A 288358-nucleotide genomic window follows, 5' to 3' on the forward strand; every position below is an offset into this window, starting at 1 on the left:
GTTTGTCACACTGAGTTCCAAAGCTAAGCTAAACCCATTGGCTCATAGACATAGCAATCCCAATCTCAAGAATACTAAATACGGAGCACACAGAGTGGTCCGTTAGAGTTGACTTTGCATTACACTGGGCACCATGTGTACTGTCTGTCATTTTCTCCTTGATCGAGCTATATAAACTATTTCAACTTAAGCCATCTCCTGAGTCTTCTTCATCAAGTGTCCAGATTCCTGAAATTTCCTCAACACCCATAAATGCATAGTTAGTCCTATTTTCTACCAGTCAGCTAAATCTAGTATCTTAGGCCTTTTTGGATAAGCCTAATTGTGTATTCCTGAGTTAGGTGTAGCTGAAAAGTTTGGGAACCTCTGCACCAGGTCTTATTTATCTTGCAAAGTTTAAATGTAAAGACAGAAAATTTGAACAATTAGGAAAGAATCACATAGACTTAGTTTTACCTTCAGTCCTCTGATAATTTCTGAATCACCCCCTGAAAACCAATTGACTGACATTTTTAATCACTGTTAAAGAGCCAGCTTTTCTCTATGCAAAGCGTCAGACTCTACACTATGCAGCTTGCTGGGAGTTCTTGGAAAGAAAAAGACATCCACATCTGGTAAACTTACACAGACATGTGAAATAACTTTATGTCATGTTCATAGGCTACCGCGTAATAGAGCAGTTTGTATTGATCCCAACTCTTGGCTTTTCCCACTCAATTTTCAGTAGACGGAGATATTGATTTAAAAAAGTGTGCTGCATTCATTTTTATGCCATAACCCGCAAAAAGGCCATATGGGGAGCACCTTGCAGCTGCATGCAGTTTTACATTAATGTACACAAACTGTACAACTCAAAGGTGATCAACCTGATTGAAAAATGGAAATGTTCTTCATTGCAGCAAAGCATGTCATATAACAAATCACTCTTCGGCATACTGAATGTTTGATTGATTTTATTTCTCTTTTCTGAAAACAGGTCTCGGCAAAACAATACAGCAGCACTTAAAATGCTGTCAAAACCTTCTTTTGCAATGTTCAACGCTGCCTCCATCATCATATATGACCAGACAAGGGGCAGGAAAAGCTGAAGAGGCCTTCAAAAAGATTACTACCCTGATGTGCTGATTCAACCTGGATTCATATTATCACAGGACCTCTGTGTGCCCTGAAATATGGCAGGTCATTTGCCTTGGAATTTTTTTAATTTGCAAATAACGGACATAGCTGAATCAGATGTCCCAAGGTAGTGCTAATACTGTGCAAACAGAGCTTACGGCTGCTTTTGTATTAGAGTTTATTTTACAAGGGCTGTGGGGAATATACAGATTTATGCAGAATGTGATACACAGGATGATAGTTGGCATAAAAACTTTAATGCTAGGAAATGATAGTGTCAACCAAATCAACATTGCTGGCTTAAATTAGGACATCTTATTTTGTTAACAGTTTTGGTGTTCCTAATATTAAGAAAGTTTTCAAGTAATTTGTCAAGCCAAATCTCATGCAAAGACACAATGTTAAACAGGGGAAGCAATGGAACCCAAAAGGGGGTGGGGCTTAGCAAAGTGACATTACCGTCTGACTCAGATCCATTGTTAACTCAGTGTGACAGACCTTGCTTTTTATTTTAGAGATAACTTCTGATGTATGCCTCTCACACACTCTTAAATTTGGCTCCACAGAGGAGATCCCCTTTGAAACAGACTTGAAACCGTGACACTTGCACCCTCTCTTTAATTGGGTGTTCCTCCACTCCTTAATTTGTGATGGTGCAGAGTTCATTCAGATGAAAAAAGAGTTCTAAACTATTAAGCCGGTAGAAATTGTTGAGGCAGTGATGAGCAATCTCCTGCTGATCTGACCCTTGATTAAAAGCTAGGCCCAGAGCTAATTCATTGGCCTTTAATTCCAATGGCAGGCTCATTATCTTTAAGGAGGCGATGAGAAGTCACAGAGGTTTACAAGCATTGTTTGGCTCACAAGGGGCGGCAGCGAAGAATGATAATGCTCTTTTGGTATGTTTCCTCGGTGCTTTCTCTGCATCATTATGCAAGCTTAATAGAGCCCAGATGAACAATGAGGGCTTTGGTGGGTTTCCATTCAGTATGGTGATTGCAAAGGTCTTATTTTTTGCTGTTACACAACCAGCTGCCTCATATAATGGCGGAGGTGGGGACGAAGAGCAGATTGCAGCTCATGGACAAAGTGTACAATTTCATCAAAGTGTTATTTGGCTTTGGCCATGGCTGTAAATCCCATGCCTGCAAAGTAGCATCTGGGGCATTAAAATGGACACTCACAGAAGACTGCCTTAGGTGGTGCAGCGACAAGTGTTAGGAAATGGCAAAAAAAAAAATCATTCTGAGCCTCCATGACAAGCCTTTCCAGAAATCTGAAATACTTAAATGGTCTTCATCCAAAATAAAAGTGAACCTCATCAGAGACCCTACACTTGTTACCTAATTTATCCAACTCACCAAACATTGTCTCCTTTTAATTTTCACCCTTTATAACTATGATGACACATAACACTAATTTTACAGCTGTCTTAGCTTTAAATTACTCTTAGATTTGTGATTATGATGGCAATTAACAAACAGCACAGATGCTAAAATGCGTATTCAGTATCCACGTATAAAGGCATTATTAAACTCATTCGGCACCAGATGTTTGCACCTCCTCGCTGATACGTTCATTCCAAGCAGAGAGGAGCTTAATCACCGTGTGGAGAGAAAGTATTTCATAAATCTTGCACACAAAAGCTTAATGGTTTCAACATTAAATGTGGAGAAGCTTTAAAGGAGGTCTGATGGCTTTGTTCTATCAATAATAGGGTTTGAGAAACAGATGCAAATACAGCAATTTAGCCAAATGGGACATATGTCCACATGACCTTGCTGCGATAAATATGTTTAATTTCTTCAGAATAATGTCTTCAATTAGGTCATCTCTACATAGTACGGCTTAAGTTCCATTGATCAACACAGGGGTGTGACATTGATTTCAGTGGCAGGTCACAAGGGTTTTCTAGTACAGAGTCTCATTTTCTTGCATGCTGTCACCAAGCAAACACAGCAGGAATTGTGATCAAATAGCCAAAGCATCAAATTCTACTAACTCCTTTATCAACCATGTTCATCCAAGCCATGTGTCGCATACACAGACTCTCCTTACTACCCCACTCCCCTCCCAAGGCCACTGCTCTGAGAGCATGGGGCAAAGCATTTACCACTGGGCTAAACCAGGAGTCCCAAGTCTGTTATCAATTGTTTTTTTTTCTCCCTGCATCTGTTTGTTTGTCCCCATCCATTTATCTCTCTGTCTCTCCATTTAACCCCTTTTTCCAGCACAGCTGGTCACGGCAGATGGCAGCTTCAACAAAGGGTTGGGTCTAGGTCTGAGTTTATTTAGTGTCATTTCTTAAGGGGAAGGAGGGATAAATTCTACCGATTGGTTGCTTTTTTTAAGCTGGATGGTTGATTAGTTTTGTAGATAGTTTGTTGGTGTTTCATGGTTGGGTGAATGGTAGGCTGGTATCATGAATGACAGATTTGTTTCATGGTTGTTTCATAGTTCATGGTTGGTTATTTTGCTGGTTTCATGGTTGAGTGAATGGTTGGTTGATTTGTTGGTTTTATGGATGGCAGGTTTCTTGACTGATTGATTTCAACATTTGGTTGGTTGATTGTTGATAGTTCAGTGTTTGGTTGATTGATGGACAAGTGGTTGGTTGATGGCTTTTGCTGTTTGTAGGTTTCATGATAGGTTAATTGATTTGCTGGGTGATAAGCTAGTTGATTGGTTGTATGTATGATTGGTTTGGTGATAGACTGGCTAGTTGGTTGAGTGGTGGGTGAGGGGCTGGTTATTTTAGTGGTTAATTGGTTTTGCAGTTGGTTTGCAAGTTTCATCATTTCATGATTGGTTGATTTCGTTAACTTCATGGATGGCCAGTGGCTTTTGTTGGTGGTTGGCTGATTGATATGACTGCTTGGTTGGTTAATTTTTTTGGTCTTTTTTTGGTTGGTTTAGTGGTCTGTAGTCCGATGTAATGTCTGTATGGTTTGTTGATATTGTGGTTTGCTTGTAGGTACATCTGTGAGTAAGCTGGTTTTATGGATTCATGGTTTTGTGGATGGTAGATCAGTTGGTCGGTTGGAGATGTCACTGTTTGGTTAGTGAATTGTTCAGGTTTAGTGGTGGGTTGGCTTCTTACATTGTTTTATCATTGACTGATGTAGTTGGTAAGCCTGTTGTTTGATTGATTTTTTGGTTTCATAAATTTGTGGTTGGTTGATGATTTTTTTATGGTTGGTTTAGACATGGACTGTCAGGTTCCATGGTCTCATGATTGTGTTGGATAGAAAAGTGTCTTGGTTTCAGTTTTGGTTGAAGTTGTGGGTGATTGGTGATTGAGTTAGTTGGTTAATATGACCGTTTGGTGTACTAAGCTGAGAGATGTTGCCTCCTTGAGGAACATCGAGGTGGCACCTATTCTAGATTACATCTTTGAGTCTCATAACTACTGGTCACTGACAGTACCACACGGTGAGGTGGTTACTGCAGGATCCATGACCATCCTTTGCAACTGGTCACTTGAGGAAGCATTGTCTTTAAGTGAGCTAATCTATGAAATAAATAAAATAAAATAAATAATTATGATTATTATTATAATTAAATAAATAAATTATACATTTTTTATCAGTGGACATGTCTATGGTAGTTATTTAAAGTGTCATATGCTATGCATTCTAGTTAAATTTAGCAACAGTAAGGCTTACCTGACAGACAGAAGTGTTTTATGGAGCCAAAATGATGACTTTTCTGTTTGGTATTGAAAATAAAATTTGGCAATGAAAAAGACAAAAAAAAAAAAAAAAAAAAAACATATCTTGTCACTGAAACATAAAACCAAACAAACAAAGAAGCTCTTTTTTGTCCAAAGATTACATATTCTATTTAGAATGTATTTAATGCCCTAGAATTACAAATTGGCTGGATGACTTGATGGCTGGTTGGTAAAATTAAATCACTTACCAATTTACCAATGGGATAAGCCTACAGTTAAGTTCACCTTTTCTATCATGCATGATATCATTAGTATAGGCCAAGAATTCAAAGGTTTAATCTACTTCTTGCTTTTGCATTAGGATGCTGGGGAAAACATGTCACACCAGCTGTTTGTTTTTCAGTGCTTGTAGAATGTCACGCTGAAATACCACTGTGATATAAGTCTGTTTACATTCCCAAACCACGGTTATACAACCAGTTTAAGTATTAATGAGTTTCCTAAGGTCACTGATGACTATATGTCATGGCTGATTGTATCTTGGTTCTATATTAATGATCACACGCAAAAGGGTCTGCTCAACCTAGAACCCTGAAGGCCATGTATTTATCAAAAATGAGATGCGAATGTAAATTCAGTTGGCTAAATATCATGAAAGTTCAGTGGAGATTATATGATGTAGAGAATATAGAAATATCTGCAAAGACAACACAAGTATAAGTGTGTTCTTGTGCAGCTTTGTGATACAGTGACGACAGAAATACATAAAAGTGCATTAAAGTCAGAAAGATAGGATGTTGGTAACACCGGGAGTTGCTTCTTTTTCATTTTTCAAGTGTAAATAAAAGGGGACAGGCACAGTTGGTTCTGGCTTGACCTAACAAATTTGTACAAATATCAGGTGCATTTTCTGTGATAAAGCTAAATGTAGAAAACAGTAGGGTTTTATTACATTCATGATCAAAACAACATTAAATGAAATACTCCCATACAACCTAATTCGTATGATGTTTTACTGATTCCCTATGACAATGAATTAGAGGACATGGAGTCTGATTTGTCTGGATCTGTGCAGACAGTGTCACACCACCTTACATTTAACATCCACTCACCACCATATGGAGGCTGACACATGGGTCTGCACTTAATGTGCTAAATCTGCCATGCAAACACATAGAGCAACACGGAGTGGACAGGGCGAGGGTGTAGTGTCTGAAATCGTCTCAAGTGTTTAAATCATGTTTGTTTTCATTTTACATACTCCAGCAGTCGGGAAACAAAAAGTGAAGTTTTCATAAAAGAAATATGCCTGATCTAGGGACAAAGCATCCTTTTTAATGATCTGCAAAGTAATACCTCCAGTTAAAACCCTCAAGGAGAAAGAAAAGAGCCTAATTTAATTGATAGTATGTTTGTGTTTGTTTATGTATCTGAGCCCTCATTCATCACAGTATAACAAAATGCATTAAAATAGCTCTGCTTATAACCACTGGCATGTACACTGGTGAGTCACCACCAAATGCTCAACCTCCATCAGTCACTTTCCATAAAGCTCACAGTGACAAAGCCATTACTAATTGATTGGGACATTAACAATTGGACTGCATCAGGTGGCACTGTCATTCTCCCCCCCCTGCAGCAGCAGGTAAATACCCTGTGGGAGGATCCTCTCCTAATGACTGTGGAAACATGCAGTCTGCTCTCACGGATGCCGTGTTTCTCACTGGCCTTGTGCTTTGTTTACCCCTAAGTCATGTCTGCAGCGTGCGGGAGTTGCGCGAAAACCGGAAAGCAACTGACAAGCGTTTGAACTGACCTACAGAAATGTTGTCATAGATCCTTACAGCTCAGGATCTCCCAGAGCTCCACATGATCTGGAGTGTTCGCCCTTTTAGGAGCATCTCTTATTGAAATGCAGAACAGTGTCTGAGTACTGCACTGTTCCCTTTCTATCTACTGTTTGCATCAGAAACAACACTGTGAAGTTGTTAAAACCTCTCTGAGAAGTTTTTTAACTGATAATGAGAGAAACTGTTTGGTATCTCTATTTTAGCTATAAGCAAATAAGATCAAGCACGACAAGAATCATTATTTTAAATGCCGGGGGCTGGTGTTGAACAAAGAAATCAACATCACGCTGCCAACGCAGCCTTTTGTTTCCATTTATCACGACAAAGACTCACAGGGTGATTCACTGGAAAAGAAGTAGATTGAGAGAGATGAGATTTCTCATCTTGAAACACAGCATAGTGTTGGAAAGGCACACATATTTGAAGTTTCAGTACAGAACTTTCTGCACAAACAAGGGTATCACTGTGAGCAGAGAAAAACACCTGAGTGCAAATGCAGCTGCCTTTGGCTTTTTAACAGCTTGTTTTAATGCTGAGCGGGCCGAAGGGATCACAAATGCCAATGGCATTTTTATAGCTGCAGATCTCTGACCGTTCTCAGTTCTTGACAACACAGAATTTAAACATATGTTAACAACCATTCATCTCAGATATAAAATTCCCTCTAGTCCTCGTTCAGCTGTAAAGTCGTACCAGCCCTTTATGATGAACCAAGTGCTGCCGTCCAAGGCAATGACTGGAGCACTCATGACTGACTGATGGACATCCAGAGCAACTGATGTGCATTTTAGGTTAATTTGTTTCTCAAAAAGGGTTCAAAAAAGTGTAAATAAACCAAACAGTGACAGAGATTTTTTGTTTTTTTGTTTTTTTTTTAGTTTGTTTTAATATCATTCCATCCATTCTTTACAGGTCCCTTTTAGAGTCACAGTGGTTAGAGTTTATCCTTGCTTTCATTGGTTGCAAGTCAGAGTACACCCTCGACAGGTTGTAAGCCTATAACAAGACTACATTGAGAGTTAGTCATTCATGCATACTCACTCCTAGAGGCATTTTAAGAGTGATCAATCAACTTAATGAGCATGTTTTTGACTGTGGGATGAAGCTGGAGGGAACCCACCCATGCATGGGGAGAACATGCAAACTCCACATAGAAGGGCACCTGCACAGCTGGGGAATTGAACCACTGCACTTCTGTGCTGCCTCTATTTCACTTCTATTTTATGTAAAGAGGTTGCTGTAAATTTTACAGTTAATAGCTGACAGCAAGGTAGTAGTAGCCAGTACTTTATTGTAATACTATTTAAGTACCATTTCTGTGTCTTTATTTACAGTGTTGTATGAGGAATGGATCGTTTTTGTTTAATTCCTTGCTGGTCACAGTGAAATACCCTGATATGTCATTTCCCATAAACTTGCTGCAGATGTTACAGTAAAATACTGTCAAGAATACAAAGAATAATTTACAGTCCATATGTGTTATGTTCAAATTATGTGTCATTTGAAATTTTATCAAACAAGAGACAGCCAAATGGCCTCAATTTAGACAGCGTTTAAGATGGAAGTTTTTAAAGTTCCTTCTTTCAGGAAAATACATTTTGTATTTGTTTCTCCTTTTTTGACTTGAAATCTAGAATTTAACACTAAAGTTTTTATCAAACTGGGAATTTTCTGCCCTGTCACAACTCTTTCACATGCACATGAACTAGACAAGAGATTAGTAAATAAAGTAAGCCCATGTCCACATGTAGCCAGGTATCTGGGGCACTGCATATATTTGTATACTTTGAGGCCTGTCATCGACATGAAATCACAGTTTCTCAATAAAAATAATGTTTTGTTAAAGCCAAAGCAAATATTTTGAAAAACTCTGCATGTATGGTTTCCTGTAAACACCAGGAAAATGATTTTTTGGTTCTCAAACATCACAGCTGAAGGGGGTTCGTTTTGATTTGCTGGCACAGGTTTCACATTAAAAAAATGCTGCCACTATGTGGATTTGCCTATAAGGGCAGATGTATGTGTGGACTTAGGTGTGTATTTTTTTAAAAATGAGGGAGGATATCTGTTGTTACAAATACCTAGCTACTTTTGCACAAGCCCTAAGAGTCATACTTTAATTGATTTTCAAAGCTTGCACTTGGTCTTTGATTTAGGTGGAAGGCGATAGATGTTTCTTTTTGTTTTATTATCTCATGTTTAACCATCTAACTCTACTTCCTGAGTGCTGGGCCCAGAAGGCTAAAAACTATGCACAAACTGATCAAAGCATTGCCAAAAGGTGTAGTTGCCATTTTCAGCTCTTTACAATGTGTACCAGTAAAAATGATTGTTTAGAGTCTGAAGAAAATAAACATCTGAAAAAAAAAGCTAGAAATTGCTAATGAAACACATCTTATCTGCATATTACCTGTCTGGAGTTCCCACTAATGTTCTAAATAATCCATGGCAGAATGAACCTATGTTAGGATTCACTATCTGTTAACCTGCCTCCGATGTCATCACCAGCATAATGTGCCCTGACATTCAGAACTTCTCTCTGGGCTAACATGATTGCTGTGTCACTGTGATTAGCCCTGCCCCCCTCTATCGCCAAGACCAGAGTGGTTGTGACCCCTTGTTGCTGGTGGTAATGAGTACCAGGACCTCTGCTGTGACAGCTGTGTGTAGGGGTCAGACTGGAGACAAACCCAGCAGAGCCTCGATAGTGACAGAGTCGTTGAGGATAAATGATGGCATTGCCATTCAAGACTCACACCGGACACGCGGTTATCAGATTTTTATGATAAGGGCTGTCCCTTTATATAATGGTGGGGGGACACTGGGTTTGACTTCATTAACTTGACAAAATCTGAGTGAGGTTATAACTGAACTAGATGGTTAAACCAAATATCCTTGGCCTGACCTGAGTCTCTAAACTTTTGAATTTACAGTCACCTTGTTAAAAGCGTTTGCAAAGTGTCAGCTGTTATATTCCACTCATTTCACACGAGTGGCATTTCATGTACTGTACGATTTGCCCTCTGAGCAGTTACACTCACACTTCACTGAGCTGTTGACATAAGTAGTAATTGGAGCTAAGTAGGAAGCATGCTTCCTCATGTTTGTCCACTGTTAGATGACAAGGCCGACTTGTTCATTTCTAGCTTTACATCTGTGCAGAGTGGGGGGAAGCTCCACTCTGCATCTTATCACTTCATTCAATCACGTTTGGTTCATTGATCATAACAACATTAGAAGAAAAATAGTCCAAATGTGAGGAATGTGTTCTTGTCATCATTTAATCAGCCCACTTTGAATGTATGGTACATAAACTTAGCTATTCAGGCCCCTGCTGTGGTAAAATGTTGGATGATACACTCCTGAACAAAATCACAAGACAAGAGGGACAGTTAAAAGAAACTGCATCTTGTATTTATGGATCGTAAGCAGGTTGTAAGTAGAGCTTCAAACACAAAAAGAAGAAACAGAGTGAACCCAGAAAAAAAGCCTGTTCATCAGCTGATCTGGAGCTAGAAACCAAACCCACCCAAAAACAAACCAGAATCAAAAGTGTCAAAACAAGACTGAGTAGTGAGTAGTCCCAACATTTGTAAGACATGCTTAGTGCGATTGTTTCCAGGAGGGTGGTGGGAACAGTGCTCATTGTGACTACAAGAGTGGCGTCCAGAATTTGGAACTGGCGTCTGTTTTTGTAAACTTCCCCTGCATCCATCCGCAAATGTTCTCCAAAGGTTTTCAATAAGGTGGAAAAGCAGGATGGCCCAAAAGAGTGAGGTTATTCTCCTGGAAGAAGTCCCTCATCAGACGAGCGATGTGAACTGCAGCGTTGTCCTGTTGAAAAACCCTAGTTACCACAGATCAAGGCATTCAGCTATGAGGGATACCCGCTGCAATGTCTCCACATAGCCGATCGATCTAAAGCTCCATCAAAGGAAAAAGCACCCCTGAACACTAGCCTCCACCACTATTCTTCATGAAAAAAGTGGGATCTCCTTGTAAGCCATTAGGACCCTCTTCCACCTTTCAGTGTTCCATGTTTGGTGCTCTCTTGCAAAGTCCAAACCAGCAAAACTCGAAGGCCTTTGAAGATGTCTTTGGTTCTTCACTTGCAGATGCCATTTGATGGTTATCGACCTGCAGTCTGCAGTCGAGTTCAAGTATCAGCCTGGGTTTTCACAAACAGCCTTTTGGATCATCTGGCTCTGCAAAGGTGAAATGCTTTGGGTCTATCACTTGACTTTCAAGTCCAATAACCCTCAGGATCTTTTAAGAAATTCAAAAACTGTCCTACTGCATCCAACCTTGACAGCAATGGCACATTGTGAGAAGCCTTGCTTGTACAGGCTGACAATTCTGCCAAGTTCCAAGACAGAAAGCCATTTTTACTTTGCCATCAGGAGGTCATGTCAGTCTGAATGCCTCTATAAAAATGACATGAAAGCAGTTTTTCACTTCTCAGTGCTCTGGGCTTAAATTTTTTGTCCTGTTTTTCTTCTTGCATTTTGAAGATCTTCTTAAACCTGCTTACCATCCAACAGCTCTTGTTTTTTTTTTTTTTTTTACCCTGGTTTTAAGATTTTGTTCAGGGGTGTAACTATTCACGGCCTTATTGTGTAATTTTTTCACCAAAGTAAACCCCTGAGAAGTCAGATAAGTGACTGCTCCATCGTATCAAGTAGTTGGTTAAACCCCCAGCGACTACAGACCTGCTTGACACTCATGGACACAGCAGGGTTCAGTTACACTCCACTCTGCAAACTGCCCCCCCTGCACGGCTGACATCCCCTGTGACACCACAAACAGGTTATGTAATGTGAACCATCAACACAGTAAGAGTGGGACACCAGGACCTAATGAAACAATCTCATTGGACGGATTGACAACAAGCCATAGCACTGGGACGAGAGCTGTCATAATGTCCGTCATAACCTACCTGAGAGTGTGTTCCAAAGCTTTTGCTGCCAATGACCAGCTATTAGCGCTTGGCAGTCGCGCCGCCAGCATTTCAATGTAAAACTGACATTTAGAAGAGAGCAGATGATGCTATTGACACTTGGATAGGCAGTAATTAGTTCCCCCTTTAGCATTCATTGTGTGAGGCATTTCATCACTAAATGTCAATTATCATGGCAGCTCCATTCAGCGGCTAACCTTCAGTTATCACTGCAAGCATTAAAGGGAAGGGTGCCTTTAAGAGTAAGCTGACTTTATCCCTGTTCTGACAGCTCTCTTTGACCGTACTTAGTGATATGGAATAATGTAACATTTCTATATCCATGGGGCTTCACCTGCTCTCAGAGCTATCTTTGAACTGAAGTGATATTCACTGCAACAAATACAGATTGGACAGACTTCTACATGAGCGCCTTGCCATAAATTTAACATATATTAGTGCTGATGAAATGTGTTTTACACATTTTCTTTAATGATATAATTGTGTCAACACATTAATTCAGATTAAAAAAGAAAACTTAATCCCAGATTTTCTTTGTTTCCTTCAACTTTGGTTTCTGCTAGTAAAGATCTTAAAGCTGAAGCTGAGAGTGTCAAAGTTTCATACAACCCAGCACATTTTATGACCAACAACAAATGAGCTTATGAGATTGGCCCAAACTATTCATCTGTTCTTTTGGATCCATTCCTGTTGGTTACGTCTCGCTGTATGTCTGTGTGTGTTTGTATGTGTGCAGCACACACACACAGGGGTATTGAAGCTCAGAGAGGGATAATCTGGGCCGGCTCCAGGTTGCGGCTCAGTGCATCCTTTTTTTGAAACACACTCACATAGGCGCACACACACACACACACACACACACACACACACACACACACACACACACACACACACACACACACACACTCAGAGTCCCCAGAGACAGACATCCTCTGGCTTTGGTGCAGCAGAATGAACACTGGCGCCACATTAAGCGGGCCCTCTTCAAAAAGCTCTCTGAATAACCCTGCTACTCCAGTTTTAAAAAAAATATCTAATCCAGGTCTGTCTTACTTTCTGCTGCATTCAATCTGGTATTTACAGCAAACAGGGATGCAGCCTGATCTGGTTTTAGCAGATAGAAAAAAGACCTCAGATCGGTAGCAGAAGAATTTGGACTCCTTCATACCTTCGTAATTATAATAATAATGATAACAATAATCTTATATTGTAATCATATATTATTTAATATAATATTATCACAAAGGTTTTTTTTTTATTTTTTTTATCCAATACAAAGAACCAGTAAGAGTTAGTTTGTTTACTTATGACAAAGCACATCAATTATGACACAGCACATGTAGAGAAGAGAAAATTAAACTTGAGGAACTTTCTGAATCAGAGGACATCAATGGCAAGGTCAGGGCACTCTCTCAACTAAGGTGCCTAGCTTTCCCCTCAACCCCCGAAGTTCTTATCTTTAAGCTATTAACCCATTTAGACCAGATGCAACATTTGTATTGTTTTTCCTTCAAAGCTGGATGCGAGGTGTAGGTCATTTCAGACAATGTCATTGTTATCAAGACACATGACTCATGACATGCACTGTGATTCACTGACATGACATGGCATGTATATTTTAGGATATATATTTTTTTAATTTATGTGGAGTGAGTGGGAAGTTTGTGTTGATTTTTCTTTCTTCAACCTATGTTTTGACATAAATGTCTAAATGTCTTTGATTCGGCAAGTATTATCACCAAGCAGCAACCTCCAGTTTAAGAATATGAGACAATTAGCCGAAGTGCTAAACTCTGCTGTTTCTCAAGTGTCCACTTGAGGCTGGCTCCGGAAGTTCTGGAAGTCACATACACACCAAGCCAAAGAAAAGCTTCTTTCAAAACAGAAATTAACCTATTTATAGCCTGGTTCAAAAAACATCTCCTGTCTGAATTGCTAAATTGCCCTGTACGGGGGTTAAAAAAAAAAATAAAATAAAATAAAGAATTCTAACCCAGAGGTTCAGAGGATATTAAGATCCCAAGCTCACCCAATTAGAGGCATAGCTCAAATCATGTAACTGACAGGCATCCTGTAGCTGTATGTGAAGCCCTTGCCACTACCAATATGGCTACGATAGCTGATATGCTTCATTTTCCCTTTCAGAAACAGATGGGTGTCGTTGGGGAGACTACGTCCATGTTTTGTACAGTCTTTGTTCATCACAGATAGAATTTTTTCATGGGTGCAGCCCACATACTCAGAAATTTTGCTCAACCTGCAAATGCAAGTTTCAGTTAACAGTTAACAGTGTAAGATTTATAGCTGAGAAGCAGTGTTTCAACAAAGAAATGATCCACCAAACTCTAATGTCTTTACTTGTGTAAGTTTAGTTGTAAGTGGATAGTTGAAGTGGAGTTTCCAGTAAAATGATTCTCCAATCCCAGAAAGGACACTAGGGGAAATGTACCACATGTCTGCCTCTGGAAACATATTAAAAATAATTAGAGTACTTGTATAATTTCAGTGCTGAAATAACAGCATCTGATTTCTCCTCAATGATTTCCAAAGATGGAATATGTATGAAGCACCTGCTGTGTCCTGAATCTAAATCCAGCCTGGGATTTTGTCACTTCAATCCCCAATGCTCGCCCATTGTTTCTGCTTGTACTCTGCTGTGAGGTAACAAATGAATCATGCATGGTATGTGTGCTGCTATCAGACATCACAGTTCAAAGTTGCCTAAATTTGTTATGATGAAAACGTGAAGCACAACATGTGAAAGCCCAAGGCTAGAATCCAATTGAATTAGAATGACAAACAAGTCATTTAGGCAACAGTTCAACAAATTTACAAGACAAAGAGGCAACAAACCACTCGCACTAAATAATGCAAAGGTTGTTCTTTATGCAGACACACTGTTAAAGTTTTAAGCCCTCAAACAGTGGGATAAGGTCTTAACTTTTCATAATCTTTTCAACATTTATGCCTCTTCATTTAAAATATTCATGGTAGGGCATGGAAGGTCACATATTGCAACAGTCTTGGCAGAAAAATTGAAGAGCAGGAGGAAGTTTCTACAGCAGGTAGCCAAGAGTTATGTGCATCACACCCCAAAACAAATTGCCGGACAATGATAGCCGGCTGACAGGGTGAAAATGATTCCGCTCGCTGTGTGACACCTTAATTTCCTCTTTTTCTCTGAGGTACAGTCTGCATGGTAGCAGATACAAATGGTTCTGTTTTGTCTTTTTGAAACATTACAGGGGCGCTTGAGGAAGTCTGGATACAGCTGTTACACACTAAAATATTCATACTTTCCAGTACAATATAGCGAATATATGATTAAAACACACAGTCCAAATAGGACAAGAGGACATAAGACACTCTGAATAGCTTTTCATACCAATTTCACTCAGCATGTCACTACTTAGGGACTCCATATAGTGGCAGTATGACATGAGCATGAACAGTGCTTCATTAACTGCAGAAGGAGTTGACAGTTGAATACCAAGCGGCAACCTCTGGTCTTAAAATATGAGGCCTATATGGAAATGTGAAAAACTGCTATACATTTAGTGTCCACTGGAGGTTTGCTGCTGAGGTAGTAGAAACAACAGTCACGACAATTTAAAGAAGCTGATCAAAACAGAAAATAACAAAAATCTGAAGGCTCATTTCTCTATCAGGAAATAGTTTTTTGACTTGTTATTTTTAAAGTTATTAAACAAGCAAGTTTTGCTCATAAAAGAGCATGGCTGTATTTACTGAAAGTTTGTCTGTGGAGGAGCGAAAGGCCCACCTCTTTACTTACGTAGTACTCTATACTACTTTAACCAACTTAAATAAAGCTAAGTTAAGTTTAGCATTTCTTATGTGGCCATTTTTAACGATGGGCTGCAAAACTGCGTATCTGAAACAAACAGTCATTGTCACAAAGACAACATCCATATATTATTCAGTGAATACAGTCATGAGGATGCACTCAAGACTGCACAGAATTTCACTCACCTGTAGTGGATGGACTTTCCAGTGTCCTATGGAGTACTACATGATGAGAGTACCACTCATTTAATGGGAAACAAGGGGGAAAGAAAGTTTACTTAAGACTACGGAGGACTGTTACTGGTTTATTTAAAAAAAAAACAAAAAAAAAACTCTTTTAAAGAAAAAAATATTTCATTTCATTCATTTAACCAGATAGATCAACATGGAGACCTAGATATCTTTTACCAGGGTGACCTATCCATCACAATAATCATAGTAACAAGTTTATAAACAGACACTGGTTCATCAACTTACATCTGTCATTTAGCATTGAACAAAAGGCTCCATGATTTAATTTTATTTTACAACTTTACAGTTGGGGCTGCATAGTTGAGCACTGCTCAGCGCTGCTGACTCACAGCAACAAGGTCACAAATTAGAATCCCAGCTCAGGCAAGGTGGGCTTTTCTGTGTGGAGTTTGCACTTTCTCCCTGTGAATGTGTGGATTCTCTCCTGGTTCTCCAGCTTCCTCCCACAGTCCAAAAAAAAAGCTCATCAGGTTAATTGGTGGTTCTAAATTACCCGTAGGTGTGAATGATTTTCTGTCTTTGTGGCCTTGTGCACACATAGCCAGGCGTTTTCAAAAACAAATATTCTCGCCCTCATTCATTTTTCAAAAGTACTTTTGTCCACACCAACTGAGCAAATCAGCTGATAAGTGCATCTCAAGGCACACCAAACCCATATTTGGCAGTGTTTTCAAGGCATGCGTCTAAAATACACTGGGTGTGTCTGCAGTCCATCTCCATTCTGTTACGGCAAATGGATAAAATAGGTTTCATTCAAGTCAATCTGTCAATTTACACAGGATCCATTCTGTTGCAGTGCATCTGTGTGGCTACTCCATCGTGTTGCAGGTAATACACAGCCATCCTGTTTTTGACGGACGCAAAGCTGTGATGCATACATTCAGCATAGGGAAGATCAAGCATGACAGGAAGTCGTGACCAGAAACTACCTGAAAACACCCAGTGACTTTCAAAATAAAACAAACTGTGTCAAAATCAGTTCATGTTTAGCTTTACTGTGACGACGAACGGACATAATGATCGGAGCCAGACCAGGAGTCAACAGGTTTGAGGTTTTACAGCCCAACATGAATGAAGAGAGACTTATCAATGGAGAGGGGAATTCGGGGGACTTCTGTGTCTTGTGACTCCAGCTGTCTGTCAGTCATGCAGCTTGTTGTACTGAACACGCAGCTGGTGTGAGTTGACAAACGCAGTCAAGACACAGCACAAAGGAGTTGCACTGCAGACACATCCAGTGTATTTCAGGCATTAAAACCCATGCCAGCCAATTAGAATGGATCCCCTGTCTTTCAGCTGTGATGTTTGAGAACCGAAAACTCTGTCTACCAGCGTCTACATGAAACCACGAAACCAGAGTTTTCCAAAATCTTCATTTTGGCCGGAGTTTTCAGAATACATTGTTTTTAGTGATGTAAAACTGCGGTTTCGTGTGGATGACAGGCGTAAATGTATAAAAATACCCGGCAATTGTCAACATAGCCTGTATGTCAGCCTTGGCGACCAGTCCAAGGTGTACCTCACTCCTCACCTGAAAACAGCTGCGAAAGGCTCCAGCCACCTGAAACCCTGAATAGGATAGGCAGTAGAAAATGTTTGATCTTTACAGTTTATGTTAAACTCCATAAATTGAATTGAAAGACATCCCGGTCAAATGAAACCATAGTGGAATGGATAATTCTATGCTGTTCTCCATGAAGAAGGAATAAAACCATTTCTACATCTTCTCATGAAATGATTGTGATGTCAAACGGTTAATTGTGTTTTGATTTTCATTCTGATATGTTTGGATGAGACTGATTGGTTAAGTTTGATAAAGTGTACACTTTATCTGTAAAGAATTAATCACATTGTCAGTCATTTCATGAGAAGAGGTAGAAAATTTCAGTTTCAAGAGACTTTTTTAATCTTCTGTTTATCAGATATTGCAGTGCACCACAAGACAGGTCTTTCTGACAAATACAAATTATTGAAGTATCTCTGTGTTATTATATGATTTGGTCCAAGTATTGAGTATGACCTACATCTGACTTAAAATTTCACATCTTTAAAACAATCTTTGTTGAGGGAAAAGAAAATAATGTTTCGCTGACTGAAAGTTGAGACACAGTTTGTTTGATCTGTTTAGTTTTTGGCGGCAAAGACGATCCAGCAAACACTCTGTGGTCTTACTTTGTTCTGGCTTTTAATGAACCAAAGCTTAAAGAAAAACAAATTCAAATGCAGCTCACCAATGTTTCCACTTTTCATTAGCGTGAAGTAAAAATTCAGCTGCCTCGGCCTCGCTCTGTCCCTCTCCACTGTAGATGAGCAGCACAACCTTGGTCCTACAGACTGAAGGTTACATCTCCAAAATAGCCCTAATACATCCACTGTCACTGCATGCACAATGTACCATTGTGTGCAACACTGCCACTTCTCATTTAATCAGCCTCTCTATTGTGAAGCAGGTAATACTCTCAAGAGCTTTCCTCGCAAACCTTCATATTTCTGTCTGAATTAATGAAAAATTGAATCCCCTCTCCGAGGCCTCTTGTTTTTGGTTATCAGCCACATTTGCAGCACATTTCATCTGGCACCCATGAGGGTTTTTCTTTTTTTCCCTCCTTTGCTTTTATTTTTTTTGGACAGATATCTGTAAGGCGTGCTGTTGTGAGAGGAGGATTTGAGAGGAAAGTCAACATCACCTTACATTTCTACATTGTTAATCCTATTCTATCCTCTGTTGGCACTGAGTGATCCCAGCTGTAGTAATATAGAAATCATTTTTGTATATGAAAAACCAACATGGAAAAATGAGGCAGCTCTGCACAATTCTGACATTTGCTTGCACAGTTGGAGGAATTTACCCTAAGGTTAACTTTCATCCAAGTTCATGTCGAGGCATTCTTAACTTGGAAACTCCAGTTATAACGTGAATAAAGTGTTGATATAAGTCTCTTAGGGTGATTAAGATTTAAATTTTGTTGTTTCTTAATGTTTATTTGTCATGTCAGTCACACGTGCAAAAACTTGGGCATAAGTAGGGCCTGAAAGAAATCAGGAACATGCACAGAATTATTTTGTTGACTGGGTTATAGGGGGGAAATATGACAGGATTTCTTGAAGTCAGGATCTGTATTCTATCAGAATTGTTTTCATGTTTTTAAGACTATTTTGACATGTGAACAACATTGTAAGCCAAAATTATTTCTTATCCTGCATTCCGAACATGTTTTATGCATCTTTTTTTTTCTTGTCTCTATATCAGCTGTTGTTGTCAGTTGTTGAGTTTCTGCTGAATGTACAGAGTTTTCGCTTTATACAAGTAGTTTAGTGAGACATTGCTCGATAAACTGTGGCTTTGTTAGTGCCTTCAACAAATGAAAGCTGGGGGCTGTTTTAAAAAAAAAGGACCTTGGATCCACAATTTGAACATGCCTGCCCTAAATACTGTGATTTTTGGGGGACATTAAAATCAATTTTCCTGAATCCTTTAACACCTGATCCTAAAAATGTCCATCCAGATTTTTTATTTATTTATTTTTTGGCTTATTTTGACTGAAACAGGTCAGAAAATGTACTGTGAGTAAATGCCAACACCCAATTTTCTGGAATACTTGGAAATTTCAATATCTGGGACTTTATCCAATTTACGGCATGTTAAATTAGAGTAGAACAGTTGTTGTCTTATAAAGTTGAAAAATATAGGTACATTAACATTTATAAGTCTTTGTCTCTTTTAAAAGATGGATAAAAAAAGGTCCTTGACAGCATCGCCAGAACCTCTGACGTCCTTTACCTCTCCTTGCACACAAGACACCTGAAGATGGCTGCACTTCATCAGCACTCTTCATCTGGAGTTGAAGGGGTAAAAAATGAACTCGTGTGAGGACATTACTCATGCCACAGCAAACTTTTGGATTGAACTTGCACACCACTATTTAGTTGGATGCCACAGTTATCTGTTAGCTTAAAGGTAGGGTCTGCAGGAATTTTCATTACTTGTTTGTAAACACAAATTTGAAATGGGCTCATCACACCCACAGCCTCTGACTGTGACTACGTGTACACACTCACTGGCTCAGCAAACACCTGTAGCATTGTGTTTCAACGCTGTAGAGCAGGGATGTCAAACTCGTGCCATGGAGGGCCAAGAGGCTGCAGGTTTTCTTTCCAACCGAGAACTCCACCAGCTGATTCCACTGATTACCTCACCTTCAAGCAGAGAGCAGGGACTAATCAGTAAAATCAGCTGGTGCAGTTCTTGGTTGGAAGGAAAACCTGCGGCCTCTTGGCCCTCCATGGCACGAGTTTGACATCCCTGCTGTAGAGACTCGAAAGCTGTGCACCTGACTTGGCTCAGAAGCCAAGCAGAAGCTAATCAGAGGTATTTGACACATACCTGGTTAGCAGAAAGCCAACTCACATCACTTTTCATCTTGTGCTGCTCTCAAAGTGCCTGAGAGTGAATGAAAGTTGAACCAAGCGTGAGCCTTGTTTAGTAAAAAAGCTTTATGTGTCTGGCGTTTCGTTTCGCTTTGGTCATGTTTTTTCTTGCTCTGTCCCACGTCCACTATTGTAGTCACTATGGATGGCTTCTTTGGCTCGCTAATTAACGCTCAAAGACACTTGTGCTCAAAGACACTTGTGCACTGGGTACACTGTGATTGACTGATGTAACCATGTATACTGTCTGCCCAGAAATGTCCTGATACAACCAAGCATCAACACACAGGTAGAGGAGAGGGTCAGGCAGACACAGACACTGACACATATGCATAGAGGCCCAAAGGTGAAGACTGAGCAGAAGTATTCTTGTAAAGTCATTTATTTATTTATTTGTTATGAGGAAAGACCCTACCTTTAGATACGGGTAAGTATTTTTTAAATGAACTCAATCATTTCACTCAAAAACAAAGATTAAAGAGAAAAAAAAAAATACAACTTTGACCTAGTAAGACAGTCTTCTCTGTTCAAATCTTTCTGATGTACCTTTTCCTCTGACATCCAAGTACCTTGTAGAATTTATCAGTAACAGGGACTTTGTCAATGACTTCTTACAGACTGAGCAACTAATCTGAACAGACACTTTGGAAAATTTGAGTTTAAGAAGTCTACATTGAGTCAACTGCAATCAAACACAGGCTGGGTCAGGTCAGCAACAATCAATAGCTGCGTCACGCTGGGAAACAGAGGATGTGTCCTGAAGCAAAGATAGAGTAGCACTTGACATCCAGAGCTCGAGAACAAACAAAACAAAACAAAGTAAAACAACACAGCAAAGGACCAGAGACGGCAGGATCAGTAACTGCACTGCTGTGCTGCTTGCAGCTGTTCTGCACAGCTGCAAGCAGCACAGCAGAACAGACCAAAACAAGAGGGATAATCACGCAGCACACACTGATACCAACACAAACAATACCAGCACTGGGATAAATCTGGGGAACCACCGTAGACATCATATCTTTGACTTACAGACAACAGAAAGACCAGGAGCGATCAATACACAGCTAAAAGCAAATACAACAAACATAAAAGCAGCACAGGGAGAGAGGATTGTTAGTGTAGTTATTGAGCTGGAAAGCAAGCAGAAGTAGGTGTAAGACTGTCTTGTATATAGTCCTTTAAAGCAAGGAGAGATTATATTGTTTGGGTTTACAGTCAAGCCTCTTGTTTTCAGTCACTCTAGCAAGCTACATGTTATTATCCCCTTCTGCTGCTGTGGATTGAATGTTGCATATTTGTGCTGAGGAATAAATACCAGCTTTATTCCCCGTCACTCCTCAATGCCACCTGTGATCCTCATGAACCCCCTAAAGGTGTAAAAGTCTGCCAAGCGCACAGGCTTGTGCTGTGTCTACTGAAAAACAGTCCCGTGGTGGATCGAGCCAAAAAAGCGGCTGTAATGGGCCCCGGGATGATGATTACTTTGAGTGATGGCATAATGAGGGCTTTATAAATATGCATGGGTCACTAGGGGTAGTAATATTGTGGATTATTAAAACTGCAGGGTAAGAGGTCAAGCTAATGAGGGCGAGCTGAAGGGGTGACACAGCCTCTGACACAGGAATTAGCCAGGCCAGATGTCGAAAACATTGGTTGTTTTCACTCCATGGGGTGGTAAACTAATGCATGCATGAATCACCAGAGGCTCTAACAAAGCTTCCGTTGCCAAATTGATTCCTCAGGTAATCACAGCAGAAAAACGGTTGTAGGGACTGAATGTGGACACTTGCTAGCTGTCCACACACAAACAAAGCAGATGAAGACGAGCCAAGCTTAGTGAGGCAAAAAAAAGAGAGGAAGAACGGCAGCTTACATTTTTAAACAGCATGTGCAAAAGACTCGAGACGCTTTTTGAAAACGCCTGTCACCTCAGTGTTTACCGTTTCAATGAGCATTTCAAGGAGCTGCTGGTTAGCAGAATGAAAATGTATCCCGACTCGCACAGCTAGCCCCTGGTGGAAAAGCCTGTTCTAAGTTGTGAAGTGCTTTCCGACAGCAGGCTGCCTCCTCTGTGTCGTTGGGAAGCTGGTGTTATAATTTGACTGACAGCTCAGTTTCTTATGTGGAGCTGTGCTACATCATGTTTTACCAACAACCTGCGCAGTATAGTACAGGTTGCTGATATCCAAGTTGACTGAAAGAAAGCAGTGCCAACATGACATGACATGAATGATATGCAAGTCTAACTAATATTATGGATTCATATTAAAGTATGAGTCATAATTTGAGTCACATTTTAACAAAAATGAACTCTAGGTTTCAAACAACAGCGGTTGCTGTATTCACTGGGAGAGGTGTTTTAAAGTCACTTGGTAGCAGCAGAATGTATTACTTCTGACCTACTGGCAACCACTGGAATCTGAAAACCTCACACACATGCACAAAAAAAATAAACAAATAAATACACATAAATATAAAAACAGAAGAAGAGAAAAATAAATCAGCTAAAATAGTGCAAAACAACAACACACTGTCAACACACTGTCAAGCGAACATTCACACCAAACAACAGTCTGTCTTTCCTTTTGTCATTGCTGCTTTTTGTTCACCTTCTGTTTGTATTAATCTTGTCCCTAAAATTTGGGATTCTAAGATGTTGACAAAAACAGAATTTGATGGTTTGCAAGTCATCAAAATCAGGACCACATGTGATTTCACACATCCTGTAAAAGTTATATTTGATAACTCTTTTGCTAACATCCTGAGACCCAAACTTTTGTTGGGTGTTTTTTTTTCTTCCTTTTACTTATTTATGTATTTTTTATTTCTCCTTTCTAATTGGGATAAGTAAGACCTAATAAGTATAACAACTTAACTTGATCTTTGTGCAGGAAGTTTTTGTCACTGAAATGGGTGTTATGTGATATCACCAAAGGATAACGTGGGCAGTGTCCCTAAATGTGGCTAATAGGTCAAAGTTTTAAAACAAACATGGCTCTGTGGTTGGAATCACTCCATGAGCGCAACCAAAAACCAGTGTTAATATTTAAAACTGGCCCCACAAACTGTATGAACAAGAAAACCATTTGAATCGTGATTCAGATTTGTTGGAAATGTTGACATTCTGGAAATCATGGACAAAAGGGATCTCCTGAACATGCATCCAATATAGACCATAGACTGTAAAAATAAATGGACGTCATCTTACTTGGCTCGAAGTGAGGTCACCACAAAAACTGCTCTCTCTAGAGACTGGCTGCAGTATAGGTAAAAAAAAAAAAAAAATCTGGCTCTCCAGTCATTTCAGATGGGCTGTGGTCAAACTTTAAAAAAAAATAATACAACTTGTAGAAATGTTTCTCACGCCCGATTGTTGTGGTGATTTGGCGATATCATTTGGCTGACTTGGTCTGGCAGAGCTTGGCAATCAAAATCATGTTCGTAAACTTCTGTGGGTGAGAGCGGTGCACTCTTTGGATGAGAGCTCGGCATGGATATAAGGAGAAGATGTGAGATGACAGAGACATAGTGAGACGCTGCAAGTCAGAAAAGTTCAGGTAGCCCACACTCAAATAGAGGATGTGTAGCAGTAGTTCGGAGAAAAAGATCGGCGCCATCGTGACAAAAGATATTGGAGATTATTTAAAATAAGTATGTTCTTAGGTAGTTTTGGTGTTTACATGGTATAGAAAACGATCGTATTTGGGTCTTGAAAGATTGTTTAGGATGCGCTAAAAATGTCTGGTTGCCAATAAGAAAATTGCGTTAATTTTTAGAGAGCATTAATTTGCGGAGTAATTAGTTAATCTTATTAATGCGTTAAACTAACAGCTCTAATTTTAACACTCAAACACATTTGAAGCTTACACATCTAGGAGGGCACCATGAATGCTGAACATGAGCTACAGGTTTTGAAGCAACACTAGTTGCCTGCTGTCCTCTCTTCCTGTGCTGCTTTCTTTTCTTATCATTTTTTCCCCATGGCTCTTTCAAAACGAGGCTGTATATGAACTGATGATTGTGTTATGGCTCATTCAGCAAGTAATTAGCTTAAGTGCTCACATATGAAACATAGGCAGCAGTATCTTATGGACTTATTTTTAGACCACTGGTTTGAAGCAGAACACAATCGAACCTTTAGAAGAACAATGAAGAAAAAAAGAAAGCCTGCAGAAGAAACTTAATGAAAAGTACGCTCTGCACTGGGGGTGGTTTTATTTGAACATTGTGTTAAGTGATTCATCTTTGTGCACTCAGATTATAAATTTGCATGCAAAGTGACCTTAATATGTTTCACAAAATGGCTCATTTGTTGCTTTAGAAAAAAAACTCTGCTGCTCCATTAGTGTTCACAGCAAGTTCATTAACACCAGTTTGAAAGGTTTATTACTATCTGCTGTGTTCTATACTGCTAAAATTAGGGGACACCTGCACCAGTCATGCTATGATTTTATTAGTACAAAACATTCTGAGGGCTTTCTATTAATACAAAGACTACACAACCAGAAATACATCTTTAGTGTGTTTTTTAATCTGGAACTGGTGGTTAGTGTGAGTCATTTTAAACAAAAGAGTCAAAAAGAGTATTTTTTTTTTGTTCTTTTATATCAAATGCAGCTAAAAGGACATGTGTAGCATGTAGAGTATAATTGTGTGTCTCAATATCTAGTCTCAGCTCTCAGCCTCCTTTTCATCAATGTACAAACCACTGAAAAAATAAAACATAAAAAGGCTTTTTGTTTGTCTCTTCAGTGCAGCTGACGTTCAATATGCTGATGACACATGATTATCTCAGTCAAAGGGGAACTTCTTAATCAGTTAACCCCAAAAGTAACCGTTCATGTTTTAGCCAGTAATCCTCAAATGGAAAAACAGTATTGATTTGAACTCCATGTCCGCAATAAAATATCAAAATTGTTCAAACCAGTCATGAAAATGAGCATAATTCAGGGGTGACTGTTTGTGTTGGTGTGACTGTGGAAAAGTTAGTGTTTTAAAGAGGGACCAAGAAAACCTGAGGGCTCACCTCTCTCTAAAGTGGTGTGACAGGGTGCACATGGTCAGCGTGCCCCTGGGCGGCTGTGGTGTGGAACTATAAACACTTGGTTAGTCAGAATGAGAAATAAGACAAAGCTTGCAAATTTGTCACTGGTTTTATTTTGAGGCCTTTTCTTGAAAATGGTGGAGAGTGTGGTGTCAGTTTTAAAGAACAAAAGGAGCAAAGCACTTGACGCAATTATGAGCCACGGTAAACTCCAATTCAAATAAAAAACTGGGATGGAATGTAAAATGTCATGAAAAACAGATTTTTAAAATATGTTTGCAAAGGATCGACACCCCATATTTAATTGAAAGTAGTGTAAGGAGAACAAATTAAGTGTTGAAATACAAAATTTGTGACTGTTAAATGAAATATAAGCTCATTTTGACCATGGTGCAACAACATGTCTTATAAGTTGGAACAGGGAGAAGAAACTGCTGGAAAAAGTGTGGTTTGTTTAACAGACCTAACCCAAATCAATTAGAGGAACACTCTCCTACTAACAGGTATGATTTCCAAAAGGTTAGTATCATGTGATGATGGTATGAAATAAAAGGCATTTGAGTTTTTTTTTCTGCCAAGTACCCCCTAACAAGCAGAAAGCAATTTTGGTTGGAAAACAAAGCGCTGTACTAATAGTGTCTATTGGATATAATATTCAATTTATGAAGTTAAACTTATATTGGATTCAAAGATTGATTGAACAAATGGTGTTTAAGGAACCTTGCTTGGTTGCTAGTTTTTGAATATGCATTTTTGAATCTTGCATACCCACTGGAGTGCCCTAGCGTACCCCCAGGGGTACACATGCCCCTGTTTGAGAACCACTGACCTAAAGTACAGTACATTGTTGTAGTCACTGGGGAGTTGGATTTCAGATGTTTTATAGCCTAAACTGTAATATTATGTCCACTAGAGCCTGTTGCATTGATCAAAAACATAAATCAGCACCTAAGACATTCACAAACTTTGACAGTGTTGAGTTTTGTAAAAAGAAGAACCTGGTGCAACACAACAGTGAATGCTTCCACCGCAACCACTTTGACATATTCCAGGCATCAATCTTGAAATGTTATGTTTTTTTAATAACACAGGGAAACAAAAGTTTCAGCTCCTTTTTTAATTAATTATAAGATTTAAACAAATTACCAACCATCACTTTGACTTTCTGTGTTTTGTAACATCTTGTGCTGGCTCACCAACTTTTGTAGAAATTGGGGTCGTAAATGAAACAGTCAGAGCCCCCCTTGATCACTTTGATGTGTATTTAAAGAAGATTCAAGGGCTACTTGGTCCATTTAAACACTGTGGATAACTGCTCACACCAACTGCCAATTTTAGCATGTAATTAACTACCCCAATGCTTGGTGGGATTTTAGCTCTTTTGCTGGATTAGAGACACGGCGCTCCCATTGTCCATGGATCTCATGCTCATTATGGGATGGGAGAGACGTGCCCAACCTTTATTTCAATCTCCTTTTTTTAGCCCAAAAAATGATGACACACTCAAGAAAGTAGTACAAATAAAGTTTCAAAAGGTAATAAGGCCACAGATGTGTGCTAAGATAGATAATTAGAAATTTTGCAGAGTGAGCACAAAGGACTGTGGCCAAGGCAAGAGCATCAGAGGAATTATAATTGTGTGCTTTTACTTTTGGTGTGCACAGGAGCCTAAAAAGAAATATATGACTTTGAATTTTGTATGTGTTTGATTTTTTTTTTAGGATTTACTTTGAAAAACTCCTGAATTCGAGACAGTAAAGTCTCTTTGATTTCTACCAACAAATTAATTAATTTATTCATAACTTTTAGAATGGGTAGAGTAACTTTCAGATTGATTATTCTTCAACAAGTTAAACTTAAAAAAAATCCCTATTTATCATACCACATTTTTAATTTATATCAAAGGTACATGTCTAGGTACATTGTAACTTGTTTGTATTGTATTAACAGAGTATATCATTCTTGAAGAAATGACCACACTTTGAGCAAAGGTATAAGAGACAGAAATTACAAAAAAAACCAAACAACAACAACAACAAAAAAACAATCAACTTCTCCAAGCATTCCTCTATGTTCCATGATAAACAGCACTGAAGCAGATAACACACATGTAACGCAGATGGAATTTCAAAGAAGTGTGCCCAGCTTATCACACACACAACAGAATGCTCAAAAAAGCACATCATTTGTAATGGTGTTGTAGCAATTGGTCAACACACATACACACACACACACACACACACACACACACACACACACACACACACACACACACACACACACACACACATCAGATCTTTTTTCTTCAACTCTGGCCTGCCCACCCATGTTTCAACGGCTCGTTGATCCATGGGGAAATTCCAGAGCTGAACATTTCTTAGGGGTTTGGATGGTGATGAAAAGGGGGAAACGCTGCTATGCATGGAGCTATGTTTTTGCACCTCCATTTCCCAGGGGCCTGCACTGCCAATGCTAAACAAGGACAAGAGCATACATCTGGATTGCACTGAAGGCCTGAACGTTCCTACGCACAAAAAAGTCCAAGCTTTCCTTGAGGTACTTTTTAATAATTCATGTTCCTGTGCATGCACCAACGATTTTCCATGAACCTGCAGAAGCATCTGTTTGCATCATGTAGGGTAACTGCATAGGCAACGTTCTTTTATCACATACTGTAACTCCCTGGAAGCAAAAACACAATCATTTACTGTCTCTCTGGATGGCAGCTTGCATGCAGACACCAACTTGTAACTGCAGCAAACCATCAATCTAATAGCCTGGGACTATCAGTAAACATTGACTCCACACACAGATAGGCAATCACTGTTTATCAGGGTGTTTACCACCCATTTCTGTACTCACATCACACTAACTTTGACGAGGAATAGTGTCCTAGTGAAGTTAGAAAATAATTATTCCAATTATTACTGGAATTGGACTGTATCTCTTGCATCAGTATCTAATGTAGAAACTTTTAAAAAGTATCAGAAACTGAGAAGATTTGGCCAATTTTTCATGGGAACAACACACAAACTCTGCGGCTCATCTTATGAATACATGTTTTGTACAAATGTGGTTCCAATCCCAGCGCTAATCTACCCCCCAAAAAATTCCTCACTTTTTGTGCTTAGTTTAGATTCTGGATGTCATGAATATCACACATTTGTTCTTCTTAAGTGACAGTTTTTCAGCTCTGAAAAACTCCTAAGTGAGGTGTTTTGCTTTAATAATGTTTTTTTTTTCCACATGCAATGCAAAGAGGGTTAATTAGTATACATCAATTTAACTCTGTGCAACTGTTTCTCAACTTAAGATGTGTTGCCTCACCTTAACATACCCCTAAGACACAAAACAGTGTTAAGTAGGAGTGACAGAAAGACGTGATAACAAAGAGTGTTCACACCCCCATACTTATTTTTATCTCCAAAGGGAGACTTTTGCTCTTATGTGGATTTAGAATCGAGACCCTTAGGTCCTTGAACTCTCTGTGCACTCAAGTAACTCTCCTGGTTGCACAAGTCATTGTCTCATTCTGTCTCACAAGACACTCCAGACTAAGATTTGTATCATGTGTTTACTGAAATAAAAGGATTTCTCCTTAAGGGGATGTGTGTTTAAACACATATTGATATTCCTGTACGGCTGTGTTTACAGGAATACACTGAAACAGATTCACACTGCAGCGCATTGTTTTCTGCAGTTGCAGGTGTTTTGAAACAGTGTTATGATAAATGTAACCTAATAGCAGGCACAGAGTACACTGTGCAGAAACCCTGTATAGCATAAAAGTTGGTCTGCAGGCTCCTACTCCATGCTGATGAAGCCTGTAGTTTTGCATAATTTTTTAATAATGCACATATGAAATATCAGACATTTAAAGAATTGAAAAACCCTGTCCTGCTGACACAGTCCACAAACTGAACAGAAGAGCATTTTGAGTAATACTCTTCAGAATTAGGGCTGTTATGATACAAAAATTTCTCAACTGACCTGGCTAAAAACATTCACGACTCAATAATATTATGACATTTAGCAAAATAAAAATCAATCACCTCCTCACCTTGAAAACCAGAATTTTTTTTTTTTCGTGGTTTTGGTTGGAGTACCACACTTTCATCGGTTACTTCCTTGGGAATGACAGGCACAGAAAGGTTAGTGTCATGAGAACCGCGGGAGCACAAAGGAGGAGGACCCAAATGCAGATTAACTTACGAAAGCTTTTATTTTAACTAACGCAAAATTCAGAAACTCAAAAGAAACAAAGTCAAAAGTGCTGAAAAACTTACACCAAAGAACGAAAGGGGCACAGGAGACACGGGACACAAAGCACGACATAGAGAGACAGCTACAATGAACCAACAAAGAGCACATGGAAAACAGAGACTATATAGACAGAGGAGTGATCAACACAGGTGTAAAACAAGACACAGGGAAACACAAGACAGAGACTTAATACATTCAAGACAGCGAAACACTAAAGATAACCACAAAAGACATACGTATGACAAGAACCAAATCAAAACCTCAAGAGACACAAACTAAGGACAAAAACAGGAAACACACAACACTCAAGAACAGCTAAGATTGAGACAAGACAAGAATCACGAATATAAATCAGAAACATATGCAAAGGCATGAAGTTGTGGGTCGTTCAGTGAAGCTTAAATTGGCTTGTAAAGTCCAGTTTGTTTTGCACACGATGAGCATGGTATGCAAGTTGGGGTAGTGTCTCTGTGTTCTCCACTATACTGACTTTAATGAGGTCCACTCGTAAACAGATGCTTTATGATTATGTGGGTGGGCCATACATATGCTTTAACTCTGGTTGCTGGAGTATTGGCCAGCAGGGTAATGGTGCTGAGAGGGGCAATCGTGATTGTGTATGGCACAGTTCAGATGACCAGTGTGACCACGCCCTAAATCAAGCTTCCAAGAGTGTTTTTAATAGCCAGGAAATAATATATGACAGTATAAACATAACAAAGCAGAAAACAGGCTTAAGGGAAAAAAAAAAGGCATACCTACTTCATGAAATCACGTAAACACTGTCATATGTAGAACTGAAGATGCTAACATTGGCCCCGGGGCTCTGTACTGTTGTGAGGCAGCTCCACAGAACCCTCTATTATGGACAAGAGCTCTTATTTGTAGATCAACTGAACTAACTTCCATGAGGCCATATCATGAAGTCAAAACGTTGAACTCTGTCTAAAAATAGGAACATAAAATGCTCCAAAGAAAACTTTTTATGGTGCATGAATCAGTTTCCTTCCACTTCTCTTCCCTTTACATGATAACATTCAGGCTAGCTGTGTAAGCACAGCTGTTCTCATCCGCTAAGGCCAACCAAGAGCCTCAAACACTGAAGGGCTTCTACTGACAAGCATGGCTCCTCTGAGGAGAGAGATATCCTCAGAGCTGTTCCCACCAGCCTCCCATCCCATCCATCCAGCGCTGACTCTTAATCCTGTCTGTAAGCCGAGCACAGTAGGGTGTCCTGACCGCTCAAGCCACCCATACTCTTAACCCCAGCCTTGAAGTGTACGCTGATTTAGAGCATGAATCATGGGTGTAGGATTATATGGAGTGAGTCATGTCAGCCAAGGGATGCCCGCTGCGCTTTTCAAAGGATGTGTTGGCGGAAATATTTTGCAGTGTGCGTGGTTGGTTGGACAAACTGGAGGATGCATTGTTTTTAGGGCAAGGACCCACGGATAAATATATAGAATCCACTTTTACTTTCTCAAAAGTTACTTCAGAGAGTCAAAGAAAACCCAAACTTTCCCTTTTTTGTCTTTTTGGTGTACTGTCAAGAATAGAAAATAGTATACTTTGAATGCTTTCAAAACAAATAGGGTAGCCTAAGCATAGCTGACTCAACTCAACTCAAACTTATGTTGATGTCCTACTTCTGCAAGTTTTCACTGGCTGGTTGCTATTCTGCGTCCAAACATTAGCTTTCCAAGCCTTCTGCTTTGAGAATGTTGACCTTGTGTGTGCTGTATGTATAGAATATAGTCTAACATGCTTTTGTGGCTGAAAGTAAGTCGCTCTTTCTTTCTATGTGAGTGAATAGTCCATAGATTCAACTGAACAGAACAGCACATGTTTTATGTGTTTAAGCTGTCAGAAGAAAATGTCCAGATCAGCTTGGATTCAAGTAGATTTATGTGAAGTGCTCAGTGCTACAGTTACTGGGCTTCAATGTAAGGATTACCCCTCATGACAGTTTTGTAAGAGTTGGATGGTTAGCCAGTTAGTTTCTACAAGCAAAACTAAGGCCACAGAAGTCGGTAAAAAGTAACCAGATGGCTTCCAACTTCAGCACCCAGGAACAAAAAGGAAAGCTAGCTTCAAGTTTTGTCTCAAAGGATTACTATCATGCTAGTCCATCTCTTGTGCTAGCTTAGTGAGGTACGGATAAAGTTTATAGGGTCAAAATAACCATGGAAAATGCAACCACTTTTGATGTTCACTCTGTTCTAAACATTCACACGAGTGTGAGTTACAATGACAAGCTGTCCTGTGTTTTGAAGAGGTCAATACTTAGTCTTTTAGTCATAAAGGAGGTTGGTCACCTTAGTCTCTTTGTTTAGCTAGCACAGTGTACTTCGACAAGGTATCATTCAGACCATTGGTGTCCCATGCAATATATATATATATATATATATATATATATATATATATATATATATATATATATATATATATATATATATACACACACACACACACACACACACACAACTCTATGTGAGCTACTGGTCCCCTTGTAGTTACCAGCAGCCTTCTGGGTTTCATGGGAGGTGTGCCTGTGCTCCTGCAGCCCAATGTTCCCAGATTTCTAAGATTTTTTTTTCCCCAAAATCTGTTTTTGTTTCTCTCGTTTTAGGAAATGAAATCAAGTGTTCAGCATCCGTAAGGTCTGCCTCAAACCAAAGTGATCAACCCCATTTTTTTTTTTCTCTATCTTTCTTTTAATAATTGTGATACGGAAGATTTCTGCTACTGCTGATCAAAATAAAATGACTCATTAATTAATAAATTAATTCTTTCATTCATTTACTGTTCCAAAAAATCTAGGAGGAAGATAGAGCTTCAATTGAAGGGAAATGCAGGAACACAGAAAAAAAATTTGAAAATGCCCAAGAATTGTGGGACCAATGGGCATAGGAACATATGGCTGACCCTGTTTAGTGCATACTCTTGCACATTTTTGTTGACCGGTGGTCCCCTAAGTTGGGGTCGAGACTCCCTGGGGGATTGCATTATTCTGATTTGGGGCTCACAGAATGCCTTCAAAATCGAAAACTCATCCATTTGTGTTAAAGTATCAACAGGGTTTCTAAACACTAAGTTAAGTGCTGTAAATGTTGTAAATACCATTATGTATTACACTTGCTATTGAGAACTACTGTATACAACTACTTCAAAACAAACCTGAAAAACGTACTTGAACCTGTCAGGGACCAAGCAATAAGACACAAGACAGAATCTGTTTTTTTTGTTTTTTTTGTTTTTTTTGCTGTTTTTTTTTTTTTGGAGGGAGGAGGAGAAAAAATAGTTTTTTTATTATTTTATTTTATTTTATTTTTATTTTTATTTTTTATAATTATTATTTTTTCAACCAATAAGGATAATTAAATGTACAAATCATACTTATAACAATTAGGCTTTTTAAGAGTCAACTGATTCTAACTTAGCTTAAAACTGAACTTCAAGTGCTAACATAACAAACAGGGCTGAGGCAATGAAACATTGGGACGACATATATAGTGGTTTGGCCAAACCAATTCAAACACACAGGGAAAACAGAATAGACACTAAGACAATACTAAACTCAGTAAACCTGAATCCCCCCATGACATCAGAGCACTTGGAGTCATCCAACAAGCTTGCTTCAGCATAAGTCTTCTCTGCCTTTGGCCACGCCCCTTACTCCAACCAGGAAGTGCCCTCCCCCAGGAGTCAGGTAACTTCATGTGGCACTGGCTATCACAAAACCATTTTTTCCGATGCCTCAAAAATAGATTTAGACATTGCAAGTATGCTGTGACTGTAGTTAAACAGAGTCAGGCTTGAAAAAATGTCTACAATGACCAGTACCAGTAGAAAACAGTGAATGAGAGCATGCAGTGTTAGAAGGAGTCTCTTTACTTCTACTGTTGTTACAGACATATACAAAAGATTGGAAAATATAGGAATATAAGATATTTCACTGTAAGTTGTATGTGCATTAGAATGAATGTAAGAGACTTCTAAAGTTAGTCATTGTACTACTTGTCCTGGAATCAATTCCTCTGAGCTCGCCTGATAATGTTTATGTCTTTCCTCGGTATCTTTCCACAATACCCGTCTGTCTTATCAAATAAAAGCAAAAGTCTGTCCTAAAGATCTTCAAACCAAAGTTAGATGAGGTGTGACAGTTTGCAAAGTTAGCTGATATGCATTCCCCTTCTCCACCATCCAACCAAAGCTGAGTTGACATCTTGACTGTTTTCAGCCCGCTCCATTATCTCTTCTTTCCAGCCATCTTCCCAGATTGTTTATCAGCTCGGCTCTGAGCACATGAGGGGGGCATTACTCAGCGTTCTGATACACAAACATAACTGCTGCTAACAACCTCCAACCCTGTGTTTAGCTGTTAAGTAGACCTGGTGATTTAATTTCATTAGCTCCACTGTTTGTGAGGATCTCACTGCGGTTTGCATTTTGCGAGGAATAGGAAAGGATGGAGAGACTCAGTCCCTCCCTCCCTCCTCCACCTCCTCCTCCTCCTCCTCCCTCCCCTTTCTCAATCTCTCATCGCACACTGCAGCTCCTCCCTCCACCTTGCCCTTCTCCACATCCCCTCCCTTTTCCGCCGAGTCTCTCTTCCTCCCTGTCTCCATCCCTCCTTCATTCTCCCTCAATCTCCCAGCCCAGGCGAGCTGAGCATAGGATACACCCTCCCCGCGTGCGAGTGTGTGTGTGTGTGTTCGCATGTGTGTGAACCACATGTGTCACTTTGTGTGCACATGTGGCTTTCGCAGCTGATGGGGAAAGGACTCATGAAGTGCTCTGGACTTGGATATCAGATCCTTCTCCCTGTGCATATTTACTTCATATTTTAACAACACTCCAAAATAGAAAAAAAAAAGAAGAGGGAGAAAAAAATCTTCCTATTAAAGAGTCTCATTTTCCTCCTCTCGGGGCAGCATCTCGATGGAATCTTCAATCCTCTCCCCAGAATCTTGGATTTAATGAGCAGCCACCGTGGAACGAAGCAAGCAATTTCTGGATTCCCTTCGTTACAGACCTGGTAAGGAAATCTCTCACACTCTCTTTCTGTATATCTGTCTCCTTTTCTTGCACTTCCTACCTGATTTACCTTTCATAACATATTGACAGGCGCAAGCAGTACACATTATAGGATAGGGGAGGCAGTTAAATGAAGCAGAGCGGGCTATTTAGGACACAGAGAGAGGAAGAGAAGAGGATGGGCTGCCTGAGAGTGAGAGTGTGTGAGAAAAGAGTGTAAGGGGGAAGAAGCAGGGAACAGAAATGTGTGCCGACACCAGCAGTGTTGCTCATGCTGTCAGAGGCTGGAGGGAAAAATGCTCCACTTGGTACTTGCTATTGATCTGCTGTTATTTTCAGCTCCTGCTCCTCAGAGACAAGTTTGCATGCTCAACCTGACAGGGATAGTATTGGTTTCGGGCATTTGTTGGCTCTGGCGGGAAGGTAACTTGTCAAAATAGGGGCATGTATTGTGAATTTAAAGGTGGGATGTTGTGCAAATGTGCAAAATTTGTGTTTTTGAAGAGTGAGTGTGACCTTGGTGTGCTTATATGAAGGTTTCAAGCTGCAGGATGGGACTTTTGCGTCTTCTTTTGATGCTTTTTTTGCACTCCTGTATTCCCTTGGAGACATCCTCAGATGGAGAAGTAGGGGGAGTTGTTGCAGCTTTCCTCCATGTTGATTTTGTCTGATTACCTGATGGGCCTCGCTGACAACAGCTCTGGTGTGGAGTGGTTTGAGATGTGCTGAAAAATCAACACAGTTCCATACTTGACTGCCTTTTATTCATGAATGCATGATGCTGATAAATTGATAAGAGTTTGCGCTGATATAACTTTTTCCCACTTTGTCAGTTTGATGCATAAAGCAAAGTTGATGATGCTATTTTGGTCGCCTCTGCAGGCAAGATGAGCTTCACTCCTTTTATCTTTACTGCTTGTCTTGTTATTAATTCTCTGCTCATCTCCCTCTCTTGTCTCCCCAAACTCTACAGGGAGAGAGGCGTGAAAAAAGGCTGTTAGAGAGGAGATGTTTGAGTCAAATGAGAGAAAGAAAGAGAGAAGTGAAAGCTGTAATGGGAAGAGGAAGAGAGGGAGTATAGCAACGCAAGATTGACGGGGAGTCAGAGACAGGAGGACAAAGGGGACAGAGGAGGAGTGAGTGTGTGCTAACAAGCCCTTAGGAAGAGCTTTTAGACAGGCGCACCTCTTCTGAGGATTACTGGGGGGTATATAGGGGGTCAGTTTACACTCACATCCAGGCTTTTCCAAAAGGAAAACACATGATGGATAAGCCACAGGCCTGCATTTCACACTCGCTTGGCTGCATTTCCTGTAAGGGACATCAATATTTATCACATTTCCCATTTCAGAGGAGAAACTGTGATAACACCCAACCCGGAGGAGGGAAAAATAATAAAAGATAAATCAAATTACCCCACCTTGGGTAGACCTCCTGCTTCTGTTTCATTTAGAATTCCTTTCCAGCACTTAGGCAAGGTTGACTGATACTGTTGCATATTGAAATACAGGTGCAGGCGGAGCGCTTCATATTTTTGCTGATTGCACTGCGGAGCTTGGGCTGTATTGCCGATGGTAATTGTGATATTCAACTGGGCTGAATTAAATGCGCAGTAGAATGGTCTCATTAGCGCTTTACATATCCTTACACTGCTTATTTTGTTTGAATTCTTTATCACTTCCTACAGCCAGGCTTAGAATCCTTAATGCAATATCTGTATGGATTTAATGGTTTTGAATAAACAACATAGATCTGAGTTTACTTAGTGAAGCTTTTACGAGGGTTTAATGGAGATGGAAGATTAAATCAACATTGTATCCCTGGATGCATCCCCATTAAATTAGGAGATGATCCCCCTTATTTAGAACCAGAGGTATTCCGCTAATTGATTGGTTTATTTGGTGAGTATTAAGGGAAATCTCCCTCCTTTACTCTCAGTCTTCCTCAGGCACACACTCATACACACAAACAGGATGTGCCGTCATGTAGCCAACAGTAGTCATTTTTGTACCCTCCTCGGATGCAGTAAAAGCTTGTCGTGCAGTGGGAGACTTGTGTCCGAGAGTGACTCACAGCACCCATGAATGATCCTCCACCCACAGCCAGGAAGCACTGATAGCATCCTGGCCAGTGCCAAATGAGAAGTTAACAACTCATTCTTTCCTCAACCTCCGAGGCAATTATTCTCAAGGCTGTTACAGCGAATAATGGTCATTACTGGTGCGGTTTCGTGATTTACCACGATGCATGAAATGAAGTTGGCGACATTTGTCACAGTAATTCACAGCTAACGGTGTCCAAAGTGGTGGACTAGAGCATCTCGGATTTATGTGAATATGAGCTCTCCTCCCCAGTGTGCTGTCTGTCTAGACACAATTTGACACACAGCACTTTATAACTTAAGGTCTATCACAAAACATATTACTCAAAATCTCTTAATCATGGTTGGCAAGAAGGAGTTAAAAAGTGTGATACGTGCTTATGCCAACAAGCTATGTCCTTTAAAGTTAACCATCCCTATTGAAAGAAAGAATGTATGTTGGTATCCCGTCTTTCTCCTAAACTCACCTAACAAACCATAAATCAATACTTTATAAATACATCTACTCTAACCCCACCTGAACTTCTGCAAAACCAACCCAAATGGTGAATAAAGCTACATTGATTTCTTTCTAATGCAACACAAAAAAAACTACATGTCAAAGAGAAGGTTTTCAAAACTTTGTGGCTTTGTGACTTAACACCCAACCTCCACCAGATCTGCATATGGTCCGCCTCTGTTCCACTCTCTTCCATCAACACTCACTGTTTGCGGTTTCAGAGCACAACACAGAGTAGCTGGACTCATGAGACCAAGGATTTCCCATGGTACATACTGAACCACTGGTTTCCCACTTCCTACCTGTTATGTGTTGACCCCTGTTTCTGCTCATTGTTGCTCTTTGTTGTCGGAGTCAAGTTAAACAGGATGTGAATGCGGGCTCAGTTATTATGAAAAGTAGGGGGATGTTTTAATGTTTCAGTGTCTGACTTCCTATCTCACTCATTCCACTATGTGATGAACTGATTTGCTCTGGCATTCAGCACAATTAGAAGTCTTGCACATCTGCTGTGGAGAGCTCCTGATAGCTGGAGCTGAGACGGAGCAGAAGAAGTGTTGGAGAAAATACATTGACATAAGCTTAAGTCTATCAAATTTGTTGTCATGGTGAAGCAAAGACATATTGAAAAAAAAATAGGGGTAAGTTTGCTGTATGGATGATTTTCAGGACTGCTATGTGAGTGCCTGGTTCTCACATAAACAATGACAACAAAATATACCCACCGGCCACCTTCTTAGGCACACCAGTCCAACTGCTCATTAACACAAACTTCTAATCTGCCAGCATTTGGGCATGTAGGCATGGTCAAGATGATCTGCTGCAGTTAAAACTGAGCATCAGAATGGGGGAAAAAGGTGATTCAAGTGACTTTGAACGTGGCATGGTTGTTGGTGCCAGGCGGGCTGGTCTGAGTATTTCAGAAACTGCTGATCTACCGGGATTTTCATGCGCAACCATGTCTAGGGTTTACAGAGAATGGTCCCAGAAAGAGAAAATATCCAGTGAACAGCAGTTCTATGGGCCAAAATGCCTCATTGATGCCAGAGGTCAGAGGAGAATGGACAGACTGGTTGGAGCTGATAGAAAGGCAACAGTAACTCAAATAACTACTGGTTATAACCGAGGTCTTCAGAAGAGCATCTCTGAACGCACAACACGTCCAACCTTGAGGCAGATGGGCTACAGCAGCAGAAGACCACACCAGGTGACCCTCCTGTCAGCTAAGAACAGGAAACTGAGGCTACAATTCACAGGCTCACTAAAATCGGACAATTGGATTGGAAAAATGTTGCCTGGTTGTAAGTCTCGATTCCTCAGCGGCATTCAGATTGTAGGGTCAGAATTTGGTCTCAACAGCATAAAAGCATGGATCCATCCTGCCTTGCATCAACAGTTCAGGCTGCTGGTGGTGGTGTAACGGTGTGGGGGATATTTTCTTGGCTCACTTTTGGCCCCTTAGTACCAACTGAGCGTCGACCTGGTATTGGCAAGGTGTACCTAACGAAGTGCCCAGTGAGTGTATCTGACACTGATTATGGAAAATAACAACTTTACATTTTGTCTATCTTGACAATCCCCAAACAATTCCACATATTTTCGATATACTTCAAGAAATAATCATCCGTCAGTTTTTCTTCTTTTTTTTTTTTTAATGGTGTTTCGATTACAGTTTGACATTACAGAAACAGTATGAAATGGAATGTGGTTCAGAGCAGCACAAGATTCATGGGCTTGCTTTTAGTGTTAAGTACCTGAGAATCTACCTACATTTTATACATTTTTCCATGTATATACCTCGCACTATTACAGTTAAGAATTAACAATATGGCAAAAGGATCTCTGATGCTTCTGCATTAGCGGTTCCATTAAAGAAGAGCTGAGTAAAAAGCATATTGCACTGTTTGGTGCAACTAAAGGATAGATGACCAAGAACAGAGCCCTGAGGAACCCCTTAAAAAAAAACAGATTTCTGCTTTAATCAAACCAGCCTGGTTATCATAAGGTTTATTTACCACAAACATACTTTATTGTGGAGAAAAAATCTGTGGATTGTGACATCAAATTTAAGAGCATCAGTAAAGACAAAGAAGTACAAGAAGTACTTTTCAAACATTACAACTTTTTGTATCAGTCTAACATTATTATCACAGTGTTGTTGTTTTTGTTCCTTCCATCACTTGCACATATCTTATTATTAATAATGTTACTATCCACATTAAATACTATCTGTGGTTATTCATATGTGTGTTTCTAGCCAACCCTCTTTCTACATCTCCCACGGCGTCCAGTGCTTGCTCATGTTATGGCTCTAGAGTCTTTGAGTCCAGATATAACTGTAGTCATGACTTTAAGCCATGTAAGCCTTTCTCATCCATTTTGTTTATTCTACAATAATAAGGAAAATAAGTCTGTTTTGTTAAGATATTTAATCTGCTTCAATGTTTCATATGAAATTTATTTTCTATAAGAGGCACCCTGCTCCACACTCCTACACTCATATGCACTCACATTTGGGATTTGTCAAATACTGTACTCTGCAGCAGTCGGGGGTTAAGAACATTACTCAGCAGTTGTTCGTAAAGGATGAGAGAGCAATATTTGTTCACTTCCCCTGTCTATTTTTCCCTCCGGCCGGCAGAGTGAATCTAAATGGTATAAATTGGAAATTGTATAAATAATTCACAAACGGCTTTTATCTTTTGCTTTCTAAAGCATTACTAGGCCAACACAATAGAAATTCTTGTATTCTAGAATGTGTTACAGTTCCATGAAAGGATTCACCCCTCCATGACCTCTAGTGTTTTCTGTCGTTCTACAAAATCTTTCAGATTCTCCCTGTCCTGACCTAGATTTTATTTGAGGTACACCGTCTCTCCCGAAAAAGGTTTTCAGGGTTCATACAAAATGTGATTCAGTCTTCTTTACAACAGTTTTGTGTTTGTTGAAACACTAAAAATAAGACAGTGTCTAGACAACCACATGTTTTGTTTGATTCCTGTGTGTAATTTTCTGAATTATGTGTGTGGCAAAAGACAGCTTAATTAAGAAAGTGACAAATAAGTCAGACACAAATATTTTTGTTAATTATTTGAATAAATTTACATTTCATATACATCACGATTTTTTGTTTTTTGGGTGTTTCAATCAATCAATCAATCAATCACATTTATTTATATAGCACATTTAAAAACAACCAAGGTTGACAAAAGTTCTGCGCAGTCTTAGAACACAATCAAATAAAAGCAAGTTTTTTTTGTTTGTTTGTTTTTTTTAATAATAATGATGATAATAATACAAATAAGAATACAATAAAAATGTGTTAAAGGTGTATAATGTGTTACATTAGTTGAAAGCCTGCATGGGCAGCTTCATTTCTTCATTTCCTAATATAATAAAAACAGGAAGCCAAATATTTCTGCCATGAAATTGATTTTTTTTTTTTTTTTTTTTAAATCTGTACTGAAGTCGAGGTGAGCTCAGATAAAGCTGTTGGATTGACTGTGACTCTGTAGCCAAGAACTGGTAAACAAATGGAGTAATAACCCAAATAAGGAATCACCCAATTTAAGGATACTCTGTTTTTTTTAATACTTGCTCTTATTTTTGCCCACATTTATATTCCCTCTTTTCTTTGCTTGTTTGTCTTTAGTGACATTTATTGTCAGTGGATTCTATAGTTAAAACAACTTACTTAGCTTTACTTTGATACCATGGTATCTCTGCAACGCTAACCAATGCCCAAATTTATTTTACATATCTTATCTTAATTATCTAAATGTTTTGGCTTCACTTTCTAGGAGCAGTTGCACTGTCCTTCTGTATCCCAGTTTATACTTCTCCCACAGTGATACGACTTTTGTTTCCTTTCATATCTGTAGCTGCTGTCCTAATATAGCACCTATCCTACCTCAAAGGTTTTTATCTATCCAATACACCGTCCAACAACAACTCTGTGTGTGTGCATGTCTCCACATGCCACATAATAATTACGTCTAATCTATCTAGGGATAATCTAACTTCATTTCTCTGTAATGAAGCTTAATCTCTGTGTGAAGAAAGCCCTGCTCACTGTAATTACCAGGACGTGACACCACATGGTTTTATTGATCATAACATAAAGAGCATTTCTCACAAAACATACTTTGATGAATGGGAGTCATACACTTTCTTTACTGTATTTACACCTAGGAACTGGAGGTAGATGAGCAAACACAGCGTGAATTTATTACAGTCGTGCTGGGAATAAGCAGCATTGGTTTTTATCCTCTTGCATCACAGGGCGAAGTACAGTTTTTTGACACTTAACCACAGCCAAGTGAAACGGCTTCCAGCAGGGAGTTATATTGAGCAGGAAACAGTAAATGTATGCGCCGAGGAGTGAGACACACCTGAAGTAAACTCTCGAATTTCAACCAGCTCTACTCAGAAGGATATCTTTCCACCTGCTCAGATGAAAGAGATGTGTTACATCTCCTTTTTCTCGTAATTGACAGCACCTTACGCCTTTGCATCACCTTTTATTTTGGTGACGGCTGAAAGGGCAAACAATACTTTTGGGTTGGAGCCCAGTAGATTCTTCTTGATTCCTGGCAAACGTTGAGCTGCCTCCTGAAATTGAGTGGGAGGTCAGATTGGAGGAATCCCAAATGTTGGTGCCGATCCTCTTGGGTTTTTTCCACAAAGGATGTGAGTGAAGAGATTGTGTGGGGTTTTTGGATGCTGGTCTCCAACATGTGAAGCTGTGGCTGAAGTGCAACTTGATTTTTACGGCTTTTGAGTTTTCAGCCGGTTATAGATGTGAACATTTGATGATTAAGTGGTTTTCATCCTGCTGGGCTTCAAACATCAAAATGAAAACAGCTTTATAAGTCAGCTGACCAAACAGATGTTAATCACATTGTGGTGTTAGCCTGTCATCAATTGCCACTGGTCAAAAATAATGGGTGAAAAAGGAACAGAAGCAATTTCTTAAGTCAGTCACCTTATGTGATTGGCTGAAGTACGTCACAAAGCCAGCCTGCCCCATTTAGTGAGATGGGACGTGGGTCAACCCAAAGGCTGTTTTATCAGTCGACGTAGATGTCAGAAGCAGATATCACCGTCCTGCTTCCGAAACTGAATTTGAAACAAATCACCTGGTGCAGCCTTACTGGAAGTGGGGCGGGGTTTGAGTCCCCACACACTCTATAGAGTTTTGACTCTGATTAGGCAACCTAGAGATTTAAATATCTTCTAAACTGTCGGTTTCTGTTAATAGTTAAATTAGTGATTCAGAAAGGAGGCTTTTTTTTTTTCTTTTAATTTGTATTAGGCTGTAAATAGGTTAATTTCTTCTGTTAAATGTGCTTTTTTTTGTGCCTCATTGTGTATGTGACTTCCTGTACTTCTAGCATTCAATTTTGCGCTTCAGGTTTTTGAAAGAATGCTAAACTTTGTGCAAATTTGGAAAATGTTATTTTTTTGTTTTTGACCTTTTATTGTTTTTTTTTTTTTTTTTTTTTTTTGAAGATGTTGCGAATTTCAAAAGTAGATTTTATTATTGGTTTTTTTTTTTTTTTACAATTTTTGGAAAATTTGGCAAGCTTTTGATAAAACATATTTTCCTTTTTTGTAAATGTATGACATTTTTGCAGAATTTTGTAAATTCTTATCTAATTTTATTTGTTTTAAAAAATTCTGAAACTTATTGAATTTTATAAATTTGGCAAATTTATGAAACTTATGACATTACAATTTTTTTAGATAATTCATTTAAAAATGTATTAAAAATAAAAACTAAGACATCACATGTACAATTTTATAAACACAAAAAACTCATTTAGATTCACTAGATTTTTGCAATGTATAGAATTTCATACACTTTTTGTTGTTATTGTGAAAATAAGGTACATTTTGTGGCTCCCGGATGTCTTTAATTCAGGTGAGCTGAGGCAAAATGACTTATTTGAAAGTAAAGGTTGCAGACCCCTGCTATAGAAAGACAGTGTTACATCATGACAGACAGCTTTTTTTGAATCAGCATTCAGAAAGAAGTAACAGCTGAAGGAGACAAAAAATAGGGCCAAGCAAACACATTGTGGATTTTTGGCTGATTTTGTCTCAAATTTTTGAGTCACACACTGATTTTAAAGTGGGGCTGAGTTTCATTTTGGTCGCACGCTGTTTGCTATGCGGTGGAGCCGATCATGCCCCAGCTGCTCCTGACCAGTTGGATGAATTTCTGGCGTGTTGGATAATGAAGTTGGCTGACGCTGTAGTCTGACACAGCAAAGGCAGGGCCACAAGCTGATTACCAAACTTCAGGAGTATTTTCTTTTTTCTCCTGAGCTTGTAAAAAATGGTAGCCAGCATCTGTGGGCAGCATGGTAAACATGGCATGTGGGCAACTGGTAGTCCTCATAGATATACACAGATCAAGTGTAACATTATCTGCACACGCACAACCTTGTGCTTTGTAAAATAAAACTGTATAATAAATTCCACATTTAAAGTGTTTAACATTTTAGTTTTTGATCAAACATCAAGAGATGAACAGTTGAGCTTTAGATTTATTGTTGTAGTGATTGACTTAAACTCCAGCCTCCGTCTGTGGGAGGTTTAAGCAAACTCTATTAACAACTGCTGCATCCTGATCCAACACTTACAGTTCTGACAGTTGGACTCATCACAGCAAGCATCCAACTTGTGAGCTTTGGCTGTGCATTGTTAACAAATAATGTTTACAGAGTGATATCCTCTAGATAACATTGGATAAAATCAACTTTCCATCACTGTACCTAAGGGATGTTTATTTTGCTACTAGTACATTAAGTGCATGTTCTGAGTACACTGCAAAAAAACAACCTAAAAGCAGATTTTTCTGTCTTAATTTTGGTAAAAAAAAAAAATAAATAAAATAAAAAAAAAAAAATAATAATAATAATAATAATAATAATAAATTAAAATTTTAAAAAAAGTAAAAAAATAACTAGGCATGGTAGTTATGTAAACCAAATTTCAGGGCTGTAGCTCAAAGTAGCCCTAGCGGCTGCAGTTTAAATCCCTAGGGGGCGCTGTTTGGCATTCATTTTTGGGCTAGCAGTGGAATCATACATTTTTTGCTGAGATAGAATTTGGGGGCTAGGTATGTTTGCGTTTTTTTTTCAAGTGTAAGGCACACAATTTGGGGTTAAAGGCGCAAACAGAATAATAGTGATAACCCTAAGGGTTTCAATCAGGCTCTCGCCTCTGATTCTCATGGCTCGGGCCCTAATAATAATAATAATAATAATAATAATAATAATAATAATAATAATAATAATAATAATAATAATAATGATAATAAGTATAATAATAATAAATAAATAAAATAATAATAGAAATTTAAAAAAAAAGAAAAATTTGTCAACAGACTTAACACGAGCCCATGAAAAGTAAAAAAAAAAGTGTGTTATTCCAAGATATCAAAGGAAAAAAAATGACACCACAATTGTTTGTAAAGAATAAAAGAAAAATTGTCCAATGGGATTGAAATAAAATAATGTCTAAATACAAGAAACTTAATGAATATGAAAACATTTCTTAATCCATTTGGGAGTTTTTATGAACAATTCAGGTGCCTCTTTTTCTGTTAATTTCTTGAAAACAGACATTTTTCTAGACTTGTCAGGTAAATGTGGCTCAGAATAGGTCTTATAAGACATGAACTCTTTCTTAAGATTTAGTTTTGCAGCGTTAGTTGAGGCAGGCTTTTATTTGGGCCTCAACAACCTGATCTCTGCTCAGATTTTCCTGCTCCATTTAATCACCTGAAGGCTGCACACTGTCCTGTTTGATCATTTGTCAATAAGTGATTCACACTTCACACAAGTTATCCATTTCACTCAACTGTGGGCTTTAATTTTTGCAGAGCACTAAGAAACTCTGTATGCAGGATCTGTTCAAAAGCAGCAAGCTGTATAATGGTTACTGTCAGTAAGTCGGAAAAGTGATGGCTCACAACCAGTCATTATGAAACCATTGCTTTCTTGGCTGGTTGACATCACTTTTTAATCTCCAAATTGGTCCTACCCCCTGCACCCGTGCTCGACACACACTCACAGTTGGAGGTAAATTAAAAATAATAATATGTTGAGCTGAAACCTCTCTCAGCCCCCAGCATGTGTGTTGCTCTGATGCCCTGAAACACAGTCTTCACAAATCCTGCTTTGTGACTAATATTTCAGATTCTGCGACACTCACAGCTTGCTTGGAAGCATGTTAAAAAAAAGATGTAATTAAAGTGTGAAAATAGTACTTATTTGTTTTAGATTAATTTCAGGCTCAAAAGAGCTGCTCTCTTTCTAAAACACAGCTGGGGGAGAGGTGCCTCATCTTATGAACATTGTTCCTGGATGGTTTCCCAGTCCTGACTGTACCGAGGCCTGCACGATGATGAGCGTCAGTCAGAGCGAAAACACAGGCGGAATAAAGCTGCCAATATTTCTAATTATCACGGATGATGCACCCAGAGCTCTATTTTTGGATCTTCACAGCAGGAGAGAGCAGGAGGGGTTACTTGTGTCTGTGAAATATGAAGTCAATACATCTTTAGCTCTGTTTGTTCAAAGGATGTTAGATCTCAAGGTCAGGGCAGTGAAATGAGCATAAGGTACAGGACGAGACAGGAAATATTCAAACCAGCAGGAGGGAGCCAAGCATATAAGTCAGTCCCATTAACAAGATTCAGTACAGCTAAAAACAACAGCACACAGAATATAAGTTTGGGTTGGTTAATTTATGCCTTCGTAAAGGATTGACAGTTCTGTCAACAGTCAGATGAGGGGAACTTGAGTTTTGACTCCTCACACAAGAGGGCTGACATGACCTATGACAGCAGCTGTGGGTTAGAGGTAGGAAGAGTTGCCAACTGTACTCTTAGGACGCAGTCACACTGGCCAAGCGTGCCGTGCCTAAGCTTCAGCCCTGAAGCACGTTTGGAATGGCCAGTGTGACTGCAACCATGCCATGCTAAAGGACGATTCGCTTCAGTGCTTTGGCGCGCTTCGGAGAGGTGGGCTTCGGCACGGTTTACTTCATGCACGAGTACAAGCACGGGGACAACGCATGCAATCCATGACATATGATCACCCCGAGCGCATCTCTCGACATTTAACCTGTAAGAGCTTCGGCGTCCTGCGGTGTCCAATCATCACATAATCTATTCCGTTTTTTATGTGAATGACTATATGAATGAGCTTTCGTTGCAGGGTGTCTGGGCTCAGTCTTAGAGATAGGATTCGTAGCTCAGACATCGGGGAGAGGCTCGGAGTAGAGCCGCTGCTCCTCTGCATCGAAAGGAGCCAGATGAGGTGGTTTCGGGCATCTGGTGAGGATGCCTCCTGGACACCTCCCTTGGGAGGTGTTCCAGGCATGTCCAATTGGGAGGAGACCCCATGGCAGACCAAGGACTCGGTGGAAAGATTATGTCTCTCAACTGGCCTGGGAATGCCTTGGTATTCCCCTCAGAGGAGCTGGTGGAAGTGGCCGGGGACTGGAGCTATTGGTCTTTGCTGATGGCACTGCTGCCCCTGTGACCTGGACCCGGACAAGCGGTGGAAAATGGATGGATGGATGGATGGACTATTTGAATATTCGAAAATTATTGCCCATCCCGAGTGCCCACCAACACAACTTTACCCCAAACCATCTGGGATACTGACATAAGAGACAGTTTTTTTTTTTTGTTTTTGTTTTTTGTATTACGTCAAAAAGCAAAGTTGTGAGTTAATGTGAAATTTCACTTTGTGAAACATGCATTTGTATATAGTTTATAAATTTTGAAGGCATTTGGTGACCCCTTTTAAGTGCTTTCTGACCCATCACTTTGTGAACCACTTGGTCTAAAAGTCTAATGGAATCATCCAACGTGTGAGCTCAGAAGCTCCAGTGGTTTTAAAATCAGCCAAGATCTAAAAGTAGACCAGTTGGTGGCCAGCCAGAGAGGAGAATGTTCTTATGTCAAGCACCTTATCTAAATAACACAGTTTTGATGTGTACAGAGTGTTTCTTTTGAGTCTGATCTCAGTCTGATGGGCTAAAAAATATACTTTTATGTCCATTTTTATTCTTAACAAATGCTACAGTATCTATGTTGTTGTTTAAAATGTGTCATGAAAACAGATTCTTTTTAGGTGTTTTTGCATTCTTAATAGAATTGAATAGGTAATAATGAGATACAAAAATAATTTCAGCTGCATCAAGACCTGACAGAGTATGTCGCAAATTTGCCACAACAGGCATCAAGGGGTTAAAGTTGCTGAAAAAAATGCATCCCCCTGTTTTGCAGTTACTTTGGATGTCTGTACTTTATGTCTTACAGGGTTTTTTTTTTTTTTTTTTTTTGGACCAACATGAGGTCAAACAATGCCAGGTCTCTGTTCATTCCAGCAGTAACATCGTCAGAAACTCATCATGTCTCGTAGAGCAGACATTCTCAATTAGAGTAGTTTAATCCCTATCAAAAAAAAAAAAAAAAAAAAAAAAAAAAAGAAAGATCACATAAAGTGTTTGCATGGCTAATGTTCTGAAAATCAAACAGGATGAACCACCCCTCTCCATCAGAACAAAACTTTCTTTCTAAATGAAGCATTTTTATTCTGATTCTACATGCCTGCCATGGCATATGTCGATAATTGCAGAGAGTGGCTCTGACATAGACTTTGACATTTCATAAATACTATAAATGTGCCAAAACTGGGTCTGAGCTCTGAGTTGATATTCAGTAAAAATGCAGATACAGCAAATGCAGAAAGAAAGAGGCCATTGGGTCATTGGTTGGCCTCTTTCAGCGTCGGCATATATGTGCATTTTAACAGGCTTGTTATAGTCCAGGGATTTATGTGGAAGAAAAAAGGGCCCTTGTCTTCTCTACAGCAGGTTTCTGCGGTCATTAGTATTCTGCTCACTGCCGTGCACTCTCATCTTGGTTGGCCATTTTCCAATCTGAAATTATTTTTTTGCCATTTTGTGCACGGCGGTCTCTTTCAGGGAAAAAATGATGTCCAGGTTTCAATAAGTAAACAAAGATAGCGACACATAAATGCTAATGAGCACATTCTAATGGGGCGCTTTTAAAGTGTTGTGGAAGAGAGAAATGGGCTTCTGGCTGGGGCCTTTCAGTTTGTTCATTCCTGAGTTGGGCTGATAAATGTATCGCTCCTTTTCATATTTTTTATAATGGAGCCGGAGAAAACTATGACTATGCAAACTCTGCTCTTAAGTAATTCAGAACGCATTTGTTTAAATCATTCTGAAAACAGGCAGCTTCTTATGTATGTAGACTCATTTTCTGATACCTGAAGATAGGATATTTTACCGAGGAAGATTATGTCACACAAAGACTGAATGCATTAAGACAGAAAAAGGGGAGAAAATCTGAGTGATGCTGGCACCCAGACACTTCGATTTCATCTCCCTGTGGAAAGCTGTGTTAGGTTTTTTTTTTTTTTTAAATTTGTTATGTACTCACAAAGCTTCCAGTGTCTTTACAGTACAGGGTGCTTTGTACTGAAGTAAAGCCACTTTTACGGATCATATCAAATTTCTTCATACCTGTGTCCCATCTGTATCCACTCCATCATGACACTAAAGCTGATAGGCTGAACGTCCTTTGGCTCGGTTTCCTATCAGATGCTGGAGCACGATGCATCAATCAGCACAGAGCAGACCGAGCAGGACAGGAAGTCAGACACTTGATAACTCATTGATGGGGCAAGGGGAAAGAAATGTTGACTCAGTCGTTCAATTTACGGAGCCGATCCATGACTTGGTGGCACAAGTCAAGCATTAGAAAGCAGATCACTTTACTGGTAAAAAGCGTAATTGTTAGATTATTAATGAATTATTTAGCTTCTATCTAGAGCACATCTAATTGTGAAATCTGAAACTTATTAATAAGCCGGTTTATTGTGTTTCAGGAAGATATTATTTATTTGGTTTCAGTTCTAAGTATTAATCCTTCATTATATTGATTTAATGAGAATGTTGCGTTCAGTATTTTGTGCTTTAGACTTACAACAAACACTTTATTACCAGATTTATGATCAGTTTCTGAACGATCCCCAGTGCCTGTCTTCAGGTCGTCTTTTCTCTCATTAAACTTGTTTGTGAAGTTTCATGTGGAGAAGTTTGAGCCGCTGCAGCGTCCAATCAGAGAGTGATATTCCATATGGGGGCGTGTCTGTCAGTGAAAAGACTTCCGCCAGCTTCCATTTCCTGGAAACATAGCTCCACTGCATCTGTTTCCATCCTGTAAGACTGTTAAATATATCATGTTGCTGTTTGTGGCTACTTTATAGATAGATTTTTTCTCCATTGAGCTTCCTATCTGTATACATACAACTTGTTCCACTTCTAACCAAAGCTGTGCTGTTTAAGTTGCCTTTCCCTCCTTTGAAGAGCAGTTTCTTTTCATCCCTGATCAGGTACCAAAATAGTTCTGGAAAACTTTCAGCCGTCTGGAGCCTTTACCAGCCAACGGTACACCCACATGGTTACATTCCCTCGCTTAGATGTCTTTTCAGGACGGTGTGGGAGCGTGAAGATGTACTTGTTTTACATCTCACTCCCTCTCCTATTAGTCGTTTTACACCTGTCAGGTCAGGACAGCTTATGCCTTTATTAATGCTCGCACATGGACTTTGTTTCATGTCATCTCATTTGGATTTTAACAGCCGAGCTTCACCATCAGCAGAGGGTTAACTGCCTTTGGTTGAGTAAAACATATGTGATTAAACTGCAGACTTGACCTGGACCAGTTGGTTAGTTATCACCAAACAGAAGTCGTTTTTATCATAGTTTTGAGGAGTTTTGCTACTTTCTTGAAAAATCAGATGTACCTTATCCCCTTGATACCAGCAGTTAACATATGAAGGACTCCAGGAGACATTTTACGTCAGTCTGTGTTGTTGTCTGTCTCTCTGGCTGAGAATTTACAGCTCTGTTATTCCTCCTGTGGAGATGGGCTCTGGATAGCTTTGTGTGGTTGTGGTTTTTGCAGTCTGGACTTGGTTTTCCACCAGCACTATGACTGATTTCTGTAATCTTTGCAGTGTTTACCATAATAGCAACTTCAACTTACTGGAAAAGGTCTTTTTGGTATATCACTATTAACAGCAAAGGATAGTGAGAAGAAATCAGTAATGATTGTTTAAATGGGAATACATTATGCTAAATTGTAATATAGTAATGGTACTAAATATTTAATATATTTTACAGTTAAATTTGCAGCAACCTTTTCACAGTGAACTCTGAATGAGGCTTTGTGCAGTTTGTAGTCAGCTAAAAGTAAACGATTTCATCTGCAACCTTATTTCAATGCAATATGTTCTTTGTGCACCTCATGTACTTTACAATTCTTTGTACTCACAGTTTGCTTTACAGGTTTAAGCATATGTATGTGTGCTTTTCCACATCAGCACATGTTGCTAGCATGTGTTCTTGACTGTCACCACCACCTAGGATGTGATCTACATAGCATTACATTAGCAGTGCAATGCAGCTCACCGCCTCCTCCAACCGGGAGCAATAACGCTGTCAAGAAGTAAGAGAGAAGATTATGACAGGAGCCGTTGAAGAAGGAGAGGACTCCCTGTCGCTGCTGTCTTCAGCTGTAACGACCTTAAGTGGGCCAGGCTCAGGTGAGCTTCCCGCACTTAAGCCAAATTGGAAACGACCCTCAGTGCAGAGAGCTAAGTGGCACTGGTGAGCTGGGTCTGGGAATGTGATATATCCAGCTGAGCTTTTAGTGGTTTAGGAAGGCTTTATGTATCCTATAGGAATTTAGAAGATAAACAGGTGATGGGCTTTAAAAGGGGAGATTTTGTGTTTTTCAGCAAAAGGAGTGAGACTTTTTTCAAATTACTTTAGCAGGCTTAGGGACTTATTTTCCCCTGGAGGCTAACTACTGAAGATTAAAATGTGTTTCCTCGGAGCACTGCTACATACAATCGAAAGAAGCCCTCTCTATGCTGCTCAAATAGCATGCAACGTGCTTTGATTATACCTAAAGTCACGCCCACGTAAAGCATTGGAAAAGTAAGTATCCCCTCATGACGGTGATTTATTTTAATATAATTGAGACTGCAGTCTAATTGAACCTGATGAGATGAGTTTGTGTATTCCCACAGTGAGAATTTAAATTGTTCAAACACTTCTTAATGTGTTATCTCAAAGAGATTTATCTCTTTATGAGCTCACATCAGTGAATTGAATCCAAATGAATATGCATTGAGATAAACCTTTGTTGAATTGATTCCATTAAACAAGCCTATAGGGTAGGAAAGTTGATGTAAAGGAAGGACTATAATAAATTAGTATTCCGAGCGGCTGCATGCTCAGCTCTCCAAACCAAAGTCGACATTTAATTTGCAACCAGAATGAGGTGAACTTTGTGTGAAGCGGGTCATCTTACTGCTGTAATCGAAGTGGCTCCTCTTTTCTCTTAATTTGACTTGCACTGTATGGGAGGACACTAAAATGAATGAGTATGAGTGTTAGAGGACGAGTGTGACTCTTTATGAATCATTAAATATGCAAACACTCTTCTTTTCAACTTCTTGGTCACTTTAATCCAAAGTGTTTGACACTAATGTAAGTGAATGTTTCAAATGAGGTATCAATGGGAATTCAAGCCTTTAAAGCTGACTCGAAATATGCACTCTGAGAAAGTCTCGCCTCAGTAGTTTTGACTGTATTTCCAATTCAAAGTGAATGTTGTGACGGGCCTTATTGTGTGGAGGAATTGTAACAAGTGAGGAGACAGCAGACGGACCCTGAAGGTGCAGACAGAGAGAAGAGGGAGAAAGAAATAGAAACGTTTTGTCTCTTGTTGCTGCTTGTGTTTGAAAAGCTGCTGTTTGATTGAGATTGAGGATTTTGTATGAAAGTGTGTGAAGAAATGGTTCATTGTAGGTGATGGATCCCTCATGGTCCAAACGTGCTGGGCCTCACTATTTGACTTTATTTTAAGTGTATAGTAGCCCTGGGGTGCAAAAACAACAACAGCAACAGCAACCACAAAGAAAGGCATAAGTAAAAAGAAAACATGCCACTAAAGTGAAAACACACCCAGAAAATACAATAGTAATAGTATCTAGCTCTTGCTAGAAGGTGTCCTCAGCTCAGGCCTCGGACCCTAAAAAAGAAAAAAAGGATACACAAAAGGAGCACAAAACAACTTTAACTAGACAGCAAGGAAATATTACAACAAGAACAAAAAATGAAAACCCACAAAAAAAAAAACCTCAAAAACAGAAGAGAAAACATGGTAGCAAAAGACTAAAAATAAATTAATTTATCAAAAAAAAAAAGATAAAAATCACAACAAAAAATAAAAAGGTGAAAACATGACAACAAAAAAGATAGCACAGCAACAACAAAACAACAAAAATGTGACAAGTACAAAAAGGGCACATGATGAAAAAAAAAAAAAAAAAAAACCGCCACAAAAGAGAACAAAACAAAAACGTAACGCAACATTAACAAAAATAAATAAATAACAATAATAAATAGATTTAAAAAATATATACTAAAACGATAAAATAAAAACAATGCAATGTTAACAAAAAGGGAACATGACAACAGAAGTGGGTCGAAAAGGGCAAGAAAAAAGAAAACATTAGGGCAAACTTGAGCATGCAACAACAAAAAATTATTTGAGAGCAAAATCGGAAAAACAACAAAAGTGAAAAAACAACAACAACAAAAATAAGGCAAAAACAAAATAAGTGACCAAAAATAAGGTACAATGATGATGATGAAAAAATAAACATGACAGCAAATAAGGGAATGGCATAACAAAAAATAATTTATTATTGTTCTGTTGTTTTATCTACTCTGTTGTTTTGTTCTCTTTTTTGTTATGTTTTCTTCCTTTTTCTTTGTTCTGATTTGCACTTCAAGGCCACCATAAAAAATGACTAGCGTCATCATCCACCAGAGTCCGTAGAAGTGATTATCTCTGTCTTTCAAACAGTGTCGATATCATCTTCTAAACCAGCTTGGCACTTCAGTAGTGTTTTCTGCTTGCAGCCAGGAACTGGTTAGAAAATTGATTTCCAGAGATTTCTCTTGGGTATTTTTTTTTTTCCTTCGCAGCCGGTTCCTGCCAACTGCCGACTTCTTCCAGGCCAGGTTAATAAATGAATCTTTGTCACACACTGGCTTTTTGTTTCATGGCTCTATTAAAGAGAATACGAGGGATAGAGAGGAAAAGCAGGAAACATCTCTATGAACTAAAGCATCAGGAATTGAAGGGTTAATGTTAATCTGTTTGACAGCAGCTGCATTCCTCTGCGGCAGAGATGTCGTTATCCCTCCCTGCTATCCTTGCCTCAAAAAAAAAAAATCATTAATCATAGCATATTTCTCTGAAGCAGAACTCTGGGCACATGATTTGCTTCTGAACTGCATAGTGATTATTTTTGGTGTCTCGTGACCTCAGGGTCAGTCTTATAAACAAAGCTTCAGATTAGCATTCCTGCCACAGGTGTTGTTTTGATGCCGATCTATACATCCTCTCCTGGATGGCTGAACAAGAAACAAAAACATATTTTTGATTTGCTCGAGAGATTGAAGCGTGGACATGTATGGGCTTTGATTTTGACTTGCAGAATCCATCTCTGTCTATAAATAGATTGTGATTATTGGTGCGGTGAAGTAAAAAGACAATAACGCTCATGCTTTGTGCTTTTGTGATTTTCTTGTACATATTGTACTTCCATCTGGGCTTTTTGATAAGATAGCGAGTGAGCAACGCAACATGCGCACACACAGGCACACACATTTTTACCTTCAAAGATGCATCTTTGTTTTATCAGCTCTCCTTGAAGCTTTCACATGATATAAGTCCATATTTTACAGTCATTCACACAAGACGCATTGTATATGTCCATTTTTATCATCTCATATCAAAATGTTAAAATGTAATCCATTCTTTCTTGGATTTCTGTTAACATTCAGTAACCAAAATTTGGTGTTTCACATGTTTCAGCTTTATTGGGGGAGTATTATAGAAACTACATCTTGTTTCCACAAGGATCAATAGTATTGATACCAAAGAAATGGATGATTCCCATGCAAGAGCCTCTTCAAACCACACAAACACTCTCCTCTTGTGTGCTTCTCTGCTGCTCTTGTAAACATACGTCCTTGAAACCAAGCATCCTTGGGGAGCAAATGGAGTAAAAACAAAAAACAACTTTTTTTTCTGTGTTTCAGACAAAATGACGACTATCTGGCAGATATTTTTTAAAAGTCGTTTCTTCCAAGCTAAAATCTTGGCATGAGACCGAAGTCCCAGAAGGATTTATTAAAAAACTCTCCTTCCTATTGTATGTGTTATTAGAACTCTCAACACTCTCAACCAGACACTATTTTCAACAGCACCATTCAAAATCTAACAAGATTAATCCTCATTTCTTCAGTGCTGAAAAAAAGACGGACCATTAGTTGCCAGTTTTGGCAAAACACCAGTATTTCTCCCCCTAAGTCACATTTAGTGATTTTGACATGCCTGGAAGAGAAAATAGATTTTTAAAGAGACTGTCCTTCTGCAAAATGTGGCCTCAAAGGATAACTGCAAGCAGCTTAATACAATCCTCGTTACATTTACTGACAGCCACCCCGTGTACGACAGGAGCAAAAGAGGAGGTGGATGACGTAATATTTTCTCTGAGGAGATTGATGTCCTATTTGGAAATGTAGATTTCTTTTGAACACAAGAAGTTGTATTGCATATGTGACTCAGATGCCAAATGCCAAATTCTTCCAAACTCAGAACTGGAAATGTGTGTCAGGTGTTGCTGATTCAAACCAGTCAACACATGTAAATAACTTAAGGGCCTGTATCCACTCACAGCATTTGTTGTGCTTGATTACAAGTAGTCAATTTTCAAGCTGTATAACACTTACACAGGTCTGTGTCTTCAATCCTAGGTATAGGAACACAGCATTCTCAGTAGAAAAGTAGCTCAACACTTTTCACTGTCACTCCCCCATCACCAACCAATCAAAATGAAGACTGGCTGGGACTTTTGATATCAATTTTCAACAACAATGGTCAAGGTCAGTACATAAGAGATCTAACCTGACTCCTTACTTGGATTTTATAATGTTTAGTGTAGGGCTTCTGCTAATGTTAATAATATATTTGTGGATTATTTTTTTAAGTTTTATTTGTTTAATTTGATCAAATGAGTGTTGATATATGGCACAAGGACATTTTCAAAACAGACTAAATGGCCACCACAAAAGTGAAGCTGAAATGGGGCAGGACAAATTTTCATCTCCCTTGCTCTGAAGGAGAGGTTATGAAAGCAGCCAACCCCAGAAATGCTACCAGTGGAGACAGGCCCTTAGTGCCCAATACTTCTATGTAGTACTGGATTCAGTACTTTCATTGTTGATTGCAATGCTTTTTGTGTTTTACTTCTCAAATACCCGACACTCATCTGGGACTTCTATTTCCTCTTTGAGGCCTAAGTTGTTGAATGTTTGCTGTGGGGCATGCTAACAGTGACTGTTTGGCAGTTTATCATTACTCAGCTGACATCAATGATACTTTGAGGCCATTCTTGTAGTTGATGGTCTTGTTGATTTACATAGGCCACGTGGAGGCATCATTTTTAGAAGCCGCTAAGAACTTTTGCTGGGCCAGTCAAAATGCTCTACCCCAGAGGTCTTCAACAGGAGGTCTGTGGCCTCTAGGAGGTCCGTGGAGGTACTGCAGAGGGTCCATGACATTGTTACATCTGTGAAATTTTTTTTTAATGTTTTCAAACAATTATTCTCAAATATTTCCATTTTTGCACTGTATTGTCTTTGAACACACATCAATGGACGCATGGAGGCCAGAGATGTTCTGTTTCAGATACAGCAACACAGCAGCTCTCTGAAACTGTACACAGGTTAACTCAGACAGAGGAAGACCCACCTCCATCACTGTTCTGCCAATCACACAGCTGCATGTTTCATACCGGCTCTGTCAGGTTCCCCACAATACCTTAATGCCGAATACACACTAACGGTACACAGTTCTAGACCTGGTTTAACATAACAGAATACATGACACATACATCCCTTTGAAACTTGATTCCTTTCTTTCTTTCTCTTCCTGGTTTCTCAATCCAAAGCTGTTTGCATGGACACTTTTTTTTAAAGTTAAATCAGAACATTTCATGATCCACTCAGATTAGTCACTTAGTCATTCTTGATTTATTAACACATTGCAAATGTGTGATGCTTTGAAGTCTGAGACTCTTAATTAGATATGTCATCAAACTTAACTTAGGATTCATATCAAGGATTTTAATTATGTTGGCATTTGCATTTGCTTTTGGGTGTTAGTCATTACAGCAACTTCAAGAGCTGATAGGTTTTGGAGGAAGAAATATATCACTTTAGAAATGCTCCGTAGCACCTCTGTATGATTTATATGTTTAGATAAGTTTCTTTGTCTTTGCAGGGTTCAAATTGCTGATAAAAACTGGCAGATTTTCCTTTTTACATTATCCTCATCAAAGTCACATGCAGACTGCAAACAGCATCACAGTTTGTGTTCCACATGCTTTGTCTTGCTCTATTGTGTTACTCGATAGCACTCCTCCTGCAGCTTTTTGCTATAAGCTACAGAACTAAATGCACAATCAGAAAAATGGACTCCCTGTATGCATTGTGTAGACACAGATGGCATGACGTCAGCAAATTCCTCATCTCTACAGACTCTCATTAGCTGCTCTCTTTAAATTCCTTTTGAAATATTAATGACAAAGGAGACAGGAGGTTACAAGGGAGATCTGCTGCATCACAACGGTAGGATTGTTGACTTCAGACAGCATGGGTGAGATTCAAAAAAGACTTCCAAATGTCTTCTTTAGCGTAGACACATAAACAGGGACAAAGGTGTCATTTTTGCAAATGTCAGTGTGGGTGACTAAGACGCTTATGCATCACCCAGAGGTCATATGTTGCTTTTGCAAAATCTGCACTGCCACTTTAATGACATGCTAATGCTTTATGCAGGGTATATCTAAGCAAATAAAATCCCTCTATAAATTGATTGTATATGATCACATACCTGCCATATGGTAGACATTTAGCACACATTGTTTTATCTTTACAAATCCACATTCTCAATCAGAATGCAAATTATGTGTTGCCTGTTAGTTTTTGAAGGAGGTGTAAAGTCTGGACACCCTCTGCAGGTCTAAACTCTATGCCCAAGTGAAGATTCCCCATTGGTTGAGCACCACTTTAAAGGGACTTTTGATTCTCTGATATGTTTGACTATATACCAGAATACACCAGATGCAAGAGCATGAACTCCTGTCCCACCTGTTCTGATTTTTGTAAATTGATGTGTCACAGCTCTGGCATCTGATCAAATTAAGAAACTTGCGTCATTGACAACTTGCCTGAGCAGGGATGCAGCCGGACAGCAGAGGAGAAGATCCAGTGTGAGTTAACACACTAACTTGAATAGAAATCTATTTGATCTGGTGCCTTGATGGGGCAGCACCGGACCAGACACGCATCAAATATTTTTTGTCCATGACTTCCTGATGAAGACTTGATGCTAAAACAGGCTAAAGTTAATTTTGAAGCAGTACATGACTGTATTTTGATAAAAGAGTACTTTTAGGACAAAAATTGACTGGAATCTGTGGGATGTACTTGAGATGAAGCCAAAACAGCCAAGTTCCTCCAGATCATTCCCTGTTGCTCTGTGGTTTAGGGTTCTGGAACTAATGCTGTAGTAAGCATGCAGGGCCTATAGCTAGTGCTATTACTGTCTTGTCCAGAAGCCATATTTGGTAAATCCCCACCGAAGTAGAGTTGAGACGATCATCTGGTATATTGGCGAATACTAAGTGCAGAAGTAGAGCAACAGATGCACATTTTGTTCAAAGAAAATTAGAAGATTCAGCAGACTGAGCAACACAAGCACAACATGGTGGCCTACGATGATTGTAACATCGGTACTGTTGAACTGTTGTATGCCCATGCGCAGAGCGTAGCGTGATGTCAGCGTTTCCGCTAAAAATGCCAGCATACCGTTTACATGGCAACAGTGTCAGGAGCATTTCAGAAAAATTCCACTCTGGAGGCCAATTTTTAATTAAGTTTGCGTTTTAGGCCGGCTATAACGCTGTTTCCGTGTATACTTGAGGCCATAATGCACCAATACTTTTACGTTTCAGCCTAAATTAGTTGTTGAGTAAACAGCCCCATAGTCTCTATGACATCACCCATCTGTTTGTAATACAGAGTTTGGAAGCCTATCTTTGGTAAAAGCCATTTTAGAAATGCTAAACTCAACCTAGCTTCTGCGGTTATGCGACATAAAGAGCAACCTCACTAACAGCAACGTGGTGCCCACAATAGATGAGGTGAGCTGTGCCTCTGACAACATGGGCCAGCCTTTAAATCCCATAGGGTCAGTGAGTCCATGGACTTGGCTATCCTTTCCAAGAACACCCCACAAGAGCTGTAGTTTAGGAGATGCTCTGACCCATTCATCTAACCCAGTAATTCAAAAGTGGGGGGTCTTGAAATGCCTTCAAAAATTAAAACTACATACAATTGCCTATTCAATCCATTATTATTTATCCATTTATTTCAAACAGAAAATATTTGAGCCGTGCTCCACATTTCTTTATTGAAGACACCTGAGGTGACCTAACCAGGAATAACGATGGTGCCCTGCTATTCTCACACCAGGGGGTTGCTGGCCTCTGGCACAACTGTTTTGGGGGGTGTGGGCTGAAAAGTGGGAACCTGTAATCTAGCCATCACTCTTTAGCCCTTGTCCAAGCTCCTCACATTCTTACAGCAGTCATAATTTTAAAGCTGAACGGCGTTGCCATTTCTCTATGTGGTATTTCCTCTAACATCAGTGTGCTATTCACATTTTCTAAAACATCTGGTAATGTATTCCTTGGTTGAAAATCTAACCAGGACCTTTTCAAAAAATACAAAGTCTACAGTTAAAATGTGCTGTTTTTAGAATACAGTATGCTGGAGGCACTTCTGTCTCCCACAGGGATATCCACCCTGGTCCTCTCTGATGTCTCTCTGTGGTTCCTGTGTTTGCCTGTGAGCCACAGGGAAGTGTGTCACTGTAGAAACAGAACAGAGGCTATTTTCTCTTCTTAATAAATATAGCCTTGTTATTTTCGGGGGGGATAAACACGGTATGTGCTTACATTGGGGGGACAAAACCGATCAGGAGTTTCTACTTGTTTTTCTTTTTTATGTGGTCTGATTCTTAAGCTTTGAAATGGCATCAACGCTGAAGCCTATCCCAGCTGATATAAGGTGAGAGACTGGGTACATCCTGGATGGGTCCCCAGTTCATCACAATTCACATCCTATGGGTTAAAAATGGAAATATTTTCATGTCAAAAGCAGACATCATTCCTGATAGTTGAGTCATCTAACATAACAAGAATTGCATCAACATACCCATGATCTCTGCCTCAGCTGAGTGCCTGAATGTCTCTGTCTATCGTGCTTCTGTCAGCTTCTCTGTATCTGCCTTTGTCTCTCATCTAGAAATGGTTTACAGTATCAATTTACCTGCTGCCCCAGATCTGCAGGAGTAGTTAACAGCTGCTTGTAACTCTCACCAAAGCTGTTTTTATTGACGATGGCACAGATGCAAGCGAGTCATTGGAAAGAATGGAGTCATTTTATGAGCAATAACAGAGCTGGAAGAATGGGTCACTCTGACAGTGTGACAAAAGCAATATTCGTCTCGTCAAAACCGCTACATCCTGGCCAACTCGTTGTATTTGATATTAGAGTGATGGAGCTCTGTACGTGTGTGACAGTCTTGAATATCTGGTTTTGAATGTTAAAGCCAGGAGGACATTTGTGACAGTGTTGAACTGGTAGGATCTGTGGGTGGGGTGGTGCACAAAATGGTCTCCCATTTGTTTTTCAAATAAAGTCATAATTTTTTTTTTTTTTTCTTTTTTTTTGTAATATTTGACACCTCTGGCAGTGTGCCTCAAGGGAAGTCAATGACAGCCAGGAAATTGGTCTACCTCTCTTGCTGCCAAACATAAACTCTTGAAAAAAGTCTACTGAAGCATGACCTTAAAGAGGGGATATTGTGCCTTACAAAGTATACTGTCCCTCTGGTTGCTCATAGTATTGTCAAATGACTTACAGCCCTGACAAATCTTTTTTTTTTTCTCTCTCTCCTTGTTGTTTTAGAAAAACTCTTATTTCAGCCTTTGTCTGAAACTATTTGTCTGAGCCGCTGCCTCTTCCAAGGGGGGTACACTTGCCATCTGCACCGTGCTGTACTCAAGCACAATTGGACCCCCCGCAGGACAGTTTCCCTATCACACTACTCCAGTATGAACCAGACTTGTATCGTAAACACACTGGAAAACACAAGGAAACACCCCTGTTACTGTTACTGTTAAAATGATTGTCGCAGTGAGCAGTCATTGAGTACACGCCATGCCTTTGTTGTGTACATATACTGTGCATAAAGTGTGCCGTGCCAAAGCACACCTCTCTAAAACGTGCCAAGGCATAAAGGTATACTGTGCCTGAGTATGCCATACTTGTGGTCACACTGGTCAGACAAACTGGACTTAAGGGTTGAAGAGTGCTTGGGTTCTGATGGTCAGTGTGACGGCACCCTAAGGCTCCTAGTCCCCAACAAACCCCCACCCCCACCCCCCTCTGATTGGCCAGCCCTCTAAAGGTCTGTCAGGGGCAGAGTCATGAGCAGACCTTGGTTTTGAGACCAAATCATGGTTTCTTACTTTCACCTAAAAAACAGTGTTCAGCTTTACACAGTTTTCATATAAATTAATGCCTTGCTGTTTGGAGAATATTTCAAACATTTTATGGTAAAAGTAGAGAAAAGTAAGTAGTTACCTCAGATAAATAAAAGAATAAGGGCAAACTTGAGCATTATCTTAATTGGTGTCTGGCTTACATTTTGCACAATGTTCTCACTTGACTTGTTTTTGCAATAAAGTGAGAATAAGGACAGGAAGCTGCTGAGTAATTGGATGCAGACTACACAGCCCAGAGGACATCAGCACCTACCACTGCTGCAGTTAGCTCCACAGTGTATGATGAGTGATGCTGCTTTTCACCACCACGATGACCAACAGTCAGGCTTTGCTAGCTCTGGTTTCACTCACTCTACACCCGATGTTGGTTTCATGGTGCTTATTTATTCATGTATTCATACAATCCTCATCTGCTACAGTACAGAGGACTACTTAGGAGCAGTATCACTGGTAGCAAGGCTAAATTGATAGCTTTTTTATGCAATAAATGCTTATCAGTGACCCCCATCCGACTCATTGATTGATTTACAGTGTGACCATGGCTTTCATTGATATGCCTACAGAAGAGAGTGAAGGTGTGCATGCTAAGTTGTTATTAGAGCTGTAGGAGACGATGGCGTTGTGGAATCTCATTGGAATTCATGGCTGTTCTGTTGATTTGTTTACAGTGAAGTCCCCGCCTCAGGCTGTAGCTTCTTTGCTGACGGCAAAGCATAAGTGATCACACAGAGTGTAGACTTCAGATGCTTCTTGATCCATACCTTGACCAAAGGTCCTTGACCTTATAAAGAAAGAGAAAAAGTGCTGAATGGATGTTTATTAATCAATCAAAAGGGGGAGGAAGAAGTCTTTCTAATTTGTGTCGTAACTTGATATCACTCATCCAGACTTTATGGAGCTTGATCCGTTCGTAAACCTGAACTTCGAGACATGAGGAAGAACATGTGTGGCTGTTAGTATGAGGAAATGAATCAATACATCTTTTATTCATCGATCCATATATGCATGTCATTACAGCTGACTGCATGGATGGAATTGTTTACCATATGCAACTCATATAAGTGTAACATAACAAAACATATTCTTCAACTTAAATCATAAATGTGTTGTATAAAACTTGTTCTCCAGAGGGGAAACACCCTGGGAGAGTCCTGTGATGTGTCAACTCATAATTAACATCACACAAAGCTGCACTGTAGCAACAACCTCTGGACTTTCACCATTTAAGCTGCGACACTGTGAGTCACTCGGGTAATTGCTTGGCCGTCTTGTTGAAAAGAATGTAAACATTATTTTGCCGTGCACTTTGGAAAGCAAATGTTGGCCCTTTTCTTTGACACTTGCTGAGTCTGTATCAGGATAGCAGCAAAACAGCCAATCAAAACCACCCAAATCCAGCCCAGCAACTGTTGGAGCCAGGCAAAAAACAAAAACAAAAAAACAACACCACATGAAAACTCTCCCTCCACACCAGCTTGCAACACTAATGTAATGGTGTTCAGAGTATATTTATTGTTAATTTTTATATTTTTATATTTTATTGATTGTACTAAACAGTGTTTTTTTTTAACGACTAGCATGTGTATTTTTTTGTCTCACAGTTTCCAAAAGTACTGTCTCGTCTGCTCACTGATATGGTTGGATTTGTGTGTTTGACATATTGTATATTTATGATACTGATTTTTTAGTAATAATTTAGTTTACATCAAACATAGATCCACTTCTCCTCCAAAATTCAATTTTTTTTCCAAACCAAAAATTCACCCAGGGCAGTCCAGATATAAAAGCTCAAAATGGCAGGAAAGCAGCCAACCTGACCACCCTGTGTGACTTTTGAATACATTTCATTTTCATTTGAAAACATTCATGGTTGTTTTAGTTGACAGCTGAATAATATAAATATATACGAAGTCACTCTTAACTATGTAAAGTCAGCAGGGTTATCAGTATTCCATATAGTGTTCCATATATGTGGATCAAAACAATCAGCTTATAATAGAGTTAGGACCATATGCTATTCTCACAATTTGATTTTATTATAATCTTTGGTGTGCCGTTTAGATTCAAAATATGATTCTTTGAAATGTACAATGTTTGCTGTTTTTAGTTAGCTTTTTAAATACTGGACCATGTGAAAAAGTTAAATTATGATGGAAATTTCCACTGACTATATCAGGAGCCATATTTTTCCTTAAAATTCACATCCTGTGAGTCAGAGAGAAACATGTCACCCTCTGATGGAGAAAAGTGGTAACTTTTTTTTAAGTCAAGTTCATGAACAAAGACTGAAATGAATAATGTGAATTTGAAAAAAAAAATGATAATAATAATAAAGAATAAGAATCCTGATTTTGACATTGCCAAACAAAAAAGTCCCAATTTACCGTATAACGATTTTTTTCTCCCACCCCTATTTTATAATTGGTAAGGCCTTATTGTTACACAAGCCTGTATGACTATGCAACATCTATTTTTAAGTACAACATTAGACTGGTATCTAAAAATGAAAATAGAAGAGATTTCACTTGATTAAGCCTGTTGACATTTCAGATTATTACTTCTAAAATTGACAGTCAGAAGGCCCTGGTTAACTTTAAAGATGGTTGGGTTTTAATTATAACTTTGGTTATTTTGAACTCATTAACCTGGTAGCTTTGGTTAGCATTTGCTATGTTATGTACCCTGGTTTCATAGACTAGTTTTGTACATGCCCCAAAGATTAATACCACATGCTTGTTTTTTACCCAAGTTCCGGATGATAGATAGATAGATAGATAGATAGATAGATAGATAGATAGATAGATAGATAGATAGATAGATCCCTAACCCATTTTATTTATTTTTTTTTTAGCAAAAATACACGTGTGCATCTAGTTTTTTTTTTTTTTTTTTTTTTTTTTTTTAATGGGTTGGAAAAGCATATTTCTCTATAAGCACACACTGCAAGGTAGGGTAATGTTTTTAATATCTCTCTATTTAAGTTAAGGCCCGTCCCCTCTGTATCAGCGATAAACACAGTGACATCATAGCAACTTCATCCATATTCTGTTATACACTATATAAAATAAGATAAAAAAAATATAGCTTTCAGGGGCAGTGGCATCATAAGAAAATAACTAAAAGTCCTGTTCTGTTCCCCAATGGGACCATCCATTTGTATCTTTTGTTCAAAGACTTTCAGTACTTGTGAGATGTAATGTTGAATAGGCCATGTTGCAATATTAAGGTCTTATCAAAAAATACACATCATTTCTTCACACATACATGAACAGCCCATCAAGTGAGGGAGTAAAAAACAACATGTGTAGTCACTATCAGGAAATCACAGCCACTGATTGGTCCTCTTCAACAAACAGCCGGTCTCACCCCTCCAATCAGCTAGACAGCGATGCTCGCTTTGTCATTCCTCTCCTGAATGTTTACACTCTGCAGGTTTCTGTTATTTCAATCAGGAGCTGTTGGCACAGTAAATGCCTTCAAATCAGAGGCCACTGTTTTGATTGTTTGCCCCACAATTTCATATTCGAAAAGCTGTTGAACAGGTGACGGGAATCACATTATTCCACATTTCACATAAAAGTCACAAGAGCCTTAGAATGAGTGGGTACAAAACATGACTTAAGAGCAAAATAATACAGGGTGGTGTAATGTTGGTTCATTCTCATTTTTGTCCATAGCTGCACAATAATATCTGTCATGGTAGTTTAATACGGTTTGATAGCACATATGGAACTTGTGGTGAGAGGAACACGTATGCACTAAGAGGCAAGGCACAATTATAATACACAAAAGAGAGCAGACAGATTTTTATTTGGTGGCACTTTTTCCTGCTCTTAAATTACCTCCCTACACAGACAGAATTGTTGTAAGTCACCATGGGCTACCGCTCAGCACTTGTAACCGTAACTTCATCATAAACTTACTGCTTGAAGTACCCAATGAGGAGTTTTATGGCTCTGAATCTCGGGATGTATTTCTCTGCCTCTGGCATTCCTTCAGCCCTGTCCAAAGGTTTGAGCACAAACTGCAGTTAATTAGTCACACCTCATTCAACTGGCAGACTCAAGGTTATTTGACTAATTATGTGCACGTAGGGATAGTTATGCAAATACAACTACGTGAATGGTGATATTTTCTAAAAGAGCTGCAGAGAGGTCATTATTCCCCATCCTTGCCTCATGACTGGCCAGCAGAAGACAGTACAAGGTGACGCATGCTGAATTATGTGCAGCACGACGGCAGAAAGTCACACACCTGACATGTAGAATATCCTGTTTCAGATGTAAAGGTCAAAGTCAATTTGTGAGGGGGTAGCTGAAACGTAACGTTCAAGCTAATCACACCTCACATTTATGAGTGGTGTCTTCCAGCAGTGACCAGTATACAACTGGGGAGAGTTAATTTGATTTGCTCACTTTGATTCACTGGATTTCAACATTTCCATGTATCATACTGGTCAAGAATTTCTAGAGGAAAAATATAAAGTTCCTCAAGGTATCTAAATGTGGTCTTTATTTGGAAACAATCTACAACCCATCCATCTTTATCAACCTTCACTAATATGGAACCCCAAAAGAATCATGATTAAATAAATAAAAACAGCATTTTGAAATAAATATCCTTTTGATGAATAACTGACAATGTAATATGACCATTAAATTGTGAAATTAGGCAATTATGAAAAATGTTTTATGATTCTTCAATAGCGAATTATTATAATTATTTTTTTGTTTCATTTTTTTTTAATGAATTACTTTTTGTTCATTTTCCAAGCTATTATAAAATATATATATATATATATATATATATATATATATTTTTTTTTTTTTTTACACAAAGTCAATTTTTATTTCATAAAATTATTTTCAACAATAGCCTTTTTATTTCACAATGTTGTTTTTCATCAGAATGACTTGGTCTGTCAGTCAAAATCAGAAGGTGAGACCTCTGCTTGAATCCTCTGAGATCGAGAGGGGTCGAGCTGCAGACCTCCACTCTTAGCTGCTTGAGCAGCAACTCTGAAACTGACTTCTCTTGCAGCCATTCTGTCTCAAACATGTCATGCACTCCTTTTTTTAAGCTTTTCCTGCAAGTGCTGCTGCAATGTCTGTGTAAAGGATCGGCCAATCACTTAACTGGCTCTGCCTTATGTGCTTTGATTCACAGAAACGACATTATGAAATAAAAAGGCCATTGTTGAAAAGAACAATATGAAATGAAAATGGACCTTGGAAAAAAACTTTTTTTTTTATTATTTTATAAAAGCTTGGAAAATGAACAAAAACTCATTACTTTTAAAAATTGAGAAATTGTTTCAATCATCATTAGAAATAATGTAATTATAATTATTTGATATTACAGAATAATAACACCTATTTCATAATAACATTGCCTTATTTCACAATTTAATGGCCATATCACATTTGTCAGTTATCTATCAAAATGATTTTTTTTTTTTCAAAATGTTATTTTTATTCATTTAATTATGAATCTTTCACTGTTGACACAACATGTGTCAACAGTAAATTTTGAGCTCATTTCCTGCTAGATTTCTTACAATCTTGTAACACTAGAGTGAAAAACTGCCTGGAAAACTCAAGTCCCTTTTTTATTTCAGTAAATCATAATCGTGATTTAGTGTTTTTCTCGTACACATCTCCAGATGTGCATTGTATCAAGAGTTTGTTGTTTTACAGCCAAATTTTAAAGTGATATTTCTGAACTCACTCTCCTCCAGTTTCAGACTTCATACAGGGTCAAGAAAAAGTAGATTATTGCTTCTACAACCACAATACACAACAGCAACAGTCCCATCCCATGACAACAGCTAGGCCTTCCTTTACAGTCCTGGCATGGCCGAGGTTCAGGGCAGTTAAGGGCAAAGTAATCCAAAATGAAACATTGTGCAATAGAGGTGAAATAATATCTCTCGTTGTCTCACAGTTGCTCCTGTTCTGGCAGGGAACACTTCTGCAGCTGCAGAAAAAAATGACCAAGAAAATTACTTTCGAAAGAGCTTGTTGTTTTTTGAAACAAATAAAATTGTTCACCCAGCACATAGAAAAAGTAAGACCTGCTCTCCTCCTCACTTTAAGGTAAGACTGATAAAGAGACTGTAAAAATTTGGTCTGCGGGCTTTGTGGAAAGCACAGTTGGAGTCGAGACGAATGGAATAGTGGTGATAGTCTTTTTATGATAGTCAAAATGGAGAAGCCCAGCGTCCATTGTTTTAATTCTACTTCAAAGAACAGCCCTAACAAATCAATAAAACTACTCTAAGCAATAACTGCATTAATATTAACTGTATTATTATATTTATTGTAGTTTGCATAAACAGTCTATTAGAAAACAAAAGGAATAAATAATGTAACAAACAAAGATGCACTTGGTTTTTTTAACTTTATAAATCAAGTATTTTTTCTAAACTTTGCGTTAGAAAAAATGACTACATGACATGACTACTACACCCCAAAAGTGGAAGCAAAGCATCTATAAGCACTCTTGCCAATAGTTGCAGTTTAACTCATAATCCATTTGTTCCATGTTAAAGGGTATAACATGGGTTAAACTTAAAAATACACATCAAGTGAGTCTTTCACGAACATGGTTCTGTTTATTTTAGTTACTTTTTTTTATCATATTTATTATTCCCAAGGGTTTTTTTTTTCCTGGGAAGTTTAGTTGTAGCTAAAGTTGGGCATCTCTTCTTCATCTTTTGCTTTTTCTGTTTTAGAGGTCCTGGCACAACCCTGCCAATTTATCCAGGCTTAGGACTTGCACTAATGAGAGCACTAGCTTGTGAATCTGTAGAGGATGGGTAGGAAAATGTAGTATAATATTCTATAAATATGCCATATTCCATAAAATATCCAATTTGTTGCCCAGAAAAAAATCAGTAGCACATACTGCAAAAAAACAAAAACAGAAACCCAATAGTAATGGATTTGGGCCTTCATTTGGAGACCACACTCAGCTAAAATAAGGGACCGTGCCATTAGTTGGAGCAGGCTTTTATTAGTTCAGTTTTACACTAATTGTTAAGTCTGGTGCAGGCATGGGGCAGTGCTAGGAGCAGGTTGTTAACACTTTACCCTGACCGGCTTAACTTTATTGTACAGACTCTGGGTTAAAATGATGGACCAGACCATGGGGGGTGTTCAATACAGAAGTCACTGTAAATTTAATTGTTTTTTTTTAAAACATTTGCCTGAAACGGGAATGTGAAAAAGTGAATACTACATTAAAGTGTCCTCTGAGGGGCATGCAGCCTCTAATACAATCTGTAGTACAGCGTAGTGCCATAAGTCACACAGGGTGAGAGGCTTTTCTGTAGACACTGAGTCAAACTGTGATCCTTCAGAGCATCCTCTCTCAGTTTTAATCACCTCTCCTCTGGTGGAGTTGCAGCAGTTGTGCCCTTTTATAAATAAACTTTGATTGTATCTTGAAAGACTTGTGCTGTTCTGTGTGACTTTGGTCTCTGTGACACAGAGCTCTAGGATTAGCGGGTCCATAGCCTCTTAATTAAAGCCAAAAAAGAAGACAGAGGGAAAACTGAGGAACAACAGCAGCTTTTCAATTATTTATTGACTTGTGACTCAGAAAGTCCACCTCACTCCCCTAACAAACACACACACACACACACACACACACACACACACACACACACACACACACACACACACACACACACACACACACACACACACACACACACACTCAGTTTCCATTGTGTGTATTGAGGCAACTGTTGAGAAGAGCTTATTATCTCTTGGTACAAATAATCTAGATAGCAAGCACTTCTCTCAATCTGTTTTATTTGTCAGAACCTGGCAGATGCTAACTAAAACAGTGAACACTTAAGCCAGCTAGTGCAGAATGTGGACAGGATTTAAATGGATCATAAGTTAGTGAAACTAAAAGGTCAGCCAGTGCAATTCAAGGCAGTATCTCAGACCATGAGCCAGTTGTAACATAATTACATGTTTTATTCTAATTACATTTTAAACATGTTGTAATTAAAACATGATACAATGAAGATCTTTCACCATATGTACAAAGTCAGAGCCATGAAGCTTTTGCCTTTTTAAAAGTTTGTCTCAAGTTTTTTATTTTTTTTTTTTTTTTTTTTTTTCCCATGGGACATTGTAAAACATGAACATCCAGTTCCTGCTTACATGAAATTTGAGGCCGTGTTTGAACAATTTTGCACTTTTTTATGGTTTATTTAAATATTATCTTTCTGTGTAGCATAAAAACATAAACCTGTTTGAATATCAATGAAGACTTATAAAGCCATCAGTTTAAAGAAAGGGTATATGGTGACAGCTTTTTTGTATCTGTGCATTTCATGGCCTGAATGTTAGTAGGTCCTAAAGTTATCTTCTGATATTTTTATTGCTATATCTGTGGGCCCACTTGATTAATTGGTGTTTTTATCTATTTGTTTTTCCCTTTTACAGGAAAATTTTAAATAACATTTTAAATAAAGCAAGATCCTATTAGAACAGGCCCAAATTCTCAAATGCTAAATTAAGTCATTGCCTAATTTTTATGATTTGCTCTGCTGTAGGAGAGAGGAATCATCATGGTAGACTCAGAGAATCAAAACATTGTAAATATGTTTAGAACGACAAATGAAATTTCTGCTGTTTTTCTTATATATATATATATATATATATATATATATATATATATATATATATATATATATATATATATATATATATATATATATATATATATATATATATATAGCAAAAGTGACCCAAAGAGACACACAGATGTGTGATTCATTTGCAGGCAGTCGTCTGCTCTGGCTGGAGCTAGGAGGAACTGCTGCAAGTGAGGACTTTTCTACTTGTGACTGGTTTCGAAGCATGAAGCAGTAAAATTGATTGATGCTTTCATGTCAGACTCCAACCAAAAGTCTCTACAATTTTCGCCAGTTGTTTTTTTTTTTTGTTGAAGAGTTGCTAGAGGGGTCAAAAAAGTGAGCAACACTGTTTGCTACTGTGCCTTCAGATGCTGTCTGCTCTTTCCACTGATGCAGTCAGAAAAAAAGCCCTGAAGTTGGGGAATTAGCAAGTATATCTACTCTCACTGTGCAAGAAGATACAGGCAGCTGACCAGATGTTCATGCTGATTAGTCATGGTCGGACTTGGTGCTCCTCTGCAAACAGACTCAGCCAGGTTGAAAATCTGTTGTAATGCTGCAACTTACAAAGTGGGTCAGGACTGGCTTAGACTGGAACAATGTTCTATATGTCCAGCATTGTTTGACTCACAATATCTTTGAGTTTGTCCTGATTTGAATCTCTATGGGAAAATAAGCACAATGGGAAATTTATGCATCAGCAGTTTTGTACCTGGAAAAAAACAATGGTATAACTTTGAACATGATGGTATTTACTTGAATTGTATTAAAATTCTTGAAATGTGAGATTTTCTTGTGTTTCAGTTTCTGTTAAACACTCTGGACCATTATTCTTTAAACATTGTCCAAAAATGATTATGCATGACTTAATATTTGTGTGTATTGGCAGGAACAAAACAGGATATTTATGTGTAATCCAGTTTCTTTCATTAGTTCCAAGTCAGTTGCTCCTTCTTATTGAAAATAAATCAGTGGCACACAATTAGTTAACCTGAGTACTTGTTCTTTGAGGAAAAAAATAATTGTATTTCCTGTGTTCCCCTACTCCTCCACTTGTTTCCATGGCAACAAGACAGGGAATGAAGGATAGTCCACTGGCTCTGAAGTTTCTCCCTGCACTAATGAAAATACTCCAGGAAGTACACAGCCCATCATGCTCAGCTGAGAGGTATACCTGCAAGAAACCTGTGCCAGAAACACACAGGAAGGCTGTCTTTTATTTCACAGAGGTAGACAGTGTGTGTGTGTGTGTGTGTGTGATTTTTTTTTCGCGATGCTAAATGTGACTGCTTTTAGACTCCTTTGTTTCCCTGCTATGTGAGAAACAATACAACAGTCTGTACAGTCGATGGTGCACAGGTTTTTTTTTTTTTTTCTGTTTAGAGATCGATAGTTCTGTCCTCCCAGGTGATATTTAGAGTCGCTATTACTCTCAGAGTTTCAACACAGATCAGAATAACGTGTCCTGTATAGTATCCCCAGAGTTACTACAACATATTGACTGAAAGATAAAAATATTTACTGTCCGTCATACTTAGACCTTGCACACACCGAGCCTAGCATTTTCAATAAAGAATAGCTCTTCTTTGGAACATTTATTTCCTTTGCTCATCAGAACTTATTGGTAATGTATTTATTTTGTGTTACATAGTGCTATAGATTAAAACGTGATAGCAAGCAAACTTTGTAAACTCAGTTTGTTGTGAAGGTAAGTGTCCAGAAGGTGAGTAAACTATCTGTGTAGTGTTTACTCAGTCACGGCACTGGATCAGATGGGTTTCTATTCACATCAGTGTGTCAAGTCACACTGGATCTGTTTCTTTGTGATCCAGTTGCTTATCTGGTCTGGCAGATTGCAGATAATACGCAGCTATCCTATTTTTGCAGGATGCCTAAGCTATGATGGGTTAAATCAACGCAGGGAAGATCGAGTGGGACAGAAAGTAGGTAGAAGGTTTTACAGCATAACATGAGTAAAGAGAGGCTCATCAATGGAGTGGGAAGCGTGGGAACTCCACAGTCTTGTGATTACAGTTATCTGTCAGTCATGTAGCTTGCCAGACTAAACACACAGACAGAGTGAGATAACGAGGGGAACCGAAGCACAAATGCTTCAGATGGTGAATCCTGGTTATGTTGTACCAGTGCTCATCTACTGACTCCAACCTCACCAAGCAGAGCTAACGTAACCTCACTCTTCAATTTATTGATAGACTCTCAAGTTTGAACAGACCACTGCAGAATAACTGCTGCATTTGGGTTGGAATGGACATTATCACAAACAGCATAACCGATGTTTTTAACTGTTCTCTATCACTCTACTGTTTAGCTTTCTTCTGCTCTTTCCTTTTTTTTTTTTTTTTCCGACGATCTTTAGTGTCTGACATTACAAATTAATCCAAGAAATCCTTTACTTTAAGAAAAAGTACTGATCTTGCTTCTCACTGCTTAACTTTTTCAGTCAGTGTAGTGTCATCATGGGGCTTGCAAAAAATAAATTTGTGTTTTCCTTGGGGAAATTTGACCTGACCACAGATACTAAGAAATAGCATCTAGAAATAAGTTATTTGGGCGCATATGATATAATTCTAAATGAGGAAATATAAACAGGCAAAGTGGACAAAGTACACTATTGTCAGCAATTTGTGTAGTGTATACTGAGTAATGTGTGATAAACAGCTGAAACAAAATTACATTTTTAGGCCTTCAAGTGTTTCCAGTTTCTTTTTTTCAGTATCAAACAGAGAATTTTGCTTTCCTTGTGGTTATTAAATGTATGTGCACAGTTTGGTATCCCTCCCTACATCCTGACCACACACTCTGTGTCATTAATCTGAGATAACAGCAGCAGTAAACTTCAGTTAGCGTAACAAACCTGACCCAAGGACAACATCAAGTGATGTCGGGTCAGAGAGGAGGGAAAACGTTGATGCAGCACTTGCTGCACCTCTGAATCATGATCACACACAGACATGCCATGTAATCAATAGGGAGCCAAGTAATAAGAGCACACAAAGGGCAGGTTGCTATCCTTTTACATCACATTGTAGATACGCAGCTGCAGCAATTTAATATTCAGTGCAACAATTTTATCCAGCTTAACTTTTCACTCAACACATAACAGCAGTGACTTTTCACTGTAAGAAACCCACTCATAAGCATACATCCTCAACCATGGATACACAAACTGAACAATAAATCCACTTATTTATGAGTAATGCAAGTAAAAGGTCACAAAGGTTGAATAAATGGTTTCTGAAGAGTTAATGCATTAAAAAGAGGAAATCCAGAAAATGTAAAAAGTCAATCTAAGAGAAATCCCTCATCATGCCAGAGATTGTGATGAATAAATCCCACTAATGGAAGTGAGTATATAAATAAATTAAAAGATATTAAAGGCTTTAATGTGGAAGCGTCTTGAGAGGAGATTAAAAGATGATTATTGTTGATGCTAATACATACTTCAACTAATGGTTAGAAGTCAGCTGGGGGCACCGTGCACACAATAACTTATGGTAATGAGGGGTGTTTTTGTGTGTGAAAATGAGGCTGTACTTTTTGTACTATCAACACCACCTCTGCTTATTTTTCTGCTTTTGTAACATTTTGTGATTGTAATTCACATTGTTTTTTTTTTCAATGGTTTGAATGTTCTTTCCACCAGTTTTAGTGAGATATCTGGGATTCTGAGCAAACTCGATTCACTTGTAATGACTTCTTCTTCTTTGATTGTTTCTATCAGCTTAATTGAAAATTGGTACCAAGTGATGCTGTGTTTATTTGATCGTGCTTAAAGTGACTTAGAAAAGCTGCAGTAAATATGTAGTTGTTTATGTGTCTAAGTGGTCCTTGTGTGGAAATGCAGTAGGTAGAGATGACATCAGTTATTTGTAGATGACAGTTAAAATTAGCTGTGTTCTGATGTAAACAAAGAGGCTGTGAAACATGCTTTTTTCTCTCTCCTGACCTTTGCTATCTATTAATTCAGTGGCTTCTTGTCAATTGGAGGGTTCTGACATCACAACACAGTGTCCAATTATTAAGGTTTACACAGCTTTTGACCTGTATGTTGACATTATTAGACCTTCACACCCTGCGTATGACCTCACATAGGAATAAAGCCTCTTTTTATTTATTTATTTATTTTTTATTTTTATTTTTTTATTAAAGAAGAAGAAGAATGGGGACAAGAGAGGACATCAGAAAACAAGTTGCTATCCATTTTCTTGTTTTGGTTTTGGTAACACACGTTCAAAAACAAGTAGTTTCTCATTTTGGGGTATTCTACTGAAAAACAAACAACTGAATAAAGGACCTGTAGATGGGGTTCATCTTGTTGCTGGCTCAGGACAATAAGATTTTTAGCAGGTCAAACAACATATTTAAAATTCTACTTGATCAGTGTCAAATCTTATTAGTATAGACTGTAAATTGTAGCAATGCTCTTAAAATAACCACTAAGATTGGAACTTTCTGTCAGTTGAGAGTTGAATGATTTTAGCTCATTAGATATTGATATAAAAGTCAAGTCTTGTTTGTACTCATAGTGTACAAACATCTAAAGCTCATCATACACATACAATGATGTTTTAAATAATACATTTTAGCCATTAACAGTTTTGCAGTATGGCCACATCAAACATCACATAATCATGTATTTTATCATGGCAGAAATGTCTGATGCTAGTCATCTCAGTCATTTAAGCTCTATTTTGGTGTCCAACAACTCCTAAGATCCCCTTTTTTATGTAATTAAATTTATTTATTTATTTATGTATTTATTTATTTAATATTTATTTATGTGTTATTATTATTATTATTATTATTATTATTATTATTATTATTATTATTATTATTGGTTAAGAGGTGATGTAAAATAGCTATATATGGGTATTTTCTTATGTACATCTATTCAAATTAAAAAGATAGGATGATGTATCTTGATTGGTGAGGTCGAGCCGAGTTTCTAGTTGACTGAACCTATTGAAAATTTGGATGAAGTTTTGTCAATGTAAATGTGTTATCAAGACTAATTTTTGAATAAGTTTCATTTAACAAACAGAAGTAAAGGTCAATATCAATGTCGATGTCAGCTTCATTTTTATTGCACATTTAAACAGCCAGTAGCCTACCAACATACTTTACAGTAGAAAAGGCAGACATGATAAAAACAATTAAACTATAAAAGTAATAAAAAACAATTAAACAATAAAGGTAATAAAAACAAATAAAAGCATAAGAGAAGGGACAGTACAGTTCAAATATGCATACTGCTCAGTAAAACCCATAAAAGTCCCAAATAAAAGTGGCTATACGCCACCAAAGGCCAAGGTGAAATTTCACCTCAAAGGTGAATTTCATTATTCAAATTGATCGCTTTGTGCTGGGTATTATCAGTCTATATTGAGGTTAGACTTAACCGTTTGGTAACATGCTTTATATAGGCAAAGAATCATTGACTGTATAAAACATGGACGTAGTCTCACCGACGTCAACCTGCTGTTTCTGAAATGGAAAACGAAGCACCTCTGCTATCACAGCCATATTGGTAGTGTCAAGGGCTTTGCGTGCAGCTACAGGGTGCCTGTCGGCCAAGTGACCCTGAGCTATGCCTCTGATTGGGCAAGCTTGCAATCTTAATTTCCTCTGAACGGCCGAGTTAGAAAAACATTTCACCCCCTGTACAGTGGGTGTCAGTTTCTGCTTTGGCTTGGCAGCCTCAAGTGGGCACTTGAGAAACAGCAGATTTTAGCACTTCCATGTTGTCTCATATTCTTAGAGGTTGCGGCTTGGCAAGTATTCACTTATGAGATCATTTCTGGACAAATCACATGGCTCAACCAAGAACCCAATCATTTACCAGTCCTTACCTTAATCACCAAGTCTTCCTTGGCTCTCTTTCCCCTTGTTTACTTTTCAAACCACATGGATCATTAAGTAAACACTGGACCTGCACCAAGCACTTGCTAGCTTTGTGCTCATTTCTATCAAAGCTCTGCCTTTTTCACCTGTACTGATGCATCGATTGACAGATGTTTGTTTTCTGCCAGCGTGTGTCAGGGCCGGAGGTACCCACGTTCCTCTAAGTGAGCCTCGCATGCACAAATAATCTCAACAACAAGAGCAGCAGCGACATCCTGTCTTGGGCCTGACACTTTGAGAGAAGCTGGCTCGAACACGGTGATAATGAGAGGGAGTGGGAGGGAAGGAGGGACAGTGAGAATTGCTGCTAGCCTTAGATGTTGTGCCATCTCTTTATCATCCCTCCATTTTTTCCCCCTCCCTCACACACTGCACAACCAGCATTTCCCATCCTCCTTCTTTTTGGAAAACAGAGCACACCTTCTCCCTTACTTCCTTTTTTTGTCTCCCACCAGGTCTTTCATCCTGTTCCCACCTTGTACTCTTCACTGGGCTAATTCTCAACTTTCTGTCTCGCTCCTTTTCTTCATTTTCTTTTCTTTCTTCAGCTCATATAATTAATAATTTCTGTTCTGAAAGTCGTTGTCACATCTGAGCGTGGCAGAAGTCTGTAGAAATGTGGAGCATTGTCATTTTTGTGTGAGAATATCCCTGAATAACCCAGCCTGAAAAGTAAAAGGCCTGTGTTCATGGAGGAACCTGTTTCATTGCTGTAGATGTGTCTTTGAGGGTTTAGTGTCAGCAGAATTACACCTGCTGTGGCTTTTCAGAAACGTTTCACTAATAGTTGGGGAGCTGTTGCTGAAAACACATCTAAAAGAAGCTTGGATGTGTATAAAGCACAGCATGACTAAACCCTTGAAGTTACACTGAAACCAGAATTGTTCTTTTGTGTATCAAAAGCTCACCCTCTGAAGGCTTGAAAGGAGGCTGTAAAAAGTTTATAGTTTCTCCTTCAGAGAGCAGCAGCTAACAATACCCTGCGCTTTGCTGACAGGCTATAATATCATAGATGTGTTAAATTTTTAAGGAGTTGAAGTTGGTATAATCTGAATCTAGAAATTCCCTTTCAAGGGTTTAAAAATCTCGCAGATGGTTCCAGTGGCAGTATAAAAAAGTGTGCACTACATTTTCTGACACTCATATAAAATGTAGAGACACACACAACTTGTAAAGCTGAATCTTTAACTCGTCCTCCTGACACGTCAGAGTTTTATGAGATATATGACATTTATATACTACATAAATTAAACTTAACAATGTAATTTTGTCACAGAACAGAATGTATGCACTACTTAAACACTGTACTAACTGACACTTTGACTTAATAATGAAACAAGACAAAACGCTTTTCTACAATCTTGAGTACAGCAGATTCTTTAGTCAATATGAAGTCCGTTCTTGGGTCTCATGAAAAGTTCACTGACTCTTTTGTTCATGACGTTACAGAGCTGTCAAAAAATCGTTGTTTTAACATCAGCTGCTGTGAAATAGTACATGATAAAAAATAAAGTCTGTATATAAGATGCTGTCTCCTTTGTAGTAATGTTTGATGCGACCAATTTTCTTCCTGATCCGATACTGAGTAAAATCCAGGCTGATATCGGTGATACTGATCAGATACCTATACTTAATCAAAATATATGTAATGTGTCTGGTTAATCTATGTCCTTAATTTTTTTTTTAAATCGCTGTCCTATACGAACTGCAAGCAATAGGCTTAGACTGAGTGAGAGTGACAGTTCTCACCAAACGGTGTATCATTCGGGTACATTCCCAACAGTTTGGTTCCTTTTTTACTGTTAATGCTTTACAGGACCTCAAATGACTGCAGTATTAAAAGTATCAATATTTTGGTTTGAGTATCGATTTTAGAGCACGGAGAGCTGGTATCGGTAGTATCAATATTTCAGTATAGATCTGCTCATCACTACTCTTTGGGGGGTATCCCGGAGGAAAAGGCTTTAAGTGATACTCCGGGATGGAACAAGTTGGGTCCTGTCACAAGGTTTAGGGGAGAAATTACCCCTACAGCAGTGTTTTTGTGCAGCAGAAGCCCAGGGTGCTCGCACCAAAGACCCCCTCCCTGCTCCTCTGCCGGTTTCCTCTGCACTCAGGCGGGGCCATTTTTCACTTGACCAAGAACACAAATAAAAGGACTGCCACCGAAAAAATCTGATATCGGTCTGCATTCACGCTTTATTTAGAGAATTTTCAGTGCGCTACTTTCACACAAAAACACAGCTAAATAAGGACCTAGTTCTCGTTGTGTCGTAAAACAGCGCTACCTTTGCTGCAGAGCCACAGCTGGCTACGAGGCACTCGTCGCTTCGTGTATCAGTCCGCGTGTGGTGTGCCAGATATAAACAAACACAGGTAGTCTGCCAGGACAAATTATGCAATAACAATGTAAAGCTGAGTGATTATGAGAGCGAGGATGACCTGCCGTTCACTTTGAATAAAGCGTGAATGCAGACCGATATCAGTTTTTTTGGTGGGAGACCGTTTATTTGTGTTTTTGGTCAAGTAAAATATGGCCCCGGTCTGGGTGCAGAGGAAACCAGCAGAGGAGCAGGGAGGGGGTGTTTGGTGCAAACGCTCTGGGCTTCTGCTGCACAAAAACACTGCTGTAGGGGTAATTTCTGCCCTAAACCTTGTGATAGGACCCAACTTGTTCCATCCTGGAGTATCACTTTAAGACTGTGTTCGGATGTAAAAACTTCCCTTGTAATCAGCAATGTGCAGTTTCTGTGCAGATGTTTAGCCTTTTCTAGTTCCATCTGTTTTTGCCACCAAGCCAACTATCTACACAATATTATGGCTTAGCCTGCACTAAAAGGGTCAGCCAGTTATTGGCCTTGACTCTTTGCTATAGATACAAGCGTCAGGTTTTTTTTTTTTTCTTTTTTTTGAAGCCGTTTAAAGCAGATACAGTCAGTGTTGTGTCACAGTTGGAGGCAGAGTGTGTCACAGGGTGGAATTTTACCTTTAAATTTTAACTATGTAAATGTTGAACACTGTTTGGATAAGGAAATCTTACATAAGAATTACTTAGCAACAACTTGATGTACAAAATTATGGGCGTCCAAACTTGTGTTCATTTATGGTGTAGATGGACACACAGCTGCTATTTGGCATTGTAGCTAATGCCATTGTGAAAAGTATTAAGCACACAAAGCTCAGATGGACTCAGTGGAAAAGATGATTCTCAAAATGAACTGAGATACACAAAGCCCTATCATATTTCCAACTTTGAATATGCCAAGGCTAAAGTACCAGCTACAGATAACTTAAAATATCTGATTCATTGACTTGTTTGCTTTTTCTCCCCTCGTTTGTTTTCAGGTAGTATCTTCTGTGGTATGTGTGTTAAAGCTATTTTCTTTACCGCTAAGAGCAGAGACATGCTGCTGAAAACAGGGTGATTGAGGTGGGACTGAAAGTAATAAATAAACAGCGTGTGTGTTTGTTCACCCAACAAATTAGATTAAAGGTGCTAAAAAGTTGCATCGAGTTGCTGAAAGGAGTTTTATTGTTCTATGTCATTATACAATGCTAATTTAGGATTAAACTGCTACATTTATTCAAAGCTAATGAAGGACAAAAATTAATGCAGGTTTAGGAGGACGCACAGCAGCAGTGGAAATGTGCTGTTTCAATTTATTATTTTGAAGAGAAATGCATATTTTAAGTCAGAAATTAAATTAGGTTTGACAGTGGGATTAACAACAACAACAACAAAAAACACTATTATAGTTAACAGAACTGATTCATAAAAAACATGATTTTTATTCTGAAAAGAACCATTTGGTATGGACAGAAAGTGTGTGATGTTTTTCTTTAAAGCTGTAAAAGAGAACAAAGTTTGCGTTGACTGACTTAACGCTAAAAATAAAACATCAATCATGGCAAACAATACTTAACTTAGATTTAAATTCACTGCAGTAAACATATGTAAACACTGTTTCAGGCCCCCTGGTACTACATGTCTGACATGCACAGTGTTGCTCTTTTTTTGCTTTCACTCACACCTCAGCATGTTATAATCTTGATTTAATACTGCTTTGTGAAAATAGCACATATTTTCACACTCACTTTTCATTCTGTGCTGAACAACACTTCGACATGACACAAAGGTATTCACACTGTACTGTTGTGTCCTCAGGTTGCCTCAGCAAGCCTGCTATTTGTTAGTCTAAAAAGTGCCCTATCTCACTTTCTATTCTCAGCCCAAACGGGCCCAAAAAGGAAAGTATTGAAGTTTTGTAAAGAACCCTCTGCTGAGAGCGGTATTTGTTAAGTTGAATTTATTGCTTGGCAGAAACACAAAGGCTCCAACCAGCGCCTCAGAGGGCTCTGTCAGCCAGGAGGCAAGAGGGCCGCCAATCACTATGTAGCATGTTGGGTTCTTTCAGAGGAGTGTTGCCGTTTCATGACTGGAGTCTTTTGCCCAAACAGCCAGGAATGGTGCTCAGCTGAACATCACATGGCTTTGAGGAACAAAGTTTTCTGGACCTGGAAGGACACAATACTGCACAAGGTTCAAAACACCTGGTGTACAAAGTAAAAAAAGGAATACTTTTGCTTTAAAGCAGGGCATGAAGATTCCCTATGCTCATTTATAATAGAGACAAGCCTTCCCCAGAATAATGTATACTGCAGTCCCAGAGTGCTCAGAGAAAAATAATGTATCCAGCTTTTTTTTTCTTTTTTTGTATTTTCACACATACAAACTTGAACATGAAAACTTTGAGGATCCACTCTCTGAACTGGATTTCTTACTAAAAAGACAGTCTTGTTTTTCAGTGACAGAAACCAGACATCACCCCACCCCCAAAAATCCCCAGGCCTCCTTTAACATCTTTCGCACTGCGCTAAAATTTAATTGATACAAGCATTAAAGTCACATTCTCCCTGTAGAGAGAAGTGAGGTGGCTAATTAAAGTAAAGATTTTTAGAGATGTCTGGTTTGAAAGGAGCAGGCCTAACCACTACACAACAACAACAACTGCTGTTTCAACTCTTAAATCAAAAGATCCGAATTAGAGAAGAAAATATTCCACAGGATGACGAAATCACCACCTAAGTACCAAGGAGTGATTGAGTGTTGTTTATGCCCTGTGCATCACAGTCAAGATTAACTGTTAGATAGCAGGTGCTGTGTCTTTGGACTACATCTTTTTTTTTTTCTTTTTTTTTTTTCTAACAGAGGGCTCTGTACTACTTCAAATAAGCACTGCTTCCTTTCTGAGTGGTTTTAATGCTCATCTTTATGCAGATGATGCTGTTGTTTACTGGATTGATAATTCTGAAAATTAGCCATCGGGAACAAACAAATTGATTTTAATAATCTTCAATAATATTCCAGTAATCTTGAACTTGAAGAAGTTAAGTAAGGGCCTGGAATTTTTTTTTTCTGTGACATTTTTGTTCAATATTTTACAAGTTTATGCACGGACAATGAGTAAAAATGAGAACCCTTAGCAGTCAAACACAAGTAACTCATGTAACCCAAACATCTTTCTGGACTCAAACTTTTTTTTTCATAAATTGGGCATGAATCAGTCAATGAGATAGGTTTAGACATGTTACTTAAAGGTAACGTGTAGTGAGCAAGTAATTGCTTGTGGAATGAAATCCTGATAAGGTGGGAGGGGAACCTGATGTGAAGCTTCTAAAGATCAATTGATTTATAGATTGAGTTTTGTTGCTGGAGCTTCAGTGTTTCTATCGGCCTTGGGTTAAGTTATTAGTGAACTACACATTTTTATTCACGTGAGGTCTTAATTTGGACTTTTCGACAGACGCAGTACATTAATTCAGCTTCCGTATAAAATCCCTTTCCGTATTCTATTTTTAAAGTCTGCTGCTTTTGTTTTGACTCAACCTGTCCCTTGAACCGACCACAGCCCAGAGTGTGTCGTGGTTTGTTGTTGCATCATCCGTTTCTGCTAATTTGATTAAGGTTTTTCTCACTCCTTGTGGGTTTTCGCATCCTTCATCAGTTTTCAGCTTCTTTTCTCTTCTTGTGTCTGATTGGTCAGCCATTGACCCCATGTCAAGTAATTAAAAGATTCCTCCATGTTGTTTAACATTACTGTCAGGGGCTGTCATTTTTGCCACAGTGCTAACAGGCAGAAGTAAAATGTGATGGTATGATGTGTGTGATCAGGTTTTCCTTCACACCACTCTTGTTGATCAGAACTATTTACAGTAGTTAATGGGTTTTGAGCAACGACTGTATAAAAATGTGGACATAGTCGCAGTGATGTCATCCATCTGTTCCTGATACAGTGAAATAAAGCCAATCCACGGACGCAACCGTATTTACAGCCGAGTACATTTGCATAAACAAGATTTTTTTCTTGGTGTGTTGGCGCTGACAATTAACAGAAAAAAAAAGAAAATTCAAGATAGAATATAGAAAAAGTTAAGATAGAAAATATACAAAAACACTATATATATATATATATATATATATATATATATATATATATATATATATATATATATATATATATATATATATATATATATATACATATATTTACTGACTTTGAACTTTCTAACAGCTGAGTTGCACAGTGGTATCTTTTAGCATTTAAAAGTACATGATTGGTGCTGTAAAGACATATTTTCTTGCATTTTTTTTTTTTTTTTTCATTTTCTTCAACCCATTCTTAAATGATCACTTTGGTCAATGAAAATTTAATATTTTTTAACAGTAACACAGATAGCCAGGGAGCCAGTTAAATGGCCCTTTCAGAAATTATGTTTGCTTCAAAGGAATTGGTTTCTGACACCTCACACAAAAAAGCACAAGATTGTGTTTCTGTGTGTGTTTGTGTGTGTGCAGTAGAGATGGATTGTGTCACAGCTTACGGAGTCAGGCTTTGATTCGGAAAGGTTTAGAAAGACAGCTGAGAAAATTCTCTCGGACATGTATTTGGCAGCGGGTATTGAAAGTCAATGACTGATGTTACTCTTCTCATAATTGATCTGATCTAGCAGGTTCACGGTTGGAACATGTCACTTGAGGATTTGACATTGTTTGGCCAAATTAGGTTTCTTTTATGCGGGCCCCGGAGGAGATGTAAAAAATCCACGCTTTGCCTTCCACAAAAGAAATAAAGCTGGCTCCACATAGAGAGAAGTGAGTGAGCTGTGCAGCGGTTACTGCAAAGGGAGTAAAGCTGGTGGAAAAAAAAAAAAGATGAAAGCCAGATAGTTAACATCAGTGACATCACAGCGGAGGGAGAATTGCGTCAGCATCTTCAAACACTCCTAATAGCAAACCAAAGCAGGGCTGACTGAATATTCTCCACAGAAAAAGCAGGCTCCTGAGAGTTTGACGCCTGTGCATTTTTGATCCCATTGCTCCACTTTCTGGCCCAGTAGAGGCTCTCGGTTCAAGTCCAGGCAAGCATGATCAGAGATGTGATCAGAGGGATGAAATGGTATCTCACAAAGGGATTTGTATCGAGTGTTTTATTGTTTGATTGAGAATCAGAAGCCTTAGTGTCCATCACATGTGAACAGATTTAGCGTGTAATGTAGTTCAATGGAACATATGTTACATGTAAGTGCTGATAAACACCAATCAAGGCTCATTAATATTTTGGACAAAAGAGCTAAAGAACACTTTTAGCTCTCTGACTCTGTTGATTATATAAGGCCTCTGTTAGCAGGCATGCTACCCTAGCTTATCTTACTTTAGCTTAGCTTTGCTTACCTTAGTTTGACTTTGCACATTGACTGCAGGTGGAGAAACAACATTTTCACTACATACAGGAATTTAATTAATTCTTCTTAAGTTTTCTACAGCTACTTCTCATATTTGGAAAGAATAAAGTGGAAATATTTTTAAACTGCCAAACTAGTCAAAAAGGGACGTGAGTTAGTATGTGTCAAATAAATTAGCTCGTGCTAACATGCCAAGTCAGGTACATGGCTGGGTGGCTGGAAGCTGTGGGTGTGCGCTGCAGCTGGCACTGAGCCAAGGAGGAGGAGCCTGGTGTGATTGTTGTGTTTACTTACGAACAAGGAAAATTCTTGCAAAACCCTACCTTTAACTTATTTATTTTATTTATTTATTGTTGACTCTGGTACGCATGCTATGTGGTTCACAAAATGATAGTTTAAATTTTTATAAGATATGACTTTAGGCATTTATGCAATGAGGCAAACAGAAATATTAGCATTGCAAGCACAATGCATTGTTTTGATTTTACATTTGGTAAAACCAGGGGCAAGGATTTCTTCAAAATGGGGACATACTAACTTTTCTAGACAGTTGATAGGACTTGGAACTTGGACCAGCACTCATACCTTGTAGTTTGACCAGGAGGTATGGTCAGCCTAGCTAGCTAACTCCCTTTGACCCTGGTGTAAATGCTTAGATAATCTAACCAGATACTCGTAAAATTGTCATATTTTACAGATGCTATTGGGTTAGAATAAAACTTTTTCACCAGTAAATAAGGTGTTTGTAACAGGGAAACACATATGTATTGTTTGAAAACCCGTATCAGACCATATTAGCCTTGTCAAAACACAGCTGCCATCAGAAAGTATTGGGATAACAACGGATGTTGATAGGCAAAGTTAATGTGTTGTTATGCTAGTTTTCCTGGGCGCTGAGTCAGAAGGTACAGGGGTTTTGGGGGGTAGAAGATGTCACTTGTTGCATGGATTGTTTTTTTGTTTTTGTTTTTTATGTTGAAACGTGAAATACATCTAATTTCACTGCTCCGACTGAAATCAAACGCAAGCATAAAACAAAGGTTATGAAAGGTAGTGGTATTAAGATTAGCTGCCACCCCAAATGTCAGTCCTGCCTTCAAAATTGCTGCAATTTGTTTCACTCTTCCTGTCTGTCCTTTGTGTATGGACAGTGCTGATATGAAATGTAACTTCTCAACCTGAACTGACCTTATGTTGTCATGAATAATGTGTATCATTGCATATGTGTTCCAGACATGCCACTGAAAAAACCCAACCTTGTTTGGGTTTCTGCCCTTCCTTCTTTCCTCATCTAACCTTGGCAACTTGGCTAAAAGCATATTCTTGTTTACAGCAAAAGCCTCAGAGAGTAGTTGCAGTTACAGGCGTAAAGTCTTACATTTGGGGAAAAGCCTGGTACAACTGCAGTCTGCTGTTGGCCACCAAGCTGTTCCATTATAGCAGCTGGAGGTGTAGAAATGTTCATTTAATGCACAGGTTGTCTTTACTTTATGTTCATTTTTATGCATTCACCTTTCAACAGCTCCCAAAGCAAAGGCTCCACTTCGCATTTCCCATTCCCATCGCTGCAGTAAAATGTTGAAGTGGGATTTCTCACCCTGTGTGTTTAAAACATGCTGGCTCATGTTCCCCTTTTTATCAGTCCAGTATTCCCATAACACCCACAGCGTGCAGGCATTACCAAGCATTACCATGTGTAGATATGACGTCCCCATCCTTGTTTGCTTCCTTTTGACGTTAAACGCCACGCTCTCATCCAATCTGAAGAGCTGGCAGCTTCGACAGCAACTTGGGTAATTATTTACAGGAGGGATTGTGGAACCTGCTAAAAATATCCCTTTTCCCTCCCTACAAGAGCTCCCTCGAGCTTTGAGAACAAGACAGGAGGAAAGAGTGGGGAAGTGTGGTTGTGAGGAGGTTTAACTCATTCCATTCTTTTACATCTCGGTCCCTTCCTTAAACACCGGGTATTAATGAAGATTAACCGACATGAGGCTGTCTTAAAATATGTAAGGTCTGTTCAGGAACAAGATAATACTTATTATCTAAAATTCTTAAATGATAGCTCAGCTGCAATATTTAAAGGGAGCCACAGATACTCTGTACTGCACTGCAGATAAGCTTTTCTCCTGTTTGCCCTCGCTGACAGGAAGGTCAAAGTATCAGATCAGCTACACAATGGCATCACGCTGCTGATAACAATTAGGTTTTTGCAAGGGAACAGTGGAGCTGAGACTTTAAATTCAAGGAAGCCTGTCCTCCTTTCACAAAGCCACAAGGTCTGATAAAGATTGCAAATTGGGTAGAGTTATTATGAGGACAGACGTTCATGTTTTACACCTGACGTTGTTTATAGTAGATAAGATATTAGCAGGACATGATGCTCTTCTCATCTATTCATTTGTGCAAATTATGACATGATGTGCAAGAAAATATTTTGTTCTTTGGGAAGCAAGGCCCAGAACCTAGTGCTTTAGGCTCTATACCAAGGTAGCACATGCATTGACGTTCCTCCATGATGTTGTTTTGCTATCATTGTTCACAACAATCACTTTCTTGGATTGGCAATGAAGTATGCTTACACACCACTCAGGCTAATAAATGTTTTGTGACAGTTTTGCTTTTTTTTTTTTTTTTTTAAATAGAAATAAACTCAAATAGGCAGCCAGATGTTTGATGCTAGATAAAACTTCAGGTGCTTTACCGTTACAATATGTTCTAACATGAAAGCAAGCATCTGTGACACAATGAGCTTAATTGCACTGTCATCAGTTTGCTAATCTCAGCTCATCATGAGGAAGTAGCCACAGCTAGCTGTGTTACTGACATTTTTGTGCACAGGAGACCACAGCTCATCTTAAGGTCTTTGCACACTGAGTCCATTTTTTTCAGATGCTTTTTTTTTTAAATCTGTGAGTTGCACAATGAATCTGATGCATTTATATTGTATTGCTTGCGAAAATTCGCACTATGAGGAAAATGGCATCATCAAGCAGTGATCAAGCAATTGATCCTGAGCAGCAGACTGTCAGTCTGTTTGAGGTGTGCGAGGCATGCACACACACAGGCACAGGCACACAGACGCGCTGTCACACAAAAACACATACACAAGTCTTCATTTATTATCTAAACATTGCTTAAAATGTGTAGAGAAAATATGTCAGAAAATGTGGAAATGTTATGTTGCAAGTAGCCTATGGCGTCTCTGAATGGTCAAACTACCCAGGAAACAAGCTGGGCGGGTCCCGAAAAAGGCAAAAAAATAGAACCTGTTCCAAAGCTTTAAGTCATCAAAGCATATCATATCACATCATATTGGATGCACTCCTAACCTTGCATGAAATGTTTTTGCAACATGTTGCACTTTCTGTATTCATTTTTTTCACTTTTTTTTTTTTTTCAGTAGACTTTAGCCAAACTTCAATCTGCCTGCTGCAGTTTGTGGGAAATAATTGCAGATTGGGAAGGGGTTCTCAAAAGCTTTCCCAAAGGAATAGCCACTCAAAACCACAAGCAACTGAAAGGAAAAGGGAAAACCACAAATAATACTGGGCGGTAAACCAACAGGCTCAATTAACCAAAACTTGGGTGAGGCGAGCAAAACCACCACAGCCAAGCAGCTGTGAAAAAAAAGCAAACTCACAGGAAGACCCTGGAAAAACAAGTTTATGATGCAAAAAATGACCCAAGGGGCTTGGAGGGTGAACAGAGAAGGCTTCAGATCAGTCAAAGGTGGACATGTTGCTTCATGGAGTAGACACCTACTGCCCACAGTAGCAAGGCCCATGCTCACTGCCAATCAAGTACCAATTAGTGACCTGATTGGCAACACGAGGGGGCACCAGAAGCCTAGAACAAGAGTCAAAGCAGCAGCAGAGTAAGCCATTTGAGATTCACCAGAGTGGTTCACAAGTTGACACATCACCACTTGAATGAGTAGAAAGTAAGCAAATTGAGCGGAAAAAAGGTTTAACCATTAGCTTTGACCTCAGAGAAGAATTTTAAGTATAATCATGGTCAAAGCTTTCAAGTTCTTAAGATGGAAGGAAACTCATATAAAACAGCTCTTTAAAAAGTATCTGATGGGTCTATCATTACTCAGAGGAGTTAATGTATAGTCTTTGGTCTTATGTTCCTTTACATGTCTGCAATTATCTGCAAGACCACAGTTCAAAATAGCAGACATAAAAATAATGTTCCCACAGCACACATTATTCCAAATTTTGCCACCTCAGGTTGAAGTTGTAGCCTCTGTGCTCATTAATTCAGGTGTTATTTATCACGCTGTGGAGATGTTCATGAAAGATTTGTCGTATTTGCTGAAAAACCCGCCTGACTCTTTTTCTCTGTTTCCTGTCTTTGTTTGGGAACATATAATTAGCATGTAACCAAAAGACTGCTGGGAACAGAGAGACAACTCGGATGAACTTTACTTGCACTTTGCTGAGTTAATAGTCTAAATATTTATTCGCACCACTTCAACTAACGGCTATTTCTGTTCTGATCTCCTGGTATTTTTTTCCCCCCACTCCACAGCTTTTAAGATATGCATATGTCTACATGCTGTCGCCTGTTTCTTGTCCTATTTTAGTTTAAGAGAGGAAACAAAATTGTGCCACTTATACAGTGTCTTCTGCATGTAGCAAATAATGTACGAAGCAACTTTATATTAATTCATCCATCGACATATGGCGACTAAGGTGTATCTGATGGCCATGACTATGCTCATTTGGTCATTGTGAGACCTAAAATTCAAAGCACGGACTCCAAGTGGCCCAAAATACTTGCGGCTCATTAAATACTGGTAGACTGTCCAATTAAAGAAGGGTAAAAAAGAAGTTTAAGTATTTGTGTTGTTGCTAAAGAAGCTTTTTCCTACTCGTGTGATCCCCCTCTAACCAACTCATCCCCAATAATAGCCTTTACTGACGTAACTTATGGCTAATTAAAACTTTGGAGCATTAGATAATTTCATTTTGGGCAAATTAACATTTTGATGCAGTGCTTGGAAAAGTCTGCTGCTATCAGTATTCATGATAATCTAGCACAAGCATCTGGTGCAGCCTTTTTGCTGATCAACTTGAGTGAGAGATACTGCTCTGTTGCTGTGTTTATGTTCTCCAAACTGGAGCTGAATGAAAGAGAAGGTGACAGTTATGCTGATTGGGTTTTCATGCATTGAGGCAAAGTGTGAATTAATGTGTTTTTGTTTTCTCTGTTTATTAGTGTTTTCAGTTGGTTTTGTTTGGGGCCTCTTACTCCTTTGAATGGCTTCAAGGTGCTTTGGTATCTGAATATCTTTTGAACTGGTTTCTCAAGTATGCTTTATATTGACGACCAAGCAACAAACTTTAAAGACAAAGTTGTTAAACTCTTCAAAATAACTCGGCTTTTTATTTCACAGCTGCATCTCTTATGTAAATAGTAGGTGAAAATGGCTATATTGGCTCTGTAGTATATATCATATCACGTTTAAAATCATTGTGTGAGTTTTTAATTGACAAAATTATTAGAATTTGTCACCAGGACAGTTATTTGGGCTCACTTTCTTCTTTCTTTTCTATTATTATTATTTTTTTTTTATTATTATTATTTCTTCTTTTGGTCCACCTGGTGTTCATGGTATTGGTGGTAATAACAGATGTTCAACCTCAACCTTTTTTTTTTTTATGTTATTTTATTTTATTTTTATTTTTTAATTACATTTCATTTGAAAAATATGTTTGTTTGTTTCTTTTTTTGGAATACTCTAAGCTAACAGAACAGTTATGCTACAATGATGTAAATAGTTTTATGATCTTAAAGTAAAAAATCAAAACTAACTTCAAATGTGCCCAAGTACATTGTGCACCATGCACAAAGCTCATGTGCAAGCCTATACATGTAGAAAAGCTGTGAAGACCAACAGATTGAGACATGTTATAAATATGTTTTACATCACATTACATCACAGTTGTCCTCATAGAAATACATAGGTGTCCATGTTTATAACAAGCAGTATAAATGTCCCCGCTTGGGGGCACTTTGGCTTTTTCCTAAGCTGTAGCTGTAGCTGTTATGTGCCACAAGCTATGGCTGGAGCTTTTCTCAATAACTGCTGCTACATTGCCAAAATGTTCCACTACCTGGATGTAATCAAGTACAGATGACCTATTGTATCAAAATAAAAGAGCACCTAGGCAGTATTTTGATTTCCAAACTGAAGATACAGCTTCATGTTGACTGTGTCTAGCTAAACTAGCATATTAACACTCCAACAAAGCAATGTGTAGCTAAAAACAGGAATGCGGATGTTAAATCAGAAGGTGGACGGAAGTTCTTGGTAGTGAAAGACCTGCTTACCTTAGCCCCACTCTGCAAACCAATATGATATTGTTAACCAGCAGACTCTGTGATCCTGTGTTTAGCCAAGTTATTTGAACAGTTTGACTCATTTTCTGACCTTTAGACTATTTAAATCAGGATTTAAAACTGTGATTAACCAACTTGGTAATTAGTTGCCTCAGAACATAATCATACATGCTGCCAAGTAACAGTGAACTTAATTGATTACACTTTATGATTAATGACCTTCAGTCAGTGACATGAATGTCTAATGTGATGGGTCGTGTTTCACATGTAAAGATACTGATTAACTGTATTTGGAGATGTATATCACTGGCAACCACATTTTAGGCTATTTTTCCTCTCACTAAGTGGATTCACAAAGTAGCCTATCAGAAAAATAATAACTCAATATCAAACTAATGAATCACAATAGAATTAAAATCCAGCGCAGAATGTGAGCCACTGTACTGTTCCACTGTACAGAGATTTGTCTCTCTGCCCCCTGTCTTTCCTGGAGCTGATCTTGCAAAGTGCGTGTTCACAGGCTGCACATCATGCTAAAACGAGCCTCATGTTAATGTTCAGTTACCTTAGCAATTACAAACACGACTCCCGAGCTAATCGTAATGTCAGGTCGTTAGCATATGAAGTCATTACCAGCCACGCTTGATTTATTACATAATGCTCTCTCCAAAAAGACAAACACACATCCATCTCAGTCACCTGAAGCTGTATTGATCCAGGTGCTTTGACTCAGCTGTGCGTCATTGGACTCTATTGGATCTGAAGCCAATCAATCAAATTTTCGACAGCTCCCTTGTCACCTTGAAATCTGTCTGGTCGTTTTTTTTTTTTTTTTTTTAAGGAAAAAAAAAAGGTCTGCTCTTTTTCACTCAATCATGTATCTTGCTGCTTGCCAGCAGGGTGTCAGTGGATGGATTTTTATGATAATGTCTCACAGATGGCACATGCTGTGTCAGTAAATAGGAAATATAGCTGGATTTTTGACAGGAGGTAAAGGGAAAGGAGAATTTAGACTGGCACTTTTGAAGACAAAGCAGAGAGATTTAGATATGCAGCGTCACTTGACGTAATTTAAACAAATAAATGAATGAAAATAAGCAAGTCAGTAACAAATTGGACAAATTTAGGAAAGCAACACTGGGGTGGATTTTCTTCATGTCTCATTTCACTCTCAGTTTGTCTTATCAGATAATGGTCAAGAGCCCCAAAGAATCCTTGGAATGATATCTACAATAAAAACAGATAAGGAGGTGACGATATATGAATGAGAAACAAAATCAAAGTTTAGTATACAAGCATGTCAACAACAGACCAAAATAGATTTCCTGTCATATAAACAAGCTACACAAACGTTTAATCACAAAGCGACATTTTCTATTGAATTCTGAGATGGTCAGAATCATTTTTTCCTCAATTTTTAACCTTTTTTTCTTCATTCATATGACTAAGTCAGAATTCCTCAATTTCATATTCGAACAGACTAAAAAAAAATCAACTTAAATGTTTGAATTTTCATTTTCACACGGTATTGCCAAATGTTTCATATTTGACACATGGGCCTCAAAGGACTCTATCTCATCAACATGACAAAAAGTTGACTTAAAAACTTTTTTTTTTTTTCAAAAAATGTTTTTCACCCCCTTGAGGAAGATCATACCACTACAGGCAGCTGACGTATTTTGGCCCTTTTTTAATTTCAAATAATAATGTATTAATTGTAACTGTTTTTTTTTTTTTAATATGTATTTTCTGGTGGAGTCTATTGAAGGGTAATTTAACATTACAGTTTAAAAAAAGTGACTATAGAGAATGCCTTTCTTTTATTTTTTATTTATCTGTTTGTTTTTTATTTATTTTTAAAAAGTACAAAAGTATTTATTTTTGATTATTTTTTTTAATTCTGTACTGACCTTACATCCAACAAAGTGTCCTGTAGATGTCAGCTTCTGTGAATGATTTGTTGCTTTCATTACAAAAAAATGACCACAAATGATAATCATTGGGTTTATTTGTTCCAATGAGACAAATTAGGACATCCGTAGGAAAATCATTCTTGTTTTTCAAAATTGTACAACATTTATCAGACACAAAGATAAATAGCTTCAATAAAAAGAAAAAAAGTAATGAACAGACTGATTAAAATCGTATTTTTCTACACCTGTGATTTATGAACTATGGTAGGCCTCATCCAAAGAATAAAATAAACTGCACTGTTATCTCCATCATCAGCCTCTGTGTAAACAGTACAGATCAAATAGAAAAAAAAAAAGTTAGAGACCAACTTCAACAAATACCCAGACAGATCATGAAAGAGGAAATATTCTGTGCATGAGGAGTTTGAGCAGAGAGGAAATGTGAGGCGTAACCCTGGGCGGGTTGGTGCTCCATCACTTGTGTAATACAGAAATGCAGACACTCATATCCATTACTTTAGGCAATTTTAACTTTCAAAACTTCCTGATCTGCTTGCCCCCTGGCGAAATATAACATGAGTGACAGGAAGGGGGATGTGCAAAGTTCACACGCAAAGAGCTGTGGCACTATGCTCTGCTCTGTCAGGGTGCTCACTCCTGTCTGTTAACATTATATTTTAATTGTTGAGCTTTTTTTTTGTAATTTCTTTGTTAAACACATGGTAACACATTTATTAAAATCCTGCATGTGAAGGGTCAGGTGCAGATTGGATAATGCGTTTCATTTCATATAATAAGATGCATTTTCTGCACTTCCACTTCAATTAACAAAGGAAGCAATCGGATAAGATCAGCTGTAGCATCTACTGAACAACAAGCACGGTTGACCAAACATGAAACGCTCTGCTCACCCAGCTGCAAGTTTCATCAGTAATAAACCATCAATTCTCTCAACACAAAGGTAGCGAGGTGGAATGTTACTGTACCCATCAGTGTCTGATGAATAGAGCCTCCTTACATGGGGCTGAATTTCAAATTACTTTTCTGTGGCTTCTCCAGTTTGGCTGCTACCCCGTGCAGCTTAGTGAAGGACGGAGAGGTGAATGCAAAAGCAGGCTCTGTGATTTTCCAGCAGCCTGGCCCCCTCTCGTCTTTGATGTATGAAGCCTTGTGCGAGCTCACGGCTGCAATATGTATGTGTTGTGTTCCTCACTTTTTTTTATGTAGTGCTTGTTGTAATGTTGTGTTTTGTCAAACAGGAACAGAGCAGGAAGTCAGCGCAGGTTTCAAACACTTCATGTCAACTCCTGTCAGACCAGCTGCCTCGACAACCGCTGTGATGTGAATGTGCTTAGTGTGAGCAGTGAGCTAGGAATAAACAATGAGGCTAACAGTGAATTGCAGTTCTTCATGTGGCCACATTAACTTTCTCCAAAAGCATGTCAATTCTCATCAGGCACCTTAATCACATATCCAAATTTACAGCAGAATTTACAGAGCCCCTAAAGTCCCACAAAGGTTGTAGTTTGAGGTGTGATGTGGACTATCTATTGCCATGTAAGATAAAAAATTATCTTTTGGCCCAACAAGCCCTTTTTTTATTGTAACAGAACCACATAAGGTCTCATTAAGCCACCTTTGTTAATGCAATAAGCTAAAGAAAATAATTGAACATCTGTAGCAGTGACATTAACTTCATTTATATAGAATAGAATAGAAATACTCCATTTATCCCCAGGGGGAAATTCCGGAGTCACAGCAGCAATCAAGAAAACAAAAGTAAGGAAGTGTATTGAAAGTGCAAAAAGGTCCACAAGAAAATAGATGACGACATCCCGTCCACCACTTGTCCACCACTCTCCAGCCCAGCCAGTCTCCACCTCCACAGGGTCCAGGACTGAGCCTCCCCAGCAGTCTGTTCAGTCTCTGTCTCCTGGATCCTGTCTGCTCACAGTAGGCGAAGCTCCTCCAATGTGGCGCCGGCGTCCGATGTCAGCTCCGTCAGCCACGTCCGTGAACAGCACGATGCCTCTCAGCTGTCCGGCAGCCCCTCTGCCGCTGGGCTAGCATGGCTAGCTCGTCCATCCCACTGGAGATAGATCTTACGTTCCCAATAATGATGGATGGAAGGACAGGTCCACGTCGTCACCTCCCAGCACATCGTCCTCACCTCCTCCTCCTCACCTCGAAGGAAATCCTTAAGCCATACACTAGTTAGCATTGACATGCTACAGGGTGCTAACAGCTAATTTCACATGTAATGAAGCCATGGTTACATGTCGGATCTCCAGACAAACACAGGAGAAAAGTAGTAAAAATATCGCTGAAGCCACAAAAAGTTTGGTGTCCATGACCAACAATGAACCATACAAAGTAATGATCCACTCCAAATACAAAGACGACAAAAAAGAGACAAAAAAAAATTACAAGAAACGGACAAAGAAGAGAGCTGCTGCAACAGGCAGCTACTTGGGCAGCGCCTAGCAACGATCAACACACGATTAGCACCTGTCATACCTAAAACCATGTAGTGTAATTAATCATGTTAAATGCTGTAGAAAGTGTAATAAAGTAATTTTAATTTAATAGAGTAAAATGAATAAATTAAATGAATAAATTATATTGAAATCAGTGACATCCATTCAAACTTGTATATTGTTAATATATTAGCATCAAACAAAAGAAATACCAGAAATTAGAAGTAGTGTGAAATCACTAAAGATTTGACTCAACTATTATATCAATTTGTTAAAAGCCAGATTAAATTAGGTCTTGAGTCATTCTTTTTAAGAAAACAGAGAAAGCTTTGTGTTTTGATGTCCAAGGGTGGTGTTTTCTCCCAGGTGCTTGTTTTGGATTACTAGGAATATTTAAATCTAGACATTAGAAAATAATGTAGGGCACAGGTAGGTTGTGCCCATTGAGGTTTGCCTTAGAGCGGGTGGCCTGGGTTCCAGTCCAGCCTGTGTCCAGCCTCCGCATGTGTCTCCCCACTCTTGTCCCCTTTCCTCCTCTATCTACTATTCTCTACTCTATTTTTAAAGGCATGAAAAGCACCAAAAAATAACTTTAAAAAAGAGAAAACAATGTGATGAGCAACAGCCAGACAAACGCAAATTTACATCATCACAAAAAATGTTTGATACTGGATTGGGATGTTCCTTTAAAGATGCTTTGAGGAGGATCTGTTTTAGTTATGCTCCCTCCCCACCTTGTGGCCCAGAGTCACATGAACAGTGTCGTAAATTACCTTTAGCGAGGCATGTGTTTGTTTTGGAATTAAATGGAGATCGGATCAAAACCCATTTTCTTTGTTCAACACAACTTTTTACTGGATAAAAGGTAAGGGACTTATCTGTACAATTACGTCGCGCTACGGTTTGAAACGTCACATCAAGCCAGCTTTATGTTAGCAACATGGTCAGCCCGATACTCTGACGAACCAGTAGGCTAATGTGACAATAAGTAAACACCATCAGCTGGTATGTCATTTAGTAGTCGTTTATATTTAGCGCAATTGGCAGTCCAGTGCTCTAAGACATGTCCCCAATGTGTAACATTGGTAAATCCTGGTTAGCTATGCCCTGCCAGTAATCTACCAATCAGAGCTAACGTAACCTCACTCTTCATTTTATTGATAGACTCTCAAGTTTGAACAGACCACTGCAGAATAACTGCTGCATGTGGGTTGGAATAAACCTTAGCATAAACAGTTAAAGAGTGATACAGCCCGAGCCAAGTGCTAATTAGCCTTTAGCTCAGGCTGTATCACTTTCCCGTTTATCTTTCTTCTGCTCTTCTGTCCTTTTTCTGTCTGACATTTAGGCTCCTGTGTCCACTATCACTGCAAAATCAATCACGGAAATTGTTTTTAGCAGAGAAAAACACAGATCTCTGTGTTTTATCTCTTCTCACTAAATTTCGTCAGTCAGCGTGGTGTTGTCATAGACTCCTAGACGTGCCGTAAATCAACCTGGTCCTGATCGACCCGAACTTGAAGCTAGGAAATAGGAATTTCAATTAACCTGTAACCAGCAATATTGGTGCTGATAATCTCATTTTTAAGTGTGTATCACTATAAGTCATGTATCTAGAAGGGAGACTTTTTCAAGATGACTTTCAAACTCCTCACAGCCCCTTTAACTATACCTCACATTTAAAATGTACTTCCACTAAAAAAAACTTACCAGCGCATTTTTGGGAGCCTGGTACTTATCAACACAACATGGGGCGCACCCCTCAACACTACGGAGGACAAAGTTCACAGAGTAATAGTCTCAGAACAACACTCTTACAACAAAACAGAGTACAAATAGTAAGGTAATTTGTGTTTGTTGGATGATTTCTTAGTTGTATAAATAGCAACAGCACAATCAGGTGTTTGGCATTAGCCGAGAGGATTTGGCAAATTTTCCATGGGCACAACCCATTTACTTGGCTCTGCTGCTCATCCTACAAATGTGTGCTTCTTTACAAATGTGGCAGATATTAAAGGGGGAATAAAAAGGCTTTCCACTGGTGTAAGAATTATTGCCAAGTAGCCATTGCCATTGTTACAAAAAACGGAATAATCTACCAAACACAAACCCGTACTTTCTGTGGTATGTTTATATTACAAACAGGTTCGAAGCAAATTGCCAACAGATTTTTGAAACTGCTTAGCAAGTTGCATCATTACTTCTCCTACGTTCAGTCAGAAATGACTTTCTTTTTGGTCTTTACCTCCTGATTTTTATTCATGACAGCTGTAAAGAAGCTGACTACCTGTTTAAAATATACAAAAGCTTGATGTTTTGGATAATGAGGCGCTTGGGGAATTACAAATAGGTGATGCTAGTTAATACCTCAGCTGCAAGTCACTTAACCACTTTATAGTGTTTGTTGTGATGTCTTTTGGGGATTCATTTTGTAGGGAAAGTTTTCATATAATAATCTGTGTTCTCCTTTAGTCTGATGTAGGGACAACTTTGAACAGCTAACAACAAAAACAGTCTCAATGTGAGATGAGACACTTATGCTATACAACATCAGCTATGGCGTCGGCTGTATGTCTTCTGTATTTGTCAACTTAATACCCTTTCCAGTGCCAACTCCCTGTTCACATATCGTCACATCTGGCTCCATAAAACCAACATGCTGTGGCGAATATGTCAAACTCAAGGCGATAAAAGAGCTTCAAAAAGCTGTCAAACCAATGAGGGACGTCAAGGTGGCGACATACATTTTTTAGACAGTGTATGATCACTACCTGCTGCCGGATTCACCACTCACTTTTTGGTTATCCATCAAATGTGAAGAAGTCTGTGGTAAGCTCAGAGGACTGCAGCACAGGGCCTTGTTAGAGCTACAGGGTCTCCTTCTGATTCCTCACTGGTCTCAGACTAAATAATTGAGGCCTCATTTGAGCTGTGGTGAATTGGGGATAAGGGTGTTTTGGCTTGCTGCTTGCTGCTGTATCAAAGGAGATGGCTTCTCACTGTGAAAGTCTCACTCCCCTGAACTGCACGACGTTTGGCCTCTCGGTCACTCTTTTATTTATTTGTGGTGCCTCTAACAACAAGCCTCCACAGATCAGACTTTCTCCTAAATGATGCCTTACATTGGTGCTGAAAACTCGAGTGCTGCTCCAAACTTCAAGCTCCACTTTTTTCACTTAGTTTTTCGACTATAGTTGAATATGTCTGCGCATTTTGTCCTTATTCCCCTCTCTGTGTGCATGAGCATGAACTTGATGCTGGTGGCTTATAGAATAAAGCGTCCATCAAAGACTGAAGGTTTATTTCTCAAACTACTGAGTTGGACAGTGTTTCATTTCAGCACATTCATACTCTGTACTCCTGCTGTCTACTCAGTAATTCCAGCCACACACCCTGGATTTTAAATTTCCTGTTATAGGCCGTTCTAAAGCCTCTCTGTCCCTCTTCTCTTTTGCTGAAGTCTGCTATTTAGTTCTCAGGTCTTATTGTACTGAATATCCAGCATCGTCATAATACCTCTTTATAGCCGCAGACAAAACAGCCATGTCCGTCTGTCTGGCTTGTTTATGTTTGAAGCTAGCCTAAGGAATAGCTGAGAAAGCCTTTCTGGGACTCGCGTCCCCTCACAAAGGCAAAGGCTGCCCTCCTTTGATACGTCAATCAAACTGACAGACAGCGCTTATCTCCCAGTGAGGGAGAAATGGACCAAACCCCCCCACCCCCCAGTCCCTCTGTCAGTCGATCCATACTGGCGCATCCCGGAGACTCTTTCAGGAGTTCATCAGTTGCACATCACAGATAAGACTGTTCAGAGGGGGGTGGGGGAATGTCAGGGGGCTTTGCTACTCAAATCTGGGGACCTCTGTGTGCCTTGGCTCAGATTTGGTCATATTTACAATGTCACAAAGAGAAAAGTTTGTGACTAAGCTTTTTAAAGCTAGAAAATCACATTAACAATTCAAGCAAAAATGCCATTTGTAAAAGTATGAAACTACTCGATGTGACAGCTGAACAGTGCTTTTAAGAAATTATCTCTCAGGTTGTTCAATTAAACAGCATCGGCACTAAATTATTCAAAATAAATTCAAAAAAGGTTCAAAACGCAGAAAAGAGTCAAATTCATTTCCTAAAATTCTGGATACTTTAATTAGAAATTTATTCACATGTTTTGCACATTAATTGAATTTCTTCCTTTGGACTTTTTATCAAACATGATCTAAATAATTACAATTTTTACAAAGAAAAAATATCTGTGATAAAGGTCTTTTTTAATCAATTTTAACCCCATAAATTTCTAAACACTACTGATACAAAATAGAAGAATTAACAGTCAAATTTAAATTAAAATAAAATAAAAAAATCAGAGAAAAAAAAGTATAAAATAAAATAAAAAAAAAAAAAAAAAAAAACAAGACACCTTTGCTTAAACCTTAAAGGTAGCACCAACATAAAGAACTACAGGAAGGTACAACCTGTTAATCTATTATTTCATACCCTTGTAACTGCATCTACACACCCATAACACCCATACACACCAACTCTGACACTATGCACAATGAGAGTTTATCGTATTACTTTTACAAGCATCACTGCCTTCCCTCAGATTAAGTATGAACATATTAAAAAAAAAAACTTAAAAATTGAAATTAAAGTTGAATTTATGTTTTTATTTTTTTATTTTTTTTAATTGCATTTGTTCACTGAAACTATAGTTAATCAGTTATAACCACATTTTCCATTATTTTGCTTATTCCAGTTTAAAGCCCATATTTTCAATACAGAGTAATTCTTACCACTGTCTTGATTTGGGAACAAAAAAAAAGGAAAGAATGAAAGAAAGAGAAAAAAAGAGAGGGAAAAAAAAAAGCTGCAATGCAACACAGAAATCAACTGAAACCCTATTAGTCTAAGATTAACATTACCTGGGAAGCTCTGATAACTTGTAATACATATGGATTCTATATAAATGTTGATGTATTTAGTCCGGTGCTACTCAATGATTTGTAAAGGAAAATTCCAGAGAAAATGGTCTACCATGTTTAATGACACACAGAGCTGCTGTGGTAACATTAACCCTGTTTAAATCTTAGTAAAGTGGTGCTGTAAATGCTTCAGGTTTCTGCGGCTGTTTTGTCTTTTTGCTTGAAGCTGCCTCAAACGTTGTAAATGGAGATTTTTGACAGAATGTTTTAGCAAATTCAGTTCAGTTATTTTGCCACATAGTTTATATCCTCTCTTCAATAATGAGCTAATTATAAAATAACTATGTTTTGAAATAAAACATCATAAAGATAAATGTCTTTATTTCAGTGACTTTTTGGATGTTATGGCAATACGGTTACGGTTATGATATTATGGTTTGGAAATACACATTATAACAACAAATAAAGAATGCCGTTAATATTACACATACCGACGTCTAAAAATATTGGTAAGATATGATTATGGAGATTTGTCTCCTCACTGTAGAAAGTTGGCACCGCTGATTATATCAATAAATACACTTAAAATGTAAAAATAAAGGATGCTGAAGTACAGTGCTATTTTTCGGCATTGTTTGCAGAGAATAAAGCCTGTTTTGTGATTCATAGCTTATGCCTGAGAGTTGTATGGCATACTGGAATTTTACTGGCCAAGCTGGCCATCTGATGAAAAAAAAAATACAAACTGTAAACTGATGGAGACTGTTCACAGAGAGCAGACTAAAATCCATCAAAAGTAGCAGAAAAAAAACAACCTCAATGTGACAAACACAGTGCAAACTAGCCTCACTTCCATCAGCCACAGCTTCAAAAAGCTGTGTGAAAATGTGTCAGCATCTTTTTATCTTACATTTTAATTCAGTCAGACTGTTTGTGCTTCTGAGCCCTAGCCAGTCAGGAGCTGGACGTCTTACAGAACCACAAATTTACATCCACCATTAATCTCCAGACCCTAAAATGCCACTCCATTGCACTTTATCTCATTTATGCTTATGAAATGAGCTCGAGTGCTTTTGGCAGCATTTTCTGTTAGTCATGCACTAAATCTCAAGTTGTTTCACACCCAAATCTCGAGTCATTTCACACCATCTGCTGCTCCACAATTTGCCTCTTTCTGCCTTTCTTTTCCTTGGACCACTCCTCAATTCGTTTGTGAATTAACTGTCTCTGGATGTAAATTTTGACTAGTTTGCTTCTGGTGCTGTGTGGGGAATATGGTATTAGGTTGCATCACTAATATCAATCGTTTCATGAGCATCAATGAGGGAATACTAACATCACATGTGCCTGGGGACCTGGTGTCACCACAAAATCATTATTAAAGGGGAAGGGAGGGCTTAATGTGCCATTGCATTATTAGTATGTGCTTACTAAGAGGAAAAAGTGCTTGAAGATAACTTCTTTTTTCAACAGTATTTACAGACAATCAGTTTGGGGATAGGGACATATAGAAGCTAAGACAGCAATGACATTGGTGATGGAGCGGCAGCAGCTGAGTCAGCAGAAAACAACAAATGTCTCTGACCTTTTTGATGAGGGTGGTTCAAGGTGAGGACCTGTGTGTGTACTGTAGCTCTGTGGATTGTCACAGCAACATCTGGCCATCAGATATATAGTACTGCAACCTTTATGGTGATATTTTTCTGCTGCAGTCAGGGCATGGATCATAGGTAGCAGCAGCTGTTATGACACTGCAGATGAATCATGGGACGGACCCATACAGGCATGCAGAGAGCACAAGCTCAAGGTGAGGCAAGTTGGAAACTGAACCAAATCTAATGCAGCATTTTTTTTTCCATTAAAAAATAGATTTGAAAGCTTAAACATTTTTTAAATAAAAAAACAACATGAAAATAAGATGCATGAATGCTAAAGAGGTGTATGAAAAACATCAATATCCAAGGTTAAGACTAACTGTGATTTCCAAAATAACTTTTGGTTGGAAGTTCTATATGTCTTAAACTCCTTATTACATTTTTGTGTAATTATTTTGAAAATTTAAATATTTTTTAAGCAGTATGAAAGTTTAAAGTTATCAAGCCATTAACTTAATTTATAGTTGTAGTGTAAGCTGCTGTTATAACTTGCTGAAGCTTTGAAAGGTCGGTTAAGGACTGGAGGCATCCCTTTCAGTAAACAGACTGTGTTTTGGCTGGTAACAATATGGAGATTGGTTTTAATACACATGATTCCAGGAAATCTGGACTCATGCATGGCAACTGGGAAGCGAGCCACGAAATCTTTCCAAAAAACATTAATCAACGTGTAATCAGGGAGAGGTTGCACAGGGTGGGATATAAGGGTATGGTGTTTGCCCAACCAAGCCACTAAGCAATACCACCGTGTCACTTTGTCTTGAAGAATAAATTAAATAGGATTGGGATGTGTCAGTTACAAGCCTCAGGCTCGCAAGAAAGGCTCTGTGTTATTTCACAATTCATCTGCCTCATAATTGGCGAGCCAGCCAGGACAAAATCGTAATAAGCACTGAGACAATCTTTCTTTCTTGAGAATATTTTTTCGCAGTGGTCGAAATCTCGTAGAAGCCAAAACACAATATCAACATACTTCATATATACTTTTATGCTGGTCCAAAAATCCCAGGTAATACGTGTTATTCAGTATGTGTTGTTTGTTAAGATGGTTGAGGATATTGCATAGGACACAGTTTTTAAAAAAAGCTGAAGATATGAGAACACAGCAGGGAAAAAAAAAACAGTTAAAAAAAAACATAAAGAGAAATGGAAGTGTACAATAGCATATAAATTTATAGAAATGACTCTTAATTTCATTGCTATCTTGGGAGCAATTTAAAGATACATTTTGAACTCCATTTTAGAAGTAGTTAACATGATAGCTTCCCTGATATCTGTGTACTATTGTTTTGAGTGTAACTTGCAAGGAATTTCCATTTAACCAGCAACAGGTGATTATAGTGGGGTTAAAGTTCAAAAGCTAACAAGAATGCTAGCACTGTAGTTTATCTAATCCAGTTTGGGGCTAAGTGGGGCATTTTAGAATGGAACTGAATATAAAATACTTTATTCATCCCCCAGGGGAAATTCAGGAGGAGTTACAGCAGCAATCAAGAAAAAAAAAGTAATTAAGTGTATAAAGAGTGCAAAAAGGTCCATAAGAAAATAGATGATGACAGCTTGTCCATCATTCTTCAGTCAGCCAGCATCCACCTTTACAGGGTCCAGGACTGAGCTTCTTCAGCAGTCTGTTCAGTCTGTCTCCTGTATCCTGTCTGCTCACAGCAGGTGAAGCTCTTCCAATGTGGAGTTAGTGTCCAGTGTTAGGTCTGTTAGCCATGTCTGTGAATAGCATGATGCTACTCTGCCTTCTGGTATTCCCTCTGTTGCTAGGTTAGCACGGCTAACTGGTCCATCTTATTGGAGATAGATCTCACCTTGTGGGAAATCATTAGTCCTTGCACCAGTTAGCATTGACATGCTAAAGGCTGCCAACAGCTTATTTCACATGTAAACAATGCAGCCATGGTTACATGAAGGATCTCCAGACAAGCACAAGAGCAAAAATAGTAAAAAATATCACTGAATACAAAACTAGTTTGGTGTCCATGACCAATAAATGAACCATAAAAAGTAATGATCCACTCCAAACGCAAAAATGACGAAAAAGAGATGAAAAAATTACAAGAAACAGACAGGAAAGAGTGACCTACTGCGAAAGGCAGCCACAACGGGGCAGCGCCTAGCCACAAGTTAATATGAATTTTAAATACATAATTTTTTCTTGATATTCAAGCCACATAAGGCTTTACATTAGTATGTCAACTCTTACTCTGAGCACAAGTGCCCTCCCCCACCCCACCTTTTTTGTTTGTTTGTGTGTTTTCCTTTTGATATTGCCCTATAGCCTGTTGTTAATCAGCCAATCACAATTCTTGAAGAATACAGTGTTTAGTGACAACATATGCATGATTGGTTGCGTCTTTTGGTGGAAGGGTTTGGTCAGGTGAAACAAGGTAGCATAGAAAGGTTATACTGCTACTACTGCTAAGACTTTAAACATTCAAGGTAAATGTATGCTCACCACCATGACTTGAAGGCTATGAATCTAACTAAGGTTAATTACCCTTGCTTTGGTGATTGTATATTAGCCTCCTGTTTTCTAAAATGGCACAATCAGCAACACAGGGATGATTTATTTGATCCCAAGATAGCAAGTCCACCACATTTCAAACCAGAGGACACTTGGGGATACTCCATCAGGCCTGCAATATTGGCCCAGCCTTATAATGAGTCTCCTTGGTCTGCTGGTACAGTCATTAATATTCATGATGGGGTTGCAGGCTCACTGGCCGGCATGATCTGTGTTTGCTCTCTTGTCGAGACAGCCATCACACCAAAACATTCAGAGAGGGCGAGTTGAGTGGATATGAATATTGTGCATTTAGAACGTACATTCATGTTCTTTTAGTTTTGAAAGTTCCCACACGAATTGCTTTCTCCTTTCAACCTTCGTAGTTCAGAGATGATTCATGTAATGGAAAGCTGTCAAAGCCAATCATTGAATCAAAAAGTTAAGATCTGCTGTACTGGGTGTTTAAGTTGGAGTCATTTGATTTATATTTAATCTCCTTTATTGACAAATGAACAACCATGGGCATCCCATCAATATCAGATGCATTCACTTTGGGATTACAATGTAAAAGTCTCAAAAGCAGTTTCAACATGAAATCAAAAAACTGCTTTTTTCAGAAACTGATCAATCAATTATTGAAATTAACTGGCACAAACTGAGACAAATTGTCCTTGTAGCTCTGGTAAAATGAGAGGCAAGCCTTACTCTTATTGATATCTGGTTGTTGGTTTGATGCCAAATCTGGAACTGCTCTCATCATTAAAAGCAAACCACTGTTATAATAGTTCCCTGCCACTTTATCTGACATCCTTGTCCCTCCTGTAGTTAAATGACTTGCTCTTCAAAGAGATGCCAGAGCCTTAACGACCACAGAAAGGATGCTGTGGCTTTGGAAACGCCCAGGAGGGAAAAAAGTTTAGCAACTCACTCCTGACAGTAAACTTTTTTAATATTATAATTGTGTCCCTAAAGTTGTAGGGCGCCCAAAAGTGCAATTACACTAAGTGTGGGCAATAGCTCAGAGTTTCATTTACGAGACGGACAGCCATTTAGAAAATTACAACCATAGAAACTTGCACCTACATGAAAAATTGAGTCTGTCCCAGAATGTTCTGTTGGGACTGACTCAGAAATCGTCCACAACACTCACATCTACTCAAACATTCATTTTCAAGGTTTAAAGATACTTCTTGACAAATGATACTTCTCAAAATGTGAAAGGGTGATTTATCGATCACCATATGTATGGGTATATAATGTTTAAGTTCCTTGAGCTGAGTTAAAAAGGAGGTTGTTTCCTCCTTGCTACAGAAAAACAAAAAACAAAAAACATTAAAAAAAACGTGTTGCTCTCTTTTGCCATGGTATTTATTTGTTGTGCTGAAGAGCAGCAGCCCTTATTATCATATTACCAAGACAGCCAAGGCAATCAAATCATCTACATGTGTCTAATGAACTATCCCCAGTCTTTTCTTGGTCTGACTAAGCTGTTTACATGCATTGCAATAGCCTGATCTGGCACTGAATAAGCTAAAAGTCTAATTCCTTAAGCTGCATGTAAACGTACAGAGTGATATTGGTTATTTCTTAATACAGTGGCATATATCGTTTCATTGATTGATTTGGACCAATAGGTGATGGCTAGATCTGTGGTTCCCAACGTGGAGGTTAGGCTATTTTCCTTTTTGTTCATTTTTGTCTGTTTTGGATAATAGTTAACAGTTTCATTTAGCAGACACTTTTATCCGAAGGGACGTACAGCACAAGCAAGAATTTGGACAGAAGGAAAACCTAGTTTGGCCTCCCCATAGCAAGGGGTCATGAGTCTCTGGCTCTTTTACACTACAACGTTCCATACGAAAACGCTAAAATGCAGTGAAATAAATATGCATCTACACGAAAACGCTGAGGGACTGAAAATGCTGTAGTAAGCATGCCAGGCCTGTAGTTGGTGCTATAAATGTCTTGTCCAGAAGCGGCTTTTGGTAGAACTCTGGTAGAAGTAGAGTTGAGCCGATCATCTGGTGTGTTGGCAAATTCCAAGTGCAGAATTTGAGCAACAGATGCACATTTTGTTGAAAGACAGTCAGCTGATTCAGCAGATTGAGCAGCACAAGCACAACATGGTAGTCTGCGACGATCGTAACAACGGTGATGAAGTGTGGTGTCAGTATTTCCACTGAAAATACCAGTTTGCTGTTTACACAGCAATAGTGGTGGCAGTGTTTTAGAAACATTCCACACTGGAGCCCGTTTTCAAAAGTGTGTGTTTTAGGTCAGCTAAAACGTCATTTTCGTGTAAACGCAAGGCCAAAACACAACAATACTTATGCATTTCACCCTGAAACTGTTGCCATGTAAATGGCCCCTCTGTCACAACTTTTTTCGAGGTCACAGCCCTTTGCCTAATGGGATCAGTGTCTTTAAAAGTAACGCTTTTATGGGATGTTCTAAGTTTACAGTGGTCAGTATCTACCAAGAGTCATACAAGGAAGGAAGACCAGTGAACCTATGATTTTTGTAAATGGGGTTGTGCAACAGAAGACTGGTCACAGTGCATGTTGCATGCAGGATGCTGTTTACCACTGATTGTGCTAACATTTGAGGCAGTGTTATGATAATTAGATCGAAGAGCAATGGACAGAGAGCTGAAGGAACATTACTAAGTTGAAAAAGTAATTCCCACAGCACAGCTTCAGAGGTCTGGTGGGGTCCATGCCTCCACAATTGGCCCCTGATGTGATGTATACAAGCTATTGTGTGAAGTCACAATAAGGTCTGCTTTGATGAAGGAAGAGAAATGTTTAAATGAAGAACAAGCATGTACTTCATATGTAGTTGACAGTCATGTATGATAGTGTGTCATTACATTTAAAGTAAATGTGTTGGTCTTCAGAGCTAATTACTATTAAATGAGTTATATTATTGCTGCCAAAAATAAGGTAATCTGAGGTGCTTTTGTATCCACATGATCACTTTACTTCCCTGTCATATCATACTAAATATATCATCTTGAGTTAATTCACTGACACAAGAAATGCCTGTGCTAATGTGTTTTCTGCAAAGCTGAACTTTTCCTCGGTGAGACACACTGAAGATGCTGCCTTCCAGCTCTTTTTCCAGCAATACCTTGGACGGAATGATGCATGGAATCACTTAGGCATCATTTTCAGGGATACACAGCATCTTAATGATATTATAATTACACATTGAAGATTAATTTGCTTGTGTGAGGCAAATTATTTGACGGATTACTTATAAATTGGCATGGAGGAGTGCAAATGGTGGATCACGACTGGGCTCAGATTTTTAATTGCGCACAGAAATGACCACAACATGGGGTAATATATTAAAGCACCTCTCCTGGTGCTTCCTCTGCAGCTGCTGGGTAAAAGCTGGAAAATTGACTGTGCAACTGAAAGCAAACAAAAACACAATTAAGATCAGATTCAAGAATTTTTCTCTTAATTGGCCCCCACAAATGAGTAATTGATTAATTGCTTATCTGTTAATTAAAGTGGACCTGCAAGTCTCCCTGGACACCTCTTTCATCTGGCCCAGTTAAACCGCTGCCCTCTAATTAGAGATGGAACTAATGTGATGGCCGGCGTTAGCAGCATCTTTCCCCCCTCCGTGACACAGACTAAAAACCTGACAGTCATCCAAACTTTGCTAGGTTACCCTAATTACCTTGATTGTGTTTTGCTTTTAAATGAAGTCATTAAAATGAATTCAGACGCCTATCTGAGGCAAGAGTGGGGGCAGGAGTCATGAACCATGAAAACAAGGGCTCTGGGAGTGCATAATTACTGCTGCATGTCAAAAGGTTTTTGTTCCCTCATGGGAGGTTGACTGTGGTTATTTGGATTGTGTTTTGTACTGAACTGGTGCTATAGCCAATCAACTTGTTGTGTTGTTGAGAATAAATTGGAGAAAGTTAGTAATAACTGAAAGTAAATAAAAAGAAGAAAGAAAAGGTCATTTCTGGTCACATTTTATGCAAATCACCCATGAAACACTTTCCCACACAAGTGGCTGCAGACATGAATACAGATAAAGAAGAAACAGTAACTTTTCCATCAGTTATGTTTTGTGATTGCATAGCTTAATGCTCACACATTGATCTTGAGACATGAATTTCATAGGCTTCACGTGTGCTCATGCCACACCCCTGATTTCTCTGGGGTGTCCGTCTTCAGCAAGAAATAAGATAAAGAAACATTCAGTTCTATTCAGTTATCTGCAATCTACCTGTTGAGCTTGGATGCTTTCACAATCGATTAGTTTAGCCTTCAAAGCAATCGATGGGGTCTAGCTCGGATCTTGTGTCGTCTGAATCAGAACTGGAGACCACTGTTGCATTGTCACAACAATGGGAATGTGTTGCTGTTATGATGTTTTGTGTTGAAGAATCATAAGGTTCAGTGAATGCATCACCTGCAATGGTGGGTTCAGCAGCCAACGTCTGTGTGTTGAGAGGTTGTAGGACACACTAGTCTGAGAGTTAAATAGACGGTCAAGTGTCGTTCTTTTGGCGCGGTTATGGCCAGCAGTAACTGGTGCTGAGTAGTTCAAGGTCTCAGGGTTTTTTTTCACAGATGCTACAATACCAGTTGTTCTTTATAATTAATAAGTGCTGTGTGGTATATGTGTCATTAGACCTGGCAAGCATGAGCAAACTTCAGTACAGAACATAAAGATTTTAAAAAAACACAGAAAAAATAGTAGTGCATGCAGTGTCGCACGGGGAAATCCCTCTATATGTGTGGCAAGTTTTGGCAGGTATGAGTATTTTGTTTATTTAAATGATAAATATCAGAGAAATTCATTCAGTTTAACCATTACTTTGTGGTGAATTAGTCTTCAGAGAGTTAAGGCTATGTTGTGATTTCCACAAAAACTTCGCACACGGAAATGAGACACACGGAAGCAGCATGAGAATGCATTTGGCTTTTATACTTTATCTACCACAGTACCAATCTGGAGTAGAAGAAGTTGTTTGCACTATTTACAATATGTATATATATATTTTCACTAATTCCTCTTCACTGCTGAGTTTGGCCACAATTTCACACCAGGAATTGTTCGTCACATGGTCATCACAGTGATCTCTGTGTGATAATACCTACAAATGTCAGTATTTTTTTTTTACCTTCGCCAAGGAGATTATGCTTTTGGGAGAGTCTGTCGGTCCGAGAACAACATAACTCAAAAAGTAACACACAGATCTTGATGACATTTTCAGGGAATATTCAAAATGGGATAAGGAAGAAGTGATTCAGTTTTGGAGGTGATCCATCTGGATTCTGGATTTTCTTATATGATTCTTTATCATTGTGAGATAGGGCTGTTTTCACCATATGTGTTTATAACTCCACAATTAATGGTAAGATTGCTTTGGAAAAAAAATACAAAACAAGGTCACCATAATTTCTGACAGATATAAAGGTACCATCCAGGTCCTAAAAATGTTCTGGATACTAAGATCTGGAATTTGAAATATGTACTGGGTCGTCATAATGTTCATCAGTCAGGTAACAAATTATCGTACAAACCTGCAACTAACACCCAATTATAGCAGACAGTCTGCTGAAAGGGAGTATAACATTAAAGTAGGACTTCAGTGTTGCGTGACAATCACAGTATGCTTGGTGGAGGTCTGCGCTCTCTGAGTGCTTTTCTAGAGGCTGCTAAAGTTACACCATTTGTCCGCACAAAGCCTTGCAAACCTCGCAGATGCATCAAGAAAACACTTGTTGCAACCTTGGTGGGTGTCACTTTGTCGATCCTGATGAATTAAGGTCATTCAAACATACACATTACACACTGTTATTGTCTATCATTTGAAGTCATTGCTTTCACATCACAAGTGAAAAACAAAATCTGCAAATTACAAAGTTCTTTCCAACCACAGCTTGATGATCCTGATGTTAAATTCAACATCTAAACATTCAGCCGGTGTAAAAATATGATACAATTTTGCACAAAAGAACATTACAATGTCTTTTTTTCTGCACGTATTTCGATCTATAAAGCATCACTCACAGCTGCAGATTGTTAGTCATATAGAGCTCCAGCCTCCACAGCTGCCCACATACATTAAAGTGCATTTCAGCCGCTCTGTAGAAACTCTGTGTACATCTGCTCTGAAGTTTGATACAAAAAAAGAGAAAAAAATCGCATTGGAGAATCTGTTTATTCTCCCTGATGGAATGGAAAATGAGACACCCTGCTCTCCTGTCTGAAGAGAAACTTGATAAATGAATAAAAGATCTCAAGAAAATATCAAAGAGACCTTCTGTGTGTTTGTCTTTCTGTTGTTCCTTCTCTCCGACAGACCAGTCTAACAGCGAGTGGGGAATGATTTAACCCTAGTTTAGCTTTCACCTTAAAAAGTACCGCGGAGCTTCAAGATAAATCATACGACTGAGTCAATGACGGGGACGCTTTTGTTCTTAACAAGTTATTTAGGCATATCTTGAGAGATCACAGAGAGAAAAGACAGACGTGGATTTCAAAATAGTATGATATGAAAGATACAATGACCTAGATTAGCATCCAAGGCTCTTTAAAATAGGTATTGCTATCTTGAGAGAAAATGCTAATTTTGACGAGTTATAACCTCTCATAGAGGGAACTTATGTAGTTCTTTTTAGAAGTTTTCTTTTGATTTCAGCTGTGTATCTTTCTAACAATAGGAAAATACATATAACCTTAGATATATTTACAGGGCTCGACTGGAGTGGAGAACATTCTGATTGGCTATGGCATAGCCAATCAGAAACAGAAACACTACTGTGTCTTGGTAAATCTTAACACAACAACCAATAAAAATAGCACTTCTGCTACAAGTTGCACACAAAGAGACTTCAAACTTGACTTGGACTCGTGAACAATCATTATGATTTATTTTTTTCCTGGTGTATAAACATTAGGGAAACCCTGAAATGTCTGACCAACTATGACGCATCATAGATATGTTGTGCATCTGGCTGTCCCGCACATCAGTGCATCTGATGCTGCCACGATCTGCTCTCGATATCTTCCATTTAAAGGGTGGCTGTTACTGTTGTTTTCTGTCAGATAATGTCACTTTACAGTGCAGCCGGTGTACGTGTAAATATCTGACCTAAATACCTGCCGTCTTTGAGTGAGCGCCCTGTGCTGGTGAGAGTAAAGAAGCAGATAGAAAACTGCATCTCCGAGCTGCTGTTTTTAGTCACTTACTGACATGATAAATTCAACCTGAGGTATCCTGCATCACATATTGTTTATACCGGGGTGAAGACAGTTTCATATTCAACATTCCCCCTTTTCTGTGAAAGTTGCGAGAGGATGTGCAGGACACATTAGAGGTGATTTATTTTCAATAAATTCAAAATTATAAAAAGCTACTGAAATTCCAAGTTGAAAAAAGCCCAATTCCATCAAGTGGCCTCTAATTAGGGTTTCAGTGTTTTTTTAATGACCTTTTATAGGCTAACTAAGAGCTGTGAAAGTTGTGAGAAGATAGGACACAAGGTGATTTAGTATCCACAAATTTATAAATGAGAGCTTTTGAAATTTTAACTTGAAAATTTGTCTTTTTAAGGCAAAATGCTTTTGATGATGAAGATTTGCTGAGTTTCTTTTTAATGGTGTGTAGAATTTATTGTTGTGATATGTTTCAGACTGTCACCTCCTAAAATAGCAGTGGATTGAGGAGTCTATGTAAAAAAAAACAAAAAAGTTATGAAAGACCCCTATTCCTTTAACCCACAGGGGGTGGGGTGGGGGTGTCACTCTAGTCTGCATTCAAAACTTGAGAGCCCTGTTTTTATAGAATAATCATTTTTCTTCTCATCAACCCTTTAGAAAATCATCTGATGATACTGTTACAGTGTGATTAGTTTTTTCTAAGTGCTACTTCTTGCTAATGTCTCCAAACTACATCTGAACTTCATTTCTCTTATTACTTCAGCTTTCTGCATTTATTTCAGGTGATCTATGTGCAAATTTAGCGTGTGATGGTCCTTGACACTTGAGCAATGAAATACTTCACATTAACTGCTTTATTGTACTGTTGATTTTAAAGCACATTCATTCACGTCTCAGGGTTTGCTGGATCTCCTCTGATTCACATACCTTATCATTTTCTGTCTCATTTTTGTCGTGAGTGCTATCAGCCTCCAGAAATGTGATTAGATGGCTTTCATTATTCTGTCTGGTTATTAGAAAGATATTTGGTTTACTCTCCTCAAGGTGTGGGATAAATTGTTGCAGAAGCCTCTTACAGAAGGAGGGCCATGCCTCATGAAAGTCCAACACTGCTCCTCATTTTGAACCAGCTCATTTCAATAGTGACTGTCTTATTTCATTTCAAGTACCATTGAGGTTGACTAAATAATTTCACTGTACTGAATAAAGAGGCACACAGAGCTCAAAAACATTTTCCTGTTGAGTTAGCTACAACTAATGACTCCAATATGATGATTTCCACAGGAGTTAATCAAACTGAATTTAAATTAAATTGTCACCAGGGCTTCTGGATTTATTGGTCTGAAAAGTGATTGCAAACAGTGCTGACATGCAATTCTTAGCACTGACACTCTAAAAATGCTCACTGCGTTGAAACAGAGGCAGCTTTAGAGAGGGAGAGAAAACGGTCCAAATACAGAATGTCAAGTTTGAAGGTATTGCTTTAATGATCTGAGCTGAGAGTTGGTTCACACGACTCTGTAGCCTTCAGCTTCTCTCCTCCTTTGGTGCTTAAAACGAGGAATGGGGGAAAAAACAGCAGAAATTTAAAAGTAAAATATTCTTGAAACAGATCAAATGACAGATATTTTCCTTGAGTCAAAAAGAATAAAACTTATGTTGTTTCAAGCTTGTTGTGCTTTCTGAGAAACCCAGCAGAGACTCAGTACAATGACTGCTTTAAGATGAAATTTTCTGTTTTTAGTTTATCTTGAGGAATAATATAATATTTATTAAATTCAAAGACAAACTTTCATTTCATTGTGAGTAGAGACGATGCTGTGGGGGTTTAAAATATGAGTAGGCTGAAATTTGAAGCTACAGAAAAGGAGTCTGGTAGAAAACTCGACTCATCTTTCCAGCTTTCAGTTCCTGGCTAGCTGTGTCCAAACCTCCTGCTACGTATGCTACACGCTTGGTCAAGCTAGCTTTAGATATTAGCTATATGTCCTGAAAAGGTAGTCACTCTAATAGTTTTATGTTTTTTCATCAAACTCTGAGCAAGAATGACAAAAAAAGTTGAGAAGTCTAAAGCCAGGCTAGTTGTGTTCAGTCCTTGAACATACTACGGACAAGGTTAGGCTAGCTTCAGTAAAGGATTGCATTTAAAGAGGGGGTATTTTGCTTTTCCAAATTTTAAAAATGGCTAAAACATATCTGATGTTGGATGCTGAAACCAAACTTGTTCTGGCTCATATGCATGTCCAGCCTTTCATGAGGAAAACAGACCATTTGTACTAACAGCAGAAATAAAAATAAATAAATAATTAAAAACGATTAGCGTCTCTGTTCCTTACCTTTTTTCTCAAAACTCGTCTTTTTAAAGTTCCACATTTACTCTGATTATATTCTCCTCACACGGTTAATGAGTGATTCCATACACTGTAAATTCCTGTCTTTTTATTTATTTATCTATTTATTTATTCATCTATATATAAATCTATCTATTTTTTAATCTATTGATTTATCTATTAATCTATCTATTTAAAATGTTATCATTGCACTGTTTTTTGTTCTTAACCCCTTATTATTATTATTATCATAAGATAGGTATTCATAACAGCATCTTTCTGCAAGTACATGCACTGAAAAAAAACCATACTCAAAACAAATATATCTCTAGTTTATTACATAAGGATTTTCTTCTTTTTTTTTTTTTTTAGTTCGCAGAGAATCAAGCTTTCACTGATTTTCCTCTTTTTTTTTACCTCTTTATTGAGCTAATGATTGTTCATTTTGTAAAAATACACCAACCAACTCAGTCAGTGAGAACACTTCCTGCCTCGGAGCTTTAAAGTGGATGTTTCCTCCTACAGGTCAGAAAAGAGTCCCAGCAGTGCAGTCAGGGTTAAGTGTCTGGCTCAGAAACACCTTGGAGGCATAGTTAAAGCTGTTAATTGTGAATTTGCTGTGTTCCCTCATGCACAAAAGGCACAGATAAAATGAGAAATGGTGGATTTCAAAATTAAAAATATGCTAAATGTCATATTTGAGGAGTCTTATTGTTGAGGAAAACGGTTGCTGGATTGGGTGTTTGTGTATTCTTCCGTTACCGTATTCAGTTTAAAATCCTCCTTCTCACTCACAAAGCACTCCATAACCAGGCCCCTCCATACCTTACTGACATGCTCCACCCCTACACCCCTTCCTGCACCCTCCGTTCTTCAGTAGCAAACCTCCTCACCGTCCCTAGGACCAAGCACCGAACCTGGGGGGACAGAGCCTTCTCTGTTGCTGCCCCCTCCCTTTGGAACTCACTCCCACAACACCTCCGTGATACTGCTGACCTCACTGCCTTCAAAACAAAACTCAAAACTCACCTGTTTCGCATAGCTTTTAATTTAACAACCACCGGTAACTGAACCTGCTTTTACTCTACACCTTTGAATTGTTTTTGTCTCGTCTTCTTTTCTATACATGTCCTTCTTTTTCTGTTATCTCATTTTGTTTTTGTATCTGTTTTTAACTTGTTTTTATACTGCTTTTACCTTGTAAAGCGACTTTGAGAACTTGAAAAGCGCTCTATAAATAAAATGCATTATTATTATTATTATTATTATTCTGTTATAGGTGAAATCAATCCATCTCTTGAATCAATAACAGGAGAGGCTGTATCACTTTGCCAAGGGACTGTGTACCTGTGGTGAGACCCAGTAGGTTCACTTTTTAATGGAGGGGGGCATTCTTTTTTATTGCTGGAGTACTTCCCAGTAATTTTGAGTTGAAAAGTGTGATGCATTAATTCAGGAGACATAGCAGCATTCACATTCATATTTTCTTTACCTGTCCATTTTTTACACACAAGAACATAGCCCATGCACGCTACATTGATTCCTCAGGGGTGTTACCTGGAGGTGTTACAGAACTCATACTGAAGTGCAACATAACTGCATGGTTTATATACCACAAAAAGCAACAGCGGGAAGTGGACATCTATGAATCTTGCATGCTCAGTCATTCATAAGCTCAAAAAGAAGATTTCTAAAGTAATTTCAGAATAGAGCAAGCGGCAACCTCCGGTCTAAGAATATGAGACAATGCAAAAGAACTAAAATCATCTGTTTCTTGAGTGTTCCCTTGAGGCTGGCTCCAGAAATACCAGAAGTCACATACACACCAAGCCAGAAAAAGCCCTTTTCAAAACAGAAATTAACCTATTTACAGCCTGGTTCAAAAAACCCCAGCGTCTGAATTGCTAATTTTACTATCGGCACCCACTGTACGGGGGTGATTTTTTTTCTGACTCTGCAGTTCAGAGGATATTAAGATCGCAAATCGCCAATCGCTGCACACAAAGCCCGCTGCTAATATGGCCTTGATAGCCAATGTGCTTCATTTTCTGTGTCAGAAATAGACTGGTGACGTCGGGGAGACTATGTCCCTGTTTTATACAGTCTATAGACTAGAGGAGAGTCAGTTGTGATAAATAAATAAATAAATAAATAAATAAATAAATAAATACGATTTTCTGTATAAAGTTGGTTTGTACATAAAATTGGTCTAAACAAAAAGAAGGGCTGCAGGTTATATGACTAAGAAATTTGGGAAATTTAAAAGTGAAGGACATTAAATATTAGAAAAAAGAAAAAAAAAAAAAAAAAAAAAAGCCGAACAACAAGGCACTGTTGAAAAAAGTCTTGAAATTTTAAAGAGGGGTACTGTGCTTTTGTGTTTGTACTGTCTGCCTCTATTTTTCTCCTTCTGGTGTTTTAAAAAAGATCCTCACTTCAGCCTGTGTCTGAAATGCTTCTTATAGCTGCTGTCTCTTTAAGGCTTCCCACTCCACAAACCACTTGTCCTCTGATTGGCCAGCACTCTGGGGCAGAGCTATGGGTAGAAATTAGTGTTCGAAGCCTTCTGAAGTGTCATGAACTAGTTAGGGGATCAAATATTCCCTTATGACAATTTCAGCTAATCTTCAGAAGATCTCATACTATTTTTAGAACAAACCATTTTGATCAGTTTACAGACAAATTCAGGGACACCTGCAACATGTGAATATGTGGTGGTTTGAAAATCTGTACATTGTCAGTATGAACATCCAGCTTTGTGACTTTAGTCCAACTTTACAGGTTTGTAATATGGGAAAGCACAATACCTCCCAATATGTTAGTAAGGCAAGGCAAGTTTATTTAAATGGCACATTTCAGCAAGGCAATTCAAAGTGCTTTATACGCACAATATATTCTGAAGAGCTGAAATACAAGGCAAAAATGAATTGAGCATGAAAGAAAGAATTTCTTGATTAGGCGACGATTGCTTTCTTTATTTTCGAACCCTGCGTGAATGCTTACTTTAGCTGTTGAGCTAATGTTGTAGCAGTCTTTTTTACTGTCAAATGCCAAATCAGCTATCACAACACAGCTCCACATCACAGCAGTATCTGAACTTCCTACGCCACAGAAAGGAGAGAAAAATGGCCAAAGACTTGATGTGAGGAGAAGAGTTTGGAACTGTTTTGGCCACACATCACTGTTAGGTAAACCCCCCCAGGATCCCTGTTAGTCACTGAGGCCATCATATGTTCTGCTGGGCGCCTAGGGGGTGTGTCACATGGGTGATGCTTTTCCCTGTCAGGTGGCTTGTGGTAAGAGCTAATCCTGTTGAAAATAGAAATGTTTTCCGCCTTGGGATGGAGGCGAGGGGGTGCGAGAGAGATGCGACCAGCCCCAAGGAGTCAGTCATCCATGTGCACAAGAAGAGATAGCCTAATCTTGTCACAGACACGGGGGGAAAGAGCGAAAGTCCCGGGCTATCAGTGGCAAAGACTTCTGCTTGTGGAGATGATTTGTAAATTCATACCAGCACATGAAAACCTAGAAAGTTGTTTGTGTATCTTTTTCCTTTTTTTCCCAGAGGCTTTGCTTCTGTTTATCCATGATGCATGTGTGGAAATATTTTTGATTTATCATTTTAAACTTCTAGCCTTTGTTTCACTTTTTTGTCAAACTCTCCGGGTCTGCTTCCCATCCGTTTGTTCCCCTTTCTCCATTTTAAATGTTGCAAAGCTAAATACAGTACAGATGGTGTTTATCCGCGACTCATCATCCCTCGACATATTTTCAGTTGGTATTTTGCCTCAATGTGTGTGCTTTTGTGTTTGAGCTGCTGTTATCCCAAGGTTGTGGAAGGAGAAAATGACTGTTTCCAGGTTATAGTCTGAGTCACATTGTGCTCCCTGGCTCTGTTTTCATATTATGTGAGTAATAGAGAAACGTAGCATCTTTCTACTCTGCGTGGTATGTATTACGCCGGTAAGGCAGCAGTTAGAGTGATATTCTCTGAGGTCTGTGGCAGAAATGATCTGTGCTTTAAGGTGGGGAAACAATTCCCTCATCAGGCTCTGCTTCACTTTTCAACAAGCCAGCAGGAGTTTAGGTTGGGCACTGACTTTTAAAGGTCCCATATTATGCAAAATCATTTTATTAAGTCTTTTAGTGAAATTTGTGGGTCTATAGCTTTACTCCCAGCTCACAAAATGTGATATTTAATGACAAAACCTGTACTTAGTAGTGCTTGTGAATGTAAAATCCTGACCTAAAACGAGCTGCTTGGATTTTGGAGATTTGCCGACGTCAGCGATTCCCTTTTTTGACCAATCAGGTGCAAGTCTGACCTGATTGGTCCACCGGAGCAGTTACCCCTGAATCTTCCCAGAGGTGGGGAGGAGAATGCCAAAGTTGAAGAGCCATCACTGCTTTGTTTTTTGCTGTAAACAGCCACATAGTCCCATGCACAAGCTTCCCATCTCGGAAGAAGACAAGACTAAGTGGCTAAAGTTCATTTATGAGGGAAATGTGCCAGCTACACTCAGTAAAACTGTGCATGTGTGTGCTAGTCACTTCACAGCCGACTGCTTTTCCAACTTTAGACAGTACAACAGAGGGCTAGCAAATAGACTGTTCCTGAATCCAGGCCCATTACCGACCATCCGCCAACAAACCTCAGACCCTGGAAATGTGAGTATTTTAAATGCTGTGTGCTGTGGAGCAGATGTAAGAGCTTTTCCTCAGTGTCCCCTCTGTCTCTGTGCTAGCTTCAGGATGCTAACTTTGGCTGCAGTTAGCCTGTTGTTTTAGCCTGTAATGTTACGGTAAACGAGCTTCGCTGTTTTCTAAACACTGTGCACTCGGATCTTGTGGCGCCTCACTCAGCGACGCGGTACCAGCGGTGGCTCATTTACATATGAAGGTCACGCCCACTAAATCAGAGCGTTCTGAACAGAGGGGCTATGAGAGCCTGGAAACAATGCTGCTGTGCTTGATTTATTGGCTTTTCGGAGCAAAATATGTTACTACCATTTCATGAAGATATCAATGAGCCATATTAAACTGCAGAAAAGAAGCATTATATGAGACCTTTAATATTTCACAAAAACAGCTGCTTGTGCATTATAAGAAAGGAGCCATGCATGATATCTCTGCTATTAATGCTTAAGTGAAGGTGATTTGTTCTTCTGGGGGAATATGACTGATAGTGTGCTATCATTCAAGGCCACATGGGAAAAGTGAGCTGTGAGACAGGATTCTTTACTGGATGAAGTGAACACTGGTTTCCCTCTAACCATGATCTGATCTGAGGCAGAACTTATTTTAAAAAATTGAGCATTTTTATCCTTGTATTTTCTTCTTTTTGAGAACTATCTGACATACATTATTCAGATATATCTATCAGAAGTTGTTTTTCAGCATTCTTTCAGTGTTTTTTCTGCCTGCAGTGTGAGAAATCAGTAACAGAAATGAGCCAGGAAAACAGTAGCACTAACTTGTTGGAGCAACCACAGCATTGTCAACTCAAAGCAAGGTAATGAGAGAAATTAAATACAGTGATAATACTTTTAATTACCGTTGGCACAACGTATTCATAAGTTAAACAGAGTTCATTAAAAGTAATTACTTATTCACTGGGTTTGTCTTCATTTGTTTCCCCATGTGTTATTAATTTTGCAGGTAAGAGTTTTACCCCAGGTTAGAGAATTCATGAACTATAGCTGTGAATAGCACCACAGTTCTGGAAATTACAGTATGAGCTGTGTGTGCATGGTTTCTTTCAAAAATGCACATTTGAATGTTTTACAGCTGCTGTTTCTGCAACTCTGACATACAGTTGTCTATTAATGCACATCTAAACATCACAACTGCTTTTGCTCAGTTTTTTTCTTTTTTCATCCATTGTAGCATTGCTCATTTGCGATATATCTCAATATATTATCAATGTCAGCTGCTCTTACATTTTCTTTCTTTTTTTTTATGTTGCATTGACGGAGAGTTTTCTGATCAATTGTACTGCAATCAATGCAAAGGCAATTAAGATATTGTCTCTGATTAAAAATGAAATGGTCAAAATGTTTACCCCTGATTTTTTTTTTTGGTGGCCCAGTTGTAAGAATCCCCAAATATATAGAAAAGAGGGGATTTGGGAATGTAACAGTGATTATTTGGGAAGTGGATCCGTGAAGTTGAAGACACTTTCATTACGTGACCAGTTTAAAACCTTTTTTTTTTTTTTTTTTTTTTTTTTTTTTTTAAATACAAAGAAATATAATTTATAGGGTCTGTGAGGAGTTTCAAGTGATCTTGAAAAAGTCTCCCTCCTAGATATATGCCTAATTGTAATCCACACTTTAGAATGAGATTATCAGCGCCAATATTGCTGGCCACAGGTTATATTAAATTGCTGCTTCTTAGCTCCCAGGTCTCTAAGACAACACCACGCCAGCTGACAAAGTTTAGTAGTGAGAGGAGATAAAACACAGAGATCTGTGTTATTCTTATAAAACAATTTCTGTGATTCATTTTGTAGTGATGGTGGACACAAGAGCCTAACTGTTATACAGAAAAAGGACAGAAGAGCAGAAGAAAGCTCAACAGGAGAGTGATAAAGCCTGAGCTAAAGGCTACCACAGGGGCTAAACTGTTCGTGATAATGTTCATTCCAGCCCACATGCAGCAGTTATTCTGCAGTGTTTTGTTCAAACTTGAGAGTCTATCAATAAAATAAAGAGTGAGGTTACAGCTACTAAACTACTTACAAACTGAAAGTGCTATCTTGTTGTCATGTTAGCCTACAGATGTTGGAATACTGAGCTGACAATGTTGCTACATGTAGCCGGCTACAACAACTTTTGCTTGATGTCACGTTTCAAACCATATTGCTATGTAACTGTACTGATAAATACCTTACCTCAGCGAGTTGTATCCAGTAAAAAGCTTTCTTAAAAAAAAAATAAAAAAAGTTTCAATCCGATCTCCATTTAATTCCAAAACAACGGCAGTGTGCTGAGACTCCAGGCCACAAGGTGGCAAGGGGGTGCAATTAAAACAGATCCTCCTCAAAGCATCTTTTAACGAATAAAAACATTTAACAATGACAAAAGGAAATCATTTTCAAGGCTAGAAAAGGAAAGTAATCTTATCATCCATCTGTGTAGCATTGTCTAAAACACAACAACTGTCATCATGGCTGAGCTGCTCTAATGTTTTACCTAAAGGATGTAAACATTAAATTGCTGCTTTCACTGCAAACTTTTTTTTATGTCATTTTCTGCCTTCTAAGACTCACCAACTCTTTGTGAATATAAGTCCAGGCTGAAAAAAAAAAGAATTGACAAATTTGAAGTTGAGCCCTCTGGCAAATTTCAAGGAGTGTGCAAAAATACATGTGTGAAAAAGACTTATACGTGGATGTTGAGATATCTTGAATTCAACCAATCTTAAAAGATAACTGATTATTGCCTGAGTTTCATATTTTATACATTTCCAACAAGAGTCAGACAAATCAGCTATTGCTATCAGCATATGTCTTTGAGATTATATCACATCGGATACAATTATAGCTGCAGCTAGATTTTCTCAAACTATTACTTTTTATGGTAAAAGTGAAACACTTTTCAAAAGTGAAGTAAAACTTGAGTCTTCAATTTTCAGCATTTTCTGTGCAGCAGTATCTACATCATGTCCCTAATAATGTGACATTTAAGCTGTAATGCAGATGCTTGTAATGATTCTGAAACCAAATATCAGACGTCAAAATTAATTGTTTTGCCAGTAATGAGGCAGATGAGAACATCTTGCAGAGGAAGAACAAGGTGTCTCTCTCCCTGCCAACAACTCTGCAGACAAATTACTCCAGCACAGATGCTCCAGCACTTTGCTTTGGATCCAAGGTCTTACTTTTCCCGGCCAGCAAATCAAAGGGAAGTTCATCCCGTTTGATTTTCATGCATCAGCCAGGTCTCTGTGTGTTCGTATCAAATGTGGAAGATCAAATGTTTGCCAAGCCATTTGGTGGTCTTTGCCTTCTGCACTGTTTGCTGATAAATGTGGCTCAGTTATTAGGATGATAAAACGGGAAATTGCATCTGTGGCAGTCCAAACAAATGGTGACTATTTCAGTTTTTTCTGTACTATAAAAGCTGTTACACAAATTCAGTTATTGGCTATGTGACGGATGATAATTCCTGCAGAAACTTTTGTTACTTGTTTCTTTTTCTGCAATGAAGGTTTAGATTATTGGTGCCAAACTAAAAACTCTGTATTACAGAGCTTTCATCTGCTATATGTGGTTCTTAGTGACACTAAGTTGTAGTAGTATTTCAACTAGGCAGAGGCAAAATGCTCATTGAAGCCTGGCTTACATTATTATTAGTGGCACAATGCAGGCCTGTGAAATCAAAGATAAACTGTGTAGAACTCTCGTGAAGGGAGCTTTTTTTTTTTAGCAAGAAGTTGCAGGACAGGCTGCCGAATTAATTATCTTTATTATTAGAAACTTAATAAATAAGAGCTTAAACAGTGAATTGCAATAGTTTAATAAAGATAACTAAATTTGGTTAGTTTGCATTCCATTATACAATGGAAACAAGTTTTGAAATCAAAAGAATGCAAAGATGTTTATTTTACGATCTCGACTCTTAGATTTATTGTTTTGATAAGTCCAGCTATGACATGCTAGCGTAGCCTGAAATCATGACCAAGCAGTGTGAGAGACAGCTTCCCGGCAGACCTGCAGCCTTACATGTAGATGGTTTCTCTGAGTACAAACAATATCAGATGAAGTGACATGACATGTCAACCTAAAGGTGTCCATTACATCCGAGCAACAGGTCAGGGTTGATTTGCAGAACCCTAAATGGTGCTATTGACTTGTGTGATGTGCTTGCCTGTTGGCATTGTTGTGAGTGCTGCACCTCTATGCTTACCTCATGGATGAGACCTCAAACATGTATTGCTTCAGTGATAATTCATTTATTTTTGGCTTAACAATGCCCCCCATATTGTGACCAGCTGCCTGAAGCCCACCTTTGTGGTCAACCTACCTGCTCTTGCAGAAATCGCCCAGGCCAACCTTCAACAAAAGGCCAGCTGGCACCCTGGTAAAGCAAGTCAAACAACACCACTGGCAAATTCTGAATGCCACAATAATGCAGCAAGCCCCTTCAAACAGACTTAAGTCCCCTCATTTGTTCAATGTTGTGGCTCAAGAGTTGTTCACATCTGTCCCGGAAGACATGGCTGTAAAGGCCTGGCTGGTGGCAGCTTGGAAGCAAGAGTCGGCAGAATGCACGTGTTCTCACTGGTACATCCGAGACCCTGAGGATGGTGTTGAAGGAGAACTGCTACCTCGCCAACGATGGACTTTTCTTAACCACCTTTGCACAAGGGTTGGCTGCTTTGGTTCATCCAGGAGGAAGTAGGGCCTGTCGGACAGTGCACTTTGCAAGCAGACCACCGACATATCATCATGACCTACCCCTGTGTCCAAGGAGGGCCTTTTCAGAGCGGGAGCTGACACAAGGGCATGGCTAAATGACACAGAGCTGGATGTTTGAAGACGACACATGAAAGAAGAAGTACTTTGGCTTGACAACTGGCCTTTGGGGAGATACTTTTTTTGGAAATGTGACATTCAAAAGCACAGCAACGGCTCTATTTTCCACCACAACAGCAGTAAGAAGACAGTCTGACAGATTAACCCTGGTGTACAGATTATTCATGCACCTTAACCTGTGAACATTCAACCTAGCAACATAGTTTGATGAATTGTCTTTGACAATATGAAAAACTTCAAAAATGTATTTGATGTGTCTCCATTCAAAAAAGTAAATATGAGATGGTTTACTTGTAATTGGCATTCTCCAGGACCCAAATATATTGGTGTTTTAATAAAGCTATAATCTTACCCAAAACATAATTAAAGTCAATCAGAACAACTTGATTCTTGATTGCTGAATTATAATTACAGTAACAGCACCAGTGAGACGTGACCAAAATCATTCTTCTGAGATCTGTGGGTGTTTGAGTTGATTGAGTTTGATTTGAATCAAACATACGTTCTCTGAGTTCCATTTATTCAAGAGAAACATTTTGAAACACTAAGCGAGTAAGCGGCCTGTCTGATTTATACCGTGTGACTAAGGCTTCTGCTGTTGCATGTGTCTTGCAGGTGGCTGATCAATTGAAGAGGGAATGCTGCGAGGGGATGTGGATTAAGGGGAGACGTTGCCCATCTCACACCTTCAGCCTCCTGCCTTCTGCCCTGTAAGAAGCTCCAACCGTTCCTTGGAATCAGCAGGCTAGCAATTACTGCCTGTGAGTATTATTGCTCTGCCCGAGTTATGAGACGCTCCCGCTGTTTAACTCCTGCTTAAAAGAATCTGGGTTTATTGGGGATTTCTAACATCATCTCTAACTTCTGTGTGGTGAAATGAACTGGATTTGCAGGCCTGATCTTACATACTTGAAAACCAGGCGAATGTGAGAACAGTTTATTTGACAGTGTGAGGGTGTTATCAGCAGAGGCTTATCAGAGCTGGCTCTTCTCATGGTGCTCAGAAGAGACATCTCATAAGTTGAAACATCTGATATCCTCATCTTATCTCAGTCAGTCAACATCACTGCAGCACGAATGTCAACTAAAGCACCCTCTCAATATATAAACTTCAAAACGGACTGTGAATGGCTGTCGAGCAGGTTCACTGAATTTTAAACATTGTTCATGCTTCTGAAGAAGCCTGAGTCCCCAGAAAAGTGATTATTTTTGGGGAAACTTTTTTTTTTTTTTTTTTTCCCCCCAGGTTCTTTCAAATGGGAACTTTTTGTAGTGCAGACTAAAGCCTGGTTACTTCTATGATGACACTTGGCATAATGGCTAGAGAATATAGGTACCCGGCAAGTGCCAGCAAGTGATTTACGACCCTAGAGGTCAAGAGGTCACCCCCTCCCCCCACCTGTTGTTGTCAATCAATTACATAACAACACCTGTTGTAGTCAATCAATTATTTACATAACAACCCCGCCCCCTCACCTGATGTTGTCAATCAACTTCCCCCCACCCGTGGGAACTTGGGGTGCCCCCACCCGTGGGAATTTGGGGTGCCCACACCCGTGGGAATTTTGGGTTGCCCACACCCGTGGGAACTCTGATTGCCCCAACCCGTGGGAACTTTGGTTGCCCCAACCCGTGGGAACTTTAGGTTCCAGATACATCACTATTGTATATTTTATGTTCTTTCGATATAAAACTATGATTATTTGAATACTTGAGGAGAATACTTGTTGCTGAATACATTGAAATGTCTGCAAACAGGCTAAAAGAAAGCTAACTTGCTTTCAAACACACTCATAGAAAGCTAGCCTGCCTCCAGCTAGCCTAGTAGATGGCTAATTTACCTGCAGCTAGCCTAGTAGATGGCTAATTTACCTGAAGCTAGCCCAATAGCTGACTAATTTACCTGCAGCCAACCCATTAGCTGAGTAATTTACCTGAAGCTAGCCTATTAGATGGCTAATTTACCTGCAGCTAGCCCAATAGCTGACTAATTTACCTGAAGCTAGCCTAGTAGATGGCTAATTTACCTGAAGCTAGCCCAATAGCTGACTAATTTACCTGCAGCCAACCCATTAGCTGAGTAATTTTACCTGAAGCTAGCCTGATAAAAAGCTAATTTACCTGCAGCTAGCCCAATAGCTGACTAATTTACCTGAAGCTAGCCTAGTAGATGACTAATTTACCTGCAGCTAGCCCAATAGCTGACTAATTTACCTGCAGCTAACGTAGTAGATGGCTAATTTACCTGCAGCTAGCCTGATAGAAAGCTAATTTACCTGCAGCTAGCCTAGTAGATGGCTAATTTACCTGCAGCTAGCCTGATAGAAAGCTAATTTACCCGAAGCTAGCCTAGAAGATGGCTAATTTACCTGCAGCTAGCCCAATAGCTGACTAATTTACCTGCAGCTAAACTATAAGATGGCTAATTTACCTGCAGCTACCCAGATAGAAAGCTAATTTACCTGCAGCTAGCCTAGTAGATGGCTAATTTACCTGCAGCTAGCCTAGTAGATGGTTAAATTACCTGCAGCTAGCCTGATAGAAAGCTAATTTTCCTGCAGCTAGCATGATAGAAAGCTGATTTTTCTGCAAACAGGCTAAAAGAAGCTAACATGCCTTCACACAGGCTATTAGATCTGTAATTTACCCGCTCTCAGCCTACGGTCGGCCTTCTGTCTGAACAGAACAGAAGAGAAAAGCAAATGTGTCCTCTATCACGGTATAATATTCTTTTATCAGCAAAATATATGAAACAACTTCTCCACACGTGAAACAAATCCTCTTTCACCCACCACTTTCTCTCCTTGAGCCAGTGTCAGGCCACTGTGACTCAACTAGAGACTCATTCAGCTCCAGCAGTCAGCTCAAGACACAGTCGGCTCAAGACACTCTTTACAACAGTGAAAATTGTGAAAAACTGAGAGAGCAATGTGAAGTGCAAGATCTTGTTCATTCATAAATGAAAATTTCACCGTCCCAGTCTCTTTAAATTTACCTCTTACTTGTCAGGACATTCTTATATGAGCAGAATTAAACAACTTCTCTCACACAGGCCTCACACAGCCATACAGCCCTGTGACACGTGGTCCACACACCTCGTGGGTCTTACAGGCCTCGTGGGTCTTACAGGCCTCCACTCCAGTTTCAATTCCTGTGGGAGTAAGACAGATACTCTGGTTCCACTGTTTTCTGTAACCTGTTTGTGTCTTGACACATCTTCAACATAGATTCTGAAGACGTGTTGAGATCTTTGCAGTATGAAAAAGCCTCCCTGTATATCCACAGTTACTCTTGTTGCAATCAGTGAACACTTTTTACAGCTGAGGCGGGACGGTGGCGCAGTAGTAGGCGGGGTTCCCTCACTGCACGACAGCATGGGTGAGGTTTTCCCCGGGTAGCTCTGAGACAGACCCACTGATCTCTGCGAGTCATTCTCCATCTCCCTAGACTCCAGCAACTCCACGGGCCTCAACAAAGATTTTCAAAGCTACAGGCGTCATTTCTTTAACCCATCATCCACACTCCAGCATTTAGCCAGTTTTCCTATTTAGTCAGAGCAACTTTGCTCCGTCGTAAAAACTACTGATTCATAATGACTAAACTGACAGCCATTACTTCTTCAAAGGATTGAAAATATTTCAGCATAGTGTGGTCACACTCCAACTAACATGTTTATGGTAGCGACAACAGCAACAACAGCCACTGCAGGTACTCCAGATGCAGCGTATTCAGATCACAAACGAGCCAAAACCTTTGGGGTGGTTAAAAACAGGTGCAAGTGTTTTCAGGAGAATACCTCCGTTGTACTTATGTACCCTGCAGTTAGAACCTATCACTGAAAGCATAGAGGGCACTCATGTATTCATTCAACTGCATAGAACATCAAGAAACACATGATTTGAGCAGGACATTCATACCTCTTAGGATTAATTTTGACCGCTGCTCTGTCAAATCTGAGTGATGATTTTAATCATTATTATCATCATTAAAGACGTGTTTAAACTAACACCATGTTGTCTAGGTCAGTCACCTTACCAGAGACAGAGGCATAAATCAGGACTTAAGGCTCAAAGGGTAACCTGAGGCTCGCACTGCTCCTCTCAGCTGCTTTCAGCTGCTTTCAGCTGTTTGCAACTGTTTGCAACTGTTTGCAACTGCTTGGTTAGAAAAGATAACTTGTGGCTGAAGTAAGTCTGAGAAACACATCATCAAAAACTGGCCGATAAGTCCAACAACAGAAAAAAACAAACAACCGGAACAGTTCTCTTCATTAGACTGCAACAACAGGATCGGTTGAATCCTTTAACTATACGGGGTATGTTTAAACAGTTTAAACACACACACAAACAAATAAATAAAAAGATTATGACAAACTATCTGCGCAACAGAAAGAGACGTGGATATGAAAAGCCTGCAGTGGTCCCTGTACAGGTCAAAGTTTAACAAAGGAGAAAGGAAAAACAAAACGGAGAGACAGAAGAAAAAGGGGTGGGAAACAGTAAAGAAGATGAGACAGCGTGAAAGATGTGGTCTGTGTTGTGTCCCACAAGAGGCTGAACTGCTCAGTTGGCAAAGGAACTATTACATACGTTTCTCTGACGGCTCACTCTCTCTGTGATCTTGTATTATCACCTTCTACACGCGCTTTAATAGTTTAAGCGGCTGTTTTCATATAGCATGCCATAAAGTAAAAACTTATATAGCATTCTACCTTAAGCCTGAGCTCTTTAGAGCAACTTAAGACCCGAGCAGCAGTTGATGACTTTGCCTGAATTAATACACGCAATAGCGCTTTGTGATGAACTTAAAATTTGATTTACTCAAGGATTCAAAAACAGATCTTTAGTACTTCTTGAGCATTCTGTTTCATTTGAAGTTATAAAATGGACTAAATATATAATAAATATATTAATGACACCTTTTACCATATACAAGCCACATAAATAATAATAATAAAGGAACCACAGGACAAGTATGGTTGGTGTTACCTATTACAGAATGGTTATTCTGTATCTTTCTAGAATTACTCAGAGTCCAATGTTGCATGCTATTTTGCTCAAAGCACATTCACGGTGAAGTTTATGTAGTTTGGTAGTTTGGTAGTTTCTTTCTATGTGTTCATCGCCCCGTCATTTGTGACTTTATTATTATCATTTTGTATCCCTTATTATCCTGCTTGTTAAAGTATATTGTGAGGTATACTTCCAATACACTCCATCCTCTCTCTTTCCCTGCTTTGATAGCAGAGTCCTGAAGCAGCTGAGCTGCCAAAATGAGATCAGCATATTAGTAAGATGGTCGGACAATCACTTTGTGTTTAAATGCTAGTCTGATCAACATTGGTTTCAGCTGAAACAAAAAAAGGAAAAAATAAATCGGAAGCAACCAAAACTCACAATATTCAGCCCACCAAGCAGCCGAAATGAGTGGAAACACTCTTTATGTATCTAGATTCTTCTATATGTCCAACACTGGACCTTAACCACTCATCAGAGATCTGGATTTATGACGGCAGGAGTTGATACACTCCACTTCTTGACAAATTTTCTTTTCATGGGTTTTCCAGAGCTCGCGTGTGTTACATAGCCTACACAGGACAGAAAACAACTGTTGGACGCTGATGTAGCTGACATTGTAGCATGTAGCTGACACTATGGCATTTTTTAGGACTCCACCGTCAAACAGCAGGTTCAGTGCGACTATATTAACCAGGCACACTGATTACAATTAGAACCATGACCCTGCATCATAACATTACACTTGAAGCTGCTAAAACATGTGAAGCATCTCAGGGGAGACTAATTAAGTCTTCTTTAGGAGCCACTTCAGGCGCTCAGGGAAAGATTAAGTTGACATGTTTAAAAAAAAAACAAAGTTCTCATTGGGACTTGAAGAAATCAGTCTGTTTAAGAGTTTTAAAAAGTGCCGTTAATGAGATCAGACTTTGAACCAGGATTCAGCTGACAATATTGTGGAGGGACTGTAAGAGCCAAAAAATCTCATGCTATGCTTGCTTTTTTTTTTTTGCGTGCTTTGTAGCGCTTTTGTGTGACTGATTTTTTTTTAATTCACTAGGGCAAAAGAATGGTAGAAAAAAATGGGACAATCTTTGGAAAGGTACATTGTATGCAACCTGCAGTGAGGTCATCTCAGAGAGTCAGGGTAGATACATTGAGTGTGGAAAAAAGTTTGAGAAAAATGAACAAATGTCTTCTAGTTACTCCTGGGGTTGTAATCTTCTCTGCCCCCCTTAAGTGTCCTGTGGGCCCCTCGTGTAAATTTGAAGGTCTTGACCCAGGTCGTAGCAGAGTTCAGGGTGCATAAATCAGAGTCCTCAGAGGCCTCCCCCCGGATATACCATGACTTCTCTGCTGTACATCCCGTTACCCAGTATGATAGAAACCCCAGCCCCATTCAAGTTCCTCAAATTCCAACAGGCCCACTCATACCGACATCATACAAACATCATTCCAACATTGTACCAACATTATACCAACTGCACAAGATCACCCAGAAAAGTTTTTGAAAAAGCTGCTATGTCTAAAGAGAAACTCTATTTTAGAACGCTAACAAGTGGGAGAATAACCCAGTTAGTGAGTAATTCATAAAAAGTTTGTTGTCAAAGTTAAAATGACTGAATATCAGAATCTATTGCCTCAACACTTTAATCTTTTAAATTTCACTCCTTTGAAACTTTTACTTTTTAAATGCATGGGATATTAAGTCTGTTTATTTTTTTAACATTTAACATGCCATTCAAGAAGAAGAAGTAAAAAATACGTTGCTGTTACGTGAAGATCAGAAACCACAAAAATAAGCAGAGCCTTAGTCCAGGAGTTTAAACCATAGCTACTGTGAAATGTTGATTAAAAACAAAACTTAGATCATTTGCAGATCTTTAAAGCCTATATTTAGTTTTGACTCACATCTTTTTACCATGTTTTACCTTTGAAATTCTGACGATCTCTAAAAGTCTGGAACAGAGGCATGAGATGAACCATGATAACCCCTTCCTTTAAAACACCCTGCATCCTTCTTTTTTGTTGTAACAATATGATTAGTAACTGCAGCTGTCAGGACATTCCATTATAGAGATTTGCTTGACTTCATACTATGTGGTTTAAAGGAAAGACACAAAGTTAATAGTACCTGCACTGGTTCTGTCCTAAACACAGGAAAAAAGCAAGATGAGTAAATGGGGAGACCATTCGTTTAGTGTCTCAAGTTTAGTCTTCATTGGGATTTTTTGAGTTACTTTATGCATCTCTTAGTGCATAGTATTTATATCATCTCCTGTAGTACAGAGCAACGTCTTCACAAGGCAAGAGGCCTTCAGATAACTCAAGAGTGTGTTTGTGTGAGGCCGCATGTAGACTAGAAGAAGAAGGATGAGGAGTGAACAGGAACGCCTCTGGTTGAGCAAGGCGGATTGGGTAAATCAGAGAAAGGAAAGAGGAGGAGGATGGGGAGATGTATGTATGCATATATATTTGCCTCGCCATAAAGCCCTGTCGCTTGACCAGTCCTGGATTTCAGGTCTGTTAAAGACTAAATCTGTTACTGAGTTTTGCGTGCTAAGTTGGTAAGTCATCAGAATGGACTTGGAAAGAAACGGTGGTGAGACGTCTCTGTTCCCCGGTAAGTTTCTCACTTCATTATTATCCCACTTGATATCTCAATGTATATTTGAATATAGGCAACCGTGTCAAAGTACTGATCTCTCTGAATTTCTACTTTTGTAACTGATATTGTGGAGCTATCATTTAGGCAGGGGTATTTACAGAGTCAGAGTTTATTTTAGTTCTTTTTCAGTCTTTCTTTTTTTCTTTTCCAAACAATTAAATTATGTATTAAGGTATGGATGTATAAAATTATTTATGTATTGCTGTATAGAGGTGTATGTAAAGCGTTTTGGTAAACTACTCCTACTACTACTCACTACTGTTTTTTACTTACTTTCAGACTTGCTTGACACAACGTGTAGAAGGTATTACAAGAATAATCCTAATGTTCATTCAGGTGGATTGGGGGTAGATGATATCTCTAGCAAAGATGATGATGGAAATGCAAGATCGTTCCCCCAATTAACAACAACTCTGCCAACTGCGGCTGTTTTTAACAAAAACATCAACCCAGGAGAGAAGCAGGTGACTTATTCTACAGGGGCGGAGACCCTGTCCAAGACCCTGTCCAAGACCCTGTCTGAGACGTCCTCTTGTTTAAAGGATGAGAAAGAGAAGGAGGAAGATGAGGTTGGTGGGTGGATGTCTTCCCTCATCTTTGACTCCATCAAACCGGCTGTTTATCATCTGCTCAACCTGACTATCAAAAGCTACCGCAAAGAGCAGTGCTACGGCTGCAAGATCAGTCACCCCAGTGAGGAACAGCACAAATGCCAGGAGATGCTGGAGGATTACTTTATCCGGGATCACTATTACAGTCTGATGAAAAGACTCATCACCCCTCGCTTCATTCCCTCCATCCAGTATGTGCTGATCAACCGTCGCCTGACCGTGGACAACCTCACAGTCCAGGCTGTGGCAGAGACTCTCCTGCATGAAGTGAAATCAACCAGGCAATTCTATAAGAAACTGTTAGATGTGTACAAATATCTGACCAGCAATGGGGAATACGTTACAATCAGAGAGCTGCTAACTGTCAGCGACCATTACAGCGGAGTTGCACAAGCAACTTCTGAAAAAGAAAAACCTTGACGTGTATCTTGGTTTGACACCTTGTGTATATGTGTTTTTTAAAAAAACATGTATTCTATTTGCAACCTGTTTTATACGCTGCTGGTATATTAAGAAAATGAAAGGGTAAAAAAAAAACAACCTTTTTTTTCTTAACTTTCTAACCATGTATCCTGATTATAAACTGTTTCATATGTATACTTAGCAGATAAAAGAAAAAAAGTTGTCTTCAGTTCTTTTTTTAACTTGACTTTTTTTTAAATCATCCCCTAGGTGTATGCAGTACCTGCAGTACCTGTTGTTCTGAAGTCACCTATTCATTATATCATGTTCCCAATGTATTGTGTATATAATTCAGTTCAACAAGCAATCTGCTTTTTTTTATCCCACTGACTTTGATATTGTCACTGTAAGCATGAACTTTTCAAACTTGCTCAACATCTCAGAAAGCCAGGATATGTACGACCTGTGGGTGAAGACAACATTTTGCAACACATTTGTTTGCATCCATCCACTGATATCTAGTGATGGGCAACGTTACTTATTTAAAAATCAACTTGTGAGGTCACAACATTAGCGTCATTAACCAGTAACGCATTATCATTTGTGCTGAACTCCAAGTGGTTGTGCATATAAGTTTTACTGTCCAAATGCCGTATAGCAAACTGTAGGTCTACCTTAGTAGTTTACTTACTGTTAACTCTACAGCTCTCGAGGTATTGCATAAGGCCCATAATTTTTACAGCTCTCTGTAATGATGACAACCTGTCAGTGTTGTTGCAGAAGTTATATTCTTGGTCTTTCAGATGCAAGCAGCACCTTCCTCTTCAGCTGAGCCAAAAGCTCGCTGGCCCTGTTTTGGAGCTGGACCTCTCCACCAGCATACGTCAAGCTTGAAGATGTTTTTTCAGACCTGAAGTTGACTTTTCAGCAGCTGACACAATCTGTCTTGTTCTGCCATACCCGGCTTACATTTCACCGTGAAGTTTTGGGGCAGCAGTTCGGTGTGTGTGTGTGTGTGTGTGTGTGTGTGTGTTTGTGTGTGTGTGTGTGTGTGTGTGTGTGTGTGTGTGTGTGTGTGTGTGTGTGTGTGTGTGTGTGTGTGTGTGTGTGAGTGTCAACAGACCCTTCCCTTGTCTCAGCTTACACACTAGTGTTGCCCTGACTCGGGCACAGAGGGAACAAAGAAATATTTCAACCTAAATAAAAATGTGTACTTTTTTCCCACTAATTGGGAAAATAATCAAGTTCCTCTTTATTTTGCCATCTCCTGCCACTGTCAAATGGAAACTAAACAGGAACATTGTCATGGATCAAAATTGAAGTGTACTCTGCCCCTTACATTTTTACTTCATTCAAACTTCACCTCAGTACAGCCTTGGTTCTAAAAAGTTTATTCGTTCAGTCATTTGTTTTCCATCGCTAAGAAGCTTATTAGTTCATTACCTTAACTTTTTTTCCTTGTATTGAACATGCTGTGCAAAAAATCATTTGTGGCCTTACTCATGGGAAAATCCAATTGTGCTTTTTATTCTAGAGCATCTGTACACGAGTTAAGAGTCTTTTGAATCTCAGTGTTGTAAACATTGCAGAAAAATTTAAGAATATTTTTTCTTTTATTGTATTCAAATTCAAAGATGATTCTGAAGGATGCTAATTTAAGTAAACAGCTGTTTCATTCATCATTACAATTTCTTAATTACTGTATGAATCATGCTGGGATGTAAAGGTTGATAATGTGTTGGATGAAGTGGGGATTTCTATTTGGTGCTTTGTGCATCTAGGCAATGCATACATAGAAACATGTACTGTGTTTGTCATTTATTGAGGACATTTGTCTCCTTAGTCTGAACAGAACATACATAAAAAAACATAAGCACAAATCTGTCGCCCACAGACTCAGATGACAACAAAATGCACTCATACAATGAACTCTGGATATATTTATTTCCATTTATTGTGGATTGTAATCACTCCCAATCCATCATCTTCATAATCCATACCCTGACTTTAATGCAGCCAGAGTTATTGGCCTCCAGAGACCTCAGTGTTTTCCTGTCACTGCTTACTTCTGAGAGCCCTGCTACAAAAATATGTAATCTGCTTTTTTAAAATTATCTATTTATTTTTGACCCACTTTTATAATTCTATCCTAAATCTGTTCAATGTCATTTAAATTATTAACCTCACCTCACCTCATTCAAACCTATAATTTTTTTCTACTTTGTCTTGCCTCCGTCTGATGCCACACATCTTCTCCACTGTGACTGCTGTGGCAGTGGACATTGTGATGAAAGCACTATGAGGCCTCTAACATGACCAAAGAGCCATGAGTGTGGAGAGCCAGGCCTTTAGGTTTATACAGGGAGTGGTTAACGTTCCTCTCCGCTACAGTGAAAGAAACAAAGGGAGAAAAAAACATTTGACCCTAACAAACTACAGAGTACACGTACCAGCAACAAAACAAAAACAACGAAAAAAAAACAAAAAAAAAACAGATGTTTAAAAACTTCCAATTAATAAAAGGGATAAAGAATTTAAGCATTTTTTTTTAATTACATTGTCAGAAAATACCTCTGTTTCTTGAGTATAAATCATGATAAGGAATTAATGCATGTGGAAGTCAGTGCAGTGAAACTTTATAATTATAGTGTGCATTATGTAATTACTGGTATAACATTAGCTCAGAGAAATTAAACAGGTTCTATGTAACACGGTCACAGTTTTGAGAACTTTAAGCGTTCCAGTTTTTGGTTTGACCTTTCTTTGTTGCATCTTTGTGCATCATTTTCTATAACCTGTTTTAATGTTATGTTATCACATTGTTGTTTGGATTGTGGACTGCTAACACATAAAGCAGCTGCAAATAATTCTGCCAAGAAAAACTTGTCTAAAGACAGATTTAAAAAGGCATGTATTTGCTAAAAAAAAGTCTTTAAGAATGATCTTGTTTCAGTCCATTTAGGTATTTCTTTGCCATTTACCAGTACAGCAAAAGGATTTTTCCACCATCAGTAGAGGTCATGTTTATGTGTGTGTTAAAACTGTTTAAACATACCCCGTATAGTTAAAGGATTCAACCGATCCTGTTGTTGCAGTCTAATGAAGAGAACTGTACCGGTTGTTTGTTTTTTTCTGTTGTTGGACTAATCGGCCAGTTTTTGATGATGTGTTTCTCAGACTTACTGCAGCCACAAGTTATCTTTTCTAACCATGCAGTTGCAAACAGCTGAAAGCAGCTGCAAGCAGCTGAGAGGAGCAGTGCGAGCCTCAGGTTACCCTTTGAGCCTTAAGTCCTGATTTATGCATCTGTCTCTGGTAAGGTGACTGACCTAGACAACATGGTGTTAGTTTAAACACGTCTTTAATGATGATAATAATGATTAAAATCATCACTCAGATTTGACAGAGCAGCGGTCAAAATTAATCCTAAGAGGTATGAATGTCCTGCTCAAATCATGTGTTTCTTGATGTTCTATGCAGTTGAATGAATACATGAGTGCCCTCTATGCTTTCAGTGATAGGTTCTAACTGCAGGGTACATAAGTACAACGGAGGTATTCTCCTGAAAACACTTGCACCTGTTTTTAACCACCCCAAAGGTTTTGGCTCGTTTGTGATCTGAATACGCTGCATCTGGAGTACCTGCAGTGGCTGTTGTTGCTGTTGTCGCTACCATAAACATGTTAGTTGGAGTGTGACCACACTATGCTGAAATATTTTCAATCCTTTGAAGAAGTAATGGCTGTCAGTTTAGTCATTATGAATCAGTAGTTTTTACGACGGAGCAAAGTTGCTCTGACTAAATAGGAAAACTGGCTAAATGCTGGAGTGTGGATGATGGGTTAAAGAAATGACGCCTGTAGCTTTGAAAATCTTTGTTGAGGCCCGTGGAGTTGCTGGAGTCTAGGGAGATGGAGAATGACTCGCAGAGATCAGTGGGTCTGTCTCAGAGCTACCCGGGGAAAACCTCACCCATGCTGTCGTGCAGTGAGGGAACCCCGCCTACTACTGCGCCACCGTCCCGCCTCAGCTGTAAAAAGTGTTCACTGATTGCAACAAGAGTAACTGTGGATATACAGGGAGGCTTTTTCATACTGCAAAGATCTCAACACGTCTTCAGAATCTATGTTGAAGATGTGTCAAGACACAAACAGGTTACAGAAAACAGTGGAACCAGAGTATCTGTCTTACTCCCACAGGAATTGAAACTGGAGTGGAGGCCTGTAAGACCCACGAGGCCTGTAAGACCCACGAGGTGTGTGGACCACGTGTCACAGGGCTGTATGGCTGTGTGAGGCCTGTGTGAGAGAAGTTGTTTAATTCTGCTCATATAAGAATGTCCTGACAAGTAAGAGGTAAATTTAAAGAGACTGGGACGGTGAAATTTTCATTTATGAATGAACAAGATCTTGCACTTCACATTGCTCTCTCAGTTTTTCACAATTTTCACTGTTGTAAAGAGTGTCTTGAGCTGACTGTGTCTTGAGCTGACTGCTGGAGCTGAATGAGTCTCTAGTTGAGTCACAGTGGCCTGACACTGGCTCAAGGAGAGAAAGTGGTGGGTGAAAGAGGATTTGTGTCACGTGTGGAGAAGTTGTTTCATATATTTTGCTGATAAAAGAATATTATACCGTGATAGAGGACACATTTGCTTTTCTCTTCTGTTCTGTTCAGACAGAAGGCCGACGGTAAGCTGAGAGCGGGTAAATTACAGATCTAATAGCCTGTGTGAAGGCAAGTTAGCTTTCTTTTAGCCTGTTTGCAGAAAAATCAGCTTTCTATCATGCTAGCTGCAGGAAAATTAGCTTTCTATCAGGCTAGCTGCAGGTAATTTAACCATCTACTAGGCTAGCTGCAGGTAAATTAGCCATCTACTAGGCTAGCTGCAGGTAAATTAGCTTTCTATCTGGGTAGCTGCAGGTAAATTAGCCATCTTATAGTTTAGCTGCAGGTAAATTAGTCAGCTATTGGGCTAGCTGCAGGTAAATTAGCCATCTTCTAGGCTAGCTTCGGGTAAATTAGCTTTCTATCAGGCTAGCTGCAGGTAAATTAGCCATCTACTAGGCTAGCTGCAGGTAAATTAGCTTTCTATCAGGCTAGCTGCAGGTAAATTAGCCATCTACTACGTTAGCTGCAGGTAAATTAGTCAGCTATTGGGCTAGCTGCAGGTAAATTAGTCATCTACTAGGCTAGCTTCAGGTAAATTAGTCAGCTATTGGGCTAGCTGCAGGTAAATTAGCTTTTTATCAGGCTAGCTTCAGGTAAAATTACTCAGCTAATGGGTTGGCTGCAGGTAAATTAGTCAGCTATTGGGCTAGCTTCAGGTAAATTAGCCATCTACTAGGCTAGCTTCAGGTAAATTAGACAGCTATTGGGCTAGCTGCAGGTAAATTAGCCATCTAATAGGCTAGCTTCAGGTAAATTACTCAGCTAATGGGTTGGCTGCAGGTAAATTAGTCAGCTATTGGGCTAGCTTCAGGTAAATTAGCCATCTACTAGGCTAGCTGCAGGTAAATTAGCCATCTACTAGGCTAGCTGGAGGCAGGCTAGCTTTCTATGAGTGTGTTTGAAAGCAAGTTAGCTTTCTTTTAGCCTGTTTGCAGACATTTCAATGTATTCAGCAACAAGTATTCTCCTCAAGTATTCAAATAATCATAGTTTTATATCGAAAGAACATAAAATATACAATAGTGATGTATCTGGAACCTAAAGTTCCCACGGGTTGGGGCAACCAAAGTTCCCACGGGTTGGGGCAATCAGAGTTCCCACGGGTGTGGGCAACCCAAAATTCCCACGGGTGTGGGCACCCCAAATTCCCACGGGTGGGGGCACCCCAAGTTCCCACGGGTGGGGGGAAGTTGATTGACAACATCAGGTGAGGGGGCGGGGTTGTTATGTAAATAATTGATTGACTACAACAGGTGTTGTTATGTAATTGATTGACAACAACAGGTGGGGGGAGGGGGTGACCTCTTGACCTCTAGGGTCGTAAATCACTTGCTGGCACTTGCCGGGTACCTATATTCTCTATGGCTGATGTCGGTGTATCAGCTGAAATAAACCAGATGTTTCTGCAGTGTGTCTGCGTTCCGTTACTGCAAACGGACCAAATAGGTGTCATTCAAATCAATCTGTGATCTTACACAGGAGCCGTTCTGCTGCAGTAAGTCTGCGTGGAGAGCAGGACAGGAAGTCATGACCGGAAACTTCCTAAAAACACCAAGTGGCTTTCAAAATAAAACCACGTCAAAATTAGTTTGTATTTATCTTGACCACGATGACAAACGGACATTATGAGTGGAGCCAGATCAGGAGTCAACAGGTTAGAGGTTTTAGAGCCCGACATGAATGAGACTTATTAATGGAGTGGGAAGCGCAGAACTCCTCGGTCTGTAACTCCAGCTTTCTGTCAGTCATACAGCTTGTTGGACTGAACTCGCAGCCAATGTAAGTTGACAAACGCTGTCAAGACGCAGTGCAACTGAGTCACACTGCAGATGCATCTGGTGTATTTCAGGTGTAAGCCCCAAATGCTTCTGCATCAATGTGACTGCATTGCTCTGCAATACCCCTCCAAAACACAGGAGGGCAGTGTTGTCTGTATGACCATCAGATTGTGTGGTTCCAACACAATTCTATTTCTACCCCAAGATTTTGAGGTATTATGTTAAAATGAAGCTGATACATGTTTCTGTTAATCAGAGACAAACCTAATGGCCTTTTAACAGCAATTCTATTAAGTGGACCAATCAAAAGGCCTGTGAGGGATAGTCATATTTTGGATGATGGCTACATGCGTAGATCTCCGCAAAACAACAAGGCCTTTGTGGACCACTGTCATGAGCTACAGTGTTGATATAACACAGAACCATGGACCAGACCTCAGGCTTACACATTATTGAATTTATCACCTCACAGTTATCTTTGTCTAAAAGTTGCAAAAGCTATAGTAATAAAATTAATTAAAAAAAAAAAAAAAAACACAACTTTTAAGGGGTAAGGCAAGACAAGCACAAGGCAACACATAACTTAAATAAACTCCATTGCATGGTTGTGTCTTACAAACTGCAGTGTGTCCGATGTTGTAATGTTGTACAAAACTTCTTACCTACTTCTAATCGTGAGTCTGTGAAACATCCAAACTTGTGTGAAAACTTTTGGGGGGCGGTAAGTACAGTCCTTCACATTTATCTCTGACATTTTTTGACATGATTTGGGCTTGTGAAGAGTCCACACTCTGCGGTAGAGTCTAGCTAGCAGGGTATTTCTTGGTTTTCTGTCTTATGGCAGGTGGCATCCTGCATAAAGAACCCAAAGTAGCCAAGCTTTCTTATTGTGTTGCCAAAAAATTTAAACTACATAACTTGGAGTTTATTTTGCAACTCTGAAATGTCAATAAGTGTTAACATAAAGGAAATCAGGGTGTTTGAAGTTCCCCTGTGAGCCTCGACAATCAAAGCACACCTGGCATTTGACACACAAAATACAACTAAATTATTTACTAAACATAACATAATTTAACTTGTTTACACTCTGATTAATGGAGATCAAATCCTCCTCCTTAGATGTTTCCTTGCCTTAATCAACAGCAGAAAATGTTATTTACAGCCGTCAATGAGAAAATCATCTCCAGCAATGCAATCCTCTGCTCTCTGAGGTAATTCAATTCGATAAGCATTACACCAGTAACACTTTCTGACAACACACAGATGAGTTATTAATCAGCACCGGAGTGATTTTTACACCCACTTGTACACAGACTCTATCTGCGCAGCCTTTTAGAGCGCTGATTAAAAATATAACCATGTGATCAAGATTTACGTCAGGGAGAGAAATGGACTTAGGACAATGGTGGCTTTGTTTTGTCATGATCGACAGGTGTGATTATTGGTAAGCACATCAGATCACATAGATCTGAAATATAACTCCCTGAATGCACAGCAGGAGAAAGGTTCAACTGATTTTTCTGATTTCATTTCTTTCTGATGACTCATTTAAGCTTTAACAGTCCCTGGCTTGCTGCAATTGATCCTTTAGGTTACAAATAACTTGTATATTGCCTGAACCCTTTGTCATGACATGCCTGTCTCATCTAAGACTTAACTCTGCAACAGCACAAACAAGAAAAAACAAACACCCTCGTATAAATTAATCAAGATGTATTAAGCTTGTGTCCCACAGTTATTTGTCCAGCAGAATGCAGCTATCTCCCAGCAGACATCTCTGCTGTTCAGGGGAGCATTACAGGAAGTGCCATCACTTTAGCTCCTCTGTGTCAATTGCTCCAAAATGGCCAATTTCCTGTCTAGGATGTGTGTTTTCACATTTTTATCATCCCCAGCCGTAGTTATCCAGTTGCACTTAGGGCCATCAGTCATCGATGCTGCGTTGAGAGGAAGCCGATGTGCAGTAAAACTGACGGACGGCCTTCTGCATGACTGAAGATGTATGACGGTCAGGCAAGCTAGCGGGGCTTTTTTTATATTGTATTTTCAGAGCTGCTGTGTAGGTGCCAGCAGGGAAAAGAGCTTTACCTACTCTTGCCTTCAACTGAATCTTGTGTCTCAAATCTTTGTGCAGTATGTGTCAACATTGATAAACTGAAGAAATGCTTGTCGATTACACCACTCTCCAGACGCAAGTCTATGGTGATGCAGTGGTTGTGCTGCTGAAGGAACTTTTGTGATTTCAAAAAAACAGCAGAAAGATGTTACTATTGTTAATAATGTAAGGTTAAAAACACGACTAACTTTCTGGTAGGTGTACTCTAATATTAATCTTTAAGACTGGCATAATGTGCTTACCCATGGTCTTTATTATATGAAATAAAAAAGTAATTTAAAACAGTTTTTTTAATTAAAAACAAGTGGTATATTGTAAGATAAAAGAGTATAGAGCCAATAAATATAACATTTAGAACATTGTTTACAGGGATATGAATACATTATAAGTTAGCTATGAGGTGAAAAACAATATTAGGTGATAGCTGTTGTCTTTTTAAGTATAAACAAGTCAAACAAGTCCACGGGTCAAATTTGACCCACTGACACTTCAGCGCACCACGAAATTTAAGGAATGAAGAAAGAGAGGTGTAGCAACAGCTCTTGGAAAAGTTCATGATCCAATGAAATATTCCTAAAACAGTTGTATTTTGTTTATATAAAATGAAAATGTATTTGCCCATACAAAATTACACTGTTAAATACAGATTAATAAAAGTTTAATATAATGGAAGAAAAAAACAAACTGTTTTCGATCACATGAGCTGTCACCTCCTCCAGTGTGTTTTCACAAAATTAAAGCCTTAGGTTTGTAAGGTGTGACTCGAAAAACACATTCATGTAAGGAAAATTAAAAACAGAACAGCTTTTTAATTGACGTGTTCTATCCCTGAGCTGTATAATTATCTAATTAGACTAAAAACCCAACCTGACGCTTATTTTATTTTCCCTGTGTGCAGTCAACACGAGGGCAATAGGATGAGGCAGGAACGAAACCTAGAAAGAATGGAGTGACACTGACTGGATGCAGATATCAAACCCCATCAGAGTTAAACAGGATATTAGCTGAGTCTTCTTGACACCATGTCAAGAAGACTCAGCTATAAATACACCTGCGAATAACAAAGAGGGCCGGTGTGATGCGCGGTAAAGCTGTTTCTATCAGCACTGGATGTTCTGTTTTGGTGTCTTTCTTTTATCTAGCTTTAACCATTTCCAAATGGAAGGAAACAATAGAAGAAAAAAAAAAAAAAAAAAAAGTATTCCTGTCTCTGTTCCCTTTAAAATTGCTTCAACATCCACCACACAGAGAGATTTTGAGAGCAGTGCTGTCAAAACTGTTATTTGTCAAAACAGCTTTAAATGTCAGTCCAGGCAGGTGTATCTTGTAAAGTATTTTGTTGTGAGGGCTTACACAGAGCTCGCATGGATCCTCCAGAAATACTAATGAAGATTCCTGTGGAGATAGTTTGATTTTAAACGCTCGGTGTGAATATATCCTTTGGTGAAATCGGAATATGATTATCTTTTTGACAACTTGTATTGGAAATGATATCATCAGACTGGAGGGAAATTGTCTAATTGGACAAAGAAGGATGCTTTGCCCTAAAGCACGAGAAACCAATTATGTTGCAGGTATTGAGGAAATAAACAGGCTCTTGCTTGAGACATTTTTTGGAAGAGAAATTCATGAATTGCAGATCAATCAGGTACGTTCAGGGTGTCAAATGATGTGTAGGGAAAAACTCAGTATTTGAAAATTGACAGGCCAGCATGGTTTAAATGCAGCAGCTGTGAGGAAAACAAAGCAGCTGATGCAAATTTTACCCCCAAAGTGTGAAGAGCTTGAATGTCTGCCTCACACAGCATTTTAAAAGAATGTGGCCCAGAAATGAGGATCGAGTCTCAGCTTCGGAGGCATTTACTGCTGTGACTCACAGCCATTAAGTAAATGGCATTTCAGGGCTCCTCAGGATCCTTTACTTTAAATTCTCCTCCTGTCTGGTGCACACGGATGCAGCTTCATGCAGCGGAGAATGTGGAGGATTCAAAAGGTCAAGTGTTGGTGGGTTTTTGTATGCAAGGTGCAGGGGAAGCCATCGAACAAGAACGCCTCTCATTAGGGCTTTATGAGAGGTGTCCCTCCATTGTTCTTATGCTAATGATGAGTGGATTTCTGATGTTCTACACTTCAGTTCTCCTGTGCAGCAGAATTGATAATCTGCTTTCTTAAAGCACAGGGCAGCAATTTTTTACATTTTGCATTGTGGTGTTTAAAGGTCAAACTGACAACTGTTGAGCTTTAGGTTCAAAATCTGTTTAAAAAGATACAGAAGAATGCACATCCTGGATAAAAATTAAATTAGACATGCCTTTTGGATACAACCCCAATTTTATATACAGAATGTGATATGAGCCTTATACAACTAGCTGCCCCCACAAATTAAAGCAGGGGTATTCTGTTTTTCTGTATTTTAAACATGGATATACAGTAACAAATGCTGGATGTTCCAACTAAATGTGTGCATGTTTTCAAACCCCAGCAGACTTTTATACTGCAGATTTCCGAATCAGTCTGTAAACTGTTCAAAATGGTCTGTTCTTAAAAAAAAAAAAAGAAAAAAAAGGAAAAAAAAAAAGCACCAGATCTTTGCAAGACTTGCTGAAAAGTCATCTCCTAAGCCTCTCCGAACTGAGTCACGATATGTTGAAGGAAGGGGGCCTCAAACACCAAAGCCTGTCCAAAGTGTTGCTTCCCATATGCTGGCCAATCAGTTGGAAGGGGGGTTGTCAAGTAGGGAGCCTGAGAGATATGGCAGCCAACACGAAGCATTTCAGACAGAGCCTGAAATTAAGGTTCTGTAAAACACAAGTGTGAGAAAAAAAAAAAAAAAAAAAAAAAGATTTTTTGTTCAGGGCTGAAAATCATGTAAAATTACTGCGGGGTAGCCTAAAACAAGCACAATACCCCCTCTTTAAACATGAAATTCCATTCAAAATAAACAGTAATTAACACCAATGCTATTAACAACATACTTTACACTTTACACATTACAGTAAAACAAAAAAAAAAAAAAAGTAAGATCCCAAATGAAGACTGATGTTTGATCTGCAGCTGAACCCCCTGTTAAGGCTCTTGGTCATGACATTTCAAGTAAATTAAGGCCAACTGCCACTCATTGGCTGGGGCTATGAAGAAAAAAAAGTGTTGTGATTGCAAAAAATACAATAGGCTACCAATGTCAAAAAAACAATGGATGGCCTCATGGAAAATATGACCATGTTTTATTGTCTAAACCTAGAAAAAAAAAAAAAAAAAAGGGTGCTCTGAGTTTTGCAAGTGGTATTGTCTAAATGAGAGGTGGCCAACCAGTCAGGAACTAAGAGGCCACAAAAATGACCATGGTACTACAGAGAGCCACGTCACGCACAGGGTCTTACAAACATACTTCCTCTCACACATAAATGAAATGACATATAATGGAAATCATTACATTGTCCAACTTTCAAAGCAAGATTTATTGTGTTTGTGTGTTTAAATTTGTACAAGAGAAGAGAAGAGAAACTGAAACATAAGTATCAATCTGTACACCCAAACTTTGATCAACACTGATCCCAACGTTGGCATCAGTACATCAGTATTTTAGATTGATCGGCACACCACTATTCTTAACTATATATATATTTTTATGAATGGATCCAAGAGCTGCACGCTGAAAGGCAACGAGCCGCAGGTTGGCCACCCCTGGTCTAAATGTATGCTGCAAAACATGTCATTCATCTGATCACACCTCCACATTTCTGTTTATAGATTTTAGTCACTCTATCTCTGAACGGGTCTACATGCTATAGAAACCTTATTCACAATGCCCAATGCAGACTCCATTGACTGGAAATGGGGCAGAAAAAGCTGTGGAGACCTTTTAAGAAAGATACCAATCTGAGCTCTGTCCATGTCTGGTTTACAAATACCAGACATGGACAGTTTGCCCAGAATTGAAAAAAAAACAAAAACAGAACTTCTTTGTAATTACTAAAATCATAAGAGATTCCCAATCTACTCTTAATTTTCTTTATCTACAGAGAAATAACATTCAAACTGCATAGACCAGCCTCAGACTCCAGTTTTCTCATTTTCCAAGTATTTGTTATGGATCATCTTTCTGTCTCAGTGAACCGGATGTAACAACTTCCCAAAGCTTTAAAGACCATTTGTCCCAGTATGAACTGTTACTGCTTTTACATTTTCAAACGATACCTTCAATCTCAGCAAACTGTTTTGGCAGTTACCTCAAACATCAGCTGCTGAGATACAGCGGCAGAGTTTTGTTATTTCCTGTCATAATATTGTCATTTCCAAACAGCACTCCTTTTCTGCCAGGTGTTTTTTTTTTTTTTTCTTTTAATGCTTTTCCACGTGTCAGTTGTCCTTCCACCCACTCATCACATGTGGCCCTGAGCATTCAGTGAAGATGCTGGATTGAGGACCCATGTTTGACTGAGAGTACCTCTCTGCAGTGTTTGAGTTTCATCAGTTGCTATCAACACAGGACGTGTAAACACATTACCAAAGTAGCCTCGTCCCTGCCCCTTAACATACAACACAAATGTGTGAATGACCAGCCTTGGTTGAGAATAAAACCCTGTCGTTTCCAACCTTGCCTTAGGGCACTTAATATGACGAGGCTATCGCTGTTTATTCCAGTTCCAGGGCTGTAGTTGCAAAGCTTCAGCAGCGTGTAAGCTTTCAATGAATGCATTCTGTTTGTTATCGAGGGCTTTCACACTGTCCTTATCTTCCTGCTTGGGTTGTTGAGGGGAATAGTAACATCTTGTAGGCGGCAGGAGGCCAACAATTCTAAAAAGCATTGTGGTCTCGATGGATTCAAAAACATTTAATACAACGTGCGGACTCTTGAATAAGCTGTCACAAATAAATCCACAGATACTTCAAGGTGCGTCCTTAACGTGGCAGTTAGCTCTGTTGGAATTCTTTAGGTTTTACAGTGTGATATCTAAAAATATGTGAAGATAAGCTGTTGAATCAGATTGCCAATGTGTGAAAATCTCATTAAAGCACTTCCACGTTTATGGTTGGTGTAAATTGGTCTGAAAAGGACGTGTTAACAGTTACAGTCACCAAACGTGTCTTCAATTTGTCTTCAGCAGCTAATTTTTCACTTAACATCTAAATTAAAGGTGAGATTTGAAATTTTGAGTCTTGTAACTGCTGGTTTAGTTGAACTTGTTCAAAAGTATTATTTGTAAATGTCAGGTATCATTAGATATTTTGCCCTGAAGTCTCCCACCTTAGAATTTTCTTCCCAGATTCATTATTTTTTGGCGCTTTGAGGAGTTTTTGACTGATTTTGAATTTGTGTAACTCTTACTGATACTTCTTCATGACCTACAAAGTAAACAGAGATTATTAGTGAGAGGGATTAGGTTAGTAATTTCTTCGTACTGAGCTAAAGTGCCCACACTCAGGGGGAATTTTCTTGGAAAAAAAAAAAAAAAAGTAAAAAAGCAGTGGAGTTAATATTCAACACTCACTTGTGTCTGTGTTTAGAGCTCTGCTGGTAAAGTTTAGCAGTTAGAGGGAAAGCAAGCAGGCAGCAGGAGTTATTTTCCTCAAGACACTTTCTTTTGACATGATGTTTTGTAGCAGGATGAACAGGAATTGCAAAAAAAAAAAAAAGAGAGATTTATGTTTTTTTGATAAAGTGTTGCTTAAAAACAGATAAACTATAAACCAGGCTTTGCAAGGTAAAAAAGTGAATGTTTTGACAGGATCTAGTGTTTTAGATGATGCTTAAACCCTGCACTGCTCTTTAAAGAGGGGTATCATAGATTACTATATTAGGGTCAAACTGGCAACTATTGAGTTTTAGATTTTTATATTTTGATAAAGGTACAAGTGGACGCATATTCTGTATAATGACCAAATCATAGGTGCCTTTCACATACATCCCCTATACTAAATTCCAACTATGTTGTGAACTACATACATTAAGTTACATTCATAAATACAATAAGGGGTCTCATGCTCACCCATATTTTAATCCATGAAATGATGAGGTCATAACACAAGGATCTCTGCACTTGCTTGATGACTTTGGGGAGGGGGTCTCAAATACCAAGGTCTGCCTGGAGCTCAGCCTCCCAACAGGCCTACAGAGGGCTGGCCAATCAGAGAAAAGGAGGTTTGTGGAGCTGGCAACTTAAAGAGACAGATGCTTAAATGCAGTGTTTCAGACACAAGCTGAAATAAGGGTTTTCTAGAAAATCAATGTGAGAAAAATAGTTGTTTATTATTATTATTATTATTATTATTATTATTATTATTATTATTATTATTAATTATTATTGTTATTGTTATTATTATTTTAGCTATAAATAAATTAAGTGTAAGGCATAAAAAGACAAAATAACCCCTCTTTAAGGAATACATATGAGAAAAGCAGAAATTTGAAAATAGCAACCAAACTCCTGTCAGTCTAGTCAAGCTTTGCCTGTAATTCTGTATAACTTAGTGCCTTCTAAATTGCTGAGTTCCCAAAAAATTCACCCATATAGAGAAATTAACTACTCAGACTAAAGTCATTTTTAAAGCAGGCTGTAAACATTTTATTTTTGCTTTATAGATCAGCTGTCTTGAACTGGTGGGTGTGTGGGTTCCAGTACTTCCACGGAACTACAGCAGAACAAAGGACCCAACATGTTGAGCCCTCTCCACTCTCCCACTCCCAACAAAGGCCAGCTAAACACAGGATCTCAAAATAAGCAGCAGTTTATTGACTTTGTCAGAGAGCAACGCCTGAAACAACAAAAAAACAGAGGATGTCAAAAACATAAAGGCTTCTCTCTCCCCTCCTAATTTTTTTTAAGTTTACATAGTTTCAACTAAATGCACAAATCTTACACTGGGTGGAGTCTGGTTCTTTGTTTGGAGAAGCAGAGGTGACAGAGAGAGGGCAGAGCTTCTGTCAGTGCTGCTTAAAGGCTGTGCTATGATTTCAACGCAAACATGACGCGCGGAAATGGGACTTGCGAGAGAACGTGTGAGGCTTTTGTGCTTTTTAACACCCTGGAGTATCCATTCCCCAACTGCAGGGTGCGGTGTATCACAAACGTACGTCTATCAGAGCACTCAACAAGAGTCGAAGAGGTTTGCCTTTTGTTTACAACATGACATATCTATTCCAAAGAATTTTCCTGGTTCTTTTAACCGATTTCTCTTCTCTGTCGAGAGTGGCCGCAATATCACGTTATAGATTATTAGATTAGATTCATACAAATGCTTGTATTTCTGCACTTTGACCACAAGGAGATCCCATTATTCCCCCATCTTGTCCTCGTGTCTCCATCCGGCAGGTTATAAATTTTTCAAGTGTGCAGTGTAGAAATTCTCTGCATGAAAGGGACCACACGAGGGGAGTAGATGCAAAAATGACATCATTGGTCTGCACATAGTCATGGAGACCCGCAGCAGCATCAAGCATAAATCAGCCTTAAGAGGGAGTCTTTCCCACAGCTCCTCCAGTAGTGCCTCAGTGATCCCCCACTGGAAAGGCTATCCCCAGTCTCTACATGGTTCGCGTCTATGACACACTCAGAGACACACCCATACACACACTCACACGGAAGGAAAGAGAGATACATACAAACACACATGCACACATGACTGAGGGTCATCACAATTGGCTTCATTCCTCGCAGCTAGAGCTTGCTTATTATCTTGAACGTGGAAAATCAGCCTCAAAAATAAGCTCTGTATTCATCCATTAGCTTTCCCAGCTCAATCACACCGTGACAGGATTGTATTTCAAATCTTGAGATATTGTTGCAATTAATTTCTCAAAACCTGACAGTCTAGTTCCCTCGCTCCTTTCTAACATCTGTTCCTGAGGGAAACTGTTGATACTCTGAAACTTTAAAAACATCTCACCATCTGCGTCACCCAGCACCAATTTCGGGGTTGTAAATGTTGCCTTAAATCTCGACAATCCAAAAGATTTGCTGTGATGTTTTTTAATTACAAATCAACAGATGTTTGTCTTGTCCAATCACAATGCAGATCGGCAATTTGGTGCACACCTGTAGTGGATGCTGCAATTAAAGCAACGCAGAAGAAATAAACAAGGTTCAGTCGTTTACTGAGAGGTCTGAGAGTTTAGCGTGACTTTAGCAAAGTCTTTTCTTCTCACAGAGCTGGATATCTGTAACTTTCTCTGCCTTTCAGCTCGACCTACTTTTTACATGAAGAGGGAAATGATAAGAGAAAAATCACCCCCTTGCTCGCAGTCTTTTCTCCCTTTCTGTTTTTTTTTCTGTCAATAGCCACTGATTGCTGTTAAAAAGTTGCCTTGTTTTGCGTTTTTTGAAATAAAGCTGAGGCAAAATAGACCCAGATCTCTCCGAGCAAAATGTGTGTTTGTGGAAGATTTCCTCTAATCCTTGCTGCTAAGCACAAAACAAGAACTCAAGGTCAGCTTTCCCAAGGATGCAGGGGCCATATTTCTATCATTAAAGGGATTTATGAGATGCTGCTCAGTAGTAGGTAAGTGCTGCACTGCTGTTGTCTTACATTATGCACACAGACGGAGTATATTCACCTGAGCAAGTGTGCAGTTTTACTGAATGGTTGATGCAAAGGCCTGATGCTAAAGATGCCACCCAGGATGTGCTTTAGTACCAGGATTCCTCTCAGTGCATGAAATAGACACAAGTACTGTCAAACCAAAACTGAAGCGAATGAGAGATCATGTGGACTGTGGCAGAGGGCTGACAAAGGTTCCCTCGAATGCAAAGACGCCGTCAGCCCTGACACCTCGTTCGTGTCGTGCACGGGCACAAACACTTCATGTTTGCTATTGGTTTTGTGCCATAAGCTGTTGCCTTGGAAACAGGTGGTGTATTCATGTATACAGGAGTGTTTGTGGATGGAGTATGAAGATACACAATGGCTTGTCTCTAATACGAGCATAGCTGGGATTTGAAGTGTTATCTGTGTGAGTGTCAGCACACTCAGAGAGGAAATGCAAATACATGTTTTCATACTTTGTGTGTGGGAACGTGTGAGTGTGTGTTTGTTGCACAAACCTCATTATTGGGAGTGATATTAGAATGTCCCAAGGAATTAATCTCTATTGTTGATGATGTATGTTTTAATGGTCCTCTCAATGAATATTCAAAAGTCATTTGTCTTAAATATGAAATTGCTTTTGTAATTATTGCAACGAGGAATCGGGCTCAGAAGAACTGACTGCAGAAAGTCATTATGTCTGCGAAATTAATGAACAGTAACAGTAGGCAACGAGAAACCTGTTTTTTTTTTTCACTTTTATTTCTTCTTGTGTCACAAATTCAAAGTTTTGGAACAGAAAAGTGAAGTTAGATGCAAGTGGTGCCCAAACTTAGCAGAAAAGGTGAGGAAATTTGGTAACACTACTTTAGAGGCCTGCAAACTTCATCACACTTAGGTAATAATTAGACAAAGTTTTTTTTTTCTTATTTCTTTGAAATTAGCACATAACTTCTATAAAATAATGTTCAAATGTATTGTTGCAAGTCACAACTGGTAGGTTACTGTTTTTTCCAGTTTGTTTAAAATTTACCCCAAATTTCAAGGTAAGAAGGTGACAATTAGGAAATAATTTATTTGAAATTAAATCCCAACCCAACACAAAACATTTCCAGAAGTATCCCAACATTTCTGCTATTTCCAGAGAAGCAGGTGATAAATAGCTGCTTAGTCCTTGAATACAGAAGTTAGCTTCATTATCAGTGGCGTTTTCTCCTGGAGGCCAAGGGAAGCTATGTTTCCTCTTTTCCTTTTTCACGATAATGCTTCTGTTTTTCGTCACTGTTGTCTCTTCCTTATTTCTCTCCTCTACTTATTGAGCATTTAATGCTGTGTAAAACAGCTCCCTCCTAAATGTTATGTAGGGAATGAGTGGTGAAAATGCGATATTGCACACTGTTGTCCGCAAAGAGGCCAAGCCGAGTTGGCGTCCCTTGGTGAAAAAAAAACAAAAAGAAGAATGATTAACCAATCAGATGAGGCTGCGGTCATGACACTGCTCACCTGTGATTCGCCAAGACTGTGTCAAGGGAAGCCACCCTGTCTTTGGCCTCAAACCAATCAAATCACAGAATCGTCATTACCAAGCCACTGAATGAAATCAGGGAGATTAGCACGTTAGCAGTGTGCATGAAGCGGCCAGTTGTGAATTTGAGTGGGCGGATGAGTAAATTAATAAGATATTTAAGCTAAGTCAAGAGGACAATGTAAATGTGTGAATGAGTGACTGAGGGTGGGAGAGTGAAAGGGCGTGTGTCGGTGTTCAAAGTGTCAATTACATAACAAGCATGTGTAAGTAAAATGAGCGCTCTCTGGGCACTCTGAACAGGTCATTTCATTACATGAAATAGCAATATAAAAGCTGCAACATAGTCTTTTATGTACCCCACTGCCTAAAAAATGTAAAGATTAGAGGCTTTGTCTCACTTGCCTTCTTCAAAAAATATCCCTACGCCACGTCACTGTTCATTGTTTCCTCTGATAATTACCTTTGAAATGTGAAGTGAATAATTTAATTTCCCAATAAGCAGTTGATAGTTAGCTATTTGTTATTTAATTTCACCAAGTTCTTTAGTACCCAATTTCTTGATATGCATAATTGAGATCACATGCAAAATGATACACCTTTATAATTAGGCCTATAATGTTTTACATGATACAATTGAAGGCTTCAGATGTGATATTCACCAAGAGTGAGGTTGTAAATTGGCCTTACCTGATTATGATAGACACTGTGAGTACAGGCGCACTGCAAAACAGAATCAGGTCAGAAGTTATGTGCTAATTTTCACCAAATCTAATGAAATTTCAGGGATAATTTCAAAGAAATAAGAAAAAAACTTTGTCTAATTATTACCTAAGTGTGATGAAATTTGTAGACCTCTAAAGTAAAGTGTTACCAGAAATTTGCGTTTGGTGGATAATTTCTTTGTTGTAACAATACATCTCGCCAATGAAGCTTATACTATGATAAATCTTGTTTATTTTCCCTTTTGATGATGCCACATTTGTGAGGGACATGCGTTTGTGGGATGAGAAATTTGCTTTTATCTGTTTGCCAGAAAAACTGTTTGGCATTGGCCGAATAGAATAAAATAGAATAGAATAGAATAGAATAGAATATTCTTTATCCAACCCCCCTGTGGGGGATTTTGACAGCAGCTCACAAAAAAGTGCAGTAATGCAATAACAATAAAAATGAAATAGTAAAAATAGAAAATAAAATGAGACATTTGAAGAAATACAAAGAAATATCAGAAATATAAAAAGTAGAAAATATTACTATTTACATATTCATATAGGAGCGTGAAGGAGTCAAGATTTGACAAATTTTCCATCCATAAAAATACATTTAACTCAAAATCTGGCACCTTTCAAATGTGAAATGAATCAGCCTCAACGATAACAGATGTATTGCCAAGAAGCATTGTCATAATGAAAAACTAATTCACCAAACACGCATTTGTTTACTTTTCCTTCAGATTTTGGACGCAATAGTGAGCCACGGCTTCCCTTTGTATCTTTCTATGTATGCTGTAGTAGTAGATCCTGCTTTCTAAAATGATTGCAAAGCATCCTTGCGTAAAGGTCACTGACCCCCCTCATAGTGCTTGATGCACTACGCTACCAAAGATTATACTACTGAGCTTCATCCAAGGTTGGCCGCTACAGTTAAGAGCCCATTCTGCATCAAATATTGATGTTTATGGCGGAGGAGAAACAGCTTACAGAGGATGGAGTACAACACACACACACGGCGTAATGTTCACAGGAGGACCGTGATGTGGAATTATGAATTGCAGGTACAATAAAGTGAGTTTTAAAAAAAAGCCTCATTCTGTGAGACTACTACATTCCACTGTTTGCAGTTGTTTTATATAATAAGGCCTTCTTGACCCATCATTTTCATTATGTTCATTTTGTTTTTGACATTTAGCTGATGTTCATATCAAGCTTGATTTATGATAATGGATCCAGTTGGATTTTAGTGCCGAGTCAGGGTCAAGGACACTTTTGCTGGCCAGGCTGTCAGTGGACAAAAAGGCTGTTGTCTCTTTGATTTAGCTTATTATCTTTTGGTTACAAGTGACTCTCTGTTTCTAAGCTCAAATAAATACTACCCTCATGATAGTGCTGTATGTCAGACTGTTTTATCCTCTAAATATACAGCCCCAAGATGCACATATGCACAGTTTTTACCACCATATAGCAAAAAGTAACACCTCAGACGGGTTAGCTTACAGAAGCGTTCTCATTTAAAAGAGAAGATGCAAAGGAAGGAACTATTTTTCCATCAGCGCCCACCTTGTCCCCTCTAAGTGCCTTATTTTCAATCACACAGGAGCAAACTTTTCTATTTCTGTAACCTGATTAATGCACCCCCACGCCTCACAACCACCTCTGCAAACACACACAAAAACATGTCTTTGGTGTCTGAGGCCTGGCTCTGCATTCAGTAAAAACTGTGTGTGGTGTGTCTCCTCAGCCCACCTGGGAAAGACACCTGAAAGCCTATGACGCACTTCATGTTGCATTTATATCAGTGTTTGGAGTGATGTACCCTCCTGATTCAACTGAATGGCACTATTCTTTGTGGGCGCCCCACAGTTTTATTGCCTGTGCTCTATCTTGTTGCTGCTTCTCATATAAATGTATAACTTAAACCCATTTTATATTATCTGCACCTGCTATTTTCTCCACCTGTGAAGGTTTTTCATGCAGACATTTTGCTGGATGTTTCTAAATGTCTTGTATAAACTTAACACAAAAAGTAAGACAAATCTTATTTAGTGGATTATTTCTTTCTTGTGATAATTCTCCTTGGCAATAAATTTGAAATTGTTAGAAAGCCTGTTTATTTCTCCTTTAAATGGTGCCAGATTTATAAGGAACATTCATTTTTGGGATGAACGGCAGAGCTGAGTGTGTGGGTTGCACCAATGAGCAATTTGCCAAATCTTCTCTGCCAATTCCTAACAGCTTATTCTGCCATTGATAGAGCGTTGGCATTATTTTGTGAATTGGATGATTCAATTCTGGTTGCATTATTTAGAACTGGGCCTTCACTTTGGAGATTGCACCAGATAATGCTGCAACTTGTATTTGCAGAACTTGAAGATGTCCAGTTGCAGGAACCTACTCACAATTGGTCATGTGACATACTGATTCTTGGAGCCTGCTGACCACTGTAGCAGGGCCCAGTCTCTTAAGTGCTGCCACCTGGGTTTACCAAAAGCTCAAAACAAGAGTCAAATGCAACATCAGAATAATGTTTGGCATTGACAGAGGTTTGGTAAATTTTTCATGGGTGCAACTAACATACTCAGCTCTGCTTCCACAAATGCAAGTCCCTTACAAATGTTTGCGCCATTTAAAATGGAAATAAACATATTTCCTTACTTTTTGAGATTTATTTTCTAAAACTGCTCGGAGATGTTTCTGGTGGAGGCCATTTTTTTGTCTTTTTTTTTCCAGTACTTTGCCTTGAGGTCAATTCTAGTGTTAACTAGAAAAGCACTCAGAGAGTGCAGACCTCCACCAAGCATAATGTGATTGTGAAGCAACACTTTAGTCCTACTATAATGTTATACTCCCTTTCAGCAGACTGTCTGCTACAAGTTGGTGTTAGTTGCAGGTTTGTACAATAATTTCTTAACTGACAGAATTGGAATTTATGATGACCCAGTACATATTTCATATTCTGGATCTTAGTATCCAAAATATTGCCAGGATCTGGATTGTACTTTTATATCCGTCAGAAATTATGGTGACCATGTCTTCTTTTGTTTTGCAAAGCAATCCGACCATTATGGTGGAGTTATATACTCATATGGTAGAAACAGCCCTATCGCACATTGATTAAGAATCTTAAAAAAAAATCCTGGATCCAGACGGTGATGAACTTTGGATCACCTCCAAAGTTTAATCACTTCTTCCTTAACCCATTTTAAACATTTCCTGAAAATTTCATGAAGATCTCTGTAAATTTTTGAGTCATGCTCTTCCAAAAACATCCTCCTACCTCCTTGGTGGAGGTTATTAAACAGCAAATCCTCACTGAGATTAAAAAGCTCCATAACTGAACGCAGATAGCCTAGTGGTCACGATGATGTTCTGTTTCCTGCTCTATCCATTGCCCTATCCTCTCTAATTAATGGCATGAAAAGCCCCCTCACAAAAAAAAGTGTCCTGACCAAGACCGGCACTATTATGTTCCAACAAAGTTCCAGACAAAGAACACATAAATAAGAAAAAAAAATAATGCTAACATATACGATATGAAAAAGTATTATTCTATACTTGATCTGAAAGATTTGATTTAACAGTGTGTCGAGAGGTGTGCACATGTCATGCCTTGGCTGTATATTTTTGTTTAGACTACCACACAGAAATGACCTAAAAAGGTCAACTGCTTTGCAACCTCAGTGTTTTTCACATTCAAAGGGATTTTTACTCAGAGGGGACATCAAGCTTGTCACATTTGTGTGAATGCTGGAGCTTTGTCCTGTTTGCTCGGTCAGCCTTACTATTCCTGATAAAAGGAGTATGAATAGAAATGTCTTTGAAGTCAACAAACAAAGCAGAATACACAATCACCTGAGCATCCCTGGAACCTGATTTCACATTACTTTCTCACCTGCCCCAGATTAACACTCCGTTTTATGTAATTTCAGTGGAATTATAGACCTGTTTATAATGTATGAATTGTGGTGATGAAGTCAGAGATGCGTGTGTATTCCAGTTACGGAGGAAAAAACATCACAACAAATGACCTTGTATCCTGGTTCATACGGTCTCTCTTACGTTAAGATCAAAACTGATGACAGAAACTTTGTGACATGCACTGACTTTTTGTTAAACCATTCTCTATTTGTACGTCTTGCTTGCTAACTCGCAAAGAAAAAGACAAACAGCCAACATTCAGCTCACCGAGCCTTTCTCACAACATTCTATTTTCTCAAGTCATGGTAGACAGATGGGAATAAGAGGCGATGATCACAGAGGTATTCTTCCTCAAGGTCAAGAGTAGATGTAAGCGAGAAACAGAGGCGTCAAGAAATTACTTTTTTATCCCTAGTGGCAAGCTTAAATCTCCGAAAAGAATATGTTTTGGTACCCCATGCAATTTTTTACCTCTCAGTTTTACTTTCTGTGTGAAATCCTTTTGAAAATAGCAAAAAAGGCTCCAGATTCCACGAACTCCACAGTGAAGGAAATTACCATGATAAAATTATTATTAAGAGTGCCTTTTATTCTTATAAGCCTTCATCCTGAGTCATAAACTCTCAAATAAATATAAGTTTTACAGGTGATGTGCTTGATGGTAAGAAAAATGTCATTTGTTTAAAATTAGGCCCATTGGTTGGATTTTTACTCACATGGAGATAAAACTCCTTTTCTCCCACCCTGGAGAGCAGTGAGGTGTGCTGGTTTGATGGTAAGACAGTAAGCAGGCCTTAATGGATATCACCAATTATTCTGTCTGCTGGCAACAAAGCGTGGCGAGTTACAGCCAGCAGCACATTGGTTTAATGAGACTAAGGTGTCCCCGGTACTGGTTTCAGTGAGTTTGATGAGGACTACCAACAGGGAGAATAGTGCTGCTGCCTGTGATGATACAGAACACGGATCACAGGAGGAATCCATTAAGCTCCCACTCAGTAAGCAGGGAAAGCTTGTGTGGCACCTCTTATTGAGCAGAAATCCTCTAAAACACCTGCTCGTTCGAAGTGTTGGTGTTGTTGATGTGGTGTAAGGGTGTTTAAAGGTGCCTGTAATGAAAAATTCTTCATCAAGCCTTTTGATGTCTAACTCCAATTCATCAGAAGATAAGATACCGCAGAGTATAGCTTGACATATAATGGCTAAAAATACTGGAGTCCCACATTTAATTCAAAATCTTGTAAAGTTAACTCATCAATTCTTGAAACTGAAAGTAATTTTTTTATAAAATTAGTGTATGCCTCTTAACTCTGTAATATTTCATGCAGGTGACCATTTTCCAAAAATTTGGGTAAAACAAAAAAATTATGAAAGCTGTAAAAGCTTTTCCAAAAGTTAAAAGTCATCCCCCCCCCCCCCCCCCACACACACACACACAGAAATTAATTGATTAATTTAATTAATTAAATAAATTAATTGATTAATTTAATTAATTAAATAAATTAATTGATTAATCAAATTAATTTAATTAATTAATTGATTAATTTAATTAATTAAATAAATCATTAAATAAATTATTAAATAAATTAATTAAATAAACATATAAATGAATAAATCATAAATGAATAAAAATGTTATAACTTAATTAGATGTTTTGTAGCATAATTGGGTACAAAAGGGGGTTCCTAAGGGGCTGAGCCTTGTTTATTAATATTGAAATTTAAAAAAAAAATAAAATAAAATGAAAAACAATAAAATGAAATTGAATAAAATAGAATAAATATAACAAAACAGAAAAAAAAATCTTAAATTTATCCACAGAAACCTGAAAAATTGTTGCACAAAAAACCATCAATGATACAGCAACACAGAAAACAGATAAGACTCTGTAGTGGAAGTCACTTCATGGGGTCAGAATCACTCCCAAAATTACACTTGTCACAGTTCATTGCTGCCTCCACAAGTACAGGATAACACTGTTCCATGAATAGAGGAAATTATACAATATGATCCCGTATCCGATCCCAGGTTTTAATTTGCACCGGTTTGCAATACAAATAAATTATTCCACATTTAGGAGACAGAGGGTTTGAGCATTAACATGAATAAAAGCATTACTGATAGTTATATGGTTTATATAAAGTAAATAGTGATACATACTGTATACATTGTGCATATATATATATATATATATATAGCAACTTTAAGGTTTAAAAGAGAGGTGAGGTTAATAAACAGGGAAAATAGTCCCCCTAGATTTAAAACCTATTATGTTTCTAACATTTAATTTCAGTTGTTTGATGATCTAAAGCATTATACTTTTCTGACACAATGCATAATTTTAGTCTTAACTTATGTGTCTGTCCTATTTGCACTTTGCAAAACAACACACTTTGCTTTTATCCACATTTGACTCAGTGTCAGAACGTTCTTTTGGGATGAGGGTTGTAAAGACAAGCTGTCAGTCTCTTTCAAAGTCAGGGAACTTCAACAGATTCAGCATCATTTTAAGCATACAACATCCAGCTGCTTGACAAATAACCTGCTGTGGCACCAAGTGGCAGTAAGTAATGCTTGACATCTGAGGGAATAGCATTGATCCTGAAAGCGTCATTTACTTCCTATTGAGTAGCGATTTGTTGGGCTGGTTGTTTCTCCTTAAAGTGAAGGATGGTTTCTCGATACTGGAGGTATGCGTCAGTGGGCGGCAATGTGCTGTAGATGATGTGAGCCACACCAAAGTTCAAGTCAAAGGTGCTTTAATGATGTGGGGAGGAAGAGGGAGGAAGAAGGGGGTCATTGAAAAAGAGTGAAGGGCGATGAATCACATTTGCCAAAACGGGATGCATTAAGGTGATGCAGATGCTAAGTGCTAAGGGCTTCTAATCTCTTCCTCCACCGGTTATTCCTGGCAGTTTCGAGGATATCACTGTGGAAAGGTGAAAGCAATGTTAGATAATGGCGCCATCATGGGAATTGCAATACAACCCTTGAGACTTCAGAATGGGTTCCTTCCAAAAGCAATTATGCAGTCTTCAAGCTCTTTCATGCCACAACATTGTGTCAATAGCCTTAAAAAGTGCTAAGTAGGACTCAAGGGAGGAGTGGGATAAATGTCATTGCAAGGTCTCGTGCAGTCCTTCCTGTCGAGGAAAGGTGGAAGAAGAACCAAATGTATTCAGTTCATCAGGGAGGCAGGGATTAATTATAGTATCACTCTTAAAACTGACCCTTAAAAGCCTCCTTATTTAGAAACCAGTTTACAATTTTGAGAGCTTGACACATTCAGCCATTGATCAGCCACTCATTTCAGATTCAAATTTCACTTCCATGCATCAAACACGCCGTTATATCAACGATTCACTCATAGTGTCTATGATGCCCACCAATCAAGACCCCATTCATCACTGTAATTAATTGCGCTCTCCCTCTCTTCTATTTATAGGGACACTTTGTTCCTGTCTTGCTGTGTGCAAAAGTGTACACCATAACAACAAAGTACTTCAAATTGAAAAGCCTCTTATTCTGTCTCCCATTTCAATGCCGTTTAGACATGTCACGACATTCAAAGCCAGCCACTGTTGATTGGTGATTAATACAGCTCCAAATAAAGACACAAGGTCTTCTTTTCAATGTGACGCAGTGGTGCTTTTAAACTAATCCACAGAAAACATCAGAAGTATTCACCAGCGGGAAAAAAGAAGCACAGATACTAATGAATCACAAAACATGCTTGATTATGAAGAGTACTTTAAAGGTTTATGATAAATTCAGGGCTTTTTTTACAAACTCACAATCTGGAATAATTTTTTCTGAGGAATCAAAAACATTTATTTTTCTCTATTTAAAGGGGTACCCTTCCACAATTGTTATACTTTGCTTCTTTCATGATTTTCCAGAGAATTATAATTTTCAGTTTGTATAACCAGTTGTAATGCTTTTGAAAATAATTGGGGAGTTTCTTTGCCACATTTGTGACTAATTAACTGAAATAAACACTGATGCCTCTTTAGCACCTTTTTATAGAGTAGAATCTTAAAGTGCTTTGCAGAAAAAAAAAAAAAACTATATATATATATATATATATATATATATATATATATATATATATATATATATATATACAAAATAAATTCGTGAAATATAAAATAAAATTACACAACAGTAAAATAAAATGAATTAATTATTAATTAAAAAATAATAAGTGTGTATCAGGCCAGTCAGAGGCTTGTTTAAGTCATTGTGCCTTTGACAGCTTTTTACAAATGACACCAGAGACATCTGGACAAATATATACAGAAAGATTATTTCACAATGTTGGAGCCACCGATTCAAAATCACGGTCACCTTTTGTCCTATGTCGGGCTCAAGGGAAAACCAGCAAGCCCTCGTCACAAGACCTCAGTGACCTACTGGGGAGGTAGGGGTGGCGCATGTCTGCAATATATTCAGGAGCCTGACCATGCAGAGCTCTGTACACAAAAACAAGAACCTTAGAGTAAATCAATAGCCTTGCAGCAGCATTCTGGACTAACTGAAGACAGTGGAGGCAGGACTTACTGAGACAGGTAAAAAAAGAATTACATAAGTCCAGATGGAATTAAAAAAGCATAAATGATAATTTTCAGTTCAGGATATGACACAATAGACCTACATTTAGAAATGTGTCTTAAATGGAGGAGACAAGATCCAGACAACCATTTAATGGGTTGATCTCCATGTGATCTCCTGTTACTGCAGCTTTATTTGCACTTTCCAGGGGTTCTAGTTTGGTTGCTTTCTCTGTTTCTTACAGGTCTTATTTGAATGAAAATAAAGTTTTCCACAAAGGTAAGGCACGAGGCTTGTCAACAACCAAGAAACAACCCCCAGGTGCGAGAAATTAAGCCTATGTAGAAGTGTAAAAAATTGCTGTTTGTCAAATGTCCACTTGAGGCCGGCTCAGGAAATATGTGATATCAGCAGGTTCAAAGATATTAGAATTATGAGTTTGCCCAATCAGAGGCATAGCTCACCTGACTGGCAGATGGGCACTGTGTAGTTCTCAGTGTTTCCAATATTGCTCTCATTGGCTACAGGCTTCAGAACCTGGCATAAGAAACATGTGGGTGATGTCATAGGCACCATGTCTATTTTTTCATATAGTTTGTGGTCACAACATGTCAACCAGAGTTCCTTTGACCTTAAGTCCATTATAGTTCTGGCTTTCCTGGAATTAGTTTTTTACCTATTTGGCTATAGTTACTGTTACTGATTCAGAGTCCACAGATATGCAGGCCCGTGTTACCTCCTGACCTCAGTCTGATTAGCTTGTATTCTTAGCTTGTAGGTTGAAGCTTTAACTCAAAGAGTATCAATGACATTTTAATCCTGTTAAATATTTATATTAAATGTTATCACTGTGTGCACTATAACAGCTTAATGGTGGCGTTAGAGTACACATGGTGATAGCAAGGAGTTGGTAGACACTCGGCAGCTCCATTACAGTGTGCCTCAAAAGTCAAAATAGGCTGGTTTCAGAATGGAATGGCAATATGAACAACACGTTAAATCTGAAAGCATTTTTTTTTAGACCTAATTACGTTTTTTTTTTTTTTTTTTTTTTTTTCAACCAATGTTCTTAAGGTATCCTTTCTTTACCTATTTTCTTTTTGATTCTGTTAACTTAATTGGTCTGTAGGACTGAACAGCTCTGCTTTCCCTCCAAAAATATTTCAATGGTTCATATAGTAAACCAGGAGTCCTCCCTTTTTGACTATTAATGCATTTCCACCCCAGCCATAGCCCCTTACTTGAACAGTAACTGAAAATAAACAATCTATATGTGTGATGAGGAAGCAAGAAAAGGGCTACAAAACTCTTTTATGATCCTATTGTTAGTAAAAAGAAAATGTATTGGCAGTAACAGAGAAAAATGGTATAGATGAGAGCTTTCATCAAGCAGTTGGCGGTATATGCTGGTTTTTCGACTCCCACTCGAAGCTGAATTATGCACCCAAAGATACACTCTGTGAAATCTGGACTGCTTTCAAAAGCATACAGTTTAATCAATAAAGGAGTCTGTTTGAGTCAGTCTGCTACAATGTCTGTAAAAGGCAGAAACTCAGATCCAGTCAGGAGCGAGGAAGTAGCATAACTACCATGTGCTTGCACTTAAGTTGAAGTAGGTTTAGGGTTATATACACACTCCTGCAGCGTATATGCCATTAGGATAGGAAGAAAACCCCTTATTTGGCCTTTTACAGAAACATTTACCACAGCACAGCTTTCATTATTCTATTCACCGTTATAGTAGGCTACGTTTGGCTTTACCAGGAACAGTATTTAGCTTCCTCTAAGAGGGTGAGGCGTAAAAAAAAGACTGTTTCCCCTGTGGCTGTTGAGGGAATAGAGTCACTCAGCATTAAAAGAGGTGTTTTCACCTTAGAAAAAAAAAAAGAAAAACATTATAGACCACTGCTAATACTGTGTGACACAGCGTGTGTCATTGTACACACTTTGCTGAGCACACCTTGCCCCATCAATCGTTCAGGAGACCTTTTAATCCTGCTGCTTCCCTGTGGCATGGGCTGTTCTCCAGCTGAGAGCAGCAGGTGTTTATTGGCTTTGGTATCAGTAGGAAACTTGTGGTGGCCTGTCTCACCTTTAATTCTAAGGTTTCTGCTAAGGCTGCGACATGTCTCTCTATGACTTAAGCTGTCAGCCAGAAACTTTGGTCTTAAGTGACGTACCAAGACAGGGTGAAGTTCAGTTTTATTCATTAAAAAAGGTTCCAGAGCAGATAGCTGGTGCTATGAGACAGTAGTGAGGCTACAGCCCACATTGTGCTGCTAGAATCTATATATCTATCTTTCTAGATAGATAGATAGATAGATAGATAGATAGATAGATAGATAGATAGATAGATAGATAGATAGATAGATAGATAGATAGATAGATAGATAGATAAAGTGTGAGTGTCGCCTGGGCCCTCGCGTCCAAGACAAATTTCTCCCATGGGAGACAATAAAGATCTCATCATCTCTAAATAGATAGCTAGATTTCCCTTCAGAACTGCCTCAATCCATCATGGCATAGATTCAACCAGGTACTGGACTATTCCTCAAAGAGTTTGGTCCATATTGACATAATAGCATCACGCAGTTGCTGCAGATTTGTCGGCTGCACATCCATGATGAGAATCTCCTGCTTCACTACATCCCAAAGGTGCTCTATTCAATCATGTTCAAGAAACCAGTCTGAGATGATTCCAGCTTTATGACATGGAGCGTTATCCTGCTGGAAGTAGCCATCAGAAGATGGGTACACTGTGCTCATAAAGGGATGGACATGGTCAGCAACAATACTCAGGTAGGCTGCAGTGTTTGAACTATGCTCAATTGGTACTAAGGGGCCCAAAGTGTGCCACGAAAATATCCCCCACACCATTACACCAGCAGCAGCAGCCTGAACCGTTGATACAAGGCAGGATGGATCCATGCTTTCATGTTGTTGACGCCAAATTTTGACCCTACCATCCGAATGTGACAGCAGAAATCCAGACTCATCAGACCAGGCAACAATTTTCCAATCTTCTATTGTCCAGTGTAAGTGAACCTGTGCGAATTGTAGCCAGCTGACAGTAGGGTCACCCAGTGTGGTCTTCTGCTGCTGCAGCCCATCTGCCTCAAGGTTGGACGTGTTGTGCGTTCAGAGATGCTCTTCTGCAGACCTCGGTTGTAACCAGTGGTTATTTGAGTAACTGTTCCCTTTCTATCAGCTCCAACCAGTCATTGGCCATTCTCCTCTGACCTTTTTGTCTTTTTGGGACCATTCTCTGTAAACCCTGGAGATGGTTGTGCGTGAAAATCCCAGTAGATCAGCATTTTCTAAAATACTCAGACCAGCCCGTCTGGCACCAACAACCATGCCACGTTCAAAGTCACTTAAATCACCTTTCTTCCCCATTCTGATGCTTGGTTTGAACTGCTGCAGATCGTCTTGACCATGTCTACATGCCTAAATGCATTGAGTTGCTGTCATTTGATTGGCTGATTAGAAATTTGCGTTAACAAGCAGTTGGGCAGGACTACCTAATAAAGTGGCCGGTGAGTGTATATATACTTAGTTAAGAAGTTGAGGCACACTCATTGGTAGAGCCATTTATTTTACACGATGAGATTCCTGAGATCTGTTCAAACACCCATGGTAAATCCATCAATGTGTAAAAACTTGTGAATACTGGCTAGGAAAAAAAACCCTTAAGAGACATAAATCTTAAGAAAAGCCAACGTATGCATCTAGATATGCTGAGACTGGGGGATTTTACAGTTTGACAATTTATAGGATAGGGTCTAATGACAGCAAATACCAAATCTGAAGTGCTGAAGTTAATAACTTCAGTTAATATCTAAAGTGGGATGTCAAAGTAACTGCCCTGCTTTGATGAATCATACTTGCCTGATACATATTGGCACGATGTTTTGCTATTTACACTAATTGGTCTGATGAGGCAGCATAATTAAAGGTCAAATTATCTGGAAGTGAAAGGCCCTGACCCCTCTCACTCAATACTATTACCCAGATTGTCTCAATAAGGCTGAATTATGGAATACCTGCAACACTACAGGGATGGCATTTGCAAATATTTGTTTCCCCCCGTGAGAGAAAGAAAGAATTTGCTTCCTGCAGATTAATGCTGAGTCAGGAATATAGCAGGAGAGCAGTGCAAGAAAACTCATTAAGGAGCAGTGATTATTTGCTGTTTGTTGCGAGGCTTGGTTTTTTATTGTGCATACAGGACTTGGAGGATTTGAATATAAATCAACTGATAGGAGAGCATGACGGGATTTTCTGCCTGGTGAAGGGTAGAGCGCAGTTTGTTATCCAGGAATATAAGTGAGTCAGGGTCAGGGAGGAGATTTTGTGCTTTCATTTTGGCTATTTGACTAACTTTGCTCATATAATACAGCTTCAACTATTTCATTGGTGAGCTTTGAGAAACAACCCAGTATCAAATAGAGTGTGGTTGGTTCCAAGTTTTTTAAATATGATACAGTACTGATACTTTCTGATGCAGTTCTGAGAATACAGATGTGAAAATGCTGATACTTTTCAAACAGGAATGGATTATGAGAAGTGATCACAATTTAACTAAATATGTCTAGATTTAAAACCAAATTCCGTGACACAAACATGATAAAAAATATATTCATGCAAAGGTGAAAAAAATACTGAGGTATAAAGAATAAGTGCCCTGCCTAAAGCCCCTGTTAGCAGGGTTGACATTCTTGCTTTTCTTGGATCGTTTCACCCAGATTAGAAGGCTGCAGGTTCTCCAAGCTCCATTGTTGGAGAAGCAGTGATTGAACAGTTTTATTGCTTTACCTCCTCAGTTTTGGCATGTAATTAACCTTCAATCATGCTTGCACTTATCAGTGTCAGCTGTAATTCCATAAAAGAAATGTAGCCCCCCGGGGTCTTCTTGTGCGGGAGAAGTCACCTGCTATTTTATTAATGGCTCTTCTAAAGCAGGAAATGGTTAATATGCGGAAGGTTCTCCCACAGTGACAGGCTTTAATATTTGACGGCATGTGGTGCTTGAGCTATTACTTTAGACGACGTCAACTCATGGAGCAGAACAATGAATCTCACAGGAAAAATCATGCACTCAATGTCAGAGTCACCACTCGTCAAATACCATGTGAGGAGGAAGGATTTGTGACATGGATGAACAGAATCCAAAAGGTATATTTTGATAAGAGAGGAAAAGAAGGAGGAAAGACTATCAAATATGGATGTTATCTCTGAGACGTCACACTCTGCTTTCTAAAGTGATGTTTGAAGCCAAATGATGGGGGCATTATGTTAGAAACACTGATTTTACATAACTTTTGATCAAACTGGAATAGAAGTGGAGGTGATACCTGAGCCCCCTGGGGAAAAAAAAAACATGACACATCCAGCTGTCTGTCAACTCATCTATGTTATTATTAGGCAAATATATGCCTAACACATGCCTAACCATAACACTTGTCTTTCTGTAAACTTAACACATGTGCTCTGAACACCTGCCTCCCACACAGTTTGAGAATATAAAAAAATAAATAAATACCCTTAACAGGGGGTTATGAGGCTAACAATCGACTTAATTTCTTGACTAACAAAGTATTTTATACATATATATATATATATATATATATATATATATATATATATATATATATATATATATATATATATATATATATATATGTATATGTATATATGTATATATATATATATATATATATATATATATATATATATATATATAGAGAGAGAGAGAGAGAGAGAGATATTAATGATTCAAGAAAGATATTCATTAAGACACATTAAAAAAAAACAAAGAAAAATTACTTCCACTTTTTCTCAGAAAAAAATCTGCTTTACATTTTGTCTAAAACAGGAGCACAGAGATTGTGTTTTTTCACCATTTCCTTTTATGATGCATCATAACTCTACCTTTTTGAGATTTTAGCTCTAATCTAATTCTCCTTTACATCTGCTTCCTTTCAAACTGTATGGATGTACTCTACCCTCTCCATTACAGACCTGTATAAGGGGAAGTGTTTTGTTGTGGTTTCCTGTACCTGGAAGCTCCTTCCAGCCTTTTTCCAGTGCTCTCCTCTGTGGCTCTGACTCAGTTGATTGGTATTTATTTACAACAACCCCAGCTACCCAGTGTCTGGGTCTGTGCTTAGGTCAGCGTCTGCCACTCTATGGTATATTATATAGATGGGAAATCATGTGGCATACTGCTAATGTAAACAAAATAAAAAATGGTCTCGGTTACATTGCACAATAAAGCATAAAGGTATTCAGTGCAGCTTTGGCTGGGACAGAAACTGTATAACACCAGATTGGTATCTTTGATTGTTCCCTGAATTGTCTTTTAATATCACGTACATTCTTTTGAGAAACTGCAATCTCCCTGGTAGTATCTCAGCTAGCAACCCTCCTGTTCACTCTTTTATTCAACAAAGAAGTGTGTTTGTTTCTTCTTTAGCCATCAATAACATCCCAGTGAAGGCTGTGATTGATCAAAATTAACCACTTTTGAAATATTTTAACATTTTAAAGCAGTCTAAATGGGCTGCATTGAAATGTAAAGGAAGCTAGGAGCAATCTGTTCAAGCAAAGCCCACATAATTCACTTTGGCTTTAAGGGTCACACTAGGGGTGGCCGACCAGATTTTAAGTTGGGCCCAGGTCACCTTCTGCTGCAGGTGTCTATAGTGATCTACTATGAATGCAAACACTGAACAACTCAGACAACAAGGTTTCCACTTTGCACAAACCTAGTACAAAGCATTATATACAGCACCTTACAAAGTAAAGTGACAAAAGTTTGACCAAGTCAACGAAAGTCACGAATACATCAGGAAAACCCATAGACTATGTTTAATGGATGATGCCCCCACGACGTCAACCGTCCATTCCTGAAACAGATTTTTGAAGCAAATCTGCTGGTGTGGCCATATTGGAAGTGGGGCTGGCTTTGAGTCTCCACACTAACAGCTACAGGAGGCCTATTAGTAACGTAAGCTGAGCTTTGCCCCCGATTTTGCAAACTGGTCTGCATTCACGCTTTATTTAGAGAATTTTCAGCAGGTTACTTTCACAGAAAAACACCACTTAATAAGGCTCTAGTTCTCATTGTATCGTAAAATGGCGCAACCTCCGCTGCAGAGCCACAGCTGGGTACGAGACGCTCGCCGCTTAGTGTATCAGTCCGCGCGCTGCGTGCCAGATATAAACAAACACAGGTAGTCTGCCAGGACAAATTATGCAATAACAACGTAAAGATGAGTGTGAGGACGACCTGCCACTCACTTTGAATAAAGCGTGAATGCAGACCGATATCAGATTTTTTCAGTAGGAGTCCGTTTATTTGTGTTTTTGGTCAAGTAAAAATTGGCCCCGTCTGAGTGCAGAGGAAACCGTCAGACGAGCAGGGAGGGGGTGTTTGGTGCGTGCGCTCTGGGCTTCTGCTGCACAAAAACACTGCTGTAGGGGTAATTTCTGCCCTAAACCTTGTGATAGGACCCAACTAGTTCCATCCTGGAGTATCACTTTAAGGCAGGCAAGCCATGACTGATATGTTTTAAAACACAATTAAGATGTTGTAAGATGAAGTGGCTAACATTGAAAGCCTTATAATACATAAAAAAACACACATTCAGGTAACTTTCACTGATCAGCTGCATTCAGTAGATACCACATCAGTGGGACCACAAAGCGCTTAGAAAATGGATTTGAACTTGTTTCAATGTGGCGATTTTAGGATCTATCTCCCAGTTAACATCCACTACTTTAGTACAGAATCAAGCATCAGCAACTTTCTCACCCCTCCACTGAGCACAACATGGAAAAACTGTCCTCTCCTCTGACACGGGACTACACTGGCTCTCTTAATATGAAGAGTAAGATTACATCAGTAACTTAGAGACGCTGTCGGGCTCAGCATGAAGCTCTCTGTATTGTTGCCAGCTCAGCCCCGCTCAGTGCCGTTTAATTCGACTCGTCCTAATTACCAGATGAAAGAAAAGCCTCCCTGCATGTCCTCTTTTGACATTTGACCTCTTACTTAAACTCACCACCACCATTGAAGTGTTGCCTTTTCTTCACTGAAACGGTTAATAATGATCATTCCCTCCGTACTAACACACACACAGACACACACGCATATACAGGTCTGTTGCTCAGAGCCACACATTGAGGAATGGCCGTAACCCTGGAACAAATAAAGCCACCCAATAGAGAGCTAGCATTCCCCCAGCCAATAATTGCCTCGGAAAGTGCATGGGAATAATGAGATTCTGCTGACACAATGCTGTGGCCGGACTGAATGCAATATATGTTGCAACCAACATCTCTGCAGTTTGCTTGCTCGGCTGTATGAGAGAGTGAGGCGGCCTTGTGTTTATGCCCAAACAGTTATATATTTGCCATTTGCCTCTACAGGGTGGAGCGGTTTAAAAGGTTAAATGGTTTTATTTGCTCCGTGCTTCTGTGAAATTGCTGTTGTATTGTAGCTGTATCTGTCCTCTGGAGTGAAAAATCGAGGATGGAATGACACTGTCATGTTTGCAGGTTTCTTCCTGCTTTTGTCATAGATGTGAAATTAATAATTTCATTTTAAAAGATAAAAAGTAATGATTTTGAGTTAAGATTAACAGGAAAGAGTTCTTCTTTTATAGGAAAAAAAAAACAGTTAAAATTGTTACTACTATATTTTGAGTGAAAATGTCTAACTGCTTTGTAAATAGAAGAAGTTATCTCTGTTATCGATTGGTTTTGTCTGTTTCGTTGTAGGGCACTTCCTGTTTTGACCAGTAGGGGGAGCTTTTTGTACGCTGTCTCTCACACTACTGAATGAAAGCCAGCAACAAGTATGTGTTTTTTTTCATCCGTCTTTACTCCCCTTTACAGGGGTGTAACACTTTTGCCAATCATCCCAAAACAAGAAAATTACACTTTAACCTTTGCAGCCTGCTTTTAAACAGACATCAGTAAGACATTTCTTTTTGATTTCTCCCGGCTTCCTTTGGAGGCCTTAAAATGCGTCATAAAACTTGATTAAAATGTGCAGTCTTACTCACCAGGACATGTAAAATTGGCATGTAAATTTGACGTAGTTTGACTTTAAAGCAGCGTGGATGGTGACACATTTTTTCTTTCTGATCATCCTCCACTGAGCAGAAAGCGATCCTCCGTAAACGACAACGCACTCCATTGTCTAAATTTGTTTCCAGAATGATCTTCTTTGTGATTCACTCATTCCACCTCTCTCTTGGACGTAAATTTGTCCAGTCACAGTCACTGTTTGTCATACTCAGCAGCTCCACAGCCCCCAAAGAATTCAGCATTGTTTACTGGATCCCTTAGGTGCTTTTATGGATGTTTTCATATAATTGTGCTTAGTTTAATGTTTACTCATCTGGGTTGCATCTTTATCTTTATTCAGGGAAATTATTCAAACTCCCTGAGTGTTTGTCTCTGACCTTGCTCGAAGTCTCACCAGCTGCTATCTGAGTTTAGCACAGAGCCACATGAAGTATGGCTTAAATTAATCACAATGAATCAAATTAAAACTAAATCCACAGTTCTGTCTTGTTTGATTTACAGCAATTCCCAACCCTGCCCGGACAACCCGCTGTGATCCTCAGTCTGTGAGGAGCGCAGTCAAACAGAGCTGCATCTGTCAACATTTGCAGGCGACGCTGAGAACACACAAACTGGCTGAACTGACTCAACAGAGAACAAAAGTTTTTCTTTCCCTGAGGGATTGTGTTACGATCCGGGTTAACAGATGTGAAACAAGTGTTTAAACCACAATCTTGGTGCTTCAACTGCTTCTTCTGCAAATAATTCATAAAGATGGTACTTTATTCCTCTACACAGAGCATTTTTCTCATCAGTTTTTCCAGTTCACAGGCAGCTGAGGGGTCACCATTAGCTACAGAATGTTACTTGGTTAAAAGCAGTGAAAACCCATTACAGAGTCATTCGTCACCATACATTGGGAACTGTTTCGCTGTAATGAGTAACACAACACAGTACTTCTGCAGGATAAATAGAAAGAATGGGCAATGGTTTTTTGAATATTTGAAAAATAACAGATAAAAGCCCTTAACAGTTAAAAAAAAAAAAAAAAAAAAAAAAAAATAGTTCATCCCTCGATGGCTTTGTCTTTACAAGAAAGAAAGACTCTCAATTGCAGTCCAACTGAGGCTGGTCACAGCATAATACCAACAATCCTGTTTTGACCAGATGCTGGAAACCACCAAAAAACACCCATGGAATTTCCAAAGCAAAACAAACCATGTCAAAACCAGATTGTAATTAACTGAGCTTTAACAACAAACAGAATCAGTGAGGCAGGAAGTGAAGGGTGGTAACCCTTTTTTCCTCTTCAAAGGCAGGGTCTGCAGAATTTCCTTAAAAAAATAATAATATGTCAACTTTTACAGGAATACTCCTGCTAAATTGACCCTTCTGGGCCTCTACACATGTGTGTCTGTGTCTGCCTCGAACTCTCTCCTCAGCCTAAATGTTGATATTTTAGTTGTATTGGGATGTTTCTGGGTGGAAAGTAAGCGTGGTTACACTGGCCAGTCACTGGGCACCCAGTACGCAAGTGACTTTGCGTGTTGATTAGGAAGTGGGAGAAGCTAATCAGAGCAGCTACGATAATGGACATAGCATGGAGAATAAACAACACAACCAAAGTGAAATGGAACACCAAACAGATAAGGCTTTTTAATAAATGAGAGTGTAGCTTGATTTAAGGCTCTTGGAGACCAGCACTGGATGAAGAACAATGCGAGATGGCATGTGTCAGATACCAGTGATTAGCTTGGGCTAACATGCCATGTCAGGTGCACTGCTTTTGAGTCTCTCACGCGCAGAAAAACAATGCTACATGTGGTTGCTGGGCTAGTGATGCTCATGTAGTCATGGTCAGAGGCAGTGTGTGTGTGCACTGCTGCTAGCACTGATCCAAGAAGGAGGATCCCAATTTAAATGTTGTGTTTACAAACCAGTAACAAAAAATCCTGCAGACCCTGCCTTTCAGTACAAGTAAGTCCACGTAGTTGACATTAAGATTGCACTAATGGCCGGTCTCACTCTGGATATAGATTCTGCTCTTGTGACACTTGCTGCATCTCCCATGATGCCTGCTTAGCTAACTCTTTATGTCATGTCATGCAAAATAATGTTAGTGGCTTTAAGATCAGATTGGACAAGTTGTTTTTCTGTTGAATATATCCGATTCCATAATTTTGGCTATTGAGACCGATACTGATACTGTGCATTGGATTGGCGTTTCCCTCATATAAACTACACATTCCACAAATATGTCAATAAAGTATCGACTGTCTTGTCACTATGGACCATTAGGAGCCAGTTTTTATTGGTTATATACTCAAATAATCCATTCCACTCCACACCAGGTTAAAACCAAGCTTTGTGTTGGTGCAGTAAAAAAAAATACGGTTGCTAAATCAAAGGTCTGCATCATGAATATCACATGCATCAGTGCTTTTTGGTTAATGGAGCCAGCCTACTGAGATTAAATGACAGAGTGGGACCAATGCAGTCCGAGTCTCCACCTTTTTTCAATGAGGCATCAGATGCAAGCCATTAGCTTTGTGCAAGCTCATGACATTTTAACTGCTACATGAGGGAGGTTAAAAAAAAAAAACAAAAAAAAAAAACAGCGAGCCGTCTGTCATGTGCTTAGCATGAAACTGTTCTGCCGAGAAAACAAATGATGTTTTAGGAGTAATGGAATTCTGATGCCTCAGTGGAGCTCTGATGTCGAGCAGATGAAAAACAATCACAGGGTGTTGAGGACAGTTTGTCATGGTGCACGGCAACGCTCAAGAGCAGGGGGTGACACATTGATTTTGAATGCTGATAACAATGTGTATTCCAATTGTATCATGGAAAAAGCTGTATTTATGCACCAGTAAATCCATATGTCTTTTGTCTAAACCACAAAGTACATAAGTGCAGATTAAGTTATAAATACTGCATGAATAAACAACTATGAAGCCCTTGGAGAGAAGAGAGTGTTGCTGAAGATAAGGCATTTCCTCATGGTCCCTAAGTATCTGCAGGTATTTATAATTTTACTGAAAAAATGTGAACTTTTGTTCGTTCTTACTAATTTATTTTATTGAAAATAGCCACTTTTTAATTCCTGTTATTCAATGATGCAGCTCATATACATCGCCTGTTTTATTTTCCATGACTCATGCCTTTTGGTGACAATATTAAATGCATGAATAGCATTTACAGCCAATAAAAAAAGGAAAAAACCCTGAGGCTCAGGGTTTCTATAAGCACTTTTTATGTGTGTGACATCAGCAAAATGCATGAGCACGGACTATCTACATCTTAATGTGCAGCCTTTGTGATGTGTAAAGTGATTTCATCATGAGGCATTCATCCTTCAGGGCAGTCTTACATGTATCAGCACCAGGACGTGACACTTTTCACAACAGGCAGTTTGAAAAGGACAGGTTGGGAACATCCTAGTGAAGACTGAACATATTTCTACAGCACAAACTTGTCAGAGGACATACTGTTGATAAATAGTTTATTTTGGGGTTTGAAAGTAGAATGGAAGCGATTATTATGGTATTTTATCAGAGTATTTAGGAAACACTTGGTGTCATTTTATTACATTTTTCATTAAAACGAAGGTAAATATAGCCTACTCTGAGCTGAGAGATGTAAACAAGATGGCTCAGAGATCTTGTGGAGCAAAAGTTCAGAATATTTTTCAAGCAGTGCTCCAACACCTGGACAGAGCAGCTCTGACTACAACAGCAGAACAATACCTATAGATGCTGAGGTTGCTGTTTCAGGGCAGGGACATATTACAGGCTGCGCCACAGCAGAGAACTCACTCCAGCTCCTGGTCTGTTGCAGTGATTTACATCACTTCACAAAGCACCCTTTGATTGATACCTAGCAATCACATTTTTTAACAAATATTGTCCCTCGTGATGTCAAAATCAAGCATTTTAAGAAGAAACTGTTGATTAAGTAAATCAAACTTATGCAGCGCTGCTTTAATTATGAAAGGGAATCACTATGGTGATTGATGGTGATCATTGGCTCACTTTAATGTACAAAACTGCTTTATTCACTTTATATTTTTAGTCAGCATTTAATTCAACACAATCAGAATTTATTTTATCCTCAGAAAAACACATTAAAGGAGAACTAATTTCCAACTTTGCCAAACAAAAAAGAGCACAGGCAAATAAATTCACTCAGTTACAGATAAATTGGACAAGGATAGGGGGGCAACACTAACAGAACGAAACAGGAAATTCAAAAATCAAGTAGTTTTGCTAAAAATTGGCGATGAAAAGCATTTAAAAAAATCAATGAAACACTAAAAACACGTGCAAATGTTCTAGTTTTAAAGCAAAATATTCAAAATTAATTAAATCAGACAATCAAAGCTTGAGATGTATAAGTGGTAATGTTGTAGTCATCTAAACCCACTGATGCATGAGATATGGAAGCCTGTGTCAATATTTTTTCTGTTTATGTGTTGACTTCTCTCTCTCTTTTTTCTATACTATTTATTTATTATTATTTATTCATTTATCTATGTGTTGTTGTTGTTGTTTTTAATATCTATATATATATTTTATTTTATTTATTTATTCATTTTTCCAGAAAGTTAAATACATGTCCACTCTGGACTTTGTGTGCCTGAGCATTCAACATAAAACAGTATAAATGTAATGTCTAAATGAATTAAATTGTGATTTTTGGTATTTGCATAAATAATTTATTAGTGAATAATAAATATTATCTTTTTTTGATTATGAAAATATTTCAATTTATTTTTCAGCCTTTAACTTTTTTATATTTTATAGCTGATCAGTTCTTCAACCCCCTGATGCATGTCTTTAATTTTAGGGAGAAAAAAAAATCAAATAGGCCTTTATGTACATAGAGAAGAACAATTATGCCTTGAAGTAAAAAAAAATTAAAATAATAAAAAATTGGGAAAAATCTTGACACAGACAGTTCCACCATTGAAACATTGCTATTCATGTCTTTCTCATTCTGTATGGATTTTAGGAACCTGTAAGAACTTGTTTCAGTGGTGTTTTTTATGTTAATAAATAAAAATGATGATCTCTTTGTAGTGCTAAGGCAGGCAGACCATTTTGTTTTTTTTTGTTTTTTTTGGTGTGAAGGACAAAGGTGATGGAGATATTTACATAATTTGTGCAAACCTATGATGAAACTTTAAAACATGTTCCAAACATACACATTTGGCTTATCTAAATGGTCTAATGCTAAAAAACCCACTTCTGATAAGTGTTCAATTTAATCGTGACCTTTTTTTTTTTTTTTTTTTTCCAACGTCCACTCAATGGAAAATGCTCTCTGGGAGAGAACTGTTATTAAAGTCCTCGATCCTCTAGAGGCTGTTAACTTATTTTCAATTCATGAAACGCACTTCCTGGATGATGCAACCCTGTGTAGTACACAGGGAGATTCACCGGACACCTAAAAGCAGTGTCTGGTCATTTACAGGCAGTCTGGGCCAGAAGAGAAAATGAGATTAGACCCTTTGCAGCCTGCAATCACTCAAGGGATCGACCTGGATTTGGCTGTCAACAATTTACTAAAGCCATGGTAGTGGCTATAAAGTGATTGAAATCTCACTATGCCTCTGAATGGTTTGGTGTTGGTGAGGATGATTGGGGCACGACCCTAAAATGGTGTGAAATAGTGATTTCTTTACCAGCACACACTACTCCCGCCAGCACTCCCTCAGCCTGCTTTACGTTTGCCAAACAAAAGGATGGGATTTGATTCAGGAATAGATTAGATTTGTGTGCGTGCTTGTGTGTGACTATTCATGCAGTCGTGTGTTTGTCTGTGCACATACTTTTATCTGTATGCCCGCACGGCACAGAGATGGAGGAGTGGCAACATCTTTTACAAGGAGCTTTCGTGTCAGGGAGCCATTGTCTGTGGGGTGAGATGACAGGCGAGTGGTCCGGGCGATGGATGGTGCCCCGCAGATGAAAAAAATAAATAAAAGTGGAGCCATTGTTTCAGAGGCCATGAGCAGAATATCTGCAGGGGTCTGAGGCCAAAGCACTGCTCGTAATAGCTTGTCTATAGGGAAACACATTTGTCACATTTGTCTCTTGGCAAAATGAAAAACCCAAATGGCTCTTTGCTGAAGAGAAAACAGATTCTGCTATTGTTTACTACTAGATCTACATTCATGGTTTTACTTTATAAATGTTAAATTTTGAAACTACCTATTTAAATGTAGAAAAAATGATGGTACTGTGTAGTTATCAGTTGTCAGCTAAGACAAAGGCCTACCTCTCACAGGCTGATCTTGAAAAGACTATCCATGCCTTTATTACATGTAGATTGTACTATTGTAAATCTTTATACATGGGCATGGATAGGTCATCCATTCAGAACGCTGCTGCTCGACTCCTCTCTGGCAAGAAATAGCACGACCACATCACACCAGTTTTAGAGTCCCTCCACTGGCTCGTAATCTGCTTCTTCATCGATTTTAAAATTATTTTAATCGCTTTTAAAGCCCTCAATGGTCTTGCCCCATTATACCTGTCTGAAGTCCTACATTGCTACTCCTCAACCACAGCCCCAAGGTCTTCTGACCAACTGCCATTGGGGGTCCCCAAAACCAGATTTAAGTCAAGAGGTGGCAAGGCCTTTGCAGCGGATGCCCCTAGACTGTGGAACAGTCTCCCCATCCATATAAGAGCCTCCCAGACCTTAAAGATTTTTAAATCTTCCTTTAAGGCTCCCTGGTGTTTCATCAATGAGCTCAAACAAATCACAGGCACCTTAGTCTTTAGCTTTTATACTTTTACGGTTTTATTACAATCTTTTCTATTGTTATTGTTTTTATTGTAATATTCATTTATTTCTTTGTATTTGTGTACAGCACTTTGATCGACTGCTGTCTTCTTGAGGGTGCTCTATAAATAAACTTGACTTGACTAGTTAAAGGGTGTCCACTTTTAATCTTTTTTTTTTTTTAATCACTTCTTCTTGGGCCAATGAGCAAGTTCCAAAACCTTCTTTTAACATGGTTCATTTCTCCTTCCAAGGAAGACTATATTCAGTTTTAGTGTGATGTTAAAAGCTGGCATGGATGGCTATTTTGATGCAGTTTACCAAATTCACCTATAGCTACTTCCTGCCCGCGATGACCCAGTCACAGTGCATATGGCCTTTCCTATTCCCTTTTGGACATTCTTGTGTCGTCCATTGCAGAAAGTCAGTTTTTTGTTCAGTTTTGTGACAATTTTTTAAGATTTTACTTTTAAAAATTGTCAAACGGTGGACATGGGGTGCATGCAACTCCAACATAAGGTATCCTGAGAGGCTGGGCGACGGGATGTAAAATTTTTACCCTTTCCTAAGCCACATCTTAACCAAGAAAAATGCCACCTTTGGGTTAAATTGCACCGTATACTACAATATCAACTCAGCATGAATAAAATTATCAAGAATGTCTACATCAGTACAGGGCAATCAAGACAGGAAAGGGAACCCAAGGGCATGATTTAAACTAAAACAGACGCAAAGGGAATACTGTCACTACAAAGTAATACATGAAACACAACATACATGACAAAGATCACTGAGAGACTCAGATAGCTAAAAAAAACAAAAAAAAAAAACAAAGAGAAAAAGACAGGCAAACTAAAGGAAAACACAAGGAAAATGGCCAACATATGACAAGAATCACTATTAACAAGACAATGAATTCACATGTCATGTTCACATGACAGCATTCACATGTCTATGAAAGCCAAAACATTTCAATCAGACTTTCTGAGAAAACCCGCTGAGCTATTCACCACAGCAGTCAGGTAAGTAATGGCTCCACAAGTCTTTCTTTTCAAAATCATACCCCTCTGACTCTCAAGGTGATAGCACAAAGAATAATGCCTTTCCTCAATTCCCACACCCTTCCATCAATGTCTACCACTCAGGCTAACAGTTTAGATGCTCTTTTTTACCTTAACTCATCATTGATATAATTGGATCTATTGTGCCAGAGTTTCTAAATCACTCTGTCAAGGCTGACACCTCTTACAGGACTTGAAAAGTCGCTTTGAACTCCGTTTCCTGAGAGGTGGCAGACTCCTCTAGAAATATATACCTTTCATCTTATTTCAGTGTTAAACTCTGATGTTAGGTTATTTGCACAAGCCCTTTTATCCTGGCTGGCGTAGAGTTTTAGTGGGTTAAAACCGATCTCTAGGGTTCGCTCAGGTAACACTTGCTCTCATTAACCTCATTCACATCAAATTTCACTTTGGGCATGGTAAAAACACTGACTACAGCTGGCTGGAAGTACGTCAAGTTACTGCATTGACCCCAGTATAAAGCAGGTGCTTTACTTTGAAGGATAAAAGTGGGGTGTCTGACATAGGGGTCTACCCTTTTGAATGCCAGTATAATAAATATATTCCAAGTCACTGAGGCCAGCTGTCACTCATAACTTTGAACCTTAAGTATGAAAGATGGTGAGACTCTGCCTAACAAGGACAGAGAAGCTCAAAAACAGACAAAGTTGAGCCAACTAGCAAAACATTTTTTTTTTCTTTTTTTAACTGAGACATGTGACCCAAAATCTGCTGAATGGCTAATGGCTAATACATTTTGGTAATCAGTCTCTTTCTAAGGATTAGTCTTGGAAATATGGAGGTTGAATTGTATTCAAGTCACTATGGTATATGTTAAAATTTTATTATATTCAAAATTTAAATGTGTTAATTAGCTGATCAGGGAGGCTGTTTGTGTTACCCTCTTTCTTTGTCCAGTGCAGTTGTGCACTTAAGATGTTTTTTATTATATTAAGTTTTATGGTTTTAACATGAGTTTCTAAAGAGGTTGAGTTTTGCACCCGTTTTTTTTTTTTTTTTTTTTTTTTTTTTTTTTTTTTTTTTTTTATTAAAGTGGGCAGGTTTTGCATTGTATTTAAGTGGGAAACTGTCAGTCAGATCTGCCACCCATGATTTCAATTTCAGTTTTGAAACTAGCTTAAAAGTTCTAACCAGAGCTTTAATCCACTGTATACTGAAAAAAAGACTTTTTAAAAAGATTTTAAGAACAATTTATTGCCTGTCTTTTACTAATTATGGAGCAAGTTTGATTCTGTGAGGTCGAAATTAATATTTCTCAAACAGCAGAATTACCAAAGTCATCTCTCTTACATAAACTGTCTTTGTATGCAGATGACATAGTGCTTTATATTTCAAAAAAAATTAGAAAATCTCTGTACTATTTCTGCAAAATCAAGGAATGCAGCATTTCTTAGTTTAAAATAATGCTTTGACAGTATACATCAGTATGTTGCACATCATGGTTAAATAGATCAAATATAAAACCTGCATGAATGTCACCTTCCACTCTCAGTTGACAGAGGTTCCTGAAAAAGAAAAACAACAAAGTGAGACCTCTCTAGGCACAAAGATGGGGCCAGCAGGACATGTGTTTGTAAAACCAAAATGATTCAGCACCTTATCTGGACCGTCTGGAGTGCAGGAGAGTGGTTATCTGAGAGGAGTGTACCCTCTTAAATCTGATTCATAGACTATTAGTTTTCAGGGACTAGAGGCACTTTTAATCTTTTTCCATCTGTCACTCCACGGTACGATGACATGGCATCACAGAAACAGATAATCTGTCATTATACCAGAGGGAGAAGTTCAGAGACTGGCTTCTATTGGGGAACTTAATCTCCTATATCATGCTTTGGAAACTGATCTCCTTGTACTGACTTTATTTCTTATACATTCAAAAGTCTACAGAAAGCTTTCCACCATGTTTGGCATCTGAATGAAACTAAATTCCCTGGATTTAGCTCAAGAATAATGCAAGAAACAAATGAACACTAGTGATTCAGACTGAATGGAAGTGTTTTTGGGCTCGGCTCTCGCTGAGATGATTCATGTTTGCCAGTGAAATGAGGAAAATAATTAACTTCTGCCTGCTTTTGAAGTTGAAGGGCAGCATCATCCCTGTCCCACCAAAAAGAGAAATTTGTGTACTCAACATTGCAGCGGAAATTGGCGATAACACAGAATACAAGGAGGCAAATTGCAGAGGATTATGCCATCTCATTTGGGCCTCAGTGATAGATTATGCCCCAGCATTCAAAGATATTGTGTTTTGTTCAAGGGTGGAAGTGACTTTGCCAAGACATTGTGAGATAAGAAGCTAACCGTTATTAGTTTAATGGGAATGATAGTCTGCCCAAAGCAGTGTGTGAAAGTGGCATGGGAGCATCATTTTTCTTCACAGTCTGTCTTGCACAGAACTGAGGCTGAGCTAAAGGAAGAGAGCAGCAGCCTGCCAAGTGTTTTGTGGGAAATCTAAACCACTGAAGACAAAGTGTTGCTCATATGACCACCGGCCTAAAAGAGACGGGTAAAATTTGCTGCACTTGGTGTAAAAAAATCCTCTTCTTATCCTTCAGAAAATAGATTTTTCTAAAACACACTTGAGGAAAATTGCTTGTGACTCTTTTTTTCATGCATAACCTAATCAATGCTGACAATTCTACCACACGACTGCCTATTGAGTTTCAATTAGTTTGCCTTCTTTCTGCAGGGTTGTTCATTCCCATCCACAAAAAAGCATGATTGAAAAACAATATCATAACCTTGGAAAACAACTTTGAGGATGATAATTGCTGCTTTGGAGCTTCTTCCTCATACTTAAAGGTTCTTCCCTGGTGATGAGCCACTGTCACAAACAGGTTGTCATGATCTTGATGTCTGGCACGATGAAGTCAGTTCTGCACCTTGCAACATTACAGCTCTAAAGAGGCTGCCAGTTAAAAAAACTTTCACTCCAGAGAAAAAAAAAAGACCATCTGCATGACAGTCTTGTAGTATGACAGGATGCTATCAGTGTGTATGACAACAAGGTTGTAGATCTCCTAAAGCATAGGTTACGATTTGCAGAAGATAAAACCAGGCGCCAAAATCAAATTCCTTTCACATTTAGTTCCAGTGCCGGAGCTCGTATTACAATGCTTATTCAGAATCTTGGCAATTCAAAGCCCATTGAGGCCAGTTTTCCCCTTCCAACCTCGCCAAATACTCTACTATCCATTCTCACAGCAACATCAGGCGTTTCATACAGCAGCACAATAATGCAAGTCAGGGCAAATGAGGGGCCGTGAGGGTAAGAGAGAATGAGGAGTGAGTCGTGAGTCAATGTGTGTGTTTGTGTTTATTATAGATGTGTGAGAGTGAGTGACAGAAAGAAAGCATGGGTCTATTTGCGAGGAATAATGCAGATATTCTTTGATATATTCTGTATATTTGAACCAATTTTATTTTCCGTGAGTGCTACAGTAAACACATCATTGCAGTCAAATGTATTTTCATAGAAAATGAGTCTTAAAAATTTCAACTTTTGAGACAAGTGGCGTGCTAAGACTTTTGGAGGGTGGAGTAAAAAGGAAAAAAAAAAAAAAAAGACACATACTGCAGATGATGTGGTCCTGTTGGCGTCATCCAACACTGACCTCCAGCTCGCACTGGGGCAGTTTGCAGCTGAGTGTGAAGCATAGACTGTATATGGAGTGGACAGCTTGGCTCCACCATTTACCATTGTACGGTGGAGCTGGGAGAAAAATTATATATTTTTTTTTTCTTTCCAGTCTAATCACTTCTTGACTCTACCTCCTGACATACTTTACAATCCCCAGAAAAAATACACAAGAACAGCAGCTGTCAATCATTGTTAAACGTGACGCAAAACCTGGTTTTTAACCTCTTATAACTAATGAAAACAAAACTTTTCTGAAAAAAAGCTAACTTAAATACAGGGCAGCCAAATAATATCTTCAAATCACCACAACAATCGTACATAATAAACATTTCTACAATGTGTATTTTAAGTTTGACCACAGCCTATCTGGAATGGCTGGGGAGATGGATTTTTTTTTTTACCTATACTGCAGCCAGCCACCAGGAGGAGCAGTTTTTGTGTGATCTCACTTCGAGCTGGGCAAGATGACGATGAAGATCAGCACCTCTAGATCTCAGGTAATGGTTCTCAGTTGGAAAAGGGTGGACTGCCCACCCCAGGTCGGGAGAGAGTCTTTGCCCCAAGTGGAGGAGTTCAAGTATCTCGGGGTCCTGTTCACGAATGAGGGGGAAATTCACAGACGGATTGGAGCATTGTTAGCAGTGGTCCGGTTGCTACACCGGTCTGTTGTGGTGGAGAGAGTTGAGGCAGAAGGCAAGGCTCTTAATTTACTGGTCAATCTACTTTATGACCCTCACTTATGACCACGAGCTGTGGGTAGTGACCAAAAGAACAAGATCGCGGATACAATGAAATGAGTTTCCTCCGCAGGGTGTCTGGGTCTGGGCTCAGCCTTAGAGATAGGGTTCAGAGCTTGGACATCTGGGAGAGGCTCAGAGTAGAGCCGCTGTTTCTCTGCATTGAGAGGAGTCAGATGAGGTGGTTCGGGCATTTGGTGAGGATGCCTCCTGGGGAGGGGCTTCAGGCATGTCCAACTGGGAGGAGACCCCGGGGTAGGCCCCAGGACACGGTGGACAGATTATATCTCTCGACTGACCTGGGAACACCTTGGTATCCCCCCAGAGGAACTGGTGGAAGTGGCCGGGGACAAGGGGCCATTGGTCTTCACTGATGGCACCGCTGCCTCCGTGACCTGGACCCGGATGAGCGATGGAAAATGAGATGAGCCAAGACGTATAGTGTGCTCTCGTCACTGCAGAGGGCACCATATGCTCTATGTTTTCCATGGCATGTAAGCCACTATTTGTCACCCAAGAGGGCACTTTTGTGTTTTTCCATCCAGGAGGGCACTTTAGCGTGTGATTTATCTCAGAAAAGGGCACTTCAATGCATATTTTTGACTTGCAAGAGGGATCTTTATCATGTTTTATTCAGCCAAGTGTGTTTTTTCAACCAAAGAAGCCACTTTGAAATGCATCTCGACTCCTAAGAGGGCACTATAGTGTGTGTTTTGGACCCTAAATAGGACAATTAAGCACATTTGGCTTCCAAGACGGGCACCAAAGCACACTATTTGGCTCCTAACAGGGCACTTAGGGATGTGTGTTTTGGGTTCCCAGAGGGCATTTTAGCAACTGATTTTGGCTCCAGAGAAGGCATTGTTGTGTGATTTGGTTCCAAAGAGGACAATTTAGCACATGTTTTTCAACAACTGGGCCATGAGCAAGGGTCACTGCCCCCTTCCCCCGCCCTGTTTTTTTGTGTGACATGACAATGACATGGCTACTTCTAGTTGTGCATGAAGTAATGATTCAAAAAGGAGGTATAAGTGATGTCTCTCTGAATGAAGACACTCCACAAGTTGTGTTCTAATTAATTAGCATTACCTCACCTGTCTATGTACACACACTGATAACATGAAGTGGGTTTGACACGCATAATGCAAAGAATGTGTCGCACAGGAAACCTCACACAGTCAGCTTTGCAGAAGGTCAGAGGAGTCTATGTTGGGTATTTGCCAAGCAGCCCAAAGGTAATTCTAGGAGTGGTTCAGAAATGTAATAAACACTTGTGGTGCTGAAGTATATTCAGTTTAAAGGTCAGAAGGATCAGCAGGTGCTTTTAGGAAGACACTGCCAGAAAGGCTAGGAGCAGAAGAGCCCACAGTGATGGGTTGGTCTTACTGCAGTGTTTGTGCAATCTGCTGGTGAACAGTTTTAACTTAGAAATTCATGTTAACCATGAACAGATGGGGGAAGTAAAAGGTAGGACAGCTAATTAAATATGCTACATTTTTTTTAGAAAACGTGCGTCACAGCTTTGCATGTTTGTAACAGCTGCTGATGGTCATACTGAATGCCTGTTGTCAACTTCAAATAAGAATCCTGGGTTGAGTGTTTGTTCCAGAGCCAGCAGCCTGATTGCAGCTTTGACATCCATCTGCTATGCATGACTCTTTGAACCTCACTGACCTCTAAAAATCATCATAATATTGACATGACCTATCAGGGGGAGTTTGGCAAAACACTCTCACCCAGAGAATTAGAGTGTCTACTTTTCCCTTTGGTCAGAGCTTCTGCTGAATGAAGTGAGGCTGAAAACATCACAAACAAGAAGGGAAATAATTGAGCTTTTCTGAATCTAGGCTGTGTCTAAAAAGAGAACATGACTGTGGATGACGGTGGATGTCTGCCTCAGTCTGGCGCTGTCCGTGGTGCTGAACAGACGTAAAAGCAGGTCTGCTTTTGTGCTGCTTCACTGTGAGCAAACGTGACTGGAGCTCTCCGTGGTCCTGAAATCACAGTGGAGGCACCAGCTGCCCATTACAGACCCCTTTACCAACAATACTGTATTACCCCAAAAAAACACTTTGACAGAAATTAGTGAGTGGATAGAAGACATCAGCAAGTGGATGGATGATTTTAGTGGAGAAATCACTTGATGTGCATGACTGTATTATCTCTGGACATGTACAGGTCAACAAATATCAGGACAATAAGTTGTGTCAATAAACAAGAAACCCTCCCAGGCCAAGGACTAGTTCACAATATGGCTGAGTATGAGTCCTGGGTCATGTTTAACAAGCTAACAAACTAAGCCTAGACAGCAAACTGTATCAAGTATCATGATAATGATGATTTTGCATTTAAGGATTCCTAACACGCATAATTTTTTAGCTTAGTTCTACTTCCAACCAGAGCCGGCCCTAACCAATTTGGTGGCAGGGCAAGATTTCATCTGGTGCCCTTGATGCCCCTTTTCCAGCACCAATAACATTTTTGACATACTTAAATAAAACTACCATACAGCCCTACGTTTTAGTGACTTTATTTTTTTAAAGGAAAACCTGCAAATAAACACTTAAATCAAATTTGGATAAATACAAAATAAAATAAAATAAAATGAAATAAAATAAAATAAAAAAAAAAACAAAACAGTAAAATATCACACTGAAACTGAAATACAAAGATCTATAAATACAAATTGAAAATTTGAAAATATGTATTTCACAGGAACCTATAACAAAATGAATAAGAAATCAAGTTAGTCACATATATCAGTTTTGTTTGTAGTAGTGAATATTTATTGGGTATGTTTTCTCTTCATCAGAGCAGCAGGGCAAGTGTGCTTCAAACTATTTATTACAATATTTGTACTTGAAATCAGTCAAATGTTAGCTTACTAAGTGCACAATGATGTCAAGAAGAAATAGGATGCTAAGGACATCTGTCTTACAAAAGACAAACTGTAATTCTATACCTGGTTATTTTCTTATCTACACGTATAAAAGTGTTTGTTTATGTGATTAAAAAGTAGTGAAAATAACTGATGTTAACTTTATTAGAAGTTAGGACTTACACAGTCAAACGTGTCAACCTACTGATAACAAGCTAGCATAACTTAAAGTAAAACTTCTAAATAACAATAACATCGGGTTTGTTCACAAACTCAGACCGAAACATACTTTTTCATAAACTACACAATGTTAACACTGGATTTAGAATTTCAGTTAAACAGACTGTAAGAACTGTCTAAGTGATCTTGAAAAAATCTTGTCTCTAGATATATGCCTAGCCACAATCCACAACTTAAAACAAGATTATCAGCACCAAAATAGTCTTGATGACAACACCACACAAGCTTACAGAGTTTAGCAGTGAGAGGAGAGATCTCTGCTTTTCTCTGCTGACAACGGTTTCTTGGGTGAAATCTGTAGTGATGGTGGACACATGAGCGTAACTAACAGGCAGAAAAAGGACAGAAGATCAGAAGAAAGCTAAACAGGAGTGTGATAGAGCCTGGGCTAAAGGCTAAGACATGGGTTAAAGGCTAAACATAGCTTAAAGCTGTAGCATGGGATGAATGCTAAGACTTAAGCTAAAGGCTAAAACACAGTTCAAGCTGTTTGTGATATTGTTCATTCCAACCCGCACTCAGGAGTTATTCTGCAGTGGTCTGTTCAAACTTGAGAGTCTTTCAATAAATTGAACAGTGAGGTTATGTTAGCTCTGCTTGGTAGATGAGGGGCAGGACATAGCTAACCAGGATTCACTAGCGTTACAAGTTAGAAATTAAACGGCTCATAGTCACAGATGTTGCTGGTGTTCCATTGTAAAGTGTGACCATGGTAACTGGTGGCTGTCAGCTGACCATCACTGACACGTTTGACTGAAGTCACCAGTTAGCGTGGTCACAGCTGTCGTAAACCTGTCAGAATTCAGTAGAGCTTGAGTCCACAGAGGAGTAACATTACTGACAGCCATCTATGGAACATCTACAACAGCATCTGAGATTTTTACGCAGCAAGAAGGTTTAACATAGAGTTTTAAGAATGCTAATTTATCTGAATGAGTGCATCTTAATGATGACAAAGGTTGTGAAGGTGTCTGTTGTGCTGCTGTGGAGGAACAAGCTGCCTGTTGAATAGCTATGTAAAGTTACTGTATATACTCACTTGGAGGAAATAAGTGATTTGTTGAATTGGTAGATTTAAGTATGCAGTCTGTCAAACTTAAGGTGCAATTTTTTCCTAAATCAAGATTGGAGTCATTTCCAAGTGCTTCTGAAAAGGCAATGTTCAATATGAAACAAAAATCATTCTATTTTTGTTTAACAAGTTGTAAAAAATGTCCTTTTAAAAAGAGGGGTTGAGTGGAGCAGATTTCCTGGTTATCTGTTTTCAGCAGGAGGGTTTGGCCAACTTCCTCTCTTATCAGGAGCTCTCCAAAATCCAATGCTGGGAGAAATATTGTACGAGAAAGCAGTCGGATGCTGTCTCAGCATGATGCAAACTGCTAAAAGAAGCCCAAACAAATTAATAAATAAAAAGACACAAAAGGGAATTGAAGTCAAGAGATCCCTTTGTGTCTTCAGCATCACTACGTATATCTGCTGTTGGAATAAGTCAGCTCACCTTTAGAGTCGCTCTTCTCTCATCCTCTTATAATGCAGATAGGCACATCATAAACCTTTGCTGTAAAGTGTCGAAGCTCAGCCATGTGTTAAAGCCTTAGTGTAAGCTGCACTTTGAATACAAACTGTGTGCAATACTTTCCTGAACTCAACACCTCTTTTTATTTAACCCTTTTATGCAATTTATCGAAGCATTACATTATTTCTTTTCAGTATTTCTTGATTTCATGAACTTTAGGAGCGTCATGTCTAATTCAAAAGGGACAAAAGATGGTGTGACACAGAGAGCATCACAGGTGAATCCTGCTTTCACTTCACGTAAAACACTATTAGGATTTTGCTCTTGAATTTCCATACCGAGGGGAGAAATCTCATTCCGAACCCCCAGAATTTAATTTGGCCGAGAGAAAATGAATTAAAGCGAAGTGGAAGCTCCTTTCAGTCGCAGACACATTTCGAGATTCAGGTTAAAAACACGTCTGTTTCTCTGCTGAAGAATGGCAACTCTATTAACAGAGTGCCACAGTGAGTACAAGAATCTAAATAGGGCTGATGCTTTTTAGAACCTGGAGCTTATCAATACTGGTAAACTGCAGTATGAATGACAGCCCTGCAAGTTGGTATGCAAACCCAGCTACCTGCAGAACAATAGGTTGAAATGATTCTATCGTAACAGGCAAATGGTTATTTTATCATCTCATCACAGAGCCATTTATCTTCTAGAGGCGAGAGTGGCCATGTGACTGACACACCTCACACCCAGTGTAACAAAAGATTAAGGACAAGCATGCGTGCCGGTGTGCTGAAACACAGCAGAACAAATTAATTATTGATGGGATGCTTTCAAAGCCCACGGCGTCACTCGGTATCCATTGTTACCTCTGTTGTTGTTTGCAGCTCTTAGCGGGGCAGGGAGAGGATGGAGAGGAGGCAGGCGGGGATAAAGACCGTGAACTTAGCCTCTCTTCTCCCTCCCATGGAGCACATCCTGCCAAAGCTAATTTTCTCTATTTGGATCTTATTTGTCCTGGGTTTTATGCAGCTAGTCGACACATTTGTGCTGCTAAAATGCAGCTAATGGTTGTTACTTTGGTTTTAAAGCATTAAGGAACATCGGATGTGGGAATCACATAACCTCAAATGACAAATGTTGCATCATCATTTTGAATGCATTTGGTTGCTCTGGAATGGACAATGGACCAGCAGTGCAAACACCTAAAGATTTGAAAAAAGTGCTGCAAATTAAGTCAACATTTTGTGCAAATTTCACAGCATGCAGAGAGGTCTTCAACGGACATCTGAAAAATAGCTGCAAACAGCTGCTGTCAAAAACGCTGTCAGGCGGCACTTTTCTCTACAGTACTACCAATAAAATCTTCACAGATGTAGTCTAAGAATTTGCTTAAATTGCTTCATCTCATACAGATAAATGACCTAACATTTGATTTGTTTGCCAAATTTCTTCATCTAGTCCCTCTATTGTGAGAACCAGACTACACACAGAGACCTATGGTGCCTCAAGGCTGCCCCACAAATTTGTCCCTAGCTGCAGAGGACACAACAAAAGCACCCTTCCAGGCACCAAAATTTCCCATAATTCATTGTGCTCCAGCTGAAATTACATGGTAATGCACTATTTGATGATAAAATTTGGTTTCAAAACAAAAACGGGCATGAAACAAATTTTTAATAAAACATTGGTCATTGGGATTGTCTTGGAAATGCTGGTGATGATTGTATCACTTATGTGACACTAGCTGTGCCAGGTCACCAGACATTGTTGCGCAACAGTATTGGTGCTATGCTTTCTATTATCTCATCATATGTTACCTTTATTTAACCAGATAGAAACACATTGTGCTCTTACGGTGGGAGATAAGTGTCAGCCAATTTTCAAAAGCAATGACGCAAATGCAAATGCAACAACATGAATGCAAACACCACAACACACACAGTTTTCCTAATGGACACAGAAAAGTTGTGAAATTAAGTTAATGATTGTTTATATATATATATATATATATATATATATATATATATATATATATATATATATATATATATATATATATATATATATATATATATATATATATATATATATAAATATAACTTGAGCTACGATAAATATAGCTCCAATGCTGACCTAAATAAAGAAATGAAGGATATCACAAGGTGACACCACTACAAAGTGAATCATTTACTTTCTTTTGCAACTTTTCCATGTCTGTTTGGAAGTAACCTCTTTTAACTTCTGTTGCGGCTGTACTTCCGTTGTGTTATAGCGTTTGCATTTATGGGGTTGCTTTTTCATTTGTGTTGTGGCTTTTTCATTTGTGTTGTAGCTTTTGCAAATTGTCCAACACCCACCAGCCACCGTATGATCAAGATCTCTTTTGCAAGGGTGACCTAGTCAAGAGGTCAGCATTTGGGTAGTAACATTTAATGAAATAGATGGATAATACTTTTTAGCCCAAACTTATTTCAGTTTGGCCTTTGCGGTCTATGCAGGCTGTGAAGGCTGGGTATTTGGAAAGCAGAGATGTTCATTTTTCTAAAGTACATGTTTCTAAATCCGCATTTCCTTCTTCTTCTTATATTTACTGCCTTTAGAAATTTAGAATGTGGTCACTACTGTATCATTGAACCACTTCAGCTAATGGATAATACAACGCTAGTTAGGACAACTTTTAAGTAGCTCAAGTCTTCCTCGTCATCTCTGTGGCCATGTTTAGTTTTGGTCCATAGCATCACCCAAAGAGTGTGCTGTTCATCGTCCGGAAGAGTTCTCAGAAAAAAGTTAGTGACATGAAGGCTTACTTTTGCAGTATTGTTTGCTAAATGTAGGTCAAATTACCCTTTTCTGATGTATTTCGGAAAGTCAGGAAATGTTAGCAGCCTGGCATCAACATACCTATCTCTCAGGTTTAAACTCTTTATCAACATAAAAAGACAAAACAGTGTTTGTTTGTTTTTTTGTTTATTTTTGTTTCTCCTGCTTTTGCTCATCATGTTTTATCTTTTTTAAGTGCTAAACTAAATCTAAACTTAAAAAAAAAAGAGTTATGTAGTTACTACTGAAGACTTTAAAACCCAGGCCCTGGAAGCATAATCTACATCTTGGCATAAGATCTGTCACTAGTTTTGCCTTTTTGAAGCACATTTTCTGCATGTACACCCTGAGTGGCACTGGTTTCTTTGTGTGTCTGTGTTTCTGAATTTGCATCCTTTCTGCACAAGTTGGAATTCCTCCCATAAAAAAAAATAAATAAATAAATTTAAAAAAAATCATGGCATCCCTCGCAGCACATCAGCTCCTCTTGGCCTCTGACTTCATGTTATATCCATAGGGAAGTACAACTTGTGTCGACTTTTACACTGAAGTAGCCGTGAGTTACTTCTGCAGCCAACTTTGTATCTCGTCAGGTCTCGTGTACTGAACTGGAAAGAAAGAAGCCTGTGTCCCCCCCTTAAGGAGCGGTTTCACAGCCAGGCGCTGGGAAAGAGCTCTAAAACACAGAGAAAATACTCTGTACTCATAGCCAGGGTGCCTTGGCCATGCGTGAACTGATGCTGATGACATTCACATGTAGCTGAGATGCCTGAGTGGCTTAAGATGCTCCGAGGGTCTGTGCAGAAAAGCTTCAGGATGCAAGAGGGACTGAGACACATTTCAACACTGACGGACAAATACTTTAGTGTTCTTTTTTTCCTCCTCTGCTCCGGGCTTTGAGTGAAAACTTGACAGGAGTACGCACGCAAAGAGGAGGTTTGATGTTGGATTGGAAGCACTTGAGTCACATAACTTTCAGATCGGACTTGTATAACACGTGGATGTGAGGGTGTTTAAAAGCTGCCAATGGATCCAGAACACTTCTCATTACAAGGATTTAGTCATAAAGGATTTAGATACTTCACTTACTTATATATAGATCACAAAACAGCAAGTGATTCAAGGTAAGCTATCCCGGGAGAACTACTGGGACTCTTTTTGACGTCAGCGATTACAAAACACAGCAATAATTGAACGGCTGAGCGACAGCAGCGGTGGTCACACTTTAAATATTAACACTCTTTGTTTTTAGCTCTCTGCACACTCTCATTGTCATGGTTAAAATCTAATGACAAAGACCGCTGGACCACAAGAGAAAAAGTCCAAGTCAGGTCCACGGCATTCCAATGAGAAATAGTCTGATCCCCAGAGCTTGGTTCACGTTGAGACCCCATTTCAAGGGTTTCATCAAAAGGGCAGATGTTTGACTGAGAACTTCACATAGTTTGAACCACGACTCACTGTGTGGGACCTTTTGGGTGCTCTGAAAACATGTCAGGTATAAATATTGGATTCTGACTGGAGATTTAAATTATCAATGAAGTGACAGCGCAAAAAGCACACCCTCTTAATGGGGGAGGCTTTCACATTGTTTCTGCTGCAGTGGAATCACTGCAGGTGTCTTATCAACTCAAAAAGACCCAGAACCCACCCGCTATTTACACAAAACAAAGATCTCCAGCCCTGTGGTTTGAGTGGCGTTAGCTAGCAGCTTGCTAACAGAGGTTACTGACAGTCCAAGTTACTGCAGCCTCTTGATGACTCTTCTGGCTACCTCCTGGAAACACGTCACCTAATTTGTAGGTTGTTTTCATCTTTTCTCATTATTTTTGAGCATTTCTGCCCTTTTCTTTCTTTCTTTCTTTCTTTCTTTTTTGCATTTTTTGCTAAATCTTTCGACATAACATGCACAATTTTGTTGGCACACTGGCTGAAACAGTTGCCGAATAAGACCTCCCAGTGACAACAGTTATAAATCCCAGTTATAAATTAGCTCATCGCTAACTCTGGTACAGCTAAATGTCTTATCACTGTTTCAGTCAAAATAAACCAATAAGATAACAAAACCAACGTGAACTCAAGTCAACACACACCACTTCAATAAACTGGTAGGACCTTATACAAAAACAAACAAAAAACAACAAAATGGGTAAATCTGTAAATCAATCCATCCATTAAAAAACAGAGTCATCAGTAGTTGAATCAGACTTAAGACTAAAACTCTGAGTTGGACTTAAGTTCTTATCCTGCCTCCAACAGCTTCTGTTTAAAATCAGTAAGGTTTTAGTTTGTAAAGAAAAAAACTTAATTTGAAACTTTAACATATTTGCAATATTAATAAATGTTGACTCTATTACCAAACATCCTTAGAAGACAGTATAAGTTGTTAAGTTTATTTTGATGAAGTAAAAAGTTTAAAACAGGCTCAAAATTTTCTAAGGGCTAAAAATTCTTTCTCAACTCTGCTGCAGACATTTATTTTAAAGGAGTAACTAAACCTCCTATGCTAAAAGCTCATGCTATCACTTACCTCCGACATTGGTGTCTTACACGCTGACGCCTCTCTGTGAGGAGTGAAACAGGTAGTCTGAGCACGTGTCTCTGTGAACCCCTCCTCCACATAAGAATCCCTTTTCATAACCTGCAATCCTGTGGGTCCATAAGAACATCCGTGGTTGTTTCATCATTTTATAATTCTTAAGTATGGCTGATCACTGCTCACACTGTTTGTTTGCAACACACACATTCAGACAGACAAGCAGAGAGACACAATAAAACTGAAAAGAGATAAAAGAGCGGACACTTGATGAGACCGTGTTAGTTTGGAAATCATTCACCATCAACCATCCCAAAGCGGGGGTTGGGACCTCATGGGTGGTATTAAAACACTAATGGGAAAATAACTACCAAAACCAACAGCAGTTTTTTCCCCCCATTATTTGAAATATAAACAATAGAATTGGCTAAGTTTTTTCCAAAAAAATATATATATATTTGATCTGTTTTCCACATTTTGTTGTTGCCTCAAACTCCTGAGGTTTTAAACCTGAATGACAAAGGCACCAGGGGCTGCAGATTAATTTGGCAAACACAGCAACAGGTGCACAAAGGTAGCCTGCCTATTTCTACCAGTCAGCTCAGTTAAATATCTTGGGCATTGTCTGTTTTTGGATTGGCCTGTTTATTTATTCCCACTAACTATCAAACATGTTATTTGATTTCCCAGAGTGTTTTCATAAATATATAAATCCTCTCTGCCTTTCAAAAAATGCACCCAAATGTACCTACTTGCCATTTTGTTACATTTTCAATGCACTGCTCTTCAAATTATGTGATTTTATGTGGTGTTGTATTTGTTTTGCAGGCATTTAAGTGTCAGCAATGGAGTGTAGCACAAGGCGTTTGTTTCTTTTAGCAGAAGTAAATGCTGTGCGAGCTGGTTTCAGACAGCCACAGGCATCAGTGGATTCAGCTCCAACTCTTACTTTAGATCCCTTGTCCCTGTTGCTAGGCATACTACTTATCACCATGTTACCCTATCAGCTGCCTGTTGCTACTCCTGTGTAGGAACGATTGTAAATGTGTGTTGATGTTGTCTATAACAGACCTTTTTATTGTGTCACGTGTTTCCAAAGCCTCCCTACAAAAGTATTCCAACTGGGTCTCCCTTTTTGTATTCTTCCCTACAACCTCCATGGCCAAAACTCCGTCATGCTCGTGGGGAGGAAAATGTTGTGGAATCCATCCAATTCTCTGCGCTGTGCTACAATCAATACACCAAGGACATAACTTTACAAATGAATTCTGTCACTGCTAAAATGACTTTAAAGCATACAAAACTGACTTTATTCATCACATATTGATCCCAGAATGCGCGAGGAGACCCCAGTGAAGCCAAATTCCACTCTTTATTATATATTCAAGAGCTATCTGATCCTCTCCCACTTTGGCATGACATTAAAGGGGTTGAAATGAGAGCAGAAGATAAGACAAGATAAGACTTTGCTCCAATAAAACATTCATTCCTGCTGCTTTTTAAAAAAAAGAAACCTCCTTCTGCAATCTTTGGGCTGATGGTGCATGAGATCCCCTCTTTAAAAATCACAGGAGACAGACAAAGGATCAGATACGTGTGTTTGAGACAACATAGCCACTTCAGGGCCCGCCTCCTGCAAAGAGTCTGCATGTGTGTCTGTTTGTGTTGCACTATCTGAAGCCCACAGTGCCATCAGGCTCTCAAAAGGGGAACTGCTACCTTAGATCCACTCAGAACCAGAATCTGATTTATTCTGTGTTTGCGAGCAGATTGGTGAGGGAATATTTGCATGATGCGGGCGTAATGCGACCTTTTTTGTTTTAAAATTACCTTCAGAGGTTGTTTTAAAATGCGTGCTTTGCGCTTGTGTGCCTGTGCGTAAATGTTTGGCGCACTAGGGGAGGACAAGCTGAAATCTGGACAGACCAATCCGGACAGATAAGGCTGGTTAACACAACAGCAGCACAGTCTAAATAAATAAAGCAGTAAATGAACAGACTGCATGCGTGCTGTGATCAAACACCCACACACACACGCAGTTACACACACACATACTTCTACCACACACTCACACTTGAGTAGGACACCGGGCAGAGTGCGTTCCGCCGATCATCTCCGTCCCCTCCCCTCCCTTCCCTCCCTCCAGCAGGCGGATTGCCTGTGCCACTGACGACAGCCAGCAGTCACACACACACATACACATTCACACACACTGCTGTGCTGTGTGGAGAGACTGCATCAAGGAGAGAGAACTGTGCGCGCTCGCATCGGGAGCGGTGCGTGGGAGTTGTTCTCTCGCTCCCTCCTTCTCTACCTGCCATTTGCATTCCTTCTTTATCCTCCACACTCATCCTCGGACGAGTTCGGGCACACAGGGAGTCCCATTAAACCCGGGGAGGATCGCGCTGTGTCTCGGCTTGGTGTGCGCGCGTGCGCGAGTGTACGTGTATGCGTGTGTGTGGGTTGCCTGTTTTTTAAGTACAGCTGTCATCTTAAAAGCCGCGGTGCCGCCTTTGAGGAGAAACTCATTGGGAATCTGCAAGGAAACGGCGGGCTGCTGTCTTTTTTCCTACCCCACATCCTCTTCCTCTTTCTCTCTTCGTCCTCTCTTTTTTTTTCCTGAGAGCTGTCTTTCAAGGCGATGGACTTGAGATAGTGCGTCTCAATTTGAGTGTTGGTGGCTGGGAGTTGCCGTCAGGGAGAAATGCGAAAGGATGCTTGGATTCAGTGAAGCCTACAGCAGGTGAGTTCCCGATTTTAAAAAAAAGCGCAAAAAAATGAGGACGCATATGTTTTTGGAAGAAGAGGGGAATATTCTCTCTGTCTTGTGTCGATGCAGTTAAAATGTGGGGCTCAGGCCAAGATTTGAGAGGTGGATTTCCAGAATGCAGCTAAAACCTCGGGTCTCTCTGGGCTACTTTGAAGAAAACATCCTTCAAATATGTGGATTCTAGTGCGCCAGTGGCGACATCAGCGCACACCAGAGGCTTTCCTGAAACTCCTCGAATCTCATTCCGATGTCAAATCGGTTAGAATATTGCAGTGATTACAGGGCACAAGCGGTTGACGGGACAGAGAAGCAGATTGGGGGGTGACTTGAGTGTGGTTAGGCGCGTCCTCTGCAGGTAAAAAACGCATCTAATCCACTCAGATTGGAAATTAATTTATAGATTTGTTATCCGCGCACATTTCGACGGTGTAATCTCCTTTTCTGGTTATTTCTCTGCCTATGTGCCTGTCTGGGAGGACGGAGGCTTAAGCCATTAATCAAATGTAATTGTCCCATGAATGTGAGTGTATGTGTGTGTTAGGGAGAATGGAGCGTGCATATGTGTGTGTGTTAGGGGGGAGAAGGCAGGAGGGATGGATGGAGGCAGGGAGAAGGGGAGGGGGGGGGGTGAATTGCAAAATGTTATCTTAATCTAGCCTTTCTCTTGCCATTGCTGAGATAACATTTCTCGATGTGGGCAAAGTGTGAAGCAGTCGTGATCCTTCCCATATGCCATTTGATTCATCTGCAAAGATGGCTATCTGTTAAATGGGTAGAGCAAGCTCCTGCTGCAGAGTTTTTTTTTTTCTATTATCGATCCTCTGGAGGCACTTTGGGGAATATTTTTGTGGGGTTTTCAACTACACAACAGTCCTGGGATCTATATATAGCTCAGACTGCACAGGATGCAGGGTGGAAGTTGGGTGTTTGCTGCTGCCACATGCCTTCTGTTATTTGTTATTCAAGGCAGCATATGCAGAGAATATATGCTGTGACAGCGGCCCCTCTTCTTATTGTCGCTGCCTCCTTTAATGACACCACCGAATACAATGTGCGGCAGAATATCAGAAGACTGTGTGATGCTGAGCCTGCGGACATTCATAAAGTGCTGTAGCTCTATTGGTTATAAATAGCCGGAGGGAGCGGACTGCCAGATAGAAACAGGAGCAGCCTCAGCACAGCCCCTCTCTGCCTTTATCTGGGCTCACAATCCAGCATGATAGATGACTGATACATTCTGAGATATCACACAGACACACGGGCAAGGGTGTGGCAGGAAAGGTGCATTATATCTTTATCTGGGTTCATCTTTGCTCTCAGAGTGTGTGTATGTGTGTGTTCTCTTTTGATTTCAGAAATACCTCCAGTTCATCTTCTTTAAATCTCTCCACCACTCAACAGTGACTTCACAGTGACCTTATGTTTTCCTTAAATCCCAAAGGTACAACACTTAAAGGCTTAAAAACATCATTTTTCACCCATGATGTGTAGGGTTACTGCTGACTCAATCATGGCTGCTAAGACGCTGCCCAAGTGTGTGATCGGCTTTGTCCAGACGCCCTGGCTGCTTTCATTAAACAAATGTGCGGCCGCTGACCTTGGCAATCTCCCAGTTGTCGATAGGATTCACCTCTCTAACCCTGCAATAGGCTCTGGGACACATGTAACAAAGACCTTCCTCCTTCTCCTCCAACATTATGCTGCTGTTGACATGCTGCTATTGAATTACAGGACGTTGATCAATGTTTGCAATAAGCTTAAGCTCTTTATGCCGGCTGCTGTTGTTATACAGAGTATCACATGTCAGAGCGAAATCATGACTGTGTTCAGTCTTTGGGAAGAATGGTGTCATCTTGGCATGTTTGTAATTTACCCTCATGTTGGAATAATGAGAGCAGAGGAAGGAGTGCGCGCAGCTTTTGAGTCATTCGTGAAAGAGATCATCTTCACCACAGATTCGTCAGCAGAGCGAGGCAGAGGAGCAGTCGAGACGGAGTGGGTGGTGAAGGTGCGGACCGTGATGTCAGCGCGTCAGTGATGACCGACCCGCCTTCTCACAACACACTAAATGACCAACAGTGTTAGTGAGTGGGGTTAATGCTGGCTTATGACGTGCTGCTGCCGCCGCCGCGTCTCTTGGAGACATTCATCCCTGGGTGAAAAGCTGACACCTCCTGCATCGACAAGGTGTTTATTAGCTCCCCAGTTGTGAGGGCCATTGTGCCTACATGATGCCACGATGAGGAGTTTTCACTTGGGATGGCAATTATGTTGTTTTTATAAGACCAGGCCTGCCATCCCACTTGATGCCACCGCCTTGATAAAGTGACGCCTGAGGCTGCATGGCATGTTTATAAAAGGCCCGCGGTGGTATCATGGTGGCTGTCTGATGGAAGGGGGATGGTGGTGTCTTGTTCACAAGTTACTGTTGTCCTTGGTGGATGTCTTTTGAAGAAGATAAGGAGGACGTGCAGCTGCATGTGCTGTCTGAAAGTCATCAGCAGTTTTGTTTTTTTGTTTATACACAGACCCAGCAGTGCAGCAGAGGAGGTTTTGTCTTAGACTGGGTGCTTCTGTTGTCTTTAGCTGCAATGACATCTATTTCTCTTGTTTCCCTTTGGACCAACCTGCCCAGTGTGACTGCAAACACACTATGTCATTCACTCTTTTAACTCTTTGTGCATTAAATTGGGCATGCACTAATGTGATCTATTACTCTGATGCATGCACCATCAGTGAGTGGGAGACTTTGCTGTAAAGTGAATCCAAAAAGCTGTAATCTTCAACTGGCCTGCAGGGGGAGATTTTACTGGAAACAGGATGAAATACAACTTTTTCAAAGTGTAAAGCCAAATTCACTCATTTCATAGCTGTTTTCCAGAGTTTGTGGTCTCAGTTGCCGGTTTTAAGCACACCTCTTTTAACCTTTATATGTTTTCATGATGATAGTCCCATTAAGGTGAAGGCCCTGTGAAGACTTTTTAGGTGATTTTGGAGCAGTCTCACTTTTCAGTATTTTCCTTTATTATAATCCATGATTTAAAATTAGATTATCAGCAGGTATTTCTAATTGCTTATTCTCAGAAATGTGGTGGATTTTCCTGGGAGAACACATTTAAATTCAGAACACATAGGCTGAAAGTCTTGACACAACCGAAAAAACTGCAAAAAATGTCTTGAACAAAGAAAATTAGCATCAAAAAGAAGATAATTTGCTTTCAAAACACATCAGAGTCATATGACAAGAGTTTGGTTGTGCTCATTGGAAGCAGAGGCTTTATCCTGGAAAAACAATACCAATTCTGGCCACAGGTGTCACTGCTATCAACACCGAATGGATTTTCCCCACAGCACCTTTAAAACCATGAATATACCATGGCATTTTTAATGCACATTGACACTTTGCATTTAAGATAAAAACACAGATAACAACTGTCAAAATGCTGAACCCCAGGTCTCTCCTGGTCTACGTGTTAAGTTGTAATGAGATGAATTGATGGGAATAACATATCTTTTTTTTTTTTTTTTTTAACTATTACAATCGCAGCAGAATATTGACTGATTGATTTAACTTCAAGCCTTGTAGACATGTGATAAAATTGTCATTAATTACCTTGAATAAAATCAGAGAAAGGAGCAAAGCTCTACAGGACAAAAGGCCTGGTATGAAAAATAACCATGAATCCTTAAGAGCAGAAATGTAAATATGACCAAATCTCTGGTTCAACTACTAAAATATGTCAACATGTGGAATGCTCTTTTTAAATGGAAATTGCATTCTATAACAATGTGATTTCGGCTTAAATTTGATCAATTGTTCAGCCCTTGTGTGTTTTGCCGATTCCGATCCAATACTGATCTCTTTCTCTAATAAATCCCACTCCATTGAGTGATTCCCTTGTAAATGACAAATCTTATTTGTTGTATTTGCCCTGTTGGTACCTCCCTGAGTAACACTCACTTTGCAAATGTTGCAAGTTGCTGTTTTACTAACATTGCTTTCCAGAGAGAGGTAGCCCCACACAGCGGACATTTGCAAAGTGGTTCGATTTACAGCAGCCGTAAAGCATTACAGTGTTAAAAACATGAAAAAACTCGATCAGTCCCCATCATTTAACAAAATCCGATGCTATTCGATCCTCCATATATAGCTATATTGGCGCTGATAGTGATCAGTGTATTGGTTTGGGACATCCCCACATGTTGCCCATTTGTTGATCTCCACCCTCACCTTACTCACAGAAATAGTGGCTTTCAGGGATTTAATTCTGAAATTTGATGAAGTGGAACCACATTGGCCTTAATCTCTCAGCACTGGACACATTTGTGTAATTATTGTATACGTTAATCCAGAATTGAAATAGGTAACCTTGTTTTGAACACACTTAGTACGGAGTACAGAGCAGGATCCCAATCAGGTCAAATCTTCCAAATGCAACGCATTACTGCAGTAAATATCTTTATTCTTGAAAATAAGAGTATCTCAGAGGAACGTCTATGATTGCAACTCAATCACTCTTTGAATGAAAGCATCCCTGAAATGTCACTGAACAGCCTTGTTAGAGGCACATCCAAATGCCAGACATTCACATTAGCCTGTAGGGTCCATTCACCTTTAAAGCATCCATGTCAGAAAAGCTGATACGAGTGCAGCTAATTCTGATCTGCCTCTGTGTGTTGTGAAAAATGTCTTTAGAGCCTTTTTTTTCAAAGGCGCCCAGAGAAAGCGATTTCACCTTGTTTGACTGTGTGAAAGGGACTGCATAAAGAAAAGCTGGATTAACACGTTTTGAATGGCAGCCGGCAGCAGAAATGGATCCTCGGCTGAAGTATGCTTAGAGGACTGCAGCAGCCCCCACAAGCCTTGACCCTTTTCAGTCTGCATGCAAATGTAGCAACCATATGGATTTTTATTCTAATAGTGCTTGACCACTGCCAGTATTGTGATGCTCTTATGAATATGCTTTCAATACTGAGCCATTTCCATAAAACAAACTCCTAACGATTGCAGCAGGTAAAACAACATCTTGAATGTGTTTTAGAATCCATCATTAAAAAAGGCTTCAATGGTGGGCGAGGTCGGGGTTAAAGGTTGGAGAGGTGTTATTGTGCTTGCTCAGACTCGACAGCAGCTCTCCAGAGGGGATATTTGTATTCACATCCAGGGACTAATCAGTGCACATGATGGGGTCCATGTTGCCAGGCAAACTTAAACTTTGACACCTATCCTTTAGATGATTGCATCAATGACACTTACATCACCCTGCTAAGCTGCTGGTGGGCCGTAAAACAGATTTTGCTAAGCAGTTGATGGCATCAGACTGGCAGCTTGGGACGTCAGACTTGGGCAGGAACATCTGCAAGAGATGCTTCAGTCAGCAGAGAAAAGGCTCACTTCATTCCCTTACATCTTTGATGGGACATTTATTTGTACCCTGTTTTTATCAACCAAAAAACAATCTTCTAGATCTTTCAACCTTTTTTTTATTGATTGCTTATTTTCTTAATTTTACGGTGGACTCTTTTTAGCACTATGGTCTTTGTGACATTTTATGTCATGACTTTTAATGTTCTGATTGTCAGCTACTGTTAAAATACTGCTGACTAATTTACTGCAAAACAAATAAAAAACAAATCATCCTTAGACCTTGAACTGCCAGGGATTCGGATCCAAAAATGTTTTCCCCATTTTGGAATTCCTGTTATTCAGAAATATTTATTTATTTATTTATTTATTTATTTATTTATTTATTTATTTATTTATTTATTTATTTATTTATTTATTTATTTATTTATTCATTCATTCATTCATTCATTTTATTTTTTAATTTATTTTCATTATTTATTTATTTATTTATTTATTTATTTATTTATTTATTTATTTATTTATTCATTTTTATTTATTTATTTATTTTTAGTTTTTTATTCATTTAGTTTTTATCCAAAGTCCCACACTGTTAAAGGATAGTGTAAACTGTTGAAAAACACATATTTTGAAGTTTGAATATAGTCCATAGTATTTAATGAAAATGTATGCTAATGTCAAATTTAATGCTAACACTTATGAAAAAAATTGGACAAACAGTAAAGCTTTTTTCAAAGGCTAAAAAGCAGACCTGGAAGAATGTCTCCTATTAAATACAGATACTTTGCAAAGGGTTAGCAACACAACTGGGCAAAAAAAAAAAACGGGCCATTACAGGGAAGCTGAGAGCATCACAAGTCAAGTTTGAAAGAGATTTTCTGCTCTGTGAGAGACTGCGTGAGAAAAAAGTTCTACAGTTGTAAAGAATTGTGGGTTTTCATCGGGGCATAATGTCATTCAAAGATTCAGAAAAGCTAGGAAAACCTTTGTACTTAATGTAACAGGGGGAAAAACATACTGAATGGTTGTAAAATTTGAACTCTTAGGCAGCACTGCAGTTGTGACTCTGTAGTGTTAGTTGACGCATAGGCACTTCAAAACCTATTGTATATGCATATGGTTACTACTACATACACAAATGGAGGTTAAAATGTAACGTGCACACAGGAAATGATTGAAAACTGTTCGGTGGCTAAATTAAAAAAATCATTTTGAAGTGTGTACAGAAGTCACCACATAAAGTTCTGTAAAGGGTTGATGTTGTACAAAATTTAGGCTATGGAGCAACCTATGCTCACAAACCCAGAGTCATATTTTCTGGTGTGTAGATTCAATTATTGTTGTTATTCACAATGCATTCCTTTCCACTCCATCTGGAGACAATAGATATTACCGTCTCCTTTGATAACAGCACATGCATTTATATCTAGAGTCTGAATAAATTGTTTTCCACTGGTGATGATTAGTATTGTGCAGTAAAATTACAATATCTCGCATCTGTTCTCCTGAAAGCATCTATTCAAGCGGAGCTGTTCATTAATGACTGGGAACCCAATGTGTGGGACAATGGGGGCCCCCACTTGTACTGCAGCTCTTGAACAGAGCATGTTTTATTGTCCATAAGTGGGAACAAGATTTGTGTTTGTGTCCCACCTCGCTGCTGTAATAGCTGTTAAAATACCCTGTTGAGATCCACAGTTCACTGAGTCCAGTGTTCAGGTGCAGAGCTAGCACTCTGTACTCTCCCTCCTCTGTCTAGTAGGCTCTACTCAGAAGTGAAGTTGTCATTTACACCGCACCTGCTACAGGACTCCTCCATATGAATTAATCATCTTGCATTTCTTTTGGGTAGTATTTCTGAGGTGAACCTACTCATGTTTTCGCCAACCGACGAGCAGATCCTCTTTACACTGAGCCAATTTCTTTGATTATGGTGCGAACGTGTCCCAGAACTTGTTTTGTTGCTGTTGCTATTTCATGCCACTCAATGAGTGCCATTACCAGGCATTAATCCCATTAGAATTCATTAAGAATATGAGCACCCCTGTTCAAGTGCTGCCTCAGTATAGAAAGGCTACTCTCTGTGATACTTGGATTAAAGCGTTCTTTGATAATTCAAATATTTTAATGTGCCTCAAGCCCATTATCCCCTCCTCTTTTCCTGTCAGATAACTCTCACTTCTTTTTACCCATTGATGGTCTGCCTCTATTCATCATGTGACTCAAGACAACAGGGGCAGCGCTTTGAGGTACAAAGGGGGCAGAGCCTTTTAGTTGCCTAAGAGCTCCCTTTTCTCCATCTCTTTGCTGCTCTTCCTCGCTCTCACTCTTGCTGTTTAACTCCCCTAAAAGCTCCATCTCTTTCACTCTTTCTCTGTCTGTCTCCCTCCCTCCTTCCCTCATACTGGCTTTTCTTTCACCCACTCGCTGTCAACGCTGTGTGAGAGGAAAGGAACGGCAGAACACTGTAACAAAGAACTGCTAATACTGTCGATGGAGGCGAGCGAAAGTGCAGGGAGGAAACAAGAGGTCAGATTTCAGGTTATCGACCAGACTGGGTGGCATGAGGAGATGTTGGTTTACTCGATGTGAAAGTGCAGAAATAATCCCACTTTGATATGAAAGAGAGCTTTATTAGTTCTTGTAGAAAAACTGGAACACATGCTTCGCCACTGAATATGTTTGCATGCACATAAAAAAATATACTTCAACCAGTGTGGTCTGCCTCTGAATTCAACTCCATCTTCTGTTTATATTCCGTCTATATCTTATTAATGATGTCAGCTGGGACATGCTCACTGCCAGCTATGTGTTCTGTTGTGTATAAACCACATCCAGACTATTTTTCCTCCTGCTGTTTGCTTCTGATTAGTCTGAGACATGTTAAAAATATACAAATAGTGCCTTCTTTGAGTGAATCATGGCTTCATCTTTTAATTATTTTAATCACTGAGTTAACCACCCAGTGTCATTTCCTTTTTTAAAAATAATGAAAAATTAGCATTCCAAGTTTTTGCTGCCAAAAAAATGTGTCAAAACTGCTTAATGAATCCCCAGCAGCCAAAAAAATCCAGTATTTTATTAATAATGCCACAAAAACAACAAAGGAAGCAAAAGAAACTCAACAAAGTTTTTTTTAATTTTTACTTTTTAAACCAAACTCAGGCCCGAATTCTATTTTTCTTACAACCCTTGGCTCTCTTCTTACAGTGTTTAAGTCATGGCACTGAAATGAATCATGCTGTACTACTGGTACATTATTGATGCCGGCCAGTTCTGGCTTAAAAATAAACTATCCGACATCAGCCAACATGCTAATATTGGTCAGTATAATAAACCAATAAAATAATGGACTGCTGCTAACTTGATTACATGTTTGACCTGCTTTTTGTTTGACAGCAATTGCCAAAAATAATTGTTCAGTTAAGTGTTTAGTATTTCTCTTATTTTGCACAAGAAAATAATGTTTTATAACAAATTTTATAAGAGTATGCACAAGGGTACAAATTACACAGCAGCCTTTGGGGAAGCCCTGTTTTTTACCATGTGCACCACAACTTTTTAACTCACATGTGTATGCATATTTTATTACCCATATGTGGCCAATAACAGGTTTACAGAGAAAAAAATGTCACTATAACTACAGCAATTGCCTAATACTGTATTAAAAATTTCCTAAAAGCACCATAGCAGCAATCCAAAAAGTGTCAGGGAATTTTTCTGTTGAATTCATGAGCTGCTAAAATTCACAGTAACTACGAATTACAGTGTGATGAATCAAATCCTTTAACAACGTGCAGCATGGAGAGACGATCTCTGCAAAGTGTCCTCTGCAGATAGAAAAGTTGTTTTGGCTTAAGTACTGTCAGATTTAAAGCAATACCACAAGACAACAACTTATTGAACCGTATCATGTCAACTGTTGAGATCAATGTTGCAGTGGAAGCTTTCCTGACTCCCAAATCTCTAAATTTCCCCCTCACTTTACAGAAATAAAGCAGCAGGTAAGACTTAGACAGCTGGTCAAATTACCCACAAAGGCATATAGTAAGTAAATTCACCAGCGTAAATGTAGCCTCTGCTCAGGTGCAGCAGCGTACTGTAACATCACACACAACAAACTGTGCTATCCGTGATGCTGAAACAAGCTCCAATATCAAACAAGGCTCATTAAAAATCAATTCCATCTTAGTTCAGAAACAGGCACATTACAAATCTGAAAATTTTCAGAGCTCCCCCTGAATGTGAGCTCCCCTTAGCTCCCCCATAATTTGAACCCTGGTACGCACTATGATGCAATATGTCAATTCCAATACAGTTGACACAGTGATTTCCAAAAACATATCTGTATCAGTTTCAATAACTGACTGAATGAGATGTCAAAATATTGGATATCAGCAAAAAATCCAATGTCATGCACCCCTAACATTGCATATTCTGTCAAGTGCACAAACAAAACACAAAGTACATCTCATAACCGCTCAATAAACGACATTTGGACTGCAAATAGTAGCAAAGGCAATCATGATAAAATCCTGATCCTGTCATGAAAAAAATCCTGGCATATTTTCCCCACATTGCCCCCTAATGGAGAACATTTTTCCTTGAGTAGAACATGCAGAAGAACTGAGGGACAGGTGAGGTTTAATTTCACAAGTCTGTAATCTGTAATGATGGCAAGGTGTCTTTGACTACAGTTAGTTCCAGAAATATCCAAAAGAAAGAGTAATTTAATAGAGAATTCATTTATTCCCCCAAACACTGTTCACAGCTGTCACAGGGTTCATTAAAACCTTCTCACGTATTGACAGATTTTTTTGACAGGCCCATCTCTTACCTACATTACGGCTGAATGATTGTATGGCAGCTGCATCACACTCACCTGAGAAAATAGCTGGATTCTGTATTCCCACAGTCTGTTGTCCTTTGAGTACATGAAAGATAACTTGACTTGTTGAGAAGTTTTTCATACCTTTTGTTGGCAGTGTTGGGTGAATTGTGTTTCATAATCTATAAACAGGGAGATAATGTGACAGTAATGTAGCAAAATGTGCACGAAACCACAAAAAATGTCAATGATGATTTTTGAGGTTAAGAGTGAGTGTCCGGTTCAAAACATTTATTGATGTTTTTATGGATGTTTTTGCTTTAATGTCTGCTTTTTGCTCTATAATGTAGTTTTGACATTGAATACTTCATCCAGAGGCGTCTATTTACAGGAATTCTGGTGCAAAACGTGGAAATTTAACCTTTCAATCAAAGTTGGTCTTCAAAATGTGTGTGGGGTTGGTTTTGCACAGAGACCGATGAGGGTGATTTTTTATTTAGTTAAGCAGAAAGCTTCACTCAGACTGTAGAGGCAGAATTACAGGATGAGGCGATGAGACTTATGGATGCCATTCCTTAATGCACAGTGTGGTCTGCTCAGATTATTTTTCTCATCTTGTCTAAAAGCAACACATAGCTGTGACTTTACGAGTTTGGCAAGGTGAAGTTGATCGATTGCTTATGCATTTCCCCTGGACGGACATATTTTAACTCCGGCAACAACCCGTCGCATCCTCTAAAGCTGCAGGGGGATGAGTGAGGGCAGTTACAGTGGTGAAATGGTGGTGTGTGTGTGTGTGTGTGTGTGTGTGTGTGTGGGCGGGCGGGGAGGGTGGGACTGATGAAAGAGCCAGGCAGCGATCAAAGGCGAGAAAATGAAATGGCATTTGACCTTGCTGGACGCTAGCGAGTGACGTGCTGCCACAGAAGTGCAAAGTAGTTTGTGAACCTGTGGGAATCTGGAGGGGAGAGAGATCAGGTCTGCAGGGCGCTGAGGATGGTCCGGGCAATTCAACCTTTCCGTCTCATAACTGATTTTGCAAAGTTCAAAGGTGCAGAGGTGGGGAAAGTTATTGCAATGTCAAAATGAGTCAATTTCAGGTGCAGAAATACATTGTGTGCCTTGCCATAGTTTTCAGTATGCATCAAAATGCTGCATATTATGTGGAGTAATGCACTGTGTATACTGGTTTTATGCTTTAAAAAAGAAACCTCAGGAGTAATCTCCTGTTATGAAATAATCCTCCCTCACCCTGGCCCTGAACCTGTGGCAGATATGCAAATGTCAAATAAATAATTCAGCTTTTTTGCATTTTCCTCTGCTTTCTCTTGCCATGTCAACAGTAATGATTCAAACAGCAGTGTGTAAGGAGCGTGTGTTTTTCCTATTAACCACGGTTAGTCCACAAGGCTTATGACGCCACACTGTAGGGTACAGAACAGCCCTATAGCGCTTTAGTTGTAATGGTTCAATGTCGTAGATTTAGGGTTTAAAACAAACATAATGGATCACTGATTGATCAAATGTTTTCATAACCTGCCTAATCATTAAGAATGATGAAAATCAAACAATTTTCAAAAGAAAATACCATTAGGATTTTATCCAATGAGGCAAATGTCATGTTATCTCCCAGTCCAAAAGATATTAGCGATAAGTAGCAAATCCCTATATGGATAAAGACACATTCAGGGAATGTTTAGAATTTCTCTCAGAAAGTAGTAGAAACAATCCATTTGTCAAATAATATACTGAACAGTTGACATTTTGATGAATCAGGGCCTGTCTCCACTAAGCACATTTCCCATGTGCTTGTGATGCTCACCAGTTCAGTTTCAGAGTGCTCCTTAGTTTTGATGGTTTATGAAAGGTGGCTCATAACACTTCCTCTTCTTCAACAGTGACCAAGGGGACTGTTTATATGTCTATTAATTAATTGGTTATTTAAAGGGACAGTTTATATATTTATTAATTATCATTCCTTTCCACCAAAAAAAATAAATAAAATAGAAATAATAATAATAATAATAATAATAATAATAATAATAATAATAATAATAATAATAATAATAATAATAATAATAAGTATTCACTCCAGGTTGGGAAATGTTGTCCTCCTAAAAAATTGTGGTAAGTTCCCCCTTGTTGTTGATTTTAGACATCCCACCCCTTCTTAATTTTAATTGGTTGAGGAAGGGAAGCTGGATTTTTTTTTTTTTTTACTGATAGTGGAGTGAGTGCAGCAACATAATTAGTCTTTAAGCAAAAAGGCAAAAAAAAAGTGCAGTCAGTGGAGACAGGCCCTTAGTTGACACAGGTTCCTGGTTGTAGGCAGCTAGTTGTCCTTTTTTCACTTTCTGAGCAGCTGTTAACCAGGAAGCTGAGACCTCTCAATGTTTTCCAGTAGAAGAGCAATTAAATGAATTAATAAATGAATTTATGATGTATTCTATGTATTAACATTTAAAGTTTGTAGATTTCAAAAAGAGAGCATAAAATCAGCAGTGTAGTTGTTCATTAGTGATGGTAAGAAGGTGTCTCTAATTTGGCAACCCACCTCTCCTCTCACTTCATCCCTTCCCTAAATCTATAAATCTGTGTTTAATCATCCAGACCGTCCACATAGAGCTTTGTGGGGTGAAATCTGTGAAGACTTTCCGGCACAGTTAGCAGTGTTCCAGCACTGCTGACTTACGTCTCCTCTGTAGATGTCATGCATCACAACATGGCTAACATGACGCGACTACAGAGGGAGAAGTCTAAAAAAGTCTGTCCACAAGCATATCATCTGGCTGTCAGCATGCTGCGCCACAGACGCGGCTCTTTGTGGGGGAAACAAAGGAAAAAGACAGACACGTTCTCATTCATTGATTAAAGCAGAAGTGGCAGAACGGATCTGACTTCCTCGCTCTGAAGACTGAGGTTGGACGGGCTTTGATATGAGAATCGAATGTGTTTTTCTAATCATCCACACATGAATGAACCATAGAGTTCTCATGCCTTTTCCTGTGACTTTTTTAATGCGTGCACAAGTGTTGACAAGGGATTTGCGGTGTCTTTGCCAACCCTAAAGCCATCTGGTATTACTATACAGGGTCACCTTGTCATTGATCCATGTGTAGCATGAGAAATACCTAGATTGTCTTTCTAAAAGGGAGATTCTGCTCCCTATCGTACCTCTTAGGATTAGCAGCGTGAGTGAGATGTGACTCTTTTCTTTCGCACTATCTTTATGACCTCGTCTCATACTACAGGGAGCCAGAGATAGGGAACGGGAGGATACAAGGACAGCTTAGACAAGTAATTTTGCCTTTAATTGCAGGAACCTCCCGTGAGTACTATTGCTTAAGTACTCCAAAAACTGTTGTTGTTTTCCTCCACATAATCTTTGATTATATGAAGGTCAGCATTTTTCTCTTCTTATGAGAGAATTTGGAGCAGGTGGATTGCTGCGAGAGATGAGACAATGCTCCCCTGTTGGAGTGAAGAGAGAATGAAGAGAGAGTGAAGAGCCTCCTTTTCTTTTCTTTTTTTTTTCTCCCGTCCACTGCAGTTACTTGGTCTCGGCCATCCAATGTACGACACTGTTTTTTTGTCCCGTCCTGCTTAGACCTCATTTCCGAGTCTATATCAATAGCGTCATTATGTAGGGTTTTATCTAGCTAATTAAGGCTTCATCTTTCTGGGCAATCTCTCAGAGGACATGGATTAAGCTCCCCTATCTCTGCAGTAGAGCCACGTCGGGGTCGACGAGGTTTGCTCTATTTTCTGTAGATTGCAGAGAGAGAAAAAAAAATCTATTGACATGATGTTTTGGTGGAAGTGTGCTCGGAAAAGGATAAAAATATAAATATTGGGATCTGAAAGTGGGAATGAAAGGATTTATTGATGAGCTGTGGTATAGGTTGTGGGAAAATCTATACCACACTGGACTCGGTTTGTGCAGACATCCCCATAAAGCCTCAAGGTGCACAAGGATTGCTTTTGTTTTGATGGATTCAAGCCTTGTGAAAGCTTACGCACCAGCTCCCAGCGTGAAACAAATCCCACTATAACCTAAATACTGTAAATTATTCTCACTGCAAGTGTGTCTCTGCTTATTCTATCAGGAGAAAGCCATTGGAATCGATAACCTATCCAGCGGGAGCCTCTAAACAATTCTTTTACAATCAGTTTGCATGCCTGAACAGGCGCCATTTCATTTGCATGTGCAATCAGGTGATTCGTTTGAGCTGGAGTAGGCATCCTGAGTCACCGCGAGCAGGAGCGTCTCTTTATGAATTTCAAATGAAAAGTTCTGGGCTTGACTGTCATATTGTTGTGCAGAAGGTCAGCAGATGTAAGCTTAAGTTGGCACACAGTAAAGCAAACTCTTGCAGTCTAAATGGAGGTTGAAAAACACCTGACTAACACTCTGCCAACCTGTCTGTAATTGTTTAAAGCGTTGACACCCACCTTTGATATCTCACACTGCAGCGCCGAGTGGAGAAACAAACAGATTTCGTTGTGTTGCAGTGCAGAAACACAATCTGCCTCAGAGCTTTGGCTGGCTCACGAGCAGTTCTCATAATGCATCCCTGGTTTTTGATAAAGCACTTATGAGACAGTGTTTCTGTCTGAGCCCCGGCCATTGAAGGAGATAAATCCTAAGTGTGTAAACTGAAGTGACTGTGCAGAGGCAGTTTTATACACGCTTCTGTACATTTGGGATCCATAAATCAAAACCAGTGCAGGGGAAAATAGTCTTTTCTTTTGTGTTTTCATGCATTGTTTCAAGATGAGACTGTCTTGGATCTCATCCTCTGTCACCTTGGTGAAGGTATGCTGTCCTTTCTGTCGGATTTCGATTCCCCTTCACAGATGTCCTCCAAAGAAAAGAAAAAATAAATAATAGAACTATGTAGTTTAAAAAAATGAGAGAAATGACCCAAGGTTGGAGCGGGGAAGTTGCTTAATTGCCTCCCGTCATCTTCTCTGTAATGAAGCATGACGGTAGTATGATGTGAAGTGGTACATTTAGAGGTGAGAGGAAGGCCGGGACACTGTGATTGTTGGCGGGCCAATAATATGAGCACGGTTGAAAAAAGTAATCCATACATAGGCAGCAGTGCTATAGAGATGGATAACAGGTCATTTGTCAAGAGATCCTTCAGATACACAGGGTACGGTATCCAATAAACCAAGACAGGGAATAAGTTCATAAATCTAGACAAGGCAGTCTAATCTCTGTCTCTGTTTATAAAAAAAAAAAAAGGAAATGAAAAAAAAACAAAAAACATTTGACATCAATTAAGAACGTTCAAATTGCACAGGAAGCAATACATTAATTTGAACATAGAAGGCTTTCCACTTACTTGCCTTATGCTGTCAAAGGGGTGATGAAGAAAAGTAAACACAGATACAGAAGTAACTAAATGATATAAATAAAGAGCAGATAATGAGATGCAAAAAAACACATTATTGTCTTAATTTTACATTCTGTCAATTTTGCTACAATCGGTTCTTACAGCTTTACTGTACTCATTCCAATTGGTCGAAATCAAAAAAAAAAAAAAAAAAAAGTCCTTTTGGATTCTAAGTGAAAAAGATAATTTCTTTATTTTGTATATGTAATGATTACCTCCACCAAGGAAGTTGTGTTTTGGGGAGAGTTTATCTGTTTGTTTCTTTGTTAGTCTGTGAGCAACATAACTCAAAAAGTAGCCAACAGATCTCCATGAAATTTTCAAGACAATGTTAAAAATTAGATGAGGAAGAGCTAATTAATTTTTTTTTTTTACCATATTAAAGACACAGGTCATGATCATTTCTGACAGATATAAAAGTACAATTCAGATCCTTGCAATATTCTGGATACTAAGATTCGGAATATGAAATATGTGCTGGGTCATCATCATTTTCAACACTTTTAGGTAACAAGTTATTGTAAAAGCCTGCAACTAACACCAAATTGTAGCAGACAGTCTGCTGAAAGGGAGTGTAACATTAAAGTAGGACTAAAGTGTTGCGTGTTTCTTTCTGTTTTTTTTTTTTTTTTCTGCATTAACCTGCCATTTATTTTTTTAAAGAGTTACGTTTAGGGCTTTTTATGCCTTTGATTGATGAGTTAAGGACAGTGGAAAAAGCTGGGAACAGGGTATGAGTGGGGAGTGAGGAGTGGGAAAGGTGCTGCAAGATATGAACCTGGGTCGGTCATTTGAGGGCTTGCCTTATTGGAAGCGCTACCTTGACTGCTCCTAGTTTTTACTCACAAAAACTCCAAGCAATCCAATTTCTTCGATGCAAAACAACCACCATTACCTTCTCCTTCTTTTCATCTTCCAACCTCTGCATACCACTCCATAGACGTTGCAAGGTGACCCACTCCTTGTGTATAAATTTAAGTGTCATGCAAGTAAACAAAAACATTTTTTTTAACCCCCTGATGTAACAATGCTTACAAATTTCTACATTACTACTCAGTCTTTTCTGCTAAACACAAATCTTTAAGCTTTCCCTAGGCAGTTTTTCTTTAAATTTGCTTCTCAAGATTGTGTCTTCCACCAAGAATGCAAAGCATTTTCAGCACACAAGGATCTCCTTGTGTCATTTTGCTCATTCATGGACACTGGTGGACCAAAGTGAACGCCAAAATCAATGTCAGCATTGTCGGGCTCCCCTTTGCACCACCTTCCTCCTGCATCTATAATTTCTCCGCCACACAGGGCAGCATTCTCCAGCTTCTGATCGCACTGCATTAGCGCTGCGCTCTCTGCATCGAGGTCACCTCTCTATCAACTAATTACAGCTCATTTCCTTTTAAAGGCCTCACTGCGAGCTGCAGGGCCCGCTAAGCATCGGGGACATTTTCTTCGGCACACTGGGAGGAAAGCCTGTAGATGCCAGTCACAATTAAAGTCAATATGGCCCAGAGCTGTTCCACACTGTGCCCATCACAACTGCCAGCAGCCAATAAGATACAGGCTAAATTATTCATTATGTAATGAAGGCATGTTTCCGTGTTGACTCCTTTAATTGAGGAACCAGTGTAGCTTGCGGTGCATTCGGGTTTGTGAAGGCTACTTCCTTCAGATGTATAGAGAGAAGTTGGTTGTTCCATAAGCTAGCACAAGAGCTCGCCAAAGCGCATACACCCCCACCCCCCAAAAGCACAAACAGTCCAAGGGCAACTGCCAAATCCACTCACTTCATGCGAGGGAAACATTTATTCACTCACAAATGAAGGAATGTGTTCAGTCTCAACCCTCACAAAATGTTCAGTTCTCCTTCACCCTTGATTTTTTTTAGTTCCCCTGTGATATTCATGGTTTAAGCTTTTGTCTCTCGCATACACTCTCTTTATGTTCCCGTTTCTTTAAACGCAACTTTACTATAAGAGGTCTTGCAAAACTTAAAATCATCACACATGAATGATTCATTCTGAATTCAAATCGGGATTGTTTACATAAGTTTTGGGGAAATGTGATAGAGACTGTCTGTTTTTCTTTTTTCTTTTTTTGTGTGCGTCAGCTTAAGGTTTGTAAAATTAAGTTATTCAATTTCTTGTCTCTACTGCTGAAAACACAGAAACATATACGTAATGATATTCAGGGTATTCAAGTAAGAAATGAAAATCTAGGCTGGCAACTGCCTTTTTTCCAGACATGTTGAATGAAATTGGATTTCAAACTGTGCCAATAAACAAGGAGATGTTTCATGCAGTTGAATAAAAGAAGGTTGATTACATAAGAAGATGTTTCATCAAAGCAGTGATTGGGGGAACCTGTTTACTCCACTAAGCTGCTAAAAAAAAAAAAAAGAACATGAATATATTACAGTGATAATAGTGAGACGTCAGTGTTTGTCTCATCACTTGCCTGTGGCTACATCATGTTCGAGAAAGGAGCGTGTGTCTTTATTTGGGATGAAAAGAGATTTAATTACACAGTTCACAAAGGACAAGTGTGTGTCGTAAAGTTGTCTGACACTTTATGTGGGCCTGTCATGTAAATATTTACTGCATTTTCAGAGAGTAATCAAAGCTGCTTTGAAGAATGAGAAGTATTTGGGGCTATTGCTATTGAAGTTTTTACTCTGCCTCGGGGTTTGTGTGGAGAAATGAAGATCTAAAGCAAAAAGCAAAGCACAAGTGCCACAAAATAAAGATTTGAAATTATCTTTAGTAAGTTTGCAGAGTTTGTTCAAAGAAAGTTGCTTCTTTTGTTGTAGAAATCTGCTTTAAAAGGCTCGAGCACATATGTACACATGATTCAGGTATATTTGCTGTCCAAAAGTACGTACATGCAGCTACAGCCTTCTCCTAGCTCTGTTACTCTTTCATCCACAATTAGCTCAGTTAAAGCTCCAGTGAGGATTTTTAAGCTGGTTGCAAAACAGACGTACAATTTCAAAAAATGTGTCTTGATGACCTACAAAACACAACAAGATCATCCACATATGGTTTAAGTTTTTCTATAGAGTGAATGATTAGTGTCTAATACTATCAGTAGGTGTCAGTCAGAGTAGTTAACTGCATGCTGCCAGATCAGCCTAAGTTTAGCCATATAAATTATCTGTGGAAAACTTTCATAAGTACTGGAAAAATCAGTGCATGAATAAAAGGTACCACTTTGTCCCCAGGGGGCGCCAGAATCAACACAAACTGACAGTTCCTTACTGGAGCTTTAAGTCATTCAAGGAAAATTGCAGACATTTCAGCGTCAAATCATTTCTGCTTCTGCCCATGAAATGATCAAGGTTTAATTTCCACTGTGGTGTGTTTATAAGGAATATTCTGTAAATAATAAATTATATATTGTCATAGTTCCATGAGAAATGATAGAAGATACCAGGGATGGGTATCAAAATAGGTATTTTTATAGGTACTGACCAAATTCTGTCAAAAGTACCAGGTACTGATTCATGTAAAACTGAAAGGGACCATGTTTAGGTACCTAAACATATCCTTGTGACTGTGAAGGAGTGAAGGAGTAGGTGATTTTCCATGCTGGACATGAACACAGCATTGCAAGATTATTTATTGAAGAATGAATATAATAAATGTTACCATCGAGTACCACTACCGATTGCCAGGTACAGAGCATCAGTGCCGTATTGTTTCAAATGTGGAAGGTACCCATCCCTAGAAGATATTTCATAACTACTTTATGGGCAACAGTGTATAAAAAGTGGACTTATAAATATAAAGAGATATTATGGAGCCCTGCAATGATGACTCAGCATTATTTCTGATCACTCCAAAACCAGATCTTGTATCAGTGTTATTTCTCTGGGAATAGAATAACATTTCGTAACGTTAATGGGTCTAGACCTCTTAATGATATTGGACAGTGTCCTGGGTGATTTGATTTGAGAGTAACTAATTTGGTGCTATATATCTAAAGATTGATTGATTGATTGACTGATTAAGTGATTGAATAATTGATTGATTGATTGAGTGACTGATCAGCAAAAATTGGTATCTGTGGGTTAGTCCCTTTACAAAATCAGCAGTCAGGATTGTCTGAGAAGATTGAATTTGGTGTAACCTAACTTAAGATTACTAGCTAACACAATCATAAATATGCCAACCAAACAGCCAACTTGTTGCTCCCAGTATTTTGGATGTTCTTTCTAAACTCTCAGTCTTTTAAACCCCAAAACTATGGATAAAGAAATAAGCTAACGTGACCAATGTCGTTATATAGCAAATGCTAACATGTGACTTCATGGGAATCCCTGGGTTTTTAATACAAGCCTCAAGTAGACATATGAAACTGCATCTTTGGTACATCAGTGCTGTTTTTTTCCCCATCATAACTACTGCATATGAAGTTTGGAATATAAATTATGAATTCTCAAGGTGGTTCCTTCTGGTTCATTCACTGTTTTGCTGAACAAGCAACAGTCGAGATCATGTGTTGAAGACAAATAACCTGTAGTTAACCCGGGCCACCAACTTCATCCAATAATAGTAATGGTTTAGCCTCCAGGGACTCGGAGAACACCAGTAACAGCTGCTGCTATGCTAGATCGTTAGCCTGATTTCTTTTATTGACCTTCAGATGGCTAACCATACTGTTATAACACAAACAACCAATCAGATCGTTGTCGGTGGGCCAACAGAGAACAATAACAGCATTTTAGTGACTGATGATACAGAACTGCAGATTATCTTTGAATAAAATAATCCAGTATATGATAATGAGACATATTTTAATTAAAAAAGCACACAACTGAGACAAACTGAATTGTCAATGCAAAGGTGACCTTCTCCTATCTGACCTTTTTATTGACCTGTAATATCCGGTGCTGAAACAAAGTTTGTGATTTGCACTCTCAGTAAAATAGTTTGAGCAGAACAGCTGAGTGAATTAAAAAAAAAAAATCTCTTTGGCCCATCGCTTGAAACAGACTGTCTCAAAGCACCTCATGGGGCCTTGTTAGTGCTGGCCTTTCTCTCTTGCAAACTAAACAAACTAAAACAAGCCAGGTTCCATCCCACACGCTGAAACACTCATCCAAGACCAGTATCTAACATAAAAATCACAAGTAAAAGCCCTGCGACCTTGATCGTAGGTTTCTTGCCATGGCTGCAGTGTTTTTCTGTTTGGCCAGCGTATCAGCAAGTGCTGCTCCGGAGCACTGAAGGTTGGCACATCCTGCGGTGTTCGGAAAGGAATCCATGTGTAACCGTGTGCCCCCCCGGACATAATCGGCTCATGTCTTGACGGCTCTGTCAGCAAGTTGTCCTCGCCCAGAAGTTCAGGCCTCAGCGGGAGGGTGCAGCATTTTGTGACAGAGACACAGAAACATAAAAAGTGAGGCACAGCTTGTGGTTTATCCTGGGTGCAGAATTCCTGATGGAGTTAACAGAACAGAGTCAACTTAATTACACCTCAACTTTGGCATTAACACCACCTCTGTATGCGTCTCAGTGTTCAGAGGAGCTTCCCTCACCTTTAGAGGTTTTTCTTCAAGCCTTAGGGGGAATAAGGGAAGAGTCACTGTAGCAGCTCTCTCTCTGGGAGCTTGATCTTTGACAATCTGGTTGTTTGTTTACCTGCTTTCTGTTTCCAAATGCTTCAAGTACACTGCAGCTCCAAGGTTCTAGACAGTAGGTTTGAATTGGACTTTATGTTTTGATACCTTATGATAACATCCTTTAACAGCACCGTGCAGTCTTGAATTTGAGTAGGAGTGAATATGTGTAAATGGTGTGTGTCTTTTGTTTTGCCTTACAATTTAAAAAACTCTCCAAAGGCAATAACATCTAATCAGCTGTAGTGCCAATCAGCAGCTCTCAGCAGGTGATCCCGCTATGCGAGAGGATCATAAACTGTTAGAACAAGGTCATGGTTTTAGTGAAGGTGAGGCTGAAGATATACTCTGTGTTTCCAATTAAGTGCGTATGCTAGCACAGTACAAAGACTGTACTTACTAGAGCAGTGCACAAAATCTTACAGGGTTGTGTTGTCTCAAATCAAACACTGATTCTCCATGCTTACTGCACATAATAGCACTTCTCAAACCTTCACAGGTTTTCTTCTGATTGTTGATAACAGCAACAGTCTTCCATTGTTTAATCTGTTCTTAAGATGGGGACAATTGATCATGAGAAGTGACCAGCATTCCACACTCAACTTTTTGGCTGTCTGAGCACGGAGAAAGCAGAGAAATCAAAGTGCACTACGTTTTTCCATACTGTCAGTGTCAACCCACTTATGCACTCAAAATAGTACAAGGAAGAACAGGAGTACATGATTTGGCACAACCATGGGCTAATCTGATACCAACAGTTTTATTTATATCAGACTCTAAACATGCTAAATTTTACTAATAAAACTTTTTTTTATATTGAACCCACTTTTTCAGTCCATTCTATTGTTCACACATTATCATTTTGGCACTAGTATTTAGTGGAAACAGATGAAATTTAACAGAGTTTCACACAGCTGTTCTTTCTAGGTTTCATCAAAAAGATAATGAGCATATCATAGAATGAAGAGATATCACAGCAAGGAGTATATTTCAATCAAAAAGCACTGATGTTTCATGATAATTACTTTTTTTCATCTCTGCCTGCGCAGAAGCTGGATCATTACTTGTAATTCTATGTTTGAACTGGCTTCTGAAATTTCAGTGTAGTTTAACAAAAGGTATAGCCAGTTAATGTCTGAACCTGAGTACAGTGCTAACAGCCACTTAACCAAAATGTTTTTTTTCTGCTTCCCGTACTGTATGAAGGTGACTTGTTAAGATGCCTCTTTAACAAAAGCAATATCAAATAGAATATCAGTCTTCAAAACAGAGGGAGGATAAAAATCAACATCATATTTGATCTTCAAAATCAAGTGATAAAAGTATAAAACGGTTTTATTTGTCAAATCACAAACCACATTAACATTGTAAGAATTTGAATGTCAATCTAATCTTGCTTTGATCATGAAATTATTGGGGATTTTGTCTTTTTTTTCCACTTGTTTCAAGTATTGGCAGACACTATCATGGTTTTTGTTTTTTATTTTTTCTTTTGGATGTGGAATGAGTTTGGCTTCTCATTAGTGAGTTTTCATCAGTCCTTCCAAAAACTGCAGATTTTCTTTGAAAAGTCGGACGTTCTTTGGGCTGTTTTTTTTTCTTTGAAAAACAAAACTGCTAAGAAGCGCCAATTAATGTGGATTCCAAGAGCACAGTCGGATGGTGACAGAGCTGCAGAGATGAGGCTAATGAGCTCAATAATGATGGACCGTCACATGGAGATGCAATCTTTGTCTCTTGTGCATCAACCATTACTGGGGACAAAAGGCCCCAAAGCTCTGAATGAACTAAGGTGCAAGAAATATGACTTTCAGAGTTTTCATAATCAGAATCAGCAAAGAAAGAAACTCTGCAGGCATAGATTAATAAATTAATTAATAAATGACTTTAAAAAAACAAACATTTACACCCACTTTGTGTAATTAATATTTAACGGTTGAAAATAATTACAGAACCACACACACAGTAAATACAACATTGTCATTTGACCTGTGACCATAACAACAACGATAACACACATAATTGATTTTTCCCTCTACCACCTACATCATTCGATAAGGTCAGATTGAAGGGTCAGCAGCACCGAAAGCTTCACAGATTCAATGTGTTAAGGCTCAAGGAGCCTTAAATAATGGATTTTTTTTTTTTCCTTTTGGAGGGTGGAGGGTCTGAAAATTAACTCTGTAGCCAGTTAAGTTGGTATGTTAACCTGTCCTACTCAAGGGAGTACAGTTCAAAAGAAAAATTGAAAACTTATTTTTTTTCTTTGTCAAATTTAATGAAATTTAGCAGTCAGCTTTTGTAGAAGTTTCATAAACCAACTTCGAAATCCGATTGGCTAACTTTTGTGGCTCCCATAATCCTCAGCAGTGATTGGTCTGTTGCCTTATCAAAAATATGACTTGTGTTTAAATGAACTCAAGTGTTTGGACAGCCTTTTTTTTGTTTGTTTGTTTGTTTCTATGAACGTTTGATTACAAAATGTTCCATAGGTCCATCAAAAATTGCATGTTAATTGTGGGAAAAAAAAAAAAAACATTTATTATTATATTATAATTACAGTTATTTTTTAGTTAAAATACATAAAGTATTTTAGTTATAAAAGACATTGTACAAAGTTTATGGGAGCACGTGAATTTCCATCCTATCAATGTATAAGTCAGTGCCACATTGGGCTGACACAGTCAAGTAATTTTGGACACATCCTTGGGTCAAAAAACAATAATAATGAAATAAAATGACAAAAACAGAAAACAGTGCCACCTACTTTGTCTAATCAACATCAATAAGTGTAGACAAACACTGACTCTTGGATCAGGCTTCATGTGGACATATTGAGGGTAAGGACTTGGCACCCTTTTTAACCCCAAAAGAGCTTTCTCAGAATCCGGGTTCTTAGTTGTGTCAGTGAGGACAACACCTGTACAGAATCAGTTAATGACCAGTTTAGGAGGTGAAGTTCAAGAGAAAGCGCCTCAAAAGTGACCCCTTGAGTAGTTGAAGTTCAGGTGGGACAAGTCGACAGGTTTTGCGCTAAAGTTTTGGTAAGGACAACAGCTGGCTACTGTTGGAATTCTGCACCTTGTTGCTCCGACCAGCTTCTTCGCGTGGATTAGGGCTTTGCTGTCCATCTGTTGGGCATCGGCTTACATCTAAGCCCTGCCATTTCACAGGCCCGGCACCAGCCAGCAATCCCACCAGGCAGCTTAGCTTCTCAATGACACGTAACCTTTCTCTGGAAATTCAGCTCGGTGACATTATAGTCCTGTGAAAGTGATCTTACTCAAAGAGCTAAAGGTCACACACTCCTGGTTGAGATGGATTTATCCAAAGTAAGGGTGTCGATATACATGTTCTGTGCCATAACTTGAAGGTGCTGCTTACTGCAAAGAATTAAACTCAAAGAGCAGCTTGACTAGCATTACTGCTTTCTTTTTCCTCAACATTCACAATTAGAGATGATTCTGGATGAAAGAAAATGATAGTGTGGAGTCCAGCCTGTCCTGTGTGTATCAGGTACAAATAAACAAGGAGATTAGGAATATTGGCACCTGCCTCCTCCTTGTTTAAAGAAAGAGCATTTTTACCAAACAAAACAAAAAATACAAATCTGCAGCTTGCTCTGTCCATTCAGGATTAGCCAGGCTGCTGACTAAGCAGTTTGGAGAGAGGTGGGTTTTAAAGGCTTTTAACACTTTGTGCTGCAGATAACGTCAGCTTCATTGCAGGGATTTCCAGACAGCTTAAAGGTATTTAACTATTGCATTTAACAGGACTCAGGAATGATGTCGTGTGACAGGTAAACCAAAGCTTTGGGCAACAAAGTCTTAACAATAGCCCTCCCCCCACACAGACTGTATTGTGCTTACTGCGGAGAAGTTGATAAAGACTGACAGCCTCATTCAGACACATGGGACCAGATTTAGACGGGTGATAGCATGTTGTTTAAGAGGGTTACTGTGGACAGAAGTAACTGAAACAAGACCCGTTTAATACAGAGCCACAGGGTTTCAATATTATGAGCTCAGAATGGCTTTCATTAGAAACTACCTCAGAGTCACTGTGGGTAGGTCGGTCCTTCTTTAGGGTTGTAACTATTGCAACATTGGATGGATGGATCAAATTACATGCAGAATTTTTGGATCTATTGAAAATGAAAATCATCACAAGATTAAATTTTTACAGGATTTTTTAATAGGCCTTAACAGCCAAGTATAAGAATATTAGGAGGAAATCAGGCTAGTGGGTTTAATGGAACTCTTATGTGACCAGTTTCAGTCATGAAAGGTTGGTACTAGAAAACAAAAAGTTCAATACACTTGACTGAAGCTGGACATGAGAAATGGGCCAGTTCTTGGCACAAGCACATTTTCTCATGGTTCTTCAGATTATCTTGCAAAATGACCTTAGATATGTTATAAATGAGCTTACAACCCTTGATTAGCTTCAAGATGAAGTGGGGAACACTGAGTCCAAGGTTAATTCAATATGGCAACTGGACTTTGTAGAGTTCTTAAAGACACTTTACTTGTTTAAAGACGACTGAAGACCTTAAAGATGTCAAAACTAGGTCAACAACTCTGCTAACACCCCCATATGACTCACTGGCAGACTGACAGCCCTTGGAGGCTAAAATTTTCTAGCTCCATCCTCCAGTGTGTTAGAACTGCAAAAACCTTTCAGAGGAGAGTTTAAACCTTGCCAAGACCTCTAGCAAGTCCAGTTGCAGTGTTGGATTAATCTAGGAATTGTCATGACCTGGATGACTGAGAATTTTAAAAAGTTAATAATACTCAATACTTATGAACAGTTATCCAGTTATCCTTTGGAAGGTATGCAAACTGACATAGGAAACACAATTGGCCTAATGCAGCTTTGGTTGGACGAGTAAACACAAAGCATTGAGTTAGAAAGATGTCAGAAATGGAGAAACATATTTTTTATTGTTGTAACATCACAATGTGTACTTTAGAACTTGTCGCAATGAAACAGAAATTGGTACTGTAATGGATTTAGCAGGGAGCTGAGGGGCTGATAGCAAATTAGCTTAAGAACTATGACCTAAATTTCTATGCAACCGTTGCATGAAGTCATGTAATCCCCAAAAAATATTAATTTCCAGAACATTTACCTATTTAGGGATGGGCACCTAATTAAGGTACTTTTATAGGTACCGACCGAATTCTATCAAAAGTACCAGGTACCAATTCATAAAAAAATCAAAAGGTACCATCCATGTTTAGGTACCTGAACACATCCTTGAGACTGTGAGGGAGTGGAAGAACAAGTGATTTACCGTTGAGTACCGATACCAATTGCCAGGTACCAGGCATTGGTAGTGTATCCATCTCTATACCGATTATAATAACCATTGTTTAATCATTTACAAATTATATAATTTATTTTGTTTATTATAAAACTGGTCTTTTAACACTTGATGTGATATCAATTTGAGATTCATTTGGGGAGATCAAAGGAACACTTGATGGTTTGGCTTAGGCGCCTGCCTTAGGGCAAGTAGACCTAAAAGTGTCTTATTATTCTAGCAAAAGTAACTTTTTTGAGATGTTTTTTATCTAAACATGAACAATTTAACCATATATCATGGTCAGTCTTGGCTGTACTCTGTACTTGCTAAGTACTCTTAAGACAGCCAGGGTTAGGAAAAGGATTCACAGTTTTGGGATTGTCGTTTCTGGTCTTTTGTGAAAGCACTCTGATGTATCGTGTTGGTCATCTTGTTGCTCTCTTTACACTATGGAAAAATTAATGATGAATTATTTGTCTTCAACAGAATCAGAATTAGTTTTATCGGGTGGATATGGTGCGCACACAAAGAGTATGACCTCAGTAAACTCTGCTCTCTCTGTACTACATTAAACATGGACATTATTACCATGAAACTGAGAGAAAAGAACAATTAATTTGATAGATTCATAAATTAATCATCATTCATCCTGGGTCTGGCCTTTGATTAGGTATTACAGTAATCTACCATAGATAGCCAGAGTGGATTTAAATCCCTACACACTAACTGTAAGGTTGTGATTGTATGCACTGATGAGATGTCTACTTGTATGCCACTTTGTCGTAATGGTAACACAGTGCACAACGTCTCCATTGTCCCATTGGATTCTGTCATAAATACATTAATCTTGCGTTCATTGATCCGGTCATTACTGGTCTAGGACATGTGGCTCCTCATTTATTGAGTGCTGTTGTCTTATTTTTCCCTCAGACACATTCAATTCGTGAAGAAGCACGCCCCCTCTCTCTTCACCTCAATTAATGTAATTCTCTGGGAGCCCACTGGAGAGCTGATTGGAATGAAGAAGCGCATTCAGACTACATGCCTGTGAGGGGACGATAAGACCAGATCATTAACAAAACAGAGCCGCAAATGTTTACCCCGTGGATGACATTCTTCATCTTAATGTGTCCCTGTCTTAGCCGCCTTCCCTGCATATTTGTTGCTGAAGCCATGCCCGATAACTGTTGAGGTTTCTCTGTAATGAAAGAAACATGGGCGCACGTTATGAAGAAATAGCTGTAAAAGCTTTAGCAACACTCTCTCTAACCTTAATAGGCCTTGAAAAATATTCAGATGTAGTTTGATTGAGTAATCAAGCGCTACTTTATGTTGTGGGGATTTCAGCCCTGTGTGAATGAGTGCGAGGGATCGTTAAGAAGCCAGACTGGGATCCATAACCTGCTGAAGTTGCAGTCATGGAGCCTTACCAACAGGGGATTATGATTTGATCACTTTCCTGATTGGGTGTTGGTGTCAGTGGTAATAGAGTTGGACATAATAGCATCTCATCGACTGATATCCAATACGCGATGGCCACATGATAGAGGGTGACAGATGGAATTGAGCCGGTGATAAGGCCACTCCTTCTCCTAAGGTGTCTCAGCCTCACAGCACTCCATCTCACCGCGCTCAGCACGGGTTTGATCAATGTGGGTCAAAGAGTAAGAATGACTAAGTATGTCTGGAGGCTGTGGGGAGCACAGCAGGCGCTGGTGCAGGTCTTTGATCTCTGATATACTTGCCATCACTGCCGCCTGTTTTGAAATCACTCGGTTTCACTTGATTACAGATGGTATCATCAAATCCCCATTCTGAACTCTGACCTCAAAGGGAATAAAACGAAATTGAGTTCAGTAAATCAAGCCCATAAACCCTCTTTTTTGATGAGTCTGATGTCCTGTTGTCTATTGGGAGGGGAATAAGTTATTAGCAGTGACCACTATAGTGGTAACATGTCACCCCATAATTAACTGTCAGCCATAACATCACAGATTTTATTTTTCCACTTTCAATCTGCCACATGTAACATGGTCCATGAAATCTGCCCAGCCTCAAAAGCGTGCACGATCCTCCATCACAAAACTTGTGTGAATCAGGAAGAGGAACCATGTGACCAGTGAGCAATCAAGTGTAGGGACAAATTTAGTGCATGAGATGAAACTGCACACCACTGGCAGAATTCGATGTATTTTGACAGCCATCGCACACAGACAAGAGTTCCACAGAGACATGTCTTGATGAGTGGGAATGAGATGTGAAGGATTTTATGTGTGACTTTCTTTATTCTTTTTTTTTTCTTGTGCACATTTCATCATGTCAGAGAATTACAATCCATTCGCGAGCGTTTTGCTGTTGAAAATAACATCCTTGAAGCAACTATTGAATGAATCACATCCATCTGAATGATACTATACACGCTGCTGTCATTTTAAATCCAAACTGTTGTGGAAATGGTGCCATAATTGCTTCTTGCATAATTCCCCAAATTCAGATCAAATGTTGATTGCATTGTTGGAAAGAGGGGTTGAAGCTTGCTAACAGGCGGCATTGAAATAAACATGGTGAGGTTTCCTTGGCTCTCCTTAGCCCTGTATTTATCTCTCAGTATCCAATTACCTGCTAGTGTACGGTCTATATTTTATCCTAAAAGATTGCGTGAGCTGAGTGTCAACCACGGCGTATACATCACGCTTGCCATCATCCATCTTAGATTGCGTCCTCTTGCTGCTACTGCTGCTCCGCACCCCTTCTATTTTTTTTCCCCCCTAACCCACACAGAAAAATCAGGCTGGACGTTGAAAGAAATAAAAAGCAGGGAAAGAGGCTGTGGCACCAGAACAAACCGTGGATCAGCTCAGCATACATGTTAGCAACACAGCATGAATTGGATTACCGTCTGAAAAATATCATTAATTCTTCTTGAGGCAGTGCTCCGTCAATCCACACCAGGGAGACGGCATAGACTGATTGATTGTCCACAAGGTGTGCTGTGGAATTGGTGTTCAGCTTTCCACAGCAGACACTGAAAGGTTTAAAATGCATACAGACACCTTCAAACATTTGGTCTTTGATTTTTCAAGCAAGGATCACGTCTTCCCCTTCTGTGTCACAACTAGGTTAAATAAAATGCTGTGCATTCAAAGCTGCTGCTCGCATTGGGAATACCTTACAAAGCTCTGCACAGAGAATGAATGATGCAGAATTCAAAACTGTCAGCACACTCAGTTATGCATGCACATACCTTATCCCTCGTAACTGCCCACCTCTATTCATCATGAGTCTGTGTCATGAATATTGCAACACGATTCATACTATACCTTTCTGTCAGGAACTGTGTCACGTGTCAGTGGCTTAGTTTTAACCCTTAGGCTGCAGATCTTACAGTGAACACACACATAAACTCAAACAAATCTCTTCTTTTGGACTTGATTCTGCTTTTCATACATACAGAAGTTCTGTCTTACGATTTAGAGAACTTTAATCATCAAATATGTCAAGGGGACAGCAGGTTTCAGGGTGACATCTCACAATGCCAAAGGCCAGAATTGGGGTTTGCGTTGACACGGAAACGGCATTTTAGCGGACCTAAAATGCAAACTTTTGAAAACGGCCTCCAGAGTGGAATTTTTCTGAAACGCTATTTAAACAGTAAGCCAGCGTTTTCAGTGGAAACGCTGACATCGTACTCTGCTTCGCGCGAGCGCATACAACAGGACAACAGTACCGTTGTTACAATACTACCATGTTGTGCTTGTGCTGCTCAATCTGATGAATCTGCTTACTGTCTCTCAACAAAATGTGCATCTGTTGCTCCACTTTTGCACTTAGTATTCCCCAATACGCCAGATGATCAGCTCAACTCTACTTCAGTGGAGATCTCCCAAAAGCAGCCTCTGGACAAGACAGTTAATGCTCCACCTGCAGGGCTGGCGTGCTTACTGCAGTCCCTCTGCATTACCGTGTAAACATGGATTTTTTTTCAGTGCTTTTTCACTGTATTTTAGCGTTTCCAGATGAAACGTTGTCTTGTAAACTGGGCCTTAGTTTGAAAACTGTTTGTTGGTCCAAATACTGAGTGTTTTGGGTTCTAACAAATGTTTTCTCTTGTTCTTTGTCTTCCAGGTAACCGATAAGATGGTGGCCAGGGAAGCGACTGGGCACAGCTACCTGGTGGCTTGCTGGCAGCCCATTCTGATCCTGATGCTGGGCACCGTGCTTTCTGGCTCCACCACCGGCTGTCCATCCCGCTGTGAGTGCAACGTTCAAGAGCGCTCTGTGATGTGCCACCGCAAGAAGCTAATGACAGTTCCCGAGGGCATTCCCGCAGAAACGAAACTGCTGGACCTCAGCAAGAACCGCATAAGAACCATCAACCCAGACGAGTTTGCTCTCTTTTCAAACCTGGAGCACTTGGAGCTCAGTGAGAACACCATCTCCACCATCGAACCTGGAGCTTTTAACAACCTTTATGGCTTGCGGACATTGGGACTGCGCAGCAACAAGCTTAAGCTGATCCAGCTCGGCGTCTTCACTGGCCTGAGCAATCTCACACAGCTGGACATAAGTGAGAACAAAATCGTCATCCTGTTGGACTACATGTTCCAGGATTTGTACAACCTTCGGTCCCTAGAGGTGGGTGATAATGACCTGGTTTTCATCTCCCACCGGGCTTTTCACGGTCTAAGTAGCCTTGAGCACCTGAGTCTTGAGAAGTGTAACTTGTCCTCTGTGCCAACAGAGGCTTTCACCCACCTCCACAGTTTGATCACCCTCAGGCTGCGCCACCTCAACATCAATGTGATTCGGGATTACTCTTTTAAACGCCTGTATCGACTCAAAGTGTTGGAAATAGCCAATTGGCCATATTTGGATACCATGACCCCAAATTGCTTATATGGACTGAATCTCACTTCCCTGACCATTGCAAATGCCAACCTGACCACAATTCCCTACGTGGCCCTGAGGCACTTGGTTTATTTGCGCTTTCTTAATCTGTCCTATAACCCTATTCACACCATTGAGGGAAATAAGCTCCATGACCTTCTGCGTCTGCAGGAATTCCATTTGGTTGGAGGCAGACTGGCAATGATTGAGCCCTACTCTTTCCGTGGACTAAACTACCTGAAAATTCTGAACGTGTCTGGCAACTCTCTGAGCACTCTGGAGGAGTCTGCTTTCCACTCAGTTGGCAACCTGGAAACCCTTGCTTTGTACGATAACCCCCTGGCTTGTGACTGCCGACTGTTATGGGTCTTCAGACGGCGCTGGAGGCTGAATTTCAACCGGCAGCAGCCTACCTGCGCCTCCCCTGAGTTTGTTCAAGGCAAAGAATTTAAGGACTTCCCAGATGTTCTTCAGCCCAACTACTTCACCTGTCGCAAGTCCAGGATTAGGGATCGTAAAGCTCAGCAGAAGTTTGTCGATGAAGGAGCTATTGTACATTTTGCTTGCCAGGCAGATGGAGATCCTGCTCCTGTGATCATGTGGTTATCCCCTCAGAAAAAGATTATCACCACCAAGACAATTGGAAGGCTGTCTGTGTTGCCGGATGGTACCCTCGAGGTGCGCTATGCTCAGATTCAGGACAATGGTACGTATGTATGTATAGCTAGCAACGCTGGTGGAAATGACACCTCTCTGGCTCACCTGCACATTCACAGCTACTCACCTGACTGGCCACACCAGCCCAACAAGACTTTTGCCTTCATCTCCAACCAGCCAGCAGAAACTGGTTCTAACGATACGAGGGCCAATGTTCCTTTCCCCTTTGATATAAAGACGTTGATCATCGCCACCACCATGGGCTTCATCTCTTTTCTTGGTGTTGTCTTGTTCTGCCTGGTACTGCTCTTCCTTTGGAGCAGAGGTAAAGGCAACACCAAGCACAACATCGAGATCGAGTATGTGCCACGGAAATCGGACGCTGGCATGAGCAGCAGCACAGCAGATGCTCCTCGCAAGTTTAACATGAAAATGATCTAAGGGAGACGTGGAATTTTCAAAATTTGGAACTCAAAAAATAAGACAAATGGAGAAGAAGACACTTTCTGTTCTCTCTTACAAACCTGTGGATCCTGGTCTGTTAACATAGAGTAAAATGTTTTTTTCCTGACTGAAGCACTAGAGAGGAGGGCGGTTCCGGACTTTCACGCGTGAGAGGGAAAGAAAGCACATCCAGTGCGAACGGGCATTGGTGTTTCTACGAGGCCTGTGAGGGCATTAATCCAGAGTCAGATTTGTCATAAGCAGTTCATACTCCTGTGGATTTATACTGGGAAAAATATCAGATTATCAGAAAAGAAAAACACTTCTAGCCACCAGATTGGAGGGGCAGATCATGTTTTGGCCATTGCTGTTTTTGTCTGTGTTTTTAATTTAGTGTTACTCTTAATTTTCAAGGTTAGATGAATGAGATTTGTATGGGTTGATGAGCACATTTATACAACATTGATGCATTTCAAGTACATCATCAACACATCAGTGTGATAATTGTGAATGCTCTGTGCTGCATTATGGTCTTTTCTTTTGTTCCAGAAGTGAAGATTGTTCTGTAATCCATTAAATGTATATCTGTGTCACAATTCCCATGGAAATGGATGAAGGAGTAGTCCTCGGAAAGGAGAAGAAGTACTTAGCTTAGCCTACAGGTTATAATTTTGTAATGTGAAACAGTTGTTCTCTTAAAGAAGTACAAAGAATGGCACTCTTTGACAGCTTACGTTGGTCTTAATGTGACTAAAACTGAATGGTAGACCAAAAGAGCTCTAAAAATAGCACAGGGATACTCTGCACAAGTTTCAATATTGATATCAATTGGCAGCAGTGCACTGCAAAAATAGGCCAACTGGTATGTGAATATCGTGTTTGTAGGAAGAGGAAACAATATTTAGTGTTGAGAAGTATAGAAGCCTGTTGTTGAATTTGGCTTTAAGAATGGGATTGAAGCTTTGGGGAAATGCTCTGTTAGATCTCAGTGAGCCCAGATAATGCTATCAGTATCAGTGTCGCTCAAGCCTAATTTTCAGATGGAAACCAGACAGTGCACAGATGGATTGAGAGGATGATACAGAAGGGAATGTGGAATGTAGTTGATATGATGCTCTGTACCAACAATAAAAGCAGCATCTATCCCCCTGGCTCTTCCATCAGACAGAACGGTCAGTATTGGCACCTTGATATACTCGGCGCTTATCCCTGACTTTTTTAATCACATTTCAAAAACTGTTATGTAATGGTATTATTTTGTGCTCAACAAGATTGTGAGAAATCAAACTGTGGTGCTCATGTTTTTGGATACAATGTGCTCCTCAAGCTGTAGAATATTTCTTTCATTGTTGGTTCTGTTTCTTGATTGTTTTATGGAATTAAAGATTTATTTATGCCGATGCTCCCCCCCATTAAAGCCATGGAATTACTTCCTTCAAGGATCATTTTACAAGTTTGCTATCCCCCACTGAGAAATGTGCAGCGTGTGTCAGGGGAAACAGAACTGCGCTTATTATGCTCCCGGTCTGCCTGCATAGAAAATCTGAGGTTACAGCCTTACCTTTCCGAGTACACACTGTGGACAGCTGGGCTTTGCAAACGTGTGTGAGGATAAAGGCTAAGTTATTTATGATGGATGACATTACAGACAGCGACACAGTAATGGGCTGGAAGTATGGACGGAATATGCAGATGGTTGGAGTGACACAGATGGTTTCACCCATGGAGCAATCTGAAGCAGCTTTGGTGTAATCCGTTTTGCATAAAGGAAAAAAAAAACACTGGATATGGCTCATGGTTCTCCCTCTTGCTGATTATGAATGCTCTCTTTGTTCAAAGTGTGGCTACCGTACCTAGCCTTTTTTGGTCCCGAGTGATCCAGGGATCCTCTTTTTTCATTTTGGTTATTCCTTTTATTTTTTATTTACACCCTGGACTATATTGATTAATGTAGTCCGAGCCAACTTTTTACTAAAAAAAAGGTACTAAAAAAGAAATCTATGGAAAAATACATTCAAATTGTTCTGTGCAATAAAGGTAATATGCAGATTTTTTTTTTTTTTAATTAACAAAATTTTGTTGATGTTGAATTGTTGAGAATATGGTATGTTGTATTAAACAATCTATGGACTTTTTTAAACACATGATGGTCCTATCGTGATTTTGAATATGTGGTGAGGGCTTGACCTGCTTTAAGATGGGAATCAATACTTGGGTTTAGATTACATTAGTTAAATATAAGTGACATGACAATAGTACCAGGTGGGTTATTATTTTTATAAATATTTAAATTTTCAACGAATTATTTTTTTTTTATTCCAAAAAATGAAATCTTATAATTCATAATATCAGTGTTTCATCTTGACAGGACATGAACATGACATTTCTGTTTGCATATAAACAAGTAAAACTACTAGATGGTGACTGTAGCTCATTTGAAACCTGCACTGCAAAAAATCGTTATCTTATCAAACTGACTTTTTAGACTTAATATGAGCCAAATTCACCTGACCAGTCCAGAAAAATGTCTTGTTTCAAGGTGTTTAAAGACAAAGTTAAGGTCTGAATTTCTTGTAAAAAGTTGAAAAAAAAAACTGCCAATGAGTCAAGAGAAAAGTTACTTGAATTAAAACATTATTCTAGTTTCAAGCAAATTTTTAAACAAATTTTTCTTGTTCCATTGACAGATTTTTTACTTGTTACAAGCATTTCAGACCTCATTTTTGTCTTTAAATAACTTGAAACAAGCCACTTTTCAGGAGTGATAAGTTGAATGTGGCTCATATTGAGTATAACGAGACAATTCTTACTTAAAATAAGACAAAAACACTAACTGGATTTTTTTTTTTTTTTTTGCAGTGTGTACATTTTCACCCATTACATAACACAGAAAATTGATAGCATCAGCACCATATGCCAGGAAATATTGCAAACATCTGCAGCTGGAAAACTGTTCAAGTGCAAACTCCACCAAGTTATCCTCAAAATACATGTCTACAATACTATATACAGAAACCAAGGCACCCACTTCTCTTATGCATTAGCTAAAACTTGTGACTTTATGTAATTGCAAGTTAAATGTTGCGGATTTGCCCTTTAACACCTTCTCTGCTAAATATAAGCTGCAATCTTACTGAACATAAGAGTTTATTTTTTTGTGCATCAACCACCAAATGAGCTATTTAGTTTTTAATTTTGTTGATTAAATATCTCATTAAATGATGACAGACTGCAAGGAAATTTAGCATCATACATTTCAACACTAATTACTTGTTTACAGGGGCGTTGGTAAAACCCAGGACTGTAAACATTAATTAACCACCATTAGCAAAGGATCACAGGATTTATAGAGAAAATTATAGATTTTTTTTGTTCGTATTTTTAATCACAACATTAGATTTCTGACAGGGTTATTTGTATGTGAGGTTGAAATGAAACGAAATAATTCAACACCAAGTCACAACTTTTCTATTCCAGGAAGTCTCCGAGGGAAATGATGTGACCCTTTGAAGGTTATGGGAAATGACCAGGGATACAAACACAGCCTAGTTTCATAAAACATTGTGCTATTCTGCATTAAATTTGGATCTCTGTCTCATTCCTATTTTATTTCCTTTCCTTGCTTCTTTGCTTAGTACTCCATTGGGACTTTTGGCGTTCTTTCTCCCTCCCCTCAAGCCGTATCAAAGCATGCTCATTTATCTTCCAACTTGAAAACAGACAGGCAGAAAAGAAAAGGAGAGAAGCTATTCTTGAGGTCTCAGAGCCCTGGGGAGTAATGGAGACATCCATTCTTTTCATTCCTTCGATATTAGATCTGTGCTCAAAATTCTAGGTCAGGAACAGGCTGATGGATTCTGACACTCTGCGACAAGTCCCCTCTCCTCATCTGAGCATGAAAACACCAACACACCTCTGGGTGTTCCTTGGGCTCATACAAATCCACGTGCTTAATGACATCTGGGAAGCACAGCGTGTAAGCAAACAAAAGTGTGAAGCTGCTGTTGGCGGTGTCTCGGTCGCACAATGGAAGCTTCAGATGCCTAAAATAAAAAGACAGCCATCTGGGATTTATGTTTGGATGTGGGATCTAAACTCATGGCTGGGAGGATGTCTCTCATATCCATATCATATCCATTTCAAAGGGTCCAATTTAGGCCCTGTTTATATCTGAATCTCCATTTCATACCTACTGTATGTTAATTTACTTATTTTAGTGGCTGTCAGTCAAACCACACATAACTCAGCAGGTACTGAACTTGTGTTATCACCATCTCTAACCCCATGAGTTCATCATTTAAGGAAATACAAGTGAACTGTGAATCATTATTTTTTTTTATTTTACTTTGAAACATCTACTTAAGAGGGCATTTAAAAAGTTTAATAAGGCTAATGTGTCATATTAAAAATGTCAACACAGTTGTACGTCATCAGCAAAAACAAAAACAGAAAAGAAACACAATACAAACTATTTTTTTGTGGTACGTTATTACCGTATTTCAAATAAACTATGATTTCATTCATCTTTAACCCTCTAAGAATATATACATTGATAGAAAATATGGATAACTCTGGACAAACAGTAAGGGATGTCTGAAAATGAGCATTTGAAACTGCAAAATAGATTTGTGACAAGGTGAGCAAGCCCCAAGCTTCCAACTAAAGAATTTTAATTTAATTTTAATTTTAATTTTAAAAAAGCTGACACAAATATTTATTTGATTCATTAAATATCTAACACTGCTGTGGATCGTTCTCTCTGTTTCTCCTTAGTTGGTAAAAAAAAAAACTCATTGCCAAAGTTTATTGTCATTGCAGTACAAAAATACACTAAACATATCCATCAGCGTCAAACCAACAGGTATAAAAGGCAATAAAATTGTGGTTTGCAGATCAATTGAACCTTCTATTTAACATATATGTGACAAAATATTAAATATTGGAGCTGAAAATGTGCATCTTTTTATTAAAATATATGCTTGTATTAAAAACCTTGATGCCAGAATTTCTACACCAAAAAATACTTACAAAAAGGGGGGGAAAATGTGTAAAGTTTTAAAAAAAAGAAAAAAAAACACCTCTAAATGGATATGGTACACTTACAATGGTTTCGTCACATGACAGAGTTCCACTCTTTGAGAAACTGTGTGAGCAACAATTATGAGTTCAACTCATGATATCACAAAAACCTTCAAACAACCTGGAAGAATCTCTCCATAATGGTCAAGACTGGAAACAAACACTGGAGGGCAACGATATTTTGACCTCAATGTAGAACTACTTCAAAGAGAGGTATGGCTCTGTAGTGGAAGTCACTGCATTGGGCTCAAAATCACTTGTAAAAACACTGTTGTCTGCTGACACAGTTCATAGCTGCACCCCCTAAATGAAAAGTGCAATCACAGCAAATTCTCAGTAATGCACTGAGGTAAAATTCCACCTCCTCTGTGAGGGGTTGATCACCACTAAAACTCACTGAAAACACTGAAAACAAAACTGCATCCATCTCATCCAGAGTGTAGAAAACATGTCAACATGACAACTCCAGCAGAATGATGAATCTTAGGCGATTTTCAATAAACAAAAACAGCAGCACATTCTTCAATTAGTTTATAATGAGATAAATCTGATAATTTTATTTGTTCTCTGGTGTTTGGGATTTTAAAATGTCTTTTATGCCATTGTTAAAAAAAAACAATATAAAAATGATGGGGTGAATTCAGCTTAGAGGGATGAAATTTATCATGCTCAACTCAGTCTTGTGTGTTTTTTCAGAGTTTATTGCTTCACTGTTGTAAAACTTCATCTGCTGCAAATAGTCATTTTCACGCACCATTAAAGCAAATGGAATGTAGGAGAAAACTTCAATTTCTGAAAAAAGAAAATAAAAAAACATATTGTTAAGTCTGACATCCCTTGAGAGCTTTCCAGAAGACAGCACAAAGATAACCCTGTTTATTTTTCTCTTAAATAATGGATGTCATTTATCTTTGCTGATGGCCTGCATGATTCAGCGAAGTTCACCCCTTTACACTTCAAACAATGTTTATGTAATAACAACAATATATAGATTTAAACATGCACGACTAAAAGCATTATCAGACTCTTCCAGGCTGATTACATCATTTACTTTTTAGGATCCTCTTGCTAAGCACTACATGTGCTGGGGGATTAAGTAAAAAGGTTTCCAAATATCAGATGCCCTCAGTCTAACTGTCTATGGGCTGTTAATGCTTAAAACATAGATTAGAGTGGCTTATGTGCAAAAATACTCTATAAAGTCAGAAGGTAACTCTAAGAAACAGTGTCTCTATGTTTGCCTCTCTTTATATGAATATTATTTAAAATAGTTCCTGCTTTGTTGTTATTTTTTATCAAAAGTAAAACAACACATCTACTTCTGACACCAACCCCCAAGGGTAAAGAGTTAGCACCTCTCCTAAGCAGACCAGACACACAAAACAGACTCGGAGTGTCTCGTCTTGTTCCTGTTAAAGTCAAAATCAAAGCGGCGGCTTTCTTTGTTCGGAAGCGAGAGGCAAAGTGTCGGTTTTCCGGAAGGCTGTTGACTGAATTTCTCCCCTCCAGGTTTTTGGGAAACTGGACATGACAGTTTATTGTGTTACCTCCTTCCACTGACTGAATGATAAATGGAGGAGTCTACCAAACAGGCCAGACAAACTTGTTTCCCTTAATGCTGGCTGGGCTTGACAGATAAAAGCCCCAATCTTAAACTGTGATTGAGTTTTGGTAATAGTTGTGTTAGGAGTAATGCATGGTGAAGGGGTAGTTGTGTAAATTAGAATCTTAACAGAGAGAGACAAGACGCTGACGCAACTCATTCCACAGTTGGAGGCACAATCATGACCTTAATCTGCCTTATTGCAGCATGAACAAAAGAAGATAGCATTAGCATACTATCATAACAATCACTCAAGTAAAGTTTCCACTGATGGGTATTACACTTGTAACACTGGAGCTATAATCCCTACCCTCTTTGATTTTAGTTTCTTTGGTAAATGAGAGATGTACACATTAATTTAGCTAGCAACAAAAGATTACCAAAACTTCTAATGGACACTCACATTTTTAGCCCCAGAGTTGTAAAGAAAAAGTAGAATTTGCTTTACCTCTTTCTTTGGAATATAACGTATGCAGTGCTTGTCTTTGTTTCTCATCGTATCATGTGGAGCTAATTAGAATAGTCATCGGAATTTCAAGGGGTTTTGGCCAATCAGAATTAAAGCAGCGGGGTGATTAGAAACAAAGCCAGTTAAATATAGTCACTGGCTGTGCCAGAAATCAATCCCTATTCCCTATATAGTGCACTACATGGTGAATACTCCTTTTTGTAGTGCTTTTCGAAATCTGAGTGAGCATGGCCGTACACTATACAGTCCACTCTATGTATTCCACAATGCATTTTGAAAAGTAATGTATTAGCGATGTTCACTTCGTGAGCAATATATACCATTATGCATTGCGGCTCAAACAGAAAAAATTGCTGACAACATGATTACTGATTACTGATGAAGTTAAACAACATTAAAAACTGTCAGAGAATAACACTGAGCTTTTTGTTTAACTCTCGGACGAGCGCGTCTCATAACTTAGAGCAGAGAAACAAACAACACGGACGTTAGCTGCTGGACCATCAATAGGTTCACTGCACCTTGTAATTCTCAGCCACAGCACAAGTTGCTGCTTTAATATATGGTTTATTCATCTAAATATATATATATGTAATAAATTCTATATTATATTTTGCTGTTTTTAAGAATTTGCTTAGCATAGTATTAGTTATAACTGAAAAAAAATGCTGTTTTGCAGTATTTCAGAAAAATTAAAACTGTAAATACCCAGCAGTCCATAAGAGACCCGAGAGTAAATACATCATTGTCAGCTTCCGGTGAGTAAATGAGTGAGTGATATCCAAAAAAGAAAAGGTCAGTGTTGTTGCTAATGCCTTTGTTTTTTTTTTGTAAGTCATAAAGAGACAGTAAAGACATCATCTAAAGTCTGTTTTATAGATAGCCAAAAAAGTCTTTACAGGAGGTTTAAGTTAAAGTGACCCCATGTTTATTGTTATACCAAGACTGAATTACAAGACACTTTGATTTTAACATAACCTGAAAAATAGACGTAAACATGAACTTTATGGAGCTCAAAATTGGAAAATAGATTAAAAATAAAAAGCTGTGAGGACAGATTCTAAGGTAAATAACGTGCCTGTAAATGAACTTCAGATGACTTCCCTGAAAACGGGCAAAAGAGTTTTAAAAACTCCTCAAAATACCTCAGTAATTATGTCCTGTTGACATTTCTGTTTGTAGTATTCATGACATAATATCCACATCTTCATTTCAATTTAATATGCTTACAGTTGAAAAGTGTGTGATGCTTTGATCCTTCTGGGTTCAGGGGTTTATGTCTAGTGTGGCTCCCATGAGGAGACTTAGCTGTTGCTTTGATGTTGAGCAGACAGCTCTGCATAGTCAATAAACACTTCCCCTAACCCTGCTGCTGTAAAAAACAGACCACCTGACTCCCCTCAGTTACTCGCTCTTTGACTGCTTTGCTATTGTTTTACAGTCTTGGCGGGATCATGGCTATCTCGACTGCACCAGGACGGTGTCCAAGAAGGCGATCTGTTGAGGCCCATTTTTGGCTGGGCCATATGCCACAACCTGTGTCTCCGTAGGCAACTCAATCTACCCTCCTTATTTATTTAACAACCCCATGAAAGAGTCATGAGATCCCAATTCGTACAATGTGACAGCCAAAAGACTGCATCTGTCTGCCATCAAAACCATCTTTTTGGCAGCCTGCTTAAACACACTCACGGCAGGCAAATGTCTATACTGAACCGATGATTTGTGCTCACGTTAGGGGGCGGCTGAATGTTTGCAGGTGGATGTATTACCAAGGTGATCTGGGCAGTATTATCAAGGTAAATAGGTGAGCAGGTAAGAGGCCAGTCCATCCTATTATTCTGTTCTATTTCCGATTCCCCAGTGTAAGGCCTGAATATGCCACTGTGAAATAATTGAGAGCTCAGTTGTTGTTTCACCTTGAGGTGGTTAAGCGGTCCGCAAATAATTTAGCTTCTGCCTACTTTGCCTCAAGGACAGCGGGCTGTAGAAATTTGATGGTGCAGCTGAGGCAGGTGCCGTCGTGAGATAGACGATGGGATCTGATGAAAACAGCACAGCAAGGCTGCAGCTCCCATTTGTCAGCATTGTTCCAAGATATGTGCAGGTGAGTGTGGGTTTCATTTTTCATTATTTTCTCCATCTACCCCCTGAGATTGTTGTTTTTGTCTATCTGGCTTGTTTTTTTTTCAGGGATCCCACTATCATGTTATCTGTGAGATGTTGAAAGGTCATCATATTGGACAAGAGGAACGCAGCTTGAGATGGGATTTGTTGGAGCAGATAAACAATTTTACCACATACTGTGCAGTGCAATCATAGTTTACTACTAATTTGATTTTATAATATAATAAACAAAGTACTTTTATTTTTTGTCTCATGCTTTATCACAACATATCTCCCCTTTTACAAATAGAGCAGGTCTAGACAGTCTGTTCTATTATTTATAGAGACCTGACAGGGGGTCCACTATGAGTAAGCCTTTGGCAACATTTGGCAGCAGTGGTCAGGACACACTCCCTTTGAAAAGGCAGAAACCATCAAACAGAACCAAACTCACAGTGAACTGCTGTCTGCCACAACTGGCTGGGAGAAATGAAGTGAAACTGGGTCTAATGAGACCACTAAAGTGGAGGCAGAAGAGTTTGGTGTTCTTGAACTAAATACGCTTAAATTGTTTAAATTAAAGGAGCAGTTCAGCAAATCTTAGTTCCTTTTCTATAGAAGCGTGGAAAGTGTTGCAAAATCCTTGGAAATGGAAGTAGTATGTCTGTCCTAAAAGTCACCAAATGATGTCATTATGTCATAACTGGCCATGTGCATGCAGTTGTGAAAGGCGCAGTATTGGAGAAAAGGAGAGTAAAAAAGATAATAATAATTAATAAGTATAATACAAAAGGACAGTAAAAACAACCTAAATATGTTTCCAACTAGAAATTAACTTATTAACAATACCTGCTTCACGTCTGTCTCCAATAACACTAGAAAAAAGTGGCTAGATTTGTCACTAGTCACTAAAAAAGAGTTGCAATTTTCACGAAATGCAGCAACAGAGTTGAGAAGTTAGCTATAGGTCATTGGCCCACTCTAGTCTAAAATCAAGTAACCTACTCTTCCCATGTTGCAGCTCAGGGTAATTTATGCTCTACCTTCCAAGAGCGTAGAATTGTTCTTTTAAAAAAACACATTTACTAACGACTAGAGAATACTTGTGTGATTTTGCCCATGAATTTGCCCATCAAACCCCTAATTATATCTTCTAACTTTTTATTATCTTGTTAAAATGTAAGGTACCCAGGCCATTTTGAGGCCCATATACAACATACTACATACGGCATACTGCATACTGCACTGCATACTGCATACTACAGATATAATAATAATAATAATAATAATAATAATAATAATAATAATAATAATAATAATAATAATAATAATAATAATACATTATTATTATTATTATTATTATTATTATTATTATTATTATTATTATTATTATTATTATTATTAACTGTCATTAATATTCTTATTATTCATTTTTAATTATTATTATTTTATTCTTATTATTACTTTTTAATTATCATTATTTATTTATGCATGAAGCACTTTTGTAAACACGTAACAATATTTTACAGAGAAAAGCATAAAAAAAAGAACATTTAAAGGTTGTCACATATTGAAAGCACATTATCTTGCCTTTTTTTTTTTTTTGCCTTTTTTTTTTGTTGTACCAGATCCATGTTGTGGCGGTTTCCACCCAGCCTGGTTTGCCGAGTGAATAGGTTTCAACTCTAGTCAATGTGTTTGTTTTCCACTGGCTCTGCTTCATTGCATTTCTGCTCCGTCTCTCTTCCAGCAATCCGAAAAACCTCTACAGCAGATATGCAAGACTGATGTTCTTATAGATACTAGAGCACAATACATCAATCAACAAAGGGTACATGTACAGGAGTACAGGAGACTGGGAGTCAGTCACTGATCCATTTATTCTTTTGGTCAATTTGGTCAATTTTTAAGACCAAACACTCTGTCTGGACACCAGATCTTGTTTCATTAAACTACTAAAAGAAGGTACCATAACGAGTGTAACCAGGCCTGGAGCTGAGGCTTTCAACAACCATTTACGACAGCATGAATGAAGAGGAACTAATTATAGAGGTGGAAAATTGATTGATTTTGTAATTACCATCATGAGCTTAACCACAGCGTGGGTTGCTTAGAGGATAAAACACAATATTAAAACAAGCTACACGTCTGCATAGATTCTGCACATTGCTGATGGTTGTGGATCTTGTGCAATCTACTGGCACAAAACTAAATTTAAATCCAAATAGACAGCCACACACCCTTAGAAATCAAACCCAAACCATTCCTTGATCTAATAGAATTCAGACTACTCTGTTTACCTCAAAGCAGCACTCCTAATTTAAAGGCTTCATCACTGTTAGCCGACTGTCTTTAGCAGCTAATTCATCAATTGGAGCTATTGACTGACAGAGGTGTTCACTTACATATATTCCCAGGTGTAATCCAGCCCAAGTAGACTGGGAAAAGCGATAATCGACTGAAAGGACGTCTTGGTGATATTTGACTGCGTTTGCTTGCTGCTCCCAGTTGAACACAGAGCACTGAATCGAGAATCTTGTTGAAAGAAACTGTTCACACTTTCCGTGTTATACACAGAAAAAGATTGTTTTTTTACCATTAGGCTGATTATTTATGCATATCATTAAGCTGTTATCAACAACTATACAATACCACTGTATATTGTACACATAGCAGCCTTGTAATCAGCTGATGGATGCTCCTGATTCACTGAGTGCTCACATCCCAGACAGAAATAATTCCCAAAACACAGCTGTGCCTCATCAAATGCATGTTTTCTAAATGGAGCTCTTTCAGACATTCATTAAAATAATGATGGGCTATATTCCAACTCAAATTCTGTCATCATTATGATCAACTGAGCTCCCTTTATTAGAGGTGCATATAACTGTGATTCGCACAGAAGTGAAAGGACGCCATATTGACTGATGTTAATTACAGGCTGTTCTCAAAAAGTACAGAGGTATTTAAAAGCGCTCGTAATTGACAAGAGCGTAATTATTCTATAAAGCGTGCCTGATCACATACAGCAATTTTCCAAAGGCAGCAGCTAATTTTCCAGAGAGGTGATAAGTGTATGATAGGGGGAACTTCAGCAGATCAGGTCCTGAAGTTGAGATGAAGACAGACAGCAGGAAAAAGGGCTGTGATCAGCGGTCACTCTCTGAGGCTCAAATCCCCTTGAAGTAAAATAGCATCCATGTCACAGACCAGTTGAATGCCTCGGCAATGACTTTCTCTTTGCAAAGCCCTCGGGGATGAGCAATGCTACAATGGCAAAGGCACCACACAGCTGTGGAGATATTACAAATCTAAGCTGTTTGGGCTTTTTTAACAGTCTCTCTGCAGGAGCCCAGAGAAGACTTTTTTTTTCTCTCTCATTCAGCGGGACAGAAATGCCCGGCTTTACTCGGCTTTCAATTATTTAAAAAAGGAGTCACAAGGAGAGACGGGGGTGAGAAAACTCAGCTTCTCCCACATTAAATAGCAGAGGAGAGCCCTCCAGATGCCTCAGTTGTCTTAGCAAAAAAATAAAAAGGGAGTATTTTAAAGCACACTCAAATATCCTCTGACTTTTGATCATCCCTTATCTGTAAAATGACTTTGTAGTATTAAAATGATATCATTATCTCAGCACAGGCATTAAACTTGATAATTTCCTCACCAATATGAGCAGCTTTCAACATATTTTTGGAGGAATTAAACAATACAGCTCACTGCAATACAAAGGCAGCCAGGAGAAACGTTGAAACTCAGCTAATTAGGGCAAAAAAAGTAAACTTAAATTCTCTAGGCGGTTCAATAACTTGTTTAAATGGGTTGGAGTGTTTTGTCATTTATAGCAGAATTGGGATGGAAAACAAGCTCTAAAAAGCATCAAGTATAAACCTTCAAAAGGGTGGAGGATTTTAAACCCAGGCTGCATATGTGTGCTTGTGCAAACTCATCTGTTTTTGTTTGTGTATTGTGAAAAAATTCCAATTAGCTGCCAGACTGCCACAGGTCTACAGTAAAAAACAATGTTTACTATCACTTGAGTTATTGTTGGTGTATATGTTTCGATACAAAACAAACACTGACTTTTATGAAATAAGAAACTAATGATTTTAAATAAAGGCCATTTTTATCGCCGCCAAAGAGGTTATGTTTTTGGGAGAGTTTGTCTGTGAACAATATAACTCAAAAAGTAACTCATAGATCTCGATGAAATTTTCAGGAAATGTTCAAAATGGGATAAAGAAGAAGCGATTAAATTTTGGAGGTGATCCGGATCACCATCTGAATCCAGGATTTTTTAAAAGATTCTTTATCATTGTGAGATGGGGCCGTTTTCACCATATGTGTATGTAACTCAACGATAAATGGTCAGATTGCTTTGCAAAACTATACAAGACAAGGTCACCATAATGTCTGACAGATGTAAAAGTACGATCCAGATCCTGGCAATATTCTGGAAACTTAGATCTGGAATATGAAATATGTACTGATCCTGATTTTAAACACTGTCAGATAAATTATTGTACAAACCTGCAGATAACAACAAATTGTAACAGACAGTCTGCTGAAAGGGGGTATAACATTTAAGTAGGACTACAGTGTTGGTGACAATCACAATATGACTGGCGGAGATCTGCGCTCTCTGAGTGCTTTTCTTGCTTATTTTGTGTTTTTGTGCCTTTGATAGGAAAGAAGTTAATGGGGAGAGGAGGAGACTAGTAGAGAGAGCAGGGAGTCATACAAGGGTGGAAAAAGTTTCAGAGCAGAAATACAGACAAACCAACAGCTTGGAAGAAAAATCAAGATCTGAGCGTCCAAGGGTTTTTTCAGCAAGAAATGACCGCATCCTGATCCACATGTTTGGGAAAACCTCTGAATGGCGTCCAGTGTTCCACTCCCTCTGTATGTGGCCCAGTTTTATAGGCTGTTTACACGACAGCAGTTTTAGGGTGAAACGCAAAAGTATTGTTGCGCTTCACCCTCTCATTTACACGGAAACAACATTTTAGGCAACCTAATACACATTTTTTTTTTATAATGGCCACCAGAGTGGAATTTTTCTGAACTGCTTCCACCAACGTTGCTGAGTAAACAGTACGTCAATATTTTTAGTGGAAACGCTGACATCATGCTCCACTTACCGCGTACAATAGTACCCTTGTTATGATCATTGTACGACCATTTTGTGCTTGTGCTGCTGAATCTGCTGAATCTGCTGAATCTGCTGACTGTCTTTCGACAAAATGTGCAGCTGTTGCTCCATTTCGTCACACAGCATTCACCAATACACCAGATGATTGGCCCACCTCTACTTCAGTGGATATCTCCCAAAAAGCTTCTGGACAAGACAGTTATAGCACCAACTAAAGGCCAGGCATGCTTACTATCACGTTTTCAGTCTCTCAGCATTTCCATGTAAATGCATGTTTTTCTTCTCTGTGTTTTAGAGTTTTCGGATGAAACCTTGTCGTGTAAACGGCGCCCCGGGTCATGGCTTGAGGTCCTACAAGGCTGTCAAGAAGCCCCTGATCGATGGTGTCATTGGGCCCAAGCACACAAGAACTGGACAGCCAGGAACTGGAAGAAGATTGTGTGAGCAGATGAGTCCAGTTTCCAGCTTTATCGTCCTCCTGTTAATGTGAGGGTATACAGGAGACCAGGCGAAGCAATATCTCCAGCATGTGCAGGGCCTACTGTCAGCATGGTGGAGGCAGTATCATGGTTTTGGGATGCATGAGTGCTGCTGGTGTTGCTCATCTCACTGTCTTTGACGGCACACTGAACTCTGCCAAGTATTAAACCATTCTTCAAACACAAATGCTCCTTTCTGCATGTATTCTGTTCAAAACTGGGTAATGACCTTTGCCACACTTCCAGGACCAGTAGCACAGTATCCAGGTCTTGGAGTGGCCAGCTCAACCCCTGGACATGAGCCCCACTGAAAATCTGAGGTGGATTTTCAAAAGTCCCCACAAGACTGGAACACTGTGAAACTGTATAGAAGACTGCTGGTAGTGTTATTGTGCTTTTATGAACTAAAGCCCTGCTATTGGTAAGAAGAGGAGACTCAAAATTCAAAATGCATTTTTATTGTCAACTAAAGCCTATTGAAAGAACATTTGCATGGTATAAAGAACAACTTTACATGAGGTGTAACTGACCAACAGGAGAAACATTATCACAGCCTGGACTGAGGTTTCTAAGCAAACACAAAAGCAGTGTGGCAGGTTGATTCTGCATGTCGCACAAACACAATACAAGCCTCTCACATAGTCCCTGAGTCTATTCAGCTCAAAGAAGTCATGTTGCCTTTTTCCACCCCACATAATTGATTTTTGTTGAGCCTACACCTTAAGAAAAGAAAACATCACATGAAGAGCAAGCTTGTTTTTTCACACGTTCATGCTGTGAGTGCATGTAATCATGAGATGCATACACAATACTCCACTCTTGACTGAACCGAGAAGCACATATTTTGTTTGAGAACTAATTATTGTTGTGCAGCAACAGCCTGACTAATTTAGAGAGACTACGTTCACATCTGTTTGCTGCCTACACCCAGTCATCTGCTGCTGACTGTGAGAAACTTTCTCCTCGCAAACTTTTCTTGACTTGCAGGTCACTTTTTCTCCAGGAACCCTTATATTTGATGGGAGGTTGAAGGGAACAGCTGCTGTTATCACCTACCATCAGTTTGCTTCCAGACAAAGCGTCCAATCATTGGATGGAAATAGCTGCTTATACATAACATCTCTTTGAACTTAGTCTTGTTGGATGATTGCTAATGAAGCTCATGTGAGAGGCCTTAGGTTGTTTTGGTTTGTGATGATTTTGGCGCCTATGGCGAAATCTTACCCTTTGCTAATCCCCTATACATATGAGAGAAGCGCTTTTGATTATAGTTAATTCTGGCAACTCTGTTAAATTCAGCTTCCACTTCAAGACAAAATTTTCTTTTGGGTTTAATCAATCTTTGGTCACTTTTGCCATTTCTAGCTTCATTCCTTAACCACTCCAAATGATTCAAGTCTAGATTTGTCAAAAGGTCACTCAGCGAACTACTTGAGACAATATTTTTCTTTTTTAAAGAGGGGGTATAATACCCCCTCTTTAAAAAGAGAAAATGTTTTCTATCTTTATAGAAAAAAATTAAAATGCTTGACTTCAATACAGTCAAAGTGCTACATACTCATTTTGTAGAAATTCCTGAATCTGTTTATGAACTACTCAAAATGGTCTGTTCTAAAAAAAAAAAAAAAAAAAAAAAAAAAAGAGCAAGAGTAGTTAAAATAATGAGGTATGATGACATCACTGAGTACACTGTAAACCTGGATAAGTTGAGTTTACTTGAAAAATCTTTGAAAGCTGGTTACCTAAAAAAAAAAAAAAAAAAAAAAAAAAAAAAAGAGCAATGAAATAAGTTAATTCAATCCAACATCTTAAGTAGTTACAATTATTATGCAAAGTAATTCTACTGAATGTCTTCAATCAACTAAACCCGATGCTGATTTGTTACAAATTAAAACGTAAAAAAATGTTGCAGCCAGCATAGACAGCTGATAGATGCCACAAGGAGCGCAGACAGCTGGTCCATGCTGTGACACACAGACTAACAGTTCGTGTCATGTGGAGCACAGACAACCTGTGCCACTGCAGCGCGTCTAGAAGTACAGCAGGGTCTCATATCGACTGTGTCCCCTTCTCACTTACGATTACAAAACACAGTTACAGAAACTAATGATTTTAAGTTGTGCTTACTTAAACAGTAACGAAAGTTAAATCTACACAGAAATAATCAATTTCAACACTGAAAACTCAGACGTTTGAGTAAACCAAACTTACTAACAAATGTTAAGTTTTCATAGCTTAATTCAATTGAGTTATTTGAACTTTGGGGTTTACAGCGTAAGGATCTCCTAACTGGCTCATTACACAGTGGAGTTGCAGACCTCAAACACAAAGGTTGGTGTCTGACAGGCCTCTAGAGGGCTGGCCAATCATGGGGAGCCTTTAAAGAGGTAGCAGCTAAAACAATGTGTTTGTGAAGTAAAGGTTTTCTTTGACACTAGTCAAGAAAAACAGATTTTTGAGCTCTGAATCATGTGATGCTACTATGGCGTCACCCTTCTTTAAACAAATTCAGTCAGCTAATTTAAAACCAATATCAAGGTTGTGTTTCAGTTTTAAACACAAAAATGTCACTTTCTTCACACTTTTCCTTGAGTAATATCTGGATTCTTTACCACAGTTGGATGATCTGGCCTTGGCTGCTGTGCTGTCCCTGCTGATGTACTGAGGTAAAGAAAATGTACTACACACAGATGAAAGCTGTAAAAAAGAGGAATGATCTTTACTTCCAGTTGAGAAACAGATCATTGATTCTCTGTTCACCAAGACTGTATTTATTTCACTTTCTTTGAGTTTCACATAAATATGCAATGAATGTGTGTGTTCCAAAGAAAAAAAAGCTGTGTTCCACACTTACACTAAGTCATTAGAGACAACTTTTTGTAAGATTCAAAGTAATAAGGTATTAATTTATAGTTACTCAGCGCTGTTGTTTAAAGACTTTACTAAAATCTTGTTTTCCTGAGAAAATCTGACCTGAACCACAGATACTGAAAAATGTTGTTGAGATATTACCAGTTTAGAGGCTGCTAATCTAAATTTAAAATGTGAATTATGAACAGGCAAGTATATGAAAGTGAAACTATTAAAAGATCACTTATAAAGTCCTCATACGGCCTTCAAGGCTTCAGAATAAAAGAAAAAATATTGTCACGATGTTCTTTGATCCCTATTTAATGATGCCAAACTCTATAACATTGCTAAAACTTCTTGTGAGGAGCCTTTGGGCCTTCTTCAGGCTCAGTTATTTGTGCGAATCTGCTCTGTAGTGAAGTGTGGATGAGTAAGTGTTTGTGTGTGAAGCATGAGTGCACCCACAGCAAAACACTGTGTGGGAACCTTAAAAAGTTTCAGAAAAAAAGAAACTGTTTAATTGATGACCAGAGCAGAGATGTAACTTTTGATCCTGTTAAGGATGTGAGCAGCATGAACTGGAAGTCTGAGCAGCACGATTTCGCCCCCGGAGACAAAAGATGTGACTGTACACCTGCTGGCTGGTTATCTCGGGCTCAGCAACCTGACACAATGGAACACGCCAGTGAGGAAGAATCTGTTGACTAATCCCATATCCCTTGTTCTGACAGGATCTGTGACACATCCGACTGCAGAGACCAAAAGCTCCTGGGGTGAATTTACCTGAGGACTAGTCTCTCTGACACATTAAAGAGACACTCAAGAGACTCAAAGCTCTATGATCTTTGAAAGCAAGAAAAGAGTATCAGCCCAGAGCCTGCTACTTTTAAAAATACAGTACAGAAAAAAAGAGGGTGTGTTGTGACACCAAGGCTCAGCACTTCTGGAATAAAAGCAAACTGAGATTGTGGGAGAGAAACTGCCACTGCAGTTACAAAGATATGTGCAAGGTATTAATTTGTGTATGAGGCGCAGATGTGCGAGCACGTATAATTCATGACAGTGGCAGAGTAGCACACCTGATAAAAGAAAATACAGCACAAGAGAATACAGATTAAAGGGAAGTAAAAACACTGGAGCTGCATGCAGCCAAGTGCTCCATAAAGGAGGATATATTTCGGGCAGGTGGGCAGTTTTAAAGCAGTGCTTCCAAATTGCTGAGTTAACTGCCATGGTTTTGTCACTTTTCAAATAAAAGCCCTCCCAAATTTCATTTTATCACTTGGTGCCTGCCTAAGCTTCTCACTATCAAATAAATGAGAGCAGGCATTACTGGCATCCTTGGAAGGGGATAAACAAGGTTGTTAAAAACATGTTAAAACAACTCCTCAGTGTTTTAAGTAGTAGAGCGAGATAAAGGAAATTATATACAACAGGGCTGCTGTCTTAGGTAAGTTTGGGGAGCAAAATTAAAGTTTCCCTCCCAAAAATCAATTTAGATAAGAGGAGTTCCGTCCCTTTCACTTTATTGTTTTTTCTTTAATTTTGCTGAGATTTAGACAAAGCTAAAACCTTTTGATTTTCCCTTTTGTTTGTGCTTCTATTAACAAAGCAAGTTGCTTGTAGTGCGATAGCTTTTACATGTCGATAAAAATCCAGGTGAGTTATTTAAAGCTGTTTTTTGTTTGTATGCAATAGGAGGGAAACGGCACCTAATACTGGAGATGGCAAGGTAGAAATGGGACTGTGCACCATGAAACACACAGGGACACCAATATGTCCCCACTGTAGGTCTGGTGTGTATTTAGAATTAGAATTAAGTAAAAATGCTGTTGTTGGACTTCAGTGTGTGGGAGATTTTAGACTTTGGTGCAGTATCAAATTTGGGACAGCAACAACATGATCAAGGGGTTCGGAACATTGTTTACAGAGTCATATGCTTATTGGGTTGCGGGTACTTGATTAAAGTGATTCTGCTGACTACCTATCAGGAGATAAATAAAGTTTAATCTAATTAGTTGATAGGTTTTGAAGCACCAAAGAAGCTTTTAAATGTTAAACAGGTTGAGTTTTTGAAGTCTTATCAGTTACCAGAATCTCTGCTCTAAGCCTTGGTGTTCCACAAGGGTTGACACTGGGCCCCCTTTTATTCCTTGCAAACTCCAGTAATGACTTACAGAAATTACTTGCATCAAATTAAGTTTTTACATGCTGATGGTTCAAGTTTTCTTGTTACAAATTAAGAAAGACTCATATCTCTTAATGTGTAAAAAAAAACCCTTCACTTTAGCCCCGTTTCCACCAAGCAGTCCAGTTCAGATCAGTATGGTTTGGAACGGGTTGGCACGGTTATGCTTGGTCTTGTTTGCATTTCCACAGCCAACCGTGCCTGCTCGTGGTAGGGGGCGTGTAAGCCAGATGCCGACATCCACATGTAGTGTGACGCCATAGCAGCCCGACACACTGTACCCCGCTAATAAATCCAACAAAGAAGAAAAACGTGACACAGTAAACAAACAGCAATGATGAGAGACATCTAGTATTTCATTATGTGTGACTGGCATGTAGCTCTTTGATACAAAGTGCAATCAAGCTCTGTTTCAGAGAAGTCTGTGTGCCACCAGGAAAAATAATGCAGCAGCTGTCGCATGGTAAGTGACAATTCTATCGATCAATCAACGGTCTGTAGTGTTGTAGCTCCACCTCCTGAGAGTGGACTAGTTATAGCCGCAAAGGGTCCCAAAAAGTGGCACGGCTCGTCTCACTTATTTGGGGCTCTGTATTTGGATAAGTCAGTGGAATCGCCACAAAATGTGCGCTGTACCGAGATGAACCGAACCAAACTGCTTGGTGGAAACGTGATAGTTTTTAAGCCTTCAAAAGGGTACTTTTTTAGAACATATCAGTCTAAAGTAATAAACCATGTTTCAAATCTAAATATCAATCCAAGCCCAGATTCATGCATGTAAAAAAGAACATCTGGATAAGAAAAAAGCAGGTGTGGAGAGTTCATTTTGGGCTCTTCCCAGGTGGTCTCCAGCAATGATGTGTTGGGATCTGAGTTGTGCTTTCAAAGATCTGGCAGATCTTGGTGTCTCTAATCTCTTTCTAATCTACTGCAACTAATATTGTAATGTTTTTAACAGTACTGGTAATATACTGTTGAATCCATTTCCTCCAAACACATTATCACTTTCTTTGTTAAATTCTTGGGAGTACAATTCATGTGAGGCTAAATTTGAAAAAGTAGAGTATTGCACAGCAAAGACTAAATCCAAATACTAAATCAGTGCATTTGGAATTGTTCAATCTAATATAATTTGTAGCTTTAACGAAAATGGTACAGCGCATCACAGTCAGCTACAAAATCTTTGAATGAGTTGAGTTGGTTTCAGCCTCTTTTGAAATGCTTCAATGTTCAAATCCCAATGAGCTCTCACTTGAGTGTGTTTGTTTTACCTGAATAATTCTAAACAATCTACAAATAGAAATAAAGCTTAATCCAATTAGCTGATTCGTTTTTAAGCACCAATGAAGCATCAAAATGTTAAACAGGTATTATTAGTTACCAGAAAATAAGCTTTTTGGGAAATCTCTGCTGTGTAATGTGCCCAGCGTCCTCTGGTCATATCTTCCTATTCATTAAATAATCACTGATATTCACCTCTCGTACAATAAACTCTGATATCATGTGTCATACACAGGTCTCCGGCTCCTCTTTGCTGACTTATTACTTATAAAATGTTTGAGCCAGTAACATCCACTCAGCTCTTCTGCTCTGTTTCTGAGACATGTGAAACACACACTCAACAGCCTCTTATTGGGGCCAGGAGGCTCTTAGGCTTTGGCTACTCATCGTCTTGTTTCTATGGATACTGTATACAGAGATTGCCTATAATGGTTGGACAACAACAGCAAAGAAGCAGAGAGATACTGAGAGGTTTTTTTCTTGTTGTTGCTCTTGTTAATAAGCTCTGCAAGAGAGAACCACAAACCACACATCGCCTGATTTAAGATACTACATAACACATAATTGGATCACAAGGGCCTACTCATAATGACCCTTTTTTTTGTTGTTGGTACACTTTCATCTTCATGTTGGTAGCCAGATTGTTTTTGGTACCCTACCATCAAAGGGTGTAGCCTTTGTTGCCACAGAAACTACTCCAACCTGACCTGCCATGAAACATTGTGGTCTAGGATTCCCTGTATAGACCACCATTTTTACATGTGACACATAGCACTGCCGAGCAACAGGTTAGCTAAGTGGCTAACTAGCTTGCATGGGTAGCTTTGAAGCTCTCATTCAAACCTTCATCTTAAATATCACGGAGTCACTGGTGTCCAAAATATCATGGGATGTATTGGGCTACAAAGACTACATCCTTTGCTGCTCTTTATAAGAAGGATGCATTTAAAAGAGCCTTTGAAATAATACAGCTTGTGACGCTCTCAGTCTAAAGATGCACCCTTTCAAGCATGCAGACCCTGAACTGGGACAATGCCACAGACTAAACTCAGCAGCACCTTAGGTTATCTCCTCAGAATGTGTTATGATTACTTGATTCTTCCACTTTTGACCCCAGATACAACATTTCTGCCAGCTAAATCTACTGTATGTTATTCAGTTAAATACATTGTATTTATTTCTAGTATTTGGGCTTAAAGAGTTGTAAAGTGTTAAGTGTATGCAGCTTGAAACAGGATGGCAATACTCTTGTAAGTGCTACTCATGTTGAGTGCCCTTTATTTCGATGCACACATATCATACATACAGCGAACTTAGGTGTGCCCTAGTTTTAAAGTTAGTTTTTGGAGTGTATAAAGGGTTGAGAGTGTTTTGTTCCCTGCACCACTTTTCCCCTTTTCTGGTTTCTCTTGTTTTAAGCTCCACAGGTGATGTTAACTGCCCAACGGGGCGTATCCTGTCTTCAAACAGTGCTGTAAAGTCCAGTGATGAAGAAGAGAGGCTTCTGGAGTGCTGACTGCTGTTAACTGTCTCTCAGACAGGGAGTTTGTGTTTGTGTTGTGTTTTTTAAAGTTAGTTCTTGGCTGGTCTTTGTTTAATGATTTTGCTCTCGGTGTGTCGTAAAATAACTCCTGTGGTTTCGACTCGGCGTGTGAGGGATCATTAACCTCACAGTTCCTACCACATTATGGATTCTAGAAAAAAGACTGGATCATTTCTGATTGGACAAAATTTGAAATTAACAAAAGTATATATTTGTATTAGAATGTTGCACAAAGCAGCCTGAACTCCCTTCATTTTGAAATTGCTTATAAAAAATTCAACTGTCGGTTATATAGAGAGCTGCATGATCCCAATACCATTATCCATTTTTTAGCCAATGTGTGTTTACCAGCATTTCAAACTCACTAAAAAATGAATAATACATTTTCTGTCTTCTTTGAGAACTTTTTTTTTTTTTTTTCTAACTCTTGTTTAAAACCTTTGATGATGGGAACTTGCAACAATATCACACTGGTTATGTTGTGGATGTGTGTGTCTAACTTATTGGTACCTATCCTCCATAGCAGTAGCCCTGGAGACAGGCAATTCCACTGCTGTGTAAATTCAGGAATAGGTCAATCCAAAATCCGAATTAAATAAAATAAATGTTTTTTTAAAAAGAGAAAAGAAAAAACAAGAAAGACCCAAAATACTCAATTTAGCTCATCGACAGAGAACTAGATTACCATTGTGCACATATTGCTATTTCCTTAATGAATCTGACATCTTTGACACTGTTGTTTTCCTGGCTAAGACACTTTTGGGGTTTTGCAGCAAAAAACTAAAAAAGGATCAAACATTTTCTGTTTCTGTAGTTTTACTTAACGCGGGACCCTTTTTTTGTTTACAATTTTACAACAACAACAAAAAAAAACTTCTTTTTTTTTTTTTTTTTTAATTTTGGACAGCATTTTGCAACTGTGACCCTCATTTTGGGAACCACTGGACTAAATAGCAATAGAAAGCACATGACAATTCTATATCTTCACTTTTTTGTCCAGACTGTGTAACAAAATGTGTGTAATAGCCTATGTTTTTCATTTCTTGGATTATTAACACTGAACTGTTTTCTGTCGTCTCAAAGAGCTGCAAGTTCATACCAGAATGATAAATACAGACAGAATGAGAGTGAAAGAACAGATGAAACCTTGTTTGATATAAAACAGTTATCACACAGGCATAAGAACACCTACAACCATTTCTTACTTTACTTACTTTACTTACTTTACTTTCAAACAGTGGAATTCAGAGACTTCTACTGAAATACTTCCTTCAGTTCTCCGAGACTCTATACAGGTATAAAAAGTATCTGCATTACAGCAATCAATTGCACCGAAAATCACAAAGGTAAATTGCAGCTCACTTTATGGTTAGATGTTTTTTTTTTTTTTTTTTTTTCCATAAAACCACTTTAGAGTGGAAAATAGTGCATAATGTACAATTATGGAGAGGCTGGACAGCTACAGCTCAGCTCAGCAGACCTATAACTAACTACAATAGCTGCTTCAGCTGTCGTGTAATTACTGGCAGTGATTGCAAAGGCAGAAATAAAAAGTTGAATTTCAGCGAAAAGTTGATTCAAGAAGTGATTAAAAGTGAAGGATACACAGTATTGCACACCTTTGGAGGTGTTAAGAAGTCATACACCAACGTAAATTGTCTAGTCAGCTGATAGCACTTCATTGGTTGGCAGTTGAAAGTCTCATTAGCAGTGCTGCACTCTGCACCATCGTGTTGATGCATCTTGATATATCCACAGATGCCAACGCCGAGGTGTTGCAGCTATATTTGTGTCAAGGGTTGAAGTTTAAGAAGTTGTCTAAAGTTATATGCATTATGTTACAGACAGAAGATGTTAAGTTCAATCTAAAAAATGAATAAATCAGAAAAAGAAAAAAAAAACTAAACTCAAATTGCTTCAAGTTGTTTGCTTGTCATTTTCCTGCACGGGGAGACTGGATGTGTGGAGCAAAGATGGATCCAAAGCACCACAACTTTGGTGGCTCTGTTAATCTATCTAATCCTGAGCAAATCACTGTGGAGTTCAGGAACTTTGTAACTGGGGAGAATCTGCAAAAACAACACCAACTGTTACTACTTTCCTCCGGATGTACCTGCTGACACTCCTGGCACATAAGCAGGCTTATAAGCTTAGTTTACAGCAACTGTGCACTTGATTAGTGAGGTAAACTTGCTAATCTGCAGTAAATAGATAGCTTGATTACACTCCTTTAGTTAGGAGTGACAGGTGCTTTTATGGCATTAAGGATCCGCTTCTGGTCCCAATCCAGAACTTCAGGGTGGTGTTCTTAAAGCACGTGCTTGATGGATTTTGGGTTCAATGAATGGTTTAACTCTCACCATGAGGTCACGTCTGTTAAGAGCCCTGCCTGGAATCACTTTGAATTATTTAAAACTTCATGAAATGGTTTAAGTGAATGTCCCCAAGTATCACCTTTCCCACATTTGACCCCACAGAGCACTAATAGTTTATTATCAAGCAGCACAGGTCAAGGACGGGCAACAACGAAGCAGTCATGAATTCAAAGCAACTGTTTAGGAGATAATCAATAAGAGGCTCAGAGCTGCTTTTAAAAAGTTGTGCTCACTGCTTTTAAAGGATTAAATTGTGATTTCTATGCACTGCCTGTCTTAAAGCCGGGTATAAAGAATGCTCCAAGATAACACACAAATTAGTTTTCTTGTAAAAAGATTAGAAATATTTTCAGAATCTGTGATTGATAAAAAAAAAAAAAAAAAAAGCACAGTGTACTGACGTGTGTCTGCAAGTTGTTCTTTTTGCCTGCACCCTTCCATCCCCACATCACAGTCTTTATTCTAACATGTCAAAGGGAGCATATTTCCTTAAGCTTGTACATTGTTATTAAAGGACTTGATTACGATTAATTATTTCTGTCTCAATGGATAATTTTCCTTGTGGTCTAATCAAAACAAAACACCACAGCCAAACTTCATTCTTTGCATTTCCATAAATGACACGAGACATTTACTTGCCTTAAGCACCAGCCGTCTACCTAACACTATAATGAATTTATGAGGAATGGACCTTGTTTCTCACTGATATGCAGAGCCTGACTTTGCCATTAAAGATAATTAAACTTGCTCAAAGAAATGGGACGCAGCGAGCTACTGGGGAAGGTCTGATTGCTTAGACCTCATGTTATATAAGTTTAATTCGAAATTAATCTGTGCTAGGTAAATGCATTTGCTCTGAACTTGAGGCCAAAAAAATATGTTCCATTCTTCCATCAATTGTGCTCATCCGCACACAAGGCCTCTGCAATGAGGTTGTGGTAAATGTAAAATTAATGGGAAAAGGGTGCAATATAGTGTTTAATTCAGGGAGGATGTGGAAAATAGTGGTGAAAAACAAACCATCCCTGGGATTAAAGTGGAATCTACAGGTCCAGGCATATCACATCGATACTTCCACTTAAACATGAAAGAGAGAAGGCTCTCTTACAGGGCTCAAAATGGAACACAATAAGGCAGCGCTGTCTAATACAAGTCTAATAAAGAAAAAAAAATAATTAATATGGTGCATCTTCGCAAGGGCCTGTGTCCACTGAGGGTGCTCACATGTTTTATAATTGTGTGGAAAATAATGATCCTAACAAGCTGAAGCCACTGCAGACTCATCTGAGCTAGGGCGCGTGTGCACTGGAGCAGTTCACACAGTTTTAGAATAGCATTAATAAGATCTTTGTATTTATAGCTAAACTCGATACAAACTCATCAAGTAAGGGCCTCACTTCATTCCTATCTCAGTGCACAATTTACCTATAGCAGCATTTCCACCAAGCAGACCGGTTTGTTTCGTCTCAGTATGGCCCGCATTTTGCAGTGTTTCCACTGACTTATCCCAGGACAGATTGCTGTGTCGCGCAGCTACAGCGTCATGCTATTGTTTACCAGCTGGGGCTTTTGGCATCCGGCTTACACGCCGCCCACCACGAGAGGGCACAGTTTGCTGTGGAAACGCAAAGGGGATCAGGCTAACTGTACCAAACCGTCCCAAACCGTACTGAACCGACCCAGACTGCTTGGTGGAAACGCGGCTTATGACATGTATCCACTGAAGGCATTCCCTTGTACAGTTTTTTTTTTTTTTTTTTTTTAAATACAATAAATGATTGCGTTTTTTTTTTTTTTTTTTAGGAATTACTTCAATTAGTTTAAGTAAAAAATAAATGAATCAGATACAAACTGACTTTTAATGCAAATTCATCTGAGCAAGGGCCTGTGTCCACTGAGGGTGTGCTAAATGCTGCACACATCATCAGAGCAAATGTACCACTGATGATAATGATGTTTGCTAAAAACACTAGGTTATAAATGGTTTTGTTCAGAAAATAGGAACTGCCAGAGAAAAAATAATAATAATTCAGAAAGTGGACACAGGCCTTGAGTCTCCTGCAGTGTCACGTGAGGTCTTTTATGACTGATCTTGTCAGAGAACTGTGTTTAAAATATACTTTAAAATGATATCAAAAACGGTATAGTTTATAAGCTGGCAGGTAAACTGAACATGAATGGAAAGATAAAAATGTTCACTCTGTCCCAAATCTTCTATAAATTAATCTCAGATACAGTGGAACACTGAACTCACATTGATGAATACAGATTCTTCATCTCTGCTTGTCAGGCCTTTGTTTTGTCTCGCAGATTTCTCTATGAAACTATACACAAGCATCTGCATCACCTATTTATAATTCATGCAGAGAGACCACACGAGATTAACCTTGATTTGTCCTCAAACAATGCATCACTGTGTTGCAGAAACGTCTGACATCCGAACATTAGAAAGCAAATCTGTATGGTTTCCTAGCTGGGATCTGACGCACAAACACAGAGGATCCACAGACAGTGTGTCTGGAGAATTATAGAAGAAGTGGCTGAGAAGTCTGTGTAGGTGTATTTTTTATATAAGAGATGCATACAGCGAGGATGGATGAGCCTTTCTGCATGTATTGTAAGTTGGAGGATTGAATGAGTGGGCTCCATAAAAAAAAATAAGCAATGCAAAGAAAAGATGAATTGTGTTCTGCTCTTTCAAACAGAGATAGAGATTTCCATCACATTCAGACATTTCTGTTTGAGGAATTATCTCCACAGATTACAAATGGTTCCAATTAAAACAATGAAATTTATGTGGAACAGAAGCAGGCTTTATTAAAAATGGTTGTTTAAAGAGACTTGGAATACAAGCTGAGTGAAAATCCATCAAGCAGCCTAAATGTTTTTTGTCTTTTTGATATAATTCAATACAGCGATGAGACTGCTTTAAATGGATGCAGTTTGACACATTTTGACGTTTGGATAGTTGTTTTTCATTGAGCAAGTCTAGAAATTGGACTGTAACAATCACAAATGGGACATAGGAAACTCTAAAAACACAGGATTTTTATGCTAAGTGGGCTAACAACCCAAATTCACGAGGCAACTGATTTGTCAGCTAGTTAGTTAGTGGCTCGTGCTACTTAAATTAAGAGCTTTGTTGCTGACTCTGGACAGTTTCCTTTCAAGAGCACCTCTTCACTTTGTCACCGCTGTAGCTGTTGCTAACAAGACCTCATTAGCCCACTTTGCTGATGGCTGATGGGTTGCTAGCCTCATGGAAGTAGGCTATTAGTAGGGAAAATGTGAAAGGGGTTTTTTCGGGGTCTGAAGCTGAATGATAAGAGTACATTCTGTGCTCCATATCCAGGGTTTCAAACACTGGTCTTGCTGCCTGTTTCCAGGCTGTACACCAGGATCAAGGTTCTAGCTTTCTGTGCATGTGTCGACAGACAGTATATATACAAGAAGTCCAGCGGTGTATACATGAGGCTAAAGGTACATGGCTATTTTCTATCACAAAAGCTGCATGGGTGGATTTCATGACTGTAATAACAGAACACTTGAAATAAAACACAAGTTGTATTCATTTTAAATTGTCAGCTTTTTTTTCTTAGTCTGGGGGGCACATGATTTTTTTGTTGACTGTGCATCATTAAATGTTTCTTGAGGGATTAAAGAGGCATATATAGATACTTATACAACCTTCCTCAAATTATCAAGATGGAAAAGTCTAGGATGTAGGTTTGAATAATGTCCCTACATTTAATGATGTGCCAAGAAATGCTATATAAAAATAGTGCGACTCAAGTGTTTTAAGTATTCAAACCTTTCTAAGGATTTTTAGCCTCCTAGAGTGTCCACTTGCGGCTGGCTTTAAAAGACCAAAAAACACATAATCAACCATTTAAAAAAAAAAAAGGCAGATTTTTACAGATAAAATGTGTTTACACAGACTGTATGAGAGGGCGATTAATTAGTTATTAATTAATTTATTTTTTTACTACTATATTTATATAAATATCCTTTTAGTTAATTCTTATATTGAGTTCCAAGGGGTACTTTTTTGGAAGAAATGTGTTTTTGTGTTTAAATCACTGTAAACTATTCTACTTTAACTTTGTTTGCCTATTGTTGTACCTATACTCATTTGTTTCTACTTTTTGTATTAACCCATGCATCTGGGAAAAAAAAGTTAATTATTAGATTCGCTCAAATTAAAACCATAGACTGTATAAAACATGGACGTAGTCTCGCCGACATCACCAGTCTGTTCCTGAAACGGAAAATAAAGCACATCAGCTATAAAGGCCATATTGTTAGTGGCAAGGGCTTCGTCTACAGCCATAGGGCGCCTGTTGGTCACGTGACCCTCAGCAGTGCCTCTTATTGGGGGAGCTCGCGGTCTTGATATACTCCGAACGGCCGAGTTAGGAAAAAATTCACCCCCCGTACAGTGGATGCCGGTAGTAGAATTAGCGACTCAGACAGGAGACGTTTTTTGAACCAGGCTGTAAATAGGTTAATTTCTGCTTTGAAAATGGCTTTTTTTGGCTTGGTGTGTGTGACTTCCTGTACTTCCGGAGCCAGCCTCAAGTGAACACTCGAGAAATGGCAGAATTTGGCACTTCCGCATTGCCTCATATTCCCAGACTGGAGGTTGCCACTTGGTTAAAACACATGTTCTTCATTTCACAGTGGAAAAAGCTGAACTTGAGAGCTAAAATAACCGGTTTTATTAGTAACTACTGCTCCACTTTAAATTTTAATTTTCAATTTCAGTATCACTAATGATTCTGTAGAGTGTAGTTAATTCTGAATGCTATGCGTTTTAGGGGATCCCGAGTCCACAGATTCCAGTCACTGGGTAAAGTGTAATGTTAAGTACCCAGAAAGCTGAAACAATGAGACATGCCAGATGTATCCTCTTTGCACTTACCATACAGGTCAACTGAAAGGTCTCTTGGAAAACTGTATCTTCTGCCTCTTCTCCTTTAATTGGTTCAACAGCTCCTATAGAAAAAAATATTTACACCCACTTTCATTAAAAGTGTTACCCCACCTTCTCAGATAAGAGCTGCTGACATGCATTCATCTGTTCAAAAGACTCCAGTGAGAGGATTCAAAGCGTTTCCAACATCTGTTATTTCTTTTCTGTGAGAGCTTGCTGTTCAGGCATTGAATATCAGTCATTACGGGAATATCTGCACTTGATCTGTAAAAAAATTCCAGTTAAGACATGAAGAAAAATACATGTTCTCATATCAGTGTGAAAAGCAGGGATGTGGTTAAATACACAAAGTGTGTGATAACAGTAGTACTTTTAGGTGGAATGTTGTAGGGTGGAGGTAGATATGATATTAGTATTATCAGTATTCGAGCTGGCTCCAATATGTATGTTTTACGTATATGTATTTTTTTGAGACTTATTAAAAGTTTACCCTTTATTTTTAAACACATTTTAAATGGTGCAGCCTTTAAAGGAATAGTATCACTATTTCATGACATAATATTTGTACTATTATATACATTTTCTTACAGTGTTTTGAATCCCAATCCCACTAAATAATAATAATAATACTAATGATAATACTTCTACTACTACTACTACTACTAATAATAATAATAATAATAATAATAATAATAATAATAATAATAATTAAAGCTGCAAGCAGCGATGAACGGGCCCTCGCCCTGTGTGCGCTAGTTGTAGTGTTTGCTAGCCGCCGCATGCGCTTGTTCAAGGCTTGCCAAGTGGAGCATGTCCCAGCTGCCGCATGAGCAACGAAATTTGGCTCAGCCTAAAGGCATAGGTCTAGGCTAAGCCCAAAACTTTTGATGCCTGTAGCTCAAGGTAGCTGGACAGGCTGCAGATATGAGCCCCCCCGTGGCGCTGTGGAGCATAAATGTTAGTGCAACCAGTGATAAAAATGCACTGAGGCTGTGAAACTGAACCTCTGTGTGCATTTTGGCCCTGATCCAACAATGCACAAGAGAGAAATGAAGATTTTAATGAAGAAGCCAAAATGGTCAACTTTGATGGTCATTTCTGGCCACGCCCATTGACGTAGCAAAAATACATTTGGATCGTATCATTGTCAGTGTGTGTAGTTTACACAAGCCAAGTTTGGAGTGGATCTGATGAAAAACCAAGGAATTGTTCCATTTCGTCTGAGGCGAAAAATCGTCAAAATCCGATGTTTACGGGCAAATTGCGAACTTCCTGTTTGGAATTGACTATGGCCGTAATACAATTTTTTGTAGGTCTTGGCATGCTTGTTATGCCTGCCAAATTTCAGACCTGTATTTGAAAGTAGCCGGGGAGGCCAAAATTTTGAGCCCCTGGGTGGCGCTATGGAGCATTACTATTAATGCAACTAATGATAGAAATGGAATCAGGCTGTGACAGTGAACTTGTGTGTGAATGTTGGTCCTGATCCAACATTGTATAGGAGAGCTATTAAGATTTGAAAAAAGTAGCAAAGTGGTCAACTTTGGCGGTCATTTGTGGCCACGCCCAAAAAAATTATAACAATCTTTTAATAACTTTTTGTCTTTAATATGTGTTGTTCACACAGGCTAAGTTTGGAGTTGATCTGAGAAAAAACCTAGGACTAGTTCTTTCAAATAAGTACCCTATGAACGCAATTTTTGGCATTTTCAGGCCTTTGCCAGTAGGGGGCGCTGTACTTTCTTGAGGAAATAATGATATGGCTGTGTCCGGGGCGCAACACTTAACATGTGTGTCCGTTTTGGTGCATATCCGAGAAAGTTGAAAAAATGCCGAACTTTGAGCCTGCGTCGTTGCCACGCCCAACAACATTATAACAATCTTTTAATAACTTTTAATCTTCACTGTGGATTGTATACACATGCCAAGTTTGGACTTGATCAGTCAAAAACCCTAGGACAAGTTCGTTCAAATACGTAGCCCAAAATCGCAAAATTTCTACGTTTAGGTGCAAATAGCGAAGTTCGTGTTCTGAAATCACGTACGTTGTAAGAGACTTTTTTGTTGGTCTGGGCACGCTTGTTATGTGTGCAAAATTTCAGGGCTGTAGCTCAATGTTGCCTGAGGGGCTGCAGTTTTAAGCCACTAGGGGGCGCTATGGAGCAGTCATTTTTGTGCAAGTTGCAGATTCATAAATTTTTCACCAGGTTTAAATTTTGGGTACACGCGCGCTCACGTTTATTTCAAGTGAAAGGCACGCAATTTTGGGGGAAAGGCGCGAACGGAAGAAGAATAATAATCGCAAGGGTTTCAATAGGGCTTTCGCCCCCGGTTCCCGGGGCTCGGGCCCTAATAATCTGCATTTGTCTTCCAGCAGGATAAACTGCAGTACTCCCATGCTGTTGTAATCAATCCAAAAGGATCAAACAGAAACAGTTATTGGGACTACAAGCGTACATTGGTTACCCTCAGATGTTTCTGTCTCATCCTCGAAACAAGTCAACATGTGAACATGCCTGAGTACAGCAATAGCAGCATGAAGTGAACATATGGCTCTCACAATCTGCACAATTAATCAATTTTAGAGGAGACTGAACACATATGGAGCATGATAAACAGGGATGGTTGTGGCTTAGATTTCATTGCAAACATGTAATAGTGTGTTCACAATCATTATTACAGTGATTTTCTGTGATTCTGTATGTACTGTACTCATTACTACCAAGCTGTATCAATTTCCTAATTCTGGCTGTTTAAAATCCTGCAACAACAGTTATTGATTCACAACAGCAAAACCTAGAGATTACACATAATTTCAAACCATTCTGTAAAAAAAAAAAAAAAAAAAAAAAAAAGGTGTCCTACATATTTCACTCTCTGCTTGTTACCTCTGCCAATGAGGTTCTGTTTTAGGGAGAGTTTGTCTGTTTGTCTGTGAACAACATAACTCAAAAAGTAACAAACGGATCTTGATGACATTTACAGGAAATGTTCAAAATAGGATCAGGAAGAAGTGATTAAATGTTGGAGGTAATCTGGATCATCATCTGGAACTAGGATTTTTTTAAAGATTCTTTATCATTGTGAGATGGGGCCGTTTTCACCATATGTGTATATAACTCCACGATAAATGGTCAGATTGCTTCGGAAAAGAATACAAGACAAGGTCACCATAATTTCTGACAGATGTAAAAGTATGATCCAGATCCTGGCAATATTCTGGATACAAAGATCCAGTACATGAAATATGTACTGGGTCATCATAATTTTCAACACTGTTAGGTAACAAATTATTGTACAAACCTGCAACTAAAACCAAATTGTAGCAGACAGTCTGCTGAAAGGGAGTAAAACATTAAAGTAAGACTATAGTGTTGCATGAGAATCACACTATGCTTAGAGGTCTGCGCTCTCTGAGTGCTTTTCTAGTTGACACTATGACAAACCCACAAGTTCCCCTTTCATATTCTAAATTAGTGGGCTCGACAACATGACATAAATTCTAATAACACTGTTTTTCACCTCAGGCAACAGCAATAGAGTTGGTGAGGTCATCATGCTGCCACCATCACAGTCATTTTTCATTATTTCCTAATGTTTAAAAGGTTTTATTTCAACCAGTTTGTCAAAAGAAGGATGGACAGATCCTTTGATATTGAAAAAATAATAATTTCCATGCTTCTAATTAGCCCAAGTGTTCCCCACTGCAGCCAGTCTATTGTTGATGCTCTATTTGTTTACCAGACTGCATAATTAAATAATAGTGGATGCCTTTATCTATTGTATGACTATTGCTTTAAACTAAATTAATTTCTTAATAGGAAAAGATAAAGGCGTGAATGGCTTGAAATGTTCTGCGTCTGCTTTGTGCTGTTCCGTGAAAACACTGAAATATAAAATATGTCCTCTCATTATCCTCCCATTATGGCTCCTCCAACATGTTAATCACATTTGGCATCTGGGCTTCCCACTTGTGCAAAGGTGTCTATTGCATTAACATATGCTGTGAACAAATGTGTTTCTCCATCTTGACAGGCACATGCATGAGTGCTTTGTTTGAGTGCAGGTCAGAGATGTGTTCAGACAGATAACCACACACAAGCAGTGTTTGACAAAACATCACAAAAAATGTTCTGAAAAGATATTAGTAATGCACTGCTTTGTTGTTGTTCCACAGCAGCTCAAACCTCTTCTCCCCGTGAGTCAGAGAGGTGAATAACATTGTTTTTAAGCATCACATCTCTTCCTTAAAACCACAGTTCAGAGGTTTGACATGTCAGTCAAAACTCAACCTGTACATGTTTCCAGCGTACGTTGGTTTTATTACCAAAGGTATTCTGGAGTTCACAGGAGCTTCTCCTCTTTTCTCACCAAGTAAATGGGAAGCAGAGAAATTCTTCATCAATTCGCCCGAGGCAGTGCTTTAATTTCTGCAGCTGAAAAGGTGTGTGTCTCACCCTGATCGCAGACACCTTACCTGTCACTAATATCTGTGAAATGGAAAGTAACATGTAAAATCCAAGGTGGCAAAAGTGTTTCTTCTAAAAAAAGAGGAAAAAAAAGAAAATTACGGCCAAAGATAAAGTACTAAAAAAATTATATAACCTCTTATCAATTTTAAAAATGGGATTCAAAACAACTCAACAATCTGGACCTTGGCAGACCCTTAAAAGTCGTGCAAACATCTTACCTCCAAAGGAATTTTTCTGTTATTGGCTGAAGTTTATATCTGACTGATAAACACGATAGGGAGAAAAAGAGATGGTTGGTTTGGCTGCTGCTTACAAACCCAGAGAGAGTTAACTAATAAAAGTGTGATACGTGATGTGAATGTACAGGTGGGGAAAGAGCAGCAACACAAGTGTCAGTCTCTCCTAATGAAGCAGCTTCATGTTTCTCAAGGAAACATATTTCCAATTTGTGGCACAACCAATGGAAAAAACAACAAACAAATGTATTATCCGGGACTTCAATAAGTGTTCAGTGTCAGTTCTGCTAATTGCCGCCAATAAACTCTCCACAAACAGTAAGAAAATAGCTACTGCTTGTTTTAAGTATAGAAACATCAGACATCGACTGCTCTTATCAAGAAGCAAAACATCTTCACATTAGCATTAGATCGCACAAAACCAGGGCTGTCAGGATCAACGGAGACTTGATTACAGTTTGTGATTAACACATAATTGTTTTTTTAATTGTGTGCCATTTTGTCCTTTTCAGCCTACTGTACTAAGGGCCTGATCCACTAGAGGTTTGCATGTATAAAAACACGTGCAGCACACAAAGCTGATGTACTAACTAGGAGCATCAAGGATTAGTAAAAGGGCAAAATAGCGCATGTTTGCCTTCATGACTACAAAGGATATGTGCAGATCACCAGAACTTGCAAAATTCTTGGAGGAGGGAATAATCTTCCGTTGGTTTGTCAACATATTTGGACAGTCAGAAATAATATCTGATGACATACCATCTTCTTTTTATTTCATCAGCAGATCTTCTGGTTTTGCTCAGAGCGCCCACCTTTACACAGATGGCCTCCCAAATCCTGTTTTTTTTTTTTTTCTGCAGTTCACCAGTGTGTCTGTTTGCCTCCAACTCCATTGCTTCACACTCCATGGTGACAGCCAGTAGTTCACGCTAAATCCTCATTTAGATTGGGTGGTTTCCACCATTTTTGCAACTGTGTGCACGCAATCACAGTAGATCACCTCCAACTGTTGAAGATTTCCCAGATGCAAGCACAGATATATGAATGATGAGATGACAGAATCAGCTTAGCAGCCTTTGCGTGTTTATTGCATGAAACAGCTCACAACTCAGCACACATCATAATAGAAGAACAGAATCCCACTCCTCAGCTTAAACACATATCTTTATGAAGGATTTCAGTGATGTCATCATGCGTCTGTTTTTAGCCAGCACATCGCTATGGGGATAGTTTGGCCCTAGCCAAACTGTGAGTGGTCACGCTATGAGATTTCCTCTACTCTCCTATCAGGCTGGAACGTGTTGGCAAAGGTTTCACCTATTCTCTCACTGCTGAGAAACTCACCTCTTCGCCTTTCTCAAAAGCACCTTTTTCCAAAAACAAGCCTGCTGCATGTCTGGCTCCAGAACTCACCTCAGCTAAACTTTCACAAATATCACATGAAACTGATATTTATATGTTTGGCCTTTAATTTCACCCGGACACAACATGCCCACAAATAGCAGTTGCAGTTTTTTTCAGTTTGCACACACTTGCTCATTATTTGTCATAGTGACTCCCTGCTTCCTGCCACTACTTGGATTGAAAGGGAGGATACCACTGTACTTCTGAATGTAACTTTTCAGTTGTAGCTCAATTAAAAGCATAGCACTTTGTAAGCAGACAAAAAGAATCCAAGTTATTTGAGTTAAAGCAAGCACTTATGAGCTTAGCATACGGGTGCAGCCACATCACAAAACGATGGCAAAGCACAAGTCCAGAGCATGGGAAACATTTACAATGAAACTAAATGCCAATGAATGCATCTTTTTTTTATTTCTTTTTTCTTCTATTTTTCAGGTGTAAAAGTGTTTTCCTTCAAAAATTTGAACATAGCAAACACTAAATACTCTGAATCTGTCTCTGACCTCATAGTCATAGTTTCAGGCTACATTTGTGTAGAAGCGCAGCATTTATTGGCTAAAAGTAAAGACAGTAAAAAACATTTAATTGCGTATTTTTTCCATTCTGAAATAAAAAATCTGCTAAGAATATCTTAATATTTCAAGTATGGGCTAAACCACAGTAATGAAATGCAAAATAATGCAATTAAATGGGTATAAAATGACATCAATTGTGATAAAGAAGTAACCTCTGTAGAGGCTGTACATGCAGCTTCCATGCCAAAGTCCATTTGGTATGCTGGTGATATATCTAGCCATACTGTTGACTGAACATCAGTGTTTGCATTAAAAAGCATGAACGCCAGATGCTGTGCCTGCACTTAATCCTCTCTTCCGCTGATGTTTTTGTTGTGGGATCATGCCTGGTTTCCATCTCTGGTTCAGGCTGATGAACCATCTTTGGATGTGTCAGCAGTTGTGGTTATATCGGTTGTTTTTGGAAAAAGCCTCGTCTAAGAGCAGACCACTGGATCAAAACAAAACAAGAGCTGTGGAGGAATACATCGAGGAGAAAGCATGCTGAAATAATGATGAGTTGAACACAAACATAAGCTGTGTCTTGTTCTCTGAGTTCGGGAAAGGTTTCTTTCAAACAACCAGTCTCGGTTGCATTTTGACTGAAAACAGCAGTGTGGTATGAAAAGTTAAACTCTAATTTTAGTGACAAATCCATAAATTTTACAACGCTATTCAACTGTGTTTCATAGCTTTACTGGCAATTTAGGATTGTTATGACTGTTTAAGCATCTGTTTCGTAACACGGCACATGGTTTATACAAACAGTAGAGCAGGTTTAAGATCTATCAAACGTCCTGCACAATTGTCACCGTATTAAAACGATGGCCTTAGTAATTTTTCAAGTTTTGGGGAAAAGACAAAAAACTTCACCAAATACAAAGAATATGACATTCATTGATCACTTCAATCAAAAAGGTCTTCACAGTGGAAGACTGTTGACATGCATAGGACATTGTGTGTCAATCATGAAGCATTACTCTGAGTAAAATTACACAAATGTCAGGTAAATCAAATTGGTCAGGAGAAAGTCCCTTTCCTCACTTCTACTACTTCCAGGTTTTCTTTGCCTGGTTTTTTATTGAACCTAACCCATGTCTAACATCCAGTTTTGACAACTTTTTAAACCTGACCAACACCAGCCTGTAATTCCATAAAGCAAACTCAAAACGTAAATTTCTCCAACCTAAATTGAACAAAGTCAGGTCAATCATATGTTGAGTAGGCATACTCCTACATCTCCTACCAAAAGCAAAAACATGTCTTTAATTTTAAAACTGCGCAGCAGAAGTTAATCCCACTTCACTGGTTTCTGGTGGCAGCTCAAATCAAATTCAAAGCTCTTCTTCTGGCTATTAAAACATTGACAACAACGACTCCTGCCTGGAGTCCCTCATCCAGGTCTACACATCTTCTCGCCCACTACACTCTGCTTGTGAAAGACGCCTGCCTGGTGCTCCCAGCCCAGCATGGCTCCAAATCTCTAGCCAGACTCTCCTCCTCTGTTGTTTCTAAATGGTGGAATGAATTACCTAACTCTATACGATCTGCAGAGTCCCTTTCTACTTTAAGAGATGTCTGAAGACACATCTGTTCAGGGGACACTTGATCCCTTAATCTGACCATTCTCCTCTTTGTCCTCAGGGGTAGAATGAGTCAGAAGGTCTAAGACCCAGCTTTTAGTGAATTTTCAGCACTAATTACTTAATGCTGTTGAAGGTTGAAGTATATTGTTGCAGCAATTAATGGTAGTTAGTTGGCTACATTATTCTACATTAATAAAAGAAAAAAGAAAAACCAAATTCTTGCACTTGGTGGCAGCACCTGCAGCCAAATAACTTGTTACATATTGCCACACTAACTGGGTTTTTCCTTCTGTCTAAATTCTTGCTTGTGTTGTACATCACTTTGGACAAAAGCATCTGCTAAATGAAAAATGATAACTGTAGAAAACTTTAAGGGGTATTATTTCTTTGCACTAATTTATGTTTGGTAACAGAAATAAGTGGGCTAGCTAGGATTAGGTAGTAAGCTGGAAGTAGCTAACTTATGAAATTTAGAATAAATAACTACGCTATGTAACTAGCTAGAAAGTTACCCCCTCTACACAGACTATTGTCCCATAGGGCATAAAGAATATGATCCTTTTAGCAAAAGATTTAAGCAATTTTATCAGAGATGACCAGCATTATCAAGAGATTATTTAAGCCAAAAACCTGGCCAAATAAATGGCTCAGGCCATTATTTCAATAGGGTGTTGATATGTAACAGAATCTTAAAGCTTAGATAAGATTTGAGGACAGAAAAGTTGAAGGTTGTGTTCCTACCTGTGTTGTATTTGGCCTGTGCAGGTAAAAAAATCTGTGTTCCCATCCCAGTGTGTCTATAAACAGATATTAGCATACAAATGCTACTTGCAATCTGGTCAACACTATCATCTCTCAACTCAAACTCAATTCTAGCTGCATAAGTTGCTTCAATCGACAATAAGTGCATGGGAAACAAAGAAAAAAGGGTAGGGTTGGTAAGTAAATGTCTGAAAATAGGAATTACTGAGAATAGCAGGTTGTTTCTGAGATTGGAGCAGGTTCAGTTCATTTGCCGGACAACGCTGAGCTTTTCCAGACAAACAAAGAGCTTTGGGACTGACAGTGTTCTCTGTTTTTCCTCATTTTATTTTCCTTGAATCAGAATTTTGCAGCAAAATACTTCAAGATCATAACCTTTTTTTAATTATGAACAATTTTGAGATTCAAAAATGATGTCAAAGTAAAACTAGAGAACATTGATGATAAAACTTCAAAGTTTTGAGTTTGTCCCTGTGATCTTTGTATTTCACACCTGGAACAGGTTTCTACAATTCTTTTCATCAAAGCCGAAAAGAAAAGATAAAATAGCTCAAACTATCGACAAAGTACGTGCAGAAAAACAGCTTTGAAGAAGAAATTACTTTTGAATGCTGCAGCTCAGTGTAAATGCTTCTATTTCTGGAATAATGGGCTATTTTTAAGATTGTGAAGTGGTGAGGGGACAGCAGGACACAGGAGGGGAGCAGGGGGAAACAGCCTAACTGTGTGGTCGGGTCTAACAGAGCAGTTGCTGGCCCTGGAGGCTCATTCACTGTCCTCAAACGTCATGCCTGAATTCCTCAGACTGATATTCTGTGAATGTGTCCTCAGCCTTCAGCGACTCTCCTGCGTCCCTGGATGGGCTGAGTCACTCAGTCACGGAAATTATCCTGTTTTAGAAAAAAAAAAAAAAAAGAAGTAAAACATGAAACTCCACTTCCTGAATTTGAAAAGTGGGTAAACTAAAATGTGAGAGCATGTTGGCTGAAATATTAATATGATGGTGCTGGTGTCAGTTGTGATGCAAGCGAAATGGGAGCCAGTGGCTGGAGAGAGGCTAACATTACACAAACTCTCCATCATTGTCAAAATGACTTTGAGCAAGGCACCAGATGTCAGGCTATTCCAAGGTCAGCGCACTAAGCGGAGTGTATTTATGCGCAAATGGAGCATGAAGTACTATTCTAGTCTAATGTAGCACAGTTAGCATCAGACAGTGAGGCGGACACGTGGAGAGGGCAGTAAGTAGTGCGGCAAACAGAGTATTTGACCAGACGCAGGCCTCTCAAGACTGTTTACACATATTCTCATGCACGCCAAAGACAGGAGGAGAATGTACTGTGAGAACTATCTGTGTCACCCTGTTGCAGCGTAGGAGGACTCAGCAGCAGCTCATGCCAGGCTGAGGATTACTACCTCCACTCCAAACACACACTGATTCACCGCTCAAAAGCTCTCTATTAGATTAAAAAGCACTTTCTGTGCCATCATGAGCCAGATTGCAAGGGTTGTTGTGTGTTCCTTTTTTTTGTCATTAATTTCTGCTGACCAGATCCTCGTCGAAATCCCAATTTATGACTCATGTTTCTGTGTTTTGCTGCAATGTTCTTTTTGGTGTTTTGGAGGGATGATGTAGGAGCCAACGGTGCATCAAAGATTGACAGGATAGACTGAGAGATGTGATCTGAATAAAAAGCAGGTGGGCCTAGACGGATGGATTATTTTACGCAGGGGGAACTTGATGCCGTAGCTGATAGAGGATTTCTGAAATGTGAGATATGAGGAAGAAGGTGAACTTGGGCTCAACTTTTGTGTGTGAAAAGGTTTTGTTTTCATAATTTGGGAAATGCTTATTTTGCTTTCTTTGGGCTCATAGACTTAGTCAATACATTGTTCAGTGGTTAAAAACCAAAGGTGATTTATGTGACTTTGAATCCTTTATAGTTGTTGGAGCCTATCAGGCAGATATGTGCACTTCAGAAGCAGCAGATCAAAGGGATTTCCACGCTCGACGATCTCTTGGATTTACAAAGAATGGTCAGTCAAAGAAAATCTTTAGAGAGCAGTAGCTGCCTCTGAGAGAAAAAAATTAGCTCACTGGTTGAGGTGAGAGGAGGTTGTTTGGTGTCGAATGGCAGAGCAATGCAAAACGTTAGGATACATTTTGTCTGGTCAGATTATTTGATGTGTAGTAACCACGATAAAAGTGTGGAACTTTCATCCTTCAGTATCACTCTGTGAGATGCTCGGGCATATGAGTTGAGAGCCTGTTTGATCCAACTAAGCCTTGTTTTACCCTACTTAGCGATTCCTGCTGACCGTTCCCATCCCTTTGATCACAGTGTACCCATACTGCCTAATGTCTACTTTCAGCATGAGTCATCAACACAGACTGGTTCTGCACCAAAATAGCCTCAACACTTCTAAGATTCTCATCTACCTGGAGTCAAATTTGGTGGAAAAGCAGATATTTACAGCCAACATCTCTCAGTGAATGTGTGACTCTGTTATGTCAAGATAGAGCAAAATCTGTGATAAAATGTCTTTGGCACTTTGTTGAACCTCTTCCGTTGAGAATGCTGGCATTCCTACAGGCAAAAAGGGGTCCAAGTGGAAACTGCCAGTTGTAAAAATTAGGCCAGAAAAAAGGTATAAAGAAAAAAATGGCAGTTCCTTTGGTGTCCACTTGAGGCTGTCTTCAATTGGCCAGTTTACAAATATCATATTATATCCACTACAAGGGCAAAATTAAACTGCCCACAAAAATAGCTCATAACTTTATTTGTACATACTTTCCAGGGAGGTATTCATTTGTATCAATCATCCATTTTCATTATATTTTTGACTGCTCATGCTCATAACATTCTTCTTCTGTGGTTTTCACATTTTGCTAACCTGCCACTTATTGCCCAGGCATGGCATTGCAGGCTTCAGAGACGATCGTTTTCAGTTCTGCCTCCGCACAAGGACAGAGATATTTCTGTGGTGTGGACAGAGATTTTTTTTTTAAACAAGGCTATCTTATTAAAAAAAAATACCCACATACGTGTGGTCCAGGCCTTATATACAATCAATATAACATTTACAGGAAAAATTAGAAAGTGTCAATCAAAATCTGGAAATTATAATATTACAAACTTCAACATAAGACTTTGTTTAAATGACTTAAATTAATATTCTGCCAAACTTCAACGTTCAGCCCTGATAACAGCCTTTGCCAATCATTGTTTGACCCATACTATTAAGCAAGCTGAATGAAAGAGCTGGTAAGCTTGAAAACACAGAACCTGGATTAAGATATTGGCAACCCATCAGGAGATGGCAACTTCTGAATTCAAGCTTACACTTTCATGTTTGGAATTTACATAAAGAGCAATCCATTATGTTAATCTTACAGCTCTGCCAACTGTAAAACACACACTGCAGCAATAAAGCAAACTACATCACAGTTCAGCATCTTGTCATAATCAAATGTTATTGCACATTTTGTTACTTTCCTACAAAACTGACTGCTTGTAACAGAACACCATAAAGAAGGCCTAAAAATGCCAGTGCTGTCTGAGTGTGGATACTTTTTTTTTAGCCTCTCCTGCACATTTTCTAAATCTGGCCCTAAGTATCAACTTGCTGACATTTCCAAACAGATTCCGAGTAGCTGCAGCTCAGTGTTTGCTGTTAGGACGTTGGGGCATAACATTTGCACCTTATTATCCGGTTATGTAATCGACAAGGCTGCTGTCAAAGTTTGTACTTGTTATCACATTTATTTCCATTTCAGAACAGCAACACAGGAGTTTTTAGGAGGTTAATTGAACATAAACCATACCATGTCTTCACCTGTTAGTGTTGAATCAAATAGAAGGTACGCCTTCAAGATTGCCATCACATCTGTAAACAACATTACTACATCGGATTAAAATCCTGAGGAAGGTAAACACACGTGCCGTGGTAAACAACAAGTTATTAGTCGAGCGAGACACAATTTGGATCTTTAATCACCTTGTTGTTTGTATTCTCGCCAATGTTTGTTTGCAGAGCAGATCTGTTGGTGTCGTTTGAAACAACATGCCTGCAAATGGTAGATGAGCACAGTTTGGTCTGATGCATGTGTTAAGCTCTAAACCCCAAACTGAGGAATCCGCTTTCCTGCCACGAGAGAGAAAAAAAATGGACTGGTGATACTGGGCAGCTGACGACTTGTTTCCAAGCTGCCATGTCTGAAGCCTTTTGGTTACACTCGTTTTCCCCTGATGTGAAAACACAAGACCACACAATTAGCAATGAGCTGATGGATTTATTTGCTCTGGTTTTGTTGTTGAATGTATTCCCAGCATGCACCATTATTAACACTGCATATACATAATTATATATCCAGTGTGAGATGCAATTTCCACAGGGCTATTCCCAGCAGTGTTCCTCCAGTGTTCAGCATAAACCAGCTGAGGAGTACAGTCCATTTATTTGCCAGTCAGCTCGTTCTCAGAGGGTTTTATGAAGGGGGGCTAGAGCCAGTCCCTGCTGACTCTTTGCAGAAGTATGATGCAACCAGTCCATCACATAGAGGACCACAAAAAAACAGGATACTCTTAAACTAAAATTCGAACTAAGCTAAAATCCATGATTTTTGTTAAAGCTCACCAGAAGTCTTAACAGGAAAGTCCAAGGAGGGCAGAATATAGTTGACTTACTTTTTTTCTGATTTCCTCCACAGGAGGATCTGAACAGCCTTCTTCATTCAGAAACCCTTGAACTACAATCACAGTTTCATGGAAGTTTCTCAAGTGTTCTGTGTACTTCTTACTTCCAGGTAACAACAGCTGCAGAGAAATTCTCTAATCTACCCGCACAAATGTCATCCATAATGTTCAATCAGAAAGTCAATTATCAGGGGGTTGAAAGACTTTACTTTCATGCCTTAAAAGAAGAAATGACTCGGCTCGTAATTCCACTGAAAGTATCCATCAGAAGATGAGTTAACTGTGGTAATAAACAGGCTTTTTTGCTCACTAGCCACATTTTTGTTGTTTGATAATTATATTTCATATGATCAAAGCTGACAATGACATGCTAAAGTTTACTTGAACTAGATTTGAAACATTTTTAAATGTAAATGACCACTGTTTACACTCAAATCAAGACTACATAAATCTTTAAAGCTACATTATCAGGTATTCAGTTTTGAAACAGTTGTGTGTGAAGTTGTTCTTTTATATGAAAATATGCAGCGTATTAAGACAAAGTCATACAGGCAGTTGTTTATTATTGAATTTAATCAAAGTTGTTGCTTTAGGGTTAGCTGAAAAAATAAGTACTAAACTGAAAAATCTATAGCTAGAAACACTGTCTGCTTAGATTTTTATTAACAACAGCAAATTTTCAGTAATTAAGTAAGCACCATACTTTCTGGACTGTAAGTCACTCTGTAGTATAATCATACTTTTTTTTGAAGTTGTATCAGTAAAAAAATGCGTCATGAAAACGGAAACAAAGTCACGCTGGACTATACGTCACATTTGTTTATTTGTTTACAGTATTTACTGAGTTAACTTTTTACATCAACCTTTGATAAGTGTTTATATATAAGAGCTTAAAATATTGTCCCTACAGCTCTATCCGAAGAATGTCCTCACTTTTAAAAAGTTACAGGAGTTTTGACGCTAGTTTGTGACTCAAATCTCGGGATCAGTTTACAATGGAGACCCAAAAAGATGCGAGTGAAGTTTCAAATGACGTTATCAGATGCTAAACACCGGGAGCTGTCATGGTGTCCAAGTCAGGGGCTGACTTGGACACCACTTTGAAATGACTTTGAAATATACTGAATTGGTACTAAGAGGTTAAAGTTTACCAAGAAAACATCCCCAATGCCATTACATCAGCCGCGGCAGCTTCAGCAGGATGGATCAATGTTTTCATATTGTTTACACCAATTCCTGGGCCTACCATCTGAGTGTGAAGCAGAAATCAAGATTAACCAGACCAGGTAAATTTTTTCACTTCTTCTATTGTCCAGTTTTGGTGAGCCCATGTGAAATGTAGCCTCAGTTTCTTGTTCTTAGCTGACAGGAGTGTGGTCTGTCTTTTGGACGTGTTGTGTGTTCAGAGATGGTTTTCTGCAGACCTTGATAGAAGCAGTCTGTCCATTCTCCTCTGACCTCTGGCTTCAACAAGGCATTTTGGCACAGAAAACTGCTGCTCACTGGATATTTTCTGATTTTGGGAACATTATTTGGGACCATTCTCTGGAAACCCTAGAGATGGGCGTATGTGAAAATCATGGTAGATCAGCCTTGTCTGACACCAACAATCATGCCGCATTGAAAGTTTTTTAAACTTAAGCAGCTTGTCTTCACCATGTCTTCATGCCCTAATGCACTGAGTTGCTGCCATGTAATCGCTAATTAGATGTTTGCATTAACGAGCAGTTCAACAGCTGATTCTAATTAAGTGGCCAGTGAGTGTATATTCAACCACCTTAATTTAACCAAATTGGGCACGGAATTAATGATGATTTTGATGCCAAATACGTCTTTGATTAAAAAAGAAACAATGAGTAAAAGCAACAACTTAATATTCCTTTACCTTCAAAGTTCAGATTTACCATTATTATCGTAACTCTCCCCATCAGCCACTTCTAAAAAGGTAAGATCGGAGTCAATTTCCTCCTGATGAGTGTGAAGAAGGTTGGCACTATTGGCACAGCAAACCAAGAGAAAGAAGAGACTCTCATCAGCACAGGCTTCCCTGTCAAACACAGGACGGCTCAAAGAGCTCAGTCTTTCGGAGAAGTACGGCATCAGCGGAACAATGCTAATTTGGACTGAATAGCCACTTTAAATTTGGATGCGGCCTTAGATGACAGACTGGCGGCATTTATCTAGAGCCCAGATTCTTAGTCAGAGCCTCCTGTCCTCCCCTGTGATTTTCTCCTCCCCGTCTCCCGGTTAATAATGCTGCACATTATTTCCCATGCAGATAGCCACAGAGCGTGAAATCAATTTAAGAGCAGAGGAGTGTGAGAACAAACTCAACTGGAGAGGAATGTCTGAATTTCAATATTTTCTCATTTAATAAAGCGTTCATGTGCTATATGATTTAATAAATACTGCATGGGAAGGGGAGGGGAGGGCACAACATGGAGAAAGGGGTGAGACGCTGAGGTGAAGGAGGTTGGGAAGGGGAGTTTGGATGGATTGAAGAGTCAATAAACCTGCGTAGTGCTGAATTATCTTTATTTCACTCGTAAAGGAATTAACTATGCTCAGGGAATAATGATAAAGATATGAAAGATACAAAGAAGGGCAAAGAAGGGTATAGGCCTGAAGTGTCCTCTGTTTTTCTGTGTAACACAACCAACCAATGTAACAACCAATAAACATTTTCATCCCAACAAGTAAAGGTAGCTTCAGCTTTTAGACTAAGCTAGCACTTAATAATTCTGCTTTAATTATTGCATGGTACAAAAAATCCAAAGCAAAACAACATTCCTACGAAAGAGCAAGTAGGTTTTTTTTTTGTTCGTTTTGTTTTGTTTTGTTTTGTTTGTAAACTCGTACTTGTTGTAACATTCTGTCGGTAAGTGTGCTAATGTTTGATGCTAACTGAATGTCATTATGTTTTAGCAAGCCAAGTTTTAAAAAAATCATTTCAGTGACCAAATCTGTTATTTATGACTTGTGTGGTCTCCCTTAGCTGCCATGAAAAGAAGAGCTTGATATAAAATGGTAGAGCTGGCCTAAAGAACCTGTTAGCATGTAACATCTCCTATTAGAAAATGTGCTACCAAACTATGTAAACTGTTCACAATATTTTTATAAGTTGTGTGCTGGTCAAACATGCTAGCTTTATTTATCGTTGTCAGAAACTTCCCATTGTGAGGCAGGAGCAGAATAAGTGGAAAAGTCTAAATGCAAAACAGTGAAGCTAGCTTATTATATTAGTTAGCATGTAGCATTATTGACCTTGTTTATTATTAGGACATCAAAATAGTTCAGAGTAGTTTGATTCTTTTAACTCAATGCTTTAAAGGCAACTTTCCCAATCATTTCTAATCCTATAACAGGGCCCTCTGGTGTCTAAATGAAAGTCAGTTTTAGTGTGTGTCTCTTTAAATCCAAATGAGCACCCTCTCTGCCTCCATACATCAGATTTCTACATCCTAAAGGTTAGCGCTCATTAAAGTAAAACCATGACAGGCTTTTATAAAGACAAGCTCTGAAGGTGAGAGTGGAGGTATCAGGTGAGGGGGGCAGGTAAAATTATTACTCTTGCTAGGCGCTGCCCTGTTGGCTATGGCTGCCTTTTGCAGTAGCTTTCTCTTCTTTGTCCGTTTCTTGTAATTTTCTTGTCTCTTTTTTGTAATCTTTGTATTTGGAGTGGATCATTACTTTGTATTGCTCATTTGTTGGTCATGAACACCAAACTTTTTGTGGGTTCAGAGATATTTTTACTTCTTTTTCTCCTGTGTTTGTCTGGAGATCCTACATGTAACCATGGCTGCGTTGCTTACATGTGAACTCAGCTGTTTGCAGCCTGTAGCATGTCAATGGTAACTGGTGTAAGGCCTGATGTCTTCCCTCAAGGTGAGGAGAAGGAGGTGACGACGACGTGCTGATTCTCAGGTGTGAGCTAAGAAGTGATGATATCGACCTGTCTTTCCATCCATCGTTATTGGGAACGTAAGATCTATCTCCAATAGATGGACGAGCTAGCTGTGCTAACCCAGCAACAGAGGGAATACCAGAGGGCAGAGTAGCATCATGCTATTCACAGACATGGCTAACGGAGCAAACATCAGACACCAACACCATGTTGGAAGAGCTTCACCTGCTGTGAGCAGGCAGGATCCAGGAGACAGAGATGGAGCATGACTGAAGAAGCTCAGTCCTGGACCCTGTGGAGGTGGAGGCTGGCTGACTGAAGAATGATGGACAAGCTGTCATCATCTATTTTCTTATGGACCTTTTTGCACTTTTTATACACTTTCTTACTTTTGTTTTCTCGATTGCTGCTGTGACTTCAATTCCGTTGTACTTGTTATGATGACAAAAAAGTTCTATTCTATTATATTCTACTCAACTTGTGATGTGACAAGTTGAGCAGATTCTGTTCAGGCTGAGTTCTATCAGACACGGGTAAACCACAAACACATGGGTTGATTTATTTAACATTAAATCAAGTGAAGACTGAACACCAAAGTACATGCCCAAAGATACCAAATAATGTTTTTCGTATGTCCCCTTTAGGATGAAAACTGTCATAAAAGTTTCAAACACATCATTGGTATGTCTTTGTTGTTTCCATCATGTAGTGCCACAATGCATAAGAAAGATGGGAAGCAAGATGTTGAAGGTGGGTCAGGCTGTCGAGTCACCGAGCTGTGCCTACAATACACTCTGTTCACCCTCCATAAATAAAACACCTTGACAAGACAGCCTCATTTGTCAACATTAGGCTCTCGTGGAGCGAAACCAGATATGCGAGCAGACAGTCATTTAAGGGAAATGTCTGCTGAGGTGCTGGGATAAATCTCATATATTTGTGTTCCCTGGATTTTAAAATAAGCCTTGTTTTTATTACATGAAAATATGAAGCCCACAAAGCAGAGAGAAGTTAAAGACTAAGATATTTTGACTGTGGAGTTCAGGATTACCAGTAAAGCTTCCCTACAGAGTGTGCTGTTAGATGAGATTATCAGAGCTTAATCCTTGGTTGTGCATTCTTCCCTTGTTTACATCTATAAATAGTATTTACATGTGAGCTGTGTTGCATATGGTAGTGTAAAGATAAAGAAAAGCACTTTATTATGTAAGAACAGCTGATAGGAGTACAGGGGTTATGCTTCTGTATCATTTTATTATGTCATATTGTTACTTAATCTTACGTTGAGATCTGAGTGAAAGTATGTAAAATAATCCACTGCAGTGGTTTTGCAGAAGTAACTCCAGGTGAATCAAACCAATAGCAGAGAAATAAATGCATTTAACGTGCCCACACATTGTGACCACCTCGGTTCACTTTACCCACTTGGGGAATGATTTTTTTTGCTCAAACTGTTGAACTTTTTACTAAGACTTGGTGCACCAAAATTACATTTTCATTTCTTCTTGACTGAATTACCCTGCAGCACACTGCACTGTCAATACTTTACATGGAAAGAACAGGTAGAGTGCGATCAATCCTCTTTGTTCTTTTCCTCGTCTGATTGGATTTAGGGCTCAGCCTTCTGCAGCTCCCCCCTGGATTTGAACTGTACTAAAATCTTTGCTGCCTAACTCTGGGAAGAGAGCTTTATGGTGTAAATGCTGAACTTTCTGTAGCCTGGGTAACAGTCCACTGCAAGTTGGGGTATACTATGGCTCTGGCAGTATTATGCCTCGGAGGGTTTCTGTGTTTGCAGGGTAGTTAGTTGTCAATAGGCAGGAGCCATTTACAACTTTATTACAGCAGAGCTGCAACATTTCAGAGGCTTTAGTGTCACTGCTGTGCTTTTAATTATTATTTCATGACTGTGACATTATGGAGGGTGACAAATTTCACCATCTGGGAAATGGATTATTTCGCAACAATAATCCACACACACACACACACACACACACACACACACACACACACACATACACACACACACACACACACACACACACACACACACACACACACACACACACACACACAAACACACATTTACTTGCGTAACATGAGGCTATGATCTGGAGCTGTTAGAAGTGTAAAAGTGTTAGAGGTGTTCTTTTTTAATTATGAATAATTATACATATTACACATATTTATGGTCTAATGTGAGATTTATCATTTCAGGTGCTGCCATCACAGCCCATGAATTAACATGCTTTCATTGGCTGTAGAAACAAAGACAGACAAGAGGCTGGTACTTTTTTATTCTCTGTGCTGTGTTTGTTTGTTTTATGTCTATTTCTGATGAGCTTTATGGAGACAACGAAAGTAACTTTCATCTTGTTAAACTTTATATTGGCAGCACCATGGCACAACTGTTAGAAAATTAAGACATCTAACAAATGTGCATACAGCAATTACCACTCCACTCTGGCTATACAGTATAACATCTGGGTGGACAATGACCTTCAAGTGTTATCCCTTGAATTTATTGTTGGTAGAGCCATCAAAATCAGAAATATTGATCTTTACTCTATAAATCTGCTCCATCTTGTCTTCAGACTCAGTTGTACAGTACCTAAAAATAAAGTAAGGCGTAGTTTCCAGAAAGGTTTGGCATCTCTAAGTAGAAGCTGAATTTTACACATGGTGTTGTGTACATGTATTTAATTTGATACCATTTGAAAAGGGCCATCTTCAGCTGCCTGTGTGCTGCAGCCTCATGGCAAGAAGGTCACCTGTTCGACCCCCAGCTTGGCCAGTGGGCCTTTCTGTCCAAAAACATCCAAAAGTCCAAAAACATGCTCATCAGGTTAATTGATCACTCTAAATTGTCCCTAGGTTTGAGTGTGTGTGTGAGTGAATGGTTGTCTGTCTCTGTGTCAGCCCTGTTGTTGGCTGGCAACAAGTCCAGGGTGTACCCCGCCTCTATTCCAATGACATCTGGGGTAGGCTCCAGCCACCTGTGACCCTGAACAGGATAAGCGGTTAAGAAGATGAATGAATGATTGATATGAATAAGTTGTATGATAAGTATGATAAGTATACTCTATGACCATAATCAGACAATTTAAAACATATCTGGCTTTTTTAGGACCAGAAGCTTCCATGATCCATGATACGTATGACATGTTGCTGATTTGACAGGGACAAATACATGAAACATTGCTTCATAAAATATACAATACAGGTGTCCAGCACTGGCTGGATCCTCCATTTTTGTCTATAAAATTATGTATCCTCTATGTATAAGTAAGACTGAAGTTAAATAGTAATATTAAGTCATTTGAGAAGGACACATCCCACTGGAAATCATCAATCAATTGGTTAGTCCCTTGAGCCAAAAATACAAATTGTTCTCTGCTGTTTAAAGCACAAAGACAGCAGGGAATGACTTGTGTTTTGCTGGTCAAAGCTGCTGGTCTTTCCGAAATGGCTTTGACCAGCAATGGCATTGGCATTAGTGCTTGTCTCCTTTAAGGTGTCAACAAATCCATCTGCAATGCAACAAAACATGATTAAAACCAGCACAGGCTAAATATCCATCATGCTAACAGGCTAACAGCAGCCTATATGTAACAATGCCAATTTTTCTTTGCCTTCTTTGGTAAACTTTTTTGCTGAATGGTCTATGTAGTTGTCCTACTGCCCTCTACTGGTCTGACAGTATGGTACAATTGCTTTTATTTTTTTCTTTGACACTGGCCTGATCTGGATAATCCAGCCCAAGTCATCAGTTGAAAACGTAGAGAAACACTGGACCACAAAACTGAGCTGTTCAGAAAAGCTGGAAAACAGGCCTGAGTGTTACACCAACATCTGCACGTCCGTTGTTTTTTTTGTCAAATTCTAGAAAAAAAAATGAGCTTTATGTGTATCGATTGAAATATTGATCAGTATGATGGGTTCGACAGACTGTTTGTATGGATAGTGTGGGAACCTTTCTGAGACTTATGTAACTCTGGGTCATACATTTGACTTTGAAACTTTAGGTGAGGAGGAGGAAGCATCATTCAACAACAGACCAATGTTAAGACATGATGTCCACACCTTCTGTGAAGCTAAAAGGTTGTCAAAATGAAGGCACGCCCTCCGAACCAGACACACAGCTGCCAGATAGATGGGTTTCACTGCATTTCACTTTAAAAAAAAAAAGAGAGACCCCTGGGGAACAGGGCTGCCTTTGTTTCCCAGCAGCAGTGTTTCAGAGTGGGAGTTTATGGGTGGGATTGTTTGAGTGCACAGCAATTGTTTTAAGATAGCGATAGAGAGAGAGAGACTGCTGGATCCCACAAGCAAGCTGTGTTCAGATGCAGCTTGTCTGGTTTTATTTGGACAGATTTGACAGCTGGACTGTTTTTGCAGTCCATCTTTTGGCCACAAATAGCCAATAGCCTTGTTCCCTGACAGCGCTGACGTTTGATGTAATAACACACATCCGGTCTGTCTGTGAAGGGTGTGTTTGTGTTGGTGTGCATGTGACAGCTCAGACAGACAGATTTCAAACTCAGATCCACTTGTTGTGTTCCTGCACTCAGGGCCATATCTGTTTCATTTTCACTCTGCTTCTACATTAAAGACTTGGAGACATAAAAACTCTACATGACTGAGCGTTCTGTCCTGAAGGAAGAGCATCCTGAGCTTGACTATGCATCTTTTTACTGACAATAAATGTGTTTTCTACTTTTAACTTTACATCTTTATATTGACACGATATCCATTTGCACCCTTCAGCCATGCCATTTCAAGTTTTTTGAGTTTTGCTTGAGCAAACTGAAACAGATTTTCAGCCATTGAGATTATGTGTATCACACTACTTCCTCAGTCTGAAAATATCTCAGGACAAATCTGTATTCAGATTCCCAGCGTGTGCTCAGCTGCTTTTGTCTGGTTTGCTTCAGTTTTTCCTTTAAATTTTTAATAACAGTCTGAACATCTTAACTTGGATAACCTACAACAAAATGTAGAAAATACTATTTCAACCATGTACATAAAGGCTGAACTGAGTCAAAATAAAACTCTGTCTTTAAAAAACTGTGTCGAACTGCATACTGATTCACAGTGGTGCTTCATATTTCGAAATCTAAATCAACTACTCCAACATATCCATTTTTTTTATAATTTACTTTTTTTATACTCCCTACTCCTTAAGTGGGCATTCTCCCACGACATCACACTCAGAATGGGTTGAAAATTATCATGTCCTCTGACTGTACTCCAGGTTTTGGGTCGTATAAATCTCAATAATCTGTATAATTATGGTAATTTCATAGCTCTCTAATTGGTAAGCAGCAACAAAGACAATAAACTTTGAAAAACCTTGAAGCTCAAGTGTTAGGGGAAGGAGGCTTAACCCTTGTGTGTCATACACAAGCTGCAACCCTAGATCTAAAAATATAGAGCTTGTTGGCCAAGTGGTGTTCAGTGAGACTTGCTGCAGAAAGATTACAATCAACGTACATGTGTAAGTTATCATATTTGCAGCCCGGGCCTGTATGCATGACCAGCGATTAGCAAGGAAAAAAACTGTTTGCACCAACTGCAAAAAAAAAAAAAAAAATTAAATTAAAAAAAGATGCGTGGTATGCACGAGCTAGGTTATCAGCCCAAAGAGCGGTAAAGGGCATATTGCAGGTTAAAGACAACTGTTAAGACATTGACTGTTAAAAATAATATTCTGAAATAAATCCCTAGGTGAATAAACCACAGGGTCTCCAGGAGACATTTTTTTGTATTTTTTGTTTTTGTATTTCCTCGTCAAAAACCAACATTTTAACGTGGCGTCACAATGGGAAGCCCTGCTGCTTCTGCCTCTGTTTAACATTAATAAACATGGATCTGACTCAATGAAGGGAAAGAAAATTTCAATTCCTATCCATATGATGGTCCTTGGGGTTATAATTATGAGCCTGTTAGGAAAGATGGTGACCAGGAACAGGTCAGGATTGGGAGGAATGGCAGCCGTAGGAGAGCAGTGGAGTTGTGGTGTGGGGAGAACCAGAGAACAGAGCAGGTGTCATGGTGAGTGAGCGCTGTTAGCTAGTGATACGCAGCCCAATGCTGTGTTCACATCAACATATTTAAAGTTTGAAATCAGATACACTGACTTAAAAAATGAGTAGTACGTGTAAGAGCTGATCATAAAGTAACACGCTATGAGGCGCCATGCAAAAGCCCACAGAGAGAAAGACAGAGGGGTCTATCAGAGATCTATCCACGGATCTAGAGTCAGAAAATCAAGACTTAGCTGTGGTGCTCTGCTCACGTTTGCTTCGGATGCTGCCGCCGGTGAAGCTGCAGTTGTCTGAAAGGGACAGCAGCTGCGCCAGTCTCACCTGGCTCCTGTAGCCCATCCTAAACTCCATCCATAGACTTTATCAAATAGACTCCAACATATCAATCTTTCTGTCAAAAAATGGGCACCACGCACGACTGCGGGTTTTTTTTTTTTTTTTTTTGTGACCAATGCAGAAATAAAGTCCTATTTTGTCAGCGGCACAAAATGAATCTGAGCACAAAAGCTAACTCACCGAGTCCAAAAAGTGGACTAGATGTCCTGTTAAGCTAATATTTCTGTATCCATCCATCCAAACACATCTAATTCATCTAAATGGATGGTCAAATAAAATAATACTTTGGAAGAAACACAATAAACACGACCCAAAATGCCCACTCTCACGCAACCTGTTATTCACAACGGCTTAAAGCAGAGCTAGGGGGCGCGAGTCCCTTTTGTTTCGTCATATGATGCTATGTTGTAAAAAGAGCGTTCTAAACAGCTACACCGAAAAACAGCCCTTCTTCCACTAAATTTGTGCTTTTTTTGTTGAATAACAAATAAAATCAGTGATTGATTTATTCTACTGCCATTATCAGTTAGTGTTAAGAGTTAATTTAAAAAATAAATAAATAACCCCCAATATGCCCTTTAAATTTTATGGAGGTATACCCTCTGTGGATGATGGGCTTAAAAAATCTGTATCCAAAACAAATGGGTGACATCACTGATACTATGTGCATGTATTATACAGTTTACTATAGTCAGCAAAGATCATTTTACTCAACACATCTCGTGTTGAGTAAAATTTTATCAACTTGTCATATTTTCACAGAGTCAATGCCAAACAGTTATCACAAAGATTTTCTCAGTCACAAAACAGTAAACAGGGCACCCTACTACACTCTTAAACTTGGACAGCAATACAGAATGTAAGCACAATTCAGTATTTAAAAGAAATAAGAATAGCTATGATCCAGATATTTTGTGTGTTAATAAGCTAAGTCTTTTCAGACAGACATTTGTGTTTTGATTAAATTGTAGCTTCTTTGCAGCTTGCAGGTCCTCATTCACAGAACAAAACTCTAGGTTTGACACACATTGGACTGCATGCTGTGCATTCATTTATTTTACTCCCACTTTAAATGCAGGACACTTGTGTTCTGTGCATATTAGCCTAACAGGGTTCGTCTGATATCTTTGAAAATGTGGACAGATGGAGGTGTTTAGACATGCTTACTGGCAGATCGCAGATTAAAAAAAAAAAAGTATAATGCATGCAGATTTCTTTGACAACGAGACATTTTGTCAGCAGAGCATCAAAAAAAAAAAAAAGAGTCAGAATAATAGTTGAAAAATTTTATCTCTTAGGAAAAAAAAATCTCATTAAAAATAGGAGAAAGATTATTTAAACAACCAAACCTTCTGGATGACTGTTTTTGCTCTTTTCCCTCTGGCTGCCCTGAGATAACCATCTGTCAAGAATTTTGGTGTTATTTTTGACAGTTTGTTTTAATTTGATGAACAGATTTACTCTGGATAAGCTCTCTCCAGCTTTTCCTTCCATCCAAGGTTCAAAGGAGACATGGGTCCAGATGCTTCCTGTGCAGACTTCTTTCATCTGCAATTATGACATAACATAAACTTCCACATTACTATCTCCAAACATATTACTTGAATATTCGTTGTCCAAACATCTCATGAAGAGTGGTCCACACTTAATTCACACACAGGCTCCATTCCTGTCATTGTCTTTGTTTGTTGCTTTAGATCCATTATATAAAGGCTGCTTCACACCTGCTAACTGGAAACGCCAAATGTTACCCCAATTTAAGCCTTTCTGCATTCGCTGTCATTTCACGATTGATTTTATTGATTGTCTGTTGGGGTTAAAGTTGATTGGCACCTCATTATCATGTTTGCTTTATGAATTTTGATTCTCAAGAAAGACCATTCAGTTATTTTGTGTGTTATCAATTTGATCAATTAATGCATTTTACGTGTAATTAATCTTTATTGCTGTACAAAAGGGGCAAGGTTAAATACAGGAAGGCAGTTATTTTTTGCCCTAAGATGGCACTTTTTCAACATCAGAGTAGAAGTCACTGCATCTGCTAAAATCCCCAAAAATTGGTGACTGCTGACACACATTGCTGCTCCACTCACAAATTAAAAAAAAAAAAAAAACTATGGATAGAGAAACTTGACCCAGACACAACATTATTATTTTATTTTATTTCATTTTTCTGCCATGCCATTTTGGACGGTCTGTGGCCAAGCAAAAAGTGTCCAGTGGTCTGGGGAATCATGGACGTAGCCCCCTCTGGTCCAGAGTGAAGGGGAACCACCCAACTTTTGGTTACGGCACAGCTTGAAAACCAGCATCTTTGACTCCAACTGGATGTATAAGTGCATGGTACAGACACGACCCTGTAATGGAAATCACCTCATGGGCTCAACTTACCCGTTAAAAGCTTCAATAGCTTTCTTGGTATATAAGTACAAAGCTAGGTCAAATGTCTTGGAAGGAATCATTAGTTCTGAAAAATGTATATATAGATTTGGAACACACAATGCTGCTGATTAATCAATGCCCTTTTCAAAGCAGACCTTGTATATTTCAGCAATGCCGTTATTATGATTATTAGCATAGAGTACAACAGCATGGCTCCCTAGTAGAAGAGTCTGGATGCTTCACTGGTCTGCCCACAGGCAGGCTGTTAAAAAGCTTCAGACACATCATGAAATTAAACATGAAATAAGAGATCCTGAACTGTTGAGCAACTTAAATCTTGAAAATGAAAAAAATAAATTAACAAAATAAAATAGATAAAAAATATAGAATGTTTTGAAACAAAAAGGTAAATGTGTACTTTCCCGACATTTTTGAAACATGTTGCTTGGATCACATTCATTATTGGCAATGTGTTTCTTTTAAAACAATTCAATTTTACAGTATTACAATTTGATATGTTTTCTTTGGACTATTTTCAAAAGTTTTGCAAACATTAAATTCTGATGCAAATGTTTTAGACAGTGTCCAAGGTTTTGGAATTAGGGTTAATATTTGTGTACTTTTTGTGCATTTAGGTTCTCCTGGTTGTATATTATGAATTTAATTTTAAATGTATCTCCTTTAGTTGATTAATGTTGTTTCACTTTATTTCAGACCCTAAGGTCCATATAAATGTATTAGTAGCATAACAACAGATAATTAATAAAAAAGAAATGAAAAAAGGAAAAACACATTTCATATGTTGACAGCAATTTAAAGCACAAAGAGACATTTGTACCAATGTTTCCAGTAGCAGGGTGTGAACCTTGTGTCGCTCATTTTGGGCACAGTAAGTGGCATTATTATTTCATTGTCTGAATCAACCAAACAACCTATGACTTTGTGCATATAGTTTCTAAGAACGGCACAAAATGTGGGCACATTGTTATTAACAAACATGTGACTTGCACTCGACCATCAAGGTTATTTAAGAAATATTCTGAAAGCACCATTATATAGCTAACTGTACCTTTTTCATTTTAGCTTTATTGTAGTTGCACCATAAATGAGTAGTGTACAGTGGAGTACAGTGCTCTAAAAAGCTCAATTTTAATGTTTTCTGTACACATCTGAAATGTACATGCTAACATATTAGCTTGTGCCTACAATTTACAGCTCTGACACTGAACATCATCATCATCACACATACTGTTCCGATAATGTGCCCCAGATATTTGACTTTTTCCACTACACTGAGGACTTGATCAGAGAAAAGGATGGATGGAAAGTGCTGCTTCTGATCATCTTTTGTTCTCACTATCATATATATATATATATATATATATATATATATATATATATATATATATATATATATATATATATATATATATATATATATATATATATATATATATATATATATTTGGAATGTTTCAGCATCTGTTAAAAATTAGGAAGACATTTCATTATTTTTCTTGAATTACATGGAGAAGAAGTTTTAGTCATTTTAACACCTGCTATTGAGATAAAACACACTTTGACACTTCCAGCTGCTGACTTCTCTTTGCCTGTTCGTAGTATGTGAGAAATCATACCCCAATGACGCATGCTTAAAGCAGTGCCACTTGTTATTTAAATAAAAATACATATCTTTTGAATTAATACAGCACATTAAGCAGGAATCCGGCTGCTTTAATTGGCTTTTTATGCACCAAATGCTAAATCGTAAAGATAAGGGAATAAATTATTGACAAGGAGGCGACTGAAGCTGAGAAAGTAACAGCTGAGCACATGACGGGAATAACAGCTCAGGAACAAAAACTGTGAGACACTGACATCATTATTTTTTTCTTCTTTTTCTGATAATTGCTTAGTCTATTCAAAGCCAAATCACAGACATTACAGACTATACATGCTTCTCACAGTTGATGGTGTCAATGGGCTGTACAAGCTGTAAACAAACACAGACTGATGAAAGAGTGCAGTAGATGGAGTGTAAGTTATGTTTTCAGTTACCCACTGTGGGATTGTTTATTCCTTCAAGGATGCTTAGATTTTCTTTTATCTGCTTTTTCTTTCTTGCCCAAGAATTCAGAGGCCTCTAATAAGGTCGAGCATTGATTGGTTTAGCTTGCAGATATCTAATAGCCTCACCGAACTCTACACCGCTGACCTTTACTCCACAGTGAACCGAAGAGCAGCAGCAGAAAGTGATATTGAATGTTAAATGATACAAAAAGACATTATTCAAGGGTGTTTGCAGAGTTTTATTGTAGATACAGGCATGAAAGATGAGGAATAACACAGACTGTGTTTCAAAAATGACCCTCTCGAAGCAGAAGACTTTATTTTGCTTCCAAAATGCAATCTTTCTACCAAAACTCCAGGGAGATGAATGATGCCTCTTGCATATGTAGAGCTAACCTTCAGCACCACGGTTTGGATTCATTGAACAACTGACATGTGTCAACATGATTGACCCGGGATCTCTGACATGCTGTGTATTCACCTTCGATTGGTTCAACATGAATAAGTCAGCTCCAGTCTCCAGCATCTTATCATCAGCGGTTAAGTGATGGAATAGAGGTCAGCGTGTGCAGCAAGCAGGACGTGAGATGTTTCTATGCCAAAGGATAATAAGCACAGGCAATTGAGTCCCAATGTTGTCCGGGAGTCACTATCTGCCTTCCGCTGGATAACAAGAGGGGATCAAGCCAGGGCGGCGAGGGAGGTGAGTTTAATGTCACTCTCCAAAAGCTATTTTCAATAGCTCACCTAACATGTCCGCTGCAAGGTCAGGAGACAAGAGGATATGACTGTGATGTGTTCACGGGCTGATTGCCATCACCAACCCAATTTCCTCAATATCTTAATAGTTCTGAAGTGTATTTAAAGGGACACGCATTCATTTCATCTGCTCTACAACCCAGACTGATCTGGTCTGGTTGAGTGTTCAACAAAAAACAAATTAGCCCACCATGAGCAAAAAAGATCAGTGAGTACAAGTTATCCTCATTTGTAATGCAAGATTAACTTGATTGTTCTCTTACAAAAGGTGACGAATAACAATACTTATGGCAGATAAACAGAAATATGAACACAGTTGAACTCTTTTGTCCAGAAAGAGCAGTGAAGCATTTACTTGCCTGCATGTACACCAAACCCTGTTCAGAGTTGTTTTGCTCTTTTAGCCAGAAAAGTCCTGGTTGTAGAGTTTCTGTTTAGAGTTTCAGGCCACCAATTATCAGGGTAGATAGATAGATAGATAGATAGATAGGTAGGTAGATAGATAGATAGATAGATAGATAGATAGATAGATAGATAGATAGATAGATAGATAGATAGATAGATAGATAGATAGATAGATAGATAGATAGATAGATAGATAGATAGATAGAATAAGTTTAAAATAATAAAACAGGAAGAAAAGAGTAGAACAACTCCAGGGGTTCCCAAACTTTTCAGCCCACAACCCCCTGAGGGAGCAGCCCTGTAAACTGGCAACCCTCTGCTGTGGGTATGTACTGTAAATAAATCCAACAATAAACAAAGATTATCAGAGAACACACTTAATTTAGCCAACTAGTAAAATACAAGTCTATTTCTGTACATCTTTGTGCTTCCTTAATTAATTTGCCAACACTGATCCTGTCGTTATCCTGGATTGGTCACCGCCAAGGCCTTTAACAAATAAATGTGAAAAACAGATCAAGAAGCAAATGAAGCATGGCTTCATATGAAATGAAACCCCTGTTATTGTATATATTTCGATAATTTCAAATATAGTTAAACAGTTTTGATTTTGGAAGGTATTTTATGACCCTTCTATCAGTGTTTTGTGACCTTACTTTAAGAACCACTCGTATAGTCCACAACAAATTTGGTAAAAGACTGTTTAGAAATTGTGTTTTATGTGCTAATGGTGTTGAGTTCTTTGTCTCTTGAATAATTTTTTCACTGACAGACTTTCAGCCTTGATTAGCTAGATTAATTGGATCATTTGGGATTGTGGTACAGTTATAGACCAGGGTGAACCCTCCATTTTATCTAGCGACAGCTGCAGTAGGCTCCAAAACCTCACAACCCAAAATATGTAAAACAGTATAGATAATGGATTGATTGATGGATGGATGAATGTTTAAAAGATGGACACAATATTTAGATATCAATAGTCCAAAAATGTGACTTGATTTTAAAAGTTTTTGTCCTCTTTCAGTTTTTGTTTTGTTTCCATTCTTAACAGGTTTCCACTGATCCAATCTAATAAAAATATCTATAAAGCACATTTAAAAACAACAATCATGCTAACCAAAGTGTTGTACACTAAAGTATTAAGAACAATGAAACGAACACTAAAACACAGATGCAGGACACAAGTTAAAAAAAAAATGGAGGACATAAATGGATAAAAAGCCAAATTCTCAAGCAGAGCAGAAAGTCAGGGAGTAAAAGTGAGTTTTTATTTTGATTTTAAAAGAGGTAAAGAAGGGGACGGTAAAGAGAGGGAGAGCGTTCCTTTGGCACAGCTACTGAGAAGCGTCAGCCACCCCTGAGCTTCAACCTTAATCTTTGAAGGGTCAGGAGACACTGATCAGAGGATCTGAGAGTCTGAGATAACTCCCAACATAACGACCAACACTTAGTAGCCTATCGTTACATTTTAGTACATATGGCAGCCTGTTGACAACATTTGACCCATGTTGATATAATTCTGTAAGACAACTTACATTTGAAGTGTTTGTTGTAGCAGTGAAAAAATTGACATGTTTGGTGCCCAGGCTCAAGCCTCATCACTCCTTGCAGATAACTTTACATAGAGACATTAAGGAATGCTGAGTGAAACATACCAAACAAATCACCGCACCACCCACAGAGCCTGCAGGTGGTTGCTGAGGTGGCGGTGGGGACAAAAGAACGTGAACAATACGAAGTTATGACGAGTGGGAATTGCAATATTATGTAAAGCAAAGCAGCATGAGCTGTCTGTCTGAACTAGCTCGCAGGCGCCGCTCCATTTAACATCAGGAATGTTCAGCCAATTAATGTTTGACACTCTGAAAACCTTCACAGTGACCACATCATTCTTTTTTTTCTTTTCTCTTTTTTTAAATCAAACTGAAAAAGCATATATAAACTGCAGTTGGACAATCATATCTGAACAAAAGCTGGTCCAAAAGGTTAAAGTCTATGCAGACAAATGGGATCAGAAAATAATAGGTATTCTCTTTCACCGCAACAGCGCTAAAGGCAAAAGCCAGATCACCTTCAGTCTATTACCTTAGGAAGTCTGAAGCGTGGACCTCAAACCAATCCAAGCTGAAAAGAAATAAAAGGTTAGGGAGATAACTTAAGAAGGGGCATGCAAAGCCTTCAAAATAATCAGAAAATTGAATTCCACAATGAACAGGCGCTGAGGAGAAGCTAAATCAAGTGGAAATATGGTGCAGTCTGCTGGGTTTGTCTGAAAGCATAATTGCATTTTCTGTGTCTTGTATTTTATTCTTTTGCTTTTCAGGAAGATTTTTTTTAGTCAAGGAAGCCTCTTAAAGCCATAATTTTTTCAGGATTAATAACTGATAACCCTCTGCACCAATCACAAATCTTTGCTTTCTCATCTCAGCCATTTAACATCTTCATTGTCAGAACGATGCAATGGATCAGAATCTGAAGCGTGCCTCGGTCTGACTGAGCAGGTGCTTTGTGCTCAGTCAAACATTTATTCTCTTTGTTCTCCTGCAGCTAATACATTTCATATGAGCAAATACTCCATGAGCTAGCCTGAAAATGTGGCAGATTCCTGGAGATAGATGTGTAAAGTGTATCCACAGACCAAATAATGTGAACAAAAACACTGGAAAACTGCAAAGACAGATGCATGAGAGAGTGCTTCCTTGGTAGAGGCTGGATCCCTCCTCTGTGTTTGTGGCCAGCAGGCATTAGCTCGGTATCGTGGGGATGTGTGTGTCATTACTCCTCAGAGTCACAAATGAGCTCTAAGCACGGCGCTACCAGCAGCTGGAGGCAGGGACATGGAAATGAATATTGATATCCCTTCCTCTCAAGAGCGCAGGTAGACTGTCAATAATATACTTAGACCTATTTATACTTCTCTCTTGTATTATTCTCCAGAAAATGCATTACCAAAAGGTGCACAACGGCACATGAATAAAGCTTAGAAAGATGCTCCAGTTAATCATCATTGCAGCTCCATCACCCTGCTGCAGGGGCTATGTTCTGCAGAATAGGAGCTTCTGCATTTGTCACTTTTCTGCTTAGAGACACCTATGTAACACATTTGTTTAACATGCCAAAGGGTGCTGTAGCTGAGTAGTAGTATGCATCTCCAGTGCGTGCATTTCCAGTGTACTGTGACCACCCACCACTATCTTCTGCCTCAAAAGATAAATATGGATTCCTCTCTGCAGGGCTCCCTTCAGGTAAGCTTACAGCCTTGGGAGAAGTTCTAGCACCACATGCCACACTACTATCTATGTATAGCTATAATTTAATGCATGTTGTTTCAAACAGTGAACATGTTAAACTAGTATAGATCAGAGCAGGTGCATGTTCTCTGCAGGAAAACACAGATTGTGTGTTGCATATGCAGCATGTGCAGCCACAGTTGAGGATGCAATTTCAACCGTGGCTGCAACAGCCTGATTCACTTCTGCAGCACAGAAGTAGGAGTTACATATTGAAATTCTGTGTGTGCAACACAAAGA

General features: G+C 39.0%; 1 protein-coding gene across 4 annotated transcripts; it reads left to right on the forward strand.

The window, feature by feature from the left end:
• Window positions 1-34011: 34011 nt before the first annotated feature.
• On the forward strand, window positions 34012-227268 carry lingo1a (leucine rich repeat and Ig domain containing 1a). Of its 4 annotated transcripts, XM_074678250.1 has the most exons (3): window positions 34012-34425; window positions 122699-122844; window positions 223297-227268. In XM_074678250.1, the coding sequence occupies exon 3, from the start codon at window positions 223309-223311 to the stop codon at window positions 225154-225156; it is 1848 nt and encodes a 615-aa protein (XP_074534351.1). In that variant the 5' UTR covers window positions 34012-34425; window positions 122699-122844; window positions 223297-223308; the 3' UTR covers window positions 225157-227268. The 4 variants fall into 4 exon arrangements, with proteins under 4 accessions (XP_074534351.1, XP_074534355.1, XP_074534353.1 ...); XM_074678254.1 differs by lacking the exons at window positions 34012-34425; window positions 122699-122844 and adding an exon at window positions 167420-167438; XM_074678252.1 differs by lacking the exons at window positions 34012-34425; window positions 122699-122844 and adding an exon at window positions 192038-192627.
• Window positions 227269-288358: the final 61090 nt, after the last annotated feature.

The sequence above is a fragment of the Halichoeres trimaculatus genome, unplaced genomic scaffold (assembly GCF_033239565.1).
Source record: "Halichoeres trimaculatus isolate MK-OKI-2021-1 unplaced genomic scaffold, fHalTri1.1 fHalTri1_scaffold_10, whole genome shotgun sequence".
Lineage (NCBI taxonomy): Eukaryota > Metazoa > Chordata > Actinopteri > Labriformes > Labridae > Halichoeres > Halichoeres trimaculatus.

Bases quoted from the DNA above. Each gene is read 5' to 3' on its own strand.
- lingo1a (XM_074678250.1), top strand. From the start codon at position 223,309: ATGGTGGCCAGGGAAGCGACTGGGCACAGCTACCTGGTGGCTTGCTGG.